This window comes from Helicoverpa zea, chromosome 9 (assembly GCF_022581195.2).
Source record: "Helicoverpa zea isolate HzStark_Cry1AcR chromosome 9, ilHelZeax1.1, whole genome shotgun sequence".
Taxonomy (NCBI): Eukaryota; Metazoa; Arthropoda; class Insecta; order Lepidoptera; family Noctuidae; genus Helicoverpa; species Helicoverpa zea.
This window is the reverse complement of record NC_061460.1, coordinates 13,243,901-13,528,471: the sequence shown is the minus strand read 5'-3', so window position 1 is coordinate 13,528,471 and position 284,571 is coordinate 13,243,901. Positions and strand designations below refer to the sequence as shown.

Sequence of the window (284,571 nt, the reverse complement as noted above, 5' to 3'; positions counted from 1 at the left end):
TCACGAGCATATCAAGACACTGATTGTTAAATACACCCAAACCTATCATTTGCAGTATAGAGGCAATAACAAGATTGCTATCATTTGTTACACCCCGGATAGCCATCAAGCACTCAAATCTGGCCTTCAAACAGAAAATGTAGCATTTCACACTTTTTCCCGTCAAGATGAAAAAACACGCAAGGTTGTCATCTTTGGTCTGCCAGTATACGTCGAAGATTGCCTCAAAGAAGAACTGGCTGTTCTGGGATTCAATGATGTTACTGTCCACAAAATTCGAATACCGGACAACAAGAACCCAACCTCGGTACCATTTTTGGTACAACTATCTACAAGCTGTGACTTGGCCAAGTTCCGACAAATTAAATATATTAGCAATTGCGTTGTTCAGATACGTAAATACCGCGCAAACAACCAGTACGGCACCCAGTGCTTCAGATGTCAAGGTTTCGGTCACTCGTCAAGAAACTGCAACTTAACACCTCGGTTTGTGAAATGCACAAATTCGCACCTCACCTCTGAATGTCCCAAGAAACACCGATTACAACCCGCAAAATGCTGTAACTGTAATGAAGAACATCCTGCAAACTACCGGCAATGCAAAGTAAGGCAGAAATATCTCCAACTATTACGTGAAAGGCAACCTCAGCCTAAACCTAACGAAAAAACGAAGAAGCTAAACTTAGTTGATGGAAGAAGCTGGAATCAGGTCGCCTCCGTCAATAAACCTCCTAGCATCATCCCTGTACCAGTCATGGACTCGCAAGACTCAGCAACTACCGACATGATTACCATATTAATGACTATAAAGTCCATAAAAGTCAGTTCATTGCATGTAATAATATGATGGACAAAGTAATATTGATTCTGACTCATTTAGGTAGATATGTCTAAATTTCGTAGTCTTAATGTCTTATTCTGGAATGCTGATGGTCTTCGTACAAAAATAGATGAATTGTGTGAGCTATTGCGTTATATTCCAGCTGATATAATAGCAATTTCCGAAACCAGGTTAGCCCCTTCGACTGAAATTCGTATTGCTGGGTATTCCTTCTACCGTCAAGATAAACATTCAGAAACTCGTGGACAAGGCGTTTGCCTCCTAATAAAATCCGATATCCCCATAATATAATTAAATTGCCTAAAACCAAATACATCGAATGTATCGGTCTCCAAATAATACTCTCAATTCAATTCAATTCAATGTATTTATTTGTGAGCATAGGTATACAGAAAGGTCTTAAAATTAAATATGTTAGAGCTCTATGTTCTACCAAATGGAATTGGTGTACAAATAATTTTAATCCTATTGAGTTTATATAAAATCATAGTGTTTCTATTTCTCTGGCAAAAAATACTTTATCATTTCAGCCTATCAATCCCCAAACCTGCCATTGATGATCAATGATCTTGATCTATTACTAGATTCAAATGATATTGTATAAAATCCTCTTTGACCATATGGTTCTGAATGATTACGACGTTTTCGCTCCATCTGATCCCACCTTAATTCATTACGTTGGTTCACATCAATCTTCCACTCCTGATGTGATGGTAATTAAAAACACCCATAACATTACTGAACCTCAAACACTTACCGCCTTGTCATCAAACACTTACTGCCTTGTCATCAAACATTTACTGCCTTGTCATCAAACACTTACTGCCTTGTCATCAAACCATCTCCCGGTCTACTTTTCTATTGATGCTGAATTTACTCGTACATCGCATATTACTTTTAATTACGCTAAGGCTAACTGGAATAAATATTGACAACATCTCAACCAGTCTATCACTTTGTCTAGGTCAATTTATAATACTGCAGAAGAAATCGACCATTCTATTGATGTCTTAACATCGGCTATAAAAGAAGCTCAAACAAAAAGTATACCAACGTCCGCCGGTACCTCTGAGCCCAAGCTGTCTAGGCGAATCAGAAATCTTATAAAAGATAAAAACCGTAAACGTAAACTTGCACTTAAGGAATCAAATCCCTCTATCAAGAAACTTATGTTCTCTGAAGTAAACAGTCTCCAGTACCTTATTAAGGATGCAGTAAAAAAACAACGACACTCAATAGAATAATCGCCTCTCTAAAGTTGATAACCCAAGTTCCGATATATGGCGAGTAGTCAAAAAAATTAAGCAAAAACCGACTATTATTCCATCTCTAAAACGCCTCGACGATACTACACACGTGAACACTTACATCCACATGTGAACACTTTTCTTGCCAATATGCATCTTACCTTAGATTTTACTACATAGGCAGATATTGAAAGAGAAGTTGGATCATCTGTTGATCTGATTAATGATTCTGCACCCAAAGAACTTCTTCTTCCTGTCAGGCCTAAAGAGTTAAGGTTTTTATTAAATAAGTTTAAGAGTCGTAAAGCTCCCGGGGAAGATGGTTTGACCAACATTCTTTTAAAGAACTTGCCACAAAAATGCTTGGTCCTGCTTACCAAACTTTTTAATGGCTGCCTAATGCTTTGTTATTTTCCATCGGCTTGGAAATTAGCAAAAGTAATTCTTATAAAGAAACCAGGTAAAAATGAGAAAGATCCCTTCAGTTACCGCCCCATTAGTCTTTTACCGAGTCTGGCTAAACTATTCGAATCCATTATATTGTATCGCCTACAGAGAAGTACTAACAACTTAGTTATGGCAGAACAATTCGGTTTCCGCAAAAGTCCCTCCACCGTCCAACAGTTGGCACGAGTATCTGAGCACATAGCCCACAACCTAAATCGTGGTCTTTCTACCGGGATGATCCTATTGGATATAGAAAAGGTGTTTGACTCAGTCTGGCACGCTGGACTGCTATATAAACTTGTGTCGCTAAAAATACCTTTATCCCTTGTTAAACTTATACAGTGTTACTTGACTGACAGAATGTTCTCCGTATTCATATCTAATGTCCACTCCAACCCCAAAACATCCCCTGCCGGTGTCCCTCAGGGATCCATATTGGGCCCTTATTTATTTGTTCTTTTCCCAAACGACATACCCAAGAAACCCCACACACATCTAGCTGTCTATGCAGATGACACTGCCACCTACACCACATCCAAAGATATTGATCTCATAGTTAGCAGATTACAAATGTCGATAGGCTTACTAAGTGAATATTTCAGCAAGTGGAAGCTTAAGTTAAACTCCAGTAAAACTGAAAGTATTCTTTTCACAGGCAAGAGGGCACTACCAACACGCTCTGTCTTAATTGATGGCTTCTCTGTACCCTGGAGTAAATCAGTAAAATATCTTGGTACTGTAATGGACAGTAAATTAAACTGGTCTAAAAATGCCGATCAACTTGTAAATAAAGTTATTAAAGCTATTAACGCCTTAAACCCGATCTTAAATAGGAAGTCTAATCTCAGCGCCGCCACTAAGCTATTATATTTATTCCTCCCTCGTCAGACCAGTACTGACTTATGCAGCCCCCGTCTGGAGCAGTCTAGCTGACACTAACTACAAGAAGCTACAGGTTGTCCAAAACAAGGCCTTAAAAATTGCGTACAGAACCCAGTTTAAAACAAATCTAATTCGTCTCCATAACACCCTACATTATTTATTTATTTATTTAACTTTATGCAATCCTAAAATTACAAAGGCGGACTTAATGCCATAGGCATTCTCACTAGTCAACCTTAGGGTGATGCAGAGATAACATGGCAGGTGCATTAATTCCTTAAAAAGACATGGTCTAGGACAAATAAAGATTAACAAAATTGGATACTAAATACACATACTTATACATATTTAACATACAAAAAAAAAATAAAAAAAAAATAATATTATATATACATACACACATATATATATATATAGGTATATATACATATATAATATACCAATGATTATCATGATGAAGATTCTTCTAGCAATTTTTTAAATAAAAACTTCCGTACGGCACTTTTAAATGACTGCTTGCTGGTGGACTTCCTGATTTCCAAGGGCAGCTCATTCCACAAAAGATCCATTTATTAAACAAACATTATCCATTTATTAAAACTTTTGTATTAAAATTAGCCAGTAAATTTTATTTAATTTCAAATCCACAGCAACAGAACAGTCTCATTTCAAATATAGGTAAAAACAGATTAAATAATCTATCGTATAAAAGAACATACAATCGATATAGATTGCCCCATCACTACTTCCTTACTACGTCACCGCACCGATGAGCTTGCTACCCGCGTACGCGCATCGATGCGACCGGTCCCCGGCCGCCTGGTCATACACGGCGCTCGTGCAATTCACTATTGATGTACGGATACCCACTTCCCTCTTGTTATTTAGTTTTTATTGTTAATTAGTTATATGTTTTAGTTTTTTAGATTGCAAATATTTGCTAGTAAACAGTGTTTGATAAAAAGTGTGCATAACAAATTCCACTTTACGCTATACTAAGATTATAAATATATAATATAAGTCAAGTTTTAAATAGTGTCTTAAAATCAGGTTTAAATGTTGATAAAGGTGATGCAGCCTAAATAACAACTTTCTTCAGTGCGTGAACAATTAGAATAAGATCTTTTTGTATTCCAAGTGTATTTTTATGTGAAAAAAAAAACAAAATATAAATAACAGTTCGAATTCTATATGTAAAGTGCGTTTCATCAAATAGTTCCTTTGCCGTCATGTTGGCATTCCTGTCTGTGAATAACGTAAACACGGTAGACACGCTCTGCGAGTTTACATAAGTTTTATTGTGATTTCGTGAGAAAATCATGCCGAAAACATTAAAGAGTGGTGAGAGAATGATGGTGTTAAAAGTGAAAGAGTTTTGTGAACGTGAAAAACGTAACGAGGCCCCAATAATTCCATTAAGATGTGTACAAGCTCGGGTCGCCGCCATTACAGGTTAGTGAAATAGGGTTACCAGCGTCAGTTTAATTACCCTTATCGTTTATGTCGTAGTTACCTTTATTTACATTACATTTTGTTACATTAACAAAACACATTTATCATTTCGTGCTGAATAAAGATTATTTTTAGCCAACTTCAAGAAAAGGAGTTTTGTCAATTCGACCGTTTGTTCACTGATAAATTCGTCGTTTATGAACCGCTTTTGATGATTTTTTTTTGTTAGAACGAAGACATACCAGCGATATCACATATTATATTATTATTAATAAATCATTTGATTTTGTTTTAGGTATATATGAAAAAACAGTGTCGAAAATTACTAAGGAAGGTAAAGAGGCAGCTTCAACATCGAAAAAAGTAACAACACCGCGCAAAAGTGGTCTTCGACGAAAAACTCATGAACTAGATGATTTCGAACGATGAGCTATAAGGCATAAAATACACGAATTTTATTCTGTAAGAAAGGAATTACTATCATTGGCGAAATTGTTACATGAAATGCGAAAGGAGATAAACTATAAAGGTAGTCGCACCACTTTGTGGAGAATTATAAAAGGAATGGGATTTTATTTTAAAAAATGTAAATCAAAAAGAAAGGTTTTGATGGAGAGATATGACATTGTCGCATAGCGCCATCGCTACCTGGAGGAATTAAGAAATAATCGTCTTGGAACTCAGCGGCCAGTCGTGTATTTAGACGAAACATATATACACGCCACATATTGCGCTGGAAAATGTTGGCAAAGCGAAACTGAAGAAGGTGTTTTATCTTCTGATTCCAAAGGACCACGATGGATCATTGTTCATGCAGGTGGCACCATGGGCTTCATATCAAATGCTCAACTGATTTTCAGATCTCAATCGAAATCAGCGGATTATCACGATGAAATGAATAAAGTTGATGTTTTTGAAATTAAACAGGACTTGTTCGGTGGACTAACTTGTCTTTTATTTGAAAATATAATTTGTACAACGTGTTGCCTTTTAGAATAGTAGAACGAGAGAGAGCTTATACCAACATTGACATATTAACAACATGTAGCCAACTTAAACATTTAAATAAACATTGCCATATTCATAACACCCCTTCTCAATGTTTATACATTTTAAAACAAATAGCATTAACATTAAAACAAAACTTAAAACATCTTAAAACATTACCAAATAAACATCTCTACTTCTTAGCTTACCACTTGACATTGCATTGTGTTAAAAACTTAATTAACAACTCCTTACTTAACAACTTTGTTAGCATGTCTGCCAATTGTTCACAAGTATTAATATACTGAATATCAATCTTATTATTTTTGATCAAATCTTTAACAAAGTGGTATCTAATGTCAACATGTTTAAGACGTTTCACTGAGTCTGTACTTGCATTCAAAATAGCTCCCTGATTGTCACAATACAACTTAACAGGGCTATCATTCTGAACATCCAAATCATGCAATAAATTAACAAGCCAGCACGCTTCACTTGCTGCCATACTCATAGAAACATATTCGGCTTCAGTTGAAGACAAACTTACAGAAGATTGCTTCTTTGAACACCACATAACCAAACAATTTGCAAAAGTAAACAAATAGCCAGAGGTAGACTTTCTGTCCCTCTGATCACCTCCCCAATCTGCATCACAATAGCCTTGTAATACACTATCATCACACTTATATACTATTTTATAATCTAATGTATGCTTCACATAACGCAATACTCTCTTAAGTGAACTAAGTAATGCACTATTAGCACATTTCTGATATCTACTTAGTAGGGAAACTGCAAAACACAGATCAGGCCTAGTGCCTGAGACAGCATACATAAGACAGCCAATAATTTGCCTACAGACTCTTTCAATGTCTATATCACAATTAGTATTTGAATCAAACATTTTAGTATTCAAATTACTATCCAAGGGTGTCAACATAGGTTTACAATCTTCCATATTAAATCTTTTTAATACATTTTCTAAGTACTTTCTTTGTGACAATGTAGTTATACCCTTTTCTAAGTTTTGGTTTATATGTATTCCTAGAAATTCTGAAACTAGCCCTAAATCTTTCATTTTAAATTCTTTACTTAACATTGTTTTTAGGTTAATGACATCACTTTCATTACTTCCAAAGATTAACAAATCGTCTACATATATTAACAAAAATATTTTATCTTTACCACTATACTTCTTATATAAACATGGATCACATTTAGACCTTATAAAACCATCTCTAATTAATACAGAGTCAACTTTAATATTCCAAGCTTTAGGTGAACTTTTCAACCCGTACAGTGACTTGTTTAACTTTACAATATTATTTTCTCCTGAGTATGCCCCTTCTGGTAACCTTACATATACATTTTCTTTAATATTACCATATAGAAAAGCTCCAGTGACATCCATCTGGTGTATAGGTAATGTATATTTTGTTGCAATTACTACAAACAATCTAAAAGTTGCTAGCTTAGCAACTGGAGCAAAAATGTCACTTAAATTCATTATATCTTGTTGTTCAAACCCCCTAGCAACAAGCCTAGCCTTATACCCTTTGACATTATTTACATTTTTTATTTTAAAAAACCCATTTGCTGCTTATAGGCTTAGCACCTACAGGTAATTTACACAGTTCCCAGGTATTGTTGTCACTCAGAGTCTGAAGTTCCCTAGCAATAGCTGCACTCCACTCACTAGCATCACTTCGGCTCATGGCCTCTCTATATGTGATGGGATCACATTCACTTTGCTCTAATTTTGCGTTATTACACTTGTAGAAGTCAGTATTTTTACGCTCACGCTTGCTCCTTTCTACAGGTAAAACAATATCTTCCAATAACTGTTCTTCTTCACTGCATGGCAAGTAGTCACTGTCATCTTCAGAGTTGTCTGCTAAGTCACTACTCATGTGGGATGTCTCTACCTCGTTGTGGTTGTGGGTTGTTACCTCATCAATATCGGGACTATTCTCCTGCCCTGTGTCCTCTTCAAGGTCTAAGGACACCACAGTTTGCCCTTCACCTTTCTTCACTAGAGGTTTCTCCTTCTCTTCTTGCTGTAAGAATACAACATCCCTTTTTGTTTCTACTACATTCTTTTCAGGATAGTAAATACGGTAACCTTTCACATTCTCCTCATATCCGACCATCAATCCCCTCTCTCCTTTCGGATCCCACTTCAGTCTCTTCTCTTTTGGTATGTGTACATATACTTCTGTACCAAAAGCTCTCAACTCCATGATATTATATGTTTTTCCAGTCCATACCTCATATGGAGATCGCCCATCCTCGTGACTCTTCCCAGTCCTGTTCAACACGAACACTGCAGTATTTATGGCTTCGGCCCATAATTTCTTTGGTAAATTTCTCTCATGTATCATTGTCCTGGCCGCTTCCACCAATGTTCTATTTTCTCTCTCTGCCTTTCCATTTTGCTCTGGAGTGTATGGTACTGTAGTTTGGTGTGTTATTCCACGTCTTGTAAACATTTCCTTCACATACCTGTTCACAAACTCCAGGCCGTTATCACTTCTGACTGTCTTCACCTTGTTTCCAGTATTATTCTCGGCTTTATTTATAAAATCCTCAATTATATACTTAATCCTATCTTTTGTCTTCACAAAATACACACTTCTGAAATTCGAATAGTCATCTGTTAGCAAAACAAAGTACCTTGACCCACCAACTGACGGTTCCTCCATGGGACCGCATGTATCAACATGAATTAACTCACATGTCCTGGTACTCTTGAATTCGCTTCTATTGAATGGCAATCTATGAATTTTCCCGACCAAGCAACTCTCACACATCGGGTTGGACGTTTGTTTAACCACAATGTTGTTTTTTCGCAAGATATCTTTGACATAGGTAAAGTTTTGGTGCGCCAATCTTCTGTGCCACTCGTTTAAATCGTTCCACGCTAGTTCTGCAGTACTCGCAGTTTCACCATTACTATTATAGCGTAAATTCAAGTAAAAAGAATTTCCAATTCTTTCCGCAATAGCGCAAATTTTATTTGACTCGTAAAATTTGCATGAACTGTCATCTGTCACTACAACATAACCTTTGTCTGTGGCGCGATTTACCGAAAACAGGTTCGTTTTTAGTTCAGGAACATACAAGACATTGTCTATGACTGTGTCAATCCATTCATTCCCGTTTGACACTTGAACTGCTATCTGTCCATAACCAATCGCATTTATCACTGCTCCATTACCGATGATAACAGGTTTTGGCGAAGTATTTGAGAATGATGTAAACAATGCACGGTCTCTACACATATGTTCAGTGGCACCAGAATCCACCAGCCACTTAGATTTTTGCAGTTGATGCGACAGATTAGACACCACGAACGCATTACTATTCGTTTTATTTTCACTTCTTGACATTCTTTGTTTTCGAAAACGACACTGAGCTTTAAAATGTCCGAACTTCCCACAATAAAAACAGTTATTATTATTACTCATGTTCCCTTCACTGTTAGTTTTATTGTTGCTTTTACTTTCGGTATTATACTGTCCGCTTTTACCAAATTTGAAACCTCTTGACGGTCCTGGACCTTTATTCTTCACAAAGAATGCAGACGGTGTTGCTTGCTGTGCTCCTTCGTTCCTTTCCTTTACTCGCTCTTCTTCAATCAGTAGTCTGGCCACTAAATTTTCAAACGTTTGTTTGTCATCCGGCGCCGACTCCCAGGCCGAAATGAAATGTTTATATTCGTCTGGTAACGACATCAACACCTTCGTGATTACAAATTTATCTGAGATTTCTTCACCCATCTGTTTCAATTGGTTTTGTAGTTCTTGTATCTTAGATAAGAAAACAGACATGTCGACTCCTCTTTCGAACTTATATTGAAAAAATCTCTGCTGTATAATGTGCACACTGGTCTCAGTTTTCTGTTCATAAACACTATGAAGCTTTCGCCACATCTCCGCAGAACTCGTACAAGTAATAATATGTAGCATTGCCTCTTCTGACATTCGTGTTACCAGTAACGTTTGTGCTTTGGCATCTTTGGACTCCCATGCCGGTATCTCAGCGGCAACTTCGGGCTTCAATTGCTTTCCCTCCACGATATTTAACCATCCATGGCCCCTCAATTGTACTGTTGTTTGGAATTTCCATAAATTCCAATTTCTGGCTCCTTCTAACTTGATCACATTGACGTTATTGTTATTTCCTTCCGTCATTTTTACCTTGTCCTCTCCCAAATAAGAACAAGTACTCCTTCTCGACGATGTTCCGCTGTTCCGCAATGGCCGAGCCGTCAGCCGATGCCGCAAAAGTGATAACCTCACTTTTTTCTTCTCGTCGATTTTACTTTTACTGCCACCGCAAGTAATCTACATCAAGCTGTTATGGCCGTGCCTGGGCCCATAACCTGATGTTTTTGAAATTAAACAGGACTTGTTCGGTGGACTAACTTGTCTTTTATTTGAAAATATAATTTGTACAACGTGTTGCCTTTTAGAATAGTAGAACGAGAGAGAGCTTATACCAACATTGACATATTAACAACATGTAGCCAACTTAAACATTTAAATAAACATTGCCATATTCATAACAAAAGTTAATTTTAATAAGTGGCTTAAAGAAAAATCAATACCAAATCTACCTCCACAGTCCATTGTGGTTATGGATAATGCATCCTACCATTCTGTGCAGATTGATAAGGCACCTACAATGTCAAGTACAAAGTCAGAAATGCAATCTTGGATATCAAAAAAAGGACTTTCTTATTTGCCGACGATGGTAAGGGCCAGTGGCGAAGGGTGGTTTAATGAAATAGGGAAGCCGCAGCAAAAAAAAAACTGGGGGGGAGTACTCAGGGATGGGGGGGGAGAGGTAATGGAGGTAATTTCTCAGTCCACCTTTTAGCACTGACTGAGAGACTGATAGTTTGAACATGTTTTCTCGAGGAATTCGGCAGATTATTAATATCTATAAAACTTTATTATCTTTAGTTAGGTATATTAACTAGGTACTAGAATCTGAGAAAACTTGGCACTAGAAACAATACATTTTAAGTATTTAATTTACAACGGCCTGTTAGCCATTGATATTTATCGTAGGTATTTATCCGTCAGGACAATAGTAATTTTAATATAGACGTAATATTGGTAGGTAATTCACCCGAGCGGCGTGCCCGAGTTTTATAACACGTTTTTATTCTCAAAACTTAACCTTGAAAAATAAGTTCCTTCCTAAAGTAAACAATCTGTCGGATCGAAAAACAGTCTAATGCGATAAATGCTATAGGTACATTAAAAAGAAACCTGATGCCAACTGTCTACGTATCAATATACATCATTTCAACGTAGATATCTCTATTTTCACTAGGTACACACACTGTAGTACTGTACTTGTACTGAGTACCAGGTCACACAGTGCGATCGCGAGAATTAGTAGAAAGTAATGATACTGCCAACTATTTAATCAAAATTATCAAAATTATATACTTGGTGAATTCATAAAAATAAATAAATTCCCAACTAGGTTCATTAAATCGCGGAGAATCTTAACACCGCGATTCAGGATTTGCATAAAAATGCACAACGCCATCTATGTTGACATAATGTAATTAAAACACACACACGAACTATGTTATTTCCAAATGATACACACACTAATAAATTCAATTAAGTAATACAAAGAACAAATTGTTAATGGTATTATCTAAAACAAAATAAGAACAATGAGAGTGAATTTGTCTGATTTGTTTGTTTACATATTTGAGAAAGCGCTGTCACTCGCGCGTAGACAGATATAGCTACTCTACTCTTGACGCGTTCTTTCTCGTTCACTCGCGAGTTTTGATTGGTGGAAGCCGCTCCGTGAGCCGGCTTACCGCTCGCCCTTATTTTGCGAACATCGCGCGGCGCGGCGTGGATGACGTCACGCAAGTGTAGTTTTGTATGGAGGAGGAAGCCGCGGCTTATTTAGTAGGAGCAAAGTGTTTCAAGTAATTTATAGACAATTTTTTTTACGGTGGTAGGCGTTTTGTTATACCTACATATTTAAATTGCGTGGTTTAAATGATTATACAAGGTGTTGATTTGCATTTGTGCCATAGTTCAGGAGGAGGACATACAATACGTAAATAATCGATTGGAATTACAGTAGATGGGAAATAACTAATATGCACTGCTTTTTTTGTCATTGTAATGTCGTGGTATTTCCGAAGTAATCCAATTTTATGAATGAAATTTATGAGTGATCGTTGCGTATGCTTTGTGTTTGCGTTTGTGTGAGGGTGCAGCACGGTTTTAACGCCAGTAACATACGCGCCAAATTAAATAAGGCTAGATGACATTTACGGAATTCTGTAAAAAAAAATAAAGAAAAAAAAATACGTACCAATTTTTTAATTGATTTGGGTCGAGAATCATTAGCATAATTACCTCCTTGAATATGGCACGGATGCAAATCAACAGCTTGTATTAATTATACCTATATTATAACTTATACCTATGCTTCTTTCTTGAAATTCGAAAGGGAAGCCGATGGGAATCGGCTTATAAGGACGCCTCGCCACTGGTAAGGGCACAGTTGTTTGAAATTATTAAAGAACACAAACAGCCACCTGTATATGAAGCAGATATGATGTTGGAAGAGAATGGTCATAAAGTGGTAAGGCTTCCACCTTACCATTGTGACCTAAACCCCATCGAACTCATATGGAGCGTATTAAAAAGAAGGATAGCTGAAAAAAACGTGGGTCAACAAGCTAATAATATAGTACAAATTACGGAAGAAGCTTTTGCTACTATAACTCAGGAGGAATGGAAGAAAGAATGCGAGCATGTAATAAAAATTGAAGAAAACTTCTACGCTGCTGGCCCAGCAGTTGACAATGAAATTGATAAATTCATAATCGAAGTAGGAGACGATAGTGACAGTTCAGATAGCAGTGACTATGAGTATGAGGAAATGTCAGACGAAGAATTCAATGAACACAATTATTGTGTAAGGTCACAATAAAAATATGTTTAGAAGTTTCGATTTTTTTTTTTAGTAAATAATCCTATCCTTCCTATTTTTCAAGTACTAGTAAAAACATAAGATGAAAACGTAGTCTGAAAACACGAAATTGTTATTATATTATATATATATTTATTATATATATTATATATATTATATATATATATATATTTTAGGGTATTATTAAAAGTATGTTGTGGTAACCAAACTAAAAAAGAACAATTAAACATTATCTCCCCTAATTTAAGGTAGCACAGTAAGTGTAATGAGGCAACACTAATTTGCATTAGTGCCAACATGACGGCATAGGAACTATTTGATGAAACGCACTCTATTTGTGTTTGACGTATATTTGTCCGGAATGGATAGTCAGGGGCTCCGGAACAGGGTTTCTTCTGTAAATAAATCAATGCAGTGAGAGAGAGCCGCGTGCGAACATTACACGGATTTATAGTTTGTGTGGAAGCGTCGCGGCGCCCTGCTCATGCTGCGAGCGTGGCAGTGGCGCCGCTGCGAGACTGTGCGAGTCTGAGCTGCAGTTGTATTGCGGCACCTGCTGACAAGCAACACGCAGCTCGCGTTACAACGTCACAGAAGACATAAAGCGGACGTGACACTCGGGAGGTCACTGGGGGAGATCACACGATTCTGTGTGCTACTCGGATTAAACTGAATTCAACAAAATATCAGCGATTCGTATCTCTCGAAACTCGCGCGCACTGTCGTGAGATTAAACCTAGCACGTAAATAGTTATTTAAATAAAACATCAATAACAACCATCTGAAAGAAAAGAAACCGTGCGATAAATACATTCTTTCATTATCATGTGAAAGCTTGCGAAATAAATAATAACTAAGGTTCTAAGTAGATCTGTACAATATGCGCTTCCCAAGAGGGCAAGTTTAGTAGAACCTGAATATGCTTTTGTCAAAATTTTGTGATTGGTCCCCCCCCCGTTCCTCCTCGCCCCACACTCACCCGATTGTCCGAAGTATTCATACAGCGATTGACTGGATGTCGAGAGTACTCATTACCGCCGTATTTGAGTGTAATGGTTAGTACATACACATATATGTACATAGAACACGTGGTGACAGAGTTCCCGCCACAAAAGAAAAGCCTCAGCAAGTGAACTTTATGCCGAATAACAAATAATTCAGTTATTGTTGAGCACACACGGAGCGCGTTGCCATGGTTACCGCAGCGCTCGGAACTGAACAATACGTCACTTGTGGGAAATGACGTCAGTTTATTAGTTTGTGCAATATTTCCCGCAGTCGAGTGTGCTCATTGTACTTGGAGTTTATGTAAAACTAAGCACCTAAAGTTTCACCATTTTCATCAGACTGTATATTTGTAACTTCCTTTTTTCCCAATTTCCGTATTCGAATAGGCACAGCTACGATGTGAACCATAAGGAAAAACAGTGGGCCATTGTAAACAATGTAGCGCCCCGTAAGGCTCGCGTACACTGCGACTGCGACTAGTATTCGCGACGGTACGCGGCGTGTGTGTGTGCATGCGGCGCGTGTGTGTGCGTGCGGCGCATGTGTGTGCGTGGCGAGAGAGCCTCCGCTCGGCACTGAACTAAGTATTTATGTAAAACCCTTATTTATACACACTTGAAGGCTGAATCAATTGCAATAACTAACAAGTTTTGTTCTATTCATCACTAATGTTAACCAACTTACCCGTTAGTTCAGTCTGTGCTTGTGTCAACTCAAGCACCGAACGCGGACAATCTTTACCAAATTAAATAATATCATGTAATTCATTTCCGCAGCTGTACATTTTCTCCTCGGGCTTATCTTTCTTCCAGCAGTGCGAAACAGCTTATACATAATTATTGTTATCACAAAATATGCGTCGTGAGGCACTCCCAGCGAGTGCAACGTTTAGCGTTCCTCGTATAAAATAATATAGAGCACACACACACTTGCAGTAACACACTTTGTGTAGAATCATATTTAATTTCTACTAACTGACAATATTTTATTGAGCACACACTTTCGCTTTGCATTTCGTAGCAGCCGTAGCGCGTCCGTACGAAGCACATTCTCGTAGCAGTGGTGCTACGGTGCTACGAAAGTTTATGCTATGAACAAAGCAACGCTCTTTAACGTTGTGCTTATGTACTGAAACTGAGGAAGTACAGAGATTTTATTTGGAAACGTTTGTTTACTGATGCCATGATTACTTGGAATCGTTTGTTATTACGACCGACTTCGTTACTACGACCCAGTTCTAACTTTTTTTTTGTTGAATGGCATCTCGCAGTTCAACCTAGGAGGCTGTTGACTGCTCAACTGGACAGATCCCTGTGGATGCCTAGAATTTAAGGCCTCCAGCCAGGGGCAAAATAAGCTTACAAACTAAGCGACTGCACTAAGGGCACCCTTGTAGGGTACGAGCCTCTCGGCTTAGGGCGTCTCTGACTAACAGCAAAGGGACAGGCTGGATCATAATTTTAGGGGCGTTTTAACTTTACTGCTCAGCAACGCGGGCTGGCTAAGCAAGGGTTGGGGGGGAGTTTGAATTTCTACGTGTACGCGTACAGTCAGCACCAAAAGTCGATGAACAGAATCAACATGACAAAACACCTGTTCACAATAAAATGCCATAAGTTATAGTCGCAACTAGGAAACAAAATAGACTGTACACCAGAAACTTACAAAAGTCGTTAAACACGAGTATTTCAAAAGTATCTGTGCACTAGTATTCCTAAAGTCGCTGTACACCATCAATCCAAATGTCGCTGAACATAATTGTATCAAAAGTCACTAAACAGCAGTAAATACAAAATTAGGTTAACAATAGTTATTTGTTATACAAGAGTGCAAAGTTGCTTTTTAACCGCGGGCTCAATTTTGATGACCGAGCAAGCGAAGGATTCTAAAATTGAAACACGAGCGTAGCGAGTGTTTCAATAATTAGAATCCTGAGCGATAGCGAGGGAATCAAAAGAGCACAAGGTGAAAAATCTTTGCACTCGAGTGCAACACGTAACTTTTCATCCCACCTCATCGAGGAAATTTCTAAACTCAAAAAACAAAATGGCGCGCACATATGAGCATCAAATTAAAAAGAAGTACCTATTAAAGTACATTTATTTGAAAACTCAGTTTAAAAATGAAACGAGGTTAAAAATCTATGTAAAAACAATAATAAATATTACTTAATTAATTGAATAATTATTTTAAGCGGTATTTTATTTGTTTAATATGTATTTGTTTGAAAAGTCTTATCAAGATTGTCACAAATGGAGTATTGCACACGATGTTCTAAATTCAAATCACTTTGCCGCTCTAGAGGATAAAAACGGCTTTTACACTCAGATATCAAAGGGTAAAACTACTCTTTTCGAGATGGTGGGATGAAAAGTATATTTTTAATGTTGCCCTGTGTTAATGTACTTTTGACGCTTATGTTGTTCAGCTACTTTTGGGACAGAACTTGCTTGACCTTAATAATGTATGTTAACACGTTAGTATCTATTTCAATAATTTTAATAATTATTTTGGAAATACACTCTTTTGCAAAAAAGCGGGCACCTATGCGAAATCTTAGTTTTCAGGACTTTACGTGTATTTCAAAGGGTTTTAATGATTGTAGTATGTTTCTAGCATCAAAAGGGTTAGCCAAGCATGCGTGAGAGTGTATTCTAAATTTGAATTTTGTACAATTGCTAAGAAATTGGTTAAACCTTGTTTTGGACTAATTGCTGGCAGAAAGTTCGTCGGTGTTTTGAAAAGTTTTTGAAGTGATTTTCAGAAAACTGATAATGCAGTCTTAATTAATGTACCTTTTTGTTAGATCAAAACATTTTTGAAAAACTATGCGTATTTGATAAAATTTTCACCTGCTCTAAATGGGCTATACTGATGATTGATGGCAATGTTAAGAGTTTCGGTATTTTAGTGTAAAGCGTTCTTCTGTTTAGATATTATACCCACGTGTTTTAAAATATCGCTTTTTCATAATTAAACACTATTTAGAGGAGTATCAGTACATTGGGCTGCGATAAAACCAATTTAAAGTAAGCAGTGCCGATCGCAACTCGTCTGTTCGATGATGCCCAAGTTTATTGCAGAAGTACATTCTAGAGACTGTATTTGGAATGCGAATTCAGAAGAATCTAGTGATAGAAACTTACGAAGATGCGCTTGGGAAGACATAGCATCTGTTATGTATGAAGATTGGGGGGTTCAAATACTGAGCTCTTTTATGTGTAGAATAGTCAGCCGCTCAGCGTACGCATCTAGTGTGAACCTATACGAGCCTATTCTTTTGTTCACACATGTAGCGCATCGTACGCTATAGCTTATTGTCGGTTTGGTGAGTACGCTTACTGCAGATTGAGTCGACGTTCACACTGGGGCAGACAGTGAGTATACTCACAGTAAGCGGCGGACAATACGTTTGGTGTGAACAATCCCTTATACCGTAGCGGCGTAGGTGCGTAGTACAGTAGTATCGTAGCACCGTAGTGGCGCAGCACCATAGCACCGTAGTAGCGTAGCACCATAGCACCGTAGTGGCGTAGCTGCGTAGCACCGTAGTGGTAGCGAGGGTAAGGAAGTAGATTCGTAGCACCGATACACCATTGTGACGCGACGTTATTATGCGACGTTTGTTATGCGAAATCTTAGTTTTAAGGACTTTACGTGTATTTCAAAGGGTTTTAATGATTGTAGTATGTTTCTAGCATCAAAAGGGTTAGCCAAGCATGCGTGAGAGTGTATTCTAAATTTGAATTTTGTACAATTGCTAAGAAATTGGTTAAACCTTGTTTCGGACTAATTGCTGGCAGAAAGTTCGTCGGTGTTTTGAAAAGTTTTTGAAGTGATTTTCAGAAAACTGATAATGCAGTCTTTATTAATGTACCTTTTTGTTAGATCAAAACATTTTTGAAAAACTATGCGTATTTGATAAAATTTTCACCTGCTCTAAATGGGCTATACTGATGATTGATGGCAATGTTAAGAGTTTCGGTATTTTAGTGTAAAGCGTTCTTCTGTTTAGATATTATACCCACGTGTTTTAAAATATCGCCTTTTCATAATTAAACACTATTTAGAGGAGTATCAGTACATTGGGCTGCGATAAAACCAATTTAAAGTAAGCAGTGCCGATCGCAACTCGTCTCCTATCGTACTTTGACATTAAAAAATACCAAATTTTGTGATAAATGTTAAAATTAACCACATGAAAAATGATGAGGAGGGTTAAAGCTATCTAAAAAGTCTAATTATTGCCACGTTGAAGCTCTCTATAACTCCATAGGTATCGGGTTACTAAACGATGATTTCGCTGAAAGGGAGTCAAGAATTCAAAGGTATTGACCAAACGTATGTTTCTTAAGAAATGAGCAGATAGCCAATTATTGGTATGATTTAAGCAGGAAAGTGCTGTAGATGCTAGGAAATCTCGGTGCTGCCTGCACCGAGTTTATTCAATAAAATATCAGTGGGATGAAAACACGCTATTTGAACGCTCAGAATCATAGATCTTCGGAGGTCTACGGAGTTTCCCAAGAGACGAGGTTGTTTGAAAATCAGTGATTACGAGACCTTAAGACCTCGTGCTCACAGTCTATGCGCTATTTTCTGTATTTTGTAGAATTTCAAGATTTTTAAAAATGTTAAAGTCCGAAAGGAGACGAGTTGTGATCGGCACTGCTTACTTTAAATTGGTTTTGTCGCAGCCCAATGTACTGATACTCCTCTAAATAGTGTTTAATTATGAAAAAGCGATATTTTAAAACACGTGGGTATAATATCTAAACAGAAGAACGCTTTACACTAAAATACCGAAACTCTTAACATTGCCATCAATCATCAGAATAGCCCATTTAGAGCAGGTGAAAATTTTATCAAATACGCATAGTTTTTCAAAAATGTTTTGATCTAACAAAAAGGTACATTAATAAAGACTGCATTATCAGTTTTCTGAAAATCACTTCAAAAACTTTTCAAAACACCGACGAACTTTCTGCCAGCAATTAGTCCGAAACAAGGTTTAACCAATTTCTTAGCAATTGTACAAAATTCAAATTTAGAATACACTCTCACGCATGCTTGGCTAACCCTTTTGATGCTAGAAACATACTACAATCATTAAAACCCTTTGAAATACACGTAAAGTCCTTAAAACTAAGATTTCGCATAGGTGCCCGCTTTTTTTGCAAAAGAGTGTATTTCCAAAATAATTATTAAAATTATTGAAATAGATACTAACGTGTTAACATACATTATTAAGGTCAAGCAAGTACTGTCCCAAAAGTAGCTGAACAACATAAGCGTCAAAAGTACATTAACACAGGGCAACATTAAAAATATACTTTGTTAACCTAATTTTGTATTTACTGCTGTTTAGTGACTTTTGATACAATTATGTTCAGCGACATTTGGATTGATGGTGTACAGCGACTTTAGGAATACTAGTGCACAGATACTTTTGAAATACTCGTGTTTAACGACTTTTGTAAGTTTCTGGTGTACAGTCTATTTTGTTTCCTAGTTGCGACTGTAACTTATGGCATTTTATTGTGAACAGGTGTTTTGTCATGTTGATTCTGTTCATCGACTTTTGGTGCTGACTGTACCTCGACGGCAAATGCTTAATTAGACTTCGCTTTAGGGATTGTTCACACCAAACGTCCGCCGCTGACTGTGAGTATACTCACTGTCTGCCCCAGTGTGAACGTCGACTCAATCTGCAGTACGCGTACTCACCAAGCCGACAATAAGCTATCGCGTACGATGCGCTACATGTGTGAACAAAAGAATAGGCTCGTGTAGGTTCACACTAGATGCGTACGCTGAGCGGCTGACTATTCTATACATAAAAGAGCTCAGTATTTGAACCCCCCAATCTTCATACATAACAGATGCTATGTCTTCCCAAGCGCATCTTCGTAAGTTTCTATCACTAATGCCCGTTTTCACCAACAACCTCTTACCGTTTCCCTATCTAAATGCTACTTTTAATAAGGACCCCTCCCAATTTGACACCTACCTAAATTCATTTTCACCACACTTGTACATGGATCCCTTAAGTAAGTGACAGATTACTATAATCTACAAACGATAATGCAAAGTCGATATTTTATCGATAAAATGATTTTTCTGTACTTCTTAAGAAGTAAACGTCTATCGAGTATATATTACTAAAGCCTGTGAGTTTTTTTTTCTTGTGGTGCTATTTTAATTTAACTTAAACTACATTACGCTATGTTTTATGCAATAAAACAGTAAAGAGGTTTTCTATAGGTGAATTTTTACCTATGTCATTCGCGCGTTTGTCAAATTGACTGATGTGTATGTGTACATAGAGTGAGGTTAATTTCGGGTTTATTATTGTTGAATAGATAAGTTTATTTTAGCAGAGAAGAGAAAACGAGGATAAACCTTTCTTACAGAAGAAAAAGACAAGCTAGTGAAATTTCTGACGTCTCATAGCGACACAATATTAAACAAAAAACGGATGGGACCACGAACGAAGCCAAAAACAAAGCTTGGATCCAGTCACAAATAGTTTTAATGCGATAGGAACCGTTTACAGGTAAATGTGAATAATATCTGTGTATAATAATATAGTGTATTAAGATATTGCCGTTCAACTGTGTTCCTTGTTTTACTGTGGGCTTCATTGTATTTTTGTTCTCCATGAGTTGATGGATTTAAGTATGGGGTTAAAATTATAGATTTATTTATATTTATTTAGTTTCAGGTGGTGCGAGAAATTGGAAAGACGTGTAAAAACATGCTGCGCCCAGCCCACCCCAAATTGAATTGGTGCAGGAGGATGATGATAATGTTTGGTACATCATATGAGAACTAATATTAAAATATTTGTTTACTATCTTTGTTTTAATTTACATAATTTATTATTTTCAATGTTAGCCTACTTCTTTGCACACTGTACACATAAGGCAATAAACCAATAAATGGCTTCTGCGCAGGTGAAGGTCAGGGCTCAATATCCGTGCCGATAACTATACCGCGGCTAGAGCGACCTGAGCGATATTCACTGCCGCTGTGGGTAGAAGTACATACCGCGCGAGAGCAGCGGCATACATCCCGAACATCAACAGTAATATTATCGCATACCCACTGGGTTTTCTCTGTCGCAGGTGGTAGCGAATACCGCTTAGGTCTGAACAGTCATATTACCGCATACCCACAGGGTTTTCTCTGCCGTAGACGGTAGCGAATACCGCTTAGGTCTGAATAGGCCTATAGTTGACCTAGCAAGTGCATTCATAGCAAGTGATAACCTATAATCTTATAAAAAAGTCATGATCATCGTACTTATTTCTCAGTCATCTGCTCTTTCACGTAAGATAGGTACGTGGTCTTGTAATGATTATTATTTTACATATCCACAACCTCCACAGCTTCTAAACTTTCTAAAAGTTTACGTTTCATTTCACTATCCATCGCCAGAAACGGTTCAAAATATGTTTGTATTCTGTCATGATAATGATAGGGGTTCTTTAAGCAGGCATCAATCGGGCCCCCAAGTTTAAGTGAAATTTTAAGGTTATAATTGACACCTAGGCTTTGGTGAAAATGAAATTCTTATTAAGTGTTCCGTAAATGCTCCCTAAATTTAGGTATTCGTTGGTGAAAACGGGCATAAATTCTTCTGAATTCGCATTCCAAATACATTTTCTAGAATGTACTTCTGCAATAAACTTTTCGGTGTCGAACATCGCGAGGTGTCACGTGTCACGTCTGTCCTCATTGAAGTTTGTTTCTCGAGTGTATTGCGGCCGAGGCGCGCGGCGGTGCGGGCGCGGCGGAGCGGCGCTATTCGGCAACTGCGTCCGCGTAGCCAATCCGCGTCCGCCGTGCATAGTCGCGTAGTAAAATAATCGGCCACTGAGAGTCAGCGACAACAGACGACGTAATAGCGTATAGTCGGTTCGGTGTGAACGACAATTTCAATATATATGGAAAAGCAATAAACTGCGTAACGCGCGCTCACAGTCAGCGGCCGACAATACGTTTGGTCTGAACGATGCCTTATACCGTAGCGGCGTAGGTGCGTAGTACAGTAGTATCGTAGCACCGTAGTGGCGCAGCACCATAGCACCGTAGTAGCGTAGCACCATAGCACCGTAGTGGCGTAGCTGCGTAGCACCGTAGTGGTAGCGAGGGTAAGGAAGTAGATTCGTAGCACCGATACACCATTGTGACGCGACGTAGAGAAGTAACCCTGCAGCTCGTGAAGCCCTGCGTTATTTGTTTCCTTTATAATAATGAAGATTTTATTTTTTAAACAATAAAGCGTCTATCTTACAGGTCTTTTTTTTATTTTTTATTTATTATTCTTTATTGTACACAAAACATTTAAAAAACACACACAACACAAAGAAGTTATTGTAACGTTGTACGTTATATTTTGAATATTAAAAAATACTAAATACTAGATTTGCTATATCTGAGCCGCGCGCGCGAGCCGATATAGTAATAGGTCTAGGTCTATGTACATTTTTAACTCGCGATTTTATTGCATTTAATTTAATCAGAAATAATCTATTGTGCTTTTACAAATACTTTTAGAGTCAGTGTATACCCCAGATCGAGTGAGTGTTGCAAAATATTGCTTCTTATGAGCATCTAGAAAAGTTATACGTGAGTACGTGAAGTGTCGTAGGATGACTTGCTGATTTCATTGTGCGCTCATTCTTTTATTTCATGCTACGATCACGCCTTTGTTGCTGTCCTTGTGGAATATTATAGCCTATGTATTGCCATAACGCTTTATAAAAAATATCAGGTGGTATTTGACCTTACATGACCGGTGCACTTAGACCGTGTCATGAGGGCCACACCCTACAATTATTTTTCCCACATTCTTTCCTTTTTAAATAATTTCTTATAGTGTCTACCTACTTATTAATTCTTCATTAACTTCACTTAAACTAGTGCTTTGCTTTTTAAATCATACAAATACTTCCATCCTCATCACTTGCATTTAAATAACATTTCGTTAGCTGTATTATAATTTGTCACGCTGCCTAGGCTGCCTCATCTCGATGCTATCTAGTGCTTGATCACTGCTTTCCAATTAGTTAGGTAGTGAGTAAGTGGACATCGGGATGTTGCAGTCGTGGCTGGAATATAACCGGACCGTAACTAAGACGGAACATAACGGACATTCCAGGGTTCAAGTACCAGACTACCTCCAGTGCACCTACCGTAGTGCACCTACCTAAAGTGCGCCTATTTATGTGCCTGTGCCTACCTACGTGCCTGTGCCTACCTAAGTGCCGTGCCCATCTGCGTCGTCCTGTGGTGTTTCTATAGCGGGCCAGAACTTAACGCGTGTTCGATATTCTGAACTCACTCCCGGCTCTGCCGATCTTTTGTAGAATATAGACTTATATACTAATTTACTTAATTGTTTTTTTGTTCACCTAGTAGACTACCTACCACTACATCTAAACGTTACAACATGTACAAAGGCGAGCTTAACCCAGAACTGGGTTCTCTAACAGCAAACCTTAGAGCGATAGAGAGATGCGATAGGGAAGAGAAAATTAGAAGTGAAGGTCATTAGTAGAGGAAAGATAACATTTGCGGTAATCTGATCATCATTTTCTGATAAAGGATTGTTATGTTTAATATGAAGTTGTGTTGCTCACAGTGGTCCAGTGTCCGCGGCCAACTGATCAACAAGTAGCCGCGGTAATAGCGACTCCCCACTCTCGCCCGACGCACTTGCAGCTTTCATCAAATACAATTCAATCAACAATACCCAGACACAGAGTCCGACACACACACACACACACACACGCACACACACACACACACACACACACACACACACACACACATGTGTACACGGAGTGACGCTGTCGGCGCTTGTTTAGTTTTCATCTGAATTTTTCCGGCGCTTGTATAATTGGTTTGCGGCTTGTAAATACATCGCGCCGTACAGTCTGTGTGCAGCGGCTCAATCGCGCTCAGCTGTGGCCGAGTGGCTTAGTCGCGCCCTGCTGTGGCTGACTCGATTCAGCATTGTGAATATTTAATTAAAACCCGTCACTCAGTACCATCGCAGGTACCCGCGAGTACGTGGACTCCGCGCGTGATTTTTTAATATTTGTTGATGTTAATGGCATCTGATTAATGAAAGTTTCCGATGGATGCTCGACATCACAGCATTGAACCCTGAGGGAGCACGGATGTTCTGACACGAGTGTGATGCTGTGTCTGTTGGGGACTGACGTGACAATGTGTTGAAACAGAAACTCTTCTCTATATCATACAAAATTCGCAGAAAGTCTCCTTTACGCGGACGATCTAAAGCTTTGCGGTGCGGTTGACTCTCTTTCGGATTGTGAAGCCATGCAAAGAGATATAAATGCCATACAAGAGTGGGCGGTCCAGAATAAAATGGAATACAATTTGTCCAAATATTGTGTAGTGACTTTTGGTCGAATGCGACATCCAATTTATTTTGAATATACATTAAATGGTACTAAGATAGTAAGATCGAATAACATGAAAGACTTGGGTGTCACATTTGACCAGAAGCTTACTTTTCACGACCATATTTCAACGGTTGCCAATCCTTTAAAAGGTTAGGGTTTGTACTCCGCATTGCCCGTGAATTCAACAATAAACACGTGATAAAGCTTCTGTACAGTGCACTAGTACGAACTAAATTAGAAACCAGTTCTTCTGTATGGAATCCGCATGAAGCCAAATATGCTCTTCTTTTAGAAAAAGTGCAAAAAGCATTTTTGCGATTTCTCTACAGGAAAACATTCGGTTACTATCCTTACCTTTACCCTACCAAGTTCCTTTTGGGATGTTTGGGGTATAACATGTTGGCGGTAAGACGGGAGTGTGACCAGATAGGAACTATGCTCAAAATTTGTAAAGGTTTGACAGATGCACCTGATATCCGTAATGAGCTGATTCGACTATACACGCCGAATAATTATCTCCGCAGCAGAAGGCATCGTCTGTTAGACGTGCCTCCGTGTCGAACTGCAGCCCGCGCTACGGCTCCCGTACCGCGCGTGTTGAATACGATCAACAAACTCGTTGAAGCCAACCCGGACTGCGATATATTCGAAGATGATTTTGTCCATATAATGGGCGTTTGCCTAAAATTTTGTGAAAACAATTCCTAATTTTATTATTTGTTTATTTTTATATGTGTTTTTTTAGGGTTCCGTACCTCAAAAGGAAAAAACGGAACCCTTATAGGATCACTTTGTTGTCCGTCTGTCTGTCTGTCTGTCTGTCTGTCTGTCAAGACCCTTTATCTCAAGAACGCGTGGACGTATCAAGCTGAAATTCACATGAAGTACTCAGGTCTATTGTCCCTTTAAGCTGTGAAAATATCAAACTTCTAAACTAAGACAATCAAAAGATACAGCCGATTATGTCGATATTTTCAACAAATTTTCGACACTCGCAAAGGAATCAAAACCTACAGGATACTTCCCGTAAACTCAGAATCTTGAAATTCGGCACGAAGCAACGTTATATAGTACAGATAAAGGAAAAATTGCGCAAATGATAAATTTGAAGTTACATAAAATATTAAAATATTATTTTTGCTTACATTACATAAAATATTTGTTTAATATTTATAAACTTACTACCTACCATTTTTCACATGAACGCGTAGAGATATTAAAGTTGAAATTCATATCAAACACTTTTTAAATCGAATTGCCTCTAAACTGTGAAAAATTCTAAATCATTCAAAGGTCATTGGGCACCCTTAGTATGGAAACTATACCCACGGCGGACACGAACGAAGTATAGCACAGTATAATGATAAAGGCTCTGATTTACTATGGCATTAGTCGCATCAATGTGAACCATGAGAATCTAGAGAAAATCAGGTGTAAACATCAAATATTTTCCTCATTTCAATGGGGAATTTAAACGACCAAGTTTGACGGATTTAAGAAATCCTTTCTTTGTGGTGAAAGAGTATAGGTACTCGCCGTTTATTTCCATTGTCAGCAGGTCAGGATATGATGATGGAAATCCTGAGAAATCGAGGGCAACTATCACAAATTGTAGTCATGCATAGGGTTAAAACTTGATTCTCAGATGTATGTCTGACGATACTATCAAACAATTTGAATTGAAATGAAGGTTTAGAGCTTACCTGATGATGGAGACGTGAGAAAGTCGAGAGAACTCCTCAACGGTATGTTTAAGTTACGCTGTGTTTGGGCTTATATTATTCGTATTGACGAGAACTTTTCACAAAAGTTAAAAATAAAGACTTTTTACGAAAAAAAATAACAACTTCTAAAAACAACAAGAAAACTGTTTATATGCATCGGTCTAGATCTCGGTGGTTAAATAAATATAGATGCATCCTCTAGACACCGACTTCTAGACCGATGTACCTAACATCTTCCTTTCTTTCTTGTTAGGGTTCCGTACCTCGAAAGGAAAAAACGGAACCCTTATAGGATCACTTTGTTGTCCGTCTGTCTGTCTGTCTGTCTGTCAAGACCCTTTATCTTAAGAACGCGTGAACGTATCAAGCTGAAATTCACATGAAATACTCGGGTCTATTGTCCCTTTAAGCTGTGAAAATATCAAACTTCTAAGCCAAGCCAATCAAAAGATACAACCGATTATGTCGATATTTTCAACAAATTCTCGACACTCGCAAAGGAATCAAAACCTACAGGGTACTTCCCGTAAACTCAGAATCTTGAAATTTGGCATGAAGCATTGTTATATAATGCAAATATAGGAAAAATTGCGAAAATCACATTTTTTTTTGTTATATAATATAATAAAAATATTTTAATAAAATGAAACTTACTACCTTATTTCTCACGAACGAATAAAGGTACCAAATTGAAATTTATACCAAATACCTAGGTCTATTGTCCCTTTAAGCAATGAAAAAATCAAACTTCTAAGTTAACGCGATCAAAAAATACAGCAGTTTTACCGACACCTTAGACGAATTTCCGTCACACGCTAGGGAATCAAAACCTACAAGGTACTTCCCGTGAACTCAGAATCTTGAAATTCGGCACGAAGCAACGTTATATAGTACAGATAAAGGAAAAATTACGAAAATGATAAATTTGAAGTTACATAAAATATTAAAATAATATTATTTTTGCTTACATGACATAAAATATTTTTTTAATAATTATAAACTTACTACTTACCCTTTTTCACATGAACGCGTAGAGATATTAAAGTTTTGATAAAAAGTGAAATTCATATCAAACACTTCTTAAATATAATGGCCTCTAAACTGTGAAAAATTTTTAATCATTCAAAGGTCATTGGGCACCTTAGTATGGAAACCATACCCACGGCGGATACGAACGAAATATAGCACAGTATAATGATAAAGGCTCTGATTTACTATGGCATTAGTCGCATCAATGTGAACCATGGGAATCTAGAGAAAATCAGGTGTAAACATCAAATATTTTCCTCATTTCAATGGGGAATTTAAACGACCACGTTTGACGGATTTGAGAAATCATTTCTTTGTAGTGAAAGAAATGATTTCTCAAATCGAATATACTCGCGTAATCGTTTATTTCCATTGTCATCAGGTCAGGATCTGATGATGGAAATCCTGAGAAATCGAGGGCAACTATCACAAATTGTAGGCATGCATAGGATTTAAACTTGAGTCTCAGATGTATGTCTGGTGATACTATCAAACAGTGAAGGTTTAGAGCTTACCTGATGATGGAGACGTGAGAAAGTCGAGAGAACTCCTTAACGGTATGTTTATATTATTCGTATTGACGAGAACTTTTCACAAAAGTTAAAAATAAAAACTTTTTACAAAAAAAAAAACAACTTCTAAAAACAACAAGAAAACTGTTTATATGCATCGGTCTAGATCTCGGTGGTTAAATAAATATAGATGCATCCTCTAGACACCGACTCACTTTTTACAAAGCGGGTCAGATATGCCCAATGACCTTTAAGACATAATTAGTTATTTTCAATCAAATTTCTGAATGATGACTATAAAATGTTGTATATAAATAACTTTAATAAAATAACTTTTACAAGGTACTGGCCTACTATTTTAGTTATATTATTAAAATAAAAAATATTAACTATTATGACTCTCACGAAATTACCATAACTAAGATTGTTCTAAACTTAACGGTTGGCGCGAAACTCACTTTTTATCTATACAGGATTTGTACGGAACCCTCGCTGCGCGAGTCCGACTCGCACTTGGCCGGTTTTTTTTTGTTTTCTTGTTGCTTTTTTATATGTTTGAAGTTGGTTTTGTTTGTAAAATGTTTTTTAAATTCATTTTCATATAGACCATCATGATCATTATGACCCACCATTACAAGTTACTACTGGGAATGTGGGTATTGAGATATATAAACTAAATGAGAATTATTTACAAAATAAAATAAAGCCGACTTTATAAAAAAAGAAAGGGACAGAATTACACTTTTGTCAAGGCTCTAGAAACGTAAAGCCAGCCTCTCTCTAATCTAATCTCTAATCTATACATATAATAAATCTGTAGAAAAGTAATTTTTGTACATTGAAGAAATTGGCAAAAAAAATAGCCAGCATGTTAAAGGATAACTAACAGAACCCATTTCCATCATTTTTGTCATTTTTGTCTGTTTGTCTGTTTATCTGTTTGTTTGTTCGGGATTCACGTAAAATCTACGAATTCAATGCAGACAATGCTTACATACAAAAATTCTACGTAACTTGGGGTATTACTTAATTTTTGTTTCATCGAAATCGATTCACTCTATCAAAAGATATGATTAATTTTGTGAATTCAAGATGTAAAATATTACGACACGCAATCTGTTTGTCAAAACTGTACATTTGAATGTTGTACTTATATTAGTTGATCGGCCTATTATTAACCTTTACACAGAAAATCACACCTTCATAAGTATATTCGGAAGAAAAAAAAAATGAAAATTGTGTTTAGCCAAGGTTAAAGTAGCTCCATCTGTGGTAATCTGTGTTAAATAAAATACATAAAATTTGTCAAAGGAGTGAGGTGGTAAATGACAATAAATTACCATACATTCTTTATAGAGGATTATTATTTCAACAGATGGAGTTGTGTATTTTCCGTAATTCACCATATTTTAACACGTAGTGTAATTTTTCGATAGACATTTCAATAGTGTTTGTCAGTTTGCCGAGCCACATCAAAATCCAATTATAATTATTACCTTGATGAAAGGAAAATAATAGTTCTCAGCCAAATTTAAAACGGTGCCATCTAAATTATTTTTTGAATATTATGTCAAAAATGATGACTTTAGTATAACAATTAATTATCATTTAAAGTTACAGATGGAGTTTATATCAGGATTTTTTCATAAACATAGTTTAGCTTATCTTCCACTAATGTGGTGGCCTTAAAACAAATTACTTTGAGTGAGTAGTATTAAGTAGACCTCCATTATTTTTTCTGATGCAAAATATGTTAACTTAATCCTAGAAGAAAGGAGTATCTGTCTCTCGCAAGCGCTGCTAAGCGTGAGGTAGGTAGGTAATGTAGGATTCTGTAGCTTTAAGAACAAGCCCAGATACAAAGTGCAGATAAGAAATGGGAGCTTTCTCGATTTAATACCATACACACGTAAAATGCTTTATGCGTCTGAAAACGTACAAATTGCGCGTCGCATACCAGAGACATGCTTACTTTCAACTTCTGATCGCAAATACACTGGTCACGATTACGAACAGTCTCAGTAAGACCCGAGCCAAGTCTAAAAAAACACCTTTTATATAAAACTACGTTTGATGTCATTCAATCACAAAGACAGAATTGTTCTCTGTTGCAAATCCTATCCACCTGTATCCTATCCTAATCCAGCATGCATTGCAGGTGTGCATTGCACAAAAACCAATGGTATCCTATTCGAGAAGTCAAAAGAGTCGACCTGCCAACGTCAGCTTCTGCGCTAAGCAAGTGTTCTTAATAGTACCATCAGAATTACATTCATCGTTGAATGAGGTGAATAAATTTTCAGAAACCACAATAACAGTAGGAGCCAAAGCATATGATCGCTTCATAGAGCTCTGATTGGCCCCAGGTGACCAAGTCAGGTCTGATTTGTTCGTTCATCAGATCTTTGAAAGCGTTTCGGTGGATACTTACTGTCGTCCTGGGTGACACAAAATATGGTATATAAACGTCCTCCGCAAGAGCGAAATTTTCCCGGTGTGCGGTAGTGACGCACAGTATACAACACTTATGTTCCTTTCGATTTGCTGGCTCCACCAAGAAATGACAAATTGCAAGCGTACATTTTGAAAATCTTGGCAAAACTGCAGGTTTCAAGTACCAAAACATGAAGTGGACTCTCACAGATACGTACATTTTGCCTATTCGTGAACTATATAATGCAAACATTTCGGTGGAGTCCCGGCTTAGGCCTCCCCCACATTAGGCGTGCGCGATCCTCGGGCGTGTGAGTAGCGCGGGCGTCGCGAGCACGCTGCATGAACGTCGCGTTTTGCTGCCCTGCGGCATTTACCTACAGCGCGCTCGCGGCGCGCACGCGCCGCTCTCCTTGACGTTTAACTGCTAAGACGTTTAGCGGGCGGCGGGGATAGCAGGCGAAGGGGTAAGAACGCAACTCGAGCGCCGCGAGCGCGTCGCTTGCACTCTTCACACATGCCGCAGGGCAGCAAAACGCGACGTTCATGCAGCGTGCTCGCGACGCCCGCGCTACTCACACGCCCGAGGATCGCGCACGCCTAATGTGGGGTCAGCCTTACCATAGTGAGTAAGTGCACAGAAAATCCCCGTCATACAAGTGTTTCTCCCCAGTAGTGAAACTATCCTACCCTATGCGCCTGCTGATGATGATGACTCATTTTATCATCCATCCAGCTATTCCCCAACTATGTTGGTGTTGGCTTCCAGTCACCGAATCTGTTTGAGTACCAATATTTTGCTTGGAGCGACTACCTATCTACCTATCTTCAATCCAGTCAACTACACAAGCCGATATCCATGGTAAGACTGACAGACTTTCTGGCTTCTGATTAGTCGCAGCAGCTGCAGAAAATGTACAAATGACAGCTTTGTCAGACTCAAAGCATATAGACATAGATTATAACTGTTTCCTGTGAAAATTACTTACGCACCATACGTAATAATTTTCCAAATTGGCTGACTAGATCCAGAGATATTCACAACGTCACAAACTTTACTTCTTTTGTTTAGATAAATGGTCACATCCACAACACAACCTTGATCAATGAATCTATGCGACTGCTAAGTGCTAATCCTAATTATACTGTCACGTGAAAGAATGCACCTGCGGGATAAGTAGTATTTTGACTATTCTATATTGCCCACGCAGACGAAGTTGCGGGCAACAGCTAGTGTTGTAAATAAATAACTTTAATAAAAGAACTTTTACAAGGTACTGGTCTACTATTTTGGTTACATTAAAAATATAAATTATTAATTAATAATTATATAAATTAAAAATAAAAAATATTAACTATTTTGACTCTCACGAAATTACCATAACTATGATTGTTCTAAACTGAACGGTTTGCGCGAGAGTCACTTTTTATCTATACAGGATTTGTACGGAACCCTCGGTGCGCGAGCCCGACTCGCACTTGGCCGGTTTTTAATTATTATTTTATACTTTAGTTGTATTTAACTGTATTTTTAAGCTTTTATTTTAAACTAGCGTCTGCCCGCGACTTCGTACGCGGATCCTGTCCCTTATGCCAGCGACTACGGGGTCAGCAAAATCAAAGATCCTGAATAGTCTGATATTGAATTTTAAGGGCCCGTTGACTTGAAAACAACGGAATACTTACGCATAACCATTAGAAACGTTCCATATATTTAATTTTTGTACTTTAACGGCAAAAGCACAGCAGACTAAACAAAACGCTGAGAACTGAACCGCAATAGACGTGACCACAGGGATAAAAGTAGCGATTCTAATTAGTCCGCATTTAAGTTGTGTGTGGCAAAAATATTACACGTATTATTACGTAAAAAAACATTAAATAGATGACAAAGTCGTGGTGACTTAGTCGAAGTCGTGGTGGTTTAGTGGGTAGAGAACCAATCTCTCAAGTATGAGCGTGCGTCTTTGATTCCAGGTCTGGCTGGCAAGTGCCTGCCAATGCAACTTTTCTAAGTTCGTATGTACTTTCTACGTATATTTTGGATACCAATGACCGTTATTTGGAGGGGATGTTAAACTGTAGGTTCCGGCTGTCATTGAACATTCTTGGCAGTCGTTATGGGTAGTCAGAAGCCAGTAAGTCTTACCAAGGGGTGTTGGGTTGAGCGGGTAACCGGGTTGTGGAGGTCAGATAGGCAGTCGCTCCTTGTAAAACTCTGGTACTCAGTTGCATCGTGACTGGAAGTCGACCCTAACATTATTGGGACAAAGGCTCTTGAGATAATAACGACAATGAGTTCTCCAGGGAGAGTATACTGTCCCTCATCTCCGGCCGGTCGGAGTGAACCATGACGGGGGTAGGTCTCACGCCTCTGGCTTGGCTTGGCCGTCCAGAGTGGAGTCGCTAGAGCAGGATACTAATCCTCCCTAACGGCTACTGAGCCCTGCTCGAAGGGTCGGTGCCTCATGGTAAGCACAGGGAGCGCGTAATCTGCGTTTAAAGTCTGCCGAGGTATCCTCACCCTTCAGCCGCTCATGTCCCTGTTGCCCTCTTGTTGCTATTCAGTGACTGGTTCCCGGGGGCCCAGTAAGTGAGGTGGCGAGTCTCCACCTGCCATTTATACATGTACCTAATACATTGTCATCCACTAACATTCCATCACAATAGCCCAAGTAGTTTTCCTCCATAGTTAGCAATAGTTTAGCACACAACCGGGGATTGTCCTTGGGTTCAATTCTATAGTGTATAAGGGGATAATCGTCGGTTTTGTGTCACCATTTCATTAAAGTTGTCTCAAAAGGGCGTGTTCAGCGTGTTGGCTTTGGCCCCACGTTTGCCTCCCAAAAATTCGGAACTCTGTAGTCCCGAGGTCTGGAAGAGACATACAAAATAATAATGAGATATAACGCAACAAAGTCGGAGAGTGGGGGCTCGTAACGCCACGTCTAGGTATGTAAAATTTGTACTAAACAGTGACGAAATTCAAGCGTTGTTGTATCTTCGTTATTATTTGTTTGTGAGAGAGAGAAAAGATAAATACGTGTCCATTATTTTAGGGTTATCTAAAAGACGGACTAATTACTTTTTTTGATTCATCATACCTATTTCATAACATTCATTTCTATACATTTCAAGTGTAGTATTGCTCTTGAAGTTCCACATCAGGTGTTCCAGATCTTCGATGTTTATACGTCAATAGAGAGTGCTTATCAGATTGAACCACTTTTGCTAAAACGTCATATCTTCATATGCTATAGTCTAGCTGGGCTCCTGGAGTTCCACATCAGGTGTTTTAGATCTTCAATTTGTATAAGTCAATAGAAAGTGCTTATCAAATTGAACAACTTTTGCTAAAACATCATACCTGTATATGGTACAGAGAAGCTGGGCTCTTGGGGTTCCACATCCGGTGTTCCAGATCTTAAAATTTATTATCTCAGCTGAAAGTGCTCATCACATGAAACAATTTTTGCCATGGCACCATTTTTGTATCTCTTATAGTTTTGTTGGTCTGTTGGAGTTCTGCATCAGGTCTTCAAGTTTCGAAGATAAATTGTAGCCTATATGTTGACCAGGCTTAATACAACAAAGAAAAAATCATTGAAATCCGTTCATTAGTTCGGAAGATTAGCGTGTACAAACAAACAGACATACAGACATACAAAAAAACAGACATACAGACAGAATTTTTTTTTTGGATTTGTGCTCCATTACTGTTTCTAAACCCCACCCAATTATTATTTTTTTTAATATATTCAATGTACAGACACAGTTTTTTTACAGATTTATTATATGTTTAGATTTAATTTTAAGTTTACGATTTATGTAATTGGCTGTTAAAGCCGTGTAAGTCGAATAAATAAATAAATATATATGTACTTCACAGCTAAACCCAGCAGCGACTAAAGCCTCTTCAAGCCGAGATTATCAAGAACCTCCAAAAAACTAAGCAGTGCCCCCCCCTCCTCACCTCTCCCAACACGGCCGGTCCCCGTGGGAGACGTAGACCAAAACCCTCTAGAGAAAACAGATTATACACATATTAATTCTGAGTACAATAAACTCTACATAGCAACATATAATGTCAGAACGCTATTATCCTACTCTCGTCTTCTGGAGCTAAGCGAAGCCTTGAAAGATATCAAATACGACGTCATTGGTGTTTCTGAAACTAGACGTTTTGGTAATTCTATAGAAGAATATGAAGACTTCATTCTCTATTACATGGGACAAACACCGGGATTGTATGGAGTGGGTTTTATTGTAAACAAGCGACATAAGAAGAACATTGTATGCTTCAAAGGAATATCCGAACGAGTAGCTCTACTCCAACTAAATTTCAACAATATTGAAATAAGCATAATTCAGTGCTATGCACCAACAGAGACAGCAAGCGATAGTGAGATAGAGTGTTTTTATGCCACAGTAAACAAAGCTATAAAAATGTCAACAAAAAATATTATGGTACTGGGAGACTTCAATGCTAAAATTGGCCAACCAAAAATTGATGAATATTTAATCATGAAAAAGTATGGTTATGGTAGCAGAAATGATAGAGGTTCCAGACTTATAGAATTTGCCTATGAAAATAATTTAGCAATATTAAACACTTTTTTCAAAAAGAAACCCAGTAAAAGGTGGACTTGGAGATCACCAAATGGCTTAGTAAAAAATGAAGTAGACTACATATTAACTAATCTCCAAAGATATACCGAAGATATGCAAGTAATAAATGCAAATTATCCTAGTGACCATAGAATGGTGAGAGCGACATTAAAGTTGCAACCTGATAAAAAAAGCCGAATATCTTATGGGAAAAATACAAATAATACTTTGAAAAATGATAAGGAGATACACGCCTATAAGGAGTCCCTTCACGACAGTTTAGAACATCTCATTGCTTGTCAACAGAGCCACACAGTCCAACAAATTTACGATGAAATCGTATCTGCAATTAATAACAGTCTGAAAAAAGCTCAGGAATCTCTAAAGCTCAGAAATAAAGAGTCTGTGTTATCAACTAACACAAAAAAGTTGATTTCGAGACGAAAAGAGTTGCAAAAAATCAAACCAAAAACAAGAAGTAGGAAAAACGAATTAAAAGCTCTGTATAAGCTTATAAGCAAACGCATAAAATCCGATTATAATACCCATCGTCAAAGGACTTTTGAAAACCATGTAACACAGACTCGAAGTTTAAAGAGAGCTTACAAAGAATTGACTTCCCACAAAAAGTGGATTGAGGGGCTTGAAGCATCAAATAAAACAACTTACAATAGAAATGAAATACTCCAAGTAGCTACAAGTTTTTACAGAGATTTGTACATGTCCAAAAAACAAGAGTCTGCCCTAACTTTATCAAAAGAAACATCATCAAAGATCCAAGACATAGATGAGGAAGAGGTAGCCAAGGCAACCAGTAAATTAAAGTCAGATAAAAGTCCAGGACCAGATAAAATAACAAATGAAGCTCTGAAATTGGCACATCCCACCTTAGTAATCCTTTTGACACAGCTCTTTAACTTGGTATTGAAAACAGCGACTACACCGAAACAATGGTCAGACTCAGATATAATTTTATTATACAAGAAAGGTGATCCAAATTATATAGGAAACTATCGTCCAATAAGCCTGCTACCTACAATATATAAATTATTTGCATCAATTTTGGAAAAAAGAATCAGAAACACTATTGAACAGCACCAACCTATAGAACAGGCAGGGTTCAGAAGAGGTTTCTCTACTGTGGATCACATCCACTCAATCGAAATGCTAATAGAAAAGTATCAAGAATTCCAAAGGCCGCTCTACCTCGTGTATATTGACTACCAGAAAGCTTTCGATTCCGTGTGCCACCACTCAGTATGGGAATCTCTACAATCGCAAAATATTGAAACTGAATATCTGAAGGTTCTACAAAGTATCTATATGAATTGTAGCAGCAGAGTAAGACTAGAGACGACAGGACCTCCAATAGCTATTAAAAGAGGAGTCAGACAGGGCGACCCTCTATCACCAACAATTTTTATAGCACTGCTGCAATGGGTCATCGGAAGTCTGGACTGGGGTAGAATCGGCTTAAATATAGAAAACCAATACATTAGTCACTTGAGATTTGCCGACGATATTGTCTTAGTATCCGAAAATACCATAGAATTGCAATCGATGATAAATGCTCTACACGCGGCGAGCCAAAAGGTTGGCTTGGAAATAAATCGTAGCAAAACAAACATAATGACGAACAACGACAAGACTCCAGTTTACCTAGGAAATGAAATGCTAGATTATGTTGACACTTACATATATCTGGGCAAACAAATGTCATTTAACAAGCAGAGAATCGAACAAGAAGTAGAAAGGAGAGTTGCAAATGCATGGAAGAAGTTTTGGAGTTTTAAAGAAATTATGAAAAGTGAAATGCCAACCAAGATTAAACAGATGGTCATGGATACCTGTATTCTCCCATCTTTAACGTACGCCAGCCAAACTTGGATATTTACAAATAGAGTAGAAATGAAAATTAGAACCTGTCAAAGGAGTATGGAGAGAAGCCTATTAAAAGTTAAAAAAATCCAAAAAATACCACATCAAATGATTAGAAAAAAGACAAAAGTCACAGATGCGCTATGTCACAGCAAGAAGCTGAAGTGGCGTTGGGCCGGCCACATAGCCCGTCTGACAGACGATCGCTGGACTAAACGATTAACTTCCTGGCTGGGACCATCGGGCACAAGAAAGAGAGGAAGACCAATTACTCGATGGGCAGACGACATAGTGCAAGTGGCTGGCGAGCAATGGATGAACGTGGCAGGCCACAGGGACACTTGGCATTCTCTAGAGGAGGCCTTCACCTCTAACTAACGGGGGGTTCTTACTTTTTTAGCTCAAAAATATAGTATACTTCAAACATTCGTATTTAAGCATGTTTTTCTAGTTTTAATTGTTAATTCTGTACACAGTAAGAAATAAAAGGCTTTTTTATTTTTATTTTTTATTTATTTATTTTATATGTACTAGCTCGTGCCAGCGGTTTCACCCGCATCCCGTGGGAACCTCGGCACGAACCCGGATAAAAAGTAGCCTATAGCCTTCCTCGATAAATGGACTATCTAATACTGAAAGAATTTCTCAAATCGGACCAGTAGTTCCTGAGATTAGCGCATTCAAACAAACAAACAAACAAACTCTTCAGCTTTATAATATTAGTATAGATTCAAAGAACCTCTAATCTTATGTATTTTAATAGCCATTTATGTATACGAATAATGTAGCTGCATCATCTCCTTTGTACATGAACACTACGAGTAAGTACAGGCAGCGTACGAGCAACTCCCGCGCGACACTCGTGCGACACCCGCGCGACAGCCGAGCAACGCTCTGGCGACGCCGGGTGACTCACAGAGTAAACAATAAAACATTTATTTGTTGTTGGTTACACACGAGTCAAGTGAAACGTGTCAGCTTTAAATATTTACTAAGCGAAACAATCCGGTCCCGCGGGCCTCCGCGAGCCGACAGTGCGGAGCGAGGCCCGAGTCGTCGCCGCCCGTTTACCGATCATATACAGAAATTCGCTCATCAAAAACATATTTCTAAGTAGAAAAGTTGAATTGCTTTTGAAGTCTTCTTCATAGTAAAAACATCTCCAATCCACTGTCAATAGTATTGGCATTTTGTACCTTATCGTACGACGATTACGTCGAAGTTAGCTTGATGGAGCTCGCACGTGAGACGAGGTGTCAGTAAGTAGCTAACAATCCCGACTGCCGAAATTCTATGAATAAGAAACACTTGAGGGGCGCCGGCGACGAGCGCGGCCTCCTCACACTAGCGCGCGCTCCCAGCGCCGCCCGCGACACCGCCGATACCGATACTCTACGTTCAAATATATTCCACGAGAATATTGCTTAGTAGTGATATACGATCAATGATTTTTTATAGTATAGATGTGTTACAAGCGCGCGCGTTGTGAAGACTCAAATACCACCCAATTAGGACGTTTAGTAGTTATATAGTAATGAACTAGTAAACATTTTGAAGCGCAATGACTAAAACAATAACTATCTCTTTCATTTGCGTGCTTTTACGCATCTTTTGTTTTACTCATCAGTAAAAGTTGTCAATGTGTGCAATTTTCGATTGCGCGGAACAGATTGAAAACTGCAATTACATGAAGGTAACATATCTGTACTATAAAAAATCATTGTATACGATTATAAAATTGACTTGCGGTACATAATAATTTATTTTTATGTGTCGGGGGTATTTCAGATATAACGTAACATTAGCGCGAGCCGCGGTCGCGTCCGGTACTATAGCGTTATTTATGCGTGCGATCGTCGCCGCTGAGCTATTCCTGCATCTCACTGGACCGCGATTGCTGTACAGTGTAGGGAACGCTTTTATTAACTGCTGAAATACGGTACGGTCTAAGCGACGACATTTCTCATTAAGGTTGTTTTCGGGCCGGCGCGGCGCCTCCCCCTTTATTGAAGAGCATTGAGACACTATTCACGGTGAGACTTGTTTATTTGTCGTGTCCCACATTCGGGCCCGCGGCTCCTTCACACTGCAGGCCAGAACTGCGCGGCGCGGTGCGATGCGGTGCGGTGCGGGTGATGCGGTGCGGTGCGATGCGGTGCGGTGCGGTGCGGTGCTGAGCTGTTACACTGACATGACATATTTCTTTATTAAAAGATTTTGGTACGATACGATACGACTTTGGTAGGGTTAGCCACTGTGAGGTGTAGTATCTATGTATATACAAATGTATTTACTTTTTTGTCACACCATGTATGATTTTTTTAAATATATGATATTAACAATTTCACCATACACAAGTACTATCACGATGATATGTTTTAGGATAAGAGTGCTTACAGCGTAGGTACGAGATTTCTTTAGCAGATTGAGGAAAGCGACCGCAATTTTAGCTGCGATTGGCATATACAAGTTATTTCATTGGAGAATTGCATTTTGTTTTTAGTTATTTGAATGTACCAAGAGTGAGCAGCCATTAAGTATAAAAACATCGCTAGTGTGGCGCCGCGGGAGCAGCGACGCCGCGCGGCACACATTGTCATGTCTCGTTATGATGTTATGCGAGAAGTGCTCGCAGCCCGCGCCGGTGCCTGCGGGGCTCGGGGCTCGGGGGGAGGGAGGGGGGAGGTTTGGCATAAACGAACATGATTATCGTGTTCACTAAAGAATCCACTCATACATATGTATGAAATTATGTTACGTTTGTAGCGAGCCGCCATGTATCTTATTTTATATTTAAATGGCGTCCGGTGTGGCGGGGCGGGACGCGGGGCGGAGGGGGAGAGATGGCCCATTTTCAAAAGTTTTATATCGTTTTACATGGCGCGGCGCCGCACCCGACGCACTGGTGCGCCTCGCTAGACGCGCGACAATGGGAGGGAATTCTATCCCAGAGCACGAAACGCTCGCACTAATCTCTTAGTTTGGACATTTCTATAGCATTACTGTGAGGATCACACAAATCTGCTGAAGCACACGTCCTGCACTGTAACAAACTGATAGTACGATAGTACTCACAGAAGCACAGTTACCTGCCACTCCATATGTCTGAACTTCGAGTTATTGCTAATGTGTGCAGGTAAATGCCTAAGTACCTAAGTAGTGTAATTGTCGTAGAGATGCGAACAATTCGCTGACGCAGCGATGCGTCGCGTCCGCCGGCCCCCGCTGCAGCGCTGTGCCGCCGCGCCGCGTCGCATCGCTGCAGCGCTGCAATGGTGCCGAGGATAAAGTTAAGTGATGTCGCGCTCCGCTGGTGATAACTGCTCGCTTGTTCTGCGCGTCCCCCACGTCCTAGTACAATATTTGATCACTTTGTCCCGAAGACAGGACAAGTTTCAGTTTTATAAATATTAGGTTGGCAACTATTTGGAAGTTCGTTATATACCTAAATTACGTGAAATCAAATAAAAAATAATAATTCTGAATATATTAGGTAAACTTTTATTTTTATAATACCGCCATAGAGATAGGTACCTAATACAGATACAATTATTAGATTTAATTTCAATTGAATTAGTTGGCACGCCCTTAAAAGGAAGAACTCGTGACATCATACTTGAGACAGGCCGGCCACAGAGCCGCCGACACGTCCGAGCTGGGTGAGTGCGCCGGAGCCCAAAGCACGCTCGTCCTCGCGGGGATGCTCAGTCGCACACTCCGAGCTCACTATACAATTACACGCTATCTCCCAGTTGTCCGCTAAAGCCATTGGAATGAATACCGTCCAGTCCGCCCGCTAACCCCTCCCGCCGCGCACTACACAGAGCTTAGTCCCGGGCCAGACGGCTGTCCTGATACTTCTGCTATACATATTCTCATGTGTCGCGTGCACTCCGCTTACTATGCAACCTCAGTGGAATACTGCTCAGCTGTAATAGAATATCCTACAATCTCGAATACTAATGTAAGAGATAAGCAGCGTTACTGTCGACTCGATTCGTGAATTTTCTCTACGGGTATATATTTTAAAGTACAAATAGTGAATAAAACTGTAAAGCTTGAGAGGCACGCGAGTCGCCGACAGCGCACGTCACCAACAACTCCGGTACTTACAAAAGCCGCCGAAATTACAATAGACTTGCAAAACATAACCGAACTTGTGTTATTTTCAATTAGAAAATGAGCGAGTGTACAAACCGCACGTGTCACATGTCTCGTGAACGGGCAGAAGGACCAACACAAGTCACTCACGAAGATCGACACCACTGTTAGGAATCGCAGAAAACGTACAGGACAGCCAGGCTAGGCTAGTGACATTATTCTTTTCATTAAGCGATAGTAAGTGTGAGGTTAGTGTTGACCCGCGGTGACACTTCTGCGTCGGTCTGTACTGCAAGTGCAGACGATTTGCAAGCGCTCACAACTTCGCCTAATTAGTACCTCCGGTGCCTATTGTACCGCACCTGTACGCGCACTCCGCGCCGACCGTGCTATGCTACACTTATGGCACAATATTGCGTGCGCTGGGTGCATGTGTAAGTTGGTAATTATTACCTCCGGCACGCAGAGCTGCGTCGGTTTGTGATTGTATTTACACGAGCTGCGTCGTTTGTTAAACAACTTGGAGTTCTGTAAAGTGCTGTCACCCGCTATCACGATGGAATTCATTACTATTTTAATTGGGTTTATTAACCAACTAACTGACTAAAATAATTGTGTCACTGTAATATTACTACCAGTCAGTAAGTCTAACACCAGTCTAACCAAGAGGTATCGGGTTGCCCGGGTAACTGGGTTGAGGAGAAATTTTTGAGTTTGAATTTGAGTTTGAGGAGGTCAGATAGGCAGTCGCTTCTTGTAAAGCACTGGTACTCAGCTGAATTCGGTTAGACTGGAAGCCGACGCCAACATAGTTTACGAAAAAGGCTCGGAGGATGATGACGGTAATATTACTACCAATATATTATGAAGGACTAATAAGCAGTTAATTGAATTACCTGCTACCGCTTGTGTTCAATTAACCCGCTTGAACTGTGTTATCGTACGAAGGCGAGAGCTGACGAGCGTCTCCATCACCGACGCGTGGTGACCGCACGGCCCCGCACCGCCCCGCACGGCCCCGGCGCGGCGGCGGTCCGGCGCCGGCGGAGCTCACTACAGCGGGGCCGAGTGCGTGCTGCGAGCACGACACGTCATGCGGTCGGTAACTACAGTACTCAACACCAATGCAATGTTCATTCAGCTGTAAAATCTTACTTTCAAGTTGACATGTTCTGTCATAGTGGGATCCATCCAATCAGTGTAAAATTGAATTGTTTGTGCAATACGAAGAATGTCTCTGTCGATCACAAAATAGACATACTGGGCTGTAAAGGAACTGCTATAGTTAGGTATTCTATCACTTAGAGAAAGAACACAAAAGCTAACAGCAAAAATTGAGATATAAAATAAACTTCTTATTAGTGTAATCTGAGCGCGTCGTGTAACGTCAGTCAGATGAGGGCGACGCGACTCGCGGCTAAGTATACATATTATCAACAGTTGTAGGCGCTAACGGTTCATCTTTAGTTTGAAAAATCCAGTTTTATTCGCCGAGACGAACAAATATTTTTCGAATGTGCCTCCGGCTGTGCAACATAAAATAAAGTGCTTTGAAAAATCCAAATTGCGTGCATTGAATGTTCAATAGATTCCACGCAGAGTTGAACATAACGCCATTTACCTAAATCATTGAGCCGGTAGCAATTACGGGGAAATAAAACACGAGCGGTCAGATTTGTATTAATCAACTTTAATTGAATTGAGTTCACAAACTTACTAAAGGTGGAGCAGCAGAGCGATGCGGCATGACACGACGCGGTGCGGCGCGGTGAGACGCGGTGCGGCGCGGTGCCACACGGTGCGGGCCGGCGGCGCCCCTCGCGCACATTTACATGCAATCTCGTTTCAATTTTACCGAATGCGCCTTTCGCATAATCCTCATGCTCTTCAAATGGAACTTATTCCGTACGAATCCCGTAGGTTCCAGTAATATTAAAGCTCCAGGCAAATATACTCGCGCAATAAGTTCCGCGACGAGTTTTTACGCAGAGGAATAATTGAGTCGTTCCGTTTCACAAGTACACACAATGTGTTTAATAATTCGGTCCTGCCGGAACAAAGGAACCGCATGTCAATAGACATTTCTCAGTAGTTCTGATGATCCAATACCCGTTAAATACTTAATGTCCGGGCTGTGGTCCCTGCTCCCCCCCACCCCGCCCGCCGCGCCCCGCACCCCCCGCGCTCCGAGCCGACAATCAGCCAATCTATTTTACTTTGTCATTGACGTACTGTCAGCGGCAGGCGGAGAGTTGAGGCCGCCTGAGTGCTGAACTGGAAGCCATCTCATTTTAATCATCGATCAAGCATCTCCACTGTATACCTACAGCAACACCTACAATACGATTTTGTTTATTCGCATAGCTACAGCAATATTGTCAGTTGAGTGAGTACATGCAATATCTGATCAGATCAAAGTTTTTAAACTCGCATTATACCCATATACTAATAAGATGACGGTATAGTGGCTGTCTTCCCTCGACGTCACTGCATGGAGTGGAAGCGTCGGCAACACCCACACTAACTCCTTCCACTCAATGACGTCCGAAAAATCGTTACCACTGAGAATGTTGTCCTGCGGGAGTGTCGCATTAAATCATTTTTTTCCCAAATATTTTGCGTGATGTCGGGACACCGGCGCCGCACCTTCAGCAAAATAAGCAAAGTTGTGCGACCGCTACACACGCTCGCGTGCACACAGAGTGACCGCATCGTACCGTCGGCAACACAACCACGCGTGCATAGCAAGCAAGGAGCCGGTAGCGACACCAAAACAATTTAACGACGTCACTTTACTGCAAAAAGTAGGCGACCGGTAGCGTCAGCAGCGAGAGCCTGAGGCACTCACCGCCGCTACTACACACCGATACACATCGACATGAAAGATGTTCGCTTAGAAAGGCACCTTGTAATAACCTTATTAAAAAACGTATGGTTACATAACTACTGAAAGAAAGAAAGAAACATTTATTTGCTTAGAATATAGGTGGTACCACAATCAACACAATAAAGATTACTTTACCTTACAAAGGTGAAAAGTTCTAGCTTTCTTTACGCGGGTAAAATCTTTACTATTGATACAATTGGCACAAGTTGTCACATACACGCACAGAGCACTGGCTACGCAGACTACGAGGCTGGCTACGGCGTAGCAGGCGCGTAGCAGTTGGTGGAGGCGAGTAGTAGTGGCACGTGTTACCGGTAACAAACAAGGGCAGGCTTGTAGCGGCGCGCGAGGCTAATGGCGGCCACACTGTCGCCTCTAACTACCCGCACACGAGTACTACAACACCACGGTATCGTCACCTTGTGTTTTATATTGTTAAGCGAGAGATGTATCGCAATGCAACTGTATGTCCACTCCGTAATGACACCTTTTTATTAGTTTGTCTAAATATGAATTTTAAGAAACTGAGACATGTGATCATTATAAAATTAATTTACACTGCTACAGTGTTTTAAAATTGGAGAATAGGTTTCAATCAAGAAATGTGTTTTTCTTTCAGTGTGAGAAAGCCTGTGAGCAGCTATGAAACATGTGTGTAATACAATATTGAGGGAAACGAGGGCACCGCCGTGAATGGCGCCTCGCGAGCAAGCAGCGCGCTATCAACATTGCATCGGCACACAGGCGACACACAGCGGCAGACGCGCGGCACGGAGGCACAGCGGCGCGGCGGCGGATTGCATTTGGTCGCGATAGCATCGCGCGCGTGTCCTCTTTGCGCTCATTATGTTCTCGTCTCTATAAGGAGGAACTAGCCGCTTCTTTACAACTTTACACCACCAAAGCAACTCTACTGTAATGATTATTTGTCAGCAATCAATATTTAATACAAATATCATATAGAGCTACTGAATACTTACTATGGACACTTTCGAGTGTTTTAGTGTGTTCTTTAGACATTTACTTCAGTCATTACTGCACACACCTGCAACAGCTCCGAGAGCCTGCAGCTGCTGCAGCGAGTGCAACAGAAGTGCACAACTATGTAAAAGTGCAGTTGTTGTAAGTAGGAGCAAGTGAGCGTAACGAGGACTTAATCTGTTAAGTGTTTTGTTGTGTTGCCGCGGGCGCGAGCTGATTCCGAACCGAATGCAACCGGAATAAACTGCCGCGAACTGAGCTACCAACGTCATCCTCCGAGCCTTTTTCCCAAACTATGTTGGGGTCAGCTTCCAGTCTAACCGGATTCAGCTGAGTACCAGTGCTTTACAAGAAGCGACTGCCTATCTGACCTCCTCAACCCAGTTACCCGGGCAACCCGATACCCCTTGGTTAGACTGGTGTCAGACTTACTGGCTTCTGACTACCCGTAACGACTGCCAAGGATGTTCAATGACAGCCGGGACCTACAGTTTAACGAACTGAGCTACCCACGTACGTATTTTATTAACTGGATCATAAGTAGCTTTATTTCTAAACTAATTTGTCAGGTCACGGATATCAAAAGCTCCTCTTTTCTCTTTATCTGTTATTTGTATTGCAATGATTCCAAGCTTAACAAGAACCTTTTCAGAGTGTATACAGAAGTGGACGTGTCCCCGGTGGCAGCAGCAACGCAGGTGTTAATGAGTGCGACATTGTGCAGGAGCGGCGTGTCGCTCAGTCGCGTGCTCGTTAGTTTTGTTTCCAAACGGTCGCCTAATTTGCCGGCCGTTAGCTCGGCCTCATTACTAACTTTTATTGTTCTATGAAGGAGTTGTCCCGTGCAGCCTGCCCCCCGCCCCCCGCCCCCCCCCCTCGCCGTCCGTTCGTCCGGAACGAAACAATCGCGCCGCTGTTTTCCTCTCTCATTGAAAAGGTTGTGAAAAGGCTCCCGCGTCGGAAATTATATTAATTAACAAGTATTGCCTTCCGCCACTTCACGGCTTCCGGGGACGTTCTCGTTTTGTGAAACTTTTTGTATAATTTTTTATTGTGACAAAATGTTATAATTGTGTCGGTTGTGAAAGTGCTTTCAAAATAATTTATATAATTGGGTGCTCCGGCATTTTGCAGTTTTCCCTATCTACTTATTAACATTTAATACTGAGAGAAAAATGAGACGCTATATTGTTGCGTGTGAACATGTTTCCGATGTTGTGGAGCCTAGAACATGTTTCCGACTTCTTACAGTTTTGCGATATCACGATGCATCACTATAATGTCTTAAATACTCAAGCTTATAAAGTAAACTGCGCGGAGTGGTCCCTGTAGATGGTCAGATTGAAGTGAACGACAAGCCGTGCATGTGAGTGAAGCACCGCACTGGTGGTCGCCTGTGCGGGCAGTGCTCGAGTGACGTCACTATCATGTAAGCCTGACGTGACGTCACCGCCGTCGCCGGCAGCGCGCGTACAAAGAGAATGCTCGAACGCGCCGCAGTCAGCACCAGTGTCGCGGGATACACTCCGCACATTATTCAAAAATAATAACATTTTCATCCCACCATCTCGGAAACTTCGGTACTTTTTTTAATTTGATACTCATATGTGCGCGCCATTTTGTTTTTTGCATTTAGTAATTTCCTCGATGAGGTGGGATGAAAAGTTACGTGTTGCACTCGAGTGCAAAGATTTTTCACCTTGTGCTCTTTTGATTCCCTCGCTATCGCTCAGGATTCTAATTATTGAAACACTGAATACGCTCATGTTTCAATTTTAGAATCCTTCGCTTGATAGGTCATCAAAATTGAGCCCGCGGTTTAAAAGCAACTTTGCACTCTTGTATATTTTAGTTATTGGGTTGTGGACTGCTCGGTATACATACCCGCAGCACGACCGCACTCGTATATTATATGCAGTCGGGATATCAACACGGATATTGCTCTGACTAAACTTCAGCACATGCTTGTGGTTGTAGTAGTCGACTGTATTGCTTACTGCAGAACATTGCAAGCTTACAAGAAATTGTTGTTACGAGTCACTTGTCCCACAGAGAATAACTAATGAATGTAAATTGTACAAAGTGGAAGTTTTCCAGAGCTTTGTAACTGACGCGAGTGGTGCCTCAGACAAACGCGGCGGTGACGTGGCCAATCCCATCAGAGCGACAGCGAACAGAGCCGCGAGACGCGCTGTGTTGCGCCACGCTTCTGCTTCTGAGACCTAATAATGTATGATAATATTGCGTCCTCTCATCACTATACTTCATTGTTAAAAAAAAACAAAACACTAGTATTTTTATAATGCACATTTTATGCGTTTTGATAATGCACATTATGTACAAATAAATAATTTATTTACTATGCAAATGCACTTTGCGCAAGTTATTATTTCACTAAAATGATAAAAATGGCGCGACATACCTCCACCCCGCCTGCCTCCCGCCGCGAGAGCACTGCGCGCCGCCAAACGTAAGAATTTACAAACAGCATATTGAATGTAGCAGCCGCACGTGAGCTGAACACTGACGACACGCCGCTGAAGGATATGTATGTGGTGAAGCTACGACACTGTATGTCTACATAACACAGATGTGAGTGGCGTGTATCGAAGCTGTCCCCAGTTCAGCAGCTTGCAGGCAATACATCACTTTGTCCCGGGCGCCGGCGGACTCGGCAACTTGCCGCCGCCCGGATCAATCTCTGTCGCCATGCACCGCTTCCAAACTCGCTCTGTGCTCTGCTAAATAGTTTATAAAGCAACGTACTTATTTCTCAACTCTACAATCATGTGATAAATAGCTTTGCAATAGTCTTGATTTGAAAAGCTTACGAATCTGAAAAATAAATCCTTTTCCTTGCAAAAGAATGAAAGCAATTGTCATAGCACGCAGTTCCTATGTACACCGCACGATACGACACGTGTGCCGCGTGTGTGCCGTCTGTGTGCGGCTCTCAAATAACTAGCGACCGGCGCGACTGCTTCGAATGTAATAGCATCTGGCTTTTATGACAGCGATGCACTTTTGTAGCAATTTGGATTATAATAATATTCTTGCAAATCTGTTCGTATCATAGAATTCCTATATACACTAGATACTATACACTAGATACTACTTGTAATACAATATTACCTGGATGAACTTATAGTACCTACATGCATAGTAACCACACATTTAGAGCAATGAATGCTGACATAATAATCCCTCAATGCTATAATAATGCGTGGTGACACATGACTGCTACATTGTTAAGTATATGAACTTGCTAGAACAACATCGCGGTGGGCGCACTCAGCAGAGCGGTGTATATGTGATGCGGCATCGGCGCGGGCTCAGTGCATCGACGGCAATATTGCACTAGAAAACAATAAAGCGTGCGCTAACTCAATAATGCCACGGGACGTGATTTTTGAGCGTCTGCCAGGCGAGCGCGCCACGCGACAACCGACGCGCGAACACCCACTCCGCGCGGTTCGACATTATACATGTAGCATCAACTACTAACCATGCCAAACACGCATGAAACATAAACAATAAACAACCAGGAACATATAGAGAAATGCCACCTGACGCGAAATAACTACACCAAGGACTAATTTTGTTATGACCAAGTTTGCATCAATGCAATCAAGTATGTATGTATACTTTGTATTTATCATGGTCTGTCCACAAGAAGTAAAAGTAATTGTGTTCTACTACGTATTTACCACGGCTTCGCCCACGCTTCAAGTGAACTGACGATATCGCGTGTAAACAGTGTATACATTGCATTATGAAGTCATGTAGAATGACTGTATTACGATGAACTTCTGTGCGTCCCTGCCAGACGTCCGAGGGACACTCGCGCAAAGTCGCTTGAAAGGAAGCCAGATATAAATGGAGGTAAGTATATTATTAATAGTTAGCCGGACCCGCCGGCGGTTATAAAGAAAATCGTTCGGGAAGCGAGGAAGTGAAATTGCCGTCCGATTGAAATTCGAGTCGAGTAGGAAAATCCAGCAGAATATCTGCCGTAACCAGTGCCATGAGATTTTATGCTAACCGTGAAATATGTGCCGATATGCGGCACTCGAGCGTAAGTACCGCGCGCGAGATACAGACCTACTGTGTGCCGCCCGCTCTCCGCTGTCGGTGAAGCAGATGTACTATAACATGTCACGGTTACATAATGATATGCGGCACTCGAGCGTAAGTACCGCGCGCGAGATACAGACCTACTGTGTGCCGCCCGCTCTCCGCTGTCGGTGAAGCAGATGTACTATAACATGTCACGGTTACATAATGATATGCGGCACTCGAGCGTAAGTACCGCGCGCGAGATACAGACCTACTGTGTGCCGCCCGCTCTCCGCTGTCGGTGAAGCAGATGTACTATAACATGTCACGGTTACATAATGATATGCGGCACTCGAGCGTAAGTACCGCGCGCGAGATACAGACCTACTGTGTGCCGCCCGCTCTCCGCTGTCGGTGAAGCAGATGTACTATAACATGTCACGGTTACATAATGATGAGTGATGATGCCGGATTTTTATGAGTGTATATTGTTTCTGTTATTCTATTACATAAATACCACTGTGGAGTATTTTCCTGAATTGATAAATAAAGTTAGTAGATTGATTTAAGGTAGTGTTAAGTTGATTCTAGTTGGGTATATAAATCACTGAGGAGCGTGTATATGTGCGGCACGGTGCGGTGCGTTGCGGCGCGGTGCGGTGCGGAGCGGTGCGGTCGTTGCACGATTATTACATTGTGTATTCGCCAGGACCGCGGAGCTGCGCTCGCATTCCGACCGCACTTTTATATTTATAGTTTGCTAATTTGTTAACTTTGATTCATTGTTCCCAGCAAATCACTAGAAACTATGAAATATACTCGTACAAAGTATTTTTTTCGACCGCACTAAATAATTTAAAATTAATGACGCGTATTGCTTCCTAAGCGTATGTAGCTGACTTGTAATGTATGTAGCTGACTTGTAATGTGCGTTTTGTGTGTTTATACTTAATTTACTTACCCGTGAAAAAGTAACGGATTCTACTGAAGTATCTTACTTATATCCTACTTATATCCTTCCTACTTATATTATAAATGTGAAAGTTTGTGAGAATGTATGGATGTATGATTGTTATTCAGTCACGCAAAAACGGTTGCACCGATTTGGTTGTTTGGCATGTAGATAGGTGATACCCTGGATTAACACATAGGCTGCTTTTTATCAACACACCACGCGGGCGAAGCCGCTGGCGGAAGCTAGTATTCAATAAAAACCCACACAAAAGACAGACAAATCAGTGCAACGGAGTTGCACTATATTGCACATTTATGTATTTTGCTAAATAAGTATTTCACGCCTCATTAAAACCGTTTGGAATTGAGCCAGAACAGTCGCGCGGAGAAAAAGAACAAGAAATTATTATAAAGCTTAACATCCGCTGCACCGCGCCGCGCCGAGCCGTGCCGAGCCGAGCCGCTGCCAACTGCCTGACAATAATATATACAATGCAGCTTCAACGACTCCGCGCTCACACCCAGTATATATCTACAAACTGAACTGTTTAAAATATTTCAGTAGAACGCGGCGCTGACCAGCGGCGGTAAAACCCTTTCTTAACGTTCGTGTTCGTTTCGCGAGACTCCGCTGATAGCGCGGAGGAAGTATTCCCATCACATCGGCGATTACGCGCGAGTTACTTAGGGAACTTAGCACAAACGAGCCCGCTCCGGCGCACGTGCCGATATGTAGCAGTGAGCGTTATTCATTACTCGCAGTATTCATACTAACAGTGGAGCGCAGACATACAACACGTTTCACTAAATGACACACAATGTACATAACATTGCTAAGGCGTGAATGTCATTTTTCTTCTTCCACTGAATATTTTTTTCATATTGAACGAGGCATTATAGAAATAACTAGAAACAAGCGAAATATTTTTAAATTACATAATTATTAGACCCGCCTTATAGCTTCAAAGTAGTGTCGCAGACTTTGAATACTACTTTTTGTTATAAAAATCGAAGTTGTCTAGTTTATGTACAGTTCAATCAGGTAATACATAGCGATCTCCTAGACATTCATACTCGAGTGTGTCTTGACTCCAATCTCTCGTTACAATCATGAGTGAGGCACATAGTTAGCAAATTATCTGAGCGGAAAGTTACTTGGACGAACATACTTACAGTTGGCAGAGGTTCATTCATGACCCCCGGCAGGCATGTGACATGTGACTCACGCGGTCTCGAGTCTGACACATTATACCGACTGATCACTTCACAAAAACGATTACCTTGCAAGCGCTCGCCGAATCAAGTTCACGGAATTAAAGTAGTGTAGCTCAAGTAGTCAGTTGCTGACATTATATGATGTGTGTAGTTTGTTCAATATCAGGCTTTTTATCGAAAGAGTATCTATAATCGTGAAGTTTATGTCAGTAATTCAATAGCGTTATTATTTACAAATAGACAAGACATACTTACCGAAAGAGTAATTTTTACCCACGACGGAACGGAGCAGGTATATGCGTTTAGGGTGAGAGATGTGCGTTTGTGTGTTTGTGTGTGCGTTTGTGCAAAGTAATGTTCCCACCTATCTTCTAAACGAATGATCTGATTTTGATGCGGTTTTCAATAAAGGGTTTGTGTTCAATGAGTTCATGTTCTTAGACAGGTGTCATGGCTGTAACTTACTAGGGGGCGCCACAATATTAGGGCAAAACAGCAATGTTCCCACCTACCTTCTAAACTAATGATCTGATTTTGATGCAGTTTTCAATAACGGATTTGTGTTCGATGAGTTCATGTTCTTAGATAGGTGTCATGGCTATAACTCACTAGGGGGCGCCACAATATTAGTGCCAAACAATGTTCCAATATAATCAAAACGTCCGATTACAATCCTGTTTTCATCAGCAATGTGTACGTGCTTATATTACGTGCCAAATAATAAAAATTACGCCTGTAACTCACTAAAGGGCGCAATCAATATTAGTGCAAAATAATATTGCAATAACATATTATATAGACTATAATTCGTATATGCTCTCTAAAAAGTCAGAAATAAAATTAAGCAAAATTAAAAATTTTGAAAAAACCCCCGACGGTAAAAATCTTATTGAAAAATAATAAAATAACTCAAAACCCCCGACTTAACCCAATTATATAGGAATAACTGTCGGGGCTGCCTTTTCTATATGACATTTCAACAATATTTGTTGTGTATTTTATGTCATCGTTAAACATCTACAATCTATATCTATACATATAATAAATCTGTAGAAAAGTAATTTTTGTACATTGAAGAAATTGGCAAAAAAAATAGCCAGCATGTTAAAGGATAACTAACAGAACCCATTTCCATCATTTTTGTCATTTTTGTCTGTTTGTCTGTTTATCTGTTTGTTTGTTCGGGATTCACGTAAAATCTACGAATTCAATGCAGACAATGCTTACATACAAAAATTCTACGTAACTTGGGGTATTACTTAATTTTTGTTTCATCGAAATCGATTCACTCTATCAAAAGATATGATTAATTTTGTGAATTCAAGATGTAAAATATTACGACACGCAATCTGTTTGTCAAAACTGTACATTTGAATGTTGTACTTATATTAGTTGATCGGCCTATTATTAACCTTTACACAGAAAATCACACCTTCATAAGTATATTCGGAAGAAAAAAAAAATGAAAATTGTGTTTAGCCAAGGTTAAAGTAGCTCCATCTGTGGTAATCTGTGTTAAATAAAATACATAAAATTTGTCAAAGGAGTGAGGTGGTAAATGACAATAAATTACCATACATTCTTTATAGAGGATTATTATTTCAACAGATGGAGTTGTGTATTTTCCGTAATTCACCATATTTTAACACGTAGTGTAATTTTTCGATAGACATTTCAATAGTGTTTGTCAGTTTGCCGAGCCACATCAAAATCCAATTATAATTATTACCTTGATGAAAGGAAAATAATAGTTCTCAGCCAAATTTAAAACGGTGCCATCTAAATTATTTTTTGAATATTATGTCAAAAATGATGACTTTAGTATAACAATTAATTATCATTTAAAGTTACAGATGGAGTTTATATCAGGATTTTTTCATAAACATAGTTTAGCTTATCTTCCACTAATGTGGTGGCCTTAAAACAAATTACTTTGAGTGAGTAGTATTAAGTAGACCTCCATTATTTTTTCTGATGCAAAATATGTTAACTTAATCCTAGAAGAAAGGAGTATCTGTCTCTCGCAAGCGCTGCTAAGCGTGAGGTAGGTAGGTAATGTAGGATTCTGTAGCTTTAAGAACAAGCCCAGATACAAAGTGCAGATAAGAAATGGGAGCTTTCTCGATTTAATACCATACACACGTAAAATGCTTTATGCGTCTGAAAACGTACAAATTGCGCGTCGCATACCAGAGACATGCTTACTTTCAACTTCTGATCGCAAATACACTGGTCACGATTACGAACAGTCTCAGTAAGACCCGAGCCAAGTCTAAAAAAACACCTTTTATATAAAACTACGTTTGATGTCATTCAATCACAAAGACAGAATTGTTCTCTGTTGCAAATCCTATCCACCTGTATCCTATCCTAATCCAGCATGCATTGCAGGTGTGCATTGCACAAAAACCAATGGTATCCTATTCGAGAAGTCAAAAGAGTCGACCTGCCAACGTCAGCTTCTGCGCTAAGCAAGTGTTCTTAATAGTACCATCAGAATTACATTCATCGTTGAATGAGGTGAATAAATTTTCAGAAACCACAATAACAGTAGGAGCCAAAGCATATGATCGCTTCATAGAGCTCTGATTGGCCCCAGGTGACCAAGTCAGGTCTGATTTGTTCGTTCATCAGATCTTTGAAAGCGTTTCGGTGGATACTTACTGTCGTCCTGGGTGACACAAAATATGGTATATAAACGTCCTCCGCAAGAGCGAAATTTTCCCGGTGTGCGGTAGTGACGCACAGTATACAACACTTATGTTCCTTTCGATTTGCTGGCTCCACCAAGAAATGACAAATTGCAAGCGTACATTTTGAAAATCTTGGCAAAACTGCAGGTTTCAAGTACCAAAACATGAAGTGGACTCTCACAGATACGTACATTTTGCCTATTCGTGAACTATATAATGCAAACATTTCGGTGGAGTCCCGGCTTAGGCCTCCCCCACATTAGGCGTGCGCGATCCTCGGGCGTGTGAGTAGCGCGGGCGTCGCGAGCACGCTGCATGAACGTCGCGTTTTGCTGCCCTGCGGCATTTACCTACAGCGCGCTCGCGGCGCGCACGCGCCGCTCTCCTTGACGTTTAACTGCTAAGACGTTTAGCGGGCGGCGGGGATAGCAGGCGAAGGGGTAAGAACGCAACTCGAGCGCCGCGAGCGCGTCGCTTGCACTCTTCACACATGCCGCAGGGCAGCAAAACGCGACGTTCATGCAGCGTGCTCGCGACGCCCGCGCTACTCACACGCCCGAGGATCGCGCACGCCTAATGTGGGGTCAGCCTTACCATAGTGAGTAAGTGCACAGAAAATCCCCGTCATACAAGTGTTTCTCCCCAGTAGTGAAACTATCCTACCCTATGCGCCTGCTGATGATGATGACTCATTTTATCATCCATCCAGCTATTCCCCAACTATGTTGGTGTTGGCTTCCAGTCACCGAATCTGTTTGAGTACCAATATTTTGCTTGGAGCGACTACCTATCTACCTATCTTCAATCCAGTCAACTACACAAGCCGATATCCATGGTAAGACTGACAGACTTTCTGGCTTCTGATTAGTCGCAGCAGCTGCAGAAAATGTACAAATGACAGCTTTGTCAGACTCAAAGCATATAGACATAGATTATAACTGTTTCCTGTGAAAATTACTTACGCACCATACGTAATAATTTTCCAAATTGGCTGACTAGATCCAGAGATATTCACAACGTCACAAACTTTACTTCTTTTGTTTAGATAAATGGTCACATCCACAACACAACCTTGATCAATGAATCTATGCGACTGCTAAGTGCTAATCCTAATTATACTGTCACGTGAAAGAATGCACCTGCGGGATAAGTAGTATTTTGACTATTCTATATTGCCCACGCAGACGAAGTTGCGGGCAACAGCTAGTTCTTCAATATAATTCTATTCACGACACTAGAAATCCTTTAGCTGGTTTAATGGCAGCCCCCGACGGATATTCCTATATAATTGGGTTAAGTCGGGGGTTTTGAGTTATTTTATTATTTTTCAATAAGATTTTTACCGTCGGGGGTTTTTTCAAAATTTTTAATTTTGCTTTATTTTATACAATTTCATTCCTATAATGTAGTATATTCTATTCATACTTAACTAAGTACCTGTGTAGTGTATACAGTGTCGGACCTGTAATAGCGGTCTGACGTGCTGAAGCTTATCATTATGACGCTGTAATGAAGTCTTTAGAAATAAACTCATTCATTAAATGTTTAATTAGAAGCGTGTCGCTTAGCCATTTAGTATTGAGCGTTCGTTGACCTACACTCAATTACAAGAGACGTAATTAACGTGACTTTAAACAGTGTTGTGTCTTTATTAAGCTTTCAGTGTTTTTTGCAAAGACACACATGTTTGTTGATGAGTATATCCAGCCGAGCTGACAGTGGATGCGGTGCTGAGGCGCCGGTGACCGCAACTCGAGCTCCATTAACAACTTGTACATTAACCCTCGGATAAACCTCACAGATTCCATTAAATCCGATTCCTTCAGTTGTAAATTCAATTTTGACCGAGTCACTGTGAGAAGAAAGATACTCCGTTTTGAAAAGTTGGTCAAAGTCAATTTGTTTAGAGAAAGTTTGAGTGCGCGATGCTGTGATCGGTGTGCGGGGTGCGGGGTGCGGGGTGCGGGGTGCGGGGCGCGGGGCGCCGGGTGCGGGGCGCGGGGGAGGTTGTCGCGAGAGATGGATGGCGCGCCGCCGCCGAGCACAGGCACACTACACGGTACAGCAGACACAGTCAGAGTACACCAGTATGTATTTGATGATGTTTAAATTATTTCGGGAAATACAAGAAACTAGATATAAAACGTGTTTGACAAGCCAAACTGCATACTACCGTATTGTGTCACCGCAGCTTCTGGTGCGTTCACACGAGATGCTTAGCCAGCGAGAACCATTACGCGACTGATGGCGGTTACCCAAGCCCGGGAAATTGATATTTTATTTGTATTTTTAAGCGTCGGACAAAGAGACACAGGTAAAGCCTGCGACGAATCAATTCGAAATTCACTCCAGTTTTATGCACACGGAAATGTTGTTGTTTTAGGTATATGCGGTGCTCAAAGGGTTTGTGAGCCTGTAAGGTTAACCACAAGATATACCTACAGCAGTTTCGTGATACACGCCGCACCACGACGGGATTTATCTCAAGTTCATACTTCAAACCTACAAACTGCCAACTGATATCTGAAATGATGGTAAGCAGGTCAGACTGCCCCTTTTTAGATGTTGAACACTATCAATATTCACGCGTGCAGTGTGCGCCGTGCCTTAATGTAGTCGTCTGTATGAGCACCGCGCTTCTGAGCGAAGTCATTATGTGCTCTGTATCATATACTCGATACTTACCTATGTTTAGTCATCTATACGATGTAATTCGAAATAACTGAACATTCACAAGTTATTTAATTGCTAAAATTTAATTATGAATTCAGGATACCTATTTATATTATTTCTGCGGCCTTTCACTATATCTAGTCTGTCGTAGCATATTGCTACGCCGTAGCCGTAGCTGATGTAGTTCCCACTGACTAATACTTATTTATTTTGCAGTCGGTTGAATTTATTTATACTCTTGGTTAGACAATACTATCTGCAAGTTTAATTGAAATCCTTTTAAAATGCAGTCAATGGTGTCGGAAATAAACAGTCTCCGGCCGCCACTCTCACACTATCGACACATTACATTCGCTTGAAATAACCATTATCATAGAGCGAGTTTATAGTAGTGTGTACAGTGAGAATAATTCTAAATTGGAGAAGTAATACATAATAATTGAAAGCCGCAACTTGAATAACTCAATGTGGACTAATGTTACCTATGACAATGTTTAGTTCTTCAACTTGTGTAATACAAACACATGTGATAGGGAACATTATTCCACTCATGTCATGCTTACTTCAATTCAAATAGACTAAGTGGTAGAGTAATAATATGTAACTCAGTAGCGGTAAGGTCGCAAAGCATAGGCATCGGTACGCTACTGAGAGCGATTGATATTTTTCAATGGTTGATGTAAGCCGCGGATGTATGTCGCGTGTGGACAGGTGATCGCGCCGCGGCGACGGCTCGAGCACGTCCACTACACTAGACTTGTGACACACGTGAGCGATGCCGCATCCACACGCTCACTGATTACCTGCGTGTCGCTACTTTACTATGTATTTATATTATAACTTACTACAAATAAACATGATCAAGGACTAGGACTGACTATACTTCTATACTGTGTCAATTACAACCAAAAGTGTTATTGGATTAGTGTTTTACGAACAGTTCCTACATGTAGGTACTCAGGACATACGAAAGACTAGATTATTGCTTTACGTTGAGGTGAAACTTGTCATCATGTCCCGCATCATGTGGCGACATGAAAATAACTAACACTGAAATAAAACTTGTTTGTCAAGTACAATGTGTCCCTCACTACTCACACGCCGCATCTCGTGCCGCAGATATAAAGGAAAATCACTCATAATTCATTGTTATTATCAACATCTAAATGAATAATTTTTGTATTTTAAACACACACCAGGAATTAGTTCCATACTAAACATACAATAAATTACATTGTTGAGTCTTCAATCAACCCCTCAGCCTAGTTTATTCCAATTGTGCACTCTATAATACCTTCTCTAAATGTTCTGTTATTGAACAAGAAAACAAGATAAAAGCCATAGTAAGCAATGATCCTTTTGCCATCACTTTGGATTATAGCTTAGGAATAACAACGTTACCTAGAACTGCCTGGACGGAAAAATGTATCTCAGTCGGTAAACGTAATAATTTCTGTAAGTATAAGTATCGCTACTGACTACCGCAGACATATAGTTCCTAGATGGGATATTTCACCTGTAAGCGCGGAGTGTCGAGCGCTGACATCTGTGCTCCGGCGAGACACACGACTGATAGCGGCTTGGGATGGAGTGTTGTCGCGGCGACGCGCGGGTGACGCGTGGATGACGCGCAGGTGACGCGCGGGCGACAGGCGCGCCACACTGGCGGTGGAATACAATTTGCGGCGCACTGCACCATCTGAGTGATGCGAACAAAACTCATCGCGTGAGTGCACAGGGCTGCGACACGCTATTTCCCACTACAACTGCTTAAGCTCTGAATATTTTACTATGAAATAAGTCAATTGAAAAAATGGCATGATGCACTTTAGTTTTAGTATGCATTATTATAATTACACACAAAGAACATACTTGAAAGAAATTTTTTGATTATAATTTGTACTATGTATTCTTGGTTAACGAAACCACTGTGTATGACGTGAGTCCCGCGTGTAATGATCGGCCCAGCATCAGCGGCGGCTGTCAGATAAGTCGACACAACTTAGATGGGATTCGCAAGTTGTTGTCAGATAAAGATAACTTGTCGAGGTTGTTACCGCATGGATCGTGTGCCGTAACAAATGTCGGAACTGGAATAGGCTTTGTGACGGACGAGTGCTATTGTAATAAATGGCTGTGTCTACACAAACGGATACAGGAATGCATTTGCGAATTTATTCGTTTCGTGGTCGCTGTTAAACGCCTGAACCAACTTACAGCGGATAATAACCGATCTATGCGTTGTTTTGCGATTAGAGATGGACTTTGACATTAGATTCAATTATGTGCAATTTGTGTAAACTACGTTAGCCTAGTAACCAACCCTTTTTGTTCAGAAAGATCGAAGAAAAATTTCTTTCTTTCTATCTTTCTAAGTAAATGTATTTCGGTGGTGTCATCCTTGACGCGATGGGTGACAACGACGAATACATTTCTATTTGCCGCGGCCGAGGCAATATCCCGCCGCGCCGCGCTGCACCGCGCCGCGTCTCGCCGTACGCCGTCTTCTTCATGTGGGATTATTAATGTCGAGAAAATGACAGAGTTTTTAAGGTAACCATCGCACTAGTTATTAATCTATACTAATATTATAAAGCTGAAGAGTTTGTTTGTTTCTTTGTTTGTTTGAACGCGCCAATCTCAGGAACTACTGGTCCGATTTGAAAAATTCTTTCAGTATTAGATAGCCCACTTATCGAGGAAGGCTATAGGCTACTTTACTTTTTTATACTGGTTCGTGCCGTGGTTCCCACGGGATGCGGGTGAAACCGCTGGCACGAGCTAGTAACCCATATATTGTTGAACTCTCGCTCGTAACTGTAGCTACACGCGGCGAGTTCCCGGCAATTATACAATAACACGAGTAATGTAATGTTTACGTATCATTGTGTGATGTGTCGCGGCGCGGCGGGCGGCAGTCGGTGCCGGGAACCTTATTGTAGCTTAATGTAATAGCTATCTATTTCATGTCAAAGCTGAGTTTCAAGCTATTTAAAAATCTTGTCAAGTCGAACAGTTTTTGACGAACTAATATTCTCAATTATCCGAATTACATCTTAACTGCTGTGAGGACACAATATAGTAGTACTTATAATTTACTGTTACCTCACTTTAGTGTAGTTTTTATATTTCTTGTAAACTACTTTAACTTGCCCTGAATCCTAAAATATAATGCATCTATACCCTTTATTTTGAATACATAGTGAAAGCTATAGAGTAACATAAAGCGCAAAGAAGTAAAAAGCGAATGTACAGCGAGTGCAGTTGCACGACAAAACACAATCGCGTCCCAATCGCCAGATAATGGGGAAACACGAGCACTAGATGCTATCTACCGGCAGTTGCATGCAGATTACACGAACAAAGCCGCGACGTAATTACTTGCCGACATAGACAACTATTATAACTAACTGTATTGGGCTCCAACTGTTCAAGTTTAACTTTCGTTTAGATCGCTATCTCGTGCGCGGTTACTGCAACGCGGCACGGAACGCGCCCCGACCGATTCCCGACCTACACTTGTTTGCCAAACTATATTATAATAGATTATAATAGTCACCTATATAATGTAGTACCTGCTTACTGTACCTTCTATTTCAGTGGAACTACTGTATTCAGTCGAGTACGCAAACTGAATATTGAATGTTTGATTTATTTAGTATGCAGAATCGTGAACACGTACAGAAACGATAACATATTTAGTAAAGCCGCGAGCGCGACAGTGATCCCGCGTGAAGCCGTGGCGCGCTCGTCACGCGACCCCGCGCGGGTGCCGCGTCGCAGGTACTCGCCGCGTACCTACCGCCGCTAATGGATTTCCGATATAAATATTATTTCGGCGGCGAATTGAATTCCGATTGATGTCGATTGATGCCGCGTGTGCCTCTGTGTGCGCGCCGCCCAACCACTAATAAAACTTTATATGAACGCGATACACTGGGGACGGTGGAACCGTTACACAAATAAATATTATCTTAATGGTTAGTACCGCTCTTTGTTGGCCGCTGTCTAGGCTGCGGAGGACGATACTTTGGCGAACATTTAATGTCCCGGTAAAATATTTATAAACGAGTAGATAGGTATGCTGCTAGTTTCATGCTAAATTAGAATAGTTTGCTTTAAGACAGGTGTGTATGTAAGGGTGAGTATAGACTACAACATTTACTTGTAACAGAACAACGAGCGGCTCTATGAGGTGTTCTAGTGTATCATCTTTTTACGAACAAAACGTCGAGCACGCTCGCCTGTTTGTTACTAACCAACGAGCCAAGGGGTCGAGGTTGTGGGGTGACTCGGAAGGAGAGGGAAGAAAGACGATGCGAGCGTATTACCTGTGAGCATTTACCCGTAACATAACGCCGAGCATTCGCACGAACGTTACATTACATGGAAATGCTTTGGAGACTGAGCTTCTGCCTGTATTGTACCATTCGGTAGAATGTTACATTACACAGAAATGCTCGAGAAAATTTTGTAGTGTATACTCACCCTTAATGAGCGCCCGGTGCAGTGCAATAACGACGGAGCTTAGATTGTGCAATTCTTGGAGATTTCCGAGATAAGCCACGGGATCAGTCGGGAGCACCGCGCATGGGTTTCCATTTAAATAAGCTGATGTTGAATGAATCGTAGAGCGAGTGTAAAACAGTGAGGTGTAGCACACATTAGCCGCCGCGTCGTAGATCAGCGCGCGGCTAATGAGCCATGAGATTGCGTCGCGACGCCTCTCCCCCTCCTGCCCCCCGCGCCGCCCTCGAGCTGTACACATCGGTCAATTCCATGTATAATATTAGCGGGCTTTTTGATTTATGGCTGCAAAGCATCGTTTAACATCATAAGATTTTAATGAAGGAGTAAATATCAAACAAATAATAAGAATGTCAATAAATATTCAGATGGGCACTGTTGACTTATGAAAATAAAAGGCAAGCCATCTTGTTATTACACGTAAAAGTTTCGTTAATAGCGATAACGTACGGAAATAATTAGCAACTATAATTACAAAGCGTATGTATTCGGGGCCGGTCACGTCGGCCGGAGCAAATTGGTTGATTATCGGCCGAGAGTGACCCTCATCACGGCGGACAGATTGCGACGCACCGCATTTAAATTGAAACTAATGCGAATCCCGTGTTCATTAGTGTTTGCGGGCAACGCGACAGCGACACGACAACGACACGACAGCAACACGCCACCGGCACCTCGGGTTACGTTAGCATGAGTCAGCGGGTACCCGCGGCGCGGCGCACGCGAGGCTCCGCCGTGGTGTGAGCCCGAGCAGCAGCAATAATATGAATTATTCAGGCGACGTGTTCCTCTACACGCGAGTGTACTGCGCTCACAGATCACTCTCCTTCCTCATCGTGTATACCTAAATCTTATTCATTAAATCCTTCTTAAGTTGAAAATACACACGTGCGATTGTGCTTGCATTAGGGAGCAAAAATGGAGATTCCAGGGAAGAAAAAGACTATATACGTCTTATTTATACTATATCTCAATAAGAATGTATGTACTTACCTATCTAAAGAATAATATTGAACTGAAACATTGTTAATTAGCATAAATGTTTTTTATCTGTGCCCACCTTACCTGAGAATTTGAAGACCTCCCCCCCCCCCACGTTTCTGAGAGGAACATAAATCATCCTGGAGGTTCCTCTTGGAGCAACTATATCACGTCTGTGTCCAGCAGCTGCTGAAGTTCTGTCCGACGTACCGCGTGCAGCAGACACGCGAACACACATGTCTCTACACATGTATTGTATTAACTACTCACTCAAGTCGAACATTAGCACTAGGATACTCAGTGGAGGGTTGAAGACACTTTTTCTTACATACCTGGTTTAGTAAAGAAATATTGAACTTTCATAAGTTGCTACTGGTAAGTAACTTAAGTTATGGAAAAGATGAAACACGCAATACGGCTATAATAGGAATGTGTAATTTATATACGAGGACTAATACGAATATTTCGCTCATAGCTGTGAGTTAAGCTGGATAATACATGGAGTGCGCCGTAACGTTCTCATCGGAACGAGGTGATATAGCGCCTGTGTCGCGCGCCACGTAGGACACTTTACGATAGCCTCGGATATACCGATATAATCAGAGCGTTAACTTATGTCTTAGTACTAGGAGTGTGACGCACGGTTACTGGTCATAGGTAGTAAACTAGAAACCCAAGCCGTGATACACGCCGGTAGACGGTACGTCTTACGTGAAGGCCACCGTATACAGGCTAGGCATAGTTTCGGTATACTTGTGCAAACGCGCGTATTCGCTCGAACAGTACGCGTTTTATTTATAAGTAAGCCGCGTATCGAAGGCACGTGATTTCCCCTGAGCCGGCGCGTCAAGGAGCTTTTTAATTTGTTCGACGTGTTCGCGGCGCCAGCCTCCGCGATGGATAAAGATAAAAACTGCGAGTAACTTCCAAACTCCGCGTCAAGTTACGCGATCTGATAACAAATGACGAACGAAATAAAACTGTTATCTTTATGTTCCGCGCCGAGTGGCCTGTATTTGTTTACTAATGCTTAGTGGTTTAGTAGTAACTCATGAGTTTTCACGAGAGTTGGCAAGATGCATCGTCATTTTCGCTAAACCACTAACTAGTAAGCGATCACGTTATATAGTAATTAGAGCAGCCCGAGCCGAGCTGATTGAATGCTAGTTATTCAGCAGCTATTCCCCGATACGCACTGATACCCATCAATCGAACATTTCGTAAATAATAAAAGAGTAGTTGCCAATCGCTCGGGACAAGTAATCTAGCGCTAGTGATGTACGAGTGAATGCGAGCACTCGATACGTATCGATACGGGCTCCATCGATACATCGTTGTGTGCCAGCCCGTCGCGTCACGTAATCTATGGACGTTTACGGGCTGCCGGAAACTTTATTAAACTGACGATGCATATTTTGTAAAAGGCTTTTTAAAAAGCTTTTATTGGCTCGATGTGCGGCGCTCACTGGCCGCTAGTCATGCACTTGCGTTCTAAGCTTGTAACGTAGTCACGATCAGGAGCCACAATATCCTGTGAATTATGCAAGGTATTGGGAAAAGCAAGCATATGCTGGTATGTGTAGATCGTACATAATGTAATCTCAGTGTGCAGCGCAGACGGACACAGAGACGACATAAATTACAGATTTATGAATATATCCTTCTTATACCTTTCATCGCTTTATTTCTAAAACGGTGAAGCTTTTTACATCAGACAGTCACCAGCTGCCAGCACAGTCAGGACAGATCGTCGCGTCTCAATCAACATGTGTATGTTGTGGAGGTGGTGTACCGGCGTGGGACGCGAGCATACACTGGTGGATTACATTGACTTTAGCTAAAATAGTGTGCGCGCTGCCGGCGCCACTGTCCCGCATGCGCCACATGTTGACACCACAAATACTAGTTCTTTGCTCTGGGAAACTTCTAGCGTCCTTCGTCTGAGCACAGACTACCACAGTAGTAGCAAGACACCACTAACACTAATGCTACGGTTTTTTGGTTTTATTTACATTGTTAAAGTACCTAAATGTTGATTCAAGTGTTTGGAATTAAATATCAAATGAAGAAATATTAATACTTACATGTTTATGATATTGGTACGTTTACAAGAATAGCTACGTCCTATAATAAATAACCAAATGTGTTACATATGTGATGTGTGCCGAAGCGCAGAGGGCATGCAATGCATTACATTATTGAGTGAGCTGACCACCGGAGTGGTGAACAAGTGCCGCTGGGCGACACTGCGCGACAATATGTCACAGCACACGACACTTGACGACTGTCAACAACATGCACTCTCGACAGTTCACCTAACTGAAGTATTTTTGAAAACTTAGAATTGTTTTCCTGAGCGTAGGGAATTTGATTACAAAAGTAGAATTCATGACAACGTGTTTATTACCTGTGTACGAGGTGGCAATAAGTAGCATGCGACACACTAGTGGTCGCTTGAGATGTGACACGAGAGCGCTGCGTTGTGCGGTGAGCGTCGCGTCAGCCACTCGCCGCGAGGGCTCTCCGCCGCGTGAACACCGACACTCGCGTCTTGTGCATCAATACTTGCGTTATAAAACTTTACCTAAGTTAATATATAGATTTCGTTTCAACCGCCCGATTGGTCTAGTGGTTGCAAGAGCGACATCGGCATAAAGGAGTAAATAAGAGGAGTACATAAGAGGAGCACATAAGGGGAGTACATAAGGGGAGTATATAAGAGGAGTACATAAGAGAGTAAAATAAGAGGAGTACATAAGAGTGTAAATAAGAGGAGTAAATAAGAGGAGTGCATAGGAGGAGTAGGTACATAAGAGAGCAAATAAGAGGAATACATAAGATAATTAATAAGGGGAGTACATAAGAGAGTTCATAAGGGGAGTACCTACATAAAAGGAGTACATAAGAGAGTTCGTAAGGGAGTACATAAGAGGAGAACATAAGAGAGTACAACATATTTTTATGAAAACTGTGTCTATCTATAAAATTTAGCTACCTAATCTGTATTAGTGAAACAGCATAAAATAATTCAGACTTATTACTAGCCAGACATAATTAAGTAAATAATATTCAGACGATTAGAGATGTTCTAATCTAACCGTTATTCTTCTCATCTCTCTAAGCTCAATAACTTCCCTGTCCCATGAGTCATGTAGTCATATGTTATAGGTACACACCGCTTGTTTGACTATTTCGTCTGCTTCGGGGATAGCTAAGTGGATACAATACAATACACTATATTTCCGACACCGGTACAGCAGGTTGTTCGTCAAACGAGAGTTGACGTATTATTAGTAGCTCATCAAAGCAACAACATTCCCATCGTAAAGTACAAACATCTTGGTGCTGAGCTTAATAGGTTGCCGCACCGTACAGCACCGTGCCGCACCGCCACGGAATACGTGTATCAACGTCAACTTGTACATCCCCCCCCCCCGCCCCTCCCGCCTGCGCCACAAACAACATCCAACCTTTACTATAAATCCGTTTCCAGCGAAATTTAAATTTAGTCGCCGAGCAACGAGGCGCACTAACCGTCGATAGCTGAGATAACTTCAGTTCAGCCTGTCGCACAACTGATTGTATTCCGGTTACGACAATAAAATATCTGGTTATCTGAGAACGCTTCGTCGAGCGAACAATCTCCCGCCGCACACAATACTCTAAAATTGTTCTACATGCACAAAATGCACAGTGTAAGAAAACTGCGGCTGTGTGAGCTCGCGGCGTGGCGTGGCGTGGCGTGGCGTGGCGTGGCGTGGCGTGGCGTGGCGTGGCGTGGCGCGGTGCGACGGGTGCAAGGTGCAACTTGTGCAATAATGGAAACGTATCGAGCGGCCGTCGTCCGGCGGCACCCGGCGCGGTCCCGGCGGCGGCGGCCGGTCCGGGTATAATTTCCCGGGCAGGCGGGGAAGGTGCGCGTTAATATCCAGTGCTAGGCGCTCACGAGTCCGCAACTACAGTTTACAAAACGGAACGTCCGACAGAGAATTGAAAGTTGCGCCGTTAAGCCGGCTCCGGCGGGAGGACGGCTACTATTGTTCTAAATGAATCTTAACTTTTCAATTTAGCACGCGGCGGTGGCCATTAAACTCTTAAAGAGGCAGACTCAACTTCGATTGCCTGTTAACGTTTCATAAAGGAAGATCTTAGCGCTCTGAACACTCGGCGCTGTCTGCTAGATACACAATACTGATTAAAGAAACCACATCCAAGCCAAATTACGATTATAAAAGAAAAGCCGTTAGCCGCCGAGTGGTTGTGTGCGCGGCGTCCCAGCTCCGTACAGTCCGGAGCGCTGACAAACAGATGTAATATGTGTGTGTGCACGAATGCGCGATGTTTATTCTAGCAGCGGCATCGTTTAGCGCTGCGCCACTGTTGTGTTGATTTAGGAGCATTGTAACACACGCATGATGCGAATACTATAATAACACTGAGCAACACGTCGGCGTGACGTCAGCAGCGCCACACGCCGGCTCAGTGCATTATTGCTGACTGTTCGTTGCATTAACGCTGTAAACAATTACACCGGTGTATTTTAAATGTGTTGCAGTATTACCGGCGGTTTTACCTGCGACATTATAACGTGTGTGCGTCCTCGGCGCCGCCCCGCATCCGCGCCGCACCGCGTCACTCCGTGCTTGAGATTGGTTTTCTCTTATAAAGCTAGGATACGGGGATTACCATTTTTCTACCTTCTTTTATATTCGCAGTAGACTTCTAGATTTGTGCGACAGCTATATTTTATGTGGACTATGTGGAGACGGCATTCAGCTTTACCTCACGCTTACATCTTCAACGCTGTGAATACCGAGTTCGGACTGCCGCCGACCAGCTCACATCGCTGACTGCTCGCATAACGAGACCGCTAATATTCATGAAGCTGATACATTTGATTTTATTTGTCGGTAATCTCTCCGAACGACCTTACGTGCACTATGTATTTGTAGTAAGTATAGATACAGGCATTATCCACGCAAGTTAGACCATTGGCCAGCTCGTGCGATCAGTTGCGTGCCTTAAGAGTGACCGCGTGAGGGATAGCCTGTGAATAGGTAATATATGAGATGTAGGTGTAGCCCCGGGAGCTTCACCTCCGCCGGCTGTTCCCGATGCATAGAATTCTCCCGCAGCTGTGTGTCCGCACGGGACGGGCGGCGCCGCGCGGCTCTCATATAGCTGTATCCGGGCAATGCGCCCTCGATCACTATCACCGACGCGAACCGCAATTTTACGTGAACTTTCCTCGATATACGTCTGCGGTACTTTATGTGCCGAACATTTGATTTGAGAGCCGAGCGAGTGCGGTATGCGGACACACACTGATAGCCGGGTAGTCGGATATCAGCGTGATCTGCACTGATCAATGCGAAATCGACGAATAATACCGCAAGCGTGAATTAATCCTACTTACGATGCGATGTGTAGATTCAGGTGGTACTGCTGGGCCGATGGCTGGGTTATTAACGAAAATATTAATTTACTGATAAAATTTATATTATTTATAGCTCTTTAATAAAGATATATAAACTTATACATATATTAATAAGTTTAGTAGTGTTTATAAAACTAAATAAATATTAATCGCTGTTCAACACTTGTGTATTGCAGAACAAAATCTAGTAGTACATGACTGCGAGTGCTACGCGTAGCACTGCTCGTAGCCGCGTAGCTATCGGCGTAGCAAGAACTAACTGTTCTTTCGTGGTACGTTTTCGCGAGATGCTTGTTAATAGCATCTGGCGCCGGAAGTGACGCAACAGCCTGCCGGATGTTGCGCTAGCCGGGAGGGGGGGGGGATCTGTGTACCTATTTTGTTATTGCAGATGCCGTGCAGACTGTACCCAATAGTTGTGAAGTATTACCGTGTGAGCACGCATTAACGCAGTACGCTTTACGCGCAAAATAATAGATTGTCAACCTTTTTACGGTTTTAGAAAATTAAGCATCTTTATTTATTTTATTCGCAATGAAGACGTGCGCAAGTTGCAACGAGCAATTCAATGACGGAGTTCAATGTACGAGATGCAGAAAGTACCTGGACTTCTCTTGTGCCGGCATGACTGAACTTGGTTGGAGGAAATTGGGTGCTGACAGAAGAGCCCAATGGAAATGTCCTGCGTGCCGAACGTCGTCGCCGAATTTACTTTCACCGCAACCTACGGCTTCGCTGGATACAGTGCTGAGTGAGATTCGAGAAATGAAGCATCAGCTACTGGACCTACCGACCTTAGTTAATGACTTAAGATCGATCAAGGATGAGCTAAGTGATCTCAAAAAATGCTATGATTTTTCTAGTGGTAGGCTCGATGAGTTCGACACACGACTTATCAATCTGGAATCGAAAGTGTCAGAGTTTGAGAAGGTCCGGGACACAGTCCTCTCACTGCAATCTGAGTTAGCCTCAGCAAAGCTCGAGCTTATGTCACATGATCAGCGATCCCGGTTAAATAACGTGGAGATCAAAGGAGTGCCCCTCAAGAAGGATGAGAATTTATTCTCAATCGTCGAAGCCATCGGCCGTAAAATCAAGCACAATTGTCCTAAGGCCCAAATTAATTACATCTCTAGGGTGCCTATACATAACTCTAAGGAGAAATTAGTAATAGTGAGCTTCCTGAATAGGTACGTAAAAGAGGATTTTGTTGCGGCTGCGCGAGCAGACAAGGACCTGTCTACATCGGATTTAGGTTTCCAAGGAGCACCACAGCGTGTTTATGTGAATGACCACCTAAGCGTCGAATCTAAAAAACTTTTAAATAAAACCAAAACCATCGCTAAAGAGAAACATTATGAATTTGTGTGGGTGAAACATGGCAAAATTCATGTACGCAAAAACGTTAATTGTAAAACTTTTATAGTTCGGAAAGAGCAAGATTTAAACAAGATTGTTTAAACCGCTACATATGTGATCTTATAAACTTATGTTTTACTTTTAAAATCGATCAATGTTTAATAATTATTTATTGTAAAAGGTTTTGCACCTCTGCTTCGCTAATGAGTTTCTTTTGTTCTCGTCATCGCGCTGTTTGTATTGGGGATCTGATTCATAACTATATATTTGACTCGCTTACACTTACGCTCCTGATGTATTACTGCTTACTCGCTCACTTAGTTATGTCCTACGTAATATCGGATGATTTGCAAACTTTTGCTACTTTAATTTGTATTTACCCACTTTTCAAATATTTTTTTCTGTCTTCCGTAATTAATAGATATTTTTATTTTTATTTTGTTATGCACTTGGTAGTCGTTTTTTGTTACAGTGATGTGTATGCCGTTATTGTTGCATATTTTAGCTATGGATGATAACAATTATCAGCGACTGACTGTTTATTACCAGAATGTACGGGGACTGCGAACAAAAACGGACTCGTTCTATCGTCAGGTTTTATTAAATTCTTACGATGTTATTGTTCTAACGGAGACGTGGCTAATCGATGGTGTCTTAAACTCGGAGTTGTTTGATGACCGGTATATAGTGTGGCGCCGTGACCGGGATTATGCTATGACTGGACAATCGCGTGGTGGTGGTGTGCTAATCGCGACGCGCAGGGAGTTACCCGTTACCCAGGAACCGTTCCTCCACTCTTCAGCAGAAGACCTTTGGATTAGCATACGATTTAAAAAGTTGAACTCACGAGATTTCGTAAACCTATACATTTGTGCTGTTTATTTATGTAAACAAAACAACGGTTATTCGTTCTCGAATCAACTTAACAATTTTTTTACTAAATTAAACCAAACTACCTTAAATAATTTTTCCGATGTGTTTTTAATTGTAGGTGACTTTAATGTGAGTGGAATTTCGTGGACTTCATCCATTAATAATTCGCTAAACCCAGTGAACCCTGCCACTAGCGACGAATGTATGCTCGCCGACGAGTTATGCACTCTGGGTCTTCAACAATACAATGGAGTGACTAATAGTTATGGGAAATTGTTGGATTTGGTCCTCTCAAATAAATTAGCCTGTGTTACTGAGTGCATAGACCCGCTAGTCACTATTGATCCCTATCATCCCGCCTTGTTAGTCAATATCGACTTGTTTGAAATGCCTTCCTTGGACCATGCACCGCGGCTAAGATATGTTTATAGCAAAGCCGATTTTGTATTAATTAATAAAGAAATTTTGGCAGTCAATTGGGAACAAGAGTTTTCGACTCGATCTCTGGACGGCTCAGTTTCGTACTTTATAGATACTATTAAGGACTTACAAAATAAGTATATACCGCAGAAGCTTGTTCGTAATAATACCTACCCCATCTGGTTCAGTAAATCGCTCATTAGAACCATCAAGGAAAAATACAAAAATCTTAAAAAATTCAAGACTTATGGTAATAAATCCGACGAATTAACTTATAAGTACTTACGAGAAAGAGTCAAGACTATGGAAGCCTCATGCTATAACTCTTACCTAAATCAAACTGAAACATCTATTAAAAATAACCCTAAATATTTTTGGACATTTGTTAAAAATCGTTGCAATTCTAACGCTATGCCTAGTACACTAAAATACAATAATGATTTATTACTCACTGGTGATTCCATTTGTGAGGCTTTTTCCTCTTATTTCCTTTCCACTTTTCTCGAGCCCAGTTCTATGAATAGTCCCAACACAGCCCCAGTTTCCTCCACAAACACTACTGTAAATCCCTCTGATATTTCTAACATTGAAATCAAAATTAATGTTGTGACCGACCTACTCCGCAGTCTAGACCCATCTAAAGGAGCTGGTCCTGATAAAATATCTTCTAAATTTCTTATTGAATGTGCATCTGCGATTGCATTACCTATCTCTATTCTGTTTTCCAAATCCTTATCTCAAGGTGTTGTCCCCAGAATGTGGAAATCTGCGTTTATTACACCGGTCCACAAGAAGGGGTCTAAAACTGAAGTTACTAACTATAGGCCCATATCTAAACTGTGCATTATAGCTAAATTATTTGAGCGTATTATCTATAATCAGTTATACCCTGCTCTTGCGCCTTCGCTTGGCTCCTTCCAGCATGGTTTTTTGAAGGGACGGTCTACAACTACTAATCTCATTTTGTTTAATGATTTTATTACTAAGGCTATGGATGATGGTAGCCAGGTCGATGTGGTTTACACTGATTATAGCAAAGCATTCGATCGTATTGATCATGACACTTTGATCAAGAAGCTAAGCTCTATAGGTATTCGTGGGGACCTGTTAAGGTGGTTTTCCTCATATATTAATAATAGATCGCAGGCTGTAGTGATTAATAATTATATATCTAGTTGGGTGTCAGTGCCTAGCGGAGTGCCTCAAGGTTCGTTACTTGGGCCCTTTTTATTTGTGATCTATGTGAACGATATCGATCTGTGCCTGCAATCATCCAAATTGCTGTGTTTCGCCGATGACATGAAAATCTTTGCCAAAATATCATCGGTTGAAGATGGATTAGCACTTCAGGCTGATCTATACCGTCTTGAAGACTACTGTAGGGCTAATAAACTCGATCTGAATCCATCTAAGTGTTCAGTAATTACTTACACTAGGAAACGTGCCGCTCTAGTCACCACCTACATCTTATCGGGCCAGACTTTGCCAAGGTGCGATACCATTCGTGACTTAGGTGTGTATCAAGATAGTAAATTAGTTTTTGACACCCACATTGACATTATTATCAAAAAAGCTTCTAAATTGCTTGGGTTTATCATGCGTCTCTCTAAGTGCTTTAATAACGCTAAAACACTAAAAATTCTGTACTGCACCTTTGTTAGAAGTCAGCTTGAGTATGCGTCTCAGATATGGAACCCACGTTACCACAAGTACATCGACCGCATAGAAAACATCCAGAGACGCTTCATTAAATATCTTTGTTTTCATCAAAAAATTCCTTATCACTCCATCGATTATCTCCGACTCTGCAAGAAATATCATTTATTACCTCTCAAAGATCGACGTGAGATTGCCGACTTTCTGTACGTATTAAAAATCTTCAATAACTATATTGACAGCCCCGAACTTCTATCTAAATTTCACTTTAATGTACCGCAAAAATTATTCCGCAATAACCCACCCCTACGTGTGCCTCTAGCATCAACAAATTACAGACAGAATAGTTTTATTATACGAGCGGGTAGACAGTTCAACAATATATGTAAGCAGTATGACTTTGATCCCTTTACGACTAGCGTGGCGTCGGCCAGAAGACGCATTAGCCTAAAGTTTTTTAAGTAGCATTTTGATTGTTTCCCTAGTTTTTAGAAATGTTTATAATATTTTTATTATTTAGTACTTTTTGCTTGTTAACTAAAGGTTTCTAGTTAATACTAATTGATCCTTGCAATTAACTTGTTTAATAAGCTGTAATGACTGTGTAAATATTGATATGCTCACTTCTTAATTGTAAGTCTGTTGCTATACGTGAGGACTTGTAATTGGCTTTCCGTAGTTTAGGTTGGCTTCTATTTTTAGTTAGTTTAAGCTGTAAGTCCTCCAGAGTGTAATAAATAATAAATAATAAATAATAAATAATAAATTAAAGTTTGCTACAGTTCTGCACTTGAATTAGCTGACACTTAATAGACATACTAACCAGACTTTTCCGACACAATAGTGTAACATTATCAAGCAATATTCCAGTACATTGTAGTTCATGTAAACGGTGAGTATTAAGTCCACACGGCAGCACTAACTTTATTATATCGTTCTTATATCTTCTTTATACATATCGTTTAATTATGTCGGCGCAGCGCGGCGACTAGTAGTCGCAGATCTACAACTGCTCTCGTTTACTATACTCACAGGTTACGATAGATAGTCTATAACTATGTGCTTGAGTGTCGCCCTCACAGAGTGTCAGTGTTCGCGACACGTTCACCGACGGACACTACACATACACATCTATTACAACACTTTGTATGGCCTACTTGTAACGACTTTTCTTACACATTCAGCATTTTAACTTTATATAATGGATGATATAAATCAAAACAGCTGCACCGTGTCGTGTCAGTACATGGCATGCGGCGCTCGCGTCACGTTATACTTCAATAAATGAATATTCGTTGTTACAACAAATCCTTTGTTATTTAAAAACATGTTACACTGTTACATTACTAATGCTATGGAATTGGTTTCCGATCCAAAATCAATTTGACTTTTAATCTTGCGTGGCGTGCGGCTCGTCCGCGCTCGCACAGACTACGCGCTTCACATGTACATGCGGGAGCCTGTGCCTCGTACCTGTAGGCTGTTGCTGATACTAGGCGATGGGAATGCCGAATGGATATTGATGTATAATTTAAGGAATCAAAAAGCCTAAGATTATTATTATATTACTTAGCTAGCTATAATTTTACTAGGAGCACTAAGTTTGAGTAAAATTAATATTTTTCGCGGATAGATGAAATTCGACGAAAACATTATAAATTTCAGTTGATTAAACTCAATCATGCATTTGAGGACACAGTTCTGAATGTACCTGGAAACACCAAGTTAGTTCTCTACGTATCGTATCGCAGTACATCACACGCCCCCCGCACCCCGCGCCCCGCACCCCGCGCCCCGCAGGCAGACGGCGGCAGTGCGGCTACTTGTTACAACTAATGAATTTGACTAAGTACAGCTAATAGGCACCTCCTTGTTGATACACCGCCGTCTCATGTCATTAACTGCGCCCAGAATTCATTAGCTTTGTATTTAATAAGCGCGCACACAGCCACTTACAACAATATAGCACATTCTCTAGTGTTGCGTGTTTATACTTATTAGCCCTACGATGTTTGATCTTTCAGAATAGCTTCATCATGATTTAAAAGTAGTGCGAAGAAAACCATATAAAATCTAAGTATCAACGCTAACTAACCATCCGTTTAATATATATGTATTGTACCCCTTATAATATATGACTGTATCTCTTATATAATATTTGATGTTTAGTTTATAATTATGAAGTCCGGTATGAGGACTGTGACGTATCTGTGTAACCGACAAATTATGAACAGAAGCCGCGCCGCGACTGTTGCAGCAATGCCCTGCCGAGTGCCAAGTACAGACAGAAGTACCACTATTCAATAAACATAATGTTTACAATCTTTATGTAACATTTGTCCCTTGCAACTCTTTAATCCTCGATACTCAATTTATTGAAATAGTTCTTTTTTTACGAACAGGTTGTGGGCCTTCTCTAGTCGATGGAGTGTGTGTGGAGTATAGTATCAGTGATGGATCGGCACAAGTTTGCCGACAGCGCGGGATAAATACAAATTCATAATGCGCTGTTTGAATGGATCCGTCTCTCACGCCGCGGGACTCGGTGGCGAGGCACTGCACTATTAGGCGTAGTTCACAAGTTAATACAATGGGCGGTCTTATCGCTGAAAACAATTTCTTCAGATGACCGTTGAGTGTGCGCGTGTTATTGCCAGTGGCAGTGCATTCCCTAGGCGAGTGGCTCGTATGTACAGCGAAGGGTTTGTCATAACATGATGTGGACTGCACTGGTATATTCTGTTTTAGGTTTCTGATGACAGAAGATGACCTATCTTGAATCCTGAATACGTGACAAACTCAAAATGGCTCTTGATATAATAAGGGGTCACAGGATTCATAAGATTCTGGTAGCAAGGAGAATATTTAAAAACTTCGATTTAGTAGTTTTTTCTTCCTACCTAAAGGTGATATTAAGACGGTTTCCTCGCTATCATAATATGTACATGCGAGTATGTGCCTCATCTACAACTCTGTTGCCGTAGGAACATTTCAGCGTGAGGTATAAAATGCAATAGTCTATGAATAAAGATGCACATTTTCCCGCGCGATGCTGCGCTCCGTACGTCTGAGTCGTTAGTCTAGGTATACGACCTCTCTTTAGCATTTTATGATTCACATAATCATTTTAATGGCCTAATTTACCGTGCGGTGGAAATACAGATTACAAAGTGTACGAGTGACAATGTCGACATCGAAGTTCGATTAACAAACAAATGATTAAAGTCGTCGGCAGGACGTTACGGCGGCGGCGGCTAGCGCATGAATATTCACGGCGCGGCGCGTGGCCGGGGACGCCGGCGGACGGTTTTTCTGTTCGCAGTGGGAGAGACGCAATCGGATTGTGCCGGTAATGGTCGCAGGCGGCCTCGCAATCACTTTACCGATGTCCCGAGATTTTACCGGAGCCCGCAGCTAAGTTGTCTGATCATGATTTAGGAGATGGAAACTGGCCAAATAGCTGCTACATTACACTCACTATGAGATATGGTGATACGGAATGTAAATTGAACGCGTCCGGGTAATGGACGACAGCAAAACAGCTCGAGCACGACGCGGGCTCGCAACTTTGTTTGAAGCAAACGAATGAACATGACTGAGTACGGAACGACTAGAAGCTTCAACTCGCATCTATTATGTTTTATGGAACCTTGCGATATTTATTATTCCCATATGTGCTTTCGAGCTTGTCTGATTGTCAAATAAATGCATTTTACTTAGTTTGGTACGGGTGAAACAATATTTTACCTCAGTCATTCTTTGCCACTCTTTAGTAACTTAGAGCAAAGCTTTGTGTAGTTCTATTAGAAGGCTCCATAGGTGCCACATTCCATGATCCTCCGGGACAATGACATCTCCGGGGGCATCGACTTCCTCAAGAGTGGTGACTATGACCAATCAGTATACATATGTTTAATACAAACACACAATCCATTAATTACTTTACCTGGAAGAAAAAACAGAAACGATAAAGAAATATAACAAAACCTAGCGAATATAGTTCAATCTGCAGACATAGATACACATTATGAATCGTGCTGCAAAACCTGTCGACTGCTGACTGTACTCAGACGAAATGAAATTCCGAGCGATATCTCCGCGCACCTGACTGTAACATGTCATACAACACAAGAATAACCTTAAAACCATACACATAAAGTCTCTATTCAATATAATTAACGGTGTGTAGATATTTGTTCTGATGGAACTAGTCCTTCACTTGGTGCCTCTTTGAACTCGAGCGAGTGGAAAGCGAAGCGTGTGAGCGTGCGACGCGCTATACTAGCGGCGCGGGCACGGGCAGCCAGCTCGCTCGGTAATCTGTTTGCACGCGAGACCGCTTTTGTAATTGCTGATTTAGTTTAGAGGATATAAGGGCCTTTTCATACCCATATGGTTGTCGTATAGACGGCACGGCTCCGTGCCGAGCTAGATCCTTCACATGTACGTACAGTTAACGCACGATCGCCCGGCGGCGGCGCGGCAAAAAAGCTTGGCATGGCATCGACTGGCACAGAGCTTTATTTATTGATGATTTGTGCGAAATGAAATCGTTTTTTTTTTTTTGTAATTACATTGAAAAACGTAATTTGTGGATAGTTTATAGCGCGTTAGAGCGTCCGCCATACTACTTCCGTGTCGTGAACGCGTGCTCGTGAATAGGTCTTAAGGGTGAAGGTGATTTGTCGGGACATCTGTTTACCTGGACTACTCATGTGACTCGTACACCCGTTGTACGCGAGGATATGCTTACACAGATTTTCAATACTTTAGCTATAAAAGCACTTAATTCTATGTAAGGAACAATTCTACATACGGAAAGGTATTTGTCCGATATGCTATGTAGACTTACAGACATAAGCGGACTGCTTAATTTATGCTACAAAACAGACAGAAGGATATATTCGTGTCGGTAATATTGAATCTATAATGTATTCCTCCTCAATAACAACTTAAAGAGTGATATCTGAAAAGGTTTCAATTTAATTAGTTGCCTTCGTGAATACTGCGGTGTTAGTTAAGAGCTGAGGCGATCAACTGATCAGTGCAAAGGCAATGACATTAGTAGGTTCCTACTTATACAGAAAATTCGTAAGTCTGTTAAAAACGGGAAAGAATACCAACCAAATATTATATATAAGTATTAAAAGAACTTTGAGAAGAGTTTTTTCCTGTATATTTTATTTTTTAACGAAGCACGTTCTTTTTCCGGGGGAAATCAATCAAAAGCTTTTCTGTGTCCTGTGTCCCAGATAAAAATAAAACAATAATAAAACCGTTTAAAAAACTGCTTAATTGTAAACCGAATGTTCTGCTGTAAACACATGGCTAAATAAAGTAGAGAAAACCACTTACAAGCGTATACATAGAAGTGGCGCGCCGCGTGCGCTCGCGTCATGCACCCGGCGCGGCGCGGCGTGGCGGTGGCGCGGCAGGGGCGCGGCAGTGGCGCACTAACAACTCGAGAAAAGAATTCATAACTGGGCTCGCTCGCCTCCCACTGAATGCGTAATCGCGCCTCATTAGCGGGCGCGCTCAAAGCTCGCCACGACGACATCTTTCATCCTGTATTCTAATGACGACTACTAGCGAAAGGCATAACACCTAAAAACACCATCCATATTTTCAATCGCAGTCATATTTGTTTCCTACTTGTATAAATGAATGCTAGATATTTCATGCTCAGAAAAAGACATAATTATTATGTTGTTTTATAGCTATTCCATTAAAAAGTTTACAATTAGGTAATTATAAAGTATAAGACAACATTCTTCCGACAATCACAGGTCACTCGACAATCACAGGTCACTCGACAATCACAGGTCACTCGACAATCACAGGTCCACTCGACAATCACAGGTCACTCGACAATCACAGGTCACTCGACAATCACAGGTCACTCGACAATCACAGGTCACTCGACAATCACAGGTCACTCGACAATCAACAGGTCACTCGACAATCACAGGTCACTCGACAATCACAGGTCACTCGACAATCACAGGTCACTCGACAATCACAGGTCACTCGACAATCACAGGTCACTCGACAATCACAGGTCACTCGACAATCACAGGTCACTCGACAATCACAGGTCACTCGACAATCACAGGTCACTCGACAATCACAGGTCACTCGACAATCACAGGTCACTCGACAATCACAGGTCACTCGACAATCACAGGTCACTCGACAATCACAGGTCACTCGACAATCACAGGTCACTCGACAATCACAGGTCACTCGACAATCACAGGTCACTCGACAATCACAGGTCACTCGACAATCACAGGTCACTCGACAATCACAGGTCACTCGACAATCACAGGTCACTCGACAATCACAGGTCACTCGACAATCACAGGTCACTCGACAATCACAGGTCACTCGACAATCACAGGTCACTCGACAATCGTGTACAACTGCGTCAATTAATATCTTACACAACGTTATATAAGCGAATACTTACAAGTATGTAAGCGATAGCGTGTAAAATAACATAAGGTTGGGGGTTTTATAGCTCTCACGAAGGGCCGATGGTCCGATTAATAAAACCCAGTAACATTCTAATAACGAATACACATAACATACAAATAGGCGGAGAGTTTGCACTTTTTATAACCAAACCTTTTACGAGAGCTTTTATGATGCAAACCAGTATGAACATTTATATGTCGATTGGGAAATAAAACAATAATAAGACTAGATACACGGTAACTTAAGAAGTTGTACATCGTAAAACTGAATATTTGCCTCAATAACATATTTACGAGCACCCGCAATCTACAGATCTACGCATTCCTTTACTTTAATATACAACTCTATACTAACTTCCTATTCTTCTGTCTGGCAAAAACATTCTGTCTGAACCTGTCGAATGGTTTAGATACATATGAAGATATTGATGGGGAACCACAAAATAGATAACTCTAATACACTGCAATGTCTTAAAGCCGCCCAGGCTTTCTTAGGATGCAAGTGACAACGCGAGGTACATTTAGTTGAATGTAAGTAATTCCTCAGTGTGAAGGTGCGACACGGAGTGCACATTGACGCCACGCTGGACACCAATAGCGCGAGCAGGTACCTAGCACCCGTGGCGAGGCGGCACGCGACGCCGCAGGTACCACCGACAATTAACGTTCCACCACTCAAACTGCATTCGTACTTACAAGTAACATCTGAGTAGGCGAGTGGAAACAGAAACAAGGCGCCCTAAGCTCGCGGCTAGATAGTCGGCAGCCGATAGTGGATGTAGCCGTTAGAGTGGAGCCACACAGCGCGTAATGTGGATCTGACACGCCATCGTGCGCCTCATTATAAGCAGGCACCGTGTGGCGTGCAGGCCCGCCGTAAGCGGGCGTGCAGCGCGTGCACAGCACGCGGGCGGCACTTCCTAGGGGGCGGCAAATCTAGCGAGTTATCACGTAATATTTAAAAAATACAATATCTTTTTAGTAATGATTTGATTTCAATATTTCCGAACTCAGCAATAGCGCTAAGAATATTACTTATACTGCCGGTTTCAGTTAGGTACATCTGTTGAAAGGACATTTTCAAAATTAAAGATTCTTAAAAACGATTTAAGATCAACCAGTGGCGTAGCGTGGGGCAAATGCTATTTAGGGGGCGGCAAAATTAAACCAATAAAATTTCGGAAAAAGCCGCCCTAGCTTTGGTCGTCTCCTATCAATTTTGACTGTTTCACCCTTTGCATCCCCAAAAAAATTCGCGCTCGCTGCGCTCGCGGCTCCATGTCAGATATCGCATTTTATCTTTGTTTAATTGTTGAGGCATTCAATTCCGAATAAACATTTTTCGCGCACGTCCGTTATGGCTTTTTATGATATGTTCACTTCATGAATTTCACTTCTTTGCTTTATTAATTTACAGTGATTTTTATTTGTTTTGTATCCTTTAAAAATAAAAATTTCGCGCTCGCTCCGCTCGCGCTTGCTTACATATGGAAAGTGTCTTATAATTTTTCAACGGGAAAACCACCAAATAACGTATTTTACTGACTTTAAACATTGTTATAGATATTTAAGTGCGTTAGTTTAAGTTAATCACAATCTTTCAATACATAGGGGCCACTTGGGTAATGATTGCACTGCATTGATGCCCTAAGCAATTGCTTAGTTTGCTTATGGGCTAACCCAGGACTGCTTAGGGCTTAGGTTACTCTGAACATTTCAAGTAAATAAAAAGTTATGTGTAATGTATGTTATGTATTGCAATAGTTATTTATCCAAAAGTAGGTGGGTTTTCTGCAATCAGAGCGGTGCATGTACATATTTTTTTCTGTTGGACAAGTAAGATGGATATGAATGGGCGGGGGGGGGTCCGGACCACCTGGATCCGCCCCCCCCCCCCTTATATATTTTTTGACAAAACGTATGTAGTCGTAGGGCGGCATAATCAGTTTTGCACGCGGGCGAACAAACAGCTAGCGGCGGGCCTGGTGGCGTGCGAGTGTCGCGCCCAGCTCCGTTCATTTAGCAAGTTGCCGCGTCCGCCGCCGGTAATTACCTCATTTTAATAATGAAGCTTCATTTCAAACCCGTGTAATAACATGAATAAATAATTTTGAATTTTTGAACATCGCGCGCTTACTGCGAACAAATCGAGAGGTTACTCTTATTGCAAATAGCTCCACAATTTCATTCTCCGGAATTTAATATCCTACCTCCTCTCTCCAACTGCCTAAGTATGTCTTGAATGCAATCTTTCATCAATACTTATTATGTTGAATGAAGAGCTAACTTAACTCCTTTCCATTATTGTTGTAGCACTTGCATCGTAGCAGGCGAACCTTTAGTATGCACCAGTTGGTGACCTGTTTGCTACTAATAACTCCATTGCTGAACAATGTATGTAAGAACAATTAGTAAGCGATAATACACCAGGCGACGGCCGGTGGGTGGTGGCCACACAATGTATGTAGTGGTCAACTCGACTGCACGAGACTGTATTGCAATTTTTGTATAATACCTGCATGAAAATCTTGTATATTGGAACAACAGGAAAAAGTCGTTTTGTGCCTACAGCACAATAGTACTGTAAAACTAGCAACATTTTTATTACAACACTTTATACGGGCGGCTGCATAGTTAAAAACAAAAAAAAAGTTTGTAGGGTGATCTTGATACCGTATATAATTGAGCAATAAAACAAGATACAAAAACTACGAACGAAAGTCTATAAAAATAAATTACATTTACAGACTAACAAATAGAATAATAGTTTCCAACGATTTTTATTACTTCAATGATCATGATTGCAAGTGCACTAGCATATACGAATGCGGGTAACTAATTGAACTATTTAAGTAAATAGGAGCGGGCCCCACGCCTTCACAAACGTCTTGACACGTCTGCTGTTTACTTGGCGAGCTCACGCACGCGACATCTCCGCATGACGCACTCCGCCGACATCTCGTACCTACTGCAGTGATCTGAGGTAAAGTGCGTGTCAGAGCGTAGCTATACAGATGGACAGGCAGACACGTGCCGAACTATGTTGATGGAGCTAAGGTGCAGACTGCACGAGCGGCGCTGGCAGCCAGCCAGCAGGCGCCGCCAGCCCCAGGCGCCCTCTCCCATGCAAATTATAAACGAGTCTGCAATCCCGCCCCTCCTGAACACTTACTAAATGCACTCAACTCACGAGGCTTTACTCCTTGTGAGTGCTACACTACACACACCTTCATTAAATAGTAACGAGAGCTCCACACAGCTTTGCACAGGCTGCTCAATGTTTAATGTTAATGTAATGTACCCTCAGAAAAGATTAACCCCTCAATTGGTCTTGCCTGTAAACAATAATGCATTGTAGATCGCATATTATATGTTTATACAAAATTTTACCTAGTAAAAGTAGCACACGTACACGTATTGCATGCATTCAGGTCACCAGAGATAGTCATAACATTTTATGCAATACATATTGGGTAATAAATATATACTAATGTCAAACTTTTTTTTCAAGACTCCGAAACTACTGAAGCGATTTGAAAAATTACATATTTCTTTGATTTGAAAACTACACACTTCCCGAGTAGCATAGTCGACGTGACGTGAATGACAATGCGGGTCATCTGATAGTTTATAATAAATGTCGAATTTCAGCGTCGGACATATTAACCCTGTGGTGAGCAATAGTTAGATAATCGGCTGACGTGCTGCTAGTCAGCGGGTCGGAGGTCGCCGTCAGGTCGTTGAAGTTGGCCGTGGTAGTGGACATGAGGGGATCCAAGCAGAGCAGGTGGTCCCGCATGTCGCTCCACCCGCCATTGCCCCACGGGGGAGGCTTGGAGCCGGAGTCTATTCTGCCGCTGCTGCCATACAGCATCACCGCCTTCACATTAACAGGAAACAACTTGGCATCAGCGAGCCACGCGCTGATCTGCCGCACCGCCGCGCGGCCGCTGGGGAACATGCTGGTGGACAGCACGCGCGGCGCGGCCGTGGCCACCACGTCGGCGCGCCCGGCGCGGAACTTGCCGAAAGCGTTCAGCAGCGAGTAGCTCCAGCTGACATCGTCGTACATGCAAAAATAAGACGACACTGCCATGATTTTCTGCCAGATAGTCTTATTGAAAGCCAATCCATTGTCGAAAGGTGGTCGCCAAGCCAGCACCGAAAGCAAGTCATAGTCTAAATACTTCGCGTAAGGCCTCCCAAACGACATAACATGAATTCCTTGGAGATAAGACAGAGTACGCGTCGTGTACCGAAGCATGTACAACAAATCCGGCAAAACATAGTTGTCCTCTTCTAGGAATATAACGGTGCCCTTAAAATTGTCGGACCAATCCAGGTTATTAAAGATGAAGCAAGCCTTCCACCACCAATGGTGCTTGTGTTCCGTGAGGCGACCGTCGCGGTTACTGCAGTACTTGTCTCTCTTGCCCTGGACGCTGAGGCAATCCTCGGGGTCGATGCCGGGGAACTTGTTCGGATACAGCTGGAGCGAATACGGGTAAAATATCTGCATGTACCTGCAGAAGGTGATGCTAGCCACGAGCTTATTGATCCTGTTGTCGTAGTAGCTGTGCGAGAAGACGACGAGCACGGTGTGAATGTAGCGCACCTGCGCGAGCGACACGATGAGGGTCTGCAGGCGCTCGGCATCGCGGTGCACCTGCACCACCAGCGTGGTGGTGTCGCCGCGCACCGCGCCGTACCGCCGCGTCTGGAACACCTCGCGCTCGTTGTTGAGCAGCTCGACAAGGCTGCTGAGCCGCTTGATCTCCGCCGCACGCAGCTTGTGTCTCGGAAATTTAAAGTTTTCTGCAAACTTGAGGTATCCCCGCAGATGCTTCGGCACGCTCTCGGTCTCCAGCGGCCTCCAGTAGAAATATTTCAACACTAAGTAGACACATAGCAGTAAACAACAATAAACCGGCACTCCCCTAGACCTCGCCCTGAATATAAGCAATTTTAAATTCATTTTGTGAGTTAATCTGGCACAAATTTGTTTTGACAGATGAATGAAGTGAGGTGAGTGAACGCAATGGAGCCATAATGGAGCGGGTGGTTCGTGAGCATTTCGTGAGCGACGAGCGAGGTAGCAAATGTTCAACATTTTACAGCATCTACAATGAAAGCTTTTAAAGTAGGTTTAAAGTGGATTAATAGCTATGTCGCGTATACAGGGTTACTGGTAAGTAGACCGCATCCTTTCATGAGGTGATAGTATAGGTCAATACGGACAAATTTGACCATGGGATACACTAGGCAAAAGTTAACCCGTTTGAAGATAATCGAATTTCAAGATCTTTTCTTTACAAGTCGTCTAGGTACACGTATAAATTTTTATTATTAGTTAAAAGTCTCGTTTATGCGGTTTTTTGTGTGTTTTGTGCCTTTTTGGATAGCTAGATAAATGTAGATGTTTTTTAAGTATTCTGCACAAAAAAATGAAGAGTAATATTTTTGAGAAAATAGCTACTAAAAAAGTAATTGCTGTTCGCTATAATTTCCTCTGTGATTTGTACAGTTTTATGGTTTGTTATCATGAAGTGATTCATCTTCTATCAAAAAACACACAAAAATCCACAAAAACGAGACTTTTGACTAATAATGAAAATTAATACGTGTACCTAGACGACTGATCTTGAAATTCGATTATCTCGAAACGGGTTAACTTTTGCCCAGTGTATCCCATGGTCAAATTTGTCCGTATTGACCTATACTATCACCTCATGAAAGGATGCGGTCTACTTACCAGTAACCCTGTATACTGGGTTACTTGTAAGTAGAGCGCATCCTTTGACAAAAGTTAACCCTTTCAAGATAATCGAACTTCAAGATTTTTTCTTAATAAGTCGTCACATATTTTTTATTATTAACTAGCTTCTGCCCGCGACTTCGTACGCGGATCCTGTCCCTTATGCCAGCGACTACGGGGTCAGCAAAATCAAAGATCTGAATCGTCTGATATTGAATTTTAAGGGCCCGTTGACTTGAAAACAACGGAATACGCATAGCCATTAGAAATGTTCCATATATTTAATTTTTGTACTTTAACGGCAAAAGCACAGCAGACTAAACAAAACGCTGAGAACCGAACCGCAATAGACGTTACCATAGGGATAAAAGTAGTGATTCTAATTAGTCCGCATTTAAGTTGTGTGTGGCAAAAATATTACACGTATTATTACGTAAAAAACATTAAATGTTACTGAGATGACAAAGTCGTGATGACTTAGTGGAAGTCGTGGTGGTTTAGTGGGTAGAGAACCAATCTCTCAAGTATGAGCGTGCGTCTTTAATTCCAGGTCTGGCAAGTACCTGCCAATGCAACTTTTCTAAGTTCGTATGTACTTTCTACGTATATTTTGGATACCAATGACCGTTATTTGGAGGGGATGTTAAACTGTAGGTTCCGGCTGTCATTGAACATTCTTGGCAGTCGTTATGGGTAGTCAGAACCCAGTAAGTCTGACCAGTTTTACCAAGGGGTGTTGAGGGTTGAGCGGTTAACCGGGTTGTGGAGGTCAAATAGGCAGTCGCTCCTTTTAAAACACTGGTAATCAGTTGCATCGTGACTGGAAGTCGACCCTAACATAATTGGGACAAAGGCTCTTGAGATAATAACGACAATAATAATGAGATATAAGCATCGCAGGATATCTGAGGCTGATGACGGGGAGTAGCGACCCCGCGGGGCATATATACTGAGTTCTCCAGGGAAAGTATACTGTCCCCCATCTCCGGCCGGTCGGAGTGAACCATGACGGGGGTAGGTCTCACGCCTCTGGCTTGGCTTGACCATCCAGAGTGGAGTCGCTTGAGCAGGGTTAGTAGCCCTCCCTGCTCGGAGGATAGGTGCCTCGTGGTAAGTGACCCACAGGGAGCGCGTAATCTGCGTTTAAAATCCGCCGAGGTATCCTCACACTTCAGCCGCTCATGTCCCTGTTGCCCTTTTGTTGCTATTCAGTGACAGATTCCCGGGGGCCCAGTAAGTGAGCTGGCGAGTCTCCACCTGCCATTTTTACATGTATCTAATACATTGTCATCGGCAGGAGCCATAGTTGCCGTAGTTTCCCCATTCCTAGTCCATTAGCCTCCCATCACAATAGCCCAAGTAGTATTCATCCACAGTTTGCAATGGTATAGCACAGATTGTCTTTTTTTTTAACGACGTTCACCGGGGATTGTCCTTGGGTTCATTTCTATAGTGTATAAAGGGATAATTGTCGGTTTTGTGTCACCATTTCATTAAAGTTGTCTCAAAAGGGCTTCAGCGTGTTGGCTTTGGCCTCACGTTTGCCTCCCAAAAATTCGGAACTCTGTAGTCCCGAGGTCTGGAAGAGACATACAAAATAATAATGAGATATATATAACGCAAAAAATTCGGAGAGTGGGGGCTCGTGACGCCACGTCTAGGTATGTAAAATTTGTACTAAGCAGTGACTTAACACAAAATTCAAGCGTGTTATATCTTTGTTATTATTTGTTTGTGAGAAGGAGAAAAGAAAAAATACGTGTCCATTATTTTAGGGTTATCTAAAAGACGGACTAATTACTTTTTTTGATTCACCATACCTATTTCATAACATTCATTTCTATACATTTCAAGTGTAGTATTGCTCTTGAAGTTCCACATCAGGTGTTTCAGATCTTCGATGTTTATACGTCAAAATAGAGAGTGCTTATCAGATTGAACCACTTTTGCTAAAACGTCATATCTTTATAAGCTATAGTCTAGCTGGGCTCCTGGGTTTCCACATCAGGTGTTTTACATCTTCAATTTTTATAAGTCAACAGAGAGTGCTTATCAGATTGAACAACTTTTGCTAAAACGTCATACCTCTATATGCTATAGTCTAGCTGGGCCCCTGGAGTTCCACATCAGGTGTTTTAGATCTTCAATTTGTATAAGTCAATAGAAAGTGCTTATCAAATTGAACAACTTTTGCTAAAACGGCATACCTGTATATGGTACAGAGAAGCTGGGCTCTTGGGGTTCCACATCAGGTGTTCCAGATCTTCAAATTTATTATCTCAGCTGAAAATGCTCATCACATGAAACAATTTTTGCCATGACACCATTTTTGTATCTCTTATAGTTTTGTTGGTCTGTTGGTGTTCTGCATCAGGTCTTCAAGTTTCGAAGATAAATTATAGTCTATATGTTGACCAGGCTTAATACTGATACAACAAAGAAAAAATCATTGAAATCCGTTCAGTAGTTCGGAAGATTAGCGTGTACAAACAAACAGACATACAGACATACAGACATACAGACATACAGACATATAGACAGAATTTTTTTTTTGGATTTGTGCTCCATTACTGTTTCTAAACCCCACCCAATTATTATTTTTTTAATATATTCAATGTACAGACACAGTTTTTTTACAGATTTATTATATGTATAGATTAAAAGTCTCGTTTTTGCGGATTTTTGTGTGTTCTTGGATGGAAGATGAATCACTTCATAAAAATAACAAACCATAAAACTGTACAAAACACAGAAGACATTTATAGCAAACAGCTCTTTATGCTGAATTACTGAACTTATTTTTGACAATTACTTTTTCTTTTTGTGCAGCTTACTTAAAAAATATTTACATTTATGTAGCTATCCACCTAGACGACATTATAAGAAAAAATCTTGCAAGTTCGATTATCTTGAAAAGGGTTCACTTTTGCCCAGTGTATACCATGGTCAAATTGGTCCGTATTGACCTATACTATCACCTCATGAAAGGATGCGCTCTACTTACAAGCAGGTTTTTGGAATAGGAGCTACCAATTAAAAATAAGTATATTATATAGAAGTAAATAAAATGGCCAATTTAGGCATAAAGGACAATGCTAATCTTTGTATGGAAGTTGGGCTCAAGTGTTGCCCACAGTAACTGCATAGTGTATTATGTTCCATAGGCTTATATTAGGTCCCAGACCAAAGCATTTCGAAATCTATCCCGGGAGTCCTGAGAAAAACTGGTTTGACTCTTATTCAATATTACATAAAAATAAGCTTACGAACTCTTAACTATTCCACTTTTATTACCTTAATTGAAATGAATTATATTCATTGACAAATACGAGGTATTGTACACGACTACTTTTTGTTAACCGACTTCCAAAAATGGAGGAGGTTCTTAATTCATTTGTATTCTTTTTACGTTTGTACGTGCATAACTCCGTCGTTTACCAATCGATTTCAACAATTATTTTATTGTTTGTAAGGGCTTACTTCCTCAATGGTTCATTTGTCATCCGGCCCAGGGTCTGGTGATGGAACCTCTAAAAAAATCGGGAGCGACTCTCGAAAAATTGTAGACACATATCGAGTAAAACCTTGTCATTCGGGTATATGTGTCAGACACCACAAAACTGTAAAGGTTAAGATCTGACCTGACAATGGAGACGACAGAGAGACGAGGGAACTCCTCAACGGTATCTACTAACTACCTCATGTTCGAGCTTATTTTATTCCTCTTGATAAGATTTTTCTAGAAGATAGCTTATTGCGCAGGCACCTTGTAGATTTAAACCGTAAATTCAAAAATATTGCGGTAATTGCCTTTTTTTTTCAGAAAATCATTGTCAGTTCTTATTAGAATCCAACGCTTTTAGAATTTATTTGAAAATCACAGTAAAAAAAACCCATTCCAACATTTTCCAGCACTGGATCCTGACAGCGAGATCCTAAGACTTATTTGGCAGAAAAGTCTTATCAGATTAATCTCTCGGGACCCCTGGGACCGATTTCAAAAATATTTTGATTTCATGTTTAGAGTGAAGTAAAGAATCTATTTCAATCACTCCCACTACTGGGCAAATGGCACAGGCTTTGTGAAGCGATTGTTCATGTGGAATATAAGAACCGGTTTTTCACCCGGACCCCAGGGACCGATTTCAAAAATATTTTAATTTCATGTTAAAAGTGAAGTAAAGAATTTACTTTAACCACTCCCACTACTGGGCAAATGCCAAAGACTTTGTTAAGTGACTATCTAAGGAGAACATTTGAACCGGTTTTTCTCGGGACCCCTGGGACCGATTATAAAAATATTTTAATTTCATGTTAAGAGTGAAGTAAGGAACCTATTTCAATCACTCCCACTACTGGGCAAATGCCAAAGACTTTGTTAAGTGACTATCTAAGGAGAACATTTGAACCGGTTTTTCTCAGGACCCCTGGGACCGATTTTAAAAATATTTTAATTTCATGTTAAGAGTGAAGTAAGGAACCTATTTCAATCACTCCCACTACTGGGCAAATGACATAGGCGTTGTAAAGCGACAGTTCATGTGGAATATTAGAACCGGTTTTTCTCCGGACCCCAGGGACCGATTTCAAAAATATTTGGATTTCATGTTAAGAGTGTAGTAAAGAACCTATTTTGACCACTCCCACTACTGGGCAAATGCCAAAGACTTTGTTAAGTGAATATCTAAGGAGAACATTTGAACCGGTTTTTCTCGGGACCCCTGGGACCGATTTCAAAAATATTTTAATTTCGTGTTAAGAGTGAAGTAAAGAACCAATTCCAAACACTCCTACTACTGGGCAAATGGCTCAGGCCTTGTCAAGTGACTCTTCATGGAGAATATTTGAACTGGTTTTCCTCGGGACCCCAGGGAGCGATTTCAAAAATATTTGCATTACGTGTTCAGAGTGCACTAAGGAACCCTCTGGAACTACTCCCACTGCTGGGCAAACTATGAGCCCAGACCCTGGCATTGTCCTTTGCAAAAATACAATTTAAGACAAAAATGTAAAGGAAATAAGAATAAATAAAAAGCAAACAAAGTGAGTGGTTCCCAGAAGCTTTAAAAGTTAGTGCGGCCCGCCCTCGGTCTGACGCGCTCCCACACAACTTTCAGATTTTAATTTTTTGTCCGGGAAGTTCAATTTGACTAAGTACATTTGCATTATAGGCTTACAATTTCCTCTTGTTCTTTACGACCTTAAATAAAGTTTGAAGGCGTTCCGGGGATTCGGAGCTCATCCTGCGGATAAATAATATGCGGACGGCTAATGGAGTTTATATTGACAGTTATAATAAAATACAAGCCGGAGCCGCCCCACTGACTGAATAGCTCGCCACTCGTAAATTATAAAGTAGCGCGCAAACGCCCACCATTATCTGCGCTGACAATGACGTTCACTTTGATTTTCTCTTAAAACAAACTTTTCTAATAAAATTCTAGTTCGGAAGTAGGAATTTTTGAGCGCTTTCACTTGAACTGTCTGGAAGCGCTGAGGATGATAATATTCATTATAAATAATATTCAATACCTATATTCAATTCGTGTTAATATTGATACTCACTGTCACTCTAATCTACGTCTGCTTAATGAAACTATGAAGGTTAATAATAAACGTGTCCTGTACCTGTGTCCACAGGTTTCAATGGACGAATGGATGACACACTTAAGTAAGTGTCTGGTTACAAAATAGCACATTGATTTCAGGATTATTCTCACAATACATACGTGTAATTTCTAACGAACCGCTGCTATACATATACTCCCTTATGCACTCCCCCATGATCTTCCTTATATACTTGCTTATGTATTCCTCGCAATGTATAACCTTCTGAACTACCTTATGTACTCCCCGCAATGTACAACCTTCTGATCTGGCCTATGTACTCCCCGCAATATACAACCTTCTGAACTGCCTTATGTACCTACTTCCCGAATACTACCTATGTACCCTGCTTATGTACTCCCTCATTCTCCCTATGTACTCCATTATGTACTCCCCTCTATACTACTTTATATACTCCCCTTATAAACTCCCTTCTAAACTGCATTATGAACTCGATCCCGTATCTACTTTTCTAATGAATTCCCTTTGACAATTTGAGTTTTTATTTTTATTTACAATACATATTTACAATAAATATCAAAAACTATCTTAGTAAAACAAACAACTAAAAAGCGTCAAAAAATTCGTCCCCATCGCTGTCAACTGGGAGCGTGCCCAAGAGGCTGGCAGCATTACCTTGTTGGATCGCCATGCTGATTCTTTGTCCGAGGTAATAGCCAGCCTTCTGGTCACGAGAAGCGTCAACCAGCCGCCTAGAGAGATCTTTAAATAGAATGTGGGCATTCGGACCCCACGACCCGAGGGTTTCAACCCCAAACGGTTCGAAAATATAGTTTCCGACAAGGCCACTATATTTCCGCCGCTTGAGGTTCTCCGCAGCCGCAGCGGCAGCAGCAGCACAGCACGCAGAACTTGGAAGGTGTGATGGCGCAAGAGTATCGACACAGGTTGCGTCCCATACTAAAGGCCTACCTATCTTCCAAGGGAATAACGACATACCGTCTGGTCTTAAGAGACCAGACTTGCCGTTTGGTTCTAATACAGCTGGTACCCCGACAGCAACAAGAGCTCGACGTATAATGTCATTGATGTTTGCATGCCGCGCAATACGGCCCGCACTACGGCTGCACGACTGGCCGTGGTGTCCGAGGCTGGCGACAGCCTCACCACAGTGGCAGCGATGAGGGGAGCAGCACGGCGCTCCTATACGTAAACAAGTAGCGAGGCGGAAAGTTGTATCGTCAAACATGGTGCCAATGTTTGACGACGGTAGTGCCTGAAGCCAAAGCCCAGTCTCCCATCTACCCACAGCCAGTAGGCGCGCTCACTCAGCAGGAGTAATTGCCGTTTCTATCAAACTATTCCGGGTTACTCTGCAGAGCGGCTCATCCCACTGTCTTTGGGAAGACGGTGATTCCCTTTTGTACATCACTTATACTCCCCCAATATACTCACACTACATAGTTTCCGTTTCTTATACCTATAGGCACTCTCCCTATGTGCTACCTTATACTACCCCTATCTACTTCCTTATGTACTTGTTCTATGACTCCTTTACATTGAATTAAGAAGTAGATACTAGTCAATTTTCTATTTGTAAGTAGTTCTTAAACCGCTCGCGACTTCTTTTTAATTTGAGCAAATTTCAATTATATATTTGATTTGTCAAAACTAGCTCAAAGCTGCATCGAATTAATGTGGCCACGACCTCTTTGAGGGACTGGTTGCTGCGAGAACAAAGTTATACAAGCTGTTGATTTGCATCAGTGCCATATTCAAGGAGGTAATTATGCTAATGATTCTCGACCCAAATCAATAAAAAAATTGGTACGTAATTTTTTTTCTTTAATTTTTTTTCGGAATTCCGTAAATGTCATCTAGCCTTATTTAAACTTGGCGCGTATGTTACTGGCGTTAAAACCGTGCTGCACCCTCACACAAACGCAAACACAAAGCATACGCAACAATCACTCATAAATTTCATTCATAAAATTGGATTACTTCGGAAATACCATGATATTACAATGACAAAAAAAGCAGTGCATATTAGTTATTTCCCATCTACTGTAATTTCAATCGATTATTTACGTATTGTATGTCCTCCTCCTGAACTATGGCACAAATGCAAATCAACACCTTGTATATGCACCTAGTTTTGTGTTTTGAGACTGGTCTTTTCTGCAGATTTGCGGAGTGCTGTCGCAGTTAAAATAGATTTATTTGAAGTAGGTACATATATATATGTAGTAGGTAGACCGCGACATAGCATACCTGTGCGCGTGTAGAGTATCACGTCGGGTATACATTACGCGCGGCTGTCGCGTGGCGGTCGTTTGTTTTACGGATGATTGATGAGCCGAGTATCGACACCCTGTAGCTGTTGAATTTCACGCTTTTAGCGACCCGGCCGCGTTGCCACCGGAGAGACGGCCACTAATATTTTATCACAATTATAATATTTTCCAACGGTTGTCACTGTGCTTTATGTTGTTAAATATCTAAGACATGTAATATAGTAAGACGATGACTTATGTAGGTAAGTATATTTATGCAGATATTGACACCATCTGTGGACTTTGTACGATCTTTTAAACTCCTATTTATGCAAGGCAGATTTGTCAGAAATGGACACAACAAATGTAATAAGTAGGTAAGGTGTCCCTACATTGGCCGGCCCTCTTGACGGCAACAATGAGAGTGCAAAGCCGAGCCGCTCTTGAATACAAGTGTGTTGTAATTGTTTCGCAATAAATTGACGTGACGCAAGTATTTAGGTCGGCTGATGGCGCCGTGGCTGCCGGTGTCACAGGTGCCAGCAAATAGTCGACCCTCGTCAACGGAGGGCAGATTAAACCCTCCCACATTACCTGAGGCCAGAGGGTTACCCGCAGCCCGCACTATTATGTACGAGCTTGATAGTCTACCTTCGACACGCTGTACACGCATTTTTTATACTACTTTAATTTTCTCGGTGGATAGCGAAATGTGGCGTCACGCAACAGGCCTAAGAAAAATGCGGGGAACGACGCGCTCTGAATACAAAATATAGGTTCTCGAGCGTACCCACCTTTCATTCTTATTTACATAACACTACTTTTTTCAACACATATAACTCTCACAAATAAATCAATTTCAGAACCTACCTATATATTACTTTACTCTATGTACCTTTACTCATGTAGAAATATTTTCAAGGAGTCACAAACACAGCTCATAAAATATACCGCACTACGACCGCACCTCAACCCATAGATTACACTACATACCTCGAAAGAAGTGAAGAATTGTACGTTAATCACTTCTTTTTGGACCTATTCGGACCAAGAAAGAAAAGTTTCTATGTTCGATGTATCAATTATTTTAAGTACGAGTATTTAAATCGACTTTTCACGACGACATGCTTCCGGAGTGGTCTGGTCTCATTACCAGATGTCATGTTTTATTCGTATTGACAAGAGCCTTAGGTTTTAATGATACTGAGTCGAAGCAGTACGGCGTTGCAGCCAACTACGTACGACATGATTTCATAGAAGTCATCTCCGACAGAAATCTTCCCCCCAAGCAGTTCTGCTGTCCAGTAGAAAGCTATTAATATGGCTAAAACCTTATCATCATTAGAATGATTTTGATGAAACTTTGCAGAAAAAATATGGCTTACACCTCAGAATAACATAGATATAGGCTACATTATATCCGGGATCGGGAAGTAGTTCGCTCAAAAAGCGGGTGAAACCGCAGGCGAAAGTTAGTACCTACATAGGAACATTATTTGTTTCGGAAGGCGTTTAATGTAAGACAGCAGAGTATATTATTAAAGTATTTATTTATATTATAATATTACTTACGTATATTTTAGTTTAGCATAGATTCGTTTTATAGTTATTTTTATTTATATGTTATGTCCTTCTCATGATATGATAACAACCGCCGTGGTCGAAATCGACCTAAGACAGCATTATTATTCGGTACGTATGGTAGTAGTATTTACCTATTTGAAAAATGGATAGGAGGTTGCAAGTTGATGCAGTTTATACAGATTTCAAAAAGGCTTTTGACAAGGTCGATCATGATATTTTACTAAATAGGGAAAATAGCATTTAATGGTATACGGGGTAGTTTGGTGCGCTGGTTCTCAGCTTATATTAAAAATAGGAACACAAAAAGTTGTCGGAAATGGTCATCAGTCAGAAGTAGTACATATAACTTCAGGTGTTCCGCAAGGCTCGATTTTGGGACCGCTACTATTCATTCTTTACATAAACGACATAGACAAGTGTTTTAAACATACAAATCTTCTTGGCCTTAAAATTTATAGATCTATACAGACCTTAGAGGATTGTCAGCTGTTCCAGCAAGATCTAAACAGACTCTCTGAGTATTGTCAGAATAATAAACTGCACTTAAGTCTCCCTAAATGTAATTGTATTAATTTCACGAAAAATAAAGTGATTGTTAACTTTAAATATTCATTACAGAACACAATACCTACTCAGAAACTTATCTGCTGTGCGAGATCTCGGTGTGCTAATTGATGACAAGTTATCCCTAAACCAACATGTTGAGAAAATAGTCAAAAATGTCTTTAAAATGTATGGCTTTGTTATGAGATCGTCCACTGCATTAAAACGAACCTCTACTTATCTTTGTTTGTATAAGACGCTAGTTCGGTCACAATTAGAATACGCCGTGCCTATCTGGAACCCGTTTTACCAAAAATATAAAGATGAAATTGAAAGAGTTCAGCGTAGATTTCTGCATGCTATGCATTTCAGGTGCCACAAAGTATATTTATCCTATTCAGTGCTGCTTGATAAATATAAACTGAATAGCCTGGAATATAGTAAATACCTATGCATCTGTATTATATGGTATCGTCCCTGGTGGCTTTGATAGCATAGATCTCATAAGTAACCGCGCCAGTGTGGGCGCACACCCTGGCGGCCCGCAACCGCGCAGCGCTACGAAGACCACAGCGAGCGATGGCCATCAGGGTCATTAGGGGTTACCGAACGATCTCGTTCGAAGCGGCATGCCTCCTAGCCGGATCCCCGCCGTGGGACATGGACGGAAGAGTCCTCGCGTCACTCTATACATGGCGCGAGGAAGTGGTGGGGCGGGGCGAGCGTCTCGCGCCTCGACAAGTTGAGGCACATAGGGCTGAGCTCCGCCAAGTGTTAATGGCGGAGTGGGAGCAGAGGCTTGCACGACCCACGGCAGGGCACGCCGTTATCGCGGCGATAAGGCCCGTAATGAAGGGGTGGCTGGAGAGAAGCCACGGCGCCCTCAGCTTCCGGCTGACACAGGTTCTCACCGGACATGGTTGTTTCGGAAAGTTCCTGAATGAATCAAATCAAATCAAAAATCAAAATTATCAAATCAAAATTTATTTATTTATGTTTTGTACACAATATCTTAATTAGGTCTTACATTTTAATTATTCTAGGTAAATAACATTTCTGTGCCTGTATAGAAATTAATCTGTACCACAGGCGTCACGGTCACTTTCAGTTACTTTATGCTATGATTCTACCTTAAAAATATTTATTTTATATACTTCTATATATCTAACACACAATTTATACATAGTCATACGTTTTATTTATACTTAATTTGAGAATACATTAAAACTTAACATTATTACTACGTACTACCCAATTATACCTAAGTATGTCTATTTGATCACAGTCAGCAAGTCCTCGGTTTCGTCGTAATTCAGTGTTTGTAAATACTGTGACGTCCGCAGTTTTGCTCTGTCATAATTCAGGTCGTATATAGGTACTACTTTATTTATTTTATTATACAAATATGGACCTAAAAATGCGAAGAATCGGTTTGTAAACACAAACTTTGATGTAGAGTGAGAAATACAGACAATATCTTTCCGTCTCTTAGTGTTAGTAAGGTTCGCGTCATATGTAAGCGCAGTATGCTGTTTTAATATAGTAAATAATATAAAAAGTTGTCGCACTGTGAGCACTTTATTAGACTCATACAGTATGAATGTAGGGAAACGGTACGGTCGGCGCGTAGCGACTTTCAGGATGGCTCTTTGCGCTCGTTCTATCGGAAGTATCAATGTTTTTCCATTACCACCCCAGGAAGTGATGCAGTATTGGATTATAGATTGACACAAAGCCTTATATAACTGAATAATTAGTTTTTGATCTGCAATATAGCGCAACTTCTTAAAGACAAACATCAGCTTGCGAATTCTAGATGTTAAAGCAGCAAAATGCTGTTTATATGAAAGGGTTTCATCCAGTATAAGCCCTAAGTACTTAATGTTATTAGTTTTTACAATTTCCGGACAGCTGGTGCATGCGTTAGTCACAGTGACGCAATCGTTGTGCTTATGTGCATATAAGTGAAATTCATTTGTTGATGATGGAGACCTACGCATACAAAAGTTTATGAATTTAGTTTTATCGGTATTTAATGTTAGTAAATTTATTTTAAGCCAGTTATTTACTACACTAAATCCATGTTGTGCATAATTTTGAACTTCTGTAATAGAGTTTGCTGAGAAGAGAAGAGCAGTATCATCTGCATAGGATACAATTGTGCCACACTGGAGGTTGAGGTTACAAAGGTCATTTATGTATACTAGGAATAGAGTTCCTCCGAGCACACTGCCTTGCGGTATCCCATATTGTGGCAATAGCACTTCGGAACTAATAACATCACCTATTTTCACACATTGTCGTCTATCTCGTAAGTAATCCTCAAACAGTTCTAACTGTTTACCTCTTATTCCCAGAGCCTCCAATTTGTTTAGTAGGAGTGGGGTAGATACTGTGTCAAATGCTTTTGCTAGATCAAGGAAGATCCCCATTACCTGTTTACATTGACCAAGTTCCTCTGTGATATAGTTAGTTAATGAGTGCACTGCATCGGCTGTAGATAAATTAGCTCTGAACCCGAACTGCTTGTTAGATAAGAGAGAGTTCTTTTCAAGATATGCGACCAGTCTATTATTTATAATTTTCTCAAGTACCTTAGATATAGTTGGTAATAAAGAGATAGGCCTGTAGTTATTTACTATATCCTTTTGACCAGATTTGTGTATAGGAATTACTACTGCCTTTTTAAGGCATTTGGGAAAAGAACCATTTGATAAACAGATTCTAAAAATATGAGTTAATGGAGGTGTTAGTATGTGCCTAAATGATTTTAGTATATTAGTGCTGATATTGTCCCACCCTGTTACTGAACTATTTTTTAATGATAGGATAATACGTTCTACTTCACACTCATCCGGCTCTAGCAAAACAAAGGATTTACCGCTATTAATATATGACGAACAAGTTGGTATAACATTAATAGGACTATTACTACGCTGTCTTTGAATGTTTTCAGCAAGTTTTACTCCAATGTTTGCAAAGAATCTGTTTACGTTGTCAACAGATGATGATGGGGTTCGGTCTGTACTTAATAAGCTCGTGTCACATTCATTTTGCTTCGACGTGAATGTCACTGACTTAACGTATTTCCACAATTGTTTGGTGTTATTTCTGTATTGAGATATTTGAGCTTTATCATATTCAATTTTTATTCTTTTCAGCAGGTTATTGCAGAAATTTCTGTATCTTTTATAGGTTATCTTAATAACTAAATTATTTGGATTTTGCTTTGCTTTTCTATGCAGTCTATCTCGGTGTCTTATACACCTGATTAGACCTGGAGTTATCCATGGTTTAATGTTGTTATATTTCTTACTTAATTTTATTGGGTTAGTATTGTTTAAGATAGCTACTTGCAACTTATTAATAACATAATACATTGACCCATCCGCGTCAGTGGAATTATAAACTCGGCTAAAGTCAATATTGTACAAATCACGTTCAAGATTTGTCATATTGATCTTTGACCTTTGCTGCGGGCGTGAATAATTTTTAGTCTGCGTTAATTCAAGCGTAAGCAAAATTGCACAATGGTCTGTTATTGTTGAGTTAGTGACAAGTGTTATACACGGAAGCCTGGTTTTTAGCATGACATGATCCAAACATGACCCACTTTGATGAGTTGGAAATGTGTGCGAAGGTAAAATACCATGGTATGCACACATGTTTAGGTACTCTTGAGTCCCTGCGTCATTATTATCAGAATTTATATTTATGTTTAGGTCGCCAATTACGATGATAGTAGGAAAAGATGACAATGTCTGTAAGATACTATCTAATGATTTATTAAATTTATCTAGATTTCTAATAGACGGAGTCCGGTAGATCGATACTATTGCGATTTCACAGCCTATTTTAATAATAATACAATTATATTCAACGTCTGTAGGCTCTTCTATCGAAACTTGTAGAGCTTCTTTTGTGTAGACCACAATCCCATCGTTTTGATTAAAAAGTAATGTAGAGCTAAAACAATTGTAACCAGGTAAAATTGGCATGTTCCCATTTTTATTTGAAAGCCAACATTCTGTGAGAATTATCACGTCACAATCGGTCTTCAGTCTTTGTAGGAAAATACTTAAACTATCTATGTTTTTATATATACTGCGAATATTTTGGGTTAGTATCGATAAGGGATTGTTGAAGTCGGCGAGATAATGTCTGCAATTCTCGGTGTCAACAATTTTCGACATATATACTTTACTGTCATCAAGATCATTAATTAAATGGTTAGCCATAACTAATTAAAGTACTTAATTAAATAAAAGTAAAAGAAATATAGATTAACAAGTGCTACTACTAATACACTAGGCGGCGCTCTTAGGCGCCTTCATTGTAGTCTATAGAATTGATGTACCTGGTTTCTGCTGTCTTCTTTGCCGGGCATTCGAGGTCACCAGTTTTGTGGCTGCTTGGTTTTTTAAACCGACAGCATGTTGCACATTTTGGCGGCTCATTCTTCTTGGTGCAATCTTTGGTCTCATGTCCTTGCTCGCCGCAATGTCCACATGTAGACGTTGTCTCGCGACAGGTTTTTGCCGCATGTCCGTATTGCTGGCATTTAAAACACCGGGTTACGAGGGTAAAGTCTCGTACAGGGCAGGAAGTCCAGTTGATATAAACCCTTTCCTGGTTGATAAGGGCTTTCCTAATATTGGCCGGGACTTCTAGGATAAAGTTGCATGTCGGTGCATCCTTTTTACCTGACTTGTGACTTAATTTAGTGCATGACAGGAAGGACTCTCGCGACATATTACATAACTTATCTGCTACATTCTGCTCGTATATGCATTCCAATACCTCATTGTCTCGGAGGGCTGCAGGTACACCTACCACTATAATTCGTGGTCTTTTTTTATAAGGCTCTTCAACTTTGAAACCGGAAATGCTGAGTTGTGATGATTTTTTGAGTTTTTCAATGTCCTCTTTTGAGTCAGTGCTAATAATCACTCCTCCGTTCCTCGTTTTCCGTACTCCTCTAACGTGCAATTTCATCTGCTCCGGATTTATGATCTTTTGCACAAGTGTTTTGGTCTCGTCGCTGGATTTTAGTGCGTCGTTCGGGTATATTGCGATGGACTTCAGATTAGATGGTCGCAGGATACTAGATTTGTTGGTCTTGAGTACATCAGCAAAAGATACACTTTGAGCTACAGGTGTAGTACAATTTTCCTTGATAGTCTCCTTGATTGACTTTTTGAAGTCTTTAAGGCACGCAGCAAGATCTTCTTTTTCTCTGATTGAGTCCAGGGAATGTTTCATCATACATGCCCTTTGCTTCAAGGCTTGGTAATGCATAGCCATTTGGGAAACTCCATTCGTAATCCTTCGCGATATGGTACTGATGTTCAGCTTTTGCTCAGAGTTCAACTTACCCTCCGCAGCAATTTGACACACGTCATTGAGGGCCTTTTCAATGGCAGACATCCAACCTTTGATGTCACTGGTAGTGAGTGCTTCTACACGCTCATCGGCGGCATGGTCCTGCGGCTGCGGAGTGCTGGGAGGGCTGCGACTCGTTTTTGAACTCCGATTGAAAGGGCTATTTTCCATGTTAGCCATAGTTGTCTGCGTTTACAACATAATGTATACGAATTTATTAAAAGTAAGTCACTATTGCGCAATCTAGGTCAATAAAATAATTATTTATATATAAAATAAATATTGCAAGAGAGGCACGTCTGCTCGCTGCAACTGACAATATCGACCGGATCGGATAAATCGTAAACAATCGAATCGTAAACAATCGAATGCCACCATTGTGGCACCGGCAACGAAGATTCGGCGCTGCATACGTTGGTGGAGTGCCCAGCATGGGTAACGCAACGCCGTGATTTAACTGCGGTACTGGATGCTGCGGGAAATCTTTCGCTGCCGGCCGTCGTGTCTTGCATGGTCAGCAGCGAAGAAGAGTGGAATGCCGTCGCCTCCTTTTGCGAGGAGGTGATGGTTTTAAAGGAGGCGGCGGAAAGGGTGAGAGAATCTGCTACCTCTCTCCCCGCCCGCAGCAGACGTAGGGGGCGTCGCAGGGTGGCTGATCTCCGGCCACCATAGGGCGCGGCCTGCGGACGACAGACTAGGGGCGTCTGTCGTCCGATCAGAAACAGGCCTCGAGACGGTGGCGTTGTGTTGCGCGCGCCTCTCTTAGTGGAGTTACTGTGGCCGCTGGGTGACGGCCACAGAGGGTGACGGGGCCCGCCTTCGAACATCTGGCGGGCCAATACCTGTCGGGGGTGCGGAAGAATGCTTTGGCGATACCCGTGCCCTCGACAACAGGTAAATGGAGGCAACACCAGGTAGGGTTTTTAGCCGGTAAGAGTCCGGCACACCCCTCCACCTACCCCAGGTGGAGTACAGTCGATGAGGATTTTCCCCCCTGACAAAAAAAAAAAAAAAATCTCATAAGTAAACTCTGTTATGCGGTCCCACGCACGGTTAATAAACGCAGTGTCCGTGCTGGTACTTTATTTGCTGTCAATTCTTACCGAACTAATGCTGGTCTGCAATGTCCTACCGTCGTATGGTAGAATCTTTTTTGTATGCTCTAAATCTAAATTTAAATATGATGTGTTACAAATTATAGACAAAAAAATAATAATAATAACTGGAATGTATACTAATAGATAAATTTATCTAATTAAACGTACTCATTTAATTTAATTTATGTATTAATCACTCATTTTGTTAAAAATTCTTCCTTTAAGTTAGGGAGTATTCTATTCTTTTGTTATAAAACCAATATGCTTTATTAATTTATTAATTGTTATTTGCATGATATTTCTTTTTTCTTTCCTCATATTTATTGTACTGTTAATTTTAATTATACTTTAATTTAATTGTATTGCCATTCTAGCGGCATCCATTATTACCATATCTTTGCTAATTATGTGGATAATGTAGTGGACTGCAATATTGTTTAATTATTATTAACTATTCTTGTATCATCTATGTTGTAACTGTTTATTGTAAAAATAAAATAAGAATTTTGGAGTGGCGGTGCGGTGGCTTTGAACGCGGTCCAAAGACTCGGTCCATTTCATTTCTACAAGAACAGTTAAGAGGGCTATCACAAATTTTCGCGAATTTAAACGTTTTATACGAGTTTTGATGCTTTGGATATAGTCACAATAAAAAAACAAAAATAAGATTCAGAAAGTTTGATCATTTATCTTGAAAGTGTATTAAATAAATATTTTAATTTGTCCACGTACATCAGTAAAATCTTTGTCTCTGCAAAGGATGTTTCATAAAACGTTGCTTTTGGGTATCTTTTGATGCTTTGGTACTCCGAGGATATAGCAATTTAACCATTTATAAAAATGTTCAAGATACAACTATATCTTGTACTTGGAAGTGCTTAAATCAATTTATTACAATTCATACAGTATTACACCAAAAATAATTCTATAAAACTGACAGTTACTGACAATTTTCCGTACGAAACTATATTTTTTATCTATGAAAGTATAATCCAAATTCAAATAAAAAACATTTAATAATTAAGGTGGTATTGTTATAAAGCTTGAAAAAAAAAATTGGTCTATTTAAAAGTAAAACAATATTTTAAAATAATTTTTGTTTGCAATGCAAAAATCAATATAAATCTTGTGACGCGCGGTGTTCAACTTTAGTCAGCGCCAGGCGCTTACCGAGGAGGGACGTATCGCTCGCTGTTGCGCCGCGTAAACTCGCCGGAGTTCGAAAAATATAGCGCAACCTACGCATCTAACACGTTTTGATACTAGTGAGTTTTATTTTATTTATTAGTTATAATGATCTGATTGAAATGTAATATACATAAGTATTAGGCCATGATATTCTAATTCGAAAATGTTATAGATTGGGTTCTCTTTTTTTGATGTTGGTTATAAAGAAATATGTACGTAAATGTCATCGTCGTTAGTTTCGCTGTTGCATAATAATGTAATTGGACTTCTTTGATTCTTGCAGGATAATGAAAGCATATTTAATTCAGACTATCAGACTCAATTGAATACCAGTACAAATAATATGGTAAGTATTTTTTGTCACCCGCAAAAGGTATACGTGACATATTTGTTTTAATAAACTATCTACATTCCTAGTTTTCATTGTTGCAGGAAAATGAAGATACAATACATGGAAGACGAATTATAGATTTTAGTTTTTTTATAAATCAATTACTTATAATTGATAAACATGGTGAAAAGTTTGGTTGTCGACTAAATAATTTAAAAATTGTAAACGATTACTTGTTTATTGTAACTCAATCGAGCTATTCTAGGTTATAAAATTCATCGGTACAAATAATATTTCATAAACTATAAAAACAATAAATTATTTCGGAAAAAAGTGGCAAAGTCTCAAGTTTGTTTGTGCCGCGTGGCGGTCCGCAGGTGTGCGTTGCGTATTTCACTAGACGCACACATGCGCAAGTGCTGCCGGCTATCGTCTAATTTACCTACAACTGAGCAATTCGATTTTGTAATAGCGCTCTTAAGTAGCGCCATCTATTAATCAGGATAAATAACTCAATGTGTTGCCTATTCTATTAAGAATGGAAATTCGCAGTAAATTCTTTTAATATGTGTTTTTTTATTTATTTATGAAAAATACATATTTCGCTATTGAAAAAATATTACAACTAAAAATAAAATGCGAATAACAGTAACACATTGACATCGTTCTGAAAAGGCTCGTTTTCAAAACTCAAATGGAACTGCATATCTGTCGTGCAGAAATTTAATCGATCAAGGTCATGTCACCACAGTCGTGATATAATGTATTATCCAACGAAATTAGTAATTAATAGGATAATGTGCTATAATTTCTACTTTATTAATAGAATTCAAGTGGATTTATACCCAAGTAGTGTATTTGAATGTGTGCTCTGATGACAATAATAGCTTTCGTTCAGAATCTAGTATTGAATGGCCGCCTGTCAGCTGTACAAGTACTTTGGTTGGGAAGCTGTCAAATGGTGAATAGCAAAGCAGGAGCGGTAGTGAGAAGATTTTCTAATAAATATGTCTTTTTATTCGCAATATCAAAGTAATAGGTAATCGCCATACCTAGCCATAAGCCTTAGAATAAACACAAACGCGAACCAATACCGGCACCGTCGTAAAATGAGTTCTAGAGATAGGTCGCTTCAAGACAAGTTGAAAGTGCTCTTCAAAAAGGGTCCTTCGGGTGAGTATCGCTGGTGGTTGTGGCGGCGCGAGTGACGCCCGAAGGGGCCGCGGCATGACCGAGCGCGTTGTGTTGCAGCGCCGCTGCCGGCGCGCAACGAGCTGGTGGTGAGCGGCGAGGTGGAGCGCGAGCTGAGCGCGGACACGCCGCTGCACCGCCGCCTGCGCGCGCTCAAGGAGCTCGGCGAGAAGGCCATCCACGTCCGCGTGCAGGAGGTCAGCCCGCCCCGCACGCATTATGTTTTAAGTACCCTCACTAATGCATTCTGATGCAACATTACAATGCAAATTCTCTCCATTGCTCTCCCCTGAGATTTCAACTTCTTTGTTGACTGCATTTCTTTCATATAGTTTCATTGTCCTACAGAACTATGATAAAAATGGGTTTATCTTTTTCATTATCTGATTATGTGTCTTTATGAATTGTTTGTTTTAGTGTGATTTATTTACAAATAATGTATCTTAAAAACAGCTGACTATATGGTTTGTTCTAATGTCAAGCACCATTAAGCAATCAATTGACATTTTTTTCAGGTTTTACATGTAAACATGATTTGTTAATTGTGATTTAATTTTTATATTTTTTTCTTTAGACTTGAGATAAATCAATAATGATTAACATATTTATGTCAATCTACATCAGTGTTACTGGATTAAACTTGCCTTCTAACAGTCAGAGTGAAATACTAACTTGAACCATGTTACTCTTCTAAGTATTTTGCAGGAGGAATTTTATTTCAGTTTTTAATACTTGTTGATTGTTGATCAACTCATGAATATGCAGGGTGGAGTAGAAAAGCTTTGGTCATTAACAAGAGATCTCCTAGAAGAGAGCAATGTGGAGGCTCGACATGCAGCCCTGTGGTTCCTGCGGTGCCTGGCGGAGGGGCAGGCAGACTACCTGCAGATCATGCGCACCATCCTGTTCCACTACCTGCGAGACACACACGCGCGGCACCCACCGGAGGACTCACAGCTGCGCTTCAAGTTACTGCACACACTGACCAACACCGGCAAGAATATCAACTGTTTTGAAGAAGAGGTTAGTTTCCTTACTGTAACACATTGGTCTAGCTAGTAGTTCCATAGCATAATCTTGTAAACGGGTCTTGGGTTTTAAAATTCATACCACTAGGAAGTGGTGAAAGGGGGGCGTTTTGAAACCCTGCTCTACTTTGCCAATTATTCTCTATTTTGATAAATCTTAAATTTATGTATTACATACAAAATTAAGAATGGCTTCTGCCTTCACATGGTGTAGCATGTAACATTGTCAATATCTAGCTTGGTCTCAATGTAGACTGACTCGGCAACCCGAGCATTACATCAATACCATGAACAAAGTATATTCTTGACCTTGACAATAACATTTATTCACACCATAAGCTAATGAATAGCTATTTTTTGTAGTCGTTTTTATTTTGAATTCAGCGTAGTATAATTGCTTTTGTTAAACCTTGATGTATCACCAAGTGAATCAGATAATGCAGTACTAGTAGTAGTAATGCAGTACTAGTGGTGAATGATGCAATACAACATTGAACGTTGGTACAGATTGGTCCGTTCCTGCTGGAGTGGCTGCCACAGATCCAGCCGCCCACGCAGCTGGTGGAGTTCCTGCAGCTCATCATCAATGTTGTCAAGTTCAACGCCACATACCTAGATGAGGAGATAGTACATGGAATTGTCAAGTTTGTATTCATATGAAATATTTTTAATTTTGTGTCAGTTTGCTAAACAAACAGATAATAATATGTCAAGACTTATGTTAATTTAATCACATTATAGGAAACAGGTATAATTGAGCAAACTCTAGTGGTATATTTAACTCAAAATTATTTTTCTTATAACATGTTTGTTATTAGATTTAGATTAGATTACTCGGGCTGGTTTCCGCAACTCCACGACAAAGCGCGTATTTTGCGTGTGAGGGTGATAATGGGTGTTTATTCACTCGATCCACCCCAACTCCTCGAGAAAAGCCAGCAGAGGTTTAATTCTGCTGACTATCTCTTGGATAGTACCTGGGTTACCGAAGTACTTAGCCCTGTATATGGCGGTTTCAGGGCAGTCTAGTAGCACGTGTGCCGCTGTTTCTTCTTCCCCCATGCAGGCTCTGCATAAGGGACTGTCTGTAACTCCTATAACATAGAGGTGTTTATTGAAGGAGCCGTGTCCAGTTAGAACTGCCGTAAACTTACGTAAATTCTGCTTTGATAGGCCCATCAGCTGTTTAGTGAGGCGATCGTTGATGGTCGGGAGGGCCATCTTCGCCTGCCTGCACGCGCTGTGGTTAGTCCAGAGGTGGTTGTGTTTGTGCCTAGTACGCTGTCTTACCAGTGTTCGTAGGTGGCCGAAGGGGAGTGGCAGTATGGGTTCTGGTCCTACTGCTGTTTGGTCTGATCCCCTTCTCGCCAGCTCATCCGCTGCATCGTTGCCTCGGGAGCCACTGTGTCCTTTTATCCATTGAATGGTTATGTTATTTAAACTGCCTACCTTGTTTAACCGTTGGTGGCACTCGTGTATAAGGCCGGAGTTTGCGCAGTGTTTGCTTAGGGCCTGTATTACTGCCATGCTATCTGAGAGTATTCGGATAGAGTGACCGGTTACTTCCCGCTTTATGACTGCTTCGGCCGCTAGGGAGATGCCTATACATTCAGCTTGGAATACTGTATTATGTACTCCTAGGGGTGTGAATATGTGTATGTTTAGGTCTTCTGAGAAGATGCCTGAACCTGTGCCGGTGCTTGTTTTGGATCCGTCGGTGAAAATTCTTAGTTCTTTGGGATTATGTCCCTCGTAACGATGATCCTCAAAAAGTTGGATCCTGTATTTCTTATCGAATATAAAGACTTTGGGTATGCGGTCGTTTATAGCCTGCATAATGGGAAAGTCTGCATAAAGATTGTTTAGTATAGTTGTGTGTTTTGTAGGCAACTTGCTCCAGAGATTAAGGGTTTTGAGTCTTAGAGCCGTCATTGCTGCTTCTTGCTGTGCAAAGAGGTTCAGCGGCGGCAGACCTAGCATGGCTTCCAACGCTGCCGTTGGTGTTGTCCTCATGCCACCTGTGGCTGCCATGCAGGCTTGTCTTTGGACTCGCGCCAGTTTATTTGCGACTGTAGTTTGGTCAGTTTTGGGCCACCAGACTAAGGCGCCGTAAGTGATCATGGGGCGGATCACTGTTTTGTATAGCCATAGTATTATCTTAGGGGATAAGCCCCATTTCTTCCCTATCATTTTCTTACATTGCCAAAAGGTAATGCTGGCTCTGTTTACTTTATTGTCTATATGATTACTCCATTTCAGCTTACTGTCCAGAGTGACGCCAAGGTATTTGACTTCGTTGGATAGTTTGAGTTCTGTATTGAAGAGTTTAGGTAGTTTGTACGGTCCCAACGTTCGTTTGTTTGTGAACATGACTAACTCAGTCTTGGTGGGGTTTACTGAAAGGTCAAATTCCCTGCACCACTGTTCTACGATTCGTAGGGCCTGTTGAGTAAGGTTGCAGATAGTGTCAGTTACCTTGCCTGAGATGAGGATGGCAAGGTCATCCGCATAACCTATTGTGTAGTCGTGGTTTGCGTTTAGTTTTGTGATGAGATCATTAATCACTAGATTCCACAGGAGCGGGGACAGTACCCCTCCCTGTGGACATCCTCTGGCTATTAGTGCTGATTTGTCATCATCTTCAAAGCGTACCACGCGTTTGCTGAGCATGTTTGTGATCCAATCAGTTAGCATCGGGTTAACTCTGTGTCTGAGTAAGCTCGTTGTTATGCTAACGAAGTTTGTTTTATCAAAGGCTCCCTCAATGTCTATAAAGGTGCCAAGGCAGATGCCTTTTTGTTCTATTGCCTCCTCTATCCGGCTTACTACCAGATGAAGCGCTGATTCTGTTGATTTCCCCGAGCTATATGCGTGCTGATTCGGATGCAGGGGGTTGTTTCTTAGCGCACCGTCCCTCAGCTCTCGCTCACATAACCTTTCCAGGGTTTTTAGAGCAAAGGATGTCAGGCTGATTGGTCTGTAAGATTTTGCGCTTGTGTAGTCTCCTTTACCTGGCTTTGGGATAAAGACTACTTTGACCTCCCTCCATTTTTTGGGGACATATCGAAAAGCCAGGCATGCTCTCATTAGTCTTAATAGTCTATATGAGATGTATGGTCCTCCCCATTGCAGGAGCGCTGGGAAGATTCCGTCCGGACCTGCTGCTTTGTATGGGTGGAAGCTTTGAATTGCCCAATGGAGTTTTTCCATTGTGACGATTTTTTGTGCGTATGACCAATCTTCTTCAGTTGGTGTTTGTGTTACCTCATGCCATTCTACATTTTGCGTGAAAACGCATCCTGGGAAGTGGGTCTCAATTAGGACGCGCTTCGTTTCTTCCGGCGATGTGGTATGTGTGTTGTCTGGTTTTCGGAGAGTGCCCAGACCAGGTGTGTTTTGTTGTGCTAGGATTTTCCTTACCCTGTTTGCTTGTTGACAGGACTCGATGTTACCACAGAACTTGCGCCATCCCCTGGTACTTCGGAATCTGATGCATTTCTTGTACCTTGATTTGGCCGCCTTATAGTCGTCCCAATCCTCGTCGGCACATGTATTCATTGCTCTGTTTAGAGTTTTTCTCACTTGTTTACGCCTGCGTTCTAGTTCCGCACCCCACCATGGTTGTTTCCCTGGTGTTTTCTGGTATGCAGTTTCGGGGCAGGCTGTTTGATAGCTGTCTATCATTGACTGTGTGAGGTAGCTTACCTGTTCGTCAATTTGTTCTGTGTCCACGTAATTTGTAGGGTCCCCGAGTTGCGCAAGTTTGGTGCTGAGCGTACGGGTGTACGTCGCGCGGTCCGTATTGCGTGGGTTCCGTTTCGGTGGTGTTTCTTGTATACAGACCTGTAGGTCAAAGCGGATCCATCTGTGGTCTGAGCAAGATGCCTCCTTAGAGACATGCCATCCTGTGATTAGCTCCGCTACGCTCTCTGATGCGAGAGTCAGGTCTATAATTGTTTGACTTCGTCTAGTGACGAAAGTTGGTTCTGATCCAGTGTTTATTAGTGATAGGTTGGTTGTGAATAAGTAATCAAATAAGGTCTTACCCCTATCGTTGTGTGTATCCATTCCCCACAAAGGGTGGTGTGCGTTGGAGTCAGTACCGATAATCACTTCCTTCCCTTCTCTCTCGCAGTGATTCACCAGGCGGGCGAGGTCGTAGGGAGGAGGCTCCTCTGCTTCGGGCATGTATACCGAGGCGAGGGTGATCTCCATGTTTAAAGCAGGTTGCTGTATTGAGATGGCAGATTGGTCTCTGCAACAGAAATCTGATAAAAACTGTGTTTTTATGTTTTTTGTTGTATAGATGCACGCCCTGGGATGGTCGTGATGTATGTCTACGTGAATCTTACCTCCAAGATTGGAGAGTCCTCTGATTTGGCCGGCCCTGACCCACGGCTCCTGGATTAGGGCAATGGCCGTGTGTTGAACCTCCAACCATTTGCGCAGCTGAGCCGTCGCGGTTTGGCTGTGGTGGAGGTTTGCTTGGAGGATTTTAATTGTCGACGAAGAAGGGGACGCCATCGCAGATTGCGCCCTCCTCGTCTCCTCCAAGCTGTAGCCCGGCCAGCAGGTCCCCGGACTCGACTTCGTCCCCCTCCAGGTCTGAACCCGTCAGAAGGGCTTCTTCCGGGTCGTCGTCCTGTGAGGGGACGGTTGCGGGTACGGGCACCGCAGGGCCCTCGGTGGGGCCAGCGCCCTCGCTGGTCGTGGTACTTGTGCCAGGCTGTTTCTGGATGGTGAAAGTGGCGGGGTCCCATCCCGGCGGAGTATCGGCAAACTTGCCGTTGTGACCCTGGAATTTCACGTACACCGCACCCAGCCCGAAGGCGAGGCGGCGCCCGGACTTCATCAGGGTCGCGATTTGTTCCTCCGGGATTCCCACCACCACAAAGCTGGCGCCTTGCTGCTTCTCCTGTCTTTGGAGCACCCACCTGTCGACCGCGATCTGCGGGTTCTGGTATGCCAGAATCCGCCCGATGTCTCGCGAGTCGGTGATGGCCCCCTGTTCATTAGGGATCAGGATGCCACACCTGATCCTTCGTGTAATTTCCGACTGGCTCTTGATGATCAGCTGGTGGCCGGTTGAAAGGGCCAAGTCGGCGATGGTTTTTTGAAGCCATGTCAAAGTGTGGTCGTTGGAGCACCACAGCTTCAGGACGCCTTCTGTGTAAACCGGCTTACCACTAAAAGCTGGCCCCGGTTGTTTGTTGTTCGGGGACCATGCCTCCTTTAGGATGGTCTTCTGTATCCCCGTCAGTATCGTGTCCGCTACGTCCTTTGTTAGGATCCCGGTGTGGCCGCATGTAACTGCGATGCACAGGGACTCCTTGGTTGCTTGAGCGTAGCTTACCCGAGGAGTGGCCCGCTTGGACGGGTCCAGGCACTGTCGTTTGCGCTTCCCACGGGGCGAAAGTGTCTCGTTCAGAGCGCGTTTGGCAGCTGTCTGTACCTCACCTGCAGGGCTTATTGTTTCGTCCCCTTCCTTCACCGGCCTGCCGGCCCCCGCGCCCGGCGGACGACCACTCGGTCCAGGTCGGCTTTCGCCTGCCTGGGCCTGTGTACGCCCACCGGCACAGAAGCATGGCTGGCCGGAGGTTGGGGCAGCGGGTAGAGCTGGTGTGTCGGGCGCGGCGTTCGCGTTCATGCGCGCTCGCCTGCGCTGGCGTGGGTTGATCTTCCTCTTCTTGGAGCTCACGCCATGTTGGTTTTGGTTAGGGCGTTGGGGTTGTGGAGTTTGTTTCCCCTTGCCCTTGCGTTTTTGCACCTGCCATGCGGAGGAGAAGTAGTCCTCAGTCCGGGTTACCGTATCCGCGTTGACGGAGGCAGATGGCCCGGAGGTGCCGGCATGTGGAGCAATTTGCTCGGTGTGCTGTGTTATGTGAGGACCGCCGAGGGGGTGAGCCGCCGACGGAACCGTCACGGGGGTGCTTGGGTCGGTACTGGTTTTACCCGTACCTATAACCCTCGCCCTGTTTGTGGAGTCGGTACCAGCTTTACCTGGTCCCTTCCTCCTGCTTTGACGTTTGGTCTTCGGCACGGTTCTCGCCATGCCTGGACCTTTGTCGCATTTGCCCACGGGGGCAGAATGCGCGGTGTTCGCGCAGGTCGTAGGAGTGTCGTCGGCTTTCGCTGACTCCACCCTTACGCCGGTAAAATTTATTTTATTGTTATCCATATTTTTGATTATTTTAGTTTCATCTACCGAGCTCCCACCCTCCATGGAGCCCGCAACTGGGAGCGCCCTACTGAAGGTAGGCACGCTAGGACTACCCGGTAGATATAGGAACGCGAGGCTGGCTTACAGTGCGACATCGGGCACTCGATCAGGCTGGAGTCTGGAGCAGAAAGTCCCGACTTCCAACCTTCACTTGCACCGTCAGCATGACCTTCACCACCGCTACGGCCGCCCAAGGACGGCTTTCGCGGACCCCACGTCCCTCGCCTGTGGCCCTCTGACGGGACACGATTGGCCATTTCCCTAACCCATGGCTCTAAGGTAGGGCAACCGTTTCGCGTGAAATCCAGACCAAAGGGGGCGTGTTGCCGCACGGACGCATTACCGCCAGCGCCGCTTGGCTCAACCCCCCAGGATTCCTTCATCCCCACTTACGGCGCTCGACTGCGCAGGTCCTAGCGCAGGTGACTGTTTACTCCTACCCGCCATCATCAGAGAATAAGTGATGGACGGGCCCGCAACCACTTAGTCACAAGGATCACGGTAAGGAGTGGAGTTGGATTGTGGAGGGGTTGGGGGAAAAACTGGGAAAGGGTTAGGAGTTTGACTGGGGTTGGAAGTGACTGTATGTGCGAGGGATGGGTATGTGCGCTGTGCACACGACAGGACTTTGAAGGGGTGGGATGGGGGAGAAGCAGCTCTTAGCATAGGCAGGAGGGCGAGACCGAAGTCTTCCCTGCGACCTAAGGTCCCGGGTGACGCCGGTGTTACAGGCTCGAACTGTACCACGCACTTGGAGGCGGCTGGGGAGAACGTCACCCAACATGTTTGTTATGAAAATGATCAGATTGTTTACGTGTGTAAGAATAAATTATCTTCTTGATCTAGTATGAGACTGACAAAGCATATTTATGAGGGTAGTAACCACCTGTGCACTGTGTGTGTATGATTGTTATGACTCACCTCACACAATACACATTCATATTTTCATAATGACTTGTTTATGCTGTACACAACATGTACAGAATTGAACTGTTCATTAATATTCTTGTATAACAATGTTTCAATGCAAATATTGTTGGTGTTTGTTAATTTTCCAAATGGTTGAATGGTGTAAGTAATGGTGTGTGTGGTGGTGCAGCAACGCGTGCCACCTGTGCGTGTACAGCGCGGAGGCGGCGGTGGTGCAGTGCGGGCTGTCGCTGCTGGAGGCCGTGGTGTCCTACTCGCTGCTGCCGCGCGCCGCGCTGCGCACCTTCGTGGCCGCGCTGTGCCGCACCGTCAACCTCGAGCACTACTGCCAGACCAGCTGGAAGGTATGTCACATCCATACAAACTGCAGTCTTTTCCTGCTCAATCTGAAAATAGAGTATGTTTAATATTGATCTGGATTTGGTTGTTGTGCTCTAAATATGATGCAGTAGTGCAGAGTGAATAATATGATTGTGTTGTGTCAGCTGATGCGCAACGTGGTGGGCGCGGACATGGGGCACGCGGCGCTGCAGCAGCTGGTGGAGCTGCTGCGCGCCGGCAGCGAGGAGGGCGGGCTGCTGCGCGGCGCCGTGTTCTACATCAACATGGCGCTGTGGGGGCCGCGCCGCGTGCCCACGCTGCGCGTCTCCTTCCTCGCCGTGCTGCCCGCCTTCCTCAAGGTATACCGGCCCGGCCAGTCAGCGCACTGCCCTGACTGCCGACAGTGCTGACCGCGTGTGCTGTGCAGGCGCTGGAGGGCAACCAGCCGGTGGTGACGTACGAGGTGGTGCTGAGCGTGCAGAGCGTGGTGTCGCGCGTGCCGCTGGAGCTGTGCGAGCCCGCCTGGGACGTGCTGCTGTCCATCCTGCGCGCCGTGCTGCAGCAGGACAGTGAGTCACCGCACACCGCCCCCGAGCGAGCAGCGGCCCCGGCCCGCGCAATACACGTGTCGCACGTTGCAGAGAGCTACGAGCCGCCCAACGAGCTGATCCACAACCAGGTGCACGCGGTGATCACGTCCATCGAGCAGCTGCAGGACGCGGGCCAGTACTGCGGCGACGCGGACGCGCTGCTGGAGCTCATCGACTGCTGCGGACACGAGCGGCCCGAGGCGTCCACCATGCGGCTGGTGTCGGCGCGGGCGGCGGCGCTGGCGCCGTGGGGCGCGGAGGGCGCGGGCGCGGCGGCGGCGCTGGCGGAGCGCTACCTGCGCCACGAGCCGCGCCGCGCCGTGCGGCTGCACACGCTGCACGCCATCCTCGCCTTCATCAAGCGGAACAGGTCACTTCAGCGTCTGCCTATTCGATAAACACGAGACCAACTAAATAATTCACTCAACTTCAAGTAAAATAATAAAATCTTACAAATATGTTCTGCCAACGCTCTGGGTGAGCACAGCAACCGCAGGAGAGTTCGTTTTCTGCACTTCCTAAACTTGTTGAGTTTTTTACGTTCACCCAGGTTAGGTCTATTGTACGCACCACGATTTTTCAAGGTATAGTTTATCCCTTCGTTACTCCCTTTGTATACTCTCTTAGGAGTACATAAAAGAGTCACGCTAATATGTTAGCCCTCATGGACATACCTGAATTTAATGAATGAGAATATATATAAATTTTCAATGATATCGGATGTGTCCACAACATGCAGCTCCGTGGTGTGTGACAGCGGTATGTGTGCAGGTACCTGTACGGCGAGGAGCTGACGGAGCTGGTGGGGCTGCCGGTGCTGGGCGCGTGCGCGCTGGACGCGGACGTGGCGCTGCGGGCGGCGGCGGCGCGGGCGCTGGCCGAGCTGGCGCAGGCCTCCGCCTCCGACGCCTGCACCGACCTCATCGACCTGCTGGAGAAGATCCTCAACCGGCCCTTCGAGATGTACGTGTCGGACGTGGCCATCCCGGCGGAGGCGGACGTGTCGGACCTGTGCGGCGCGGCGGCGGGGCTGCTGGCGCTGCTGCAGCACAAGCTGCACGCGGCGCCGGCCGCTCACGCCGCGCGCTGCTTCCTCGTGCTGCTCGACCACCTGGACGCGCACTACCGCCGCCACACGCTCTTCATGCACCACCCCGACATACGCATCAAGGTCGGCCCCGCTCACGACTACACTTGTCGCTACGGCATGTAAACAGACAGAATCACGATGAAAGCTAATATGTACTGTGTAGATCTTCGAGATGCTGTTCGGCCTGCGCGCCAACCAGTTCAACTGCGTGGGGTTCTGCTACGACGCGAGCGGCGCGGCCGTGCACGGCGCCGCGGCGCTGCGCCTCAAGCCCGTGTGCTCGCCCTTCCTCATGGCCGAGCCGCCCGCGCAGCGCGGCCACCAGCACCAGCCGCTGCAGCCCAAGGACCTGCCGCCGGTAACACTTCTATATAACACTAAAACAGATTTAGAAATAAATCCAAATACAAGCTGTTGATTTGCATCTGTGAAATATTCAAGGACGTAATTATGATAATGATTCTCAACCCAAATCAACAAAAACATTTGAAGGTTTTTTTTTTTTTCGGAAATCCGTCAATGTCACCTAGCCGTATTTAAACTCGGCGCTGTGTTACTGTTCTTAAAACCGTGCTGCGCCCTCACACAAACGCAAACACAAAGCATACGCAACGATCATTGATAAACATTCATAAAATTGGATGACTTCTGAAATACTATAACATTACAATGACAAAAAAGCAGTGCATATTAGCTATTTTCCGTCTACTGTAATTTCAATCGATTATTTACGTATTTTATGTACATACCTCCTGAAATATGGTACAGATGCAAATAAACAGCTTGTATATAAAAGAAAGTCGTATTAGTTACACATTTTATACATCAAGAATGGCTGAACTGAAAATTAGAGAGGAGGTAGCTTAAACCTGGGAGAAGGACAGGATAGTTTTAGTCATCGTCCGGCTACGAAGTAATTTTGCCGGTACGCAGGTGAAGCCCCCGGAAAGCTAGTAAAGATAATAAGAATCACTTAATTCAAGTCCATAACCCATATAAACCCAAAGGTCATTTCTTCCCACTTCCATCTCTATGCAGACGACTTGCAGCTTTACAGACATTTTCCCTGTGCTGATGCAGAAGCTGCCATTGCTGCCATGAATCGTGACCTGGATGCGATTGGTGATTGGGCGCAGTCCTTTGGACTGCAAATTAATCCCAGGAAGTCTCAGGCCATGATTATTGGTAGCAGATACATGCGTAGCAGGCTAGATATTGCGTCACTACCACCGCTTAGTTTAAATGGGGTTCAGATCGACTACACTAATACAGCGAAAAACCTAGGTGTTATTCTAGATTCTAACTTATCGTGGTCAGCTCAGGTCAATGAAGTTAGTCGCAAAGTTCACTACACTTTTCATACGCTAAAATGTCTTCAACACTTTTTGCCCTTAAAAACCAAAATTTCTCTTGCTCAGACTCTCATCCAACCTATTATAGATTACGCCGATGCCTGTTATCTGGATGCCACAGAGGAGCTTTTAAATAAACTTGAGCGCTTGCAAAATCTTTGTATTCGTTTTGTCTTCAATCTTAAAAAGTAGTGTTTCACAATTTCGCAAGGATCTCAAGTGGCTCCCTATTCATCTTCGCAGGAACACTCGCATTTTGTGTCTTCTATTCAATATCCTCTTCAATCCTAAATCTCCTTCGTACCTGCGGGAACGTTTCTCCTTTCTCCGCTCACCTGATGCGTCCTGCAGGACTCATCTCAAATCCCTACTTAAAATCCCTTCCCACTCCACTGATTTCTATTCCTACTCCTTCACCGTGCACGCTGTACGGCTGTGGAATAAGTTGCCGCCTGAGCTGAGGAGCTGCCAAACTGTTGCATTATTTAAACGCAAGTTGAAGGAACACTATCTTTCCTTGTCATCATAGATGCTTATAGTATTTAGTGTATTTATATATTTTTATACATATATATATATATATTGATATATATTTTATATATACATATTTAGGTTAAGTTAGTGATTATTTTATGTTAGTTATAGCTTCTTTTCTTTTTACGCACTCTATCTGCATCTCTTTCTATTCTAACTCTCTCATAACGGGCCAGCTGGAAGAGATTTCTAATGAAATAAGCTGTGCCTTTGTACTATCTTTTCTATTTTTCTTCTTCTCTGTATTCTGTGTGTGTGTACATAAATTGTTAAATAAATAAATAAATAAAAAGTTAACAATTTTTTTCAGGTATTACACAGCTTACACCACACACGTCAGAATTACATGCAAAATAATGTTATTTAATGATATATTTATACGTGCATCGTTTTCAAAAGGAATAATGTTTAGTTGAAAGTAGAGCTGATACGACGTCGCTCGTCCTGGCAGGGCGTGTCGCTGCTGCCGGTGGGGCGCGCGGCGCGGCTGCTGGCGGCGGCGCTGGCGCGCGAGAAGGACTGGGCGGTGCTGGCGCGGGTGCTGCGCGCGCTGCCGCTGCTGCTGCAGGCGCGCGCGCTGGCGCTCGGCCGCCGCGCGCAGGACATCGACATGCTCGCCTCCACGCTCTGCTCCATGGTACTGCACCCGTGCCGCCCGCGCCGTGTGCTGTGTCACGCCGGCTCTACAGTCGTCCCGTCTGCCCGCAGATCTCGGACCGCAGCCTGAACTTCCCGGAGTGCCTGCGCGTGCCCAGCGGACAGAAGCTGCTGGTGTCGGAGTTCCACAGCACGGCGCTGCCGGGGCTGGCCTCGCTGGCGCCCTACCACAGCTACCTCGAGCCGCAGACGCAGCAGAGAATCGTGCGCTGTCTGCTCAAATACGGCATGGGTCAGTGAACATTGCCCTTATTCACCGCAATTTTCGCTTTAATATTACAGTAGAAAGTTATTAACTCATGTATTTTTTATATCCACAGTCCTACGAACGCCACAGCCCTATATAAATGCCTTAACGATATTTACGTTAGAAACCAGAGAAACTATGGTGAAAATGTTACCGGAGGTACTGTTAGACCTATCCAAGATCTCTGACACCAAGGCCATCGCTAGTCCTATGCTCGAGTTCTTGTCAAGTAAGTTTACTGAATACATAATCTTGTTCTTGACCATTTTCAATAATTGCCGACTCAAGAAAATGTTGGAAAAAAACGTTGTTTTGTTTTTGATGTTTGCAATTTGTACTGCACTCATCATCATCTTCCTGCCCTGTTCCTAAGTCATTTTGGGTCGCCGCAACATGTCTTTTTCTTCCATTCCTCTTTGTCAGACGTCATACTTCCATCCCCAGTACAGTTTGTACTGCACTAACATCAAATAATATTTTACAAATAATACATGTGAGCAATGTGTGTGTTGCAGCGCTGACGCGGCTGCCGAAGGTGTTCGCGTCGTTCGTGGAGGACCAGTACATGTCGGTGTTCGCGATCCTGCTGCCCTACACCAACCCGTCGCGCTACAACCACTACGTGGTGTCGCTGGCCCACCACGTCATCGCCGCCTGGTTCCTCAAGTGCCGCCTCTCCTACCGACGCAACTTCGTGCGCTTCATCATACACGTACGCCGCCCTGCCTTACACCACCTTCGTACTACACATTACTCATATCAACCATAATACTGACGTGTCGGTCGCTGCAGGGTCTACACAACTACATCATCATGCCGTTCGAGGAGCAGCTGCAGTACAAGACGAACCACTTCCCCAACGCCAACGAGGACTCCTCCAATAGACAACGCAGCTCTAGTTTGGTAATGCACTTTCAGTAACGTGCCACAAAAATAATAACTGATGAAAATAGTGAACATCTATCTGCGAATAATTAAATTCCAATGTTGACGTGGCCGTACCACTTGATAATTACAATCTACAATGGTTGAGCTAAATCGGATCATACCGGTTAATGATGACAGGCATAACTCATAGAGTCACGAGGAGCCGCTCGTGTTCGCCTTGGTGCAGCTCGCGACCGGGTGCTGCTGCCGTGATGTCGTCATGCTATAGCTATACCAATGATATTATCCACAGGGTTCAAAAGCCGTGTCCCGGGCGCCGCTCGGCGGGCGGGCGGGCGGAGCCTCCGCCTCGGCCGCCTTCCACGTGGAGCTGACGGAGACGTGCCTGGACCTGCTGGCGCGCTACACCTCCACGCCCTGCAGCGTCAAGCCGCACAGGTACCTAGCGCACTCCTGCACTGCCTTCCATGTGGAGCTGACGGAGACGTGCCTGGACCTGCAGCCACCTGTTGGACTACTTATCAGCATCAGCTCTACACAAGATCACCATCCCCAGATGGAGTTATTCAATTTAGTTCTAAACATATGGAAGCCGGAAAAAGACGATGTCTGCCTCCGCACCATTGATCTTACTCATTATCCGATTGTTGCAGGAGTGACACGGCAGAGTTCCTGTTCAGCGGCGGACAGTCGATGACGTGGCTGGTGGGGCACAAGCTCATCACCATCACGACGTCGGGCTGCCTGCAGAACTCCATCAAGCAGGGCCTGTGCGACCGGTGAGTGCGTGACCTTGGCGCCGACACGTGGCGCCCGGCAGGTGAGTGACACCCGGTGTGTGCAGGTGCGCCGTGCTGTGCCGCCAGCACGCCGACAGCGTGGCGTCGCCGCTGCCGCCGCTGCAGCCCGCCTGCTGCGACCAGCCCGCCGGGGACAACGCACAGGTGATACACAATGTTCATGACGCTTATACAACCCCAAATATATGACCAAAATAATAATTTCCGTATTCAAATTGTAACTGTTAATTAAATTAAAAACAATTGTAATTAACACCAACTTTCTACACAGTTATCTCTATTTGTTCTAATGTTGAGGAGACCTTTGATCTGCAGGTCCCAGCGAAGGAGTGCGGTGCGGAGGCGGAGGCGGGCGGCGGCAACCAGCTGCAGCCGCCCGCGCCGCACAACCCGCCCGAAGTCAAGCGGTCAGTGCCCCTCCACTTATGTAAACACGTTATATAGTAAATGACCGGAGACCACTGGCTCCACAACTAACCTGACAGTATTGAATACGGTTACTGTGTACGCTTTGCTCTTACTAACCCATGAGGCTACTCTAATGTCATCGCATACACCGTATCTGCAGTTTGGTCTTCTTTCTGAATTCATGGCAATAGATTGTTATCTGCGAGAAGCGAGGCAGCATGATCCACAGTGGACTAGTAGTACTAGAGTGTAGGGGTGTTTGTCGTGGCGTGGTAGTGAGCGTGCGTGTGTGTGTGCAGCTACAGCAAGCACTCGCTGCAGCACTGGCGCGCCCCCCCCGCGCCGCCCGCCGCCCCCCCCACGCCGCCCGCCGCCTCCAGGTGCCGCGCGATACACTCACTTCTACTCTGATCATATACATTACTTTGCTAGTCTTTGCTCGACGCCATGTTCTTTATTTAGACATCATCATTTTCGAATGTTTTATAGATTTTGGTTATGCAATTGTCGCAGTAGCATCGATTTTATTATGTTTCATTTTTAGTGAATGTTAGTCGGTAGCATTTTGCTCGTTTATTAGCATGTCTACACCTCATATACTACATAGCAAGTAGCGCAGTGTAATGCGAGCACACCTATCACTATAATAACGTACATTGACGTAATTTTCAGACAAAACTCGTCAGAGAACAACAAGACGAACGACCCCCTCGTGGCCGTCCTCAACCAGTTCTCACAACACTTCGAGAAGATCTCCAAGGAAGTGGTAAGGTGTCATTCACATGTATCGTAAGTTGAGTGAAGACAACACGTGTGTACGGGTAGTGTGGTGCGCAGGACACGGACGAGGCGGCGTGGTCTCGCGTGGGCGAGCTGGCGGCGGCGGGGCTGTGCCCCTGCTGGTGCGCCAACTGGGCCGAGGTGCACGTGCGCTCGCCCACCGGCGACGTGTGCTGGGTCATGCGCATGCAGAACCAGGTACGTGCCGCACCCGCCGCGCCGGGGTCCGCGTGCAGCGAGCGTCACGTGTCCCTGCTTGCAGATGAACTGGGACTACCTGCTGGAGTCGCCGCTGCAGGAGCTGGCGGCGCTGCTGTCGCCGGCGGGCGCGGGCGGGGCGGCGGGCGAGGCGCGGGGCGCGGGCGAGGCGGCGGGGCGGACGGGCGCGGCGGCGGGGCGGACGGGCGAGGCGGCGGGGCGGGTGGGCGAGGACAGCGCCCCGCGGTCCCGAAGCGGCTCGTCGTCGTCGCAGTCGCGGCCGCAGTCCTCGCTGCCTCAGGACCTGCACAAATCTAGGTAGGTACTAGGTTATACCTATATACTTCCTTATGTACGCCTCCCATCGATTACCCCTATACAGTCCTCTTTTATACAGTCTTTTGCGCTCTTCTTGTACATATACTACCTATATACTTCCCTTATAAATTCCCATATTTACACTGTGTACTGCTATATAATATACCTGTATTTAATGTTTGTGAATTTTCAATATATCTGATGGATTTGCTCACAAACTTTGAGGGCAGGATCTCTGCAGTACTTATTGTTTACACTTGTGTACGTAATGTACTACTTGGTTATTACAGTTCAGACTCAATAGTCGGCAATGACAAGAAAACTCAGCAAGCGTCGCAGTCCATCATGTCGCAGCCTCAGAAGTGAGTGTTATTGATTATATTTCTATTTATTTTACTTTATTTTTATTTAAAATACTTCTTGCACAAACAGTACAATGGTGGACTTAACGCCTTAGGCGTTCTCTACCAGTCTACCTTTGGGTGGCGGAGAGAAAGCGTTGGTAGGTGCAAACAAATTGTAAAAAAATAAATATGAAACATATCGCACCTTTAAAACCAAAGGGTCACTTCTGCATGTTTTTCAACTTTACAGGAAGAGCATTTTTAGTTTTTTTTTTACGTATTTCTTTTATAACTTTGTACTGTTTCAGAGTGTTAAGGCCTTTCTTATAGTGTTAAATCGACAGTTTATTCACGGACAATCTTGAATATTAAAAAATAAATACAAGAAGGGGTTTTTGAGAAACAAGCCGTAAACTGAGGGAAGGCTACAAAAGTGACGTTTTGGTACAATGAAAAGAAAAGTTTTATGCCATAATGTCATTTAAGCAAGAAAGTGACATTATGTTTCCACATTATGTTGCAAACAAATACAAAGATTTAGAAACCAAACCGTGATTCTTGTCTATAAGTGACATTAATGCTGCAAGTGATATGTAAACAAAAAATCATTACTAATCATAAGGCCTCTCCGTCACAAATGCGCAAGGGCACACGTTGGCTTTCAAAACACTACTGACAAGATGAGTCGTTACGTTTCAAGCAAACTGACCAAAAAGGCGAAAAACCGTAACGACCTACCCTTCCTAAAAACAATGTTTCTCATGCAATTTTCACCGTTCTTGCTGAGGTTATAAAGTCGATTATCGCGGTTTTTTCTGCATATTTAAGTCGTTTTCACAAAAAATTGCAGAAGTGACCCTTTGGTTTTTAAGGTGCGATATACCTACATATATTATAATACACAAATAAATTATATATTTATATAACTATAAACAATTTCAAGTAGATCTGTTTCCCATATATTCGGGCAATGTGTTACAGTAGCAGTGCGGCGGGCAGCAGCACGAGCCGCATGAGCACGCAGCCCATCAACATCCCCGGCTCCCCGCAGCGCCAGAGCTCGTCCTCCACCACCGACGACGACGACATGCTGCTCATCGTGCCAGAGGTAACACGCGCATTGCCACTGCACTACACTTCTTGTAATCTTCCAAACTTAAATATAGTTATACACAGAACTGCTCCAAAACCTTAAATACTAGCTGTTGATTTGCATCCGTGCCATATTCAAGGACGTAATTATGCTAATGATTCTCGACCCAAAACAATAAAAAAATTGGTTCGTATTTTTTTTCGAAATTCCGTTAATGTCATCTAGCCGTATTTAACCTGTGCGCGTGTGTTACTGGCCTTAAAACCGTGCTGCGCCCTCACACAAACGCAAGCATACGCAATGATTATTCATAAATTTCATTCATAAAATTGGATTACTTCTGAAATACTACGACATTACAATGACAAAAAAAGCAGTGCATATTAGTTATTTCCCGTCTACTGTAATTCCAGTCAATTATTTACGTATTGTATGTCCTCCTCCTGAAGTATGGCACAAATGCAAATCAATACCTTGTATATATTTTTTTTGCTTCCAAATAGTATTCTCCGACAGTTTATTAGTATAATGTAAGCTGCGTGTATGCTTTGCTGAGTGAGTGTGGTATCGCTTAGGGCAAGTCGCGGCACCCGGTGCGGCGCTCCAACTCGTCGCCGGAGATGTCGTCGTCGTGGAAGGCGGCGGCGCTGCAGGCCTCCACCCCCGCCGCCCCCGCCGCCCCCGCCCCCGACCTCACGCTGCACCCCGACGACATGATCCTGCTGCCCAGCTGCGAGCCCACGTCAGTACACACACGTCACCATTCAACTGCAACTATATAGACCATGGCTATCCGCGGATTTCTATAACCAATTCTTAGTGTCGCGATTCAAGATTAAATTTTGACATTAGCATCACATAAATTTATGATGATTATTACTCGAGTCTTGAAAATTATAGTATTCAGTTAAGAACTAGTAAATGTCATATAAACGATTTGACTCGCTGTCAAATACATATAGTCTGTTTTTTAATCTCGTAGACTAAATTGACACTTGCAAAATGTCAAACTTACAAATAATGTTGCAGTGCTGTACTTACGATACCGGTTTGTTGAATTGTAACTTTTTATCTATAATAGACGAATTTAATATTCATTCAAAGTTTTATACTTAAAATTCACGTACATACACACGGCTGTACGACGTGCTACAAACTGCCAGGGATATCTGACCACGCAAATCCATGCGTAATCATCAATGATAAGCCCATTATTTCAGGATGACTTATAGTAAAAAACGATACTTGATTTTTTAACGCTAAGTTTCGGTTGTGCCACATCACTATTTAAGAATTTACAATAAACTGACAACACTCGTAATGTCAGTTTAGTCCACGAGATTTAAAAACAGACTTTAGAAGATGATATGATGTTGTATATACAGCGGCAGCACGTCGCTGTCGATGCACGCGACGAAGAAGGCGGCCAAGAAGAGCGACATGCGCGTGTCGTGCGAGGCCATCCCCGAGGAGATGTGCGGCACCTCGCCCCACGCCGCCCACCACCACCTCATGACGTACAACTCCGACCCCGGTACGCACACTAACTACTGTGACATGTGCTATCACCACTGTCAAACGACAAGCATCGAAGATTCAACGATTCAGATATCTCTATATTATACATAGTGGGATAGTTCATTATACTCTTTTGTCTATGCACTCCTTCTTTGGTAAAGTTCCCCCGCCTTGTAACGCAAGGAATTGACCTTTGCTACTTACAAAAAAAAACAATTTCAACAGAAATATATACTAAAAGTATTCATCTATAAAATTGCTGAAGATATGATTAACACAGACCCCGAATACAGATACTCGATTTGGATAGGTATTTAACTAAAGAAAACTAAGTCTTGATACTTTTTATCTCAATGGGGGCTACCGGTTTTTGTTTCACCAGATGGCGCAACTGTAGCGTGAGGTCTAAAACTATGGCAATCAAAGTTCGTATTATGACCGCTAAAACTTATATCTTCATTAGATGAATATATTAGATCATATGTAATACAATAAAACTATAGTGTGAACGTATTGGTGATGCCACAGTGTTGCGCAGTGCCGTTTTGCTCAAAAAAGAAATGCGAACACAAGTTTCCGAAAGATTAAAGAGTGTCAAAGCAGTGACATTTATAGAACCCTGATCTGTATTTGCCATAATTAATCTAAAGTATTGTTAAATATTCACAATATTAATTTAATTAGAAATATAAACCCTCGCGCGTAAACAAACAGTGGCATTTGACGTTTCGAAGACCTCACGCTACACTAGCGCCTCTAGCGGCGATTTCATACGCGGTAGCCCTCATTGAATGTAAATACAGTAACACCACTAACGATTTAATTTGACCATCATTTTAAGCATGGCATAAATAAAATGTTATGTCAATATTGTTTTTCTTTAGTTAAATGCTTAGCAAAATGGAATAAAGTATTCAGCATCGTATATATCGATTTAATGATGTCTCTAACACACGATAACACCCAAATAAACTACTTAAATAATTATCTAATTAATACAAGTATTAGATTAAGTAACAGTTCGTCAGTTAATTTACTTTATATCATAAAGTAGACAAGTGCTTTTAACCGATGTTTACACGGACAGAAGATAACGTAAACATCGATCAAAAGCACCACTCTGTGGTAGCTGTGTGTATGGGAAGTGTGGTGTGTAAGAGCATTGCAGACGGAATGAGCGAGACTGATGACGGCGCGGAACTGTCGCCCACCACGGGAAGCTTTCTACTACCCAACCTTGCAAACCGTTCACATTTGTTGCACTAGTATTTTGTATAATGTCTATGCGTGGTGTGCGATGGTCTGGCGCGTGTGGGAGAGGCGTGTGACAGTGTGCGTGTGTGCAGCACTAAGAGCCCGCGCCTGTGCAGGCACCGGCGACGCGCCCCACGCGCCCGCCGCCGCGCTCAACCACCACCACCAGCTGCAGAAGGTATGTAAACCCCTCGTTATTCTTATACTGCATGCCACTACGTTCTTACTTAAACATTGTTGTGACTAGTTAATTAGTTAGCGAAGATGAATTCATTTGAAATATAAAAATCGAAATAGAGTTGAGCTTTACCAGTGTTGTAGCTTTTATTGAATCGTCGCCGAGCTGGCAGTGTAGCGTGTGTGTGCGTGCAGACGGCGAGCGACGGCACGGTGCCGGAGGGGCGGCGCGACGACCTGCCGCCGCTCGCGCGCTCCAAGCGCTCCAACACCATCTCCGTCATGAGCCCCACGCGCCGCCACAGGCAAGTGTCACGCCACCCCGAGTGTGCCCGGTACAACATATGTCCCTATGTCAACACCATCTCCGTCATGAGCCCCACGCGCCGCCACAGGCAAGTGTCACGCCACCCCGAGTGTGCCCGGTACAACATATGTCCCTATGTCAACACCATCTCCGTCATGAGCCCCACGCGCCGCCACAGGCAAGTGTCACGCCACCCCGAGTGTGCCCGGTACAACATATGTCCCTATGTCAACACCATCTCCGTCATGAGCCCCACGCGCCGCCACAGGCAAGTGTCACGCCACCCCGAGTGTGCCCGGTACAACATATGTCCCTATGTCAACACCATCTCCGTCATGAGCCCCACGCGCCGCCACAGGCAAGTGTCACGCCACCCCGAGTGTGCCCGGTACAACATATGTCCCTATGTCAACACCATCTCCGTCATGAGCCCCACGCGCCGCCACAGGCAAGTGTCACGCCACCCCGAGTGTGCCCGGTACAACATATGTCCCTATGTCAACACCATCTCCGTCATGAGCCCCACGCGCCGCCACAGGCAAGTGTCACGCCACCCCGAGTGTGCCCGGTACAACATATGTCCCTATGTCAACACCATCTCCGTCATGAGCCCCACGCGCCGCCACAGGCAAGTGTCACGCCACCCCGAGTGTGCCCGGTACAACATATGTCCCTATGTCAACACCATCTCCGTCATGAGCCCCACGCGCCGCCACAGGCAAGTGTCACGCCACCCCGAGTGTGCCCGGTACAACATATGTCCCTATGTCAACACCATCTCCGTCATGAGCCCCACGCGCCGCCACAGGCAAGTGTCACGCCACCCCGAGTGTGCCCGGTACAACATATGTCCCTATGTCAACACCATCTCCGTCATGAGCCCCACGCGCCGCCACAGGCAAGTGTCACGCCACCCCGAGTGTGCCCGGTACAACATATGTCCCTATGTCAACACCATCTCCGTCATGAGCCCCACGCGCCGCCACAGGCAAGTGTCACGCCACCCCGAGTGTGCCCGGTACAACATATGTCCCTATGTCAACACCATCTCCGTCATGAGCCCCACGCGCCGCCACAGGCAAGTGTCACGCCACCCCGAGTGTGCCCGGTACAACATATGTCCCTATGTCAACACCATCTCCGTCATGAGCCCCACGCGCCGCCACAGGCAAGTGTCACGCCACCCCGAGTGTGCCCGGTACAACATATGTCCCTATGTCAACACCATCTCCGTCATGAGCCCCACGCGCCGCCACAGGCAAGTGTCACGCCACCCCGAGTGTGCCCGGTACAACATATGTCCCTATGTCAACACCATCTCCGTCATGAGCCCCACGCGCCGCCACAGGCAAGTGTCACGCCACCCCGAGTGTGCCCGGTACAACATATGTCCCTATGTCAACACCATCTCCGTCATGAGCCCCACGCGCCGCCACAGGCAAGTGTCACGCCACCCCGAGTGTGCCCGGTACAACATATGTCCCTATGTCAACACCATCTCCGTCATGAGCCCCACGCGCCGCCACAGGCAAGTGTCACGCCACCCCGAGTGTGCCCGGTACAACATATGTCCCTATGTCAACACCATCTCCGTCATGAGCCCCACGCGCCGCCACAGGCAAGTGTCACGCCACCCCGAGTGTGCCCGGTACAACATATGTCCCTATGTCAACACCATCTCCGTCATGAGCCCCACGCGCCGCCACAGGCAAGTGTCACGCCACCCCGAGTGTGCCCGGTACAACATATGTCCCTATGTCAACACCATCTCCGTCATGAGCCCCACGCGCCGCCACAGGCAAGTGTCACGCCACCCCGAGTGTGCCCGGTACAACATATGTCCCTATGTCAACACCATCTCCGTCATGAGCCCCACGCGCCGCCACAGGCAAGTGTCACGCCACCCCGAGTGTGCCCGGTACAACATATGTCCCTATGTCAACACCATCTCCGTCATGAGCCCCACGCGCCGCCACAGGCAAGTGTCACGCCACCCCGAGTGTGCCCGGTACAACATATGTCCCTATGTCAACACCATCTCCGTCATGAGCCCCACGCGCCGCCACAGGCAAGTGTCACGCCACCCCGAGTGTGCCCGGTACAACATATGTCCCTATGTCAACACCATCTCCGTCATGAGCCCCACGCGCCGCCACAGGCAAGTGTCACGCCACCCCGAGTGTGCCCGGTACAACATATGTCCCTATGTCAACACCATCTCCGTCATGAGCCCCACGCGCCGCCACAGGCAAGTGTCACGCCACCCCGAGTGTGCCCGGTACAACATATGTCCCTATGTCAACACCATCTCCGTCATGAGCCCCACGCGCCGCCACAGGCAAGTGTCACGCCACCCCGAGTGTGCCCGGTACAACATATGTCCCTATGTCAACACCATCTCCGTCATGAGCCCCACGCGCCGCCACAGGCAAGTGTCACGCCACCCCGAGTGTGCCCGGTACAACATATGTCCCTATGTCAACACCATCTCCGTCATGAGCCCCACGCGCCGCCACAGGCAAGTGTCACGCCACCCCGAGTGTGCCCGGTACAACATATGTCCCTATGTCAACACCATCTCCGTCATGAGCCCCACGCGCCGCCACAGGCAAGTGTCACGCCACCCCGAGTGTGCCCGGTACAACATATGTCCCTATGTCAACACCATCTCCGTCATGAGCCCCACGCGCCGCCACAGGCAAGTGTCACGCCACCCCGAGTGTGCCCGGTACAACATATGTCCCTATGTCAACACCATCTCCGTCATGAGCCCCACGCGCCGCCACAGGCAAGTGTCACGCCACCCCGAGTGTGCCCGGTACAACATATGTCCCTATGTCAACACCATCTCCGTCATGAGCCCCACGCGCCGCCACAGGCAAGTGTCACGCCACCCCGAGTGTGCCCGGTACAACATATGTCCCTATGTCAACACCATCTCCGTCATGAGCCCCACGCGCCGCCACAGGCAAGTGTCACGCCACCCCGAGTGTGCCCGGCACAACATATGTCCCTATGTCAACACCATCTCCGTCATGAGCCCCACGCGCCGCCACAGGCAAGTGTCACGCCACCCCGAGTGTGCCCGGTACAACATATGTCCCTATGTCAACACCATCTCCGTCATGAGCCCCACGCGCCGCCACAGGCAAGTGTCACGCCACCCCGAGTGTGCCCGGTACAACATATGTCCCTATGTCAACACCATCTCCGTCATGAGCCCCACGCGCCGCCACAGGCAAGTGTCACGCCACCCCGAGTGTGCCCGGTACAACATATGTCCCTATGTCAACACAATCTCCGTCATGAGCCCCACGCGCCGCCACAGGCAAGTGTCACGCCACCCCGAGTGTGCCCGGTACAACATATGTCCCTATGTCAACACCATCTCCGTCATGAGCCCCACGCGCCGCCACAGGCGAGTGTCACGCCACCCCGAGTGTGCCCGATACAACATATGTCCCTATGTCAAACTGGGGCCCGATTCTCCTAAGTTAATAATGTCAAAATCGAATAGAAATCGAATCGCAATATGATCGCAATAGCAGTTTTAACCATATCGGGCATTCTGCTACTAATAAAAGACCAATCGTATTCGATTGACATTTGATTGGTGTGCGATTGGTCTGCTATTTTGGTGATTTTGGTCTATACGGTAGTTTGCTGTACAATCATTTTGCAATCGTAAATCATTTGCAGACAAAATTATTCATTATTGAATGTCAGAAAAGGATAAAAACGTTTATTTCAAAAAAAAAATAGCGGAATGCCACATACGCTTCAATCGTAATCGAGTCGGGATTAGATATCAGTCGAATCGAGTCGAACGTGAATCGTATGACGCTTAAGTAAAATTAGGAGAACCGAGCCCCTGATCATATTCTGCTGCCCCTTATACTTTGTAACGATGATCTTTTTATTTCTGATGGTTTATTTTTGGTTTTACGACTAAGTTGTGTATATGTTATGTTTGATTGAAGCTGTAATTAGTGGAGTTTAGTTTGCGTTGTTTAACTGTGTTGTTGCGACGTGCGCGTGGTACAGTGTGTCGGCGGGCAGGGCGGGCGGCGGCGCGGGCGGCGCGGTGGGCGCGGGCGGCGGCGGCGTCACGCCCTCCTTCGTGTTCCTGCAGCTCTACCACAACATGAGCACCTACCCCATCACGCCGCCGGTGCCAGGTACCCTACACGCTCCTCATCTACTATCTACACTTATCTTCAATATTAATCAAATATAATATCCCAGAAATGATTGAAATATGTATGCAAGTATAGTGATGCAATAGCCTGTAGCTATATGATGTACCGCAGGTGAGACGCCGACGATCCTGAACCCGCTGGCGGAGCGGCCGCTGCGAGTGTCGGGCGTGCAACACGAACGTACCATCAAGAACCTCGACCTCGTGCCGCCCGTAGAGACCTACAAAGTAATGTCCTCATGTGTACTGTTGCTACCTAACGTTGTTCCTCCCGCTGTGCACCCACTGACACGTCGCCTGCTCCACAGATCGGAGTGTTGTACGTGGGGCCCGGACAACAAGACAACGAAGTTTTAATATTGAAGAACGAATACGGCAGTGTGAGGTAGGTGGTCGCTGTGTGTGTGTGTGTGTATGTGTCAGTGTCAGTACAGCAGTGCGCGTGTGTGCAGGTACGCGGAGTTCCTGACGCAGCTGGGCACGCTGGTGTCGCTGGAGGGCGGCGACGACGACCAGCCGCACCTCTTCCTCAACCTGGAGAAGGGCGGCAAGGACGGACACTACACATACGTGTGGAACGACGACATCATGCAGGTGCTGTTCCACGTGGCGACGGCGATGCCCTCGTCGGCGAAGGACCCCACGTGCAACGAGAAGCGCAAGTACATCGGCAACGACTACGTGAGCATCGTGTACAACGACTCCGGCGCTGACTTCAACATACACACCATCAAGGTACCGCTGCAGTTTCATCCATTCATATTATTAGTTATTATTCTTATAGTTTCGCCGTGCATGTCTGTCTGTCCGTCCGTGCGCGGTTAATCTTCGTAACCGTTAGCACTAGATAGCTAAAGTTAAGTACCAATATGTATATTATCGCGCCGACAAAGCGGTAAAATAAAAAGTTGAAAAAGTTTTTTATTGGGGTACTTCCCCTACACATAGAGATTACTGGATCATTTTTTAATGTTGTTAATATTTTCGGAAATAATCGCTCCGAAAGTTAAAACAATGAGTCCCTCGAACTTTTGAACAATATGTTTAAACTACTTTTTTCATAAGTACCTAAACCATAGGGCTGCATTTCAAATAGCGATAAAAATATGAAATAAGCTGATATCTAGAACTTTATAAAGACTTCTAGGAAAATTATTTAAACTCAATTGATTGAACAGTTTTTGAAAATTTAGTATGTTACTGGGAGATTTCTATTCGTAATAATGAATTAGGTGAATGTTAGTTCTGGGGTGATATGGGTGAGTTGTGTGCAGGGCCAGCTGAACTTCTGCATCGTGGTGGTGGAGCCGTACGAGCACGGCATGAACCGCGTGTTCATCAAGACCAAGGACGAGCGCATCCGCACCAAGTTCCTCGCGCACCTCGACACGCACTGCGTGTCCGACGCCAACGTGGCGCTGCTGGCGCGGCAGATGGCGCTGCACTGCGCGGTGAGTGTGTAGCCATAGACATAATATTAGTAAACAGGACTGCGCATTTTTAACCAAAAAACGAGCCGAGTGAAACAGTTAGTACGGAGGCCGTCTGTCCCTTTCTAATAGGGTGACTATGAGATTAAGCTATGTGAGACCAATCCGAGTTTGCTAAGATTATTAAACACAGATTGGTATTGAAGTTTTAACTTACACAGTTTGTGACCTTAAACTACTAATATAGGCTTTTAATAATTAGCGGGAATTAGCAGTAATAAAAACGGGAAGATTCGAAGTGCAGACTGATTTTTTTGTATTTTTGCTTCACATATAGACTGCTGAGCCATTTATATCGCCTTTCTACATTTTTTTGGGAAACTATAACAATAGTACAACAGTTTTAAAATCCATCACCCATATTTTGACTCATAACAAGAATTCATGGGCACCCTAGTTGTTTGATTTACGAAAATGTTATTATTAGCTTACCGGTGAAACGATATATTGCAACCACCATAGGATTCACTTTCACAAGTATAAAAGCAACACTTCTTCACCATTTTAATAGTTTGAATTGATTAAATACAAAAAAATATAAACAAAATTTTAAATGCTGATTACGCGCCAGGAATGTTCAGGGTTACCGCTAGAAAATAAAAAAAAGCAAAATAAAAATTTATGTTGTTTATGTTTTAATAATAAATACGAATAAATTAATGCGATTGTTATTAATTTGTTGACTTACAATTGTTAAAATAAGATAAAAATATAAGTGATTCAATTGTTTTTTGGGAAGACAAAACTTTTGATCACAACATTTTTTTATGCTGGCAAGGTGTTAGAAAGAGACAAACAGCCTCCGTTCGAACTATCCCTCTCGGCTCGGATTTGCCTCTGTGTATTATGCAACCAATTTAGTACCTTATTGCGTTAGAATAGAGTTCATTTTCGTAAATATATATTTTGAGCGTGCGCAATCTTGTTTAGTAATATTATATCTATGTGTGTAGCTCTGTGTGTGTGTGTGCGAGTGTGCAGTAGGTACTGAGTGTCCCCCCTGCGCAGCTGGCGTCGCACATCTCGCAGTCGCTGAAGCTGGGCGGCGCGCCGTACGCGTCCAACTCGCTGGAGCGGCTGCGCATCATCAAGCGGCTGCGCGTGCGGGCGCAGGCGGAGCGGCTGGCGGCGGCGGCGCGGGCGCCGGAGCCCTACGCCGGCCCGCCCGACCTGGCGCACCGCGTCGCCATCGACGACTTCAACGACTACACCTAGCGCCCGACCCGCCCGCACACACCATAGCGAACATATTTTTTTGGTAATTTTATGCTTACGACGCGTGATACTCGTGTGAATTTCGCTAATCTGTGCGACGAGTAGCTTAAAAATCTTATATAATTTTAAATTGTAATAAATAAGAATCATTACCCTATATACATATACGTTGCCGGACCGCCCCGGGCGAGCGCCACTAGAATTCTCACTAGATTACATTCTTAAGAATAAAATATATCACCCTATTAATATGCAGGCCGCGCTGGCCTCACAAATTGTATATAACTGTATGTATAACCAAATTGGCGAAATTCAGATGGATCACGATGTACTATACAATTTGGTCGGTGTTTATATAAGCGTACTACATAACGCCCGGCGCCACGCCGCGACCCGCTCACTAGACGCATCACTCGTCTTGTACTGAGTACTCGCCAGTCGAGGCTCTCCTACTGAGCCGAATATGTTCGCAGCGTGGGTACTGTAACGGCGGCGTGAGCCACTCAGGTGACGCTCATCTCACCGTACTTTGTCGACATTAACATAACCTGTGTGTATCTCATTCAATTTTTTTACAAAAAAAAAAACTTTTTGTGAGATGTGATAGTAGCGTAACAATTAAATACGAAATAGAAATACGAGAAATATATTTAAAGCTGGCAAATTTTCTACAAATCGCTTCGCTTAAGGGATACCGCGACTTTCATAATAGTGGTTTATAATAAGATGACATACTGGCTCGAATATAAGTGGACAGTTTTTGGAACACTTAAACAAGCGCGCCTCGCCGCGCCCCCCCCCCTCCCGGCCCCTCCCCCTGGCTCCGCCCCCGCCCCGCCCCGTGCGCGGGCGCGGCGCGAGCGCGTCGAGCTGCACGATGCACTCGCTACTGGTTCAGTTCACACCACTAATGTATTATGAAATGATGAAATCTTTTGGTTTATTTATTCTATTCTGCCGATACACATTTCTGTCTAGGTTGTCTGTGGCTTAAATAGTTTAATTTCTTACATAAATTTAGATTTTGAACTGAATAATGTAAAAGTTAATATTAAGGATTTTTAGTAAGTACATGTTTTCACAAAATATGAGTTTGTCAGTAGAGTTGACGCGGCGCGGCCGGCGCTCGTGACGTCACAGGCGGCTGCCGCGCCGCGTGCGCAGCAGTCAGTCGTTAACAGTTGAGGCATTTCTTGTTTATATATATTTTATGTAGCAATTTATTTCCTGACAAAAGATTTTGTAATCAAATAAATGATGGCTATTTTTTCATATGTTTTATTATCAACTTGATAACTTAAATTTTATATCACAATATTGACCTAAAAATGTCCTGGACTCTGGAGCAAGATTGCGACTAGAAAAATGCATATTATTTTGTGGTTCATATCGAGTATTTCAATTCATTGCATAAAATCCATTTCAGTAAGAAAAATCACATGTATTTTTATTTAAATACTCAATTTAGTCGTTGTGGCCTACTGCCTTTCAAGTATGAGTGGGTTCGATTCCTGGGGCCCGATTCTCCTAAGTTAATAATGTCAAAATCGAATAGAAATTGAATCGCAATATGATCGCAATAGCAGTTTTAACCATATCGGGCATTCTGCTACTAATATGAGACCAATCGTATTCCAACGACATTCGATTGGTTTGCGATTGGTCTGCTATTTTGGTGATTTTGGTCTATAGGTACGGTAGTTTGCTCTACAATCGTATTGCAATTATAAATAATTTACAGACAATATGATTCATAATTGAATTACAGAAACGGGTAAAAACGTTTATTTATAAGAAAAAAATAGCGGAATGCCACATACGCTTCAATCGTAATTGAGTCGTGATTGGATCTCAGTCGAATGTGAATCGTATGTCGCTTAAGTAAAATTAGAAGATTCGGGCCCCTGGTCAGGCAAGTACCAATGCAACTTTTCTAAGTTTGTAAGTAGGTACTTTCTAAATATTTCTTAGACACCAATGACTGTGTTTCGGATGGCACGTTAAACTAGGTCCCGGCTTTCATTGAACATCCTTGGCATTCGTTACGGGTAGTCAGAAACCAGTAAGTCTGACACCAGGCTAACCAAGGGTATTGGGTTGCCCGAGTAACTATATAGGTTGCGGAGGTCACAGGCAGTCGGTCCTTGTAAAACACTGGTACTTACTCAGCCTCATCCGGTTAGACTGGAAGCCGACCACAACATAGGGGAAAAGGCTCGGTAGATGACACGGAACGACTCACTGACGAAGTTGAAATTACAGTAGCCATTGAGTATCAAAGCCTAGTAGTAGTATTCTAATAAAATCATAAAACGCAGAAACCGGCATAGAAACATAACATGCGTAAAAGTAAAAGTTGTGCTGTAAGGCAGAGTAGAGATGTGAGCGCGGGAACTGCCAGTCTGCAGGTACGACCGAGTACGCACCGCGTATCGGGAGCTTGTTTGACGACTCTTTGGACTTTGGATTACTTTGGACTCGACTGAGAGTGCACTGCAATAGGGTAAGTACCTTCCTCTAACAGAGAGACACTTGTGCTTTATAAGCTAACCGTCGTAAGGGTTTTCGTTTGTGTTGATCTTATTGGTTTTATCTACAACAGCTTCGATAATAAGGAAAATTACCTTATCTATACTTATAATAAATCTGTAGAGAGGTCAATTCTGTACATTGAATATATTTTCAAAATAACTATTAGGGGGTGATTTGTGATCGATACTGATGCCAAAAATGCAATCAGTAAAATTTGTGTCTGTCTGTCTGTATGTTCGTTATGGAAACAAAACTACTTGACGGATTTCAACGAAACTTGGTACAATGATTCTTCATACTCCTGGGCAGGATACTTTTCATCACGCTACGATCAATAGGAGCAGAGCAGTGAAGGTAAATGTTGGAAAAACGGGAGAAGTTACTCATTTTTTATGCTTCCGTCGCGTGTTCAGCCTTAATGGTTAAGAGGACGAATTGGAATTTTTGGCGCCAAGGATCTCAATTTTTCTCAGTAAATACAAAACGGATTAAAATACAACTTGGTTACCTGAAAGTTCATGATATAAGCCTTATTTTGTTCGACGTAGAAACATGATTAGGTAACTTTTATAACAGAGAAAAATATATCAAACATACCTCTTTTTAAAAAGAGATTCACATATTATGGGCAAACGGGACCGATTTAAGCCTCTTAACCTTTTTTAGTAGTTGGGTATATACATACTCTTTAAAATTGTAGAAGGAATTTTTATCAAATTATCATTTCTAAATAATAAAATTACAAAACCATTTTGTCGCTTACGACTTTTAGTTATAAGATGCTCCGACCCCTTTTGGCGCCTTAGATGCGCGTGCCGGTTATGGAATTATTGTTGACCAATTCGTCGCCTTAAAGCAGTGGTTCTTAACCGGTGGTCCGCGGACCACTGGTGGTCCCTGGAGGCATTCCAAGTGGTCCGCGAAGCTTAGCTTCGCGACGTTGCTATACGTTATCTAACTTAATTTTTATCGACTTATAACTGCGAGCGGGGGTTTTCTCATGGACGTATATCGGGTGTATCGTACCTAGTAATTTGTAATTTTGGTTTTGAGTCTTAAAAAATAATTAAAATTTCGCGCTCGCTTCGCTCGCGTATTCAGAAACTGTATGCCTTTATTTTTGCATTTGTCAACAAACGAAAAGTTAAGTACGTTTGGGCTACATTTTATGTAATATTTGGTTTAAGTCCGATAAAAATTTCGCGCTCGCTTCGCTCGCGCATTTGGAAACTACATAGGCAAGTTTTTCTTTATTTGCATTTGCTTACCTACACATCTGCCGATATGCGTTTAGCTTTGAATAGACCTGACCCAAAAATTCAGTTTTTTTTTTGCATAAATAATAAAGAAATGAGTACTAATTTAGGTAAACCGATGAGGTGGTCCCCGGCAAGACAAACTTTAGTCAAAGTGGTCCCTCATGTCAAAAAGGTTAAGAACCACTGCCTTAAAGCTACACAGAAACCATGTATGACGGAAATGTTCTCCTTAAAATTATATAAAAAATATACTATGACAATATATCGCTCACCTAGCAGTATAATGACACATCTACTTTTTTCTTATTTTACAGAAATGAGGGTCAAAGATTTTGCAAACGTTTGAAACGAGGTTATGACTTCATTTTATATTTTATCTTAGGTTTTAACAACTAACGCCGTGCCGTTTTACCACTTTATAAATTATACACTTTAAAACACTTAGGCCGTGAAAACCCAATTTCGCTTTTTTTGTAAATGTGCCATTATACTGCTAGGTGAGCGATATCTCTATCTTTTATGGTTGGCTCACAATAACACATTTAACTCTCGATAGCTTAGCAGTTCGGAGCTTTCTGATTATATTTGTCTACTATTAATTGATTTTTGGTATGGTTTAAATATTCGTTCAAACTACAAATGATTAATAGTTTACATTTTATTTCTATTTAGGTAGGTAAAGTAGTAGTAGGTACGCATAGATTTAGATAATTGGATAGGCTGCTGTTTATTATTTCTTCCTCTCTTTGCACAAAGTCCGATTCTAACGCGGACGAAGTCGCTGGCAGAAGCTAGTGTAAAATAAGAGATATAAATTCCCGTTGTATGCGGTAAATATTCATCCTCATTGCACCAAACGCAAATGACGTGTAACTTGTTACAATAATGACGCACTGGCTGCTTACAGAAAACCAAAATTAAATGTCTAGACATAGACGAGGCGGCTGTCAGTAGCCGGAATTTTCAAGGTTCGGAACAATGTGGGTGAGGATCCTCTGCGTGGTGGTGGTGGCGAGCAGCGCGCTGGGCAAGGAGGACGCGCTGCTGGACCCGCTGTTCGGCGCGGAGGGGCGGAACAAGGTGGACATCTGCGTGGGCACGCCCGGCGGCCGCGTGCGCCGCTGCCAGGGCGCGCTCTACAACCGCGAGTGGGTGGTGGCGCGCGCCGGCTGCCTGCGCAGCGCCGCCAGCCACAGCATGGCCATCGAGCGGCCCTCCGCCGGCGGCAGCTGCGACCACGTCCTTGCCGGTCAGTGCTGTCTCTGCCCACTCACATTACAATACTTCAAAGTAGTTATATGAGTTAAAGTAGAGAATAATTTGGGAGCTAAAACTTAAATAAAATGAAATGTTTAAAGTAAATGTTAAGTGTTATTGCCCCACAGGGAACCCCGGCGTGTACCGGTCCCGCGAAGTGCGACACCACGTGATGCACCCGTGGTTCGATCTGGCCATAGTGATCGCGAAAACACCTTATAATAACCTGGAAAAGCTCTCCAATGCCACAGAAATCCGCCTTAAGCTGAAGCACCATGGGTAACTCAAATATTTCTTAAATTACGCTTACACACCTACATGTATGTAGGTATATGATAACGGCCAAACCCGATTTCAGGACAGTTATGTCTATAACAGGCTAAACCAGTTCTTCTTATATCTGGTAGGGTTTACTATATAGTATAGCTTAGTCCAAAGTAATTCTTCTAAGCCCGATAGGATAAACCAATTCCCTTAGCGTATGCTGAACTAGTTGATCCTGATATAAATACGGAGCCCCTAGTGCAAACTAATATACCGACATTTCACCAGGGTTTGCAATGTTTTTGGCTTTCGTTATACTTAAGTTTCTTTAAACACAAAGCCGGTTTCATCAACTGCTGGATCTCACCCCCCTCCCTGTGGCCACCAATGGCAGTGTTACTCAACACGTGTCGCCATCAACAACATATCAACTTTTTAAATGTTGATAGTTGCCTCAACTGAAGTTGCTCCTTATACAAAGCGCCTTGAGGGGATTAAGGAATATAAATTGTAAGTAAGTCCAAACTAGATAGTAGATCATCAACTGTTATGAGAAGATTACACCTAATGAGTACAATGGCGAGCCAGTGTCACATATGTATTTATATCACTTTATCAAAAACTTTGTGCTTTGATCTGATTACCCATTTGTTGCAGTGTGTACAAGTGGATGAAACATTACTTTGACGCCTTTGCCCTAACTCGCGACCATGGATATCACCTGAATAGAATTTCCCGAAATTTAAAGACATACCACCATCCATTCTGGTATTTCTTTGTAACGATGGTCCTGCCCAGCGTGCTGTTCATGTTAGTCTTTATATATGTTACATTCTACACAGGGACCCCTCAAGAGGTTCCTTATAAGAAACTGCGTTATTCTAAGAAAGTAACTTCTATTTAATATGTATTGAATAATATAGTTGTTTCATAATAGAGTGTTTTATTTACAGACATCTAGTATTACTAAAATTAAAATTACATCCTTATACAAGATTAATATCTACAATAATTGTTATGTTCACACATACAGTGACGAATAAGAGTCATCTTATTCATCCTTCTTGTCCAGCTTCCTCCTCCACACCTTCACCTTGCCCCTGAGCTCGCGCAGCCTCTTCATCTCATCCTTGAAGTCCTGGTGCTCGTCTCTGTACAAGCCGTACTCCCTCAGCTTCAGCATGAGGCTGTGAGTCTCAACATGCCGCGGGTAATAATGGATGATTTCTTCGTTAGTGTGGAGCGGTCTTTCCGAAAACATTTTCACCACCTTCATGGACTTGGGATTAGTGGGGATAGCAACTTCGCCGAAGATCCTATTGGACAGCCGCTGCATACGACGGGCGTAGTTTGTAGATGCCTTAATCAATTGAGAATACTTAGCGTAGTTTGTAGCCATTGTTTACCTGAAATAAAAATTGAAGGTTATAATATTTCATGACATGAGATGTGAATAAAACAGAACTATAATCATCAAGTGTAAAATCACTTACGAAACTTTTTTAAATACACCGACAATTAAACAACCTCTCACTCGCATTCAAATAATTTAGATTATTTTGCACAAGGAGATAGGTACCTATAATTATTGTATTTGTATGTCAATGTCATGAAATTGTCATCGATTTTTCTTTTGCCCCTGGGGCAGGCTAAAGTCTTTCGACCATACTGCCTTGTCATCGATACGATATACTAGAATCCATAGATTATGCATATGCGACAGACAAATGAGAAATGAGAATGTCTGCAGAGAAATGAGAATGAGAAGAGCTGTGCCCGTCTACAACGTGATGGACCACGACCGCTCAGCCAAGATCAACGCCGCACAGCTGTATTCGGCAGCTTTTGAGTATAAACTAAATATTCTTTGTGGCAGCTAGCTTTCAAAATTGCTAAGATGCTGCATATATCTATTAATTATCTATTTATTACCCAGTGACAGCGATGAGGAGCAATTTTTTGATGCAATGTATTAGTTTTAAGTTGTATATATAAGTTTATTTTTAATTTTTAAAATTAATGTAAATATTATGTAAATACTTCAAATAACAATAAAAATATAAAATTCTAACGGTTTGTTGTCATTGTCATGTCATGCATGTCACTGTCACCAACTTGTCATGCATGTCACTGTCACCTAAAGTGTCAGTCTTGTAAAACAGACAGGGGAGTATTTATTTATGTTTTGCACAAAACTATCTTTCTTACGAATACGAATAAAAATACATACAGTGAGACTTAATTGCAATAATAAATGATTACTACAGTACATTTTTCCATAATAGAAGAATTATTTCAATTTACGTAAGTTGCAGAGCAAATCTACTACTATCTATTGCATAGAGATTATATACAGCGTTAAAAAAGTTTTCAGAATTTCCTGTACTTAGGTGCAAAAGACCATTGGTGGTTTCAATACAATTTATAAACAAATAATCAAAGGAAATATATTCTGAATGTCTCACTTCGTGGCGGAAGTACCGGAGGTTGTCGTTAAGCCGGTGAGTTTATAAACAAGTAAATCGTTTATTTTTCTTCGATTTCTTATGTCGTATATCCGAGTTGGAGACGGAGCACCCTGCTCCGATACATGCAAGTGTTTTGCTAACGCTGCTGCATATGTATAATGAAATCCCACCATCACAACCTTAATGATACCCTTTATTCATATAACTCTACACTAGTTTAAAATGATTGTGATGAAAATCTGTCTGGCACATGGTACACACCTACAGGCTACAAGTGTTCATTAGTAATTGAACTTGTTGCAGGGGAAGATGATCAACCTTTCATCTTCCAAGATGAAAGCATTGGCGGCGGCACTAGTCCTCATGTTATATGTATATCTGTTGATATACTTCAAAACCATATACTTGAGAAATAAAAGACTTGATGACATCATGGCTGTGGTGAGTAAATTACTTCAAAAAATATGTTTGATTCAATCGCAGATCTAACAGTTGCATTACAAATGACATCCATATTTCTATAGATCCATGATGTGTAATCACACACTACAGTAACTCAACAATATCGCTTGTAGTGGAGCTCACTCCTGTCAGCTGCTTGCAAGTGTTATTATTCCTGAAGTCAAACTATAATTGTTACAGGCATTGAAAACTGAAAGGGAGATGTTAAAAGTTCACAACGCTGGACAAAAAGCTGGCGTTGCAGATGGCACAGGTGGACAGACTTTATGAGGATTACTAGACATATGCTGATATTGTTTTCCCTGGTGTGTGAATGGTGCTAATATATGTATACTATATACATCATGTATGCTGTAGACCCCTCTATGACACTACTGTCACCACAATTATTAGATATAAAATATGTACTTGCATATGCTTGTATATATTGTATTGGCCTCCATCACAAATAGCAGAGAAATGTGATTACTCATCAAATAACATTGGAATCTCAACAATCGCAATACTAGTGTAAGTATAACTTGTGAATGTTTCAGTATTATAATCTAATACACCTATCCTATAAACCTGAGTTGTAAATTAAGTAAGTAGGAAGCAAAATTCATTGCATATGTTTGCCCTTTACTATTAAGTAGATTTATACACTGAAGAGCTTTACATTTGTATGAATTCATTGTTAACTAGTTGCGTCATGCATCGGGAGAGTAAAACTGTACCCATTTGTTATTTTCTGTTAGGTTTAAGATTTTCTTATAGTATAAGTTAATTTGAATTATTGTTAACTGTGAAGATGTACTCAGCATTTTGTTGAAAGGACTAGAAGTTGTACTGTCAAGGAATAGGAAAGAGGAATCTGTGTGTATTTACCTGCATTCACTCCTGTTATGTTGCACCTAATCTTATCAGTAACGTTTATTTTAAGTTAGCTATTTACATACTTTTAATTTTGTTAACAAAGTCGTGGTGGTCTAGTGGGTAAAGGACCAACCTCTCAATTATGGGGGCGCGGGTTCGATCCCAGGTCGGGTAAGTACCAATGCAACTGTTCTAAGTTTGTATGTACTTTCTAAGTATATCATAGACACGATAGGCTGTGTTTCGGATGGCACGTTAAACTGTAGGTCCCGGCTATCATTGAACATCCTTGGCAGTCGTTACGGGTAGTCAGAAGCCAGTAAGTCTGACACCAGTCTAACCAAGGGGTATCAGGTTGCCCAGATAACTGGGTTGAGGAGGTCAGATAGGCAGTCGCTTCTTGTAAAGCACTGGTACTCAGCTGAATCCGGTTAGACTGGAAGCCGACCCCAACATGATTGAGAAAAAGGCTCGGAGGATGATGAATTTTGTTAACAATGCACAATTTAATATGAATATGATAAACCAATTGACTGAAAAATCAAATCTAGTGTAGAGTAGAGTGTAGGCAGCTGAAAGCTTGTTATATGATGGTGTACCAACATTTGCTAGATGTCAACACTGGCGGTTGATCACTCTCATCACTAAAGCAATAAGGTTGAATCTTATCAACTATCAGTTTTATAGTTACCATTACCAAAAGTATTATCCACCTGATTCATGTTATTATGATGATACCATTCATTGTTAACATAATGTATTAAAATTATGATTTAAGTATTATTAAATTTGAAATAAAATAAAATTATATATGTATTATGATTTTATTTAAGTTTAAATCTTAAAGTATTTAAATTGTAACATTTTGTGATATGCACTATTATTATAACTAGCACCAATCAAGTAAACATTGTGTATAGAGGATAAATAAAGTCTATTTATGTAAAATTGTACTAGTACATATGAGTGAATTAAATACTCAAACAGACAACAAATCTCTTAAATATAGAATATATTGTTCTTCTCATTCTTTCTAACAGTTCCATGAGGTTGTATTTGATACATTCGGCAAGCAAGAGGCAGTCTAGGCATTAACAACTGATGACTAAGGTAACATTAACACGTTAAATAGAGAGCTGCTCACAGTATTCTGTAAATTACAGTCTTTATTACGACATTTCAAATAAAGTAGTCTTGCTATAACTGTATTTGATGACTACTAACAGTCGGTTGTAGCGCGAGTAGTTACCGCAGGTGGCGCGCCAGGCCGTTGTCGAGGTCGCGGCACTCGGCGGCGCCGCCCGGCTCCAGCACGGCTTGCGGGGCGCAGCGCCAGGGGTCGGCCGTGTCGCGCTGCCAGCGCGCCAGCCGCGCCGCCAGCGCCGCCTCCACGCCCGCCAGCGACGGCTTGCCTGCACAAGGACGCACTCACTCTCTCACTCGACTCACCTTTCCGACTTGTTATACAAAAACAAAGAAAAAAAAAACCAAGCGTTACCGTGCAAGTTTCTAGTCTCGCCAGGGTCGGCGCGGATGTCGTACAGCTCCCACTGCGGCCGGTAGTAGTACTGTTCCAGAGTCTTGTACCACGGTAACGACTGCTTGCTGCGCGTACGGTTCAGCAGGTCCTGAGGTTATTAACAAAATGGATGTTGAAAATTGTAGTGTTGCAGCATTGATGTTACAAATATATACATTACTGCGGATATAACTTCACTAAGGGACGTAGGTACCTGGAACGTGGGCGAGACATATAGATCCTGGTCGATGGGGAAGGGCATCCCAAAGTTGAGGTTGTGTATGAGTTTGTACCGGCGCGTGCGCACCGCTCTCATCGGGTAGTACATTGTGACCTCGTGGTGAGTTTGAGACGCGAACACTGCGTCTTCTTCTGAGTACGGTGGTTCTGGAATAAGCAAAAGCAAAGCGGAAACCGGTTAAGTTATTTTAAAAGACTTCAATGTGTCAAATTTTTATCCCCAATAGTTACCTTTTTGTAAAATAGGAAGCAAGCTTTTTGGTTTATCCGATTGTATTATATCGTTGCTTTCTTCTCCAAATGGAATTTTAAACCAGTCAAGAACAGTAGACATGACGTCGAGCAGGCTGACCATGGCGTAGGATGCTTCATTCCTCCTCGCGTCAGGCTTCGGAGACGCGATGATCATCGGCTCGCGGAGACCCGGGTCATAGAAGTTAGTGCGGCCCGACGGGAAAGGGATGCCGTTGTCAGATGTGTATATGACCAGGGTGTCGTCCAAATGCCCTGCTGCCTCTAATTCTTTAAGTACCAGCCCCACGCCTGGAAATAATTATAAGTTAATTTTCCATTGAATATCTACCTACTTTAGGTTTGGCATGTCACAATAACCATTGCCATACCTTGATCAAGACGCGACATTGTCGTGTATTGCGCTGCGATATCCCTTCTAGCTGCTTCAGTATCCTGAACACGTATAAAAAAATATCAGCCGTTTTCTTACTTAAATATGCTTAAGTATTCTCATGTTCCCATCGTGTTTATTCGCTCATTACCTGCACAAAGTATGGTAGTTCCACTTGCTGCCACTGGTAGTATATGGGATGCCAGTCGGGGATGAGCCCCATGCCCTCCTCGCCGGAACCGAACCGCTCGCAGAACGGACCGAACTGAGGGTCGGTGTGACCGCACCGGTGCGGGTCGTGGAAGCTCACGTACAGGAGGAATGGTCTGGAACAGTTTTCAGTTGAATTCGTGTAAGCTCCCATCACACAACAATAAAGTATGGTATCCTTACTTGTTGTCCCGGTTAGCCGCGGCGAGGAACTCGCGAGTGAGCAGCTTGATGTGCGTGATGTTGCGCCCCACCTGGTTCACGTGGTTGTTCTCCTCCGTCTGCTCGTAGTCGAACTTGAACTGCGCCGCCGGACCCACGTCCTTCTTGCCGATGATACCTGACAGGTAACCGCATTTTTTTAACACGACTAAGCATTGCTAAGTACATTGTTGTAGGTAACGAATGTCTGACCAGTCATGACGTTGTGCTCGCGCAGCAGGTTGGGCAGGCTGGCGACGGTGTCGAAGGAGTTGAAGTGGTGCACGGTGCGGTGCAGGCCGTACATGCCGTTCTGGTGGCTCGGCGTGCCCGTCAGCAGCGCCGCGCGGCTGTAATTCACATATCAACGTGAAAATGCTGATACATGCACGAAATCTATCAAACGGAGTTTTTAAAAACATAACACTAGGTTAGTAAAATAAAGATGAATAGTTAAGAAACATCAGTAAAACGTAGAGGTTTACTTGGAACACAGGTGAAACTATAGGGAACAGCTAGTGAACCAAATAATTGTGTACGAGAAATGTAACTATGCTAGTTCTCTTTCTATCGTGACAATCTGCGATAGGTACCTAGGTATTTATGTCGAAAGTGTCCCCATAACAACAATAAATATACATACGAGTAGGTATCAAACGTACTTAGTACGTAATATAATCATCGGCAAGGATATTGAGCCCTGACCTTCACCTGCGCAGAAGTGATTTATTGGTTTATTGCCATAAGTATACGGTGCGCAAAGCGATCACCACTCTTCCGCCGAGAGCTCATTATCCGTGCCGATAACTATACCCGACTCTGTAAATAAGCAAGTAGGTAATAAGTTTGTCAGCTCAGACAAAAAGTACCTTGGCGAGCAACTGCTGACTGAAGTGAAGGCATTGTTGAACAGCAGGCCGCGCTTGGCGAGCGCGTCGATGTTCGGAGTCTGGCATATCTTGTTCAAGTACGAGCCGAGCTCGAATCCGCCGTCGTCCGCTGAAAAATTGTTGTAAAGTTCGTGTGTTGTGTCGTTTCCTAGGATAATCCCTAGATCTACTGAAATGATTTTGAAATTTATTTTACTACACGTCAACCATGTTGGGGTCGGCTTCCAGTCTGAGTAGGTACCGGTACAAGGAGCGACTGCCTATTTGACCTCCTCTAACCAGTCACCCGGGCCAGTTACCTAAGGTACTACCTACCTATATATTAAGGAAGAGTTCCTTAGAAGAACTCCATTATGAATTCCCTTCTGCCTACTACGCCTGTGTAGGTACAGTTTACTCCGTTATGTGCCTAGTCTTCCTTGCATAATAAACCCATGTAGGTACTACCCGTATTCCCCCATATACTCCCTTATGACGACGATCCCTGATTACGACTCCAATGTATCTACCCCTTTGTTACGCCCTTAGGTACCTACTCTCTCTATAAGTATTCCTTCATTCACCTGAATTTAATTAATTTCATACTTGAGAAATTTTTATCTATGTTGAATAAATGTACCCGCCAAAAGCTTTTGAGGGTTCCGTACCCAATGGGTAAAACGGGACCCTATTGTTCTCGCTCCTCTGTCCGTCCGTCTGTCACCAGGCTGTATCTCATGAACCGTGATAGTTAGAGAGTTGAAATTTTCACAGATGATGTATTTCTGTTGCCGCTATAAGAACAAATACTGAAAACTAGAATAAAATTAATATTTGGGGGGGGGGGGCTCCCATACTACAAACGTGATTTTTATCTCGTACGGAACCCTTCGTGGCCAGTTTTTTTCTATTGATTACATTCCTATTTACTACATTATTTGATCCGCCTGATCCACCCCTAAAATGTTCTTGATGAAATCATGATAAAATTCGCCTTTTTAAAACCTTCGCGCGTGTGACGAACATCGTCTATGGCTTTATACTTTTCAGACTTTTCATTACATAGATTGTCATGTCGCGTCGTATGCGTCGTAGTTAGCGATGGGACGTTGAAGGTTTTTCCGTCAACGAAACGTTAACGTTGATTTCCGTTTGTCAACTAGTTGATTAACTAGTTAATTTCGTCACGTTAACTACGTGTTACAAACGTCAACTTGCATCAACGATACACGCCAGCGTCAACGATAAACGCCAAAACGTTTTCATTAACGTATTAACACTTTCGCTGCCCAGCTCACCTATGCAATTCCTATCCACATGCCCAAAAATATTTTGCATAATTACATAACAACCGAGTATTCGAGTCCAACAGCGCAATTGTATCGGAACGGGACCCTTATGCCCGAAAACCCGGCGTCCGGGTTCACTTAAGCCCCGCCCACCGAGCGTAGGGCTACCCAAAATGATTTACTAGAATATAATTATTGTGCATTTTTGATCAGAATAAAGAAAATAAATCCCGTCTTGTTATTTAATTTATTATGTTGTTAAAGAGACTATTTTTTTTAATTTTAACGTACATTATGTTAGAACAGATTTACTTAATATGATTTATCTACATGTTTCTGTAAGCTTTTTTTTTAATCAATACAACGCCGACGTGCTTTGTTTTAACACCTGCATAGGATAACAAAGAAAATAAGTATCTAGTTTTTAGTTTAAATACTCGTAATCTCAAAAAACATGCCGACGCGCTTTGTTTGTCATTTTACGGGCCAGAGATAAAGAACCATAAATCTCGTTATTTATTAGTTATTATTTTTAATTTTTATCATTTGTCATGTGAACATATTTTTATTAATTTGGCTTGTGCGCCACAGCCTCCTCATCTCCCCCTGGGAAGAATGTACAAAGTACATAATTTTGTTGAATTGCATTTTTATACATATTGCAAAAACATTACCTACATTTTACTTAGCAGACAGTTCTCAATTGACCGTACAAGTGTGCACTCAAGTTATTTTAATATAAAGTTTGGGTTTAAATTAAATTACGTTATTTTCTGCAAATCATCAAGTTTTATTTATCAAGTGTTACTCCATCAAGATTATCAATACATCAAGACAAGAGCAACAGCTCCAACAGCACAAAAGGCGATAGATGCACTTTTGTTTTAACTTTAAAAAAAGTTTTCGGCAAACGATTAAAGGTCTTACTCAGGTAAAAACTTAACCCTTCTTTGCTGCTAAAAGTAGGTACGTATTTACAAAATAATTTAAGCTCATTCGGTATCTGTTTGCACTTCCGGCTAAACCTATATCGAATACTCTCTCCCGTGTTACGTTTGTCTGTGATCGACTATTGGCTTTTCTACCGGACTTCTGTGTTATTACTTTTGTGTTTGACTATTGGCTTTCCTACTGGGGCCCGATTCTCCTAAGTTAATAATGTCAAAATCGAATAGAAATCTAATCGCAATATGATCGCAATAGCAGTTTTAACCATATCAGGCATTCTGCTACTAATAAAAGACCAATCGTATTCGATTGACATTTGATTGGTGTGCGATTGGTCTGCTATTTTGGTGATTTTGGTCAATACGGTAGTTTGCTGTACAATCATTTTGCAATCGTAAATCATTTGCAGACAAAATGATTCATTATTGAATGACAGAAAAGGATAAAAACGTTTATTTCAAAGAAAAAATAGCGGAATGCCACATACGTTTCAATCGTAATCGAGTCGGGATTGGATATCAGTCGAATCGAGTCGAACGTGAATCGTATGTTGCTTAAGTAAAATTAGGAGAATCGGGCCCCTGGACTTCGATTGCCTTACGTTTGAAACCTAGGCACTGTTTACTGGATTTGATTTAAGCCTGCAAATCGGTTGTGCGTTAAGTGTCTTACTGTGAACTGAAATGATGGCATATAACATTGATGAAGTGATTTACGTTTTCTAATCCGTTATAAACTAAAGCGATGTTTTTTCAATTGATTTCATTTATTTACTTTTGACAACCCTTACAGCTTACTTAGCTATGGACTCGCTATTCGGGTCCTGGGCATGAGCACATGCATCTATAGCTACGCATAGCGACGACTCGGTATTCGGGTTGCGGGCATAAGGAATGAACTATGGTTCGACTCGAATCCCGGGTGCTGGGCATCGAAAGTGTAACGCAATGTTAATTTACGAACATTTTGTTGCAGTTTACTTAATGAAATTGGATATCATTTTTTGATAACTTTCTAGATGATCTCAGATCTTCCCTTCATACTTTTTTCAGGCTCTAGATCTGACTAAATAATTTGCTATTTAGAGCTGCTTATTTAAGTTCAAATTATTATGTCATGACTATAGCGTCGTAGCGAGAGTTGACGTTGAAAATAATAAAACGTTTGGGTTCAGTTTCTCGTTTCGTTCGTCAACCTAGTTGAATTCATAAACGTCGTTGTCATTTTTATTCGTTGACGGATTCAACGCGTTGATTTGTTAACGGTCAACGTTAATCCCGTTGAAGTGACATCAACGTTGATTCAACGCCCATCACTAGTCGTAGTAACTATTTAGTAATCTGTGGTCATGATAATAGCAAAATGCATTGCGAATTCACCGTGATTTTGAAAAACATTGAAACTATACTGGATAGTGGCCAAAGAGTAAAGTAAATATGTAGATAATAGTGGCGAAGCTAAGGGTCAAATTCTAGGCTGGGAGAAAGTTAAAAATCATTCAATGAAGGTGAAAAAAATTAAATGATATGGTAGAAAGTAGTATTTCTTTAGGTATAAAATGCGTCTACGGTGAAACAACCCTCTACTCTATGACAGGATAGGCCACAGCCTCTAAAAATAAAATTGATAAAAAAACTAAAGACATGGGACAACACTATGAGTACAAATAAAATATCTTTATCTTTAAAATAATTAAAACAAATTATCATGCATTGCTATATTACAGTATTATCAACTCATATAATTTGTATTTATCAACAGTTTAGTGGACACGTAGCCAAATACCGTATGACGTAAATATTCTGTCAACCAATGGAATGTTGACAAGAATTATCAATATTATGGACTTGAAGTACTCACCGAACAGTATAAGAACATTTGCCGATGTAGCAGGCTTATCTGATAATACGCTTTGAGTGACAAAGAGCCACAATAACAGTGTGTAAACAGAGCCCAGGGCGCACGCCATGTCGATCGGCCGGTTGATAACAAACAAGCCGCTTAAGACAGATATTTGACGTGTCCCACTCAGTGAAGTGTTGGCGCTTTGCGGTCGCCGGTGCGGTGCCCTACTTAGCGAGTTCACGACAAGCCTCACTTTGCCTCCAAAATTCAAATTGACCAGAAGAACTTGCCAACTAATTCAGCCAATAATTAAAAATCATGGCTAGCCGGAAGTCGATATTGTATCTATTTGATGTAGACGGCACCCTCACCCAGCCGCGACAGGTGATCTCGGAAGAATTAAAGAATTTCTTATTGGAGAAGGTGAAATCTAAAGTAGCCGTAGGGCTCGTTAGTGGATCCGATTATGTCAAAATAGCTGAACAGATGGATGGAGCTGAAGTTGCTGCGAAGTTCGATTATGTATTCTGTGAAAATGGTGTGGTGCAGTATCGCGGCGGCAAGCTGATCAGTTCGGAAAGTATTGTCGGCCATCTAGGGGAGAAGTTGTTACAGAGAGTTATCAATTTTTCACTGGGCTATATGTCCAAGATTGAATTACCATCTAAGAGGGGCAATTTCGTAGAGTTTCGATCTAGTATGATCAACATCTGCCCAGTGGGGCGGTCCTGCAGCCAGGCAGAGAGAGATGAGTTTGTTAAATATGACTCTGTACATTCAATAAGACAACAGTTTGTAGATGCATTGAAAAGTGAGTTTAAGGATTCTGGTTTAACATTTGCTCTTGGTGGGCAGATCAGTGTTGATGTATTCCCCACTGGGTGGGATAAGACCTACTGTCTCAAACATGTTGCAGATCAAAACTTTGAAGAAATTCATTTCTTTGGGGATAAAACTATGCCAGGTGGTAATGACTATGAGATCTACAATGACTCTAGGACAATCGGGCACAAAGTGATCTCCCCCGAGGACACCAAAGAACAAATAGTAAAATGTTTGAATGTTTAAAACTTCTCAAAACTGTATTATATTGTAAATGACTATTAAATCAATATTTCTTTTATTTAATTTGTTTAACTAATTATTGCAAACAGAGGGAACAAGCATTACACAGTAATGTTGTTCAGTTGTTGCAACTGATAACCTTCTAGATAAAAGTGTGATAGGGTATTCTGTATATTAAATGATGAATGAAAATTTAATTTCATAAATAAATAATAATGATAAATAGAAGAGATAATAATCAACCATAATTAAATAACATAAAAACTAGCCCTCTATTTCCCAATCTTTCAATATTGGGTATAGTATACAATAAAATATAAGATATTAATTTTCAACAATTTAATAAGTAATGTAAATTATAAAAAGATATATCAATGCTTTGCATATTAAAATAGTCATACAAAAATATGCTCTGTGGTAAAAATCATCATTTATAAAATGAAATAACACTTATTTATAAATCAGATATGCCTTCACCTATTCTAATTAATGAGCTTTAGTGGCCTTCATAGATGGGTTTCCTCTTCTCCATAAAAGAGATCATGCCCTCCTGTCTGTCTTTAGTAGGAATGTTTATCTCATAACACTTCTGTTCCACTTCATAGCCGTCCTTGATGCTGAGCTGTATGCCCTCATTGATAGCTTGCTTGGCACAACGCAAGGCAATAGGTGCATTGAGTGCAATCTCCCGTGCCAGGGACAGAGCCTTTTCTAGAGCTGCATTCTTTGAGTTGTTTTGAGGAACTACATGGTTAACCAATCCTGTAAACAAGTACAGTACATTGTGAAAAAAAAAAACAAAATCTCAAGGGATCAGGGAGGATCTTGTGTCAGTGATGTAACAAATAATACTCACCTAACTCTTTAGCTTCATTTCCACTCACAATTCTTGAAGTATATATTAGTTCTTTAGCAATATTGATGTTGACGGCTCTTGGCAGTCTTTGGGTGCCTCCAGCACCTGGGATGAGACCACGTCCTGTCTCTACAAGTCCCAACTTTGCTGTTTCAGACACTACTCTTATGTCGCATGCTAGGGCCAGCTCTAGACCTCCGCCAACTGCCACACCCTCTATAGCTGCTATTGTTGGCATTGGCAAATCTTCTATCTCTATAAATGTACCTCTAAGGCCTTTGACAAAGTTTGCAACTTCATCATCTGCCATCTTAAAGCGCTCTTTCAAGTTTGCTCCTGAAAATTAATAATTGTGTGACTTTCAGACAGTCTTTTGGAATTTTATATTGTATAGTCCTCTATACAACATGGTAATTTTTGTCTTCCTTCTAAGCATTACATAAAGTTTACATGGTTTACAATACTACTGAATTAAATTATTATTCAACTCGCCTATCTAAAATTAACATATCCATTGTATGTAAATATGCACTTGAAATTTGATTGATAAACAATATTATCTTGACAGGTTGCCATCATAAAGTATATTAAATTATTGAATTTTACATAAATTCTGAATGACTTAACACTGTAATTAAAGAGAAATAAAGATTTATAGTTATAGTTTGTACTTCTGGCAATAAATTGAAAGAAGCAGTTTGTGTCTTACCCGCACAGAATATGCCAGGCACCATGCTGTGCAGTATAACAACTGACACTTTGGTGTCCTCTCTGATTAACTGGTTGACTTCCCTCATAGCTTCAATCATGTCAAAGCCCAGGGCGTTGCGGTCTTTGGGGCTGTTGAGTCCGTACAGCGCGATGCCTCTGTCGGTACCTAACAACTTTTCGTATACCACAGGACTCACATTCTCATTACATTGCTGTGTCTGAGTTGCTAAAAAACGCACCGACCCATTCCTAATAATTGAACTGAATTTATACAGCCTTGGAATCAACATTTTATATTGGCGATACTCGACCAAACCTTTAGACTGTTATCTTCTTACTACCTAGACCTACGCAATTATATCACATTATACGGAGTGTATGTTACTTGTTTGACACTTGAATAATCTTATCATCACTATAAATAAACATAATTATAGATAAACATTACCTACTGATTACAAAGAAGCCAGCCACAAACAAGAAATTAAAAATAAATATTCCAAACCTACGTTCCAATACAAGCATACTTCTCGTTGTACCTGTCAATAACAAAACCAAGAACCAAAAAGGTGGCTGTTTGTTATATTCATATGGCGGAAGCATCCAGTTAGTTAACGTCAAGCAAGCGTCAGTGTCAAAGTAGTCAGCTGTCTACCTGCATGCCGCTGTCTAGTTTCAGTAGTCTGCCTGCTTACTGCTTCGCTTTCATCATAATTTGTCTAGTTAGAAATAAATAATTATGGAGCTGCAACTGACCTTTAAATAGCTTATTGAATACTACTTTAGTGTAAAGCACTTTTACATTGCTGCGTTACGTGGTTACGTGCAATAATTTGGTAAGGTACAATAAACAATCCTAACTCTAACTAGTAAAAACATTTAAAATGATATTATATTAATAAACTTTTAAAGATATAAGATCAACTCCTGTCGCCTGTTGGTATGCCATATTCATAGAGTAACTTATAATGCAGATGCGTAATTTGTGGAATAAAAATCCTCCGACGTCAAATGGATACTAAAAGTCTTAAAGTCTTCAAGAGAGTCCAATTATATATTTAATTTATAAATTCACACATAACAAGCTTTTTACAACAACAACATTTCATTTTTTTTTTAACACACTTCTATCAATTTTTCGGCTATGTACATACCTAACCAAAGAGGTTGTACATACAATAATACTTTCCCTAATTGATGAGAAGTATTCGGATGCCTAATGCATCCCAATCCTTTCTCGCAAATCCACGAGCCGAGGTCTGGGAACTGCCTTGGTAAACACATCAGCCAGCTGATCTGTTGAAGTTGTCTTCACAACAGTTAGAGTTCCTTCTTGCACCATTTCTCTCACAAAGAAGTGTCTAGTACGGATGTGTTTTGTCCTCTTATGGAATTCTGGGTTGTGAGCTAATCTTATAGCGGCCTCATTATCCACTTTAAGGACAGGTATCTCTTCTAGATCTGTCATATCTGCAAAAATTCTTTGCAGCCATACTAGTTCTCTAGCAGCTTCACTAGCAGCCACTATCTCCGCTTCTGTTGTGGATATAGCAACTGTGGCTTGTCGTTGACTAAGCCAAGACACAGCAGCACCAGCGTACAAACATACTACGCCAGTAGTTGATCTTCCAGTTGTAGAGTCTCCTCCGTGATCAGCATCACTGTAGCCTATTAGCTGTTTAGGCTCACTTCCATATGTCAATCCGAGAGAGATTGTCCCCTTCAGGTACCGGAATATTCTTTTAACTGTGTTCCAGTCTTCCTTTGTAGGATTTTCTAGCTTACGAGAGGCTACTCCCACCGCATAAGCGATATCGGGACGAGTGCCTACCATCAAATAAGCGAGGGCGCCGACTGCTTCTCTATAGGGAAACTTCTTTTGTTCTTCTGCAGGGACCACTTTCCCTGACTGAATACCTTCTTTCTCTATAGGAGTAGAGACTGGATTGCAGTCAACCATCCCAAAACGCTCTAATATCTTCTTTAAATATGCTTCTTGATTGATGGTTATAGAACCGTCACTTGCGGTCTTAATTTGAAGGCCTAAATAATATGAAGCTGGTTTGACTGTGATCTTTAATTTCCTTTTCAGATCTTCTAGAAAGCCATTCGCCAACTCTGCGTCTGTAGCAGCGACTAAACCGTCATCAACATACAGAGTGATCAGAATTTTCTTCTGTCCAATTTTCTTAGTGAAGAGACAACAATCACCATCACTCTGTTTGAAGCCCATCTCTAGTACTATGTCCTCAAAACAGCTGTTCCAGCACCTTGGTGCTTGTTTTAAGCCATACAGACTGCGATTTAGACGACACACTTTCTTGGAACCATCACCATAACCATCTGGTTGCTTCATAAAAATGTCCTCCGTCAATCGTCCATTTAGGAACGCAGTGGCTACATCAAACTGAACAATATGTAGTTTTTCTTGAGCACTAACACTCAAAAGTGCTCGAATTGTAGCATGTCTAGCAACGGGGCTAAAAGTTTGGTCATAGTCCAAACCTTTCTTCTGTTTAAAGCCTTTTACAACTAACCGCGCCTTATATTTTTCAATAGAACCATCTGGATTTCTTTTTATTCTGAATATCCATTTACATGGTAGTGCTTTTCTGTTGGGCGGTAGTTCACATAGACTCCATACATTGTTTTCCAATAGCGATCTCATTTCTGCGTTTAATGCCTTCAGCCACTCATCTCTGTCTTCTCTTCCCAAGGCTTCTTCGTAAGACTCAGGAAAATGATCAGAGTCAATGAGGCAGATATAATCCTTCATCCGCTGTGGAGGTCTAAGGGTTGACCTGTCTCTCAAATTATACCTGTGAACTTCAGGTTCCCTTATCTCCTCTTGAGCATCAATGAACTCTTCTGCTTGATCTGCTTCTGAAGCATCATGAACATGATCTCCTGATACAGCCTCGTCATTGGTAGCTGTATCATACTCTCCCTCTAGAGCATGTTCATTAGACTCATTATCACAAGTTTCTGGTTCTCTTATTGGTGAACTTATCTGGGTTGGAACATGTTCCGATAAGATCACTCCCTCTGTGTCTATCAGATCGAAATCTCCCTCTGTCTCACTGCTACTTGGTTCATTAATTGGTGGTAAATTCATTTCTTCTTGAAGACTTGGCAATGCAGTTGGGATTTTCAATTCGATGCTTGGACTAAATATGACATCTCTAGATCTTTCGGTCTTTTTTCCATTCCAGATGCGATACCCATCGTCGTTATCGTATCCAATAAGTCTGCCCTTAATAGCTTTCTTCTGTAGCTTCTTCCTTTTCTGCTTAGGAATGTGGAAGTAACATTCACTACCAATTACACGCAAGTGAGAGATCTTAGGCTTCTTGTTATGCCAAAGCTCATACGGTACTTTCCCTGCTTCCCTAGTGGGTCCAGTGCGATTGAGAACGTAAGCAGCTGTATTAATAAGCTCTGCCCACAAGGCTTGTGGAAACTCCTGTCCTGAGTGCATGTATGATCGAGCGGTTTCTACTAAAGTCCTGTTTTCTCGTTCTGCGCACCCATTTTGCTCAGGGGTGTATGGCATCGTGAGTCGCTGGATTATTCCCTGCTTGTGAAGAATATCTCGAACAGCTTTATTGTCGAACTCTCCACCATTATCGCTCAATAATGTTCTAACTGTATGTCCAGCGTTTTTAGCTTCTTTTAAGAATTGACTAAGCTTGTCCTTTACTTCACTTTTGTTGCGAATGAAGAAAACGTGACGAAACGCGGAGTAATCATCCTTAAAAAGAACAAAATAGAGATGTTTGCCATAGCTCTCCGGGAATGGTCCGCATATATCAGCGTGTACCAGCTCTCCAGGCATATTAGCTCTTTCTCTCTTGCCAAACTTCAGTCGCTGTGCTTTACCATAGATGCATCCTTCGCACTGTATATCACTCTCTAGATTTAGATTAATCCCCAGTTCCCTCTTAACAAGATCTTTAATGTACTTCTTGTTCTGGTGACCAAACCTCTCATGATATAGCTGGAGTAAGCATGATGGATCAACAGCATTAATTTGTACAGGTTTACTCGGTAGAACTGTCTTCATCTGTAACTTATACAGTCCACCATTATGTTCCCTGTTACCTACTGCAATAACCTGACCATTTAATTCCAATCTGCACTCTTTAGTTGTGGAAATAAATGTACTGTTTCGCAGTTTGTCCTGTGCAGCTAGCATAGATAGCAGATTTTTCGTTAGTTTAGGCACGTACCAGACATCACTTAGGGTAAGCTTCATAATTTTGCCGTTAACATTTGTTTCAACCACCACAGACCCTTTCCCTTTTGCAGGAACTACGGTGCCGTCTGCCGTCGTTACGGTGTGGTTCGACCCAAAGTCCTCATAATTTATGAATATATCTTCCCTATTGGTTACGTGAGTTGTGGCACCATTGTCCACATACCAATGTTCTGCATCTTTATCCTCTGAGCAAGTATATATCATTAGCGTAATATTCTGCACTTGCTGCTTCGTCGACGTAGACTGTGAAGGTGGTTTCTTCGGTCTGCCATCTTGGATCCACTGCTTGCAGTTCTTGATGCGGTGTCCCTTTTGTGAACAGTACCTACACCTCAAATTCTCGTCTCTGGATTTTATTTTTAGCTGCGGCTTAGAGGTAGAGGCGAGCACTTCTTCAGTCTCTTCATTATGATTACTAAGTGCCCTCTCGTACCCACAGAGTTGTGCTGTTAGTGTGTCTATGGTCCTCTCCTGTTTGTTCAACAGCATCCAGCTGGATTTGAAGTTAAAAAATTTGTCGTCGAGGGAATCCAAAATTTTACAAATCAAAAACATATCTGGTAACTTCATATTGGGATCAGTCTTCAAAATTTCAGCATTCAAATTGTTCCAGATGTTCTTCAGTTTTGACATCATTGTCGACACATCCTCTGAACTATTTTTATAGCTGAAAAACTGCATGCATAACGTGTATGCGCGATCTTCGGACTGTCCATCAAATAATCTATGAAGTTCCTCCCAGACTTCCTGTGCTGTCTCGAACCTCATGACTTTCATCAGCGTCTCTTCGGTCATGTTACTGGTCATTATGAGCAGGGCGTTGCTGTCTGCCTTCCTATACTTCAATAACTCTGAGTTATAGGCCATCACTGCACCATCGCCTGTTCCTAAAATCGGCTTCCGAAGCTTTCCTTCTGCTGCCTCCATGGCGCCTTCTGTGCCACGCAACATGACGGAAACTTTATACTTCCATGTAGCCCAATTTTCACTGCCTTTGAGCTGACCGATTTGAATTTTAGTAGTAAAATTTTCCATATTGACGGGAAAGATTTTCCGCTGGCCCGTAACCTAATGCAGATGCGTAATTTGTGGAATAAAAATCCTCCGACGTCAAATGGATACTAAAAGTCTTAAAGTCTTCAAGAGAGTCCAATTATATATTTAATTTATAAATTCACACATAACAAGCTTTTTACAACAACAACATTTCATTTTTTTTTAACACACTTCTATCAATTTTTCGGCTATGTACATACCTAACCAAAGAGGTTGTACATACAATAATAACTTATTAATACGGTGATATTTTAATGTGGTTGTAGAAGAATAAAGTATTTACTACTATACAAGTTCATCCTAACAATAAACGATAATAAGTATAGAAAATAAATGATAACACAATCCTAACATAATGTAAATAAACTTCCTCTGACATTAGAAAGAATAACAGCATTCTTATTGGCTTATTGCATTTTCACTTTCATGTGTGAAAAAAAGCATTATTAGATAAAATATTTAAAGTGATATTTGTCTCTAATTCCAGATAAAAAATGGAGCCCAAGCCGTATGTTGTTGAATTAGATCCAGAAACAAATACTTTACTGAAGATGTATCTATTCCAAAATATTCAAAATTTGGAGGTTATTAGAAGTAATATAATTCAGGGTGTTTGGAACTGTGCTGCCATAAAGCCTAATTTGATCATAGAGCCGTTCCAGGTAGCTGTAGCAGCTAATAGGGCTGTTTTATCTGAAAAGCAAGGAGCCTTAGTGACTAAAACAGTATTTTCTGAAATATTGTACAATTTGTCACTGACAAGGAACATTACTCAGAGTCTGACAAGGTTTGGGATAGAGAAGGATCCAAACCTGTTAATTTGTTTTTTAGTCACTGATCAATCGGATGCTAGTAAAGACATTTTACCACAAATTGAAGGTGAAATGTTGCCTATGAGTGACTTGAAAGGATTTACATGCTTGAAGAATCTGAAGAATATTTACAAGTTGAAAGACATACCAACACATCAAGATTTAACAGATGTTATTGTCAGCAGAATGGTCACTAAAAATTTTGTGACTCACTGATTAAATAAAGTTTTACCACTGAATACAGGTTTGATTTATAACTGTTTTATAATACCCTGTGTATTGAGGAATGTGTGTGAGAGGAGGCCTGTGCCCAGTAGTGGGACCATAAAAAAGGCAGTAACAGTAACAGGGGAATTCGTTTCCATACCTAATCTACCTAAGATATTCACACATTTGAAGTTTGATTAGTTTGAATATCCCAAGCTGAAATTAAAGTCATTTCCTCAGCATAGAGTTACTACTTATCATGCTATAATAATACAATACAATTCGGGTTTCATAAAATTAAACAATCAAATTTTAACCATGTTTTATTTTAACAACAACAATTATTACTATGTAAAATGTACATTTAAATTACATACGTAATACATAAAAGCAAAAATCAATCACTTTGTAGACAAAATGCAAGTTCTCAATATATTAACAACCGATTGGCAACTTGTCTATTTGTTCATCATATTGACATAGCTGAGCTTCAATGCCGGATTAACAAATAATTTTTACGGGGCCCTGCACCCAAGCCTAGTAGGGCTCCTGTTGATCATACATACTTTTTTTTGCTGTCTTGATAGTCTAGCAAAAAGTTGACTAATTTGGAGGAGGCCGAGCTAGTGTAACGCTACAGGCCTGCACTGGTTTCATCCGGCATTGCTGAGGTTTGATCACAACTGATGACAACTGCTTACAACTATAGTTTTCTATGGCCACACATTTCATAAGTGAATTCTGTAATGCATCCAATATAATCCAATTACAGGTATTTGTTCAATGAAAGTCAACATAATCAACACATTACAAACTATTAATCTTTACAGTTAAATGCTCGTTATATCACTTAAGACTATAGCTACCGGTATCCCTCACGTCATTGCGGTACACATATGAAATGTGACAAAAATAAAATCCTCTGAATGACACATGGGCATAATTTGTTACATTAAATCTAAACTACAACGAACACAAAATCGTTAACTTATTACGTAGTGAACAAAACCTTATATAATTAAAAATGGCAGCTAGTAATTATTGAGTCTTAGGAACTTTCTGTAAATCACAAGACAAAAATCATTTGGAACAAAATATAATATTCACATTGTCGGCGTAAAGTAGAAACAAGCTTACTAATATATGTACAAATACGAAGTAGGCGCAGGACTCGCTGTGTATACGTAACAACTAAGTTATAATTTGTATGACAACGTTGTATGTAGCACCTCGTGAACACCTGGGTGACTACTCTAGCGCCGGCTGCGCGCAATAACGCTCAGCCGCCCCGGGACACTGGGGAACTGAACCACGTGACGTAATCACCAGCGCCCTACATTATAACGATACCTTGTCGATTTAAAGAGTAAACATCTCATTGTCAATTTCATTTTATAATGTTAATTATCCGGAGCCGAAAATGTGTTCTCATTGATTACAGATGCATCAACAAAACAAGTTACGCTAAACCACTGTTGCAGTTACGCGTCAGACACAGAGCTGCCGTCGAGTGTTTTTGAAACTCACAAAGCAAAAATCGTTTGATTAAAGTTGACCTATAAATCTAACATTCGTGAGGTCACTAGCGCCAGTTTAAATATTAAAAACACCCAACCGCGGCAAAGCAGTCAATCCATACAAAACTGTACGCGAGCGCTCCGCGGTGCTCGTTTTAGATAAGCACATGTTTCGACGATAGCCCAACAAAACTTTTATCTAACGGAAAGCCCAAAATTAGTCGTACCACCATTTCGATACATGTTTTACCGTATAGTGAGTGGTTTTACGTGCTCCCGCTGTCAGATTTAGCTTCACCTACATGTCGTCATCAGACTGGATACTCGTGGTGCGACGTCCACACGGTACAACAAGTGATCGCCGGCGAGTGCGACCACGACTGACACACGCGACTTCCGCTCAGCTGGTATAACGTCCTACCTTATTTACACCATAATTACAAACCTACTTAAAGCGTTACATTTTGTGAATAATTTAATTAATAATACAATAGTTGTTGTAAATGTATTGTTGTATTATTTGGCTAAATCGTCTGCAACGCGTTGCGTGCGTTCATTACATGTTTTTTGCAGACGTCTCCCTAATATGTACACAAAGTTTCCGATACTAAGTCAGGTCTGTGGGAAAATATGCTAATTCAAACTATAAAATTTATACATAACATGATTTGAAACATATATTTGTCGCGAACTAGCGAAAGATACAGAATGTTTCTCATGAATTTATCCGACTCCCACAGAAGGCACGGCGAACTTATGTTGCTGTTTATGTAATTTGCAAAATGATTAAGCCACGGAGTAAATATAGCGGGGCTGACCAGATGCTACTGGGACTACTGTATTTTATTATTTTTGTTCGAAAAAAAAAATCGATTCAGTACATATTCCTGATCCCATTACTAACAAAGCAACGTCCAATTATGGAGAAAAAGCGTACGCAAGACGCAGGAAGCAAGTATTCTGTCCCACAATAGGATTCGCTATTCCCGCCGAGCACAGAACGTGTTGTTCCCTGGACACTCAGTCCGCGAGGAGCCCACAGACACCGAGCGCGGCCGACCTTCATAACAATAAATTAACATTACAATATCGGTATAACGTAGCACCAAACATTCTTTCTCGTGGGCGTTCGAATTCACACCCGCGCGACTTCATACAACATCTAACCTCACCTGGTTATTTTGAGTGATGATTCACTCAAAATAACCATTATCTAAACTATTACTGTCCGTTTTGTAACCGTTCGCATACAGCGGTAGTGTGCACTCGAACGCCGTTAGATCTACATTTCGTCGGGTACACGCGCATACGTCCACAAGCCGACACAAATGACGATTGTACAATCAGAGTGTCATTCATATCGAGTCGTAGCACAACCCTAAGTTACCTATACACTAAATAAGTATCCAGTGACGTGGTGAACAAATAAAGTCAAAGGTATGGGGTGTTGTCGCGGCGACACTGTGGAGACTAGAGAAGCGTGGCTAGCGGGGTCACTGGAAGGGCAGCGCCAGGCTGTACAGCGAGGGTCACCGCCGCGCCTCCGACACGTACACCGACACCGTCGAGTCCTTCGACCCCACGCCCATCGCGCATCTGCACACACACACACATTGTTGTTTACATATTCATATTATTTATTGCATTCCATAATGTACATAAGGTGAAAGATTTAAAAAATATTGTTACTGATATGGACCGTGATAGGCACAGCAAGATAGAAGAGAGGAAGGGATTTAATGTAAGATAGTACGCAGTATTAGTATTTGGTTTATACATAAGTATGTAGATAGCATATATAATATTAATTTGGACATGTAGTATATACATAATTGTGTAGATATATGGTGCCGTGGTTACCTGAGCGGATGGAAGGTGAGGCAGGAGACGGGGCCGATGCGCGCGCCCATGAACCCCTCGTGGAACTTGATGGTGTTCAGCAGGTTGCCCTGCAGGTCGAAGATGCTGATGCTCTGGTTCACTGAACCGCTGTAGTTGACAATGTTTTCATTAATTGAATGTAAACATTTCTGAATGTATTGTTTTATATCGGGTGTTTCGTACCTAATCACATTAAGTTAAATACGTTAATATACTGGTTAATATGTTTTTTTTTTTTACAATGTACATAGAAAATGCGAGAATAATAACATTATTCATGAGTCAATCATTATAAACAGCAAAAATTTTCCCTTGAAAACTGACAGCTATCAATTGATCGAAACATTCGATATTCCTAACTTTATCTCTGCTTTACACATGGTGTTGTAAATTATGAAAACGAAAAATGACTCCTGTGGCCAAACCACTGAATGAATTAAGCAATTTTTTTTTAACAATTCGCCATAGAATATCTTAAAGTATATGTGATACGAAACAGCTGATATAAAAATAATTTGTGACGTGTGAATAGTTACAACGAATGTTATATGTGAAATCGTGTCCATCATTATCCTCCGAGCCTTTTTCCCAACTATGTTGGGGTCGGCTTCCAGTTTAATTGGATTCAGCTGAGTACCAGTGCTTTACAAGCAGCGACTGTCTCTATCAGACCTTCTCAACCCAGTTACCCGAGCAATTCGATACCCCTTGGTTAGCCTGGTGTCAGACTTACTGGCTTCTGTCTACCCGTAACGACTGCCAAGGATGTTCAATGACAGCCGGGACCTACAGTTTAACGTGCCATCCGAAACACAGTCATTGGTGTCTAAGATATACTTAGAAAGTACATACAAACTTAGAAAAGTTGCATTGGTACTTGCCTGATCTGGAATCGAACCCGCGCCCTCATACTTGAGAGGTTGGTTCTTTGCCCACTAGGACACCACGACTTTTCGTGTCCAATAGGTTTATAATATAATAATTGGAATAAGGATGAGATAAATAAAGAACGTATCGGTGGTCGCTCACCAGGCGACGAGGTTGCAGAGCGGGTGCACGTCGATGGCGGCGAGCGGCGCGGGCGCGCGGGCCGAGTGCGCCGTGCGCCACGTGCGCGTGTCCGTGAGGCGCAGCTCGCCGTCCGCCGCGCCCGTCAGCAGCGCGTGCGCGTCGGGCCGCCAGTGCGCCGCCAGCACGGGCGCGGCGTGCGGCGCCAGGCGGTGCGTGGGCCGCGGCGCGCGCTCGTCCCACGCGCGCACGGCGCCGTCGCCGAAGCCCGCCAGCAGCAGCGGCTCGGGCGCCGCGCCGCGCCACAGCGCCGTGGCGGCCGCCTCGCTCTCCGTGTCGATGTCGGCCAGCAGCAGCTCGGCGGCCGCGTCCCACAGGCGCACGCGCGAGCAGCGCCCCGCCAGCGCCAGCGACCGCCGCGCGCCGCTCCAGCGCAGCAGCGTGGGCGGCGGCGGGCCCGCGTACGCGCCGCCGCTACCGCCCCCGCCTACTGCACACACACACACTTATACTCAAGGCCTTACACATTTTTTACTACATACCTCGTATTTACAAATCGTAAAACATTTATGACCACTTCCACCAGTTACTCGTAAAGTCTATGATAACCTGTCAAAACTTTTTGGTTTCACAGGTCAAATGGCAATATCTGTCCAAAAAAAACAAGCAAGCCTTATCTGGCAGATAGCATAAACTATCAAATAATTGACAGAAAATGTATACCAATAAAGTTTTCATTATTCATACAATGAAACCAGTAGTAGTTGTAATCGATGAAACCGGACCTTAATGTTCAAAACCAATTGAGTAAAAATAAATGGTTATCGATAGCAAATATTTGTATAATATGATATGAGCCGATGATGTATGAGTCCCCCGCATGCGGCGACACGCTCTGAACACTCACGTGCGGCGTCGTGCTTGCCGGCGGCGCCCGCATGCCGCTCCTCCGCCGACGCGAACTGCTCCGACACCAGCTGCGCCAGACCTGTCCCCGCCACACAGTCACTATCTCACACCGAACAACACGCTCAATACTAACATACCTATACGCAAAGCTATCGCACATGTAATGTATGCTACCATCTCCCATGTTTATGAATTTTGAATAATGTTCATTCTGTACCAAAACAATAATTCTGTATGTAAGAATGTTTCTTCATCAGGGAGCACTGAGTGCAATCTCCATTCCTACAATACTCTGAGTACTCCTAAAGTGTTAAAGTGTCACTTGCAACAGTTGTCGTCGCAGCAATAAGTCAGTTCGTTGTGGATACGCTACAGAGTCACTGGCAATAACCACGAGTCTTAGCTCGTCCAGTAACGATCGCCTACAAATGTATAATTATGTCTTGTAACGCGTAGACATGCACATGAAATTAACAGAATTTCCCGAACAATGAAATGTTAGTGACATGGGTGTCGTTTTATCATGTTATGTGTGTGTATTAAAAAGGTGATACGTACTGTAGACGGCCTGGCCGGGCGGCGGGCGGTAGTCGGCGGCGGGGCGCACGTCCAGCGCCCGCCACGCCGACACCAGCGCCGGCTCCATGCTGCTGCCCGACGGCCTGCACACAACACGGCATGTCTTATTCTCTCCACCACACATCGATATGGACCTATGCTTTGTACTAGAATACAGTCTACTGAGGTTGCGGAAGTTGACCTTGTTAAAGCGTTCTGATACACATGAAATAAGGTCTTAGTCAGTATGAGTCTGATGCCTTTCATAATATTTTGTTGGGGTCTTAAATCCCAACAATCACCAAAACAAAGAACAGCGGCCGTGGCCGAAATCGGCCTTGGTCATATATTATGAAGAGTTGGTGAGTGCAGAGAGTTTAGTGATACATAAGTCAGTACATAGTTACTGTTGAATTCACGATAAATATTACCCGTCTTACCACAAAAACATTTAAACGTCAGTTTATGCCTTGTCTAAAAAAATGACAAATTATGACGTTGACATATGGTTCATTTTGCAGCCAAAATTTTATTAGACAAGTGTAAAACAGGGTTTTAAGTTTTTGTAGTAAGGCCCTAAATGTTTAAAGTATTTATAGTAAGTTAAAACGATGGTGCCAGTAGCGCGAGTGGTTGCCAGTTCAGCTTCGCCGGCGTGCCCCAGTCCCACATGCTGCAGGCCACATTACCTGTAGACGGCGAGGTTGCCGGTGTGCGAGGCGACGGCGAGCAGCGCGTGGTGGTGCGCGTTGAGGTAGGCGAGCGCCGTGATGCGCCCCCACGCGCGCCGCCACGACCCCACGCACAGCTTGCCGTGCCCCAGTCCCACATGCTGCAGGCCACATTACCTGTAGACGGCGAGGTTGCCGGTGTGCGAGGCGACGGCGAGCAGCGCGTGGTGGTGCGCGTTGAGGTAGGCGAGCGCCGTGATGCGCCCCCACGCGCGCCGCCACGACCCCACGCACAGCTTGCCGTGCCCCAGTCCCACATGCTGCAGGCCACATTACCTGTAGACGGCGAGGTTGCCGGTGTGCGAGGCGACGGCGAGCAGCGCGTGGTGGTGCGCGTTGAGGTAGGCGAGCGCCGTGATGCGCCCCCACGCGCGCCGCCACGACCCCACGCACAGCTTGCCGTGCCCCAGTCCCACATGCTGCAGGCCACATTACCTGTAGACGGCGAGGTTGCCGGTGTGCGAGGCGACGGCGAGCAGCGCGTGGTGGTGCGCGTTGAGGTAGGCGAGCGCCGTGATGCGCCCCCACGCGCGCCGCCACGACCCCACGCACAGCTTGCCGTGCCCCAGTCCCACATGCTGCAGGCCACATTACCTGTAGACGGCGAGGTTGCCGGTGTGCGAGGCGACGGCGAGCAGCGCGTGGTGGTGCGCGTTGAGGTAGGCGAGCGCCGTGATGCGCCCCCACGCGCGCCGCCACGACCCCACGCACAGCTTGCCGTGCCCCAGTCCCACATGCTGCAGGCCACATTACCTGTAGACGGCGAGGTTGCCGGTGTGCGAGGCGACGGCGAGCAGCGCGTGGTGGTGCGCGTTGAGGTAGGCGAGCGCCGTGATGCGCCCCCACGCGCGCCGCCACGACCCCACGCACAGCTTGCCGTGCCCCAGTCCCACATGCTGCAGGCCACATTACCTGTAGACGGCGAGGTTGCCGGTGTGCGAGGCGACGGCGAGCAGCGCGTGGTGGTGCGCGTTGAGGTAGGCGAGCGCCGTGATGCGCCCCCACGCGCGCCGCCACGACCCCACGCACAGCTTGCCGTGCCCCAGTCCCACATGCTGCAGGCCACATTACCTGTAGACGGCGAGGTTGCCGGTGTGCGAGGCGACGGCGAGCAGCGCGTGGTGGTGCGCGTTGAGGTAGGCGAGCGCCGTGATGCGCCCCCACGCGCGCCGCCACGACCCCACGCACAGCTTGCCGTGCCCCAGTCCCACATGCTGCAGGCCACATTACCTGTAGACGGCGAGGTTGCCGGTGTGCGAGGCGACGGCGAGCAGCGCGTGGTGGTGCGCGTTGAGGTAGGCGAGCGCCGTGATGCGCCCCCACGCGCGCCGCCACGACCCCACGCACAGCTTGCCGTGCCCCAGTCCCACATGCTGCAGGCCACATTACCTGTAGACGGCGAGGTTGCCGGTGTGCGAGGCGACGGCGAGCAGCGCGTGGTGGTGCGCGTTGAGGTAGGCGAGCGCCGTGATGCGCCCCCACGCGCGCCGCCACGACCCCACGCACAGCTTGCCGTGCCCCAGTCCCACATGCTGCAGGCCACATTACCTGTAGACGGCGAGGTTGCCGGTGTGCGAGGCGACGGCGAGCAGCGCGTGGTGGTGCGCGTTGAGGTAGGCGAGCGCCGTGATGCGCCCCCACGCGCGCCGCCACGACCCCACGCACAGCTTGCCGTGCCCCAGTCCCACATGCTGCAGGCCACATTACCTGTAGACGGCGAGGTTGCCGGTGTGCGAGGCGACGGCGAGCAGCGCGTGGTGGTGCGCGTTGAGGTAGGCGAGCGCCGTGATGCGCCCCCACGCGCGCCGCCACGACCCCACGCACAGCTTCGCCGCCGTACCCCAGTCCCAGATGCTGCAAACATACCAGTTCAAATTCACATTCAGGTGACGCAAGGTGTTGAAGACAATTTTAAAAGAAGGTATTTAGCCGTAGTCCGATGTACCTATACTATACAATCTCAACATATTATAAAACAGTCGCATTTTCTGTCCCTATATCCCTGTCCCTAAGTCCCTTTGTACGCTTAACGCCGCGTATCGACTGCGCGCGGTAAGCCATCGAACATTGGCTCGCGCGGCAGCTCGAAAACTGTCAATCGCAGGTTTGCCGCGGTCGAACATGGCTCGCGCGGCAGCCGCGCGCTATCGATACGCGGCTTTAATCTTCAAACCTACGCAACCGAATTTCATGCGGTTTCTTTGATCAGATTGAAAGTTTCAAGAGAAGGTTTAATAATGTCCATTAAATAGTGGGCAAATAATGTTAAACCGTCGAAGAAGTCGTGGTGGCCTAGTGGGCAAAGAACCAACCTCTCGAGTATGAGGGCGCGGTTTCGATTCCAGGTCAGGCAAGTACCAATGCAACTTATCTAAGTTTGTATGTACTTTCTAAGTATATCTTAGACACCAATGACTGTGTTTCGGATGGCACGGGTCCCGGCTGTCATTGAACATCCTTGGCAGTCGTTACGGGTAGTCAGAAGCCAGTAAGTCTGACACCAGTCTAACCAAGGGGTATCGGGTTGCCCGGGTAACTGGGTTGAGGAGGTCAGATAGGCAGTCGCTTCTTGTAAAGCACTGGTACTCAGCTGAATCCGGTTAGACTGGAAGCCGACCCCAACATAGTTGGGAAAAGGCTCGGAGGATGAAATAATGTTATACAGTGCGAAGCCGGGGCTGGTCGGTAGTATGTAATAATTTTCCCGTCGGCCTCGAAAGGATAATACAGGCTAGATTCACATGGCTCAATAAAATATCAAACTATCATATTAACAATAATAATGAATTTTAAAATACATGATAATTTTTTCCCTGAAATAACCACAACTTCCCTTAAATTGGGTAAATTAAAAAAAGTTACAGCATCATTTTCGACGGTTTGACGGGCGGCGGATTTTGTTTCACCCTTGTGACCGATGTGTTCCGTCCTTCCCCTGTCGTCCGCGCTCCCTCGTGTTGTGTGTTTTTATTTATTTTAGAGGGTACTTTTTTAAGTTTAGTCCGGATTTGTTAACGCTAATTTAATTAGGTATCGATACTTAACAATACCTTCATGGGACGAACAGTAATTTTTATACATATTGTATAAAGGGCTTTAGAAGGAACATGACGAGCTTCAGTCAGCAAAAGTCTAGACACTCTTGATGGTTTTCTACAAAAAATAACAGTTTAAAAAACTAAAAAATACGCTAGTCATGTATTGTCATCAGAACTTTGAGTGTATGCAAAATTTCATGCTAATTGATGACTGGGAAGTGGGTAAAATTAAGATTCCAAGATTTTCTTACATAGTTAGTTACAAGTGGAGCTTATATAAGCGTGTTAACAAAAAAAGTGTGTGTTACCCGAAGTTGTCCTTGGAGGCGACGGCGGCGTGCTGCTCGTAGGGGTGGAACAGCACGACGGCGGGCGGCAGCGGGCAGCGCGAGTGGAAGGCCTGCGTCTCCAGCCGCGTCACGCGCGCGTTGCGCAGCGCTGCGGGCGACACCAAGTCACTACCGCGCTCCACGAGTCTTAGTCATGACCATGGAGGACTTAATGACTAGCGGAGGTGCCATTACGGAAAATCTAAGAAAGTAGCGCGCCAAAATGCAGGTGTGAGACGAGGAACTGTTACTGTTTTGCCATTACACGACTTCTTTGGACCCAATCTTTTTTTGTAATTCTAAAAATTGTTGCCCCAAAAAATGTCCCAAAGGACCCGGACGTCTAGTTAGTTAATTCGTAACTGATCGTTTTGGCCGTGCCCACCGTGCGTATTTGACTTAGAAGAAGGCGCCTGACCTACCTGCTTTATGGCATCTCCGCTCATGTTTCTTAACTCCATGGTCATAACAAACTCGAGCGGTGTGCGCGGATTTGTGGCAAGAAATGAGTCGACAGTGGACGTGGAGTTTGAGGAACACAAGTATAGTTATCGGCACGAATCTTGAGCTCTGACCTACATCTGCGCAGAAGTAATTTATTGGGTCCCTTTTGTGGTACGAAATGAGGAGCGGGGGCGGGCTAAAGCGCTGATTGGCCCGCAGTGCATCGCGTCATAGTCGTCACTCGGGATTGGTTCTTTGCTAATAAATCACTTCTGCGTAGATGTAGGTCAGAGCTCAAGATTCGTGCCGATAGCTATAAGAGAGAGAAGACCGTAGAGTATATGAGTGTAGTGACCTTTGGCGTCGCGGCGCAGACTGCGGTTGCGCGCGCGGCGCCACACGCGCTCGTGGTGCGCGCGCGACTCGCAGTCCGCGCGCCCCGCGTCGCCCGCGCCCGCGCCCGCCTCGTCCGCCCGCGCGAACGCCGACGCCGCCCACTCCACGAACTGCGTCGTCACTATTGCCTTCTTCGCCGGCTGACCTGCGACACCACGACATCATTATGATGCCAACACGATATTAAAAATAATCCAAAATAAACATTTGTACCGGAAACCAACATCGCGGGCGCTTAACGTGAGCGCTTACATATCTATACTAATATTATAAAGCTGAAGAGTTTGTTTGTTTGAACGCGCTAATCTCAGGAACTACTGGTCCGATTTGAACAATTCTTTCGGTGTTAGATAGCCCATTTATTGAGGAAGGCTATAGGCTACTTTTTATCCGGGTTCGTGCAGAGGTTCCCACGGGATGCGGTTGAAACCGCTGGCAGAAGCTAGTATAAAATATTATTTATAAGAGTCATAAAATAAGCCGACCGTGACATTAGCTGTGAAAAAACTAGGGAGACAATGAAGAGTCATAAACGACCAGTGCCCAGTACACATGAAACAGTCCTCACTAGAATTAGACGAGGTGGAGTCCCGGTCCCGCAGGTCGCGCTCGCGGTTGCCCACCGAGTCCTCCGAGATGGTGTGCGGCAGACCCGCCTTGCCGCGGCGACTGCCTGTAGATACATGCAACATTATTTGTTAATTAACACTAAACAAAAACATCTGAAAACCAGTATTTTGACGCAGTAAAGTTGCCGTGATATTTAAGTACATATACCACCTTATTATAAAACGTAGTTTAAAAAGGGTATAATTTAGGCGATAACCAAAAATATTTTTAAGACTCTAAGCTGAGGCACCAAATAAAATAAACAACTCCAAAAAAAATAAGTTGACTTTATTAAAAGGGCACTAAAGTATATAATATTATGATCCAAAAAAAATAAAATAACATCAGAAAAATCGCAAATCTCGCACAAATATTATTTTTGGTTCCCAAAATGGATTAATGGTCACCAAATTCTATCCAACTAAAAGATTAATATTACTACCAAATCAAAGTTAGTGACGAAAACGAATCGCTGCAAAACCGACTCCACGTAGTCTTGTCTGCCCTACCCCTAGAGTGCAATTCAAAACCGCGTAGGCGCAGAGGGGCGAGGCGGCCTGCGAGCTGAGGCGCAGGTAGTTTAGCAGCAGCAGCTTCGGCTTGCTGACCGGCTCTGCCGGCCAGCCTCAGCCGCGGCGGTGAGCGTGAAAACCATCTGCGACGATAAGCTCGCATGGGACCGCCGGAGCCCCGCAGCGCCGGAGCCGTGACAGAAGCCATGCTTGCTGCATGTTTCGTGCTTACATTTTACTATTGAGTTACACACAAATTCATATAACAATAAATAAGCGACGTACGTTTGGGAACCCCAGTATATTAATTGGTATTTGGGAAATATTCTAGCGATCGTTAGCTTTTTTAGTCTAACAAAAATGACCAAATTAGGAGTCATGGTATTACATAATTGGTAACATCTAAGTAGTGACGATATATAATATTTGGTCTAAAGTGTATTTTAAAGGCGTCCATATATTTTTTTAGTAGTCAATAATACGAAAAAATGGTTTTACCTAATAATATTTTTGGAAACGTTATTTTTGACCATTTATCCATTTTGGTAACCGTTTAGAATTTTTTTGGTAGTAAAATAGGTACTTTTTTGGGTGGTGTTTAAACACAAGCCGTTTAAAAAAAGTTCCAGCTTTTGTACCATCTTTAAACCACCGTCCCGAACAAAATCAGCGGACTAAATCTATTACTCAAGCGGGTACTTCTTAAAACCACGTTTAAATTAAGGTGGATTCAATTATGTACATATTTTCAAATATTAAAAAAAAATTGTTGCCATGATTGTTGTGTATGATATATGTGTGTGTTTGTATTTTTAGAGTCCTCTAGTTGCCTGAAATAAAGGAATAAATAAATAAATGATTATTGTGGTACCGGAGGGCAGTGTCCGCGTGTGTTCGTGGTGCGCGAGCGGCGAGCTGCGCGTGTTGGGCGAGGGCGGCAGCGACGTCGGCTCCTTGCTGCCGCTGCGGGACAGCTCCAGCTCGCGCCCCACGCTGTCCACCTGTCACACACACCACATTACTTTACTATGCACATCTCAATGTGTATAAACATGATAGTATAGTCGAATTTCACAACTAAACATTTTTTTTTCTTAGCCCGTACTGTCCCACTGCTGGGCAAAGGCTTCCCCATTTTGCCTCCTCACACCTCTCGATCTTTTGCGACCTCCCACCAATCAGGATTCTAGGCATCCAGGTCATCCCGCCATCTCTTTCGGGGCCTACCCCGCCTGCAATGACCATCCTGTGGTAGCCACTGGGTGACTATGTTGGCCCATCCCAACTAAACATTACATACATAAATATCAAGCTATGACTTTTTAAACCCGAGCAAAAACTAACTATAGGTAAAGAACTACAGATAAACATAAGGCGATACCTGGTTAGCGATGTAGTTGATGATGTCGTTGGCCATCTGCGAGATCTGCGGGTGCGGCTCGCGCGCCATCGCCGTCAGGATGTTCCACAGCTTCATGTACACCGACCCGAAACCTGACCAAACGTCACACAACTATACATATTTATTGTACCACTATACATTCTTCTCAATAGGGTAGTGTCCAGGGTCGAAATAATGAAATAATATTTAGTCCGCTGTTTAGATAATCAAAAAATATCGGATACGTATTTTTTCTTTTTTTAATTAAACATAAAATGACAAAGATACAACGCTTCAAAAATTAGGAGTGGGGGCCTTTTACGTCACAGAGTCCTGAAAATTGTAGCACTTTATGACATCACACTCAACTTTAATACGCTATATCTTAATAAGTTCTGATCCAATTTAAAAAAGAAAAAATATGTATCACTTAATTTTGGACAATCTATAAGACAGACTAATTATATTTTTTTAGGAAACTAGCCTATTGTCTACAAACACGGTGGTGTGACCGGTTGTCAGATTTTCCGGTTGAAATACTGTCAAAAGTTGTTCAAACGACAGCCACAACACGGACCGCGCCTAATGTTGATCAACCTTATGATCAATCGATCCGTGAGGCTGTCACTAAGCCACACCATTTGACTAAACCATAATTAAGGTCAAAAATGTTGAAAGAATTTTTGATACAAATGTACATTAAATAAGTAGTGTTTAAAATAATACTGTCGTATTACAAAAGCCTTTAAACGTCTGTTGAACAAAAATACAGATTATGAATTTATGACGTTGAAATAGGGTCCGTTTTGCAGTCTCACTTTTTTTAGACAAGTTTTGAACAGATGTTTAAGTTGTAGTAGTTAGGCAGTGGTTACCGATGGATGGCAGCGAGAGCGCGGCGGCGTTGCGCGCGAGCGCGTGCGAGTGTGCGGCCGGCGCCCGCGCCTCCGACAGCGCGTCCCAGCCCTGGTCCACGCGCCCGCCGCGACCCGCCTCGCTGCAACACGACAACTACGGTTACATCGCTATATGTACACAGAAGTAATAAAGCGCTAGGACGTGTTTCGTATTTCTATACTGTTGTTATCATCATATTAACATACACAGCATTGGTCATTTGTTAGTAAAGAATGAAATAAACTTAGATTCTTTGATTACCGGTCGCTCTTGCGCAGTCGCTCCTGTATGTAGACGGCGATGAAGTGCTGCTCGAAGGTGAGCACCATCCACTGCGCGGCGGCCAGCAGCTCCTGGCGCACGAGCGGGGAGGCGTCGAGCGGCAGCCGCGCCGCCAGCGCCACGCCCACCTGCTGGTCCAGCGCGTTGGCGTGCTCCGTGCGCGCGCCGCCGCCCGCCACGAACGTGCCCAGCGCGAAGGCGGCGGCGGCGCGCAGCTCCGGCGCGGGCGCGCCCAGCAGCGGCGCCAGCTTCTCGTGCGCCAGGTCCCGCACGCCCGCCCAGCGCGCCGCGTCGAACCCGCGCCACAGCCGGCCCAGGCACACGCACGCCCACTGCGCCAGCCGCGCGCCGCCCTCCAGCTGCTCCAGGCAGATCGAGATCATCGACCCCTGCACGCGACACACAGTTACAGATACACACACAGAAACACATTGTTACAGATCAAACCCTACACACAGTTTATAATTATCAGTTTATATTCATTTATAATCACTCAGATTATAGTGTGCATTAGTTTTAAAAAAATCTGTTATATATTTATAGTATGTAATTTTTTTTTATAAATAGATATACATTCATATAGATAATTATATGTATGAGGTTATAAGTATCGTTATGTATGATTTATTTTTATGGACCCTTACTTGCCTAAAATAAAGAAATTAATAAATAAAATAATCAACTACAGCAGGCTCAGTGCAAAAAGTACCTGTAACGCGGCTTCCTGTCCTGCAGGGTAGTTGTCCACGATACCAGCTAGAACATACGCCGCTAACGTTCTGTGTTCACTCTGCAACAATCATTACCAATTAACATAATGATACAATCGTTTAACATTGTAATCTTGAATGAACGCACTTACATCGACTGTTGGATCTTGTAAGACCGCTAAGAAATATTTGTGTCCCTTCGCATTGACCAGGTCCACTTGACAGCTCTATAACAAACATATTGCACATTGTCACATATATGTTACAAGGGTGAAAGAAGTACTTTAGCCTGGTAAATTCATATAACATGACAATCACACTTGGACTACAAGAATATCAGGTAGAAATTTATCAGACTATATTGCAGGATAGTAGTTGGTGATAATTACGGGATCGACGGCGATGATCTTGGCCCAGATATAGACCATGGAGGCGCGCAGGTCGGGCGCGGAGGCCTGCAGCAGCTTGAGCATGTAGGGGAAGATGCCCACCGCCAGCACCGCCCGCGCCGCCCACGCGCCCAGCGCCAGGAAGCGGCACAGCAGCCGCAGCGCCCGCACGCGGTGCAGCGTGCTCAGCAGCACCTGCAGCACCATCGGCAGCTGCGCCGGCATGGGCCGCCATCCGCACCCTGACCACACACACATGCTTACATACAAGTCGAGCGTATTTTACGAGAGAATTTCAAAATAAATAATTGCGGCAAGTAAATATTTTTAAATATAAATGACGTATTTATTTTGTAAATAACTTTATAAGGAAAATAGTAAAACTGTATTTAATACCTATGAAATCAACAACAAGTTTAAAATAGCTTTTATCTATGGTTAATTGTATCGATAAGAGTATTTAATGGCCAAATTACGCAGAACTAAGGCTGTATACAGAAAGAAAGCTGGTAGCCAGTACCGATCTACCAGCGCTTATTGACGACGTAAAGCAAGCAGATTGAAGCAACGTGAAGCAAATGTCGGATCGGCAAACGTAGTGTAGGACGTCCTCAGGCACGGTGGAGTGATGATTTGCGCAAGACGGCTGGCAGGAGCTGGATGCGAGAAGCCGAAAATCGATCTCAGTGGCGTGCACTTGGAGACGCCTATATCCAGCAGTGGACTGCGATAGGCTGATGATGATGATGATGATGATGACGCAAATGTTACTGTTACACTGGTACGTGTAGCTGAGCTGACTCACACTTGCCGAGGTCGAGCCAGACTTGGAAGGCGGTGAGCTGGTCGCGGAAGAAGGGCGAGTGCGTGTAGTCGGCGGGCGGGGCCTGCGGCGCGGGCCGCAGCAGGCGCGGCAGCTGCGCCAGCGCCAGGTCCAGCGTGTGCTCCCACGCCGCCCACAGCGGGTGCGCCGCCAGCGACGGCAGCGCCGGCAGCGACACCGGCGTGCAGTTGTACGACCTAACCACAAATACTTACTGATAAAAACACAATACTCACGAATTCATTACATTTAAATAGCCAGACTTTTGTTCTTCACCCATACAATATTTAATTATGATTTTATTTATTTTTAATCATGTTTGTAATGCTGTTGCTGTGCCAATAAATAAATAAATCTGTACCATATACACATTCCCTCAGTTTACGTGGAGTTAAAGCGCTATCTTATATTAGGCTGAGTAAGAGACTCTATTTCCAGTTTATTCCATAAAGTAAACTAAACAAAGAAACCGCTGACACATAAAGACAAAAAACAAAATGGGCACTAACACAGTACCGCTTTTTAAAGCTACTGTTGGTACCTCATGATCCTGTCAGCGAGCAGGAAGTTCCTGCAGAGCGAGGCAGTAAGCAGGTCTGCGCGGAACAGCTGCTGGAACAGCTCGGGCGGCAGCGAGCTCCACGCGATGGTGTCCGTGATGGCCGTGAAGATCCAGTTCAGCTCGCCCAGCATCGTGCGCCGGTCCGTCACCTGTCCCGGAATCCTGACAAACATGGGCATATTATTGACCATAAACTATTTTTTAGTTACTTCACAAATATGTACATGTTAGTTCTTTATGAGTTTTCAGCATTGTTTGCAAAGTTTAGTAGAAAAACAATATTATTCCTAGCATGAGGGTGGAGAAAAGGGTTTACCTCCTCCACACTAGCTTATTTTTAAGTAACAAATAAAGTTTGTTAGTGTTATAAATATCTCTTTCTGCATGGATGATATATGTATGTAATTGCACAATGTAGGTACATACTTGTCAATAAGATCGTGCACGTCGCTGGGAGCAACGCGGGTCCGCTCGCGCAGCACGAACCACTTCATGGCCATCTTGACGGGCGTGGTGAGGCAGGCCGTGAACAGGTCGGCCGGCAGCTCGGGGTTCATGGGCAGGCTCTGTCCCGCCGCGCAGGCCGCCAGCTGGATGCAGTTCTTGTACGACACAGCCGGCCCTACAGCCGCACCTTCCTCCGACTTTGAGTTCATTTGGGCCTGGAAGAGGGATTCGGTTTAGACCCATATGTTTAATTGGCTGTACAAACACAAATCTTCTCTGTAGAATACTTTGGAGTCATCGGATGAACTTCAATTTGTGAGTCAGCGTTTATTGTACAGAGAAAACTAGTCAGACTGGAATAAAATACATAATGACACAAAGCTGAAGGCCTTTCAATTCTAAAGTCCGCCGTCTTCAGAATCTTGTCGTTTATTTTAGCTAAATGTTTTAAGCTGCGCAATGGTCATACGTTAAGTAGTCAACAATAAAGCTTGTGATCCAAGAGGAAGCCTGTCATACCTCGTACTCTCGCTCGTGCTGCTCGGCGAACTGCTTGAAGTTGTCGACGATGACGCCGGCGTTGGAGCAGTCGTACACGTAGAGCGACGGCGCGCCCATCCACGTCTGCAGGTCGTACATCGACAGCGGGATGTACTGGGTGTACGCCTGACAGGGAAACAAGCGATATGGAAAAAGGAACAGGAATTACATTTTTGGTTTTATTTGTAAGGTCAAAGATTGTTGCTTGTCCAGGCTCGGGCTACTCTACTCCTTGCATCCTCCTAGCAGCATCAGCGGTAGCCAGTGTATACATAAGTTGAAGAACTTATTTGTAACTAGTTATTAAGTAATTGGGGGAACACAGCAATCAGTTCCTATGTATTTGTGTTTAATGTAAGTGATCTGTGTATCCTCTGTTGGAAATCCAAATAAAATAAAAAAACTGTGCAGGCCAGTGAGCTACAATGGTGATTAGACTGACCCTATTGAAGACCCATATCTCGCCCTGCGTGGTGGGCTTGGGCACGCCGTGTCCGTTGTAGTGGAACAGTACGCGCTCATCCTTCGCGTTGCGCCGCAGCGAGCAGCATAGCTTCTTCACCTACAACCAACCATAACTTAGTATTTACATCACTTATGAAAACTTCCGAAACATCACTTTTAAGGCATCAAAAGTCTCATGTTCAGGAATAATATAAGACCTCAGGTACGCAAACGTGTGTACTTTGAAGCGTTTTTTCGGAGATTTTGTTCTAGATCCTAAAAATTTTGCGCTTGGCTAAGCTATGTTACATCTATACTTTTTTTAGATTCTGTTATTTAGTGCAGTGCAGTCTCTATTGTAAATACTTATTCCAAGTTGTTAGTATTTGTAAGTTTGGACATTCATATTACTCATTTTCTCTTGCCATTTATTGCGAATTATATTATGATTTGTAAAAAAATACGAATAATGAATCGATTTGATAAAAATTTCGACTATAGTTCACAGGATTACAAGTATAAAGTATGCGCGGGCGTTGTACGCGACATGTATCTCAAGGGCGAGCTCGTAAAAAGGTCAGCGGCACCGCCCTAAACTAATTATTAGCGTAATTTACGCGCACGCCTAGTGACGACACGCTCATTTGTGGAGTGATGAAATACGCTCAATTAAATTCACACATATCATGAATTTGTGTTTACAATCCTTTTTGGGAGAGAAACAATTCAAAGTAAGTATCTGCAGTAGATTAGGTGCAGGGTTCCAATTTATGTTATATGAGGTTTTCATCTTTTTACAGTATTTCTGTGTTACTACGTTAGTCCTGGTATTAAAATATTCCTTCCTTCCGTGAAGGTGGTGAAAGCATAGTTACCTCATCGCTGGTGGGGTCGAGGCTCTGCTTGTACCGCGCGCGGGGCTGCCAGCGCTCGTACTGCGACTGCAGCGCGTGCCCGATGCTCTCCAGAGCCTTGCTCGGAGACAGCGACTGTGGGTCTGCCAACAACCACAACTTATACTTACCATATAACAAGCATTTGGTAGATACACAGGCATTAGAACAACATCCACGAGTCATTGTGGTTCATTCATTCTAGATTATGGAGGACAGCTCTCTGTCATAAAAATTGCTTTTTAGCAGCTAACATGATTCGAAAAATAAGTTATCATTGTTAGGTATGTGTACATACTTATTCGTTTTTGAAATGTCATCGTATCGCTTAGCTACTGTGAGGTTATCATTCCAAGTAGCCTTATTATAATCGTCTCAGAACTCGAGAGTACCAATCTTATCTACATTGATTTTACCTCACTGTTATGTTGGTTTGTTCCTATCTTTATGCCACATTGTAATAAAATACTCAAATAATCCAACATTCAAAAAAGAAATCTTTTAATACATATCTAAGCATAGGAACTAATTATAATATTTATTACTGGCGGGCTAACACAGCTTTTCCTGCATTATCTAAAAATACTGTCATTTATATTACACATGCTAATAAAAGAAACATTTTCATCGTTATTGCGTTCTCATTACGCGCTATTATTGACGGGAAATCAACTGTTCGCTATATTGTCTGGAGTTTGACCTCAAATCACTCGACGCAGCTGAGTCATCACTTAGCGGGAAGTTGGCCGAATTTTTTGCAACGCACTATGTATATTCTGCATAGCGCGAGAACATCGCTTTTATGTTTTGAAAGCTCTACGAACGCAAATTAAACTGTTCGTGATATGTTTATATTTTATAAAAATAATTGCGTTCTTGAAAAGTATCGTAGATTTGGTTCATCTTCTTACTACATCCTAGGGGCTGAGGAATGAAGAAATAGGTAGCAATTTATATTGAAACACCGGCGAAATCTATTGAAATTAAATATCCTTAGTATCCATAGGTAGTAACGACACTCGAAGCCTACTTTACGTGTGCGACACGGAATGTAAATAAATTAAGCCATAAAAACATTTATTAAATTCGCAAGGGCCGGGGTGGACGAACCTACAGCACGCTTTACACCACCGGATCACGCGATAACTACGTGCTCACATTTTAATTAACTACCTGAACTTGTTTCCTACAGAAATGGGGTCGTTTAACCTTGAAAAGTGTTGTCATTTGGGTGGTTTATGTGGGAATGCATTGCATCATATTGTTTAATATGCGCGGCGCGACTTAGGACCGAAATAGGCATGCATGAGCACTAGGCAAGTCCGTGATTCACGACGCCGAACAGACCGCAAACAGCGGCGACCGTGAATCATGCGCGCACTGCAGGTGATCCTAATCAACATCATTACTGCACTACTGTACATGACTTGCGGAAATTGTCAACTTCTAGCATATCCTGTAATGAGGAAGTAAGGAAAGCAGATGGTTAAGAAAATAAGTCTGATGACTGCTGTTTTGTAACTTTAAATACATTGATACATGCAGTTCCACCCACGTCTCGAGTGAACTACCTACTTCTCGCACCTGGATAACGTAAAAATAGCCTATATTCTTTTTTAGGCTGTAGCGTGACTATCTTTATATTTGTATAATGAAAAATTTTGTTGGATTTAGCAGTTTTGGGGTGAGAACACAGGTGCAACACACAGACACACATTTTTAAAGTACAAAGTAAGGAGCTATCCTTACTTTATATTGATAAACTAAATTAAAAAAACTTAATTTGGCAGTGTGGAGTGGTACAAGCAAGCCATAGATATCAAAACTGCTTCATCATGCCAGCTTTTTTGATATCCTAGATAGTGTAAAGTATGAGTGACTGTGTTATTTAGGAAAAAAAAACACGACTCATTTATTTTCCAAAAATGTGGATTTAATAATATTTAAGAATACATATCAAACATACCAATCCAGCATTCTAGTCGAGCGCAGGGCTGAGTCTTCACTACATCGGGGGGGTCCACGCCAACGTTGAGGCAGAGCACCAGAGCCACGCAGTGGGTCTTGTACTGTACACATACAACCAATATGCAATCAGTATATAAGCTTTTACATAAGAAATTAAGGTGTTTTTAATTTAAAGTTGAAAATGCTCATTCCTTTTTAAAGAGAACTATTTCCAATTAAAAAATGTATTGGGAATAAATACTATGAAAGAATGTTGTAGCTCAAGTTCTTTGTTTAATATAAATACACCTTTACCATACACAATATCACAGCTTGCTATGTTAGTCAGTGCCCAGCTCAATAGGCAAATAGACATGGTCTATTCTCATGTCCCCATCTTCTTATGCTTATATTTAGTACTAAAGTTTGTAAATACATATAATTTAAAACTCTGGAATAAAACTTAATATTATATAATATAAAACTTTTTATTCTAACTCTGCAGCAGAGACCCAGCTGGATGAACTTTCTTAAAAAATAATATTAATGTACCTTTGTATTTGAATGTTCTATTTTACTTTCTCCTTTTCTCCGTAACTATGAACATAAACTGTTATACATACTTAAGTCTTATAAGAGGAGAATAACCTTCCCACTATGCAACATGCTCACATTTAATGATTACTTAAGTCACTCCTTAGTGACAGAATGTCATACAAATCCTTCACTAAGGAATGGCTTAAGTAATCATTAAATGTCTCTGAGTGGGGAGGTAAGTTTTAATTAAATTATTAAGAATATGAAATTATAGTTAATTGAAACAAGGTATAAATAAAAGTAAAAATCATCATAGTATTGACTCAATGTAAGAGGTTTGTGAAATTGGAATTAAGTTAGAAGTTTATTCATAAAATTTAATTTATTACAGCTTTTTGGAACATTGCTAAAAATAAATCTAAATCTTAACAATTATTGCTCATGAATATAGTGTGCCATTGTGGCACCTGTAAATTGTTATCAATACAGTTACAGTTACTGCCTTTTTATCGTCCCTCTGCTGGGCACAGGCCTCCTCTCACATGGAGAAGGAATTATCAATAGCTTGTACAATAATTATAAAGTTGAGGTTGTTTAAATCTTCTTTAGGTAATGTGAAACAAATCTATTATCAGTGTGAGTTTATCTAAAACAATTAATTGATGGCCCTAAGCCAAGAATTTTCAAGGAGGATTATTTTAGTCAATAGTGTAATAATAGTCTGTTGATAAACAATACATTAACATTGTATGTTTTGCTGTCATATTTTATTTTTATTTATATTTTCAAGAAATTGATAACAGCTCACTCACTAATAATGACGAGTAACTCATTGTAAGATGTTCTCGATCAGAGTAATGTTTATGAGTACAAAACACTATCTAAGGCAGTGTAGCATGTTCTGTAAAAACAAACTTGATTTTTCGTAATCGACTTGTGCAGTGCTAACGACGCATTCATTCAATCAACCATGTGCGTTTGTTTTCATCGCATTTACGTTACACTCAGCTACGCAGTAGCGTACACACATGTTATCAATTGAAAGTCACTTTCCTACCTTCTCTTTGACCCTCCACGTATGCTCTACGCGCTCGGCGCCCTTTATAGGCTCAAGGTGCCGAGGTTTATCAAAACTCAGAGGTAAATCCCAGTCGTCTACGTCCGAAGAAGTATCACTGTCACCCTGACCACTGTTTTTCTCCTCATCTTTGACCGCGAGATAAGGAGGCATTTCTGTCATTTTCACACAGCACTTTGTCACAAATTTGTCAATTTTTACCGCTTAACGGACACAAACGATAAAGGAAAACATTTTCAAAACCTCACAGAATCATGTGCGCGTCCATTTTTCCACCACATGGGAATAAACAATAAATTAAATTTCGTTTCACGCTAGTGTACTACCTGCTGCATTGGCGCACAGTAATTGGATTTAAGTATGTTGACATAATATATAAAGATTATTCACGAGTGACGAATACGATTTAAGACATTTTTTTACTCTTTTATTTGCACCTGATTCGAGATATTTAAGCAATATTTCTTATCACTGAATTTTCGCGAAAAGGAATGTCATTTGACCGCGTTCAGTCAAGGTAATATTATCTGTAATAGTTAAGTGCGAACTTTATTTTTATTTTAAATGTTGTTTTTTAATTAGTTTTGCCTCTTCTTTCATCCCTCCTTTTAAAGTTATGTATAGTACGTACATATTTGATTAATTCGAGCGCTCTAAATTTCGCTGATGGGCGCGAAAATTAAAAACTTTAACTGTAACTGGGCTAATTATAAAGCCATGGCGCATGGTGGCCCTTACTTGTTTGCCTTCATGCCTTGGCATACCTATAATTGAGTAATACTTGTATGGCTCTTCCGCTTCAGTAAAATAAAACCATAATATACTACATGAACTCAACCCAAGTTGGTAGCACTTCCTTTATCTATTAATCTGTAGGTAGGGTACCCCTGCGCAACTAACGGGAATTCCCCCTTATTGCCATCGTTCGAACTAGCCGTAAAACCTGAATACGAAATAGGATTCAAATTTTTTTGACTATCACAAATTTACTACAAAAGCTTTGACTGTTCTGTTCCAGCTGTTTTATCGTCCCACTCCTGGGCACAGGCCTTGTCTCAAACGGAGAAGGATTGAGCGTGGTGATTAACCACGCTTGCACAATGCGGGTTGGTGATTTCAGACTATATAGTCCAGGTATCTTCGAGATGTTTACCTTTTTATCAGCCATTGGTGTCTAAGGTATTTACTTAGAAAGTAAATACAAACTTAGAAAAGTTGCATTGGTACTTGCCTGACCTGGGATCGAACCCACACACTCATACATGACAGGTTGGTGCTTTACCCACTAGGCCACCACATCACGACTTTATTAATTAAATTGATGTAGATTACATTTATTTTTGGCACAACTTAAAAAAACTGTAAAAGCTCTTCTCGCAGGGGCGTCTCTTGCTCATGTAGCACTCGTGTGCTATCATTATCCTGGCGTCCTGAAAGTCAGGAAAGTGTAGCGTAAAGCTGCGGGTTGTTCGAAAGAGATACCGCGGCCCTGGTACATAAAAGGCCTATGACGGAACACGACGGTTTTTAGTCAGTAAGAGTCTGACACTCCCTTACCGCTGCTAACCCACAGCGGGAGGGGTCATTTGATGATTTTTGACGTCGGAAAAAAAAAGGTGTGCTGTGCCGCGCCCGGGGCTGCGGGTTGTTCGAAAGAGATACCGCGGCCCTGGTACATAAAAGGCCTAGGACGGAACACGACGGTTTTTAGTCAGTAAGAGTCTGACACTCCCTCATCGCTGCTAACCCACAGCGGGAGGGGTCATTTGATGATTTTTGACGTCGGAAAAAAAAGGTATGCCGCGCCGGCCGCTTGTGATTGTGACTTCAACGGAGCTTGGTTACCATCACAAACGCGGAGCGAGCGCGCAAACCTTAAGCTATCATTCTGGGGCCCGATTCTCCTAATTTTACTTAAGCAACATACGATTCACGTTCGACTCGATTCGACTGAGATCCAATCCCGACTCGATTACGATTGAAGCGTATGTGGCATTCCGCTATTTTTTCTTTGAAAAAAAGGTTTTTATCCTTTTCTGACATTCAATGATGAATCATTTTGTCTGCAAATGATTTACGATTGCAAAATGATTGTACAGCAAACTACCGTATAGACCAAAATAGCAGATCAATCGCACACCAATCAAATGTCAATCGAATACGATTGGTCTTTTATTAGTAGCAGAATGCCCGATATGGTTAAAACTGCTATTGCGATCATATTGCGATTCGATTTCTATTCGATTTTGACATTATTAACTTAGGAGAATCGGGCCCCAGGAATGAATTTTATCCAGTGCGCAAACTTTGTCAACTTATAGTTAAATAAGTTTTATGGATACGTATATTTTTATTTTGTAGTGTTTTAGTACAAAAAAGAAAAGTTATTGATATCAAAAGATATTTATTTTGTAACCGATAGTACGGTCACAGTCGTCATAGTATGCACGGCGGCAACGCGAAACCGGTTTACTGACGGAGCTCCGCTCGGCGCGCGTAAGAATAGTCGGTATCCATATTTTGCTGATTTTAGGGCGGACAAAAATATGAAAAAAAAAAAAATTTACTGATGATGCAGATATGTTCTGTTAGGGTCAATTCCCACTGAAAGAGCAGCGGCCGGCAGCGGCCGTAAGAGCACGGAAAATGTAAGAGCGCGGCGCGGTGGGGCGCCGCGCGGCCCGCCGCGCTCGCGCTCAATCCCTTGCAATTACGGCCGCTGCCGGCCGCTGCTCTTTCAGTGGGAATTGACCCTTAACGATTCTGGACCACCAGTTTTTTTTGCGCACTGCTTAACATTCATTCCTGTATGGGTAAATAAAATTATAACAATAATATTTTTTTGGGATTTATTGTTACTTTGGGTTTATCTAATACAGGGAAAAATAATACAAGCCACTTCATTATAAAAGCACCAAACATTGATAAACATTTTAAATAATTAGTTTGATTAACATAATTATACACGTTTATGATGGAAAAATATCGTTTAATTATATATACAATATCTATCTAAGAGTTGAGCTAGTGATACGGGTCACATTTTAACGGCACTGCACACTGTACAAGTCTGGCACTGGACTCCCTCAGGAAGGCACTCTTTGTGGAATGAATGCCTGCAGTTGTAAACCATCAAATCGGAGGCGTTTGACAAGTCCCTAATTATGATGCGACCTTGGCACACGCAACACATGAAGTCATCTGTTACAGATATACCTCTTTGCTGGTTGATGATTAACTTTTGATGTAACTCAAAATAGTTTCGTAAAGTGATCACTTTACATGCTTCTTGAACCGAAAGCTGAAGGTGGTAATCACACATCATCTTTGCTAATGAGTCCTTTAAATCCTTTATCTCACATCCAGATTGTATATTCTGTATTAACATCCTTGGATCAACATAGTTGCCTATTCTCTTGAGCAACAATGTCACATACTCAGGCTTGTCCACTGTGCGTTTGATGAGGTCTGTCCATAGTTCCTTATCATTATGTTCCTGACAGAAATTGATAGCTTGATTTATGTCTTTTAGTTGCTCTATGATGATTTGCAGAGCTTCCCTAGTATTTCCGATCCTCCCCAGCAAGAACACCATTTCAGGGTAAAATTCATTACTTTGACACACATCCAGAGCTTCTTGGATTGGATAATTATCACTACATTTTAAAAATGGAAGAAGTTTTTCTCTCGCATATTTAGCGTAAAGCCTAACTAATTTTCCATGATACCTGCCATTTGGTTCATGTTTGCTGTAAGCATCTAAGTATTTAAACAGCAGCAGATCGTGATTAGCGAGTTGTTTTTCTACTACTTCTACAGGTACCTTGGTCTTGTCGACCAGTACTGAGATAGCTTTATCACAGTCGAGGGTCATGAGGTCCAGTATCTTGTCGTGGATGACGTTGTACATGTTGTGTTGCGTGATCAGTGTGAACACGTCTTTGTGCTGGAGCGTCAAGTACGTCGTCAGAGCTTTGTCATATTTCTTTTGGTAACAATACAGAAGAGCCAAAGCTTCTAAATAAATATTTTTGTCTACCTCTGTATTTAACAGATGTTCCAAGACTTCCTTTACAATTACGCCAGTCTTGTATAATGCGGGGTTCCATTCTTGAACTAGTTTCAGGAACCCCTGAGAATCTAACTTCAGATATTCGTAAAATATTAATTCGTACATATGAGAGCTCAATGCTTGTTCAGGGGTTTTGGGCACATAGGGGCTAATAGCTCGTAACTGGTTGACTTCAGAAAACTTCAATATTTGCGTCTCCCACAAGACTTTATCATTCTTGCATATTCTTGCGCACAGTATGGCCGCCTCCTCGTACAGCTGTTCGGTCATCAAGTGGTCCAGGTACTGCACCCCCACTGCGACCACAGAATGTTTCGATGTCTTGCCGCCTACCTCTTCAAGAACAGTTATTGCTTTTTCAAATCGACCTTGCTCTGTAAGCCATTTGACTCTATCGTCAATATCGTAAGGACTGGCTACTACTATGTCCTTGGGAGATACTATGAAAAATCGGTTTTCCTCTATAAGCATATCTAAATAATAGTCATTGCAAGAATATTCTTCGTATCCGCGAATATTCAGACAATCTGTTGATACCTCACAAAATTCACAGTCTTTATAATCCGCGACAGTAAGAACTGGCCTTTGGGCCTTACCAGTTTCAGGGTCGCATTCTTTGGGCACTCCTAGCAATACCAACTGATCGTCCAAGGGGCCGAGACCACTGATGAAGTAGTCAGTTTGGAATGTGTACACGGGATCCACTAAATACTCAGTGACATCTCGTGTTTGAAGTTCGATTTGACTTCGTTTTCGTATGACGCATATCCTGATGGTGTCAACCCAGCCAATCATGAGTGTTTTGGGGGCAGGCCAGAGGAGATTGCAACGATAGTCTTCAATGGAGGTCTTTTCCCACTGGATGAGGCCGAGGGAGCAACGTGCCACCAGGTCGTAGACGCGCACGCCCACCTCGCTCGCCCAGGCCACGAAGCGGTCGTGCCACGACATGGCCTGCACGTAGCCTTCGCATTCACACAGCACTGTGCTACGAAGCCGGTTTAAAAATGTTTTCTCATATAGCGTTAATTTGGTGTCACCTGCAAAACAATGAAAAACGAGCCTTAGATTGATTGAAATCTCATGTGTAGGGTCAAAAGGATGGGAGTAGGGTGTAGGAAACTACTTCACATAACTGGTTAAAAAAAGCCAATAAATGTTAAATTTGACAATAAATTAATTGTAACTTTTCAAGGATTAGGAGCTTTTAATGAGTTATCTAACTGCCAAGAAGGCTGGTGTCTTTTTTGTAATTATGTTTTAATTAGTTAAATGAGACAGTAACACATTAGGTTATAAGTATCTGTAATGTTAATGATGAATAAATAAACTGGTCCAAAGTGACAACTTTAATAAATTAAGAAGCTTATTATAATTTGGTAATGGACAGAAATATTTTTTTATGTGTATTCGGAAGGGACCAGGGACTATACTTCCTGAGAGTAGCATATTAGACTAAAGTACAACTCTTGAGCTTTATCCTACTAATAATATAAATGCGAAAGTCCATTTGTTTACTACACTTTCTCACAAAAATGGCTGGACTGATTTAGTTGAAATTTGGTATGTAGGTAGGTGATACTGGATTAAAACATAGGCTATTTTTTATCAACACACAACGCGGGTGAAGCCACGGGCGGAAGCTCGTAAGATTTGTATATAGTTATTTTCCATACTCAAATCTCATTCGGTAATAATTTTATGAATTATCATTAAATCAAGTGAACACATGTGAATACATCATTATTATTACCATACTGTACAAAGAGAGCACTTTGTTGCATATCATTTACATTTACCATCAGAATCAGGCAACATTGAATATGCTTAAAATTTATCACTAATACATTTCCCATTACTATTAATAAATGACAGCCACCAATATAACTATTTTTAGAGACATGAAAGTTTTGTTCTAATGTTACTCAGGTTTTCATTATAGTGACCAAATGCATGGACTATATTGCAGCACAATTTGACACCAATTATATTATCAGCTAATTATCAGATTATTTTTTATTTTATTTACTAAATAAACTGGTAAGATTCCTATTAGTTTTTGCATTTGAGTTGCGATAAAATTTACCTGTTAAAAATCTCCTCCCCGAGCCAGACCTGAAGTAAAATGGATCCAAAGCAATAGACTTGATGACCCTGCCCAGAGTGAGGTTGTGAGTGTTGTCGTCAGAGTACAGCCCGTACACCAGCACCTTGCCGTCGTCCGAGCAGCTGGCGATGTAGTCACCGTTCTGATCCACCGAGATTCTGTTCACAGCTATCGCATGAGCCTGTAACTCTTTAGTCTTCCCATCTTGCGATATAGGTACCGTGTTCCCTTCATGGTCCAGTAAATGTATCACTCCCCACTGTGTTCCCAAGCAAATAAACTTAGTGTGCACACAAATACAGCTCACTGCGTCTTTCAATAAGATATTTTGAACATCATTCGCCAGTCTGTCGTATTTCAATTTGGGCTCTTCGTCGGGAGGTAAGCTGTCACAGCTTTCCAAATTCACGGCCATGACTGCAATGTTGTCGAGGATAGCTACAGAGTATCACATAATAAATTTTGTAAATAATACTCCTCAATTTTCCTTCCGTGATAAAAAAGGAATCGTGATTTTTATTGTGATTTCTGCTGACTTTTTGTCATACTATGACAATGACATTTAAATACAAGTGTTGCAAAAAAAATATTTTTTTGTAAATTAGAGATAAAATTGTAAACAGAAAGACAAGTCCTTTGATGTAGATCGATGCATTTTTCTTAAATTAAAAAAAATGGACTGTTGAAAAGGTAAATAAGAAAATTAAACGATATCTTACACAAATATAATATTTCACATCTTAAAAGTGCTGTTTATTAAAATCATAAAATTTATTAGGCTGGTAAGATAAAATTAAGGCGCAACGAAAAAAAAAATCAGCCCGCGCCCCGCGCATTTACAGGAATCGTTTAATTCTGGGGTGTTAATTCTAATAAACTTTGACAATGGAAAGTAATAGCTACATGCGAATAAATATAAAAAAATATGAACAGCACTTGTCTCCTTTTGGGAACAAAGTTCTTACTGTACTTCTAAAGCAGTGGGATAAAGGTAGGTAAATTATGGGTGAAAGAGTAATAAATATCCGCAAATCCATTCAAACTTTTATTTTTGGAATTTGATTATTTTATTATTATTAGCTTTTGTTATGTTATTTTAGCTCGTATTAAAAACACTAATGATCATCAGCATCGACAAGTTCCAGCGCGACCTAAGAAAGTGTTAAAGTGAGTACTTTGTCAAACATCTATTTCAGCCTACATCGTGTTATCTATTCATGTTATGGGTTAGGTGTAATGATGAATGTTATTTTTTAGCTTCATTGATGACTCCATTGTTGAACCTCTCTTCACACCACCACTGATTCTTTCTACTCCTCGCGAAAATATACATACTGAACAAGAAACTTTTAATTTTAAAGATGTTATTGAACCGGAAATACCCACTTCTGATCAATTAATCAACCATGTACCAAAAAGTAAAAATGATTCTGTTCTACAAACGATCCCTCTTAATACTGATCTATTACACAATGTTTACAATAAACATTTGTGCGATGAAAACCCATTAATTAAACTAAATGTAACTGAAACTACAGACACATGTAAAGAAATAAATTGGGATGATATGCTTGACTCTGAACTATTGGATACTATTGCTACTACCAGGGAAATAAACGGTAATAATACTATACTTGATAAGGGATTTCCTAATGAAAATGTAATCCCAGAAAATAATTCAGGTTTTCGTGAATCACTTACGACTGTCACGGGGCAAAAACGTAAGTTAAAAAATATACAGCCTAAAGTAAAAAAAAATCGAAGTGATAATACTGTTAAGATAAAACAACAAGTACTAGATAAAACAACAGAAGCTTGCAAACAAGGAAACAATAAGAATAATTTTCGAAAACAAAAGTATACAAAAGCTGTTAAAAATTGGCTTAATAATCTTGAACCACCTACTGAAGAAATTGAAGACTTAGATAATATAGGTAAGGGTGGTCAATTAGACGTAGACAATGTTCCACAAAAGACACACAACACAGACAAACCAATATTAGTAATCGAGAAAACACCGAAGACAAACAAGAAAGTAGTACAAGCGCAGTTAGCCAATAAGGACGGTATCATGAAGTTCAGTAAGCCTCAACAAAATGCACTTGATACAAAAAAAACGAATGAAAACGTAGAAAATAAACCTAAAGAAAAAAAAGTAAAGAAATTCGTAGCTCCTATCAAATCTCAAATACCAGTAAAAGACATATCATATGAAATGCACACGCTTGACGAAGATAATGTTGACGACCACAGAGGAACTCTACATGAGATAAAGAATTTTGATATGATCGCTATATTAATTTATAGGTAGGTATTACCTACCAATATAAATCAAACCATTAACTATGTTCTTATGTAGGTTTGGCTACCAACAATTTAGATGTCCTATAAGGTTTAACTAAGAGTCCAATATAACAAAAATATCCATGACATTTGTTGCTTAATTATAATTGCTAATGCACTGCTTCATTTGCATGACAATAACGTAAATTAATCTGAATGTTGGGTTTCGAGTGACTTCAACATACGTAGCTATTTATTTCAGTTATAATTTTTAAATCATTTATTCTCATCTTCTGGTGGTTTTGTAGCAATGGTTTCTGTCAGCTTAATAGTCATCACACTGACGGCACGTGCGCTCCTGTCGGCATCATCGTCAATAGTGACGATATGTTCTACTGTTTCAAGGGCGCTGGTCAGAAGATCAAGTAAGTTTCCCTACTTGGAATACTAAATAAGTAATAACTGTGTTATCATCTCTACTGCTGATATTTCAGTCATATGAGTAATTATTCAATAGAACTTTTGCTCTGTAGGTGGGGCCTATGCTTATACCAAATATTGTTCTTGTCATTTTAGGGAGGCACTGAAACGTTTACTAGACAACAATACAGTTATTTGTTACGGAGCCCAGAATATCCTTACTTATCTCACGGTCCACTTACAAATCGACAGCATACATGCTAAGATTTATGATGCTAAGGTAAGTCTTCGTTTACTTAACAAGCTGAGCAGAACAATCTTGACATCATTATCAATATTTGCAAACTGTTTTAAAGATTGGCGCCAGTTTATTGGACCCGGACAATCCCCCGGAGAACTTCTCAGACGTTCAGAAGCTGTTGTCGTTCTCCGCGCAGTACACCATAGCGACGGAGTGCACCTTGCAGAAAGCTGCCTGGTACATGTCTCTGCTGAAACAATGCTGGGCCAAACTGTATACAATGCTGGTGGAAGACAATTTGTGGAAAGTCTTCGTGGAGATTGAAATGAAGCTGCTTCCTATTATTGCTGGTAACATGACCATTAAAAAATTTCGGCATTGGGTTGAATGAGAGATCATTATGTAGTTCGTTTATCATTATGTGAAAAAGTTATGCTATCGAAAATTATATAAAAAAAAATCTAGGTATGGAGAGTCGAGGCTTAACAATAGACTCGTCCAAACTGAAGTCGATGGAAGAAGCCCTAGTGAACAGAATGAAGGCTGTGGAACAGCAGTGCTACAAGGCGGCTGGCAAGGTGTTCCAGATCAACTCGACCGTGCAGGTGCGCGCTATACTCTACGACGAACTGCAGCTCGATACAAAGTGCAATGTGAAGATACGGGAGACCTTGTGTAAAGGGGCCAAGTCCACGTCAGAGACGATGGTTAGTACTCCTGAGGCTTCACTAATATTCTGTATAAAATCAGAAATTTTTTATCAAAGCGTTTTGAAATGAAAGTAGATAGGTGTCGGATAAATACTTGCATTTATATTATTGTTATCTAGCTGCGCAGCCTGGTGACTGAGCATCCACTGCCGAAACTCATCTTGGAGTATCGACACATACATAAGGCTCACGCTACCTTCCTGGCGGGAATCGCTCAGCATATCAAAGATGGAGTTGTTAGACCCACGTGGTGAGTTAAATTGTTTTACATAGGTAGTATAGACGTGCTACAAATACCAAACAGATTACTTTCTTTTCCAGGGTCCAAACAGCAGCAGCCACAGGGCGCATCGCATCTAACAACCCAAACCTCCAAGCCATACCGAAAGCCCCCTTCAACTGCGTCATGTTCCCTGAAGCAGGCGATACTGGTAAATATTTTTGGAAACTATTGCCCCATTGTTATCAAGCTGAAAGCACAGAAAAGTCTATTTTAGAATTTATTATTCCTCAATAGCAAGTCGCCCCGGGTGCCTTAACTGATTAACACTGGTATCTCGCAGACAAGGAGCAGCTGATGTTCCGTTCGATCTACGTGTCGCGGGAAGGCTTCAGCCTGCTGGCGGCGGACTTCAAGCACGTGGAGTGCCGCGTGTTCGCGCAGGCGGCCGCCGACGCCGGCCTGCTGCAAGCGCTCGCCGCACACGCCGACCTGTTCAACGTGCTCGCTGCGCAGTGGTAAGGGGCATGTAATATTTTGTATTTTCAGAAAAAGTTCCATTCTGGTCTTTTTTATGTCTTTCAAGCTATCGCTTGAATGATTTAGCTTACTTTTGTGTCTGCTCCAAACTCCATTTTTAGTAAGGACATAATGTACATAGATGACGTAATGTACATAGGTTCTTTAAAAAAAAAATGTGTGTGCAGGCTGAAGAAGCCCGAGGCTGAGATAGTTCTAGAGGAACGGGAGCGTACGAAGCGGTTGGTATACGCGAGTCTGTACGGAGCCGGCACGCGCAAGCTCATGGAAATACTGGACGTGGACTACCAGCAGGCCTTGCAGGTCGCGGCCAGCTTCAATAGTCAGTACCTTCTGAGTCTTTTGGTGGTAACTTCAACTCTCCTGACTATTAATTTATCTTGTTGGGTTTCTGTTAGGAACGTTTCCGTCGCTAAAGTCGTTCGGGCGCGGTGTGGTGCGGCGGTGCGAGGCGTCGGGCGGACGGCTGGCAACGCTTTGTGGAAGGGTCCGGCGGTTCGCTAACATCGCCAGCGAGGACTTCGCCCAGAAGTCACACGCTGAACGACAGGCTGTCAACTTTGTTGTGCAAGGTTCCCTTTTTTCCCAGAAAATCACAGATGTACATACCTATGCTCTTAAAACATTATTTGTTCGACTACCAGGTTCGGCAGCAGACTTGTGCAAGTTAGCAATGATAATGACTGAAGAGCAACTGCGTAGCTGCTCACCGCCGGTGGAAGCTCATCTCATGTTGCAGATACATGACGAGCTCGTGTGGGAAGTGAACGATCTGCATGTGGACAGGGCTACTGGTAGGTCCCAAGACATCTGACTGAAAGGTCCTAATAGTGGAAGAATTGAAGTTGTATAAGTATTATTCAAATTTCAGCAATAATAAAACAAGTCATGGAAGGTTGCGGGCAGCAGTGCGGTATGACAGTGCCGCTGCCGGTCTCTATTAGTGTTGGCAAGGACTGGGGCAGCATGCAGAGTCTTGATAACTAACCCATCATCATTAGTTGATACCTAGATAATGTACTTACTGATTTGTTGATAGATTTCGTTACTGAAATAAAAACTGCCCTTAAAGCTTATTTGTAATTTCTAGTATAGTACCTACACCTATCTCATTACCATTTCTACTTTAAAAACCACGATATAAACTTCATCGTCTGCTTTTCCCACTCCGGACGGGTGCAGCCAAGTATTATGAGTAGCCAGTAGCCACTCCAGCCATCCTGAGCTTCGTTATTGTATGGCGCATAAATGATGAGAATTATGTCAGTAAAGGACAAAATGTTTTAAATAATAGAGCATTAACAACATATCAATGATGCCCTGAATTCCTAGTTCGTTATCATATGTAGGGCAGTATAGTCACACAGCTGTATATATATTATATATAATATGTGAGATGGCTGCCCGTTGGTCTAGTAATAGCCAAATACGTATGTATTTGTACACTTGTATAAGTGTGGACTTTTGGAGTTCGATTTCCAAGCTGGACTGAAATAATGAATAAAGAGTAGTAAATAAGAGTTTACTTAAGCAAGTTACTACATAGGGGTAGTACAAAAGGGTGTACCTACAACAGGGGAGTATAAGGAAGTAGGTATATACCTACCTAATAGAGCATATGTGACATAAGGAAGTGCATACCTAAGGTTGTATGAATGAGGAGTACATAAGGTATACTAATCCCGATTATCAAAGGCATTATAGGTAGAGAATGAAGTTTACATGGGATACGGGTAAAACCGCGGGGTACCATACAGATAAAATCTTGTTGCAATTTAGATAAATTAGCTATTTAAATAACAGCGTCCTTGGTTTATGTCCTAGATTATAGTTCATATAATTTGAAATTGCGAGTGCGCATTATTTTATCACATTATGTAAGTAATATTTCAAACCAATAAATGTTTAGTCTATTCATAACATATTCATAAAGCCATCGCTACACCACTTGACAGACATAGGGACACGGTATCGAAGCAAAAGTATCGATACCGTACTCATGAGTAGAATCGATAACAAAGTATCGTACTCATTAAAGTATCGAAACAAAAGTATCGATACTTCAAGGTATCGAGTACTTTTTAGATCAAAATTTGCTAGGTCAATATCAGTCAGTAAATAATGTCAGTTTTACTTCAGTTCAGCAGGACATAAAAAACAAATGGTATTGGTACACAAATTTAATAGAATAATAGAAAAATGGAAAATGGAAGGAATGAAACAAATCGAAAATGTAGCAAAAGGAAACAATATTAAGTTATTTGAGGTATGCTAAAAACTAGCAGTGTCCCACAGTTTCACCCGCGTAGTAGATTAAAGATCCCATTCCTCCTCCGTAGTCACTTAAAAATAGAAGTTTGTTGAGCCTTTTGGTTTCGAATTTTTGTGATGGTACTTCGTGCTTCAGAAAATAATCGTTCTGAAGGTACTGACGTCGCAGGGATTGATATATATATTCATTCTCGTGCCAATTTATATAATTTTGGGAATACTACTTTCATATCTTCCCATTGTTTTAAGGGATGTACTGAAAGTGGCGAAACCTGTGCCGATAAGTAGTAGCTTAATTCATCCTTAAATTTCAGGCTGTGATGAAGATGAAGAACTTGCTTTATTATTTTGTTTTTTAGTGTGTGCCAACTTCTTATGGTGGCTCCAGAAATCAAATGTCGTTTCTTTTTTTAAGACGAATGTCTTAAAAAGTTTTCAACGAGTGAGCTAGAAAGCGCAGTTAAATTAAATTCTTCATTCGATACGATACCTGGGAAAAAGTACTTATTGAGTAAAAGTATCGAATGCAAAGTATCGAGTACAAAAGTATCGGTATCGAACTGGAATGTACTCGATACCACAAAGCATCGATACTTTTTTCGTGTCCCTAGACAGACAGTTGTCAAACTGACTGCTAACGTGACGTGCGTGAGTGACCTGCAGCACGTAAACAAACAACTTTTACCGCAATAATATTTATTTTATTTTATGTATTAATTAAGTGAACAAGTGAGATTCGGCAGAGTTCGGAGATCAGTGCGGAAACATTGTCTCAGACATGTCGAACGTTGAAAACCCTCAAAAGGGAATTACAGACCGAAATAGATCAAAAGTTGAGACACGATTTGTCTGCAAACCTCTCGATTGTTACAGTGAAGTAATGCTTTTCTTAGAAAATCCACCACCTTGGAGAACTTTATGTAAAGAATTGACACCGCATAGTGACCAAGTAATACGAAATATAGAAATAAATAGACATTCCCTTTATCGTACACTCGAAAAGCCCGAAAATTTCTGTCATTTTGATCCAGATGCAGATGAAGTCAAACGACACGACTCTAAAGACTTACCCAAGACATTGCTATGCCATGACATGGCTAATGGCTATCACGACGATAGGTAAATATTAATTCAATGTTAAAAACTATATTGTTTTGTTACTATCATACCTATTTCAGTTTTAACTTTTTATAAAGAACAGGTGAATTGTCTTTTTGTAAGTAAAATTACCGCCAAAAGTGTCAAATTTTAAATGATATTTTCAGTATAATTGAGGGAACCAGTCAATTTGATGCATACACATTCTACAACTGGGCTGCCATTGACATATTCTGTTACTTCAGTCACCACCTGGTGACTATACCACCCGTCGGGTGGATCAATGTTGGTCATGCCCATGGGGTGAAAGTTATTGGTATGTCTTATTTACTACTAAATACTTGTTGGAGATAAGCTACTTGACCACAAAATTAAATCACACTTTAATTAATAACAGTTTAAGTAATGAGGTTAATTGGAAGTGGAATTATGATAAAATTACCTGTTTAAATTTTAGTTATTAACCTGATCCCCCATCTAGAACTAGCAACAAACCTCATATATATTGAATGATGTTAACTATCACTAACAGGTACTATAATTTCCGAGTGGGCAGAGGGCATCACATTTTGGGACGAGGTGCTAGCGTCCGAGGCACAGTATCGAACTGTAGCTAATGCACTGGTGGCCATTGCCAAGACCCTGAAATTTGATGGATATCTACTTAATGTTGAAAACAAGGTTTTGTTTTTTTTTTTTTAATTTAGAAGTTACAAATTGTGCACCTGTGTGACTAATATCAATACAAAAATCTACATAACTACATAATGAAGATTTTCTGTGTGCTATGTTGGAACATTGTATGCTTGGTGTTTGTTTGACTGTTTGTAACTGCTCCACAGGTGAACAAGCCAGACATGCTGCTGCAGTTTGTGCGCTACCTGCACCGGCTGGTGCACGAGGAGCTGCCTCATGGCACGCTCATCTGGTACGACAGCGTCACCGTGCAGGGCAACCTCAACTGGCAGAACAGTCTCAATGATAAGAATAAGTCAGTCTTTGTGCCTTTTCCAACTTAAACATTTACATATGCTTGAGCACTATACATACATGAGAATAGCCGCCATAGCCGATAATTGGAAGTATCATCATCATCAGAAAAAGTTAAAGACAATGATTGTTATTAACTTTTTTCTGTTGACTGTAGATACAGGAAAAAGTCTTACACATATTGTTATCTTCGACAGTGAACCGATAAGAGGCAACGCAATCATATCGGCGTGATAACTCCACAACAATAACAATACATTGTAACTGCAAGCCCTCATTTCGTAACACTATTATCACTTTAAAAAGTTGTAGAAACATCGTTTATTCATATTTGTCACATAGAAAGTGGCATAGATATGCATCTTGGATGATTTACTTCCTATTTATATTTATCGTTGTCGCATCCAATTAGTGAAAATTGTATATCAATCAAACTGTTAAACGACGTATAGACGTGCGATTCCAATTAAATTACCCACTATTGACGTACGAATAGTTTAAACTCCTTATCTTGTATTGTTACAATCCAATGATCATAGAAATAAGCTATTTAGTAATTAGGTGCTATGTAGTTCATATTACGTACTACTCTAGTAATTGAATGGCTGGAATGTAAAGTTATATTTTTTTTTTATATATTTTTTTATTGCAAAAATGTATACAGTTACAGAAATGCATCCTTATCCTAGGTATACATTACCCTGTTAAGGTAGAATTCCGTGGATAGCGGCTACGACAGCCGCGCGCGGCTTACGACAGTCGTCGGCCGCGCGCGACAATAGTCAACCTATGAAAATGTATGGCGCCGCTGCCGAGGTCCGCGACAGTCGCGCGCGGCCGACGAATTTCGTACGCCGCGCGCGGCCGTATGCATCTCAACATGGTCTAGCGCTTAGTAACATCTATATAATTTTAGTAAAACCAGAATTGAATTGTTTTTTATTTAGTCGGCAAAACTTCCTTTTGTTTTCATTACAATACAAATGCTTTTGAATCAGTATTGGGTAGTATCCTTCATCATTTCTACTTTTTAAAAATAGGGTCGATTGGTAATCTATTTTCATAATACAGCCACAGCAATACGTCATCCTCTTCTTCTTCAAGGATATCAATTAGCACTTCGACTAGAGGGAACGGACGAACAAAATCTACTAATTTCAACACAATGCCGCGCGCGGCTTACGAATTTCGTCGGCCGCGCGCGACTGTCGCGAGCCTCGGCAGCGGCGCCATACATTTTCATAGGTTGACTATTGTCGCGCGCGGCCGACGACTGTCGTAAGCCGCGCGCGGCTGCGTAAGCCGCGACCCACGGAATTCTACCTTTAGGGCGCAGCAAATTAACTTAAAACTATCTCAACACAACATATATATATACTGTTTAATTCTTAACTAGACTTACATCTAAAAGGACAATATAGTTATTTATTTACATTATAATTGTGACTTAATAATTAAATACATACATAAATATGTATATATATATATTACATTTGTGTATAATAAGTTAACAATGTTATTAATTCCTTAATTATGATATCGACTATTTATTGCACAGTGTCTATAGGAACAATATAATACTGTTTCGTTGTTTTATTAATTATAGATATTTATCACTTTAAGTCTCTATCTTCTAGGTATTCCTGTACACTATAGTAGCATTTTTTAATCAGTAATAACTTAAGTCTGGCTTTGAATATACCTAAGGTTTCGGTGGAACTAGGGCATGCAATTTCGGTAAAACAAAAATTACCGGTAAAAATTCGGTAATAAAAATATTTTTACCGGTAAACCGGTAAAACGGTAATTTTTTTTTAAATGTGATATTATAACAATAAGATTGGGTAGTCTTAAAGCAAAAACTAAATAAATATGCAAAGTATAAGGTGGTAAACGTTTTTTTGTGTCGTGGGCCGTAACAAAAAACATGTCAGTACCATCCGTACGCGATGTCGCCGACAAAATGCAAGAGAAACGGCTGCGATGGTACGGACATTAAAAAGGAGTGACACCTGAGGACACCGGCAGTGTGAATGTGATACTCAATCTCAATATACCCGGTCAAAGGCGCAAAGGCAGGCCGAAACCGTGGTGGTTGAGTGTCGTAATGAATGACATAAAAATCTGCGAACTCGAAGAGGAAGATGTCTATTCAGGAGGATAGAGCGAAGTGGAAGAAGGAAGATACGGAAAGCCGACCCCGTCACAAGACGGGATAAACGCTAAGAATTACCGTAAAAAATATATTTTTCATTGAAGGGAAAGCCCTTTTTTATGGTAAATCATCAAATGACAGACTCTTTCTGTCTAAAACCCATGTTTTTTATAACCGCCACTCTGCCGAACTAGTTCGGCCATTCAGAGAATGCGTTCCTGACACGTCGCGATTGAACTGACGACGTAACTACATTCATTGATTATTGATATAATAATGTTGTTTTAATGCTCCTCAATTGTTAAAACGGTAAACAACCAGCAAAAATATTTTTATCGTAACTGCAACGCCATTGCAAAGTTACGTCGTCAGTTCAATCGCGACGTGTCAGGAACGCATTCTCTGAATGGCCGAACTATAGTAGGCGTTTTATGGACCAGGGTAGCGGTAACTCTTTCGAACAATCCCGCGGCCCCGGCAGGCCTTGGCCCTGCTGGGCCCCACTGGGTTTGCTGACATCTCCCTGAGGAGCCCGTGGAACAACGCGCGCCGCTGACACGGGTCTGTTGTCTATGCAGACGGTGGAACGATGAGCCACTCGAACTCACCGCCCACAGACCGACGCCTACGGTGGCCGGGAGTCGTCTCTCGACCCTTGGCGCCCGTGGTGTCTTCCTGGTCCACTACAGCGGCTGGGATGAGAGGTGCTACTCGCAGTCGCTCCGCCGTCTCCTTCTCGAGCATGACTGCTTCGCAGAAGGGGCGACGGCTTCCCATTCCGTCTAGCGCCGGACCATGGCTTGAACCAGGGAAGGACGCGAAAGGTCGCCGCTGCCTATTGCCTCGACGACAACACGGCGGTACCCTTCCCAGGCAGTGCACACCTGGACTGTGTGCTCCACCGTGTCCTCAGAGCAGTCCGCATGGTGGTGAAGTAAAAGCCCTTGCTCAGTAAGGTCATAGAGTAGGTAAAATAAGCATTAGCTACATTTGTACCTAGTATGAGCTGACAGCTATGAGGAAAAACAGAATAACTGAATGAATACAATTTGTTTAGATTTTATAAATTAAGATGAGAAAGAAGATTTGTATCTAACCTAGAGATAGTTAAGGACACACAAGTTTACTTTTCTAAAAAACAGCAACTATAACACTCTTACAATACGTAATGTATGCAACATTACATTATATTCAGGCTACTTATCAAAGATTTGACGTTAAATGAACAATTGCTAGATTTTATCAGAAAAACGTAAAAACCGGTAAATTACCGGTTTCATATTATTTTTACCGGTAATTTAAAACCCGCAAAAATGGGCGATTTACCGGTAAAAACGAAACCGGTTAACCGGTATTGCATGCCCTAGGTGGAACGGATACTTTCAGGTAACTTATTATAAATTTGAATGCTTCGGTATTCTGGGCTATTTTTAAACATTTGTATTCTAGGTGTAGGTAAAATTAATTTATTTTTGCGTCGCTCGTTTTTTTCGAAGTTGAACATTTTTATATTTTTCTTAACAAAGATGGCTATCTAAGCTAAGTTACGCTATCTATGCTACGCTATCTAAGCTAAGCTAAGTTACGCTGTCGGTTGTAGGGTGTTCTTCGACGCGTGCGACGGGTTCTTCACGAACTACTCGTGGTCGGTGGAGGACGTGAAGGCGAGCGCCGAGCAGGCGGGCGGCCGCCTCACCGACCTCTTCGTCGGCATCGACGTCTGGGGACGCAACTTCTTCGGTGGCGGACAGTTCAACACGCAGTCGGTAACATAACGTCACTTACTTCTCACATTGTAGGCTTTTACGCTCGCAGTCAGCCTAGCAAATACGATTCAGTTGACTGAAGTCGCGACGCGCTTCCCTCAGGCAATAAAGGTGGTTCACGCGATGGGCTGCTCGATAGCGCTGTTCGCGCCCGCGTGGACGCACGAGGCACTGGTGGCCGACAAGCCCGACCAGAACAACGTGGTCTTGGCCGAGGAGCTGAGCCCCTACAAGAAGTACCTCCTGCGCGACCGCGCCTTCTGGGGCAGCATCTGGCCCTTCCTGAACACGCGCGTGCCCTGCCACTTGCCCTTCCAGACTTCCTTCTGCCGAGGACAGGGCAAGAAGCGCTGCCTCTACGGCGAGGTACGTATGCGAGTCGCAAGCGTCGCCGCGAGCCGGCGCTGGCGGCTCCACTCAGCCGGTGTGTCGCCAGGTGCTGAGTCCGTCGCCGTGGTACAACCTGCGCCACCAGCAGTACCAGCCCAACTCCGCGCACGGCCCTCACGGCTACCTGCTCACGTCGGTGGAGCAGCTGGCCAAGGTGCAGCGCCAGGCGCAGTACAAGGACAAGAAGGGCATCATCCGCGTGCGCGCCTCCTTCCAGCAGAGCCGCCACGAGCTGCACACCGTCAGCAGGGAGGCCGCCCAGCACATCAACGCTAGCCAGTCCGACCCCGAGCCCAGCGCCGACAGCTCGCGCCGCGCCGACGACACCTCCTCCGACACCGCCTCCGAGTCCGACTACAAGACTAACGTCAGAAATAAAGTGAAGGCCTTGAAAGACATGTTTAAACAAAAAACCACGAGAATCATGAGTCCGGACGAGGCGAGCACGGCGCAGCCGCGCGACGGCGCCAGGTCGAGCGCGGCCTCCAGCGTGGGCTCCAGCACGGCGGCCAGCCAGGCCGACCTGTCCATGGTGCAGATGTCGGTGAACCTGCGCCTGGGCCAGAGCGACAAGTCGCGCTACTGCCTGGGCTACGTGCGCGACGAGCGCGAGTGCCTGGAGCTGTACCACTACGACTGCTTCACGGGCGGCGCCTGCCTCAAGGTGTCGCCGTCCGACAAGATGTGCACGGAGCACCGCATGACGCGGCTGCTGTACTGCGACTTCCCGTGCGCGGAGGCGCTGGTGGTGTGCGTGGTGACGAAGCGGCTGAGCCAGTACGCCGAGCAGACGCTCAACGTGCGGCTGGCGATGCGCAACGCGGCGGGCGAGGAGCTGTGCGTGGTGCTGACGGGGCGCGCGCTGGCGCAGACGGCGCGGCTGGACGCGCGGGCGGCCGGCATCAAGCACGTGTACCCCACCGCCCGCGCCGCGCTCGCCGAGCTGCGCGCCTACCTGCTGCTCGCGCAGCCCGGCTTCTACGTGCCCATCGACAACCTCTTCGGCTGGACCGTCAGGTCAGTAGCCTAGCGCCGAGGACTGCTTATCATGTTATTATTATCCTATATTCGCGATTCGCTACTATCGTATGTGAGTGCGGAGTGTGCTATGTGACGAGGCAGCTGACGTGCAGTGGTTGCGCAGGTACTACGAGGTGCCGGTGCCGGGCTCGCGCGTCACGTCCATCAACCTGCGCACGGGGCTGCCGCAGGGCGGCATCCTGCTGGGACACCTCGGCATCTGCCACAAAACGTGAGTCACGCCTGTCTTGCCCTCACCAAAAAATCATTTAATAAATAATAGTAAGTAAGTTCACATTAAATATAAGTTCAAGTTCTAAATGTTACAGCCAACCAAGTTTACCATAGCTTTATTAGATGTCACGGAAACTTTTGGCAAAATGGGCAGACTGCTTTCTTGGTTGACTGTAAGATATGCTTAAAAATAAAAACCTGAAGCCCGGTTCATAGGCGGAATAAAGACTCTGAAGCTGCTCTTGTATCTACATGTTAATCCTCCACATCAATGTTTTCATTTACTGAATCTGTGATTCCGTACGTCAGAAGGATATTTTCCAACGCAAAAAATGAGGAACAAGGTCTCAAAAAAGGTTTAACTGTCAAAATAATTACGGAAACAAAATTTTAGCAGAACTGACAAGAATTGGATGGAAACAGTTTTAAGCGGTGTGCCATCGAAAGCGAACTTTATAGATGTGACGGTGGGCGCGGAGCCCGAGCCCGAGCCCGCGCCGCCGACCCGCTGGTACCCCGAGCGCTGCGCCCTGCAGTAGCCGCGACCCTTGTGCGAACACTCCCCTAGTTGTAATTACGTACTACTAATTAAATTATATTTTGTATATCGAGTTCATTTTACTTCTACATTTATGATACTGACTGTATACAGGGTGGCCCATCCATAGGCGTCCAAAAGAAAAATTTAGAAGCTCTATGCTATGGGGTATCCGAATCACCCCCATGTATGTTAAGCGATTTTTTGTAGTTTAGGAGCTAGAATTGTTTTAAATTTTTTTCCGTAATTTTCATTTAAACATTGTTTTTTCTATTTTACCTTTTTTTCCTAACGTTTACAGATGTTTTTTTTTGTAATTAATCAACATGATAATAGCTAACACCTGAAAAAAGCAGTTTGGCTAAACATTCTAGAACTTACATAGAATTTTATCTGAAGTTCAAAATTACTGTTGGAGTTCAGTAGCCAAAAATGTTAAGGGCTTAAAAAAATTAATAAGGGGTTTCTAAGCAGGTTTCTAATTTTGAACTTCAGATAAAATTTTATTTAAGTTCTAGAATGTTTAGCCAAACTGCTTTTTTTCAGGTGTTAGCTACTATCATAATGATTCATTACAAAAAAAAAAAGTGTGGCACTCGGGGACTGCCGCGGTAAAGCTATTGCATAGCATTCTGTATCAACTTATGCAATTATAATTATTTACACGACGTTAGACGATGCACGGCCTTCAAGCCACACCTCCGTGCCCGTCGGAGTGGGGAGCGTGAGGTTTTTTCGTTACGGAATTTCTGGATTTGGTCCCCGTGCTCAAGGCCTTTTTTTTTTTCCGACGTCAAAAATCATCAAATGACCCCTCCCGCTGTGGGTTAGCAGCGGTGAGGGAGTGTCAGACTCTTACTGACTAAAAACCGTCGTGTTCCGTCATAGGCCTTTTATGTACCAGGGCCGTGGTATCTCTTTCGAACAACCCGCAGCCCCGGCAGTCCTTGGCCCTGCTGGGCCCCGCTGGGGTTGCTGACATCTCTTTGAGGAGCGCGTGGAACAACGCGCGCCGTCGACACGGGTCTGTCGTCTAAGTAGACAGAGGGACGATGAGCCACCCGAACTCACCGCCCACAGACCCACGCCTACGGTGGTCGGGAGTTATCTCGCGACACCCGGCGCCCATGGTGTCTACCTGGTCCAGCGCGACGGCCGGGATGAGAGGTGCGAACTCTCTGGCGTTCCGCCTCCTCCTTCTCGAGCATGACCGCTTCGCAGAAGGAGGCGACGGCATCCCATTCCCTCTCGCCCCGGACCATGGCCTGAACCAGGGCCGGACGCGAGAGGTCGCCGCCGCCCAAAGCCTCGACGAGGACCCGGCGGTGCCCCTCCCATGCGGGGCACACCTGGACTGTGTGGTCCACCGTGTCCTCGGGGCTGTCCGCACAATGGTGACACCCGGGCGCCTCCTCACGACCGATTCGGTGCAGGTACCTCCCGAAACAACCGTGTCCGGTGAGGACCTGCGTCATGCGGTACGTGAGGGCGCCGTGACTCCTCCCGAGCCACTCCTCAAAGAAGGGACTTACCGCCACGATGGTGGCGTGCCCGGCACTGGGTTACGACAGTCGCTCCCTCCAGGCCACCATGAGATCGCGCCGGAGCTCCGCCCGCTGCGCGACAACTTGCCGCGGCAACGGGGTTTCCCCCCGGCGCTGAGCCTCCTCGCGCCAGTCGTACAGGCCCAAGAAGACCCTCGCCTCCACATCCCACGGTGGCAGTCCAGCAAGTAGGCCAGCTGCTTCGCGGGAGATCGTGCGGTACCCCCGGATTAGCCTAATGGCTATCACCCTTTGGGGCACGTTCAGGTAGTGTACAGCCCGCGGCCTTACCGAACGTGCCCATACCGGGGCCCCGTAAAGGGCCATGGACCGCATGACCCCCGCGTAGAGTTTACGGCAGGGGGCGTTTGGGCCGCCCAGGTTGGGCAGGAGCCGCTTGAATGCAGCACCTGCCCTCTCCAGTTTGGGGCCCAAACGTCGGAAATGCTCGACGAAGTTCCACCGGCCGTCGAGGACGAGTCCCAGGTATTTCATCGCCCTCTCGACGCCGATGGTAACCCCCCCCACCGTGACTTGGGAGCCTGAAGGTGGCGCGCGCGCTCAAGGCCTGCGATAGAAGCTATGCAATAGCTTAACATCTGTAAACGTTAGGAAAAACGTTAGGTCGCAAGCTGTAGCACTGAATAATTACATGTCCAGCTGGGTTCTAGTACCTAGCGGAGTCCCACAAGGCTCATTGCTCGGTCCGCTTCTGTTTATTATATATGTAAATGACATCGATCAATGCCTCCAATCATCCAATTTATTGTGCTTTGCTGATGACATGAAAATTTTTCGAACAATATCATCGAGTGAAGACATGGATCTGCTGCAGAGTGATCTTCGGCGACTTGAATATTATTGCCAGTTAAATAAATTGGACCTCAACCCCTCAAAGTGCTCAGTTATAACATATACCAGAAAGCGCTTAACCTTAGAAACTTCCTACAACTTAGGTGGCCATACCTTACCGAGAATCAACTCCGTTCGGGATTTGGGTGTGCACCATGATTGCAAGCTGCTCTTTGATTCTCACATTGATGCTATAGTCAAAAAAGCTTCAAAATCACTTGGGTTCATAATGCGACTGTCCAAATCCTTTACACAAGCTAAAACTCTTAAAATATTATACTGCACCTATGTCAGGAGTAACCTGGAGTACGCATCACAAATATGGAATCCACGATACATCAAATACATAGACCGTATTGAGAGAATACAAAAACGCTTTATTAAGTACCTTTGTTTTCATCAAAAGATCCCATATCAGTCAGTAAATTATTATAATCTTTGCAGGAAGTTTCACTTATTACCACTTTTTCGACGCAGAGAAATTGCTGACTTTATTTATTTGTTAAAAATAATTAATAATGACATCGACAGTCCAGAACTCTTATCAAAACTTTTCTTTAACATCCCACATAAATTAGTTCGTTTCAATCCACCACTACGTATACCGAATGCGTCTACCAATTACAGACAAAATAGTTATATTGTGCGAGCAAGCCGTTGCTTCAACAACCTGTGCAGGCAGCATGATTTCGATCCATTTATAACCAGTGTTGTGTCGGCGAGAAGGTGTCTAAGCCGTAGCTTCTTCAAAAGTTAGATTAGTTTTTCTATATTTTGTTTTTGTTCCTACCATTGTTCTTGTATTATTTTTAATTTTTTTACTTTATGTTACTTTATTTTATTTTAGTCTGGTTATTTGACTGGTTGGCAATAAGTTACATATTTTATTTTTATAAAACCTGTGCATGCTCAGTTTGCTCATTCTTTTTACAATTGTTACACTATTGCTATAAGTGAAGACTTGTCATTGGCTCCCTGTTAACTAAACTTGTGTTATTTCTAGTTATTTTAGCTGTAAGTCTTCCATGTTACATAAATAAATAAATAAATAAATAAATAAAAAAAAGATAAAATAGAAAAACAATGTTGAAATGAAAATTACGGAAAAAAATTAAAAACAATTCTCTAAACTGCAAAAAATCGCTGAACATACATGGGGGTGATTCGGATACCCCATAGCATAGAGCTTCTAAATTTTTCTTTTGGACGCCTATGGATGGGCCACCCTGTATACCTATGTATTAATTTATGATCATGTAATCATGCCAAATTCAGATTTAAGTCTTTTGTAAAATCTATAAAGGTTTGACTGCTAAACGTCGTCGTCGGTAAACTGTGTAAGTCTTAACTCTAAAATCATTAGGTACGTCAAGTGTTAATTTACATATTATATCAAGCTATGCTATTTATTAGTTTTTATCATTATACATTATCGACCACTCAGTAATGTAGATCTATGATTTCATTCTTGGGAAACTTGCTCCATCCATGTGGTATAGTAGTACAAAGCGTCGAACTCCTGTTGTTTTGTATTAGCAACTTGACAGAGTGCACCTTTATGTAGTTTTTCGTAAGTTGTATCAAAATAAGTATTCCTCGTAAGTAGATAATGTGTTTTTGCTTACGATGTTGTACTAGATAATCTGTAATAGAGTATTGTTGTGTATGTCACAGGTCTGAGGCGTGGAACAGCGTAACATCAGCTCGACATGACTCCGGATTCACCGACTAGTTCTGCTCGCATTACATATTCCTGGATAATTGAATATTTAGCCACATTTTATCATTGCTAATCTTTAAAAAAAATAATTACTATAGTATATACTATTTTTTGAAATATTATATTATGTACAAATGAATGATTAATATATTCAAGTTGTTATCAATTCTTGTTTTTACATTTTGTAAATCCGCCCAAAAAGATGTTCAGAAAGCAGCCATCAGCCCATCAATAAATACATCCTAGTGCGCTTATGCGAAGAAGTCAATTCAAAACACTTGTTGTAACCACAGCTTCTAACGATATCTGCCGCGACCGAAATTATTTTGTAATTATGAGAATTGCCATCATATCGAGCTCTATAGCTGTGCTCATTGTTATGCTACCTGTTAGCAATAAGGGACAACTGTTTGGTCAGTGGGAAGCTCCTCATAACATGACTCATATACAGTTTGATACGAGCCCTCGGTTCCAGTCTTATTACCGGATGCAGCTGAGTACCAGCGTTTTACATGAAGCGACTGCCTCGACGATCTGATCTCCTTTATTTATTCCCTATACTCCCGATAATGATAGATAATGGCAATACCTAGCACGTATAATCCTCAACCTTCCACGTTTTAATATCGGTCAAACTGGAGCATGTGTTATGTAAAACTGTTGAGATAAATGCACTCCGAGGCCTGATAGGCTGTGCCTCTTTCATGACCATCAGTAAGTACTGGTTCGTCGTAGACATTGTTTCAACGCATACATAATACGTAAGTCTGTAATATTCACTGTTTAATATCTTCATGTAAACATCATCTATTTCTAAATGTGTAAAAATTTCGGCCTTGTTGGCTGTTATCGAAGCTACGGAGATCAGCCAGCTGTCAAGGTACACAAGCGTTTGCGAAGACACAGGTGCACTCCCTATTCCTTCACTCTCATAGCCCGATGGGACGGCAATCCGACACTACCGGAGAGAGATGAGTCGTAGCACTGACATTTTCGTGGTCTCGGATGTATCAATCACCAGACACCGGGCTGCATAGAGAATGTTTCTTACAACCCACAAAGCGATTTAAGCCCGACCCGAGGGGTTATTCCCGCTCGGTAACACCCTTTCGTGAACACTGTTGACGATCGGGAAAAAGATCGAACATAATCCATTAAAACATAAAAAAAATCCAAAAAACAAAAACCAGCATTCATGAACACTGCGAACGAACGAAACTTTTTTTCCCGATCGTCAACAGTGTTGACGACAGGAACGAAAGGCGTTACCGAACGGGAATTACCCGAAATAATAAGTACCTAACGTTCGTCAACACTGTGAACGAACGAAACTTTTTTTTCCCGATCGTCCACAGTGTTGACGAAAGGGTGTTACCGAGCGGGAATAACCCGACCCGAGAATCGAACCCGAGCCCGTGCACAGCAATTGCGCTAAGCGCCTTCTAAACCTAAACTATCGGGGCAGTTTTTCTAAACATGTGATTGTGACCAGGCCCGCCGCTAGCTGTTTGTTCGCCCGCGTGCAAAACTGATTATGCCGCCCTACGACTACATACGTTTTGACAAAAAATATATAAGGGGGGGGGGAGGGTAGATCCAGGGGGTCCGGACCCTCCCCGCCCATTCATATCCATCTTACTTGTCCAACAGAAAAAAATATGTACATGCACCGCTCTGATTGCAGAAACCCCACCTACTTTTGGATAAATAACTATTGCAATACATAACATACATTACACATAACTTTTTATTTACTTGAAATGTTCAGAGTAACCTAAGCAGTCCTGGGTTAGCCCATAAGCAAACTAAGCAATTGCTTAGGGCATCAATGCAGTGCAATCATTACCCAAGTGGCCCCTATGTATTGAAAGATTGTGATTAACTTAAACTAACGCACTTAAATATCTATAACAATGTTTAAAGTCAGTAAAATATGTTACTTGGTGGGTTTCCCGTTGAAAACTTCCAAGGCACATTTCATATGTAAGGAAGCGCGAGCGGAGCGAGCGCGAAAATTTTTTAGTCTAAGGACACAAAACAAATAAAAACCACTGTTAATTAACAAAGCTAAGTCAAAAAGTAAGATATGCACAGAAGTGAAGTGCAAAAGCCGCGAGCAAAGCGAGCGCGATTTTTTCCTTAGAGTTTTCATGAAGTAAACATATTATCATAAAAAGCCATAACGGACGTGCGCGAAAAATGTTGTTCGGAATTGAATGCCTCAACAATTAAACAAAGATAAAATGCGATATCTGACATGGAGCCGCGAGCGCAGCGAGCGCGAATTTTTTTGGGGATGCAAAGGGTAAAACAGTCAAAATTGATAGGAGACGACCAAAGCTAGGGCGGCTTTTTCTGAAATTTTATTGGTTTAATTTTGCCGCCCCCTAAATAGCATTTGCCCCACGCTACGCCACTGGTTGATCTTAAATCGATTTTAAGAATCTTTAATTTTGAAAATGTCCTTTCAACAGATGTACCTAATTGAAACCGGCAGTGTAAGTAATATTCTTAGCGCTATTGCTGTGTTCGGAAATATTGAAATCAAATCATTGGTAAAAATATATTGTATTTTATATTACGTGATAACTCGCTAGATTTGCCGCCCCCTAGGACGTGCCGCCCGCGTGCTGTGCACGCGCTGCACGCCCGCTTACGGCGGGCCTGATTGTGACGTTTGATGATTACGAATCCTATTCTTAGTTACGTGACTATTTTGTTGTATCGAAAGGCCGTAGACCTTTACAAGTTGTAGACAAGGTCATTTACTGCATACATACTAGATATTTTGATTAGAACGCAATAACTATGTTAGAGTCCCACGGATTGATGGACGAGGGAACTAAAACAATTTGCCTTGCGTGAAATGGAGGGCGGTGATGTGGTGCACCATTGTGGCAACGCTGAATACTTGCAGTTTCTTTCTCACTTATATATCGTTTCTCATCGATTTGTGATGGTAGGGGTCAAGGCTGTATTTTTTGCCGAGCATATTTAAAAAATCATCAAAATCGTTGTTCGCAGAATCGCAGCAGTTACGGACGTAAGCATGAATAATGATGTAAAAACTATGAGAAGTAGGTTATACAATCAAAATAGTATTTGCAGGTATTTACCTATTCGTGCTCATGACATCACTGAGGAGTCGTTGAACTCGCAAAGACCAAACATAGAAAAACACACATTATATTAAATCTATCGTCATAAATTGTTGAAACAACATATGAACTTCCTGCTTGGGGTTTTTCTTGAGGTCAGTAAAATCTAACGCCCTATATAAAATACGGTCATTCAGTCATCAGGCGCGGAACGGTGCACAGATTCTGAAGCAACCTGAAGAACTGCGTAGGTTGTCAAAGATATCTGCATACCATACACTCTAGTGGGATTAGCATTTGCTTTATACTCGATACAAACGGTGTGACCTGATCGACCAACCCCTGCAACGAGCTGCGAGCATTTTATATTAGGTAAGTGCATAACGAGGCTGTAGCTCTAGTCTCGTCTCCGCGGAGGTTCCAGTCTGCACAGGAACTATAGCGGTTGAATGTGATTGCTTCGAATGTTGGTCAAGCAAGGACGCTGAAAGTGAAAACTTACCACATAAATATAGAAGCAATACTGAATTGTTTGCGATAAATGTTTTCACCTTAAGGATCTGATGTGGACGAATTATGTAACTTTTTAAGCTGATGTCAGCTAGCTGCTTCTGCTTACTAGTGGGGTAGTGATATTGAGGGGAACTATGTGGGGCCGACGAACCGGCTACAGCCGCGGCCGGCACGTGTCGGCTATTAAGATTTACATTATTTACGATTATCAATGTAATGTTTACACTACACTGGCGGATTTGGACGCGCTTAATAAATATTTGAATGTGTAAACAATAATTTCCATGCTTGTCGGTGTCCAGCAGTTTTCTTTTCTCAGTAAATTCATTGATGCAAGAAAGTTATAATAACTCGTTTGACTAGACAAAGAGGCTTAAGCAGTATATACCCCAGTATAAAACAATAAGTACATGGAGTGATTGTTTACGTTTATATCCTTTAAGGTGACCACATGATAAGATAAAACATTCCTATTTCTGCTGTCCCAGTCATCACAATATAAATTACATTGTTTACCTAAGTTAATGGATTAATTACTTATTTGTACAAAACAATTCTACTTGTTAATTATTTCCGCTTAAACAATACGAAGACACCGCCTTAACAGAACCAAACAAGTCCTGGTAGTTTCAATTAATTCAATGCAGACATTTCAACAGCCTGCTTGTATATTTGTGTCAGCTGTCTCTGAAGAGAGGTGAGTCTTTTCTAAGTTTGTATGTACTTTCTAAGTATATCTTAGACACCATGGACTGTGTTTCGGATGGCACGTTAAACTGTAGGTCCCGGCTGTCATTGAACATCCTTGGCAGTCGTTACGGGTAGTCAGAAGCCAGTAAGTCTGACACCAGTCTAACCAAAGGGTATCGGGTTGCCCGGGTAACTGGGTTGAGGAGGTCAGATAGGCAGTCGCTTCTTGTAAAGCACTGGTACTCAGCTGAATCCGGTTAGACTGGAAGCCGACCCCAACATGATTGGGAAAAAGGCTCGGGAGATGATGATGTCTCTGAAGAGAGGTAAGCCTCCAATTTCTTTAAAAGCTTGTGCATCTGCAGTGCATAATTCGAATTGACCGTACGTTCGTCCTGTACAAGTCTCTTGTGAATATTTAAAAAAAAAAATAGATAGAACATGATTTAGAAATTGTTATCCTACCCATATTTATTAATGCGTTCATAGAGGGTGGGTTCCGCGCGGCCTGATGTGCAGTGTGCGTTATTCCCAATATTTTGTCGTTATACCGGACACGATCTAAAAGTCACGGATAAAAATAATAAAAATGTAGGTAATAGAGAATTATTGACAATGCACTCGCTAATTCTAGCTTGAAGGTCAGTTTCTGCACACATTGAGACGAGACGTTTGGAGTTCGTGAACTAGTGGGATTGCTAATTATGACTTAATCGCGTATTTTTTGTTATTTATTTGGTGTGTTACGTTCAAGGTGGGGGCATTGACCGGCGGCGATATCTCGCGGAATTGGGTGAGCTGATATCACTCACTAACTGGAAACAGGTACTCAAAGATATTGAGATGTTAAACAATAAATAAAAAATAACAATACATCTGTTGTTTTGTGATCATTGTGTGTTTTACATGTAGGTTTTGCTTTTTATCAGATTTAGCCATAGAAAAGACCAAATTTTAAGTGGTGCCTAGGTACCTAGGGTATAACATTTCCGTTAGTGAATAATTTTGTGCATTCGTTTGTTTCGCTAGTGTTAATTTGTTCGTTAGCCTTTAATGTGAGTATGTAGAAATTGTATAGAATTAAATAAGATAACGAGTATTTACACGTATGTATATAGAAACGAACGTAAAACACAAATGCATTTTATTAAAAACTCGTTGATTAACGTTTTGAGGTCGTTTTTTGCAGTCGGTTGCAAATGCTTGGTGTTCAAGCTCCTCCGTTTCTGCATAATTTTATTTTCGATCGTATTACACGGTTCTGGTGTAGTAAACCACCCTTAAAGAAGTACAGGAGGTACCTAAAGTGCTACGTTTCAGGCAGGATGTCAATCTCCCTGGGCGCATGCGCGAGCTCGGGCGCGGCGGACGCGACCGTGGCCGCGGCTCTGCAGTTCTTTGCGGCCGCGCAGTGTCTGCTCAACGAGCCCTACCCCAGGCAGGCTGATGTTACTGGTAAGCTAAGCTCTTGTATATCTTCACTCAGTACCTATATCATATAGCAATCATAGTTATGCGGCGGTTATATGTGTAAAAAGCTGGTTACAAATTTTTTTTTGAACCTCGTGTTGCCACTTTATAAATACTTATCATATTGTGTTCTACTCATTGTGAATCGGCAATAAATAATAAAAAAATCAAGTAACAGTTGCAGACAGACTTGCATTTTTCTACAGTAAAAATGTTTATTACTCATAAAAACTTGGTGGTGTTGAGTGTAACGAGTTGGCGTTGTGTTGCAGACGGGGCGCACTTCGACTTCATCGTGGTGGGCGGCGGCAGCGCGGGCGCAGCGCTGGCGGCGCGCCTGGCCGAGCTGCCGCACTACGACGTGCTGCTGCTCGAGGCCGGGCCCGACCCTCCACACGAGAGCATCGTTAGTACACACGACTTCTTACAGCATTCTGCGTTTAGATTATGTGGCCATTTTTTGACTGGCTTATGTTAATTTAATTTAATTTATTTATTTAAATCAGGCATCTAAGGCCCATAGAAAATAGGCTATATAAATAAACACTTCATAAACGACATTCATTTTCAGTGTTAACAACTTCGTACGGCAGTACATAGAGGCACGGTCAACGATTACAGAGTAAGATATTATTATTCGGTTTTTCAGGTCCCAGGGCTCAGAGAATCCCTCAAAGGATCGCGTTACGACTGGAACTTCACGACCGTGGACGACGGCTACTCGAGCCAGGAGCTAGAGGGGCATCACCAGAAGCAGCCGCGCGGGCGCATGCTGGGCGGCAGCGGCTCGCTCAACGACATGGTGTACGCGCGCGGGCACCCCGTGGACTACGAGGAGTGGGCGCGCGCCGCCGGCAGCACCTGGAACTGGACCAACGTGCTGCCCTACTTCATGCGCACCGAGCGCATGACGGACGCGCGCATCGTCAACAACACCGAGCTCATGAAGTTCCACGGCACGCGCGGCGAGATCGAGGTGTCCGGTGCCGCCGCCACCGACGCGCCCAACACCAAGCTGCTCAACGCCTTCCGGGAGCTGGGCTTCAAGTTAGTCGACGACATGACCTACCCTTACAGCATAGGAGCCGGCAGGTTTTCGCACACCATCAGGAGTGGACGGAGGGACAGCTCGCTTACTGCTCTACTGAATAAAGTTCACAACAACAATCTTCACGTGCTTAAAAACACGTTAGTGACGAAAATCTTGATCGAAAACAACACTGCTGTTGGTGTGCAAGCACTGTCTGACGGGAAAGAGTTATTCTTTTATGCGGATAAGGAAGTCATTCTGTCTGCCGGTACTTTTAACACACCAAAGTTGTTGTTGCTGTCGGGCATCGGGCCGAAAGAGGTCCTAGCGGAATTTGAGATTGAGGCCGTTCAAAATTTGCCCGTCGGAGAGGGTCTGCAGGACCACGTTATGGTCATAAATTTTTTAGCTGCAGAAAACGGCACATGCGAGCGCAATGAGCGCGCCCAGGCTTTCGATGTCATCAAATACCTGTACGACCGCACAGGGTTCTTGTCTTATTCCGACAGCATCGGCGTGTACATGCCGCAGAATAACAAAGACCCCCACGTGCCGTACTTCGCCATCTACCCCTCCTGTGTACCGCAGGCGCTTATCACTCTACAGCAATGCACAAGTATACTGGGCTACACGAACGAGACCTGTGTGAAGCTCGTGAAGGAGAACGAGCAGCACGAGATCATAGTGCTCCCGGTGGTGTTACTGAAGCCCCGTTCGCGGGGTAAGGTGACCTTGCACTCTACTGACCCCACGCAGAACCCTAAGATCTGGTCTGGTACGTTCAGTGATCCAGCAGACCTGGATGAGTTTCCCGACGCGATCCAAATGGCGCTGTCTCTGATGAACACGACGTACTTCCGCGAGAAGGCAGCGCACGTGGTGGACATAACCCCGGCCGCGTGCGCGTGCGAGGAGGGCGCGGCGCGGCTGGCGTGCGCGGCGCGGGCGGCGGCGCTGCCGGCGTGGCACGCGGTGGGCACGGCGGCGCTGGGCGCGGTGCTGGACGCGCGGCTGCGCGTGCGCGGGCTGGCGGGGCTGCGCGTGGCGGACGCGAGCGTCATGCCGGCGGTGGTGCGCGGGAACACCAACGCGCCCGTCGTCATGCTCGCCGAGAAGGCTGCCGACTTCATCAAGGAAGATTACCAGATCTACGTTTGATGCGTTCTCATTTACGCTTTGATTATTCTATCGAGTTGATTCCATGCTAAACTCAATTGATATGCGTAGTAGCTTTTAAGTGACTCTGATTTTTTATTTTCTTTTTGACATAATTATTTTTGTTTAATCAATTTGTGAATTTATGTGGTACCTACCTTGCGTGATTCGACATGTACTTAATTTTTTTTTAGGAACTTGTGTTAGAATCATCCTCCGAGCCTTTTCCCAAACTATGTTGGGGTCGGCTTCCAGTCTAACCGGATTCAGCTGAGTACCAGTGCTTTACAAGAAGCGACTGCCTATCTGACCTCCTCAACCCAGTTACCCGGGCAACCCGATACCCCTTGGTTAGACTGGTGTCAGACTTACTGGCTTCTGACTACCCGTAACGACTGCCAAGGATGTTCAATGACAGCCGGGACCTACAGTTTAACGTGCCATCCGAAACACAGTCATTGGTGTCTAAGATATACTTAGAAAGTACATACAAACTTAGAAAAGTTGCATTGGTACTTGCCTGACCTGGAATCGAACCCGCGCCCTCGTACTCGAGAGGTTGGTTCTTTGCCCACTAGGCCACCACGACTCTAGAATAATCTTAGTGTTAGAATAATCTTTTTATTTTAGGATATGGTTTTCATGGTTTGACATTAAGTATTAATAGATTATATTCTTAAAATTTTTGCTACTTGTACCTACAGCTACGAAATGTACCTGTTCCACACATTGTAATTGTGTACCTACTGTAACGTTAGAGTTGTGAACTATCAGCTTCGCTGTAGAACAAAACTAATGTTTCCAATCTTTCGTTACACAGTACAAATTAATTCAGAAGGTTGACACAACTTTCTAAATACCTGCGCCTGAGTGTTGTCTGCACTTAGCGGTATTTTAAGACCCAGTGACTAGAAATCTATACATGTAAAAGTTTTAAAAACATTTAATAATTCAGCTTGTATGTGAATACGTATGTAACATGTAATGTTGTATTATGTCCTACCTTGTGGAACTCAACCTTCTGAACAATGTGTTATATTATGTATGCTTTTATTTGAATAAATAAACAGTATCTACTAAATACGTCGGTGTTATGATTGATACTTTCGAATGGTTACATCACAGCACTGAGTGTCAGGATGTGAGCTGATGTCTCGTCATAATCGAGTTTATATCGATAGCACAAACTGGGGAGCTCGTTAATAGTGAGATAGATATCGATTAGCTAACCTGACAAGTACGTAACTCATCTGCAGATTTAATTGTATTTGAGGAAGTTCGTTACAAAATTTGTTACATTAGTGACGTGAAAAACTACCAACATAGTGAACATGGTAGATAGTTTTTAGTCTTTGTTATTATAGCACGAATAGTGATTGATAAGCATCACGCGCTTAATTAAAGGACTGCTGTGCTTGGACCAGCATAACTATTCAATTGGTACATTAAAAAAAAACTGTCTCATTGTTAGTTGCACCACGTTACCCATGCTCTACCTATATCTTATCTATGAAATAATTGTGGTATAATGACACCAAGGAACTAGTATAAGTTATACCTAGATTTCTTAGGTTCTCCAATCTCTGTAATGGTGAGGGTAAGACGCAAACTTGGCTATAGTAAGCAAACCAACAGAGAAACTTGTAGATATTACATGTCAATCAATTGCCACTTAGTATTCTAACTAGGTACAATTAATTAAGCATATTCAAATGAGATTACGTTACGTAGGCTAATTGTTACAGACTAGTAAGGTTATCGTTTCTCCCCATCAAAGGCGCGGGAATGCAATGCGGTGTAACGCTAACGTAATCCGACGCGTTACGGTGTCGCACGATTCATGACTGATGACACTGGTGTAACAGCAATATTGCGTTATTACAGCTATTATGTATTGTGATGTAATTGTTTTAGGACTAATTTAGCACTAGAATTTCGGGTCAGTAAGTGGGTACCTAAAGCTCTTATACCTGTTGAAAGTCACAATCAATAGTCTGCTTCCTCCTGCCCTGTTCCCAATTTTATTTGGGGTCGGCGCAATATGTCATCCTCTTCCATTTTCCCCTGTCACTCGTCATACTGACACTCACTCCCTTCCTATTCATGTCATCTTTCAGGCAATCCATCCATCTTAGTCACAATCAATAGTAGTAAATGTTAAAATTCAGCTAATATTATAATAGGAACTACTCAGAAATGTATAAAATAAAAAACATTAAAGTAAAGTCGTAAACAAAACCGGACATATGAATCACGATTCACGACCAGCCTCAAATGGTGAAAGAAAACGTTCGTTCGCGAGGAAACGCATGCTAACCGAATGATATCGGGAAATGTCTTAATGTTGCGCTTTCGGTCACGCGAACTGCGAGTGACGCCTCCCTCACCAGGACCTGCGCGCACGCTGACACGATGCGGCGACGTGCACTTTTAAAGCTCGAATTGCCTACGTTTAAAATTAGGGGATAAACAGCTGACTTTAAAGAAACTCCAAAAAAAAATACCACAAACATCCGACACCACTATACCCTTCAAGTATGCATCGCACGCAGGTGCAAGACGCGCACGCGCCCCTTTCTCCTGTTCCGGCGAGGGCGGAAGTAGAGGTTGGTGCTCAGACAGCTGATTGTAACGGTTTGTCCCGACTGTCTCCGAGACGAGCCGTTTATTTTTGTAAGCGAAGGAAATCGGTGGGTTGGTCAGACAGTCTTGAGTCTACTGGCCTACATTGCAATGCCTAAGCAATTGCTGATGAAGGTAGATTTGTTTCTAATACCTACATATCTGTGGTTTCTGTTAAAAATGCTTATTTTTCTGCTGATAACTTGGCACGAATAGTTGTGCTGTAAGTTATTGAAAATTTTTGGGAGTCTTCTGTAGGTTTTGTTTGTGACATGACATTTATTAATAGGCTTCTGGACTCATGTATCCACATTTATATAAGAAGTTATGTGTGTTAGTGAACTCGCTACATGACTATTGTAAATGATTCACAATTATGTGAAGGCATTTAATATTACACAATTTCTATATGAAAGTTTTGGCTACAAAGAAAATACATTTACTTTCCTATGTGCATTGGTGCCAAATTTGAGAAGATTAATAGAATAATAGAAAAATTGGAGAAGATTCTTTATGTAGGTATTGATCGATGTTGATATGTCCATTAGCATCCGTGCATAAGTTCTCACAGGTAACAAAGTGTTATGACAATAGTGAGGTGGGAAGCGCACCGTTACAGCGCATCAGGTGTTTCCGCGCGGGACTGCCGACTGCAAGCTCACAGACAACATGGCACATTACCATTACTGCTGGTGACTGATCACTATTGTCTCGCAGGCCCGCCGCTAGCTGTTTGTTCGCCCGCGTGCAAAACTGATTATGCCGCCCTACGACTACATACGTTTTGACAAAAAATATATAAGGGGGGGGGGAGCGGATCCAGGGGGTCCGGACCCCCCGCGCCAATTCATATCCATCTTACTTGTCCAACAGACATGCACCGCTCTGATTGCAGAAAACCCACCTACTTTTGGATAAATAACTATTGCAATACATAACATACATTACACATAACTTTTTATTTACTTGAAATGTTCAGAGTAACCTAAGCAGTCCTGGGTTAGCCCATAAGCAAACTAAGCAATTGCTTAGGGCATCAATGCAGTGCAATCATTACCCAAGTGTATTACCCCTATGTATTGAAAGATTGTGATTAACTTAAACTAACGCACTTAAATATCTATAACAATGTTTAAAGTCAGTAAAATATGTTATTTGGTGGGTTTCCCGTTGAAAACTTATAAGGCACATGTCATATGTAAGGAAGCGCGAGCGGAGCGAGCGCGAAAATTTTTTAGTCTAAGGACACAAAACAAATAAAAACCACTGTAAATTAACAAAGCAAAGTCAAAAAGTAAGATATGCACAGAAGTGAAGTGCAAAAGCCGCGAGCGAAGCGAGCGCGATTTTTTCCTTAGAGTTTTCATGAAGTAAACATATTATCATAAAAAGCCATAACGGACGTGCGCGAAAAATGTTTTTTCGGAATTGAATGCCTCAACAATTAAACAAAGACAAAATGCGACATCTGACATGGAGCCGCGAGCGCAGCGAGCGCGAATTTTTTTGGGGATGCAAAGGGTGAAACAGTCAAAATTGATAGGAGACGATCAAAGCTAGGGCGGCTTTTTCTGAAATTTTATTGGTTTAATTTTGCCGCCCCCTAAATAGCATTTGCCCCACGCTACGCCACTGGTTGATCTTAAATCGTTTTTAAGAATCTTTAATTTTGAAAATGTCCTTTCAACAGATGTACCTAACTGAAACCGGCAGTGTAAGTAATATTCTTAGCGCTATTGCTGTGTTCGGAAATATTGAAATCAAATCATTAGTAAAAAGATATTGTATTTTTTAAATATTACGTGATAACTCGCTAGATTTGCCGCCCCCTAGGACGTGCCGCCCGCGTGCTGTGCACGCGCTGCACGCCCGCTTACGGCGGGCCTGTTGTCTCGGAAACTATGTTTCCTCCTGGGAAACATGCAGACTTCATATTTGAACTGTTGACTGTGTTTAAATTCTTGTTATCCTCTTAATTGTAGAAAAAAATATTGTGAATATGTAGATCATATCATATCTAATTCATTCATCTTACCATATCTAATTTATTCATCATTGTTAGAACACTAGAGTTAACCAATTTTTGTATACTGGTGGCGTGCTGGACAGTGCCTCTCTAATTACTTGCCGAACGCATGCATCACATGTGAGCTGCAGTGGGCCGCTGCAGCCGGCCAGCAGCGCCAGCACTTCCGTGAGACGCTTTCTCCTGCGCCCGCGCACCTCATCTGCTAAATACTGCCAGCTATCCTATAGCTTTCAGAGATGATCAGGTAATGCAATTCATCTTATCAAGTTTGAACATTTTTTAAAGAAAACTTGAATATTCAACCATTTCAGGGTAGTTGGTACCACTTATCGTATTTTCGGTTCATTCTGCTTTTATTTTGGATCTGAGAGTGATCTCGCCTACGCTAATGCACATAGTGGCGCGAACACATGGCGCGACGCCGAATCTGTTATCAATGAGCTATGGACAACAACATCAACAGACAGGTGCGCGACTTTCACCGCGCGCCTCAGTCGCCGCCGAGAGCCGAGCGCCGCGCACGCGCACACAGTGATGCGCCGACATGGCGGACGCCGAGCGAGCCGACACGTACGACGCGCGCGCCACCACCGCCACCGTCTCCAGCCTCAAGTCCGAGGACTCCACTGAACAGTTGATATGTAAAACCCCTCAGAAGAAAGTTAACAAAGTGAAAAAAGACAAGAGTGTAAGTTCTAAGAGTGTCGAAGCGGGCAGTGATGAGCCGACTCGCAGGCGCCTCGTGGTGTTCCTGGGGCTGGCGCAGGTGGTGCTGGGCGCGCTGCTGGTGGGCGCGGGCGCGCTGGCCGTGGTGAAGGGCGCGGCGCTCTCGCGCGTGGGCGCCGGGCTGTGGGCGGGCTGCGTGGCCGTGGTGGCCGGCGTGGTGGGCGTGCTGGCCGGCATCAACGACTGCTACGGCCTCAACGCCGGAGCCAATGGGTGAGTGAGCCACTCCGCCATGTATCACGCATGTCACTCGTCCGGAGAGAGTTCCACTGACTCAATTAATTCCAAGTTGTGAGTTTCTTCCGAAGCGCTATGTTTCACGCAGCAGAGCATGAATTGGCTAGTGAAACGACTGTTGCAATAAAGAAAATAATTAAATGCCACACAAATGAACAAATTACAAAATAAAACATTAGATCGCTTGCGTTGCTAAACTTAGATATAAACAATTTAGAATCTGTTGAAAGAGAAACTTTTCTTTATTACGATCTCGTACCTAACTAAGACGTAAATCAGAGAAAGTCATCTTTATAGTGAAATAAATAAACAAACAGGACTCGGCGTTACCTCGAGACTACTCTAAATACTTAACACTTCAGACTCGCTGGGCGACTAGAAATTGATGTCAATAATATTTTAATGGTGATCCAAAATGCGGGGTTACCAAGCTAACTATTTTTTGTAGAATATTTATAGGCGAGGAACTACTTTTACTGGAGTCTGCGAAACTAGTTTAGCGAAATCACGAGCGATGAAAAAGTTCAACGAACTAAAATGTGTGTCATCTGGCGAACTATATGTAGTTGCCTACCTGATACCTTTAATTAAATGATGTAGATTTTACATGGGACATGCCCTTACATACCTTTTCAAATAAGTTCATCTTAAGGCCATACAGTTTATGTAACTTTAAAAAATCTTGACATCTATGACTTTAAATGCCGTCATCTCACACTCACAGTTTTGTTAGCTAATCATAATAGTTGTTGAAATGCCAGCAAATACATGAGTTATCCACTAATATCCTGCATTCTGCAGTAGTTTAGTTATAATCCACATTGCATTTCTTTAGAAGTGCAATTAAACCAGCTTTATTACATATCTAATTCCTACCAAACAACAACTTACTGAAAAGCTTTACAGCTAAATAGAGGGAAGTCGATCACTCAATAAATAATACGTAATAACCAGATAAATAAATGCATTAATGAAACAATTACTGATGTTCAAAATCAGCGTTCAATTAATTTGATATTTCTAGAAGATGTCCAAACACGGAAACTGGGTATCTAATTATGAAATGAAAATTTATTGATTATTTATTCATAAAACTGCATTTTCAAGTTTAATACTATATTTGAATACGTAATTTTAAAGCTATAGTTTATAATATTTATTAGTTTATTGGTGTCTTAACAACTGTGCAATGAGAAAACATTTGAACACAATTCGCCAATGGCGGGTCCCATAGCGTTGCAACATTGTAATCTTCAAGCACATTAGGTTACCAAAACTGGCCACTCTGTGTCAAAACTGATTGATTCGTTCTAGACTTACAAACCACGCAAAGCAAACTTATACTCTACTCTTTATATTTTTAGTAAATTAATTTCAATACCTTCACAGAAACATTTCAATTGAAAACCCACAATGGTTAAAATATAGGGTCGTATTTTTTAAAACCTATAATAAATGCGTTCCTACATACAAAGATGGTAATCTAATGAGATCATAGATCTTCCTAAAGTTCTAAACAACGTACATTGAAGCCCCCCATGGCCACGAGCCAGCTAATTAAGCATCATCCATCAGTTTCGACAGCGATGGGCTGGTGATGCAACATTGATTTACTTTCATAACAAACAACAACGGCTTTGAACCCGCGACCTTTAGCAATCGACGTTACATTGCTCGGATACCTGAAATTGCTTGAAACATGGAAGTATTTGGAACACATTTCGGTACAAAAGGTTAATTGGCGTTTTCAGTTTTGAGGTTGCAGCAAAGCAGCTAAGTAATAAGAATTAAAAGAAGAAGAAAAGAAAGAAAACAAAAGAAATTCGTCGACTTTTGACTAGATTAACTATGTAATAATAACAAGTGTATCGGTGTTTACTCGCAAATCAATTATTTTTTAACTCGTACGATCCAAAAAGGCTTTCAACCATTCAAATTCCTTAAACCTGTCGCAGAATTTGCCCACATTCACACAATTAGTAGTACATCTGTGGGTTTTATAGACATCAATCAGTAGGTACAATAGTAGCACAGGTCGTTAACTATAAGAAAGCGCGAGAACTGGCCGCTCGCACCTGACCATAAATCCTTCAGACAGGAAATAGGAAATCAATGGTAGCATTCCGCAAACCCGTTGCCATGGCAACCAGGTTGTTGATGAAAGTCCATCGCTTTCTCCCGCGTGCAGTTACATCTTGTTCCTTATGTAATGAGTTAAGGTCGCGAGACTGAGGCCTGTGTTTTGGGTGATAAATTCAACGAAAATGCCAAAACTACGATGATGTCAGTGCAGTTAAAAGGTTCATCGGAATTTTTTTTTGAGATCCTGATTTTTCAGAAAATAATTAGATTTTATAATACTGCTTTGCTTTTTGTTGTACACATAGGTATATCATGAAGATTTGAACATAAGTGTTAAGTATATTTATTCTGAACTACACCATCCACTCCTATAGCCTAGAAAAATACAAAAACTTTTGCTCAATGTTTTGTTCTTACTAAGGTACGAGTAGGTCCATTTCTTCATTTCCTTCAATTAAGTTCTTGTATTTGCGAAGGAAATAGACAGTAAGTAACATATTATACATTTCCTTTGTCTGCACAGATATTAAGTTCACACAAATAAAAAAAATGCATTAAATGTGCTGGGATTGAGATCTCAGTGTTTGTAGACTGAGAATGCGTTATGCAGTATCTGCGGCGGAAACATATTAAAACAACATTAATTTGCGAGAGAAGTCTAGAATTTATTGTTACGGTAGCGACTGTTTGCATGCTAACACGCGTGGAGAGTAATTATGTAGACATACATTATGTAAAGCAAAGATAACATTTCTTCTGAACTTTCTGAAGATTCATATGTTCACGACATAACTTTGCAATTCTGATGATGGTCATATGACTCCTAGTGTATTCGTACAGACATTTTCGAGAAGTTTTTTTCTTGTCCAAAATTGGCTACTATTGACTTCATAATGATCAATAAATTAGAATAAAACCCTTCTGTGCATGAGTGAGGGGTCAATCAAATGGTTAACTCCAGAATTGCAAAGTTATTTGGCACGAACTATGTATATGCCTGGTCCATGACTTTCTTCTTTCACCAGGTCACTCAGGTTCATACCAGTGTAACAAAAACGTTTCACGTAATATAATTTCAAAGTCCATAAGTTTCCCGGCAAGAAGTGCGCAAGATGTATGCGCGGGAGCCATGCGCAGCGGAGCGTGGCGTGTTCCGCTGCGCGCGCGCCGATGTGAGTGCATATGACACCATGCACCTAGCACTGGCGAACTGGTGTAGTACGGATGTGAGACTATGGGAGTTTTTTATAGAAGACATACGGTCGGTCGGTATACCGGGGTGACTAGCTACTAGGGGAAAATATCGTGAGGAAGATACATTTATAACATAACTTATATATAACCGTATACAACACGTAACGTAATTAACGCACACCCTCAAACACGCCAATTAGAATATTATGTTATAATCATAATACATACACTGAATTTTTAATTTAACATGTATATGCATTGTTATTTACTAAATTAGTTATACCAATTCTTGGAGAACTTTTTGGTCATACTACTACGCACGCAAATATCGCGCCGCGCGCCGCTCGACTCGACACAACATAACGAAACTACGGAAAAAGCCGACAATACACGAAGTCTTATTACTTTGAGTTACGGTCTATTTGAATTTGTTTTGACTGTACAGGGTTAATATGACAATAATTTCCGTAGTTTTAATTATTTTTGGGATAAAAAATTACCTATATTAAAAATGATATAAATCGATTCAGTAAGCGATTCTGAATAAACTAATTTGAGGATGTGCGTTAATTAAGTTACATGATGTATATAACACCTGATAACTTAATTAATTGTTTTATTTCTCTATCATGGATTATTTTTTGTCCTTCACCTCCCTTAACCTTTTCCCTTAAAGTTTAGTTAACACATACATTCAAAAATAATAAAAATCCTAATGACCTGAGACCAAACAGACACCATGTCTAGTAGGAACACGTGAGGTGCAATGATGCGTCTCGTACCGTTGCGCGCGCTTCCTCGCGGCGCCCGCGCACTCGGCACCTAACTGTAGTCCATTGTCACGGAGCTGGGAACTGCTTCTGGAAGCTGGGAGATATGGGTATTGCAGCGCGTTTGAATGGTTTTTGTGACTATCTCCTTGTTTGACGTGGTCTCCCTCCATGGAAGTATAACAGTTTTGAATTACTTCTTGGAGGTTTTAAAGAGGTTTTTATCCGGTATATTTGAAATGTGTTTTCTGATTCAATTGATTATATTACTAATACCTAGTAGTCTTTAATACAAAATGTTAATTTTGTGTGTAAAATTGTTTGATGTCTATGTATTCAGAATTAGCCTTTACGTCTCTCCTTAACTGAAACTTGAAGTTTGCACAACCAGACGCGAGATTCACACATCCATGCGAATTAATTTAGCGTCCACCCAATACTAATTAAGATGTCTTATATCTGTTTATAAGCAAACTGTGAACAACATGACGAAATGCTGTTGTTTCGACACGACAGCAGTAACAAGTTAAATTGTAAGTTGTTGTCAATTCGGAGGCCGATAGCGTTATGTTAAATACGTCAAGCTGTCGGAGTAAGCTGTTTGCTGACATTTGTGGTCGGTGTCCAGCAAGCCGCGACACTTGACTGACGGAAATGTAGTGAATATTGGCAAGTTAATCTGCTGGACTTGTGTAACAATAGTCTCGTTCAGTTGGGAGTCGAAACCGCTCCTGTTATCGGCTACTGTGCTATACCACAAATTACTATAATAGGCTATACGTTACGAATTCAGTGCTCAGTTCTCTCACGATTTTTTCATTCTTGCACTTCACATTAGTTACTTCAATAAAAGAAATGCGGATTATTTCATTTAGGGCTACCCTTCGTTCCCAAGAACGAACGCGCTAAATATTGCCCGCAATATTAGTTTACTTATTTGTTACTTGATGAAATGGTCACAATTAAGTTAGGCAGCTATAGGCTTCGCAGTAACCCATATCTTGAGTTCTCACGCAACACAGGAGATGACAGCATACGACTGTCGCAGAAAGAAACCAGTGGTTCCTGTGTTCATACGCGGTGACAAGCTACGCACTTTGTATGTTCTGTTTATCTCAATACTCTAATAATCATGCACTACACTTACTACATGTAGCATGGAATTAAATTAACAAAAATAAAAATGTTAAAGAAAACAAGTAATACAAAAAATAACAATTTGTAGTTCACTATTACCAATTAATTGCACCATGTTACATAATTTAGTTAAGCTGAAATAACGATGTCGGTCTAATCGTATTTTAAATATCATTAGATTGCTGTTGAATGTAAGCTTATCGTATGCAGACAGAACGTATAAATGACATAAACTATCAGCGACGTAATTCAGAAATTGAAGAACGACTGCAGGCTTTTCAATTTGGAAATTGCTCCCCGGGTTGATGTTTATGATAGACATTTCTCAAGAGCTCGACAACGGGGATCCTTCTCAAGAAGTGGAATCTATTCAATATTTAATTCTCATAGACTTGCTAACAAGTACTTTGAATAATTGAGATTGTAAGTCTGAACTACTGAATACGAGACTTTCTGAAAGCACACCGAGTTTATTGCTCAGGCTTGATTTATTGTGACTTCGTGCTAAACCTCACAATTTGAGAACTTTCTTGAATTCCACCTAGGTTATTGAATGTGGCTAAATACTCCTCTGCCGGGGTCTTATTGCCTCAACCTTTTAGTTATTTCTGCAATAAAACGAAAATTAAACAAGTTACAATACTAGTTATATGAATATAAACATAAAAGTAGATAGGATGCCTCCACAACAAGTGTATGTAGCGCATCATATGCTTTCACTCGCGCGCGACACGTTACATCACACGAGCGAATTTGTGTCATAACGTCATCCACTCACGGTCCATTTTCAATTGACAATGACGAGAGAAAATAATTAGTAAGTAAAGTGCCGAAAGGAAGATTACAGCGATCGGTGATGATGAACGTTGCGAGTCGCGATTTAGTTAAGATAAACTGTTAAATGATTGGCTGAGCGATCACGGAGCCTGTAATGGAATCTCGTAATAGGTGCTCTGGAGTCGTTTCTATCTGTAGTGAGATTTCTTCACGAGGTGAGATGTCTGAGCGCGTGCTGACGTCACAATCTGTTGAGAGTGCCGCACGTTACGATCGTTCACGATTTATTAATGGATACGTCACGTGGACTAAACATAAACACATTTCTCTTGAATTAACTATCAGTTTCAAAACTTCTTGTTTTTCCTCGCGGTAAGTTCCCACGCCGACGGGACCTTTAATCATCATCAGCATCGGCTATCAGTTTATCCTCGACTTAGCTCAGTGAAAGCTTAGTTTCACGACCTTTAATGTTGTGATAATCTTAATACTGTGTACCATGTATTTTTGTTATTGTTAGAAAAACAACCATATCCTCACAGACAGATAATGTTATAGGAAAGTAGGACAAAGCAATGGCAGGTAGTGCTGTGTTTATACATATTTTGTAATAACTATAAACTGAAACTCATGTGTCTGACTATATTTTTTTGAGGTATTGATTGTGGTGTGTGTAAATATGGTAATAATGCCCCATACGAAAGTACCATGATATATTGTTATTTGACAACGCACTCCCCGTAATGAGACAACCTTCCACTCTACATGAGCATGCCCTCAGGGAGTTCCATCGCCATCCTTATGAACAGCTATCGAGCAACACTTTCTCTCGGCTCTTAATTATTAGTTTTATATCGAAAGATCGATGACTATAGCGTGGCCTCGATCGCGAGCCAATAATTAAACTCCAATACCTATTAACTTTGTGGTTTACATTTAAATAACGAAGACTTGAAATTAATTTGTCTAATAACTTATGCTTATCTTAGTTTTGACCACTTACCACCAAAACACAATGACTTAGGTTTGTCTATAAAACTCTGGCAGCTGCAGGTGCCATATCAGTCAGGGTACAGGAGATCAGACATTTATGAAAAAGAAATAAACCTTAAGATTTATATTAGTAGGTAAGTCAGATACATTCTATACTTAATTGAACAAATGGACCGAAGAACTTTCGCTGTTCAATTACGGAGAGGTCACAGTTCAATCCGGAGTCACGACAGCGATGGCACTGCGCATCAGCCTGTACACAGTGCTCGGCGCACGCGCAGCCATAGCTGCGTCCTTTGTTATACGCTTCAGAAGACGTGTCTCTAGTGTAGTAGATACCATTGCCTTAATGCTAATTGAAAGGTTAATTGGCTATTTATGTAATGTAAGCCTTTATTGAACATCATTTTAATGATGCTGGGGAGTTGGTTACGTCACTGCTTTTACTGGCGGACTACTTGAGAATTCCACTTTAATTATCACAACTACCATAGTTAAAGTGGAATTTTCAGAGTCTCTAACTTTGATGTCTGAAAGCTATTTCCTGCAAGTATTTTGTGCAATGCACACAAGACAAAAGTTATTTAAGTTCATGGCAATAACTTGAAGTATAATGTGATCCTGTAAAATATATCCTACGCGAATTTACAAAACTATAATGTTTAGGTCCTGAAATAAAACAATTTACCAAACGGTATTATTTAAGCTTTTCAAGCAACAAATAAAACGGAACATCCTCCTCAAAGTCTCCGATATTTTCGTAATTTTCCGACCACTAGACTGACAAACCTGTTTGTTCCAGGAGTCCCCTACTGACAGCATTCCTGGCGCTGTCGCTGCTGTGCCTCGCGTGCGGCAACAGCGCCGCCGTGCTCGCCGCCACCGGCTTGCAGCGCGACTCGCTGCGCCAGCCTACAGCGCACGCTAGCTTCGAGGTGAGGGTGACATCATCATAGGAGTATTATAACATGGAGTATTTGTTATGGTACCATTTCTTCTTCCCAGCAAAAACACATAGGAAGTGGTGAAGGGCGGGCGTTTTGAGGGCTGTCTTTTGTATATTTGACGTTCAAAAAGTGCTGATTTCCAGCTTTCTTTGAATAAATAACTTTTGATTTTGATTTGATTGAAGGACAGATTAATTGGGGACAAAGCTGTTAAGAGATTTATAGCTTTATATCAAGGGTTAGGTCAATACGTGGGACGGTAATGCATGCGGTGCGCATTTTTTGCCAATTTTAAATGTACTGACTGCGGCATATTTTTTTTCTTAATATAAAACATTTTCAATTTGCAAACTGATCTTGAAGTATGTTAGCAAATAAAAGAAAATACATTTAACGTTTAATGTGTTTTTAATAACCAATTTGCATGATAAAGCAGACACCAAGTATCAAGATCCGTTGGCCAGCTCAAGAATAGTGAAACTTTTAGCGGACGAAGATAAAATATTTTCCAGTGCAGTGCACATAATTGATTCAATTAAACGTTATCGACATTAGCATACAATCTGACATTACATCGTGAGCTATTTATTGGCGGTTGGGCAAGCCGCCGTACACTTGCTTGCATAAATAACTGGCAATCAGTCGCGCCTATTTGTACTTCCACGGCAGATATATGGAGTAGAAAAGTGCAAAAGGTTCACTTACTAAATGTCTGATAAGACGAACGTGTTACACAGACACTTTAGTGCAACATTCAAATATTTATTCACTCTTCTATCTGCATAAATCCGTAAGAGCAGGTTGTTCACTATTGTTGGTCATAGGCAAATTATACGACTTGGCAAGAATGTGACACTTATCTTCTACGTATCTCACGTAACGAATGCAATCTATGAAGTAAGTTAGATATTTTAATAGAATTACACGCCACTCGCCAGTCGATCAACACGCGTCACCATGACGCAAACTTAGAATACTATTCATAAAGAGGAAAACATTTCGTATCATTAGCATGATCTAGTCAGTTTCTCTCGTAAAATACTTTAATTTATTACTTCTCAATTATCTATTTAGAATAACAAAAGATTCTTTGATTTGCATACTTGAAATTGATTCGATCTGTAGTTATGTAAATCAATCTAATTTGTTTTATGTTGTTGTGTGAAAACTAATGTTATCGAAACCGTTTAAAGATATATTTCCTCGGGTAAATAACTTTCATTCTGTAACTAGAAAATAATTTATGAGGAGTACGTAACAGTACCATGCGGATAGGCAGTCATACAGTAACATATTGCAGCATCACTCAGCATACACCACATGTTACGAAACTCACAGCTAACTTACTCTAGGAACTAAACAAATTACTTAACTCAAGCACTCACGTTAAGTATTTCCTTATTTCTGCGAGTATTTACGTGCAGTTAGGTAAATACTGTCTGTTTGTTGTCGGCTTGTCGTGTAGGGAGCCAATCGAGGGTGGCTCTTCAGTTGTTCTGAGAGCCTTTGTGGTGGCCGTCATAAGGCGACTGTTACGGAACATAGCATATGTAAAGGCTTTACAGCTCTTTAGAAGAGGTCGGCCACTCTACAAAAGTGAATAGGCTGTACTCATACATTTATTTATTATTCACTTATATTGAAGTTTCTCTATTTTCATCTTTTATTGGCACACGTGCCGACGCCTCACACACTTTTATCATAAGTTAAGGAAACCCTAATACATGATTCAAAAGCTTTGTTGATCGCTAAAGACATAGGCATCGAATTATGGCATGCATACCTACTTAGTAGCGACAGGCTCATTCAGTAGTTTAGCCGAATGTTCTGTTAATATTGTGCACGACAACATTATTAAACTGCATAAAATGCATTACATTGGCATAAGGTTGTTCGCCATGTGGGCTAATGAATACAACATGAGTATACAGGCACATAGATAGTAGATGAGTGCGCTGGAGCCTCCAGCCTTGGTCCACATCGCGAGACGTGACATCTTGATAGATAAACGTACATTTAATTATTAGTTAAATGGCATCGCTTTAAAGCCTTGCGTAGCGAAACTATTCAGCATCATAAACGCTAGATAGTTCAGTTTTTTTAATTTTTAAAAGTTGTAGAGATATTTGCAATTTATATGTGATTGTGTAGAACACGTATCTGCAGTTAAACGAACTTACAACATAAATGAAGTTGTTCAACAAATAAAATTAATTAGCCACTCAAGATGAATAAACTAATAGATATTATCAAGATTATCTGCACACTGCACTGCGAAAACTTCACACGCTCCTTCTGAAATACATCAAAATAATTGCTAAATAAACTATGAATCACATATGCACTTTAACCGTGCACTGTAATTTCTGAGATTAGCGACATATAAGGTTAATATCGGGTGCAAGCGAGCGGATGTTAGAGGCGGTCAAGGCTGACATTGGCCGGTGCTGGCTGGCTATTACGCGTACTGCCGCGAGTCACGGCAGATGTTACGTGTGTCGCTAACTACTGCTCGATGTAATCATGTGAAGCACGATGATGCGCGGGTTGTGCTGATTGCCAAGCCGTGACTCAAGTCGCTCCAAAAATGTGATGTATGTCTGTTGTGTGTATGTTTGCGAATTACCTACTAATTGTAATAATTGTACATAAGTACATTAGCTAATATATTAGGTAACCTTGATGTAAATCATGATGTGAAGTTAAACATATTTTTGTAAAAGAAGAGTTGTAAAACGGCGCTTTCAAAATCTATTTTGTGTTAGTTTTTCATTTGAAGCTCATCAGCAGTTTTTCTTTGCTCTCCAAAATCGTCTAGTTACCATCAAATAGTTGACGCAAAAACTGCAATAAAGGTCATTGCACTGTTACAACTTCATTAAGAATTAAGAACAAAACGTAACGGTGCACAAAAATAAACTAAAAAGAAACATTAAGATACGGTAGGAATTACTGTACTTAGGCGGATTCTAAATAGTGAGGTTTTTCATTAAATAACGGTTTTTCATGTAATTACACGATTTTGTAATAAGACTTAATGATATGTGAAGAATTTCACGCCTAACGGCTATGTATGGATTCTGTATGGGATTATGGTTTCTCCCATCTGTATTTGCCATGTGACGGGAACAATGTATGTACGCAGCGGATAATCTCGTCTCAGCGGTATAAAAGTCAAACGATATGTATTTACGACATCATTCTTTGTTCAAGAAGCATTTTCCACGCTTTTATGTGAATGTTGAACATGCAGACAGAAGCTAACTAACGCTATTTATTGATTGGAAACATCAAAGAATTTCATTGTTTTGTACATAATCAACGTACCGCTGGGGGAATAAAAATGTTGATTGCGTTTAGAACACTGTTCATTTCAACTGTAACAAACTCCATATTTAACAATAAACCTTTAACGATACAACGTCAATTTGTCAATTAATGAGATGTTCTTTAAAAGTGAAAAGTACCGTAATATGTGAATAATGGTACTTCAATAGCGGCTGTACTTATTTAGATGTAATACATTCATGGTGTTGATTACTGAACAATACCGACAAATGAAGTGATGATGGGATGTGGCTGTGTAATGATGGTGGTCGTTACCAAGGCTTAAAGGTCATTTTTATAATAACACATTTGCTGCCTCACTTATGTAATCCCTGTACAGTTCAGAGAGTGAGGTCATTTTAAAAAGACGATTTTAATTAACATTGGATTTTTTCATGACTATAATCCAGAGGTGTGCGTTTGCGTTTGCGTACAGAAAAGTTGTAAGAAATTACAAAACACGTACTGATAATACACTTACTTTAACATTTGCAATTTAAACGTTTATTTCCTCCCCTAGGATGAAATGGAAGCGTGGACGCCAGTCCTCACAAACATCGCCCTCCTCATCATCGCGAGCGTGCACTGCGTGGTGTGCATCATCAGCATCGCGCACGTGGCCAAGCGCGTGTGTCCGTGCCTGCGCCCCAAGCAGCCCTTCGACCACAACCAGTTCGAGCCGGGCGCTCCGCCCCACCAGCTCGTCATCAAGGTGGACGATGTAGCGTATGCTCAGGATGCGGAGAGAGCAAGGCATCACGAGCTCTGCAAGGAGTTAGAGGTTAAACTGCAGGGGGATACTATGAAGAAGAAGAAGGTGAGCTTTTGTTGATTATGTTTGGTATTACGTGGAATGTGTTTACAAACAATGACTTAGAATCTAGTATTGAAGAGATAACTTGTCTAGAAAACGTTATGTTTATGCCCCACGAAGTTCTATGTTCTATGGAAATGTTGTGCTATATGGGTGCATCTGACATCAGACTAAGCAGCCTTAACCCTTTGTATGGCGGTGCGCCCAATTAAATTTCTATTGTTCTCTAATTAGCGACGTTCAAGAGGTTAAACTAACGTTATAAAAAAGGGAACATGAAATTATACCTTACCACTTGTATCAAGTTCCTCACAAAAGTTTCGTTTCTAGGAGGAGCCAGAATTCGGCAGCGCAAACAGCAAGGAGAAGCTGGTGTCTCGCTGGCTGGGGCGGCAACAGACACCGGCGGGACCCACGGGACCCGCTGTGGCGGCGGGGGCCCCGGCGGTGCTGGTGGGCCCGCCACCCGCCGCGCGCCGCCGCGGCGTGCGCAAGCCGAGGAAGCCGCCGCCGCTCGTGCTGCTCCCCGCGCACCCCGCTAGCACGGTATGTGGAAACTTATTTACGACTTGAGATTATGATTAGTGCCTCAGTGCTACAAACTTCTTGAATTATTAGGTGATAGTACGACTTTTGGAACTGCATATTATGTAGGATTATAGTGAGATATGCGCAGAAGTCTTTTCAGTGCACTTTATTTCGTAATTGACGTTTGGAATCTACGTTAAACGCTTAGCAACTGCAATGTAGGTGACATGAGTGATCGATCGGTCTGGTGTAAATGATATTTATGGCTCATTAATATTAATCAAGTCTCGAAAAAATATATAATTGCATTTAAACCGTTTACTTAAACAATGTGAAATTAAAACATGTTTGACAAATGATTTATCGCCTTCTTATCTGAAACGTAAAAAGTTACACTGATCGTGTAGTTTTCATTAACTTTACGTGTAAACATTTAGCTGAAGTTGTTTATTCAAATGAGCAGTTTTTAGGCTGTATCGCTTAGCATCCGGTTACAGGTAACGACTAGCGATGCGTAACTGACATGATATAGCGTTTCATTGCCATTCATGTCTTTAATTTATACAAATGCGTTGCGTTCTAAGTATTTCGACTTTACCGGGACCAGGATGATGACCAAAAGGTCACCTCTAGGTATTCCTAGAGCCCTGTCTAATCCCACGGGAAACGCAAGGTTCATTATTTCTATCATAAAATCCCACTATATGTCAGTTAACATCAAAAAATACCGTCACGAGTACTTTGCTACGAGCCTAACGCGACTGCTCATACAAAAGACATCAACGCGCTGTTCTTATATTTTCACAATTCGTCATGGGAAAGGCAATGCTACGTTCACCATGATTAACTTCAATCAAGGACAATGTTTTTATTTTCTGTTCATTATTTAGGTACGCTAACTACTTGATCATTAACAACACTATAATTGATCCATTTAAATTACATAAGTAATTTTACTATTTAAAAAAATAAACTTAATTTGAAGAATTTACTATGGCATTTATGATAACTTTTTATGCATTTGTTGAATTATTATTGACTGGAGACACTCCAGACTCTACAAGTAGGTGAAAATCTTCTGAAAATCCGAACAGTCGTTTATTATTTTATTGCGACAACTTAATTAAATAAATTGTTACACAGCAGATTTTTAAACATTTTGATAACAAATACGGCCTATTAATGCCTATCAGTCCATCCTAACCCATCACCCCCCAGCACTGAGTCCAGGTTGCCCAACTCGAGTCACGATGCTTACGTAACGTTATAATTAAAGCCTGCGCTAAGATGCGCGCGCGCCGGTTCTTACAAAATGCTACATTCGTGTTTATGTTTGTGTTTGTGGCACAACTTGGAAGATGTAATTAAATGCAATTGATTGTCGTGCTTTTAATGTTATTAAATGTTTATTGTTATAATTGATATAAAAGAAAAACACCATAGTTATTTTAATGTTTTTTTATGTGAATGTATGTATTTTTTGAGCTTTTATATAGTAGGGAAATAGTTCCTCAAGAGATTTTCTGATACTTTAAGATTTCGATGACTTGAATCAATTATATGGAGCTGAAAGTGTTAAACACAACCTTAATTTTTCTTTAATCCGAAACATAATAATCATAATGAACATAAATAAAATTGGAGCTATAATCTTAGTATAATTATTTCGACACAAAAATCATGTCACGCGCATATTTTTTCTAACAACCTAACCTTTGGTATACAAACAAATCTGCGAACTAAACCAGTCACGCACAACCATTAAATATGACACCAAGACATTCCTGACCACATTCTGAACCTGTTACTAATATATTATAGTTAACAAAAACTATAGTTATACTAAAAAACTGTATAGCCGTCAGTTATGAACGGTTTCCGCGTGCGCGGGCGCAGGTCCTTCCTGATTTGATGGATACGCGGACACGCCCCCTTGTGTAAGCGCGTGTTTTTGTACACATACCGTTGTTATTGCTGATCAGCTGGTTTTTTTTTGGTGATGTTTAATCGGGTGTATCGGTCATAATAATATGTCTTGATATGTTTCAACAGTGATTTTAATGTGCGGTTGCAATAAATTAACAAATTACCACTTTTGCTCTAAACTTATTCAAATCATTTTTCATGATTTACTTCTCCACAGAATATTTTTTACACCCGATGACTATTCGGTTTTGTTGTTGAGTTAACTGAGGTAGAATTTTGACTCCATTATAATTGACGTCAAATTATATCTCTCGTAAGCATATCCACAGATGCATAGTTAACTGAAAAGTACCGCATGACGTGATGCATTCTTAGTTTCTCCTGTAGTGTGTTCAGTTACGTGAACATTTAAATGATGTGACGTTAATGTATAAAATTAACATAAATCTGTCGGTCGTTTCTCTTTCACCACTAAATATCTCTGTGTCTTCGCCGACAAACGGTAATTTTGGTAAAAAACCGAAATAAACATGAAACAGCCACAAATATTTAGATCGCGGCGCGGGCACAGGTTGAGGCCCACTTTATTATTTACCCTAAATAAATAAAGTCTTGAACTTTTCAAAGGAAAGTAAACAACTGTAACTTGATAAAAATGTTCATTGATATATAAGGCAAGTACTTAAGTTCAAATTCTTATTTAATTTATAGTGGCACGCAACAACACTTATCAAAACGCACGCGCACAAAACTTATCGAGTTATTTAAGTTTTTGTACAAAAAAGAGACAATAATTTCGGCCATCACTTTTGCGACGAGTCATGTTTTTTGTCGTCAATATTTAGGCTGTACGTGTCAGACACATAACTGCGTTTGTATAAACTGTCGCGTCACGTCGGTCTGTAGGCTTGTTCATATCAAGTCCTGTTAGATATCTGATGTAGCAGTGTATTCATAAAATATACAGACTAGACTTAGCTAAGCTATGTAGTGACATCAAACATAACAATCTATTTATTTTCAAAGGCCACAAATATTTTTTGACAATTAAGCCCTAACTCCATATTAAATCCATTGCTCTGGCTTACAGGCACACTCTGTAAACCCCTAAAATTTGATTAAGCACAATTAAAAAAATCATGTTTAATCCAAGAGTTAAGACAGATCACTTCTTAATTTTAGATAAGCTATAAGTAGACAATAATGACCGATCCATGTTATGGCGATATTATCTGCAGAAGTATACGCAGTGGCCAGTGAGATATCCGCGGCAAGAATTCGCGTGTGTCTATGAGAGCGGAACGAGCACAAAAAGCGCGCCGCTATGCGCCCGCGCAGCCGGACGAGCGCTTAATTACCGCCTTCATTGATTGTAACCGATCACTGCATTAGCGGAACCAGGGACGGGTGACGCCAGGGCAACACACTAGCTTGCAGTGCACTCTTGTTATACGTGAAATATGATCTTAAGGACAATATAGTTGATCTGTTTTCTTAGAAAAGGATAGATTCGGGTGTATTAATAACACTGGTTACGGAACAATCAGCAGAAGATTTATTAGATACTTAGTTAGCAATTATGCATGTAATCCGGCAGCTCCCGGTGGGCGTGGTGGTCCAGATCTCGATCTTAATACGTCCCTGATTATGACGCGCGTCTCGTATATCTACCGGTGGCTAAACGCTGATAATAGACCCACCAGCCTGATACCGGCACGATGCCAGGGAACCGCTCACCAGCCGATCAGATACCCACACAAAACACTATCATTATGTACATGTACTATGATTTATTGATTAATTCCAACTATTCATTAGCTTAATCGATCACACATCGATCGGCAATATTTCGACATTTCCATTACTCGTATCCGACAGAGTGAGATTTAATTTGAATATAAATTAGCTGAAATAATTTGCGAAGCTAACACACTTGAGAACAGGATGCTTTATTACTTTATGCTAAATGTCAAATATTCGCAGAAGTGTTTTAATATCGAAGTGACCTCCTATTTGGTATACTTTTATGATTTAAAATGGGTCATAGAGTCGTAAAAAATATCAAAGCTGCGCTTTATTGATCAGGTATTTTAATTAAAATATAATTATGGTTTTTACACAATGAACATTCTAGTACAAATCCAACGTGTGAGGTTGTTTATAATAGTTAATTAAGTAGTGTTTACCTGCGAGTGGCGTCATAAAACAAATGGAGTGGTAAGTGGCAAGTGGCATCCTTGTGCCACATACCGGCCGCTACCCGCGAGGTGTGGCGCGCCGAGACGTGCTATACTTATTCACAACTTCGTTACTGACATAACTTAGCTGTGCTTATGTACTGAAAAGTAAATGGCATCTTCATTCATATATGATACTCTTTACTACTGAATAATACGCTAATCCCAAGCCACAATCTTCTGGTAGCAGGTCAAGAGCGACTAATCTCTAGGATTTTAATCTAGTGAGTTTTTGCAAAGATCTAAGACTGTTTAGAGGGGAGAGTTGAGAAGTTAAAGAATTTAGAACCACACTAAAGAATACATTGCTGAGTTGTTGGATACACGTATGTACAATCATTTTGACAAATCTTGCAAAGTATTAATAGCGGATATCCTGTGGCTTTCAACATATTTTTATTTGGCTGTAGTACTGAAGCAGAATAAGTTATTCAACTGTCAGCAAGTCACTTGCAGTTGCAGTCTGTGGCCATCCTTGTGCCACATTCCACTCGGCGGGAGGGTGTGGCGCCGCTGCACCGCCTGCCAAAATATAACGCACACACCTGTTAAAGGCCTGCCGCTTGCCAAATAAACAGTTTATATTCTAGCCCTTTTTTATGCCGCCGTCACATAGAAACTGAAGCTTTGTCGATATATAATCCCTCTATTAATATATTTTAGTTCGAAAACTTAGACTTCCAGACTTCCAGTCACTTTTACGGATGCTTTTAAAACTATTTGTTACCAAACAGTTGAGGTACCACCTTTCACAATCTAGAGTGGTATAAAAGCTGCACTGATTTTGCTACTCGTAGTTCCTATCTTAAACATTAACTTAGCTAATAATATAAAATAATATAAAATAGTTTAGTTGAACCTGCTTGTTCTGAGTTCCAGCGACACAATCATTCGAATGCCTGCTCTGTTCGCACAATTAAAACAATAATTATAATCACATCCGTCGCTCCGAACTAGATCGCGGTGCGTGAGCGCACTCTTTGACAATTATTACTCAACAAACACACCCAAAACTAAACTCTATTGTTTGTTTCATAAGACATAATTTAGGTTGCTATCACTGTCTAGCTACGAATTTTATGTCCATTCAAAATTGGACCGTGTACCTTAGAAGGTATGGTGTGTTTTTGCTTGTTTTGGTCTTGTTGACGCTCCCGCGTGCCCGTTGCTACGACAACTGGAGCGAAGATGCTGAATTTATGAAGCTAAGTGATTTGTAGCGAGTAGCTGAGATTAGTTTAATGATACGTTGTTGTACGCGAGATGTTTCATTCATCAGATCTTCACCAGTTATTCGAATCATACATACACAAATACGGCAGCAAAATTATCACAATCAGCTTGTTTAGGTGACAGTACTGTAGATTTTCAGTTTATATGGATCGTGTATTGTGATCGTTTATTGTATAGATGTTTATGTATAGTTTCTAATAGTTCATCCATAGTCTCATATTCTCACATACATTTAATAACGCAAGTACCTACCCCAGAACAGCAGTCCGCATTATGGAATACAACACAAACAATCTCTGATCGATGAAACACAACCCTTTCCACAACCTTCGGAAACACATACATTACACGTCAGCCATCATTTAATATTAACCGCGAGCATGCGCACACGCTGAAAAACACGCGCAGCCAACCGCGTATGCGCACCGCAGGTACCTCTCTCTCGCTCGTCGGTAGCGCGCCGTCTCACTCGCACAGTCGCCGGTCCCTTTGATGTGTGGTTAATTGCGACTCCCGGCGGAAGCGGCAGATTATCGCGGATACAAGAATCTAAGCTGCAATGTTATCAGAACCTAAAGCTCATGTTAAATTTATTATATGTACCAGTAATGAGCAGCTTCTTGCGCAGTAGCAGTTAAAGCAGTTAACGTTAGTCGAATCGCTAATATTAAAACTTTGAATGCCAATAAAAAATCCAATAAAGAAAATTGAGACACTACACGGAATCAACATTAAAACCACTGTTCATGTTTCCTTTCAATAGGCATATAATTAGCTAAGTAAACAAACTCTTGTATAATTTAATTTCATAGAAAAACAGACAATAATTGCTTCAGAACATTGTACCATAAGCTCTCCCATCTTCAAGGGCCGCCGTCCTCGTATAATCAGCATAATGTGGAAACACAAGCCGGCCCCCCGGCTCCGCCTGTCAGTCACGAGTCCGACGGACACACGGACGGACGGCGGCATAAATACATAGCGAGCAGTTATTATATGTTAACACAGGGCTTTGCTTTCTCCGCCATTAGCAATTGTAATGGAACATCTTAATTTCGCGCTGGGAGGCGAGGGCTTTCTAAACGGCTCCCGTTTTGGAACACAATGGCGGAGGCTTCGCTTGCAGAGTTGTGTGGTGTGTGTGCTGCTCAATGTGAAGCATAGCCTGATCATGTCGTTGTTTTTATTTTGAAGAAGACTACCTCTTTAGTAAGAAGTCGCTGACGCATGATGTTTGAGAGGGTTTTGACTTTTTGAGTTTTGTTTCTAGATTGTACAAACTGTTATTGATTTCTTCAGCCGCTTTCATAGGCTTATTATCGGCTCTAAATACTTAAAGTTTTATTGACCAACCTATTTATGAAAATGAACTGTTACATGAGTGATATATACAGTCGTGGTCACATAATTAAAGACACCCCCCAACTCGAACTGAAATAAATAGTTATGGTACTGACATGAGCATAAGCACGGTATAAAATGTAATGTAATTACTATTAAAACAAACACTACATTGTGTTCTTCAAATTAAGGACAAAAAATATTTACTTTCTTTAATACTTTAGATATAACGCTCTAGGGGAAATGAACACTTACTTTTGTAGCAGATACTTGGCTGGTCAGCTAATTAAAGACAGTTAATGCCCAGTTAAGAAAAAAAAAAACGAAAGATAGAATTTTTTGCCATACTTTTTTATAAAGTGAGTAAAATACTTATGAAAACTCGAATTAGGTAATAATTTAGGTTTCTTTCATTACAAATTTTCATTTTAGTCCAATCAATAAGACTAGAACAAAAATTCTGGTAAGTAAAATGTTTTAGGCTTTTTTAAAATTAAGTTTTGACATGCGGATTTATTCATACAACTTGATCTGTAGTAAGGACATGGTAATAAATTTATTATTAAAGATTCCTTATCAATGGCACTAAAAAAGTCAAGGTTTGAGAACAACTGAAAAACCGACCCCAAGGAAAACTTGTCCGCAAACAGTTAAGGCGGTGCTATAGGCAAATAGTGAACCATTTACATGATTCGGTACTGGTTTTTTTGGGAGTCATCTGATGCTAAAAGGACGACAACTGTGTCTGCAGAACTTTTAGACTTCAACCGGGTCGGGAAAAGCTGTAAGGCATGGGTATCGGAAGATGTTACTTTTGGAAAAGCACCGCGTGTCCATACTGTAGGTCTCTATTTCTATCAAATGCGAAAGGTGCAGTGAATAAGTGTTCAAAAATGTATTTTTTTTCTCATTAAACAAAGGGATACGAATAATTCTAAAATAATGCATCGATATTAGTCGCCTCCAAAACATGAGATGGAACCAAAGTACACCAAGAAAGTTCTCAAACATAGGAGGCGAAAAAGTAATAGTGTGGGGCTTCTCTCCACTACTTGGTGTGGTGATCCTTTAGAAAGATATTATTAAAAATAGGCGAATTCAAGTACTATAATATTTTAGAAATAAGCATGTTGTTATATGCTAAACATAATTTACCGGTCCTTAGCGCTTTCCAAATTAGAAAAGTTCTGAAAAACACTGTAAGAGTAGTAAAAAGGTCTCTTTGATCGAGCAACTTATGACGGTTTTGGTTTGGCCCATTGCGAATTCAATAGAAAAAAAACTGGTAATCGGCCAGAAAATACAATGGCGATAAGTCATACATGAAACATTGATCAATTTTACGCAGATTTTTATGAAGCATGGAATGGATGTCATGCTGTCATTGAGGTAAAAGGAAATAAACCAAATATTAGTACTCATTAGTATGCTTAGTTATAGTGTAGGGAATGTTGTTATAGAAAAGTAACATCAATAATATTAATAATTTGCATTTCTTTCTCTGAACAAATGGAGTGTCTTTAATTAGATGGCCAGGCCTCGTTACGGATCATACCGCCCGAGATTCGGAGAAAGCGAAAAAAAAACTAAGTGCGGGGGATTAATGAATATAGTCATTAGTTCTAATATTTCACAATGCCCTCTTAAATATTTTAAAATAGAAAATAAAGTTCCAATAGCAATCAGAAAAAAGAAATACAGATGAAATGCGGCGGTAATTTAAGATTCCAACAGTGTCTTTAATTAGTTGACCACGACTGTATATGAAATATCATCATGTAAACTTCCCGCCAGTGGAAACCGCAGCATTACTAAACTGTGTAACACTAGTTGTGTGCCCTTTATTTCCTTTCGCGCTAAATAACCTCAACTAAGGCATAAAGCTAACCCACATTTACTCTTATGTTAATTTCGCATTCTATAAAAGAATAAAACAAATATTAACATAAATATGCGCGCCATATTGTCTTCCTTTTTAGAAACTAGATTTCTCTCAAAACGGATTTTTAATGATGGCTAATTAATTCTAATAGTTTATGCAAAACATAATGTTAAATTGGACTTGAGTTATAAAAGGAAATTCAAATTAATATGTAATATAACTTATGGTATGTTGGTGTCAATTTTATAAATAAAATAATATTTTCTGAAAGGTTAATAATGATCAGAAGAGTAAAGTTAGCGATGCTGCGATGCGAGGTTAGCGTTTTATAAATACAAATTACAGTAATACAAGGTTAATTGGGTGCGTCGATAGGTTTGGTACTGAGGAAGTACATAAAACAAGCCCTTCTCTAGAATGCCTATAGAAGCTGTCCTAAGTTGTTATTGATGTTCAAGATGACCATATCATGCGACACTACAAGGTTGTCAATCTTCTGCAGTTAACATCAGCCCACACATTCAATTTTCGCGAATTAATGGAAAAAGCGCTATCAGAATGGAGGCGGCGCGGAGTATAGAAACGCGGCGATTACAGCACTTTCTCCCGACGCTGGAGAAAACACACAATTACACACGCCGCCCACCCTGGCCACTGGCGTGTGACCCCTGGTCAGCTCACACACTGACACAAGCGGCTACTAGCCAATATGGAACCGATGTTTTGTTTTGATTGACCAGCTCGTGATAAACCTCAATCTGAGCTGACTTTAGAAGTAAAGGTCGTTCAGTTATGCTATGGTTGAGGTCTATTCCAAAAAAAAAAAAAAAAAATAAAACTTTATTCATCCAAGAAACAGGGTACAATATTTCTTTTTCCACAACAAAAATCGCTTAATACAACTACGTAGTACATGACTTAGTGAGTGGAAAAGAGCACCTGTAGCCTGTACTAGTTGAATAACTGTATTACAGGAGACAGGGTCTTTCGTCTTTAGTGTGTCAGGTAGTTAGCAATCATTTTGACAATTATGACAGAGCCTAATGTGTGTAAGCCAGTGGGAAATAGTTGCGGATACATTTTAAAGAGTATAAAAGTAAAAAAAAAAAAACTAAATAAATTAAAATAGAATAAAATTGTAAGCATAAGTCTAAGTGTGTGTAAGTGTGTTGGGTGTACGTGTGTGTGGGTGTACGTGTGTGTGGGTGTAAGTGTGTGTGGGTGTAAGTGGGTGTGGGTTTAAGCGTGTGTGTGCATCGGGAGTGTGAGTAGTATACCCCAAGTATATAAACCAAAGTTCTATATAGTTGGAGTTAATAGACATTCCGTCTGTTTGTATGTAAGGGTCAGGAGCCAGTCCTTTAGCAATATTTTACACTTCGTGAGAGAGTATGCATATATACTAAGGTACATATTTGCCTTATTGTATAGACGGGCAGAGAGAACATAATAATGTCGTTCAGCCAGTGTTGTCTTATGACGTACTAGGGGGCAAACATGAGTTTTACGTCGCTTGCCTTTAAAAAGATGTGGGTCATACTTCAGAGACTTATGTTTCCTAAGAATTACTTGAAGCACAAAGAGCTGTCTTGCCGTCAGAATTTTGGACTCACTGTATAAAAGGGACGTAGGGTACATTCGCGGTTTGTTCAACATAACTTTTAGGACAGCTCGCTGCGCTCTTTCAAGTTTTAGGAATTCCGTTGCACAAACACCACCCCACGCGGTTATGCAGTATGAGAGAAGAGACTGAGCTAAGGCATAGTACACAGCCATAATCAAACTAGCTACTAAGGTTGTTCTAAGCCTGCTGAAGACAAATATCAGTTTGCGGACGCGGCCGGTTAGTGTTTTGAGGTGTTTTTGCCAGCTCATAGTACTATCAAGAAAGACACCAAGGTATTTTATATCATAACTGCGCTCTAGATATGGACAATTACAGATCTGGGTGTTTGAGTTATAGCAAGAGTGGGCTTTTAGTGATAGGGTTTCATTTCTCGGTTGTGATCTTTTGGAGGATGAAAAAGCTAGGTACTTTGTTTTTGCGAGATTGAGAGTGAGTAGGTTATTACTTAGCCAATTCATAATAATTTTAATGGCTTTCTCTGCCGTTACCCTAACCTCTTCCCAGGAATTTCCGTGCACAAGTACAGCCGTGTCATCTGCGTATGCAAATAATTTGCAGTTGGGTATATTCAGCTGACAGAGGTCATTTGCGTATATTAGGAACAGTGTGGGGCCAAGAACACTGCCCTGTGGCACCCCAAAACCTGTGAGGGAAGTGAAGTCACTGTAAACAGTATTTATTTTTACGCATTGGCTTCGTTCAGTAAGGTAATCTTTAAATATGTCCAGAGCTACTCCTCTTATTCCTATACATTCCATTTTATTCAGAAGAATGCTGACAGAAACAGTGTCAAACGCCTTAGATAAGTCGAGAAACACGCCTAAAGTTTTCATCTTCCTATCCAAAGTGCCAACAATATTGTTCGTTAGGTCCATGACAGCATCCTCAGTAGATTTTTGTTTCCGAAACCCATACTGATTATGCGCAAGAATGTCATTCTTTTCTAGGAAATTGATTAACCGGGAATTGAGAACTTTTTCCAAGACTTTTGAAAGCGAGGTAAGCACTGAAATGGGTCGATAATTACTGACATTGTTTCTGTCACCAACTTTGTGTATAGGATGTACCACAGCTTTTTTAAAAACAGTAGGAAATACACCTTTGTGTAGACAAAGATTAATTACATGTTTTAATGGTGTTATCAGGAGGGATTTAGCAGCCTTTAAAAACGCAGTAGGTATTTTGTCAGCGCCAACAGCACTGTCATTGCGCAAACTCATAATAACCGACTCCAATTCTGCATCGTCAACAGGTAGCATAGCAAAGGAGGCGACGGGTGGGTTGGAGCTGGATGTATAATCAGATAGGGTGTTATATAAGGGTGTGGCAATTTTTGCTGCTAGTTCTTGGCCAACATGTGCAAAGTACTTATTTACTGCATTAATAGATGATACGGCATTGTTGTTATTCAGAAGGTCCAGCGCTGGTTGGGATGTTTTTTTCATATTAGCTAACTCTCTTATGATATTCCAGGTAGCTTTAGGGTTTTTCTGATGCTTTTGAAGTTCAGACTGGTTATAGTTGTGTTTTATTTTTTTTAATAGTCTATTGCAAAAATTACGATACCGGACATATATGATTTTTGACGTGTCATCCGGCGCTGACTTTTTAGTAATCTTATTTAATTTATCCCGATGTTTGATACATTTTAAAAGTCCGGGCGTGATCCAGGGTTTTATAATCCTTTTTTTATTCGGAATCTTAACTTTCCTTGTGTTTTTATTAATTATGGAGGTCAGAGTGTCCACAAACATATCTGCGGCTTCGTTAGGGTTGTCGGATTCGAGGATTCTAGCGAATTGAATGCCTTCAACGTCCTTGACAGCGCTAGGGATATTCGTTCGCTCGCGATAGGGACAAAATTTTACATTTTTGGAAACGTTGAGCTCAGCGTGAAACAATAGGGGAACGTGATCGGTAAGTGGAGCATCGAGGATAATAGTTTTGGACTTACCCAAAGTTTTCAGAATGACGTGGTCTAGGCAGTTACCAGAACGAGTTGGAAATACATGTGCCGGAAGAAGACCATGAGATGCCAAAGTGGTCAGATAGTCCTCGGAATTGAGATCACTGTTATCAAGTGAGATGTTTATATTGATGTCTCCAATTAGAGCGATAGTTTTGTACTTTGTCAGTGTTCTAAGTAAATTGTCTAGACTGGATATAAACGAACCAGCATCATGCTTGGAGGGGGAGCGGTATATCGCGACAAGTGTAAACTCTGAGCCACATTTAGCAATGAGACAATTAGAATCACTGAGGTCCACTTCAGTGATGACACAGTCAAGGTTGGTCCGAGTGTAAATTATAACTCCGTCATTTTGGTTTCTGTGATTACTTTTAAAGGAAGTGTAACCTTCCAAGTATGGGCAGTCATTTGTTTTTTTTAGCCAGCATTCGGTCAACACTATCAGGTCACATTTTATGTCAATTCTTTGCAAGATAACTACAACACTATCGAAATTGCAATTAACACTACGAACGTTAACGTGGAATACTGTTATAGATCTAGGGTTACTGTTGATATATTTTGTACATTGTTCTGGGGAACATATAAGGGAATCTGATATTTCAAAATTCTCCAGATCAACAGTGATATCAGCAATCTCAACCATTGTGTTTTGATTTAAAATAGTGAGTCATAAAATTTGGATAATCAATAGTAGCGAGGTGGCAGCCCGAATCCATGGGGGTGATAGTGTTATTAGAATGGGTATATGGAATGACTTCTAGTGTATGATATGAATGTATGTGTGTTGGTTGCCTTGCATGTTTGTAACAGTTGGGGTATGTGTGTCGCAGTAGTATGTATAGTGTGAGAAAGTTTGATAGAGTGAGTTTTCGTTTAATTGCTTTGGATTTGTTTTGTAGTGTGTTGAGTATTTGTTTTGAGTGAATAATATATACAAATGTGTGTAAAGTGTAGGTGTAGTAACAAGAATTCTTATCGTTAGCGCATGCAATATCTATACAATAGGCGAAAACAAATGAAGAGTAAAATCGAAAATAGCGCACAAGTACAGAAAATCGGCGCATTTTCAAAGACAGGTACAAAAAACTAATATCACAAGAGATCTTAGGTAGTCAAATTTGTAGTTTATGAAGATCACTTTCAGAATCTATACGAGTAGCCTGGTCACCTTCTTGTTTCCGAATATATATTCTGCCATTGTTTGTCCAGCAAAAAATGTACTTATTAGCCTTTGCAAAGTTACGAGCAATTGAATAAAGTCGTCTTGTTTTGTAAGCCAGATTCTCCGAGATGTAAATAGGTTTTGTGGGTCCTCGCAACTGTAGATTACTTGTAGATAGTTTATTTTCATTGTTGTGCTTGTTGTAGGTTTTGACTGATTGCAGTATGTTTTCTTTCGTGATAACAGATGTAAATTCGACAACAAGTGGTTTTTCTTGAGATGATTTTGTGTTGTATCTATAGATGTCACGGATGTCAGACTTTTGTAATGGCAGAGATAAGGTTTGACCAAGACTGATTATGACGTTGCAGAGATCCTTCTTTGTCTCCTTTTTTTCTAGAGGGATGTTTCTAACTTCTATACTAGCAGATCTACTGTTTCTTTCCATTTGATCAATACGATCCTCCAGGGTTTGGATATATGACATCTTATTTCTCCAGTCTAACTGAAGTTTGTCAAAGTTCACTTTCAAATCTTCGTATTGCTTTGAGATGTACTCGATTGAATCCTTGATACCAGAGCTTTGTTCTCTTATTTCGCTTACAATTTGTAGAAGTGCATTGTATTTGACTTCCTGTTTCGCCTCAAATGATGTAAACATCGTTTCGAATTTGTGAATCGCATTCGTAACTTCTTCTCCATGTTCGTTTTTGCGCTTATTATTTTGTGATCTAAAAGTGGTTTCGGACTCCGGGGTCAGAGGGAGCAGTTTAGGACCGGATCCGACTTGTACAAGTGGCGATGTTGCTCGTGGTGGTGTTCGTTTTACAGACATTGTAAAATATATTGTAAGAGAAAAATTATAATAAAAAGTTAAAAAAAAAAAAAAAAAAAAATATTTCCCTTCGTCGGATTCGAACTCGGAACCCAAAGCCCAGGAGGCCCGTACTTTTCGCACACGGCTATGCCTGCGCCGATCGTTGAGCGCTAATATGATGTTCTTATGCAAGCAAGTTTAGAAAACGACGCTAATGAGGTCCTGTTACTTTGTTTGAAGCTTCGATTTCTGAGACTATGTTTCTGTCTCGCTCTCACCTTGCCACTGTTGCACTGCGTACGCTCTCCGGCACGCACGGCTTCGCGCGCATCTGATTTCCTAGTAGTCAGGAAATGTTATGATGCGTCCCGTGAGTTAGTTCTTCGCATATTCGCTGTACCTTTTATGTGTGTAGCAATGACAGTATGGGGTACCAGCAGCAGCGCACGGAGTACGAATTTAGTACGAAAGAATTGAGTAATTTACACTTTTTATTTTATTTTTAGCAAAAGGCGGTACTTTAATAAAATTAACGGCAAACACGAAACACGTCTGTTCTCGGTCGAGGTTCGGACGAAAGAGGCATTTAACAATCGGTGACTAAAAATTCTGCCTAATCTCAAAGCCATCTAGAGATTAGATGAGAGTGATTTTGACCTATATTATCGGCACGTGAGCTAAAAACTAAACTGTCTTTTCAACTTTTAGCAGTTGATCTATTTTTGATGTGTCCGTCTGTACGTTATCAAGTGGTAACAAAGTTAAGACTGCAAACATACAATCGGTGCGACTTGTTACTTAATCAGCACCTACACAAAAATAATCAAATAAACTCTCTAACCCTTTCTCTAATACTTACGCATACAGAAAAACAAAAACAATCGTAATAAAAGAACAACAGTATCATAGACAACAAAACCAGCTAGATGTCAGAGCACTGACCATTGATCATAATGTTTTGTTTCATAACGCGTTACGTCAGACCCGTCAGACGTCAGACGCCGGCCGGTGATAGCAACTGACTGATTGCTATTATATAATAGACGACAATTACGCACTTCCTATTATGTAACACGTGCTACCTTCCTTTCAGACGAGTGTGTGGTTCTGAATCATGTATTAGATTAGCATCTGAAAATAGCCAAGCGATGAGCTGAGATTGCGGAATTTGCATAAAACAGTACTGCATATTGATGATCATTAGCTCAATGAATTTAATAGAATTGACGGAATAGTGCAAGTGCCTTGAATTAATCGTAATGTTAAATCTACAACATCTATGTATAGGCAATTTTCATCAGTCGAATAAAAGAACTGAAGTTATCGACTTGACAGGCAGCTTTATAGAAAGTTTTTTAGCCTATTATCATCTGAATGACCTTATGCAATTTATATATATAGAAATTGTGATGTTCTGATATAAATTTTAATCTCCATTTAAAATCAGCAAATCATGGCGAGTATTGATTGATGACAATATAACGTGTTAAAGATTACATAATGTTGAGGATCTGATCTGAGTGGATACTATAAGATGTCGCTTGAGGCTATGTGTATAATTGTGTGACTTGCTGAATCAACGTTGCGTCATAACTCATTTCACTTTAATATGTTATGCAGCAGAACTTTTATATAAAGATGCCAAGTTCTACAGTTTAAGGCTTTCTCTGCTTTTGTGGTATATTAGCACTTCATTATTTTATAAAAGTTATCTTCAATGATTTATGCATTTAATTCAGGCTCTTCTATCGAACTCAAAAACATTATAGAGTTGAGATCCTTAGAAGTTATCGACCACAAGACGACAAGATAGTAAAGAAAATACTCGTATATTCTTCTCCTATAATTTATTTTTCTTCTGCTACATTACAAACACACCGCTACAAATAAATCGTGAAATGACTTGATTAGCATGAAGTTAAGAAAAATAACTGAAACATTGTTATCTAAATTAAAATCAGCTTCATTGTTCAGTGGACGCACATTGCTCCACTATGCAGCCTGCACTCGTAAAGTGTTCAATGTCTAGTTTGCAACATGTGTTATGAAAATGCAGCTACCGAGCAATATGCACCGAAACTGATAGAATTATTGCAGCTCGCTGTCATCATCGCGGAATACTTGATAATGATAATAAGTATTCTTTAAATGAGTTATATATTATTTGTAATGACTTTAATCTCAGACACGGGGATTATCAAGATTAAAGTGGATAGTTCTTACTCTCAGTTAGTCTTAATATTATAAGCCTATTGCACTTCTGTTTGCTTTGATTTATTGTAGTGATTAAGCACCAATTTAGTTTAGAAGAGGACCAATGCAACTCTTCTAAGTTTGTATGTACTTTCTAAGTATATCTTAGACACCAATGACTGTGTTTCGGATGGCACGTTAAACTGTAGGTACCGGCTGTCATTGAACATCCTTGGCAGTCGTTACGGGTAGTCAGAAGCCAGTAAGTCTGACACCAGTCTAACCAAGGGGTATCGGGTTGCCCGGGTAACTGGGTTGAGGAGGTCAGATAGGCAGTCGCTTCTTGTAAAGCACTGGTACTCAGCTGAATCCGGTTATACTGGAAGCCGACCCCAACATAGTTTGGGAAAAGGGTCGGAGGATGATGAAGCACCAATTTAGTAATCTGATTTGTAAGCTAAATTTAGCAGCTATAATAATCATTCATTTTTATCATGCTTAGCTTCAGTTTTGGACTTTTGCAAAGATAAATCTTTGTTGCTTATCTGGAGTTGCATATTACCAATCCATGTAACTCAATTACTATGTACTCACGGGAACAACACAAGCCCGGGATCAGCACGCGTGCGGTTTCCACGCGGCGCGCCAATCACTGTGTGTTCGTGCATCGCGCCTACAAATCAACAGCTTGAACAATGGGAGCGACGCCCGCGCAGCAAGACGCGTCGGGAAACTCACGGATAATATGATTGATCGCATTTCTTTCTTATTTAGACTTTTGATTGTTTCATTGTTGACATTTCTGTTGTTTTCCTTTTATTTGAGTACCTATAGTGAGAATGAGTTTTTGCAAAGCATAGAAATGTAACAAAATAGTTTCGTTTTCAATTGAATTTTTACATACTTACATTTTTTTTCTAAGAATTATGCAGAATTGTAGGTACAAACATTTTCAAACTATGCTCAAAATACGAGCTAGGGTCTGTTTTGTCCATTGCCTTATTTGTATTGTATAGGTATTTTTTGTAACCACTATTAATAAATCCGCAGCCTTGAATGTCTAATGACTATCTAGCGACTACATCCAGCGCTGCGCACTAATACCCGCCGGTTTGCGCTAAACACAGCGCTTGTGCGTAAGTGGCAGTAATGCCTCGCTATCTACCAGATAAACACGAAGAAACTCAGAGAAACAGGTCACTGGAGTATCCCATAGCTGGCAGCTCTGTCATTTCGTTTTCCTCTGCAACGTTTAGTTATTTCCTGCTGTTGACGGTCACGTATACTTCAATGTTGAAACACTTTTTCTGAGGAATGTATTATCATTGGTTCATGCATAACTAAGTTGCAATGCTGCCAAATTCTTACTCAATCATGAAGGCATTTAATAGAAATATGTCACTGAACGATTGTTTGTTGATGTCCTGCAGCCTTCGAAGACTTATAAAAACAATGCGAAAACTAATAAACACTTATTTTTTTCCAATTTTCACATCGCCACGTCAATCTTCGCTGCAATCCCATGGATCATTTATCGACTTTTTCTCCCCCATTCATCGATCGTGGATTCATCGCAAAACGCATGCGCACAAAGGACATGTGTGGCCATCATTGCGACACTAATGACGACTAATTACTGCACAATAGATCAGCAAAAACCTGCGTTTGTATGTATGTCTGTTTGTATGTATGTGTGTCTGTTTGTACCGGCTAGTGGTACAGAGCCGATGTGTGAAGGTCTCGGGGGCTATGACACTTGAAAGGTTTGACACACTTAGCGGAGTTAATGGTTTGTCAATACTTTAAGTTATACACATATGTAAGCGACGTATTGCTGTTGAATTCCTTATTAGTGCAGAAAATGGTACAAATTTACTGTACTGCCCATTCTGATCCTTACAAATGAGATCCCGTTTGGTCTTGATCATTAGAACAATGCAGTCAGCGTGCTAGCAGTAAAGGATTATAGGAATTTTTTAAAGGCTTGTGTTTAAACACCACCCAAAAAAGTACCTATTTTACTACCAAAAAAATTCTAAACGGTTACCAAAATGGATAAATGGTCACCAAATAACGTTTCCAAAAATATTATTAGGTAAAACCATTTTTTCGTATTATTGACTACTAAAAAAATATATGGACGCCTTTAAAATACACTTTAGACCAAATATTATATATTGTCACTACTTAGATGTTACCAATTATGTAATACCATGACTCCTAATTTGGTCATTTTTGTTAGACTAAAAAAGCTAACGATCGCTAGAATATTTCCCAAATACCAATTAATATACTGGGGTTCCCATACGTACGTCGCTTATTTATTGTTATAAATAAGCGCTTAAGCTTGCTGGCCGGCTCTGCCGGCCAGCCTCAGCCGCGGCGGCGAGCCTTAAAAACTACCTGCGCCTCAGCTCGCAGGCCGCTTCGCCCCTGTGCGCCTACGCGGATTTGAATTGCACTCTAGGGGTAGGGCAGACAAGACTACGTGGAGTCGGTTTTGCAGCGAATCGTTTTCGTCACTAACTTTGATTTTGGTAGTAATATTAATCTTTTAGTTGGATAGAATTTGGTGACCATTAATCCATTTTGGGAACCAAAAATAATATTTGTGCGAGATTTGCGATTTTTCCTGATGTTATTTTATTTTTTTTGGATCATAATATTATATACTTTAGTGCCCTTTTAATAAAGTCAATTTATTTTTTTTGGAGTTGTTTATTTTATTTGGTGCCTCAGCTTAGAGTCTTAAAAATATTTTTGGTGATCGCCTAAATTATACCCTTTTTTAAAGATTATCTACATTTAGTGGGTCTCAAATTCTGCTTAAGTAATCGATCGTTGCACATAGTTTATTTTTTCAATGATACTGAATATTCTCATACATGCAAATTATACCAAGCCGCGACTAAATATCCGTGACGGACAGTGTGTCATCACATCGTGTATTCTCACTACGTAACGTACGTATGTCGATAAACATCTAAATCTTCCAATTGCTTACATAAACAGTATTATTGTCTTAGCGACTGCCCATTTTCCAGCAATTCACCGCGCACCGCAACTAAACTTATTAATTTTGCGCAAGAAGTAAGTAATTATCTTCCAACACGGAAATATTTCGACACGACCGTAGACCATAGAGATGGCATAGTGTCGACCATCTCTATAATTTTGACATAACGCCGCGTTTAATTTGAACAATCAAATGCTTTTTCTATTGTTTTGAATGCTAGATTCTGATAATATTGTGCCGCCGGTCTAGTTCCCGTTAGTTTTGTCATCAAAACAATGTTCACTAATTCTTGTTTATATCTTAAATCTTACAGTCCATTGTGACAGTTTTTCTATATATTTTCGTAACATTATTCAGTTTCAAGTATTTGCAGCCGTGAGTAATGATTGTTCTGATAGCGAGCTATCTGTTTATCTGGCCAACACTTACAATCTATTTTAACTAATGAAATGTGCGGTGTTCGCTTTGTGTTTACATGAAGGTTACGAAAAAACGTACCTATTCATTACAATTAACCGTGAATCTGAATTTTGACATTAGCTTGGCCCCATACAAGCAACGTCAAATTCCTATCTCTTGTAAGCAAATCAATACATATCCAGATCGGTTATTGAAATGTACCGCAAATCAATGTAGTTACAAGTAACAACATATTGCAGTAGTGTAGGTCTCATAGGTGAACACTCGCGGAGACAGCGCGCAGGCACGGGACCGGTATGTGTTTCTCGGAAGGCGGCTCATTCAGTTCGGGAAAGCGATACGTGTTGATATGAAAGTCTCCACACGAGAAATTGTGGAGCTTAATTACTACTCGGACTGTAGAAGAGTAGACAACAACATGCTTTACAACTTTAACACCTACTTACTACAATAAATGGAATGTTGCTGAATGTTTTCAGTATTTACACATTTCCTTTTTAATATTGAAGAAAACAGTGTGACAATGTTGGTAGCTTCAAGCACAAATACTACTCATTTGCTTGTCCATCATCAGATTGCAGCAAATTACCTAAGAAGTAATTCTAGTAAATAAATGGAGCAGGACTAACGACATATTTTGCACCAGATGCCATAGATATTTTACTTATATTTATCTATGATTTGGCCTTTAAAGAATCAAAATACTTCTAAGTCGTGATTAACACCACATATGTGCCTACATTATCGTTAAACTACACAAGCAACACGTCAAGGGCACTATTAACATCATAAGTGACATCTTCCCGAATAGACGTGATTCCGGTGACGTGCGCGGGCGCTGAGCAGGTGTCGGGCTGGGTGCGCGTGCGGCGGGCGGCACGTCACCCGACCGCTTTCAGTTTCTGTAGTGAGAGTGAACAGGCATTCAGGTGGATAAGTGCCTGGGACCTGACACGGGAATATGATAGGGATAAATCTGCTGAGCAACCTTTCAAAATAGGGTAAAGACAGGTCAATTGGTTCAATTATTACTATAATAGATACGAAATATTTGATACCCGCTGCACAAATACAAATTACTTATTAATAGCATGTCTTGTATCATGTTTTACTTTTTATACGTTATGATTAATGTTTTTTTTTTGTTACAGGTAAGTTAAACACTCCAGACTAGAACTCATAAACAAATCATCACGTTCGTATGTAAGTAGCACAGCTGATAATTTATGTGTTATTGCGTGGTGTTGCCAACAATAAGGCAACCCACAGGAAAGATACAATTATGTCCTAAAAACCGTGCGGTTTGTGTGCATTGAGCAAGATTTTGTTGCAATGCGATAAAAAACCACAGGGAACTGCGGCGCAGTGTGGAGTCCCACAGTGCGCACGCGCCGCGCGTGTCGACACTGCGTACTACTGACGTTGGAGCGAAAGCCTCACTGGCGAAATATTTCATTAGATTATTGATATCATGATGTACTTTTTACAAAAAGTATGTAACATCTTTGATAAGATATGACATAGATTTTTTTATTTTAGCACAATTATGATGTCTTGCTGAAATACCTTCTATATCTATATGTCAAACGTAAATGCTTACAACCAAATTAGCATATTGAAAAGCCCCAGCAGATAAAAATCCATAAACGAAAATATTTCTTTCTAGCTTTCCTCTGAGCCCCATACATAGACCATAAGTCTTATTTAGCGAAAACCTTGCGTAGCTATAGTATCATAAATCACAAAACTCTAATATCACACAAACGTGCTTTGACTTCAAAGAAATAGTAACGGTGCCGCCATTATTACTAATGATAGGTATGCTATAAAACTTGTAATCATTTCTTAGTGAGAAGCTCTGACCTCTGGAACAATGAAAAATACACTCTATATCTTTGATTTAAGATTGCTAATGGAACTGAGTGGTTTGGGCTTTTGGCTTAGTCAGTGCTCTTTGATGGATACTAACAAAATGTCAATAGTTTGAATATATAACTGTTGTTGGTGTGTAAAAATTGACTAGTTTAAGAAGGAGAACATCCGATCGGTGTCAGGAGATGGCCACACACGAGAATGAGCCAATATTTGTGTTTTATCATCGATTTGATCTGCGCTTTCTGCGTGCCAAATACATAAAAAGTGGTGTCTAATCTCAACGACAGAAATACCCAAGTAGATAATGCATAATGTATTGATTTCAAATACCTATGTGACAAGAATGCTCCAAAAATAAAGTGTGAATATGCAAAAAATCTATGTATTTTGTTTGCAACAGATAAACTCAAAAACGTCTGGACCAATTTAAAAAATCTTTCACTTTGGAAAGCCATACGCTTCCCGAGTGTAACTCGACTATATTTTATTCCGGCACAGCCAGTAGTTCCTACGGGACGCGGGTGACACAGCGAAACAGCTAGTAAGACATAATAAAACCCCGACTATATGACTGAACTCTTCTATATTTTAAAATCTAATACATTCAAATTATCCAACAAGAATCATTAATCAGTAAATATTACGATGTATTCGGCATCACATGAAATAAGTCGTCTCTGTATAACAATCGCACTCTGACCATTATGGGTGACTTTTGATCTTTACTTGCGCAAGAGTTGGTGTACGTTAGCACGGCATGGCGGTTTGCGCGTCACTCATTGCATTTTAGTTGATCTATGTTCGCACTTCTTAGTTTTGTAATACACAAACCTCATCAATTTATCGGTCAGGATTTACAGAAATACAATTTTCTGCAAATAATTAAACACAAGAAGAGTAGAAAAGCAAACTACTCTTTCCTAATTTCAGCTACAACAAAACATCGAAAGATACGATAGTACCTCTTCAAAAAGTCAGTAGCACAATTTCACGTGAAATCATACGATATTTATATCATATATATATATTTTTTTTGACTCGCTAAAACATTATATAACGAGATTGAAATAAAGAAGAACGTAGCAGTAACTTAATACAAGAACATCTGTGAGGATTCGAACGTTCAAACCTCTATAATAGCCAACGATATTCCTTCGCCTGGGGTACAAGGTTCCAAAAATACTATCACTGTTGTATAGTCATATAATTCTACTTTTATACTCTGATTGCATAGTTGAGTAATTATATCCTACGAAATCCCATGAACCATATTCCTTAATCGTTGTCTCAAAAGGTTAACTCAGTAATGGTTCAAATTCGAGATCAAAGCTTGCGACATTTACAAATGTTATTCCGGAGTTGTAGGCAAATATCACTTCAGATTACAATGAGCTGGCTTGCAACTGAAACAGATAAGCAATGATAGATAAAAATTAAACTACTAGGTATGTAGACAAAGATAGATTGCATTGCCAAAATTGAAGTGACAGATAACAAAAATTAAAAAGAGTAAAACTAATACACTGATTACTGACAAAGATATTCACGAGGAATCTTCTACGTCATACTGATTCTTAAAAATTGTTATAATGATAACAACAAAATAAAAGGCAGCATAGAACCCAGTCGAAGAGTGTTTGTGAAACATTCGTGGTACCCACTGAGGCAGTCACGATCTTAGTAACGGCGATCACATAATGTTTTGTTCCTCTATGATCCTATCTATGTGATTCTTTGATTGATTACTTGCGTAGCTTTAAAAAACACCGGCTTTCATATCTAACTAGGACCCACTACCAACAAACCTTTCAAAATTTTAATCAGCAAGCAATCTAACTTAACACTGACTAATCTTGAGACTCAAAAGCTGTCAATCTCTAAAATATGAAAATCTGAGGATCTTATACACCCTTCGAAATGAAAACCAAAACTAAGCATGTTTTCCTAAATGCAAAATAGACCGTTTCCGACCGATGATGGGGAGACTCCACGAAAATGTGTACTTGCGCGTCCATGCTCATTCATTAATACGTTCGCGCTCAAAGATAGGAATTTAGCGGATATTTAAAGTCTTATTTCAAATTCCATATATTTCTAGACTTTACCTCAGACTAGTACTCGCTCGTGTCCAATGTAGGGTGTGCGCTCGTAGGGCCGTCCCTTTCACCTGCGCGCACACTCGCACATTCTAGAACACTACGCTATGGTTACACCTCGAACAACACTGGCACAGCTTGCGAAGAATACATCTATTAGTATGTCTTATAAACTATTGTCTTTGTCTCCGGCACTTTTTCTTCTAAATTGTGTCACTATTTCTACAATTTGAAAAGATGTTAGTAGAGAATTTATTTATTTATTTAAAATACTTCTTGTACAAATAGTACAATGGCGGACTTAACGCCTTAGGCGAGAATATATCCCGTTTCAATCTTTTTGTTTGAAATTGAACATTTTTCAGCAAAGACATAAATTAATAAGAAAAAAAGATACTAAAGATTTCCGCTTCTTGACGCATCTTGCATTACAAGCTAAGGTTAAAGAATATTCCATAGATTTAAATAGCAAGACTATGAATTGATCTGTCTATGCTATTGCTCCATGCTCCGTCCAACATAGTGCCCTATCTGTCCGCACTATAATTATGTTGGTACGAGATTGCAACATGTCTGCAAAACGTTTAGCTCAAATAAATTCACGTCCAAGTGATCAACTTGCAACTTAATTGATTTTCGTAATATTATGAGTTTTAATTGCTCATTTAGAGAACATATTGACAATGTGACACTGAGTAATTAATAAAGATATAAGTATACAAGTTTCAATGCCAAGAACTGCTTGCGTTTCATAATATCATGATTTTTCCGTCTGAAGCATTGATTTTAGGACGTTAAATAACGAATACCGCATAATCACTACTTATCTCAAATCGATTACAATCTTTTCCGTTAGTACTCGTCGTGTAGTCACAAACGCTGTGATTAACACATACTTAGCAACAATAGTAAACAATAAGGAGCAATAAACGAACAATAATGAGATATTGCTCCGGCACAGCGCCGGCGCACCTGTGGAGAGAGGGGAAGGGGAGGGTACATACTCAGTTATAGTATTTCTCACGCGCGCCGTAGCGTACAGACTGACAAAAAGATACATTGATACTAAGTACTTATTACCTCTACGTTTTGCGAAAGTTTTACTTTTTTATTTAGTTTGTTGATATACAGATATTACTGTTAAATTGTATTAAATTAGTTATTTAATTGTGGCCAAATTGTTGAAGCACTTGTTCTATTTTTCAGTCACCTGACAAATTAAATATAAAGAACATTGCTAATTTAGTTTTCTTTCTCAATGTTACAATCTAGGAATAGATCAATCCAGTGAAAACATACAATTACAAAACTTATGTTGTTCGTATCGCGTGAATCGTGGAAACATGTAGTTTCCCAATCACGCGACCGAACTGGGAAAATGCCATTCTTTAGTTTTTGTTCATTAAATATACCTAACATAAGTTTAGTCACAGCCTCGTGTCACTTCTTATATGCTATCTGTTACATAGTAAGAAAGTACACATTCCTTGGAATTGCTTGAGATTGTGCTTTTATTGTGTAAATTAATTGTTATTGTATGTTATCTACATCTATTAATCTTCATTGCTGACTACGGTTATTATTTTACTTGATGCCGTGTATGTCATTAGATAATGTAACGATTATTTATTTTTATGTTTATCTGAAGTAGGTAGCTCTGTTCATAGACTACATAAATTGGAAGGGCGTTTGGTACACTTCGTCCTAGCAAAACAGATGGAAATCGGTGGATGTTTAGACAGTAACGGCCAGTTTCTTCATCAAAAGTTAAAGTTAAAGTTATGGCTAAAGTAATGTCTAAAGTAAAAGTAACGGTTAAATTCAATTTTTCTATTAGTTTTGCTGTCACTTTAGCCTTGAAAAAACGAATTTGACCGTTACTTTTACTTTAGACATTACTTTAACTTTAACTTTTGATGAAGAAACTGGCCGTAAGTAGCTTATATGACATTAAAAAAGTGCTGATTTCCAGTAGAATTTGACTACATACGGCCAGTTTCTTCATCAAAAGTTAAAGTTAAAGTAATGTCTAAAGTTAAAGTAACGGTCAAATTCGTTTTTTCAAGGCTAAAGTAACAGCAAAATTCATAGAAAAATTTAATTTAACCGTTACTTTTACTTTAGACATTACTTTGACTTTTACTTTGGCTTTAACTTTTGATGAAGAAACTGGCTGTTAATCTAGAGAAGATTAATTTATTATTTCTGCGTGTGAACCAATACTATTTGACAGGCAATGATGTGGTTTCATGTGAGATATCCAGCTGCAGTTGAGTCAGGAAACCACAAAGGAAAGTCGATAAAACAACCGCAAACAGAGCTGATGTTAATTAATTTTATATAACGCATTGTATGTACAAGGACGTTCTCTTATGCAAACTATAATTAAAATATTATGAGGCTTTTATCAATATGAAACGTGAACACTGATGGTTCATTAAAGTTAATTTTTTCATCATTTTATTACGTCATGAAGATCGAGAACATTTGATTGCGATTTACGTAAAGCAGTTTTTAATATAAATATCTATGGATGGAAGAACCGGGTAACTGGGTTGAGGAGGTCAGATAGGCAGTCGCTTCTTGTAAAGCACTGGTACTCAGCTGAATCCGGTTAGACTGGAAGCCGACCCCAACATGATTGGGAAAAAGGCTCGGAGGATGATGATGATGGATGGAAGAAACTATGCATATAAACTTTAATTTTCACATAGGCACACAAAAACAAAAATCAAGCTTAACCTATTTCTGCAGACCGTACTTTATTCGAAACTATTCGTGCAACAAGTTTATTTGGCAATACTGTACCGACAGCAAATAGTAAAGGTCGAGGAACCGACCAGCACTGACCACTAGCCATGGACCATGGTGTAACGAAATGGCCATCATTGTCTATGAGAGGTGGAAGAGGTCAGCCATGGGATTGAGCTACAATATGTAATTAGAGCTCGTATTGGATTTAATGAAGCTATAAAATACGTATGTACATAATTATGTACAACTGTTTTAATTACCTTACAATGTACTCAGAAGTTTTTGTAATGATTTTTATTACCTTGAATCTTAAAAGTAGACCTTACAATGTACTCAGAAGTTTTTCAATAGACGTCATCATTATTAGCCTTGCATTTTCAAAATTATGTTCAGAAGAAAAAGCTCTTGCAAAATTCCTGAAAAAAAGCTCAATAAAACTATCATTACTTTAAATATTTTGTCACTATATTTGCTACACACACCTTTAGATACTAATTTCAACTTAATATCTGCAAACTAATATCATTATCAGTGAGGAGCGCTTTCTGTTACGTGGGCGAGTGTTTTGCTCGGTCCATCATCATTAACGTAATCATTCACTCAGTATATCTATTAGTTTTAACGTCAAACTTCCAGCGAAAGCTTCTCAGCCGTATGAGGTTTTCAATCATCTTTACTATCCGTTCTTAAATATCACACGTCTGAGTACCTAGTTGTTTCCCGCAGTTTTAAGTGAGTCTCAAAGTTTCTTGGCTAATCAGAAAAAAGCCTATATTACTGTCTTACGAACCCAATTGAGCAAAATTCAAACTAAGTAATTATATTATCTGCACCAGTTTTACCCAGCTAAATTGAGGAGGTCAGATAGGCAGTCGCTTCAGATAAAACGCTAGTTCTCAGCTGCTTTCGGTGAGACTGAGAGCCGAACCCAATATAGTTGGGAAAAAGCTAGGCAGATAATGATAAATATGATATTCTTTTAATCAGATTTGATAGATGTCGACATAATAGTCCGGCGCCAGTGGATATCTCGCTACAGTCGGTAACCGCGGCGTGTCACTTTCTCGCGAACTTGTGTCCGCCAGAGAAAGTCATTGATTTTATTGTGTTTTGTTGTTATCATATAAATAGTTTGCCGATAGACGCGGTTTCATAGTTATTGACTGGCCTCGAAACATTACCTGCTTTTGTGTGCAATTTTCTTTGAGGGGAATTACAGCTCTAACAATTTCCTATGTTATTTGAAACTAATATTATCGGTAGCCTACTTGGAAAACATTTGGGTATTACTTAGATTGGTTTTCAATAATATTGAACAACAACGGGCTCGATTTAGATTGTCAGCAATGTTTGCATCGACACTGTTCAAACATTTCCCGCGTTTGATTCCCGTAACAGACAAATATTTGTAATGGGCCAAAGTTTGCCTCTGGTTAGTGCGTATAGTATACATTATTTTTTAATGTGAAACGGTTACAATTTCGTCAATTGCCTTCCTGTTATCGTTGACAGGTCGTAATTTAGGTAGATATTGTTTCTGTTAAAATTTCTCACGCACCTCAAATCAATATAACTTATATTAAAATATCACTTAACCATAATTAACATAGCAAACTCCACGGCAACAGCCTGAAAGTGAGTGTCACGTAAACTGGTTGCTAACTGTTGGTTGCGCAACCGCGCGGTTACCGGTTACATGTAACATGTCACCGGTTATCGGCCGTACGGTTATGTTGCACACGTTCCGGTTTCCGGTTGCTCCGTGCCGTAAAAGAACAATAAGTCTGTCATGTAAGTTATAATTTGCTAATAGTTGAATCAACTGTGAGGTAATTTAATACATCAATCAGAATGAAACAGATGAATTCAGGATGTGATTATCTTTATTTCAAATCTAGTGTACTAAAAATCATATTAAAAGCAATAAAGCTTGATTACTAATTGCATTTTTACCTTATAAGGGTATAAATACGAGGTTAATCTGTCTGATCTTGAAAGGAAAGTTAAAGCGTCCAGAAGCACAACCTGACACACCGTTTCATAACGAAAACCTGAAATAAAAACATTGCTTATGTGTTTTATTACAACATTTCACAACAAATAATAACTTATTGCTGGCAAGGCTCATAAACTAGTCTAATCGTTAATGCACTACATTAATAAACTAACCACTTGCTTCACGGACATTAATTCCATTTTAATTACATAAATAACACTAAATTCGAAAAATACCGCCATCTTTGAGAGCGAAAGTGTAAAATATAGTTCTTTATGCATTAATAGACTTGTTTATGGTGGTATGTTAATGTACATCCGCTTTCTGCAGCGATTAACAATGTTATCTAATAGTTCCCGCGTATCAAAACACCTAACCTTCGCATTAACCTTTCAAATGTACAAATGTACGATTGAGATCGCGCCTATGTTTTGTCAGCACATATTTTTGTTCGGTTACGACATCTTCGCGGCAAGATTTGATCAACTGCGCAAACATGTGTGCTGAACAAACTTAAGTTAGTCTGAAATTGAATAGCAATAAATATTTGTGTAGAAGTGAAGCTTAGCAATAGTTTCACAATGAACCGTGTCTCGATGTGTGAATTTCTAACAATATTTGCGTTTCGCTCGTCAATACAATCTGAGTAAGTGTGTCACACAAGTTATTGACCTGCCTCAACTGCATTCATCTCGCACACTGCACATAGGAGTGCGTATTCACGTAAATCTGCGCAATGTGCAGATGCGTGCGATGCGCGACAAGAGTTGCGCAAACGCAGCCGACCGGCCGACCTTCCGCGCAGGCGCACTACGCAACTCTATTCAGCAGCTACGCATGCACAAATGTACATGAAAAAAGTACGTTTGCTGCTGGTGAATTTCATAAATCTTCGCCATATTTGAGAAGCTCGTTCTTGTCTGGTCCAGGTGTGGACATTCAATTCAGGCATTTTAATTATGTATCTGATGCAGTTATGTCGAAACCTGCAATTAGTTACTGTGAAATATGCTGCTGTCATTTACCACTTGAAGTTTTTTAAATACTTACACTCGAATCTTGATTAACTGCTATGGTTATTGATTTATCTTACTCATAACCAGATTTGTGTAACTATAAAACAAAGATACGACATATGAGGTAGATAATCTTATCGAATAACTTACAAAGAAGGTGTGCTTCAGACTTGCGTAGATCCCACAATAAAATAAATAATGACCACTCCTACTGACGGGACATTTCAGCTCGTAAAACTGGCCGTAACATTGTTCTTGTTCCCGTGGGTGTGAGTCCCGTTACCGCGAGATTCCCGCCACCTCGCCGGGAGGCGGGACTTCTCTGATTTATGTCCCCCACTCACAAGAACTCACACCGAGATCACAATCAGTTTTGATTGCAAAAACTGCAACTGCGGGCAAATTGCGGCATTCCGCACGAAATTGACTAAATTATTACGTGGATTAGGAATTTTAATAGAATGCTGTTTTGATAGCTATCGTGTAGGATGGTTATTTATTGTTAGAATACTAAGTACTTCTGCCTACTGGCATTGACTTAATTGCTCTTTATTTGAGTCCTACAAAATCCCGGTCTATTCCCTGTTCGCTCTCAAGTGTTGGACCCATATATTTTAAAGCCCAATATTTTACTTCCAAATTGGCCATTCAACTTGGTATAGGTCGTGCACGTACGTGCCGTTTGTGGCAAAACACTGGATATTGCGAAGTTTACAATAGCCGCACAGTTAGTTGTTGTACTCTGTATGTAGGTACTCTACATTGTTGCTTGGTACTAATCTCAAAGCTTATTACATTGTGTAAGGAAAAGATTCGTACATACGATGCTGTGTGGTTAAATTGCGTATCTCAACATATCTCAAATAGGTACATTGTATACACTTGCAATTGATTTTCAACAGTAGGTATATGAGCCTGGCTTTTTAGCAATATCGTTCGTAAAAAACAAACGTGATCTTCTTAAACGATGTTGGACCACATAATTCCGCGTATATAATTTCTCAAGACGCCGTTGGCAACAAAAGTAAAACGCCACCAAGTGTGTTACCTACTTTTCTTAGATAAACACTTTCGTATTGAGAGAAGTAAGCCACACGTTTCCAAAACTCACAAATTCCTTAAAACAATGTCACAAACGCATCGCTAATTATGATTCCGTGGGCGTGGGACGCTGACCCGCTAACCATTATATCTTATATTCACAAGAACATCTATCTGCTGACCTTGCGCGCATTTCACATGCCTCAGGAGGTCTCGCGATAAAAGTGAAAAGAAAGTCGGAGACAACTCATTTGTACTCATACAATATTTATGGGACTAGTTTATCGTTGTTTTAGGTTGTTTGTTTAGACTTTTTAATGATGTGTTGATAACAATTTGATAGCTTTTATATGGTTTTAAATTTCGAATAATAAGTTGACTATCTAAAGATGAGATGATGACAAGAATTAATGCGGTCTAAAATGTTGATGATGAGCCGAGATAATTTCTTATCGAATACATTAGGAATCTTCTAATACCATTCTTTACCAAACAAACGCTAGTACAACAATCGTCGCGGGCGCAAATTACGATAACACTCACAATGGGACCGGTCGGACTAGGTGCGCGTACGCACTTGTCACAAGGTTGCTCTCAATGAGAACCAAATACTTGCTTTGCTCTGCATTATGGTCTTAGAATCAGAGAATGTTCTGGAGAATCACCCATTGAATATAGGCATAGCAACGCAAAAAATAATGAATTACAATACAGCGCTTGCTGAAACTGCGTCTTTATAATGCGGACGTATTAGAAGGGAACTTAGTCCAGCAATTACTTTTTCAGAAGATTATATAGATACCTAGTTGATGACATCAGGTGACGATAACACTACATATGTTGTCAGAAAACTGAGACTTAGGGGCAGGATAGGCTGTCCGCGGATACCACTACCTATACGTTTTCCAAAACGATCATAAATAAAATAGTCGTTCTAGTAGTAGGTATGTCTAGATTTCATGTCCAGCAGGAAATGTGATCTCTAATTTAAATAATCACGAATACATTGAGTCGAGTTAATTCTAACCGCATTTACGTATTGTCACGAAACGGTCATGTTTAATAGGTACATAGTGATCCAGTCTCACTGGCATGTCTGTAAATGTATCAAGGAGGATTGGTTTCACGTCGCACATACCTCACCGAGCTATGTGCCTTCTAATGATTATTTACTCACTATTTATTTAAAGACTTATCTTGTAAGGCGACTATATTATTAGTTTTCTTGATATACCTAGAACTAGAGCTAGAGATTTGTTGACATGAAAGACGGCCGCCTTTTCTTCTACATTAAATGCTGCAATAAATGCACAGTAGCTGCAGCCATAAATAAGTAATAACTAAGACTAATCTAAGGCTAAGTATCTTCCGATCACGGCGGGAAGCTGCCAATTCAAGTTTATGAGTTGTTAAATGACAAATTGCACTTAATAAACATGGCAAAGGCCAGTTAAATTGGCGGCGATTTATCAAATAACCTGTAACCTTGTCATTTCTATGGATAGTAATATTTCTCAATCGCAAATTGCTCGAACAGTCCTTTCGATTAAAGGACAAGCCAGTTTGTGGATACAAACATATTGCGAACACATTACTCAATTATTGCCAATGTTGTGCTTAAACATAAACTTGTGGATGAAATGTGAAGGTGAAACTCAATTGGAGCCACTAAATAACTATTGTTTTGATAATAGTTTCAGATTATTGCATTTGGATAAACATTCTTGGTTATAGGTCATTGCAAGTTGCTGAATATCTTTAAACCGTCTTCGAAAAGTTTTGATCATTAGAGGTATAATGAAGAACTGGTTTGATTGCCTTCTTTTTTAAATAGTACGAAACGAGATAGAAAAAAAACAAGAATAGAAATCAGTACATAAGGAAAATAGCAACAAAACATAAAACACGAGCCGTGGTAAAAGTCATCCATATTTTTACGACGGCAACGTTTGAGGCCGCCCGCATTCCGCTCCTGCGGTCGCTGCTAGAAAAAACATTATCTAAGCGATAACTATCTGTCCAACAAGGAATTATTTCAACACCAGTAATGGCTACTTACGAGGTTTACTTGACTCTTTATGGTCAGCATTTTCTTGTTTAGCTACTAGAGTTTTATTACCGCATACAAGCGACAATTCTCCATGTGAAACTGCGGGGAACCTACCAGTTTTTGAGAAAGTATTGTTCCGCCATTGTTGCTCATAACTACAAAGTTAGATACTCAAGCTGTTACATGTTGTTCTTGTCAATTTTACAGATTACCACCTTTTTTATGTATGATTATTATACTTTTTTATGTATATATTATTCCATGATTGTACCATTGTACCAATTGAGTTCTTCCTTATGCAGGCCCCTGCATGTTGTACAGTCTCTGAAATGATTTTTCTAGTTACACCACTCTGCAACGTAGGTAAATATATGTATCTAAAAGAAAGTTCAATATGATACTGACACTCAAAATCTATCTGGACCACCTACAAATTGTTGATTCGTTATCCGTTTGGGTCAAACGCGCGTTCTTTGCAAAACATTGCGAACTGATGTGGATGTTAGCTAAACGTGACACTAACCTACTATTAAATGTAATGTAAACTGAGTTTCTAACACAATATTCATGACATGAAACGGCATTATCATAAAAAGGGTTAGCTGCACCAATCAAGTCAAGATATTGCTCCTCTGCTAGTCACATATCAGTCACTTACACCTCAGTTACAGCACATAAAATCTATCAAACGCTTATGTTAATGAATATCAGGAAGGTCAACTTCCACGGATAGATAATATTAAAGAACACCATGATCATAATGTTCATGCATATAGTTGTATATTTTCATTTACTCTAAAGTTCAAAGTAAATAAGAAGAAAATGTAGTACAATAGGATATGCGTACTTCCACGAGGCGCGACCACACGGCGTGAATTATTCAGCGGCCGCACTGTGTCACTGGTTTAGGAAACACGATGGCACACATAATATGTGTTACTGAATATTGTTGCTATGTACCGCAAATGTAGGGCTACAGAGCAGAGATTACTGATAATCAGATAAAATATGGAAAACAGTTAAGTAAAATTCGTCCAAAGTGGGCCTACCATGCCACAAGCTACCTTTTAATATCTCTATCAAACAAAAAGTTTCGTATAAGTAGGCTCGTGTATTCTAATGGTGCGAGTTAAACCTCCAAAAAACTAACCGCAGATTATAATGAAAGTGTAATTTAATGTGTTTTTAATACGCGAATAGTAAATGCCTTCACCGATATTTGACCCACAATCGAAGCTTAGTTTGAAGGTCAAGTTTAATCTTCTACAGAATGTCAGCCCTATTCAGTGCGCAGACGCACAATCGAAGACGTACCATCCACAAAGCATTTCTCTTGACTTGACGAGTGCATTGTGTCGCGACTGGTGACCCCTACTGAGTCTAATACTTATCTCATTCCTTATTGTCAGTGAGCTTGGCTAGTTGGACACTAACTGTTAGGGTACTGAGGCTGCAAGTCGGTCATTTGTTGGTAAATGTAGAACATTGAGACCTGATGCCAAAATACTGTGAGAGCTTGTGGACGTGCGAAGTGTTAAAGTCATCGTAGTACTGTTAAATATAGGCACGAACGATTTCATTTGACCGTAATTAAGTCCTCATACATTATTCCTGAATCCATAAAACTTTTCTTCATGATTTCTTAGAACGTTTTTATTGCGTTGGTAAACTTATAAAATGTTAATTTTATTGCAGCTGGGCCGCGTCCCCGCTGCCTGCGTGGTGATGCCGCCGCGGTACGCGACGCTGCCACTGCCGCCTGCGACGTATGCGCCCGGCCCTCTCTACTACCCCGTGCATGACGCTGTAAGTTTACTTCTTCTAGCTATTGCATAGCTTAACATCGCTGATCATTGGGGCTCGTATCTTTTGTCAATGTATGTGAAACTAATAGTTGACGGCAATTGGAAACATGGTCTCCTACAATAAGGTGGCATAACTTTGCCCAACAAAGATTATCAATGAATTGCGGAATACCAACAATTATGCTTTTTTAACAAACGACCATATTATGACATGAACTTCTAAGTTTAAAACCTTCTTTTCTACATTGACAGCGCGTGCGCCGTCGTCGATCGCCGCGCGCGACCACGGAGCGGCGTCGTCGCGAGGGGCGCGAGCGTGAGTCGCAGCTGGCGCGCTCGCTGGAGAGGATCCACCGCAAGCGCCGTGCGGACCGAGAACACCTCACCGATGCTGACCTCAAGAGGACGTATACGGGTCTTGACAGGTAACAAACCCTTAACTAGTTCATAAAAAGTAGAAATGGTGCCTTGAACGATTTTCAGACAGGCTTGCCGTTCCCAAAGGCGATCAATGCCCAATTAACTAATCCCAGTTTCATAAAAAAGTATTTTTAAATTGCGAAACATGCTCAAAACAAAGTGATTCCTGTTCCAGAGCATACGCGGAGCAGTTCATAGCAGTATGCGACTCGAGCCGGCACGCGGCGGAGCAGCACGACTCGCTGGCCAGCACGTCGGCCACCAGCGACTCCAGCCACTCGCAGCCGGAGCTCGCCTAGCACAGCTTACATACGTTTTACTTGTAAAATGTATGACAACTAACATTCAGCCCACAGCGATTACAGGCTAAGGGCTTGCGTGCCAACTTGCTAAGCATGTTTAGCCGTCTCATCTATTTAAAATTGTCAAAACTATCTTGTAGCCTTTAAATGTGTTTAGCGAGTGGTCGCGCAAGTGAGCCTTAATCTACATGATATTGACAGGTTTTATAAATAAAATAGCGTCAAATAACGATCATGTACGTAACAAACGAATGTTTAGTATTTAGTCAGTAAGATGTTAAAATACTCTTCGTTGTAAGTCAACTAACTGTCTAAGCATATCATACCAAACTTAACAATATAGCTTTATAAGGTCGCAATACGTTATCGTAAATTGTAAATATTTCCACTAACTTAATGTTAACATTCATTAACTGCACGAATCATAATTGGAACATTTATCATAATTGACATATTCTGCTCATTGGATCGGTTATCGTCAGGTTCCGATAGATGTGTCTATTTATATCACAGCGTTATTATTTTAATTGCAACATTGTTGGTATTCGATTGTACTATTTGGCCTATAATTTCATATTTGAGAAGTCGCAATTTACCTTTAACCGCTAAACCCGTCCATAAAAATTAAGTTTTCAATCCACTTTATGTGGACGATATTATTTCTGGTCTTTCTTTAATTCGCTTGTCAGAGATTCCAATCATTTCATTCATTTAAATCATTAAAGTTTTGCAGTTCATTCATCATTTTGAATTAGGGATACGGCAACAAATGGGCCAGTCTTCATAGACATATTAAATTTAGTTATTGTACACTTTACTATAATACGTAACACTTACTAACTTATGACAATTTGTAAACTTGTACGTATCGTCAAATATCTGTGTTATATACTAATTTAAGTCTTATTTATCTAGTTTTACAGTCTTTATTTGTGAAGTTATTTCCTATAACAACTTTAATGAAAATTGGTAATTGTCTTAAATAAAATGCGATTAAATTCATTACTTTTCAGAACTCTTGTCAATTGTGAATTAAAGTTATCATAAAAAATACTTCACATAACTTTATATAAAAATTATTATAATTTAGTTCATATTCCTAGATTATAATGTCAAGTACACGTGTGTATAAATAAAAGGAAAGTCATATGTACCTAAGCGGTGCCAAATTGCGAACCTATTGGTGTAAATATTTGCTTCTAAATTGTTGCTCAATTTGTTCTTATACAATTGTTGAAATTATTTATTAGGATTATTAATGTTTTCTCATTTCGCTTAGCTACTTATTTAAAATGCAGTTTTGTATCTTATTAGAACCTTACGGTTAATTTTCTCTGTATATTTAAGGTTGACATACGTTTCATTTGGTTTACGCAAACCTAGGCCTTAGAGTTAGCCAAAATGTATCGTATGTCCCGGTTTTCAAACTATACGTAAACTTTATATTAGTTCTAGTTCTATACAAATACTTTAAGAACCTATATTTGTAACAGAAGTACTTAGATACTGTAATATACGATTGTAAATAAAGTTATATTCCTTAGTTATCGGTGTATCATATACTTAAGCTAGGTGTAGGTGGGGAGGAATGCTCCGTGACTGCTTGTCTATGGTCTACTGCTTGACGGTTATTTATTGTGGACAGGCGCTGCTTGGATGACGACACGAATACATTTTACTTTTTATAAAATAATGCTGTTTTATTTGGGTATATTTTGAATCTTTAAAATAAACTGGTCAATATTTATTACATACCCCTATGATGATTCTATGTGCCAGTGGCTGATCTACCGTAATGGGCGCTGTGGGTATGTAAAATCCCTAATTTAATTGTGAAAACCTTATTATGCTGCTGGCTGTAATACTCCTGAGGTGCCCATTGTCAATGATTATTTCATGAAATAAAAAAACAAAATTCACAAGCAATTTCATCGCATGTATTACGCAACAATTCCAAAACATCACAAGTGCTACAAACAGTTATACACCTTAAGGCTATAGCTATAAGGTTTAGAACTCGTTATCGCTGAGAGCGGAGGCACGGCCGGGTGCGGCGCTGGGCCGGGCGCTGGTGACGCGGAGCTCACTCTCTGAGGAACTGCCCAGAGAGTCACCGTCACCGCCGTCGCCACCTTCTCCACTCTCCACTCCTGAGGAGACGGTGTGTTGAATATTATCATAATTTGTTCGAATGGTGAATAAAGCTTCTGAACACTTGAATCCCAAAATTTTAATCCTGAACCAAGTAAAATAGAAGATGAATGAAATGGTGATGGTATGAAATCACTATTTGAACAGCAGGATTTTATCTTTACCAAAAGAATGTCAACCCTTTATTTAACTTGTTCATTTATGGCAAAGGTCAAAACTCTTCGAACCAAAGGTCCACCATTTTCCGACAAAGTCAATTTGAATAGCTTTCTGGGCACTGACTGTCATACGTCATACTGTCATATCAATCTGAGAAGAGACTACCCACCTTCGATGAGATCAGCGAAGTCGTCGTCATCAGTGACAGCGAGCGTCCGAGTCGCAGGACGCGGCCGCGCGCGAGACCAGCGGGACGCCACGTCACCACCACCTGGAATCACCATACCATGTCATACATATAACTGCCTTTATCCAAGTATAGTTAAAATAATAGACATTCTTATTGGGGAAACTGTCATCAGAGTTGTAGATTCTTCCATGTGCGAATTTCAGGCTAGTTCAGAATAACAATATGGGATAAGCAATTGCACTGTAGACGATAAGATCGTATGCCACATTCCAGTAGTTACATAAATCCACTTTATACAAGAACAATAATAATGTATTAATACTTAGACTTATCTTCAAGTAGATATGTATTCTATGATTATGAGAATACAAATCCTCTACTAATAATATGAGTGAGAAATACAAGCAATGACGAACCAAATGCAGTAGCGGCGGACAGCATGCGACCTTCAGTGCTGGGCGCGCCCCTCCCTGTGGCGAACAGAATATCATGGATGATTAGTGGCATGCGGCATGCAGCATATGTACATGCACAAGCATCACGCACGACTTGGGCTCCGGACACTACCCACTGGGTAATACCCAGTAACGTTTTCGGGTTTGAATGCTGGCGCAAAGTGGAGATTGACAATAGACCCAACCTTGGAAATCGTTTTCATGATTCGATACCCACGCCAATTAAAACATTCAAAGTAACAATATTTTTGCGTAGCCTGCTGAGTGGCAGTCGTATCCATGTAATGGATATTATAATGATGGTATACATAGCAGGATCATGACGTAGGTGGAATAAGTTAATGGTTTAACGTGACGCTCTGTAAATAATGAGATCTCATTCCAATCCACATGCGATGAGGTATTCCAAATGAAAACTATCAGTCCAAATAAAAAAAAATGATTTGAAAATGGAACATGATTTGAAGATTCGAACGGGCTGGTAGTATAAATAGGTGTTGACTGACTGGAGAGCGAGAGGTCGGCGTAGAGCTGTCGGTCGGAGAGGTCGGAGTCGGAGCGGTCGTCGTCCTCGTCGCGGATGTCGTCCAGTGAGTCGCGTGCGGCCATGCTGCCGAATGCGCGACGAGCTTCTGCTGCTGCTGTACCTGTTCACGACACAGATTTATAAGCAGGTAGGGATAAAACTTCAATGTCATAATTAAATTTTATATACCACCATCATTTGGAGAATAATATGCGTCTATATAAGTTTAAATAGAATAAAGGTACCGAATCTGTGTAAGCGGAACATACCTGCAGTTTTAATCCTCAACCTAGTCTTAGGTCTGGTGGCCGGTCTGGGTTGCTTCACCTCACTCGCATTCTTTTCTTCGTCACTCGAATCCAAGTCATCTACAAACAACTTCGAAGTTTTATTCTAGTTTTACGAATATATTTTAAACAGGAATCAGCACTTTATAAACAGGAATCAGTAGGCTTACCAGAATCACTCAGTTTGCCGAGAACATCTTCAGCTTCATATTTGTGAATGAGCTGCATTATAGCAGCTTGTTGTTCTTCAGCCGCCTTTACAAGAAAATTACTAGTGAAATCTCTGTCTACTTGTAATGTTACAAGATTAGACTGAAGAATATAACTATTTCCACATTATCATGCTCACCTCAGCCTGTGCGGTCTCGAGCAGACTGAGTTGATGCTTCAGCGCCTCAACGCATCGGTACCGCAGCACGTACTGTTCCCACAGCTGCTCGATCTCTGCCTCCAAGGCTGTCAGCTCACCCTGATATGCTGGCCTGCAGTTGAGGAAACAGGCATTGTAAGTTTAGTAGGTACAAAATTGTTGCAGTTGCACATCAGGATAGAGGACTCGCTGCAGAAAACCTTCTCCGTCCACATTTCTAATAGACTAGAAACGAAAGGAATAGGCCAGTATCTGATCAACAAACGTATGTAATACCAAAATACCTACCATGTTTAAAAGTAAATAAATAATGGATAATAATAATGGTTCCGAAAAACAAATTAATCTCCATCGATCTGTGGCCGACTATTATTCTTATTAACCAACTTTATAATGAATTACCGACAAAAAATCCAAGACATAAACGACAAAAAATATCAATTTTAACTACAAATATGAGCAGGTTCAAATAACTTTTTCTCCTAAAAAAAATTCGGTCTTCGAGTAATAAAACTTAAGTTCCGACTAGAATACTGAACTTCCGACGAAATTACTAAGTTACCGACAACAGAGGTTTTGACAAAATAATCATATTTTTTCAAACTTGCATGAACTGTTATAATTTCTATTGTTGGTTATTAAATTTATTTTTTAACTCTCAATAATAATGAAAATACCTCAACAGTTTGGCACACGCGATCGGGTTCGGATCGCGTTCGGCTGTTTGAGCTGTTTGAAAGTTGGGTGTTGATCAAATGCCTACAACTTTCGAAGGTTGCCCTTGATTTCTCAGGGTTTCCATCATCAGATCCTGACATGATGACTATGGGATCAACTGGCAGCTATTCCGCGTCGAACAAAAAATCACGTAAATCGGTCCATAAACCTCGGCGTAATCGATTTAAATACATAGAAAAAAAACATACCGGCCCAATTGAGAACCTCCTCCTTTTTGGAAAGTCGGTTAAAAATATTCTAGGAAACCAAAATCTACTTGGTTTTAGATTAAAGCGTAAATATACTTTAATTCTAACTTTGTCCTGAACCTGAAATAAGTATCGATATCGAAGCATACCCGTGGTAAAATTAATGATATATGAAGCAAATAAGTTTTATTACAAGTACATTTTTATATTTGTTAAAAGTATTGTTTAACCACTGAGAATAATATTTTCAGTATAATGTTATAGTTAAAATGGCACCAAGTCTATTAAATATGAAAGGTAATTTATGAATTAATAGTAGACAAGTAAAGATAAAAATTACAAAGCATAGTTTTCAGTAGAACGTAATTTATGCTGGTAGAAAAGTATTGTAGCAACAAACAGTGATGTTTATTTTTCGAAGACGTTAGTATCTCATTCGGTCGTTTCATAATTTTCATTCGGAGAAAAGTAGTCGGAAAGTCAGTATTTTAGTCAGTAGCTTTAGTATTTTGAGTAAGGGCAATTCTTATTTTTTTGTCGGAGCTTTTATTACTAGCCATAAATAATTTATAGTAGTATATTCTTTACTTTCTTAGCAGAAATGTACCTACATGGAAGAGTTGTGTTTGTTAAAATTTTTGGGTTGTATGTGGTGTGTAAGCAGTCATATGGAGAATGGTGTCGATGGAGAGATTTAAGTATGATTGTCGAATATTAACACTAACTTGATCTTCTGCACGGTATGCAGCCTCTTCTCAGCTCTCATGAGCTCAGCCCTCTTCCTCTCGAGCTTGGCGTCGAGCGCGGCCTCGCTGGCGGCCACGCTGTCGATTTGCTCCCGTCCTGCAGTTAGCTGGCCGGTGACCGCGTCTAGTGCTCGTCGGAGACTCGCTTCCATGGCTGACATGTCCAGTGCACGGGAGAGGGCTTGTTCGCGGTGCTCCTAGTAAGATAACACAAGAGTAAGGTTGTACATTATTCTGTAATGTATCATTATGACTAATGACCACCCATGTCTGTTGAGATCTGGAAATGGAACTAACCTTGTTCTCAGGTTCTTTAGCCAACAAATCGTATAGGAAGGCTCCTTGTGCAGTGATATCAGTTGCCAAAGCTCGCGCCTGCTTGATCTCTCCCAGCTGAAAACATTACATTCAACAGTTACCTATAGCTAGTCCCGACAAAAGAAATTTGAAATTTTTCGTCTTGAGATGCCTTCAAGGTCTTCGAAGTTCTCCTCACCCTGCTAGTGACGTCATAACTAAGCGGCGCAGTGTCGTGCAGCGGTTCCTCCGTGCCGGGCGACTCCAGCGCCGCGCGCAGCAGTGTCGCCACCTTCATCATCTCGCGCACCGCCCACCCGTCCGCGCCGTACACGCGCTTGCCGTTCAGCTTTATGTTGGCGCGAGAGTGCTGGAATATAAAGCGTTAGTTGAAGATCTTTTAGTAGCTTAGGTAGATCTAGGTAAATAGAAGGAGTATTCAGAGTTGACAAAAATCTAATGGCGTTTTTCAGGCGGCTTTTGCAGTTCAGGGATTACGGTAACACTTGGTAGTAACTCCCGCAGAATTCGAGCTCTATACCCCGACCACTTTCAATTTAACATTGAAGCACTTCATAGCCAGTATCTAGACAGTACTCTAGTTCTCTATTATCATGGCTACCTCAGTAAATAATCTTTTAAAAGTGAAACCCAAGATGCATAACTCACAAACAGCGCAATAGCATGTGTGACGAGCGCCACCCGCTGCTCCACCGAGTGCCTGCCGCCGCCGAGCTCGGCATCCGGCTCCACGCGCGCTGCCAGCCAGCGCAGGCACTCCTCCAGCAGCTCCCAGTTCGGGGTCCTGAAGCTCTCCAGAGATATCGGCTTCGGAAAGCCTAGGGTTCGCATTGCTTCGCTGAAATCTGACAAAATATATGTTGATCCCACTAAGAAAGGTATTTGTTTATGTATGGATGCTTGTTTGTCTCTTTTATGCGATCCTAAATGAAATATGACTAAGTCCCTCTACGCCCTACATAATATACTCATTCCGCGAAGTTCTTTATTGTGCTCTTGCGTTACTACATAAGGTCATAAGGGTGCTACCTACCTATATGTAATGCTTTACTTACTCCTCAAATCCCGATAAGACATGATGAAGTATTTTTTTACGATAGAAAATATTTTCCAGCAATGTGCCTTGACAAGACACCTTACTGTTTATTTGTCGTATTGTGTTGCTGTGACAACGGCGTTTCACCCAGAGACTATTTTCGTTTATTTTTTATTCGTTTTTAACAGCCAGTTCTGGTTTTAAAAAAGTGTGTAGGTATTGAGGTTGTGAAGAACCAAAATCGATGTTTTTTGACATGATTCTGGAGAATCAAACTTACTAGGTCTTTTGGTTTTTTCGCAGTATCAATTGCTGTTTGCGGAAATGAGAGTGCGATGAGGAGATAAAAAAACAGTCTAAATTAAACCATTACTTTATATTATTACTATAATCCTGAGCTATAATCAAGTTCCTACCCTATATAATAGAATGACTAAAGACTACAGTAATAATTATGACTTTATCTAGAGTTTAAGCGATCTAGAATTCTAGAAGATTAACGCTTACAACTACTGACTTCACTACCTTAAACATGTTATAATTTTTCACTTAATCTATAGCAGCATTGGAATAAAAATATTCCAATATTAAATTGGGCATACGAAACATTTATACAATCATTAATTTCGTATAAATGTTGTTTGACTGTTTAAATAATTACACTTTATCTTAGAACAAAGAATAGCAATTACACTTTTATATGGTTGCTCTACAGATTTGAGCAGGCGCTTACAATAAAAATACGCAAGTTTATAGACGTACAGGGCAACAAATCTTTATTAAAAGCCTTTTTCTAGTATGTTTTAGGCACTTACTGATATTTGCAAGTACCACATTCTGAGGTGCGAATCCATTTTCCAATAAGAGGGTTTTTCTCATAGAAATCAAACTAACATGCATGTTACATTCCAGCTCTACGCGCTTCCAACTTTGAGAATATTCCACAAAATAACTTAAAAGTTTAAAAATAAAAGTTCAAGTAACTAACAACTATGTTTATAATATAATCCATGCACAACTATAAAAACAGTCAAACTTTACGGCTTAGCTGAGCATCTGAGGAGCATTCATATGTAGACCTCATTTTCACTGTAGTTTTCAGAAGCAACTGTGTCCTTTTTACTTGACTTGCAATGGAAGAGTCAGCAATTGTAATTCATGATGAAAATGACGTCCACAAATGAACAAACCTATTTCTAATACAATTTTAATATTTCCTCAGATGTCAGCGCACATTCAAGCCATACATGCCCAATTTAATAGAAAAATCATAAGTCTATAGTGGGCGGTCTCTTCATCTCGCGCCTCAGGGCATCCTCGCGCTTGACTGCTACACGCATGCGGGCTGCTTTTAGATGTCTGGAAGATACAAACAAATATACAAAATATCATTACAAATGAATACTAAAATCATGAATCTATTAGAGCTTCCAATCATTATACATATTGAGTTGGTCTTTATGTATACTATATTTTTTTTATACTAGTTATGCTGTAATATTTTTTACTAGCTATTTACTTTAGGAAGTAACTAAGAAAAAAGGTGTATAAGACAGTTAATTGTTTGAAGGGGCAACAAAGGCATCCAAAATGTATATTTGTACCTTTGTCTAATCTTCTCAACTGTCTCGGGAGAAGGTTCCCTCTTGGTGACGGCGGCATCACGGATCATGTTCCTCAGTTTCTGCATGCAGTCCGCGAGGTTCAACTGCTGCGAGCGAGTAGAGTCTGATCGGATGATCAAGTAGCCATCCTTTGATAATTTGTTGCCTTGCTGAAATATAAAAAAAAATACATTATTAGCTATCTTAAAAATTTATAGTAATATTTTTTTTTAATAACATACCAATTCTATAAGTTTTGATTTTATGTCTGGATGTAGCCAGTCTGCTTCGCTGGGCTTAAACCTCAAGTCAACCTTGGTGTGCACCTAAAAATAATTTTGGTTTAAGTCTTTGTGGCATAATGTTAAATATATTCATAAAATAGATGATTATTAACTTTCAGTCGCTAAGTCAACAGCCAAGCAGTTATACTTTTGTGACTGAAACATATAACATTAACTGTTGAATTTCCTACTTTACTGAATTGAATGTGATGTTTGTGTTGCATATTACCTTATTGACGTTCTGGCCTCCGGGTCCAGAGCTAGCACTGTACTTAATTTCTAGTTTTTCAATAGGTATGTACCCTGAGAACTTCTCATTTGGGTCGGCGGCTTTCTGTAATAAAGAACGTTATGGAATACAGTAAATAATAATTGATTAATCAGATTATATTCGAATTAATCTTTACAGACACTTACAAAAGCTGGGGTTGAAAGCTTTAAGGAACTATTCGGATACAAAGTTTCCAGAGAAATTGCACTTTTATATGCCATGGGCCTCTTCAGTAGAGTCGTGTAGTTGACGGACTGCACCATTTTTTGCAGGAAATTGAAGCGTAGCGATGCGAACGCCATGGTTTCAATTTGGTAATCACTTTACATTAATTATTATAGTACTTAATACATTATTTATCTGAAGTTTTAGGTTTTTACATAACCTCAAAACTAACCACAATATTGAAAGTGTCAAACTATCAACCTACGTCACTGTCATCAGCTTGTCAGTAGCGAGCACGATTTCAATAAATTCCACGCACGCTAGCAAAAGAAAAGAAATTACATCTTGATTTCAATAAAACACATCGTAAAACATCTTAACGTAACATCGTTAAACAAACCACTCTGTAAAATGATAGTGATAGGTGTATACGTCGCTTCAGCTTTAAGAAATTATATCAAGTTATGCGGTAATCTAAGATTCAGAACCCTTTCTACAATAGCCACTCTATAACCAAGTCATCCTTGTTTGTCGTCGCCACAGGTCACACTTCTGTGTGTCAAAAGCAGCAATAAACAATGACCACGAGCCCTGTTCTCGAAAGAAATCCAGCTGCGCTGGTGTTATTGTCCACAAGCGTATGTATGCAATAAAAAATACAGCTAAGCTAAAGTATACAAGTAGGTAACTGTCTGGATACTTTTTTTACCTAACAAAATATCCAGTTTTAGTTACTTATCGTCCAGAAAAACACGGGGCATAAAATGCGCGCGCATGTCACGCTCCAGATAATTTAATTAGGATCCCGTTCCGCTCAGTAGCGCCCTCTCACGTTTCTACGCGAATATTTAGACAAAAGTATATTGATATGATATAATTCCCTTTCAATCAGTAAATTAAGCGACTCGGTACCGATATGCATACCTAACTCAGAACTTCAAGCATCTTGTCAAGATCTATTTAATCCTGGCGTGCCTTGCCTGTCCATGTTACACCTTGCCACTTTAATGAAATGCAAATGAAATGATAACTGCACATTAGAATAAACATTAATTTAATGTACACTGTGTACACAGAGCGTATCTTTATTGTGCAAGAATTAGAGAAACAGCTTTCTAATGGTAATCAAAACCACATTAAGTACCTACCATCCTCCAAAAATTATATTTTTTTACTTTAATTAACTTATTTCGTCCTATTTAGTTTTGTCCACACTCAGGTCCACATATGTAGGTAGATACAGTCGATACTGATATGTGCATAGACGTTTTTGAATGTCGTTCCCTACATTGTCTATTCCGCTTAGCTGTAACGGTTGTAACCGCCGACCGTATCGGCTCTTCATTATCGATAGGCGATGTGGATTATTATTAGCAATTAACTATCGACTAATTATGCCGCGAGGCGTCAAAGAATTTTTTACTAAGTAGATAAGTGCACAGTACAATCATCTATATAATTAATTGAATTAAATTGCACGACTTGCATAAACACTAGCAGGGTTCTCAATAATTACTTATATCAAGCTATCAGCCATCCCAGATCTGAATCTATAAATTCCTGTATGATTAGGTATTGTTTGTTTATTTACACAAAACTGCATTTCATGTAGGTAAAGAATTTCGCAGCATCAACCTTCCAGTCTTTGATTATAATATAATCAAAGCTCCAATTATTTTTTCTTACCACAGGAAATGAATAAGTAAGTAACAATCAAGTGTCAAGAAATATGCCTTCTGTATTGAAAAGTACTTCGGTGTAGTCCAGTGGCAAAAACGATGTTTAGCAAAAAATATTGTCGAATGATTGGCCTGGCATAGTGTTGTTTTTGTGTATCATATTATCTAAATATCATCTCGAGATAAGCTTACACGCGGCACTAATTAAGCAGATTTTTAATCCGAAGTGTAATGTGTGCGCACAAAACTCGCGTTACAATAGATACTCTACTGCTTTCATCAATTATGATAATGCCCCGCTGAGGTGCGCCCGCGCACGCGACAACACGCCATCGGCTTTCCTAATTCCGAGGTTTAACGATGCTTGTCATCGTAAATTCGATGTTCTATCGATTATAATTGCATGAGAATTGTCGTCAAGGTGCTAATAGGCGAGAAATTAGGAGCTACTTTGCAAGGCACGACTGTATTTGCTGTTGTTTCTAGATTTCTAATTATTCGCATCGAGAAAGATTATAAATTCTAAGCCTAATCTGCATCAATTTGTCGAGAAAAGTGATTATCATTATTGCATTTGCCGAGTCTTGTGTGTTCGAATATTCTTAAAAGAAAATCTAGATCAGTAGACATTTGAATCATACAGGCTCCATTCTTTGTTGAATAAAAACGGTAAAGCCGTACCTATCTAGTTTAATAAATATAATGTATTTAAACGTTATATTTATAAGCCATCTCTCCGCTTTCCAAACATTAGTACAATTTCTATGTATCATATAAGTCAAAATGAAAGCGCATAATGAAATTAAAATTGTGAACATTAAACATTCTTAATTAAATCGCTCACATACCGAAATTACACCGACTTCACGCTCTTCTTAGTTGGCCTACAATAAACAGGTATTTAACTTGACCCCTGAATATGTTCGACGTGGCTCCTCATTCCTCCCCCTGCAGTGTGCTGTGTCGAGGTGAGGGAGACCAAGTAACGCTGGTGATGTAATTACTGAGAAATGAGAACATTTTACAAGTTTAACGGGAGAAGTAGCAGTGATAATTGGCGTCTGATGAAGACGTTTTATATGTCCCGCTACGCTTTCGGCAGTATTTATTGCTTATTTTGTTAATCGCAAATGAGATCGGGTGCAATGCTCGACAATAACTGTTGTTTTTATAATTTTGTATAAATGCAATTGTTAAATATCGGTAGTAATACTGATCAGGTAAACAGCTTTCGAATAGCAACTCGAGATTCATAATGCTACACAACTTATTTAATTTCACTTATCTTAGTCTTGAAAAACACACTTAGCTAGTTAATCGGAAGTAACTTATCACTTAAAACAGCATTAGTTCCTATTCTTAGCTAATCAATCAAGACTAATAAGAACAAACTATTTCTCTCTGTGTGGTTCCGTTTTCGCTCGTTCCGTTGTTTGGAAGTAGTGGCTGGTACAAATGTGTCATTTCGAAACAATTTCCGTTTTCCCAGGCTCAGGTAACAATACGTAATTAAAACTCCTAACATAGGTCAGTAATTGACATGACGTTAGCACTTTCAACAATCGACTACCTAATGATGAAAAGCTGTCAGTAAGATCATATAACTACTTACTTACAAATCGAAACACTTGCGAGCAAGTTCTTTAAATATTCATCGCAGTGAAACCAAATTTTTCAAGAAAAACTGATCCTAGTAGAGAGTACCTACCTACAAAAAATCAACTAGCTTTCCAATACTTACAACTAGGCGCAAAGCTAACTCCAAACTTAACGCGGCATACGGCTGGTATGAAAAGGTTTTACAACCTCTTACGTACAATTATTTCATAAAATACGCTCGTAAAGGCTGATTAGATCCCAAAAGAAAAAGTGAAGTGCTCACATTGTTATGGCAAGCTAGTCGGAAAACAGCGATGAGAAACGTCAAGACAAGCGTTCCTGCAGGCAGCTGGGAGGTGGTGCATGATAGACTGCAATTACAGACAGTTGCTGACACAGAAATGATATCCCTGGCTCTTCTCGATGCGAAACAATAACAGATTGCGTAATTAGCGCCTCCGACATCTACCTGTACTTACTCATTGTTCCGCAGCACAACTTGTATCGGATAATTGCTGATATTTGCATGATAGCTCCAATAAGTAGGTAAGGATGGAGAGAGATGATCTCTAGAAAATATTTAAAGTTTTTAATGTGTGTGTGTTTTTTTTTAACAAATTGCCTATTTTAGTATCATCATTTTAATTTCAATGAATCTAGATTATCAAGAGAAAGGTGAATACTTGTGGAGAAATTATAAAACGAAAGCTAAGATATGTTCGTATTCGATTCATTATCATATCAACAAAGAGTATGCAGCTATTGCAGATTACGCAACTGGACACCTCGTGCAAGAACTGGCATTAATAACGACATTAAAATAGTCTCCTTCATTCTCCGAGATATTATGACTTCAGTACTAAGTTAAGTTACCCAGTAGCCGACATTGCAGACCGATAATCTGCGTGCCCATCCGCGAGCGCGTAGAATCCCCCTTATCCCAGCATCAGAGCGGCTGCGTGCTATCCGACCATCTTTCCGTTCCACGTGGCGATGCTATCACACGCCTTCAATTAACGCATGTGCACTAGAAACCGCGGATCAGACGGATATTTGAATAATTTGTCCGTAAAAATAATTTATTGTTTAGTTATCTTTACGGAAATACACAAGTGGGCTAACAGCATGGCTGCTAATCACGGAGCTTTGGATATAAGTAACGAAGACTAGTAAAAATACATACAATGAAAAACTATTATTTGACATTATAGTTGGGCTTCGTTCCGAGTTTTTATTGAAAAAAAAAACGATTGGTGGTAAAATAAAAGTATAATCCGTACACAAAAACACAATACAATATATACTAGGGAGCTTAAGCACAGGCACGCGAGCGACGCGGGCGTCCGTCAACAACCGGAGCGAATGCGTCGTGCTCTGTCGGCTCTCCGCGCGCGCCGCAAAAGCTGCGCGGCTGTTCCACTTTTAATTTCGGTAGCGAGCCGGCGCGCGTCTTAACCTAGAGGGGCGCGGAGGGGCAATAGACAAGGTCCGCGCTACATCCTCCCCCTCCAAGTCAGCGGAAACTTGTGGAGCTGGCTTGGGAACCGACTTTTTTGGTCTACCCCTACTCCTAACTTGAGCTAGATCAGATTCACCTATGTAAGGTGACAGGAGGCTAGCATGGCACTTGCCGCGAGGTTTATTATTCTTGTCCACGATTTCGTACGTGGTTGGAGATACTATTTTCACTATACGAAACGGGCCTTCGCGACGCGGTGCGAACTTACTAGTACAGCCTTTTTCGGCCTGACTAAGGCGATGGCTATCCACGAGGACGAGGTCACCCTCACGATAATCGGGTCCGGGTCTACGGCTTTTATCCGCAGCTTCCTTACGGATGTCCTGCTGTCGCTCGATTCGCCACTTCACTTCTTGCAGGCGACTTGCAAATTCTTTGAGATACGGCGTAATTTGAGGTACATAATTCTCTTGGTCTATGACCGTCCTTAAGTCGTGGGCTACGTCCACCGGGGACCTAAACTGGCGTGCGAATGTCAGAAAGGCAGCTGTATGACCAGTACCCTGATTAGGTGCTGTATTCAACGCGAATCGAACAGCTGGCAATGCCTCAGGCCAACGTCGATGATCTGGGTCTATTAGGATAGCCAGCATCTCTTTCATTTCCCGATTTTTCCTTTCTGCGGGATTGGCCTGGGGATGGTAAATTGGCGTCAGATTCTGATTCACTCCGAGGACGTACATAGCCTTCTGCATTACGGCCGAGACAAATTGGGTACCATTGTCGGAGATCACCCGACGGGGAAAACCATATCTTAGGAAAACTTCTTCAATTAGTATTTTAGCGCAATTTTCTGCGTTGGCTACGGCTAACGGGAACAACTCCACCCATCTGCTCGCAGTATCCTCGATCAGAAAGATCCATTTCTCGCCCTTACTACCCTCAGGAAGAGGTCCAAACAGATCCATAGCGAGAACTTCAAATCGCTGTTGCGGGACAGGCGTTTGCAGTAGGCCGGCCGGTTTAAAATTGGTTGCCTTAAATTTCTGGCATAGATCACAAGCCTTAAGATACCTTGCTACGTATTGACGCATATTAGGGAAGTAAAATCGTTCCTTAATCTTCTTAAGGGTGCGTTCCAAGCCCAAATGTCCAGCTGTGGGAGCGTCATGGAGTTCTTTCATAATCTCCTCGCGCATCGACTCGGGCACCACCAGCTGGGGCTCTTCGGATTCACCATCCGGATCGAAGCGGAACAAAACACCTTGTGAAAGATAGTACCCACGATCCGTCCATCTGTTGTATGCATCGTTCTCTTCGAAATCCGTGAGTATTTTCTTGATTTCAGGATCTTCGAGCTGAGCTACTCGCAACTCTTCGGAGCTTTTGTGAGGTAAGTCTACTGAGATGGGACACAGATCACAGGTATTGACATCGACCTCTGATGCCTGGCATACCGGACGGCTAAGAGTGTCAGCGACTACGTTGACCTTACCTGGAGTATATTCTATGTCCAGGTTATAAGATTGAATTTTCAGGGCCCATCGAGCTAAGCGGCCACTTGGTGTCTTCAGTGACAGCAACCACTTCAATGGCTGATGGTCGGTGGCGACGCGAACTTCGGCGCCTTCCAGGTAACCCCGAAACTTTTCTAGAGCCCATACCACAGCTAAAGCTTCCCGCTCCGTTGTGGAGTAATTTTGCTCTGCTGACGTTAACAGTCTGCTGGCATACTCAATAGGCTTCTCAGACTTTGGATCCGGGCCCTGCATTAACACTGCACCTAGTGCATAAGCACTGGCATCTGTGCGTAGAATAAATGGCTGGTCAAAGTCTGGTTGTCGCAGGATGGGACTGGTGGTAAGTCTTCGCTTGAGCTCGTTGTAGGCATAGTCTTCCTCTTCAGTCCATTTCCAAGGTTTATTCTTCTTGGTGAGGTCGGTCAAGGGTTGCGCAATTTCAGAGAACTGACTAATAAATTTGCGAAACCATGAACAAGTTTGTAAAAACGTTTTAAGTTGTTTCAAATTAGTCGGTGGGGCCATATCCACCACGGCTTGTACCTTCTTTGGATCGGGTTCGATTCCTTTAGCGGTAATGACGTGTCCAAGGTAGGCTACTCTCTCTCGAGCAAATACGCATTTTTCTCTATTTGCCTGGAGATTAAATTGACGTAGACGATCAAATACCTGGTGTAGATCTTGCAGATGCGCATCCAGGTCTGCTGAGATAACCAGAATATCGTCTAAATAAGCCACGACAGTCACATCCTTCAATCCAGTACGGAAACGATCCATCAATCGCCGAAATGTTGAAGGTGCATTCTTTAATCCGAACGGCATGCGTTTAAATTGAAACGTTCCGAAAGGGGAAACGAACGCCGTCTTATGTCTGTCTTCCGGGGCCACTTCAACCTGCCAGTAGCCTGATTTTAAATCTATGGTGGACATCACACAATTACTCTTTGTGGAAAACAGAATGTCATCGATCAGGGGCAGCGGGTATTTATCTGTACGTGTCACCGCATTTAACTTCCTGTAATCAACGCAAAATCTTATTTCACCATTCTTCTTAGGAACCAGGACAATCGGGGAAGTCCATTCTGACTCGGCTTCCTCAATGACTTCGAGTTCCAACATCTTATCAATTTCGGCCTTAATAATTTCCTTCTTTGCCGGATTCATACGATAAGGCGGTGTAGAAATAGGCGCGGCGTTACCTGTATCGATCCTGTGTAGGGCAAAGGGCGTCGGCCCTCCCCCTGCACTGAAGACATCGCTGTTCTTTTCTAGCAGTGCAGCCAATTTCGACCTATCCGCTGATGACAGGAGAACGCCCTCGGACTCGCGGAGACCCATCGCAGAACTAGTTACTACACGATCCTCGCATTCATATTGTAAATCGCATGAGCCTACATCGCGTAAAGTGAACCGATTTTTAGCGAAATCGAGTACCATGCCAGCGTCCTGTATAAAATTCATTCCTAACAATGACTCAGTTGCGCCAGGCAGGACCATGAAGAGTGTATCAATTGCCACTCCCTGCACCTTTACAATGGTTGAGGCTACTTCTACGATTTGAACGCGCAGCGTTCCATCCGCGAATTTAAGTTCCGTTTCTACACTTTGAAACAATTGGCCATTGGCCCGCATATGTTTAGCTAAACTTTCACTGGCAACGGATTGTTTCGCGCCAGTGTCTAATAAAGCGGTACCGTTAGCACCAAACACTTCTATATTTAATAGGGGACGCACACGCGGTTTAAATACAGTATTACACGCCGACAACGACTGAAATGTAGATGTCGACGGCGCAGAACGTCTTTCCTTGCACACGCTGCAGTTTGACCTCGTAACACCGGGCGCACCGCATCCGAAACATGTTAGGGAAGGGCGCAGCTCCGGTTGTGCAACTGCAGCTGGTTCGTTCTTAACTGGCTCCTGCGCGGGTTTCCTTTTTTTTAGTAATTTACGGCACTCTTCCTTTAGGTGGCCGAACATTTTACAAAATGAGCATCTCGGTCTGACCCTGACTTGAGGGGCTTGGTCCACAGTTCTGATCGCAGGAGTATATGAAGACGTCGACGGGTGGACGAGTGGAGGCATCGGGGCGGCTGACGCAGGTTGTGCCCTTCTCGCAGGTGCAGGAGCGCGCACTTCCTCGAGCACATCCTCCACTGACCGGGCGTGCTGTAGTAGCTCGGAAAACGTGGAAAAAGAGTTTCTCGCTACTCGCTCGCGTATCCTTCTATTAAGGAGCCCGTACACCATATCCAGTTGTACTGGGTTTTCAGGTAGGGTGCGCGGCGGTAACTGGGCAATAAGTGCTCTTACTCTGCACACGAAAACGTCCGTGCGCTCCTCAGCTTGCTCTCGACTAAAGATCTCTCTGTAGACTCTGTGAGGCGGAAGTCGTGGACCAAAAGTCTGCTGAAGTAACAGAATGGCTTCCTGCCAAGTCGCGACTGAGTGACGAACTCCTTGCCACCAGGTAGCTGCAAAATCAGTCAGCAGCATTGGCAGGCCTCTTAGTGCAATCTCGTCACTAACACCAACACAGTCCTTGTAAATCTGTACGGCGTCGGTAAAGGCACGTACATCGCCGGACCCATTGTATCTCGCCGAGCAATTTGACAAGTTTGCACTTACAGATGGGAGCGGCGCGCCTTGTGCAGGCTGCGACCGTAACGCTTGTAGCAAGGATAGCAGTTGGTGGTCCGTCATGACCACGGGTGTTGGCATAGGTTGTTGCGGTGAGGCGACGGGCGGAGCGTTCCCGTGCTGTGGCATAGCGCAGTAGCCATGCAGCTCACGCCCGTACAGCGGCGGTGGTGATGAGGCCGGGGCGCCGGCGGACGCAGGGCGTCCTGCCAGCGGTGGCGTTGCCGATCGCACGTCGACGAAAAACGCACCTCCCTCCGTATTCATCGCACCGTCCAGCTGCTCACTAGGCGCGGGGTACTGTTCTGCTGGCTGCTGTGTTAGGCGCGAAGCACTATTCGCGCGTGACCGCGTAAGCACCATGGCTAGTATTTTTGTAACAAATTTTACAATAAA

General features: G+C 41.5%; 18 protein-coding genes across 35 annotated transcripts; 10 read left to right on the top strand and 8 right to left on the bottom strand.

Annotated features, from left to right (window-relative positions):
- Positions 1–10,425: 10,425 nt before the first annotated feature.
- Positions 10,426–13,043, top strand: LOC124633129 (the record flags this gene model as incomplete). Its single annotated transcript, XM_047168230.1, has 3 exons — positions 10,426–10,611; positions 12,382–12,825; positions 13,017–13,043. Coding segments are annotated over 3 exons (657 nt in total), but the record flags the coding sequence as incomplete, so codon positions are not given.
- Positions 13,044–67,419: 54,376 nt separating this feature from the next.
- Positions 67,420–69,391, top strand: LOC124633159. Its single transcript, XM_047168294.1, has one exon. It carries the CDS (start codon positions 67,511–67,513, stop codon positions 68,435–68,437), a length of 927 nt encoding a protein of 308 aa, XP_047024250.1. The 5' UTR covers positions 67,420–67,510; the 3' UTR covers positions 68,438–69,391.
- Positions 69,392–81,388: 11,997 nt separating this feature from the next.
- Positions 81,389–82,735, bottom strand: LOC124633158 (alpha-1,6-mannosyl-glycoprotein 2-beta-N-acetylglucosaminyltransferase-like). The gene has a single exon (XM_047168293.1). The coding sequence runs from the start codon at positions 82,733–82,735 to the stop codon at positions 81,389–81,391; it is 1,347 nt and encodes a 448-aa protein (XP_047024249.1).
- Positions 82,736–102,252: 19,517 nt separating this feature from the next.
- LOC124633154 (tuberin) lies at positions 102,253–131,897 on the top strand. Of its 12 annotated transcripts, none has more exons than XM_047168284.1 (34): positions 102,253–102,654; positions 102,733–102,869; positions 103,438–103,695; positions 104,208–104,344; positions 111,020–111,194; positions 111,336–111,530; positions 111,599–111,740; positions 111,813–112,131; positions 112,533–112,932; positions 113,015–113,209; positions 115,189–115,374; positions 115,446–115,626; positions 115,715–115,870; positions 116,157–116,353; positions 116,434–116,544; positions 116,822–116,967; positions 117,183–117,308; positions 117,374–117,473; positions 117,645–117,736; positions 118,410–118,503; positions 118,563–118,715; positions 118,780–119,033; positions 119,324–119,395; positions 120,359–120,485; positions 121,046–121,212; positions 121,856–122,004; positions 123,335–123,420; positions 123,564–127,144; positions 127,771–127,904; positions 128,037–128,152; positions 128,233–128,309; positions 128,377–128,659; positions 129,199–129,375; positions 130,423–131,897. In XM_047168284.1, exons 1-34 carry the CDS (start codon positions 102,591–102,593, stop codon positions 130,627–130,629), a joined length of 8,994 nt encoding a protein of 2,997 aa, XP_047024240.1. In that variant the 5' UTR covers positions 102,253–102,590; the 3' UTR covers positions 130,630–131,897. The 12 variants fall into 12 exon arrangements, with proteins under 12 accessions (XP_047024240.1, XP_047024237.1, XP_047024239.1 ...); XM_047168281.1 differs by having other exon boundaries at positions 115,150–115,374; positions 120,362–120,485; XM_047168283.1 differs by having other exon boundaries at positions 115,150–115,374; positions 123,359–123,420.
- A 3,214-nt stretch (positions 131,898–135,111) lies between these two features.
- LOC124633162 lies at positions 135,112–136,875 on the top strand. The gene is made up of 3 exons (XM_047168298.1): positions 135,112–135,669; positions 135,806–135,956; positions 136,599–136,875. The coding sequence occupies exons 1-3, from the start codon at positions 135,399–135,401 to the stop codon at positions 136,843–136,845; spliced, it is 669 nt and encodes a 222-aa protein (XP_047024254.1). The 5' UTR covers positions 135,112–135,398; the 3' UTR covers positions 136,846–136,875.
- Positions 136,868–137,619, bottom strand: LOC124633164 (28S ribosomal protein S33, mitochondrial). Its single transcript, XM_047168300.1, has 2 exons — positions 137,435–137,619; positions 136,868–137,347 (listed from the first exon to the last, which is right to left on the bottom strand). The coding sequence occupies exon 2, from the start codon at positions 137,338–137,340 to the stop codon at positions 136,993–136,995; it is 348 nt and encodes a 115-aa protein (XP_047024256.1). The 5' UTR covers positions 137,341–137,347; positions 137,435–137,619; the 3' UTR covers positions 136,868–136,992.
- Positions 137,620–140,536: 2,917 nt separating this feature from the next.
- On the bottom strand, positions 140,537–147,619 carry LOC124633157 (N-sulphoglucosamine sulphohydrolase). Its single transcript, XM_047168292.1, has 10 exons — positions 147,488–147,619; positions 143,391–143,520; positions 142,735–142,871; positions 142,504–142,660; positions 142,262–142,436; positions 142,109–142,172; positions 141,717–142,028; positions 141,460–141,632; positions 141,225–141,354; positions 140,537–141,138 (listed from the first exon to the last, which is right to left on the bottom strand). Exons 1-10 carry the CDS (start codon positions 147,594–147,596, stop codon positions 140,972–140,974), a joined length of 1,554 nt encoding a protein of 517 aa, XP_047024248.1. The 5' UTR covers positions 147,597–147,619; the 3' UTR covers positions 140,537–140,971.
- Positions 147,620–147,790: 171 nt separating this feature from the next.
- Positions 147,791–148,595, top strand: LOC124633161 (phosphomannomutase). Its single transcript, XM_047168297.1, has one exon. The coding sequence runs from the start codon at positions 147,791–147,793 to the stop codon at positions 148,538–148,540; it is 750 nt and encodes a 249-aa protein (XP_047024253.1). The 3' UTR covers positions 148,541–148,595.
- Positions 148,596–148,861: 266 nt separating this feature from the next.
- LOC124633160 (enoyl-CoA hydratase domain-containing protein 2, mitochondrial) lies at positions 148,862–150,684 on the bottom strand. Its single transcript, XM_047168296.1, has 3 exons — positions 150,103–150,684; positions 149,394–149,729; positions 148,862–149,299 (listed from the first exon to the last, which is right to left on the bottom strand). The coding sequence occupies exons 1-3, from the start codon at positions 150,392–150,394 to the stop codon at positions 149,034–149,036; spliced, it is 894 nt and encodes a 297-aa protein (XP_047024252.1). The 5' UTR covers positions 150,395–150,684; the 3' UTR covers positions 148,862–149,033.
- Positions 150,685–150,720: 36 nt separating this feature from the next.
- On the top strand, positions 150,721–156,469 carry LOC124633163 (EKC/KEOPS complex subunit Tprkb-like). Its single transcript, XM_047168299.1, has 2 exons — positions 150,721–150,945; positions 155,906–156,469. The coding sequence occupies exon 2, from the start codon at positions 155,913–155,915 to the stop codon at positions 156,444–156,446; it is 534 nt and encodes a 177-aa protein (XP_047024255.1). The 5' UTR covers positions 150,721–150,945; positions 155,906–155,912; the 3' UTR covers positions 156,447–156,469.
- Positions 156,470–156,747: 278 nt separating this feature from the next.
- Positions 156,748–179,884, bottom strand: LOC124633165 (regulatory-associated protein of mTOR). Its single transcript, XM_047168301.1, has 24 exons — positions 179,279–179,884; positions 177,704–177,806; positions 175,720–175,841; positions 174,843–174,962; positions 174,380–174,526; positions 173,840–174,075; positions 173,393–173,575; positions 172,834–173,048; positions 172,029–172,270; positions 171,792–171,866; positions 171,639–171,719; positions 170,909–171,318; positions 170,626–170,747; positions 169,751–169,863; positions 169,241–169,370; positions 167,817–167,921; positions 167,208–167,393; positions 166,388–166,517; positions 164,749–164,895; positions 162,311–162,414; positions 161,751–161,831; positions 160,865–161,333; positions 159,815–159,943; positions 156,748–159,550 (listed from the first exon to the last, which is right to left on the bottom strand). The coding sequence occupies exons 1-24, from the start codon at positions 179,459–179,461 to the stop codon at positions 159,484–159,486; spliced, it is 3,900 nt and encodes a 1,299-aa protein (XP_047024257.1). The 5' UTR covers positions 179,462–179,884; the 3' UTR covers positions 156,748–159,483.
- Positions 179,885–182,134: 2,250 nt separating this feature from the next.
- On the bottom strand, positions 182,135–186,029 carry LOC124633307 (vacuolar protein sorting-associated protein 41 homolog). Its single transcript, XM_047168480.1, has 2 exons — positions 185,458–186,029; positions 182,135–184,411 (listed from the first exon to the last, which is right to left on the bottom strand). Exons 1-2 carry the CDS (start codon positions 185,891–185,893, stop codon positions 182,337–182,339), a joined length of 2,511 nt encoding a protein of 836 aa, XP_047024436.1. The 5' UTR covers positions 185,894–186,029; the 3' UTR covers positions 182,135–182,336.
- Positions 186,030–186,287: 258 nt separating this feature from the next.
- On the top strand, positions 186,288–190,963 carry LOC124633514 (DNA polymerase nu-like). The gene is made up of 14 exons (XM_047168762.1): positions 186,288–186,469; positions 186,579–186,645; positions 186,736–187,785; positions 188,070–188,186; positions 188,338–188,461; positions 188,538–188,772; positions 188,888–189,129; positions 189,252–189,382; positions 189,454–189,563; positions 189,696–189,870; positions 190,060–190,214; positions 190,291–190,464; positions 190,537–190,686; positions 190,764–190,963. The coding sequence occupies exons 1-14, from the start codon at positions 186,364–186,366 to the stop codon at positions 190,877–190,879; spliced, it is 2,952 nt and encodes a 983-aa protein (XP_047024718.1). The 5' UTR covers positions 186,288–186,363; the 3' UTR covers positions 190,880–190,963.
- Positions 190,964–192,782: 1,819 nt separating this feature from the next.
- Positions 192,783–204,636, top strand: LOC124633300. 2 transcript variants are annotated; one of them, XM_047168476.1, is made up of 10 exons: positions 192,975–193,112; positions 193,195–193,282; positions 193,429–193,577; positions 193,794–193,942; positions 194,104–194,252; positions 198,007–198,172; positions 198,275–198,538; positions 198,609–199,579; positions 199,707–199,814; positions 204,425–204,636. In XM_047168476.1, the coding sequence occupies exons 2-10, from the start codon at positions 193,257–193,259 to the stop codon at positions 204,480–204,482; spliced, it is 2,040 nt and encodes a 679-aa protein (XP_047024432.1). In that variant the 5' UTR covers positions 192,975–193,112; positions 193,195–193,256; the 3' UTR covers positions 204,483–204,636. The 2 variants fall into 2 exon arrangements, with proteins under 2 accessions (XP_047024431.1, XP_047024432.1); XM_047168475.1 differs by having other exon boundaries at positions 192,783–193,282.
- Positions 204,637–210,096: 5,460 nt separating this feature from the next.
- LOC124633550 (ecdysone oxidase-like) lies at positions 210,097–213,509 on the top strand. Its single transcript, XM_047168815.1, has 4 exons — positions 210,097–210,226; positions 210,514–210,647; positions 210,891–212,626; positions 213,031–213,509. The coding sequence occupies exons 1-3, from the start codon at positions 210,097–210,099 to the stop codon at positions 212,427–212,429; spliced, it is 1,803 nt and encodes a 600-aa protein (XP_047024771.1). The 3' UTR covers positions 212,430–212,626; positions 213,031–213,509.
- A 4,072-nt stretch (positions 213,510–217,581) lies between these two features.
- LOC124633007 lies at positions 217,582–280,865 on the top strand. Of its 2 annotated transcripts, XR_006984697.1 has the most exons (8): positions 217,582–218,016; positions 225,796–225,928; positions 229,788–230,084; positions 230,412–230,627; positions 264,959–265,069; positions 265,321–265,493; positions 265,664–267,113; positions 280,852–280,865. XR_006984697.1 is itself a non-coding variant. In XM_047168086.1 (7 exons), exons 1-7 carry the CDS (start codon positions 217,622–217,624, stop codon positions 265,785–265,787), a joined length of 1,449 nt encoding a protein of 482 aa, XP_047024042.1. In that variant the 5' UTR covers positions 217,582–217,621; the 3' UTR covers positions 265,788–267,480. The 2 variants fall into 2 exon arrangements, 1 of the variants encoding a protein (XP_047024042.1); XM_047168086.1 differs by lacking the exon at positions 280,852–280,865 and having other exon boundaries at positions 265,664–267,480.
- On the bottom strand, positions 267,706–277,964 carry LOC124633006 (clusterin-associated protein 1). 5 transcript variants are annotated; one of them, XM_047168084.1, is made up of 12 exons: positions 277,806–277,964; positions 272,567–272,763; positions 272,097–272,267; positions 271,898–271,993; positions 271,580–271,797; positions 269,908–270,040; positions 269,729–269,813; positions 269,541–269,639; positions 269,252–269,392; positions 268,707–268,760; positions 268,270–268,371; positions 267,706–267,940 (listed from the first exon to the last, which is right to left on the bottom strand). In XM_047168084.1, exons 2-12 carry the CDS (start codon positions 272,747–272,749, stop codon positions 267,801–267,803), a joined length of 1,422 nt encoding a protein of 473 aa, XP_047024040.1. In that variant the 5' UTR covers positions 272,750–272,763; positions 277,806–277,964; the 3' UTR covers positions 267,706–267,800. The 5 variants fall into 5 exon arrangements, with proteins under 5 accessions (XP_047024040.1, XP_047024038.1, XP_047024037.1 ...); XM_047168082.1 differs by lacking the exon at positions 277,806–277,964 and adding an exon at positions 272,859–273,612 and having other exon boundaries at positions 272,567–272,817; XM_047168081.1 differs by lacking the exon at positions 277,806–277,964 and adding an exon at positions 272,974–273,612.
- On the bottom strand, positions 273,935–275,541 carry LOC124633008 (peptidyl-tRNA hydrolase ICT1, mitochondrial). Its single transcript, XM_047168087.1, has 5 exons — positions 275,260–275,541; positions 275,072–275,176; positions 274,801–274,884; positions 274,559–274,728; positions 273,935–274,313 (listed from the first exon to the last, which is right to left on the bottom strand). Exons 1-5 carry the CDS (start codon positions 275,413–275,415, stop codon positions 274,223–274,225), a joined length of 606 nt encoding a protein of 201 aa, XP_047024043.1. The 5' UTR covers positions 275,416–275,541; the 3' UTR covers positions 273,935–274,222.
- Positions 280,866–284,571: the final 3,706 nt, after the last annotated feature.

What these genes read in the sequence shown, in the direction of transcription:
- LOC124633161 (XM_047168297.1), top strand. Translation starts at nt 147,791, where the DNA reads ATGGCTAGCCGGAAGTCGATATTGTATCTATTTGATGTAGACGGCACC.
- LOC124633162 (XM_047168298.1), top strand. Translation starts at nt 135,399, where the DNA reads ATGTGGGTGAGGATCCTCTGCGTGGTGGTGGTGGCGAGCAGCGCGCTG. An exon ending in CTGCGACCACGTCCTTGCCG is followed by an intron (nt 135,670 to 135,805) that starts GTCAGTGCTGTC and finishes ATTGCCCCACAG; the next exon opens with GGAACCCCGGCGTGTACCGG. An exon ending in CTTAAGCTGAAGCACCATGG is followed by an intron (nt 135,957 to 136,598) that starts GTAACTCAAATA and finishes CATTTGTTGCAG; the next exon opens with TGTGTACAAGTGGATGAAAC.
- LOC124633008 (XM_047168087.1), bottom strand. Translation starts at nt 275,415, where the DNA reads ATGGCGTTCGCATCGCTACGCTTCAATTTCCTGCAAAAAATGGTGCAG. An exon ending in GAGGCCAGAACGTCAATAAG is followed by an intron (nt 274,885 to 275,071) that starts GTAATATGCAAC and finishes AATTATTTTTAG; the next exon opens with GTGCACACCAAGGTTGACTT. An exon ending in AATCAAAACTTATAGAATTG is followed by an intron (nt 274,729 to 274,800) that starts GTATGTTATTAA and finishes TTTATATTTCAG; the next exon opens with CAAGGCAACAAATTATCAAA.
- LOC124633158 (XM_047168293.1), bottom strand. Translation starts at nt 82,735, where the DNA reads ATGAATTTAAAATTGCTTATATTCAGGGCGAGGTCTAGGGGAGTGCCG.
- LOC124633160 (XM_047168296.1), bottom strand. Translation starts at nt 150,394, where the DNA reads ATGTTGATTCCAAGGCTGTATAAATTCAGTTCAATTATTAGGAATGGG. An exon ending in GCCTGGCATATTCTGTGCGG is followed by an intron (nt 149,730 to 150,102) that starts GTAAGACACAAA and finishes ATTAATTTTCAG; the next exon opens with GAGCAAACTTGAAAGAGCGC. An exon ending in AAATGAAGCTAAAGAGTTAG is followed by an intron (nt 149,300 to 149,393) that starts GTGAGTATTATT and finishes ACTTGTTTACAG; the next exon opens with GATTGGTTAACCATGTAGTT.
- LOC124633165 (XM_047168301.1), bottom strand. Translation starts at nt 179,461, where the DNA reads ATGACAGAAATGCCTCCTTATCTCGCGGTCAAAGATGAGGAGAAAAAC. An exon ending in AGATATGGGTCTTCAATAGG is followed by an intron (nt 174,527 to 174,842) that starts GTCAGTCTAATC and finishes TTTCCCTGTCAG; the next exon opens with GCGTACACCCAGTACATCCC. An exon ending in CGGCAAGCACGACGCCGCAC is followed by an intron (nt 161,334 to 161,750) that starts GTGAGTGTTCAG and finishes GTGTGTGTGCAG; the next exon opens with TAGGCGGGGGCGGTAGCGGC.
- LOC124633300 (XM_047168475.1), top strand. Translation starts at nt 192,942, where the DNA reads ATGTCGAACGTTGAAAACCCTCAAAAGGGAATTACAGACCGAAATAGA. An exon ending in CCATGGGGTGAAAGTTATTG is followed by an intron (nt 193,578 to 193,793) that starts GTATGTCTTATT and finishes TATCACTAACAG; the next exon opens with GTACTATAATTTCCGAGTGG. An exon ending in AGCGCTGCCTCTACGGCGAG is followed by an intron (nt 198,539 to 198,608) that starts GTACGTATGCGA and finishes GTGTGTCGCCAG; the next exon opens with GTGCTGAGTCCGTCGCCGTG.
- LOC124633007 (XM_047168086.1), top strand. Translation starts at nt 217,622, where the DNA reads ATGGCGGACGCCGAGCGAGCCGACACGTACGACGCGCGCGCCACCACC. An exon ending in CTCAACGCCGGAGCCAATGG is followed by an intron (nt 218,017 to 225,795) that starts GTGAGTGAGCCA and finishes TGTTTGTTCCAG; the next exon opens with GAGTCCCCTACTGACAGCAT. An exon ending in CCGCGCACCCCGCTAGCACG is followed by an intron (nt 230,628 to 264,958) that starts GTATGTGGAAAC and finishes ATTTTATTGCAG; the next exon opens with CTGGGCCGCGTCCCCGCTGC.
- LOC124633163 (XM_047168299.1), top strand. Translation starts at nt 155,913, where the DNA reads ATGGAGCCCAAGCCGTATGTTGTTGAATTAGATCCAGAAACAAATACT.
- LOC124633154 (XM_047168280.1), top strand. Translation starts at nt 102,591, where the DNA reads ATGAGTTCTAGAGATAGGTCGCTTCAAGACAAGTTGAAAGTGCTCTTC. An exon ending in CGCCGTGCTGCAGCAGGACA is followed by an intron (nt 111,741 to 111,812) that starts GTGAGTCACCGC and finishes CGCACGTTGCAG; the next exon opens with AGAGCTACGAGCCGCCCAAC. An exon ending in TGCAGCGTCAAGCCGCACAG is followed by an intron (nt 116,968 to 117,182) that starts GTACCTAGCGCA and finishes CGATTGTTGCAG; the next exon opens with GAGTGACACGGCAGAGTTCC.
- LOC124633514 (XM_047168762.1), top strand. Translation starts at nt 186,364, where the DNA reads ATGGAAAGTAATAGCTACATGCGAATAAATATAAAAAAATATGAACAG. An exon ending in GGCGCTGGTCAGAAGATCAA is followed by an intron (nt 188,187 to 188,337) that starts GTAAGTTTCCCT and finishes TTGTCATTTTAG; the next exon opens with GGAGGCACTGAAACGTTTAC. An exon ending in AGTCCACGTCAGAGACGATG is followed by an intron (nt 189,130 to 189,251) that starts GTTAGTACTCCT and finishes ATTGTTATCTAG; the next exon opens with CTGCGCAGCCTGGTGACTGA.
- LOC124633164 (XM_047168300.1), bottom strand. Translation starts at nt 137,340, where the DNA reads ATGGCTACAAACTACGCTAAGTATTCTCAATTGATTAAGGCATCTACA.
- LOC124633550 (XM_047168815.1), top strand. Translation starts at nt 210,097, where the DNA reads ATGTCAATCTCCCTGGGCGCATGCGCGAGCTCGGGCGCGGCGGACGCG. An exon ending in CAGGCAGGCTGATGTTACTG is followed by an intron (nt 210,227 to 210,513) that starts GTAAGCTAAGCT and finishes GTTGTGTTGCAG; the next exon opens with ACGGGGCGCACTTCGACTTC. An exon ending in ACCCTCCACACGAGAGCATC is followed by an intron (nt 210,648 to 210,890) that starts GTTAGTACACAC and finishes TCGGTTTTTCAG; the next exon opens with GTCCCAGGGCTCAGAGAATC.
- LOC124633159 (XM_047168294.1), top strand. Translation starts at nt 67,511, where the DNA reads ATGAAGACGTGCGCAAGTTGCAACGAGCAATTCAATGACGGAGTTCAA.
- LOC124633157 (XM_047168292.1), bottom strand. Translation starts at nt 147,596, where the DNA reads ATGGCGTGCGCCCTGGGCTCTGTTTACACACTGTTATTGTGGCTCTTT. An exon ending in AAATGTTCTTATACTGTTCG is followed by an intron (nt 143,521 to 147,487) that starts GTGAGTACTTCA and finishes ACAATTTTTCAG; the next exon opens with CGGACGACGGCGGATTCGAG. An exon ending in AACTACCATACTTTGTGCAG is followed by an intron (nt 142,173 to 142,261) that starts GTAATGAGCGAA and finishes ATACGTGTTCAG; the next exon opens with GATACTGAAGCAGCTAGAAG.
- LOC124633307 (XM_047168480.1), bottom strand. Translation starts at nt 185,893, where the DNA reads ATGGCCGTGAATTTGGAAAGCTGTGACAGCTTACCTCCCGACGAAGAG. An exon ending in GGGGAGGAGATTTTTAACAG is followed by an intron (nt 184,412 to 185,457) that starts GTAAATTTTATC and finishes ATTGTTTTGCAG; the next exon opens with GTGACACCAAATTAACGCTA.
- LOC124633006 (XM_047168081.1), bottom strand. Translation starts at nt 272,995, where the DNA reads ATGTCTTATCGGGATTTGAGGA. An exon ending in GTCTTATCGGGATTTGAGGA is followed by an intron (nt 272,764 to 272,973) that starts GTAAGTAAAGCA and finishes ATATTTTGTCAG; the next exon opens with ATTTCAGCGAAGCAATGCGA. An exon ending in CTTCGCTGATCTCATCGAAG is followed by an intron (nt 267,941 to 268,269) that starts GTGGGTAGTCTC and finishes CCGTCTCCTCAG; the next exon opens with GAGTGGAGAGTGGAGAAGGT.